The sequence below is a fragment of the Dipodomys merriami genome, unplaced genomic scaffold, assembly GCF_024711535.1.
Source record: "Dipodomys merriami isolate MVZ:Mamm:240054 unplaced genomic scaffold, mDipMer1.0.p SCAF_263, whole genome shotgun sequence".
Lineage (NCBI taxonomy): Eukaryota > Metazoa > Chordata > Mammalia > Rodentia > Heteromyidae > Dipodomys > Dipodomys merriami.
In genome coordinates, this window is record NW_027204082.1 from 1,085,612 (window position 1) to 1,373,969 (window position 288,358).

General features: G+C 39.9%; 3 protein-coding genes and 1 non-coding gene across 8 annotated transcripts; 3 read left to right on the forward strand and 1 right to left on the reverse strand.

Annotated features, from left to right (window-relative positions):
- Window positions 1–10,583: 10,583 nt before the first annotated feature.
- LOC138837145 (golgin subfamily A member 2-like) lies at window positions 10,584–11,233 on the forward strand. Its single transcript, XM_070035943.1, has 2 exons — window positions 10,584–10,724; window positions 10,880–11,233. The coding sequence occupies exons 1-2, from the start codon at window positions 10,584–10,586 to the stop codon at window positions 11,231–11,233; spliced, it is 495 nt and encodes a 164-aa protein (XP_069892044.1).
- Window positions 11,234–33,535: 22,302 nt separating this feature from the next.
- Window positions 33,536–78,499, forward strand: LOC138837139 (poly(A) RNA polymerase GLD2). 5 transcript variants are annotated; one of them, XM_070035932.1, is made up of 15 exons: window positions 33,536–33,588; window positions 41,216–41,386; window positions 41,575–41,664; window positions 45,019–45,256; window positions 54,528–54,642; window positions 54,732–54,823; window positions 56,790–56,856; window positions 58,564–58,633; window positions 59,978–60,054; window positions 60,860–60,988; window positions 66,982–67,025; window positions 72,621–72,757; window positions 74,407–74,498; window positions 75,561–75,640; window positions 77,253–78,498. In XM_070035932.1, the coding sequence occupies exons 2-15, from the start codon at window positions 41,253–41,255 to the stop codon at window positions 77,325–77,327; spliced, it is 1,440 nt and encodes a 479-aa protein (XP_069892033.1). In that variant the 5' UTR covers window positions 33,536–33,588; window positions 41,216–41,252; the 3' UTR covers window positions 77,328–78,498. The 5 variants fall into 5 exon arrangements, with proteins under 5 accessions (XP_069892033.1, XP_069892035.1, XP_069892031.1 ...); XM_070035930.1 differs by lacking the exon at window positions 33,536–33,588 and adding an exon at window positions 33,596–33,888; XM_070035931.1 differs by lacking the exon at window positions 33,536–33,588 and adding an exon at window positions 34,102–34,205.
- A 2,257-nt stretch (window positions 78,500–80,756) lies between these two features.
- Window positions 80,757–174,157, forward strand: LOC138837140 (cardiomyopathy-associated protein 5-like). The gene is made up of 13 exons (XM_070035935.1): window positions 80,757–81,031; window positions 118,770–128,403; window positions 131,925–132,020; window positions 133,439–133,672; window positions 135,331–135,353; window positions 138,989–139,107; window positions 145,857–146,006; window positions 148,586–148,732; window positions 150,427–150,574; window positions 165,191–165,324; window positions 166,757–166,856; window positions 169,410–169,583; window positions 172,973–174,157. Exons 1-13 carry the CDS (start codon window positions 80,880–80,882, stop codon window positions 173,217–173,219), a joined length of 11,358 nt encoding a protein of 3,785 aa, XP_069892036.1. The 5' UTR covers window positions 80,757–80,879; the 3' UTR covers window positions 173,220–174,157.
- A 47,306-nt stretch (window positions 174,158–221,463) lies between these two features.
- On the reverse strand, window positions 221,464–221,597 carry LOC138837148 (small nucleolar RNA SNORA70). Its single transcript, XR_011375203.1, has one exon. It is a non-coding gene; the product is annotated as a small nucleolar RNA SNORA70 (small nucleolar RNA).
- Window positions 221,598–288,358: the final 66,761 nt, after the last annotated feature.

A 288,358-nucleotide genomic window follows, 5' to 3' on the forward strand; every position in this document is an offset into this window, starting at 1 on the left:
CCTTGCACTAAAAAACGGCATCAACTTGGTAGTTTTTTCCCTTTGCTTTCTCTGAGATACTACTATATATGTATTATCTTTGTGCATATACTAGCTCTGTGTCTGTGATTGTCTGCCTGTGATGAATGTATAGCTCTGGGTTTACCATGATGGTAAAGATTGGAAACCAAAAGGATTCCATGCTAAATTGTTTCCCTAAGAACTCATGCAGAATGAGGAGGTTTCTGTAAGAAAGCATACTCTATCTTGGATACAGTTTGTTTTTATTTATTCTAGTTTGAACTATCTCATAGAGCTTAGTCAGTGCCTTTCTCACAGTCCAGTTTATCTTCAGTGTGCTCAAAGAAGAACAAACAACTGAGCCTTCTGTGAATAAGGTGGAATGTCTCCTGTCTTTGAGCTGGAACATCAGGGGTTTGGGGGTTTATTTTTTCTGTTATGAAGTTTCTTTAGCTTGCTGACTATAAATCTTAGGACTTTCTGGCCTCCATAACTGTATATGTGAATTACTTTCTAATTCTAATTCTTCTTCTAATCCTGCCTCCTCATCCCTCCTAGTCCTCTTCCTCCCCCTCTTCCCCCTTCTTCCTTCTCCTCTTCCTCCTTCTTCTCACCTCCTCCTCCTCCTCCTCCTCCTCCTCCTCCTCCTCCTCCTCCTCCTCCTCCTCCTCCTCCTCTTTCTTCCTCTCTTCTCTCTCTCCTCTCTCCCTCCCTCTCCCTCCTTCTTCACCCATTTCTTCACATACACACAGAATTGGCCCTTCATGTCTGCAGATTCTAAAAGTTGGTTGTTTTTTTTTTTTTGAGTCCGGTCGTGGGGGCTGAACTCTGGGCCTGGGCGCTGTTCCTCAGCTCTTCACCTCAAGGCTAGCACTCTACCACTTCAGCCACAGCGCCACTTCTGGCTTTTTTCTTTTTGCTTATGTGGTGCTGAGGAATTGAACCCAGGGCCTCATGCATGCAAGGCAAGCGCTCTACCACTGAGCCACCTTCCCAGCCCTCTAAAAGTATTTTTAAAAATCTTCATCTGTGCTAAACATAACCAAATTGCCTTTTATTGCCATTATTCCCTAAATAATACAGCATAACAACAATGTATATAGCATCTTCCTTTCATTAACTATGTAATTTGAAGCATACAGAAGGATGTGCATAGGTTATATGCAAATATTACACTATTTTGTATGGATTGGTATCAAGAGGTCTTGGAACCAAGAGACAACTGTATGTATGGGGTGTTGGTCTGGTTTCGTTAGCTTTCAACTGGCTAACACAGTTTTATTTTTTAAATCTATAGGTAACATAAACATGCATATGCATTTTTGTCATCTTAGCAGGGACTTGGTCATTCCCCACTTCCGCCCCAGAGCTGAGTATCAAACCCAGAGCCTTACACCAGGGCCTTAGACAAACACTGTACCATTGAGCTACATTCTCAACCCAAAATCTTCTACCTCTTTTTTCTTTTTTTTTGTTAGTCAGGTAGTTTGAACTCAGGGCCTGGAAACTGTCTTTGAGCTTTTGTGCTCAAGGCTAGTGCTCTACCACTTGGAAACACAGCTCTATTTCCTGCTTTCAGGTAGTTTATTGGAAATAAGAGTCTCACAGACTTTCCTGCCTGAGCTGGCTTTTCCAAAATAGTCTTTCTTAAGGCAGTGGTAGACCATCTAAAGTTGAAATGAAACAGTGGTGTGAAAAGTGATCAGAGACAGCAGTGGTCAGTGTGAGAACATTTTTCTACTAAAGGAAACTAGAGGTAAGAAGTCATTAGAAATGGAAAGTCCAAACATCTATGACACCAGCTGCAGAACACTGCACTTCATCTCTGATCTGCCTCCTCCACTGATTAGAACATAGAAGAGCTCTAAATAGCTACTAAAACTATAGAAGGTGGTGGAGCTGGGAAGAAAGAACAGCCTCTTTTAGGCCCCAATTACAAACACACACACACACACACACACACACACACACTCACACACACACACACACACACACACACACACACACACACACACCCCTCCCTGGCGTTTACCATATTTAGGCTTGCAATCTTGATTCAGTTCCCAGGATGAAAGGAAGAAGAGAGACTTGGAGAGAAGCTTTGAATCAAATGAGAATGTAACTTTTTGATATCTAACCAAGACCAGAAAAGCTGCTATTCTGCCTGAAAAATTTTAGTTACAAGTGGAGGAAAATGCTTTGCACTGAAAGACAGAAAAGAATAAAGTTGCTTTCTTTTGTCCCTGATGGAGTCCATCTCATTCAATGAGCCAGTTACATGCAGTTAGCCCAAAAAGCTCTAGTGGAGCTTCCTTTTTGGAGCACCAATTTGCAAAACTTCCTTAGAACTACCATGACTATATTTTATTCCTAAAATTATGGTGAAGAGCTCTTCTTTATCTTTTGAGATTTAATCCCCAGAGGAGTCTCTCTCTCTCTCTCTCTCTCTCTCTCTCTCTCTCTCTCTCTCTCTCTCTCTCTCTCTCTCTCTTTCTCTCTCTCTTTCTCTCCAATGACAGCAATAGGCCAATGATTCATTTCCTGAGTTGATTGAATTATTCAAAATTTCTCATCTTCTAAATACAGCCTTAAAATTCATTAAGCAGAGATTAGACATTATAGCTTTGTATGTTTCATTTGAATAATATATGTGTTGAAAATGACAGCAAGACTTAATGAACCAACAAGGTATGTGATGAATTCAGGGTATTGGGAGTCTGTTAAAGAGGAAGATGATGCCTGGGCAGTAATATAAATGTTTTTGTTCAAGTGACAGAAACTTCCTACTGAAATAGAATCTTTTGTCCCTAAGAAAAGTGAAAGGGCTAATAGCTTTCAAATATGGTTCTTAGCCCCAGAAACAATAATACATTTGTCCTTATTTATTCATAATGGGTCTCTCTGCATTTAGCAACTCATTGCTTTTTGCCAGTCAGCAAAGTTCTCTGATAAAATCTTGTCAGATCATCAACCCACAAGCTATAAACCACCTACCCAAAAGCTCTGTTCTTCAACACTAATTTTCTCTTAATGCCTGTTTGTTTGAAGGGGAGGGAAAACAGGGAGTAATTTAGATGATTTATAGCATCTGCTTGGTCTCCAAGATTTGGTTTGTTTAAATGTCTAGTATTCAGAAAGCACTTGAGAAGTCTTGAAAATAGGAGACTATTCTTTTCTTCAACTAGAACCCAAGCAATTATTTATCTCTGGATTTCTTTTTATGTGCCTGAAATCAGAGAAATTAGTAAACATCAAATTGGGGGCACCTATTATGATGGTTTTAATTGACCACTGGTTTCATCTTCTCAAATTTTTCTTAAGATTCTGCTTTTAAATTTTGTTAAAATAAATCCTTGTCATTTAAAGGGGTTCTTACTCATGTTCTAACCCTCAGGGAAAATTCTCTATGTAATTTCTCACTAGCAGATAAAACACTAAGCCGTTTGATTACAAGTTATTTATTCAAAGTGCAAACATAAGATCCTTAGTGTTATCTTAATGATCTAGAAGCTCACAAAGACCTTGATGAGCAGCTTTCCTTTGTATTTAAGAAGCTGAAAGCCTGTGTAATGTATGTGGCTTTATCTCTGGGTCACATATCTGCAACACCATTTATAACCTAGCCCAGGATTGTAAAAAGAAGCCTTTCTTTCTGTTTGCTTTCACTTCAACTTGGACAAGGGGTCAGTAACCTTTACAGCCTGAAAGCCAAGAGTGAATGTTGATGTGTTTAAGAGATAGTAGGCAAGGAGAAAAATGAAGAGGCAAAAAGTAATCAGTTCAGTGAAAGGGGGAAACTGCAAAGAGGAGAACAACAGTGAGAAAGAAGAGAGAAATGGAGATGCAAATTCATGTGGAACACTGGCGCATTCCAAGTGGTACATATGCCAGAAACGACCCACAGCCTAATTTTACCTAATAAAAATGCATATATCGTACAAGCCTTTTTGTGCTTTCTCCTAATACGGAAATCATGACAACATTCATTTGCCCTGTGCATAGGATGCTTTGGCCTTAGTAATTTTAGTTTTGGAAGGGGATATGATACTGGTTTTAGGAAAAAAATTAAGATGGGATAAATAAAGCATTTAGCTCAATACCGGGCATATAATAAGTGTACACTAAAATACTAGATTCCCTTCCTTTTGAAAAAATAGGTACACGCTTTTTCACAAAAGACAAAAACAGGAAAAATGATTACAGTAACAAATGAATGAAATCTGTAAATGAATATGTATCCTTTGTTATCTATAGATCCTAAACTCTTTCATCATTTTTTTTGGGTGGTGGGGAGGAGTAGGTAGAGGGGATGGAATGCAGGACCTAGTATATGTTCTATTACTGAGCCAGGGCTGTTAGTAAGATTATTAACTCCAACTTTTTCCTCTTCAGCTTCCTCTACTAGAAAGAGATAGTGTCAGGGATTAAAAAAAGAAAAAAAAAAAGAAACTGCTATTTGTAAGCAGCTGAAATACCTTCTAACTAGGGTAGATACTTTTTCAGGATGGGTTGAGGCCTATCCCATAACATCAGAGACTGCTGACACTGACATTGTTGCCTATTCAAAGGTTTGGCCAACCCAGGTCACTTCATTCCGAGTCATGGCACCATGTATGTTAGGTAAATTAAATTGGCAGCGGAGGAAAGAGAGAGCAGCACATGGCATTCAGACAAGGGAAAGGTCTATTTTCGAGCTGCAGGCTACCTCTGGTCAAGTTGGAAAACCACGCAGCAGAGATAAAAAAGGTCCAACCATAGCCAGGCCATGACTTATCAAGGCCAGGGGCGGGAGAAGGTATGGCCCACTCCAGATGCTGATGTGACCTCAGGGAGGGGGAGCGGAGTGACTGCCTCCAAGTGTGCCAGTTACCTAGGTGACGCAGGTACTGGGCAGAGACTTAACCAAGAGGAGGAAGGAGTCCGCTCCACCTTCCAGGATGGACCTTCCAATATATTTTATTTTAGTGCCAGTACTGGGGCTTAAACTCAGAGCCCTGCTCTCTTGCTTAGCTTTTTCTGTTATAAGTAGCTAGCACTCTATCACTTAAGCCACACCTCTAGTTCCTGCTTTTTGCTAGTTAATTAGAGGTAAATATCTCAGATTTGCCTGCCTAGGCTGGCTTTGAACTGCAATCCTCAGATCTCAGTCTCCTGAGTAGCTAAGGTTACAGACATAGTATTACAGGCATAAACCACAAGCATCAAACAAACAAAGGAAATAACATATTGTGTTCTGAGTCAAATGTTAGTGATAGCCTGAGAACAGATTCAAGATAATCCTGAAGTTACACCATTTTTTATAGTCATAAAATAAACAAAAGTCATAAATCAAGACATTTACCCATCACACTGGTGGGAGCATCAGGGAGACAATCTGTAGCAAAGTGAAGAAAATTCTTCCATAAAATCTGGGTTAAGATGTTATAGAATTCATAGCTTTAGGGTTGGTAGACACTAGAGGTCTGCTAAGTTGCTAAGTTTAGTGATATATTCTGAGAAAATTATTAGTCATGGAACATTAGGTCAGATACAAAACTCAAGGTAATTGGCTATTAAAGGTCCAAAGGCTATTAAGCGCTTCAAGGCAGTTTTGATTGGTGACCTACAACATTCCATCTCTTCACAATCAGTTTTCCAGTTAGGCAAAGTCAGGCAATCTGCAGGATCTTTAATATAGAAGCAGCTTCCTCAGAAAACTGTAGTTATTGGTATTGGTGGAGAGGAGGCCTGAGTTTGTTTGTTTTTTATGCTGAACTGCAGGCTGAGGAGCCCCCAGTGCTTTTCAAGTGGGGAAGGGTACAGGCTTTTTTGGTAGAACCATCATCTGGTATAAGACTATAAATAAAAGAGTGAGGCTCTTGGTTAGAAATCACTTGTTGGCTCAGTAGACATGTATTTAGTTCTGTCGAAGGCACTGGTGGAGACAAGGTCTCTGGGCCATTGAAGCTGACTAAATCGAAGGAAAGGCAGGCCTGCAAACAGTTATATACATTTTCACTAAAATCAATGCTGTGAAGGAAAAGGATGGGTGATCTGGGTAATGGAAAATGCTTTTCAAAGCCAGGAACTATTGGCTCACATCTGTGATCAGTTATTCAGGAGGCTTAGATTTGAGGATTGTGGTTCAAAGCAGCTCACACGTGAGACTTATCTCAATCATGTAAAAGCCCGAAGTAAAGCTGTGGCTCAAGTGGTAGAGAATCAGCCCTGAGTAGAAAAGGCAAAGGGACAGTGCCAGGTGCTGAGCTGAAGCCCTGGTGCTTCATAAAAACAAACCAAAACAAAAATGCCTTTTGAGAAAGTGATGTTTGGGCTTGAGAGTGAGTAAATTTAAGTCAGAGAGGACCAAGGATCCAAAGGAAGAACTTATGCAGGAAGCAAAGACTGAATATGTTCATGTGAAGCAAAGGATGAGGTAGAGAGGAGAGAGGGACAGTTAATGATAGAGGCAAAAAAAAAAAAAAAAAAAAAAAAGATGGATCATTTAAGGAGCATGAGCCCTCAGTGGGTAGGAGGGGATGTACTTCAGTTCTGGGGTAGGAGAATCACTCTTTGTAAAAAAAAAAAAAAAAAAAAAAGATGATTAAAAAAGAATAAAAAAGGGTATCCGAGTCCATTATAATATATATATTATTTATTTATTTATTATTTATTTATTTTTTGTCGATCGTGGGGCTTGAACTCTGGGCTTGGGTGCTGTCCCTGTGCTCTTCATCTCAAGGCGAGTGCTCTACCGCTTGAGCCACAGCGCCACTTCCGGTCTTCTAGTGGTTTATTGGAGATAAGAATATCACGGACTTTCCTGCCCGGGCTGGCTTTGAACAGCAATCCTCAGATCTCAGCCTCCTGAGTAGCTAGGATTACAGGAGTGAGCCACCGGCGCCCGGCCAAAAATAAAATTTTTTTTTTAGCTCATTGTTTTGAAGGCCCAAGGTTGAGAAATTTGATCTGATTAGAGCTTTACTACTAGTAAGAACTCTATGCAGATTCCTTTGGCATCCCAGAGTTTCCCTTGATCAGGGAGAGCAAACATCTATCTATCTTTTTACCAAACCACTCATGCAATCAAGGAGGTACCATATTATGGACTCATCTATTCCTAATCATTTCCCAAAGGCTGCACCTCCAAATATCACTAATGTATGTCTTTGGGAGTAGGTTTCCAATGTGTGAATTCCAAAGAACACACCCAAACCATAGGGGAAGGAGAGAATGGAGCAGATATAGCGAAGTTTACAGATAAGGGTGGATGTAGCAGAATTTTTATGTACTCTTAATGTTATCTGTGGTAAGAAAATAAATGGTGGCTGAACATCAGGGAGTTGTGAGAAGAGAAGGCTTGACAAACGTCATAAAAGGATTAACGTACTCCTTGAAGAGACTGTGAGAGTCTGGCAGATAAGTCTGGCTCTGTTCTGGAGGCTTCTGTGACTTGTTTGGGCGAAGCCCTTGTAATAGCTTCTTTCTCTAATTTATTGTATTTTCCAATAATGGAATTCAGTCATGGTATAACATCCATGAAGACACATAGGAAAGAATTTTCCAATTGTACTTTTGCTGCCTACATAAAAGAAATAATACATTTATTAACTTCTTCTTTCATTCAAACCTTGAGACCTAATGACAATGGCAAGAAAGGAAGAATCTGAAACCATGAGTATGAAAATTTATAGGGGTAAAAGGAACTCTTGTATCTTGCTGGGTATGGGGAGAAGGTAAATTGGTATAACTAGTTTGAAGAGCAATTTTTCAATTTTTGGTAAAGTTTAAACTGCCATAATCTGTATATACCACAATGGCTAGGTATAGACCCGAGAAGACTGTTTTACAAAGAATGGATGCAGACTCCAATGTTGGCAACTCCAATAGTAAAAAACCAATTGAGTGGATCCCAACCAGCAATTTGAAATCACATAAATTAAATGAAATCAGTCATACATAGAAGGTCAGGTATCATGTTTCTTACATGTGGAAGCTAGAATAATAACTTTTTTAAAAAGCAACCTAAAAGTAGTAGAGGGATTACTAGGAAAGAGTAAAGGGATCAGGAGAGAGGTTCGCAGCTAAAACATGGTCAATGGTTGCCAGGGCCATGGCATAATAAATGCTTGTTGTTTAAGGCCACTAAATTCAGGGGGTGATTGGTTTGTTATGCAATATTAGCTAACTAAGTTCGGTGTATTAAATTTTTTCTCAAGAAAGGAAAGAGGCTCTGTAAATAAATTTATAATTAATAAAACCTTACAACAAAGCTTTAAACATGAGAAAATCAACAGGAAGTAAAGCAAAGCCTGCCTCATAGTTTGGTAATGAAGATTAAATGAGTCAATTAATACAGGACAGAGTCATGTGTGCCACACAAGGGATCACAGAAAGGTGGTGAGTGTAGCTAGTAAATAGTGATGCAGCAAAAATAACTCCTGGGACTAGGTGTTGGCGGCTCATGCCTGTAATCCTAGCTACTCAGGAGGCTGAGATCCGAAGTTCACGGTTCAAAGCCAGCCTAGCCAGGAAAGTCCATGAGACTCTTATCTCCAATTAACCACCAGAAAACTGGAAGTGGTGTTATGGCTCAAGTGGTAGAGTGCTCGTTTTGAGCTAAAGAGCTGAGAGACAGCACCCAGGCCCAGAGTTTAAGCCCCATGACTAACAAACAAAAACAAAAACAAAATAACTCCTGGGTCTTACTGTCACATCCCCAGTCTGAGACTCATCAATCACTTCAATCAACCAATCACTCCAGTGCTGAAGTAGATGTCTAAGGGCTGTGGAGTAGTAGAGTGCTGTCCCAGAACCTGGATTCTAGATATACTGGACATCATTTGGATGTAGTTGTTGGTTGACTGCTCAGCTAACAGATTCTATTCCTCCCATGGTTTTATTTCTGAATCCTCTGAGATCACCAGCCAAAATGTGTGGAACATGTACTGTGGTAAGATTTCCTTGAAATGTATAAAGAAGTCAGATTTCTACTGCCTCAAATTCCCTTTAATGTAGGAAATACTTGCTGTGCATGGCCTAGGGTGTGCTGTGGGCAGCATGGCCAATATTCATAGACATGAACCCTGAACCCATGATGCCCCTGGACCCAAGATACTCTTGAACCCTCCAGTCTGAGAACAACTGGAAGAGCAGGTTATATCAAGGCCATTATGAACCTTAGTAGTTCCTGGATCAGAATATAAGTGTCAGCAATGTGGTCAGATTAATAGAGCTGATTCTGCCTCAAGTGAAGACTTAAAGATATTGGATGTAGGAAGATAGCTGTGTTCTTGGTGCCACTTCCTGAAGACCAGTTGGAGCCCTAGTGGAAACTCTGGTGGCTACAGTTGTGTGATGGAAGCTAGGAAAGGTGACTTATAAAACTGTCCAGCCATCCAGCAAGAGCAGGTCCCACCCTTCCCCCAACCAAACTGGACCAGGTTATACTAGGGGAGGGACTGCAGGAGCAGCTCTCATCGTAATTCCACCCATTCTGCCTAGCACAAATTTCTGGCCACGCCCCCCCATGTTTCATATTTCTCTCAGACCAATGGAATATAAGAATTGGGGCCACACCCACATTCCATGCTACCTGGTAGCAATGGTATTTCCTGTTTTGGCTTATATACCACTACCAGCAGTTGAAGAAGGTAGAGGTACTGAGTGATAAGAGAAATGAGGTGGCTTTGAAGAGATACAGTAGGAAGTAGACATAGTTGTTGGTGATTGCAAGAGTAGAGGTGATTTTAGAGAGCCTGGGAATGTGGCCCCCACACCTTTGCAGTCCCAGCGCTGGGATGTCTGAGCAAACAAGACAAAAAAAAATTAGCGTCAGGAAAGAACCTACTGAAAGAATACCAGCAGAGGAATGGTCCTGATGAACCTGGAGTATCCAAGAAAAAGAAGAAAACAAAAAAGGGAGGTAATGCAAAGACACACACTTCTGGGGACTGTAATTCAAATGAAGGTATGACCAAAGATCATGAAGACCCTGAATCTCCCCTGCCTTTGAGCACAGCCAGAGCTGCCAGTTTCAAGAGTGTCACACGTCCCCAAAACACTGAAGATCTAGAAAGGTGCTTCTAACACCTGGTGCTTGCCCTAGACTCCAGCAGAACATGAAGCCAGCAGCTCTGCAGTGAGATTAAACAACTGAATCAGGAAAAAAAAAGAAAGACCTGCAGGATCAACAGAGGAAAGCTAATGAGAAGGTGGCCTGTGTGCAAAAAGCACTAGAAAGAGAGCTGGAGCTCCAGAAAAAGACGACCAGTGAAAGAGAGTATGGAGATCTTGCCAGCTGCCTGCAGGCTTCATGGCAACGCAGCACAGAGCCAAAGATAACATTGTATGTAGTCTCTACAGTCTCATGAAGAATGAGACTGAAAAGAGCAACCTAGAGCTCATTAAAGATGAATAATGTGAAGCTGCAGTACCAGAAAAAGGTCAGGAGCCATGAGGACCTGGAGGAAGAGAAACTGGAGGAAGAGCTGCAGGAGAGGCTAGAAGTGCTCCTGATACAGAAGGCTGACATGAAGACCAAAATTCATGAGTTACAACAAGCATAAGAGGAGTGGGCAGGGTTGAAAAGACAACTAGGCAACATGAAAGAGTTGGTGACAGAATTAAAGTTGGAGAAAGACAATTTTGCAGAGGACCTGAGGTTGGAGAGTTCCATGTGGAAGAAGAAGGTCCAGCAGCTCTTGGAGCAGATGAGCCAATTGAGAGAGAAGAGAAAGCAAAGGGTGAGGCCAACTTGGTGGAACTGAGAAAGCAGCTGGCAGAGCTGCCTCTCCAGCAGCTCCCTGCAGGGCCATCACAGGCAGAGCAACAGCTGCAGGCCTAGACCTTCCAGTTGTAGAAGGAGCTCAAGAACCTGAAAGAACAACTTCACATCCAGATAGAGGAAAACCAGAGCCTCAGTCTCCAGAACCTGGAGCAGCAGGAGCAGCTGTGGATGCTGGAGAAGGCCGAGGAATGGGATCAACATGCTGAGGATCGACACAATATCCTTGAGATAATGGAAAGGGAACATGAGACCATGAGATGCACACTTGTGCACAACCAAGAGCTGACAGATCAGCTGGCCCTGCTGCAGGATGCCTTCCACAGGCTGAGTAGTGAGAAGGAGGAGCTTGCCAGTATCCTGCACTCAGAGCAGCAGGTAAAGAAATATCTGTGGAAGCTGGACCAGCAAGAGGAGAAGTTAGAAGAATGGAAAGAAGTGGTTGAGTTAAACCACCAAGGGGCTTAGAATCTGCAGAAGCTGCATGACCAGTACCTGTACCAGCTGCAGGAGCTGAGAGCCACCTGTGAACAGCACACGGCCTCCAATCAGCAGCTGACCTCAGAGATACAGCAGCATCTGCTGTAGCAGACCCAGTTGCTGAGCAGCTGAAGCAGTACAGACCAAGTTGGAGAACCAAATGGTACCTCAAAAGTTACAGTACACACTGAAATGCCTGAAAGAAACAAGACATCGGGATAAACAGCTGGTGGCCCAGCTGAGCTTCCTGGCTTTCCCTAGAGAAGGTGAAGTGAGCAAAGAAGAGGAGATGGGTAAGGAGGCAACTCCCCTGATGTGACTATCCCAGAGGATGTAGACAACTCACAAACCATGTGGGAATTTTACCTTGAAGTTGCTATCATTTGCTGAATCAAAGAAGATGAAGTTCAGCCAGAGCTTCAGGAGCAGCAGGCCCACTGCCGATGCCTGGGGAACCTGACAGTCCAGTGCCAAAGCTGGAGCTCCAGGCCCTCTTCCCCAAGAGCAGGCATTTCTGGGAATAGGAAACAGGACACACAGATGTCCAAGAAGAAGCTGAAAATCTGCTTCATCCATGATCTGCCCAACAAGGTGGACTGCTCTAGTTAAGAGGATCACTTCCAACATGGAAGCAACCAGCTCTCAGAACACAGTACTGCCATTGAAGAGTCTATCATTTTCTATAAAGAACAGATGGAAATCCTGGACAAGCTCGATCAGGACAAAGATGAGTGTATTAACTGGCTATTCCAGGAGAAGAGGGAAAAGAAGAAGGAGCTGCAGGAGCTGCTGTTGTGCCTTACAGATAAGGGCACAGATTTCTAAGACAAGATGCTGCCAGCCACCCAGACCTTTACTACGGAGGACACCTTGGACATGTCAGGTGCCACAAAGATGGAAGTTATGGAAGAGCAGCAAGGTTTTGAAGAGGTGAGAATTGAAGACAATATGGAGCATGCCCAAAGAGAGGCTGGGGTGCCTTGCTCCCTGGACAAGCCCACCACAGAGCAGGTTTCCAGGGAAGGGGCCCTCCTGATGAAAATTCTTTACAAAGGAAAATGGGGAGTGATGACATAGTTCTCTATTAACATATTATTTTAGTGATGTTATTTTATGTTACTTCCATATTAGCATACTCATTATATTATTTTCTGATATATTGTCATGTTGATTTATGGAGTAGTATTCATAATTCTTTAGGTTTTTTTAAAGGAAACATTTATGCTTTTCCTCAAATGAGGTATTTCATTATTTAGCATATGTGGTGCATATATGCATTAAAAATTGTACTCTGTACCAGCAACACTAATTTTCTTGTTTGTATTTTAATATAGTATGATGGCAGTACACTGAGGTGAAAAAAAAAAGGACAAACTGAGAGAGAAGAAAAAGTTATTAAATTTGATGGTTTGGAAAAAAGAAATAATAGAACAAATGGAGGTGTCCTGTAGTGGAAAAACATATAGCAAAGAAATGCAGAAATGTAATGGAGAATAATATACAAAATTATAGAACATCTATAGTGAGAATATCAAGCATCTCTATTGTTAGGTTTTTAAAAAGAGGTAGCTAAGAACCACACCATGAATGTGGTGTTCAGGTAAGGGGTAGGTTTATTCAGTAGACCTGCTGGGACCAGGCAAGGTTGGCACTCCACGTGGCTGGGAAAGGCCTGGGAAAGAGAGAGAGCTGGGAAAGTGAGAGGAAAGAGAGAGAAAAGAGCCGGAAAAGAGCTAGAAAAGAGTAGAGAGAGAGTCTGGGCCTGGGCTAGGCCTTATCTAGAGTATGGGCAGAGAAAGGTGTAGCCACATCAAATTCAGATGTGACCTCAGCAGATGCAGATGTGACCTCTTCCAGGTGTTCCAATTGCCTAGGTAATGCAGGTACTGGGTGGAGACTTTGCTGCAAGGAGGGTGGAGTCTGCTAGCCATCCAGGAGCAGAGGAGAAGCTGGAGGCTAAACAAGCTCTCGCATAGAAAGCAGTTTTAGTGTTCCAGTGAACAGTCTTAAGCCAGAGAATCACCCCAAGTGTACCATCACAGGACAGAGATTTAGGCCAGAGAGGGAAAATCCAGGCAAGGAGACAGATCTGAGCACTTGCCAGCAGCTGTGGCTGTGATGGCAGCAGCCGTGGTGGCCGCCATAGCCACCATACCTGCAACACAGAGAGTCCGGGACAAAGGCACCAGACGGGATGGGCAAGTGGATTCCACTCAACATCAGCAAAAACTAACAAGGAGCAGACATCTTCATCCTGCAGTTTGCAGACCAGAGATGACCCAGGAACCAAGACTCCAGTGTGAGTAGAAGCCCAACGTCCTCACTCCTTCTCAGGGAACAGAGGAGGGAAGGCACCCATCCCCCACTCCACTACCAAAGGCTGCCCCTCCCAACAGCAGCCTTGACAATCAATTGAAATTCAGTAAACATAAACCCTGAGAATGGCTCCAGGCTGGGCTCTGTGAGTTTCTCAGAAGCAAGCCCCTCAGGGAAAAGCTACAGTTTGCTGAAAGGCCTCAACTCTACCCAGAACCTAGTCTCCTCACAGCATCTCCAAACTAGAGGAAACAGCCATCTCCCTCTTTTGTGATACTCAAAGCAGATCTCCCTCCCATTGAACTAGCTTGGGAGGAGGATCACAAAATCCTGGGTAAAGCAGAGCATTTTTCTGCCTGCTCAAACAAACAGACTTAAGAAACCATCCAAGCCACAAGGAAAATCAAACACCACAAGCAGACCAGAGACTCCAACAAGAGACTGGTTATGGACACAAGGGAGATACAGGATCTTCCCATTCCCTCCCCTCCCCCCCCCCAAAAAAATCGAAGAACTCTTTTTTTGTACCTTTTATAAAAAATTTTTTCTAAAACTTTTTAAAAAATTTTTAACTTAAGAAAAATTTGTGGGCTGGGAAGGTGGCTCAGTGGTAGAGCGCATGCCTTGCATGCCTGAGGCCCTGGGTTCGATTCCTCAGCACCACATAAGCAAAAAGAAAAAAGCTGGAAGTGGTGCTATGGCTCAAGTGGTAGAGTGCTAGCCTTGAGCTGAAGAGCTGAGGGACAGTGCCCAGGCCCAGAGTTCAGGCCCCACAACTGGACCAAAAAAAAATTTTTTTTTTGTTTTCTATTAACTTTTTTTTCTTCCTCTTATAATTTTTATTTTATGGGTATAGGTGTGTGTACTTTTTTTTCTTTTTTTCTTTAAAAAAATTTTTTTTTGTTTAGCTCTACTGACCATTTGATCCTTTTATTTTTTCTTCTCATTCTTTTCACTTTTCCTTCTCTTTCATTCTTGTTTGCGTGACTTAATTGCTATTCTGCTCATCCTCAGATATACCCATAGTCGATTATTAGACCTTAACCCCATTGTGTACACACTTAATCCAGAAATGTATTACTCAATTTAAAACCTCTTAGACTTAAATTCCCTAATAGCAGTACTACCTCTTTATACCTATATAATATATATATATATTTTGGGTCCGGTCGTGGGGCCTGAACTCTGGGCCTGTGCGCTGTCCCTCAGTTCTTCAGCTCAAGGCTAGCACTCTACCACTTGAGCCACAGCGCCACTTCCGGCTTTTTTTTCTTTTTGCTTATGTGGTGCTGAGGAATCGAACCCAGGGCCTCATGCATGCACTGAGCCACCTTCCCAGCCCCTTAAGCATTCTTATTTTTAAGTTTTTCACATCTCCTTTCCATCCCTCTCCTTCTCTTATTCTATCCACATTCTTCTCTGAATATTATGTTTTCAATTTGCATAATTTTAAAGTGTTTCACTTCTTAATTTTTAATCTTTGTTTTTCTATTTTTTTTGTCTTTTTTTCTTTCTCTTTCTTCTTTTTTTCTCTCTCTACTATCATTCTATTCAACCTATTTCCCACTTTGAGATTAGGACTTAGTTAACTCTCCCACTGCCTTTCCACATCTCTCTATGCCTATTTTTACCCACATCTCTCCCTAAACCTAATAATTTCTGTTTGCCAAATTCTTCTTTGCGGTTCGTAGCCCATTAATACATAGTTGTTTGATGCTGAATGGTTATATCTGTTGAACTAGAGTGTATCTGCAGACTTTTGACTGTGCAACTACAGACTTTGGTTGATGCTTGCCTTAAAATAGTGTGCTAGCACAAAACTGGTGTTACTTTCATCCTAAATGGGCAGAGCAACCCGGAAAAACCCAAGAAAAATGGCAAGTCTGGGTATCTCAACTCCCACTCATGATATAACCAGGGGACAGAAAAGATAATGAATAATCCAGAGGAGAGTTCCCAAAAAGCTCTACAAACACTACTGGTAAACATGGTAAAGGAAAATATTGAAAGCCTGCAAAGGACTCTATATGAGTGTGATAGGGAGAGAGAGGAGGCAAAACAAAGGTTAATACAGGAATATCATGAACGTGAGGAAGCTACTCAAAGATTGATATAGGAATTGCATGAGCAGCTTGAGAACACTCAAAGAGAAATAAGGAATGGAGTGAGCAGGCTGAGATCAGTCAAAGAGAAAGTCAGGAATGGCGTGAGCAGGCTGAGAACACTCAAAGAGAACTACAGGAACTGCGTGAACGTGAAGAAGCTAATCAAAGAGTAATATAGGAATTGAGAGAGCGGGATGAGAATACAGAAAGATCACTAAAGGCATTCATGGAATCCATAAACAGAGAGCTGAAAGAACTCAGGATCATGGAATCCATAAGCAGAGAGCTGAAAGAAGTCAGGGAATGCTGAATGGAATCCAACAGAAGGAATGGGAATCAAAGGAAACCATAACCAATCAACTAAGTGATTTGTGAATAAACATGAACACCAAATTAAGGAAGTAAAGAAGTTCATACAAGATCTAAAAAAAAGCTCCAACAAAGGATTTGAAGCCATCAAAGCCGACAACTAGAAGGAAAAGAAATAAAAAACAAAGTAGAAAGTCTTGATAGTAGGTTAGACCATGCAGAAGATTGAATTTTGGGGATTGAAGACAGCCTAGATATTATAGAGAAAGAACATACAACCATCCAAGACAAATCCAAGAAATATGATAGATCTATTCAACACTTGGAAGACACCATCAGAAGGCCTAATCTGAGGATAATGGGTGTAGAGGAGCACATAGAGACAGAAGTTAATGGTCTAGGAAATTTGTTTAACAGGATCCTAGCAGAGAACTTCCCAAACATGCAAAAAGATAGGCCTATTCAGATAAAGAAGCTTTTAGAACTCCAAATAGACCAGACTAGAATAGGACATCCCACTGTCACATTATAATCCACACAGGATCAATTCAGACCAAGGAAAAGATCCTTAAGCTGTCAAGGAGAACAGGGAAACCAATTAGAATCACCTCAGATTTCTCAGTGGAGACAAAGCAAGAAGACCCTGGAATGATGTATGCCATGCCCTAAAGACAAACAACTATCAACCAAGAATTCTGTACCCAGCTAAACTCTCCTTCATAACCGAAGGTCAAATAAAAACCTTCCATAGCAAAGAAAAATTGAAACAATATATCTCCACCAAAACAGCCCTACAAAAGATTCTTAAAGATGTCCTACACATAGAAAACCAACAAGACCACAATAAAGGCCAAGAAACCGCACCCAAACTGAGAATCCAAGAACCATAGGAAGAACCCAGTTGCCGCAGCCCCCAAGAAGGTGGATAAAATGGCAGGAACTCCCAAATACCTCTCAGTCCTATCTCTCAACATTAACGTACTTAGCTCTCCAATTAAGTGACATAGACTGTCTAGTTGGATTAAAAAGCAAGATCCTTCTATCTGCTGCCCTCAGGAGTCACATCGTGTCCATAAAAACAAAGACATTTTCAATGTGAAAGGCTCAAACAAAATCTACCAAGCAAATGGCCCCCATAAGCAGGTGGGAGTTGCAATCCTAATATCAGATAAAATAGACTTCAAATTAAAATTCGTGAGAAGATATAAAGAAGGTCGCTACATACTAATTAAGGGATCTCTCCTTCAGGAGGATATTACAATAATAAATATCTATTCGCCAAACAACAAAGCACCCAAAGTTATCCAAGAAACACTACTTTCCCTCAAATCCCACATAGATCCAAAGACATTAATTGTTGGGGACTTTAACACACCACTTTCCCCACTAGATAGAACAACTCGGCAAAAACTCAACAGAGAAACCACAGATCTAAACAACTGCATAGATCAACTAGATTTAACAGACATCTACTGAATATTTCACCCAGCAGCATCAGAATACACGTTTTTCTCAGCAGCACATGGAGCATTTTCCAAAATAGACCACATTTTAGGCCACAAAGCAAACTTGTCCAAATTCAGAAACATTGAAGTTATACCTTGCATTCTCTCAGACCACAAGGGAATAAAATTAGAACTCAACACCAAAAGCCACCAAAGAAAATCCTGTAACACATGGAGGTTGAACAACACACTGCTGAATCACGAGTGGGTCATGGAAGAGATTAGAAAGGAAATTCAATTGTTCATGATATTTAACAAAAATGAACACACAAATTACCAGCTCCTCTGGGACACAGCAAAGGCAGTTTTAGGGGCAAGTTTATAGCTCTGAGTTCCTACATCAACAAATTGGAGAGATCTGAAACCAACAATTTAATGAGACATCTGAGCCTCCTTGAAAAAGAGCAGCAAGATAAACCCCAATCCAGTAGATGGAAATAAATAATTAAAATTAAATCAGAATTAAATGAATTAGAATCCAAAAAAACCATAGAAAGAATCAACAAAACAAAGAGTTGGTTCTTTGAAAAAATAAACAAAATTGGCAGACCCTTAGCAAGTCTTATCAGAAAAAGAAGAGAACACACCCAAATAAATAAACTCAGCGATGAGAATGGAACCATCACCACAGAAACAACCAAGATTCAGAACATTATAAGGGAATAGTTCTCAAAACTTTATGCTAATAAGTTTGAGAACTTGGCAGAAATGGGCCTTTTCCTAGCAAATATTGACATGCCAAAACTAAATCAAGATGAGTTAAACCATCTTAACAGGCCCCTATCAAGCATTGAAATAGAAACAGCAATAAGAGACCTCCCATCTAAGGAAAGCCCAGTACTAGATGGTTTTACAGTGGAATTCTACAAGGCCTTCAAAGCAGAGCTCACACCAATACTCCTCCAACTCTTCAATGAAATTGAAAGAGAAAGTTCACTGTCGAACTCATTCTATGAAGCCATCATAACCCTCATCTCAAAACCAGGCAGGGACTCATCAAAGAAAGAGAACTATAGACCCATTTCTTTGAACATTGATGTAAAACTTCTGGCCAATCGACTTCAACAATACATCCAAAAAATCATACACCACGATCAAACAGGATTCATTTCAGGGATGCAAAGTTGGTTCAATATACGAAAATCAATTAATATAATTCATCACATCAACAGGAGCAAGGATAAGAACCACATGGCTATCTCAATAGATGCAGAAAAAACATTTGACAAGATCCAAGACCCCTTTATGATGAAGGTTCTGGAAAAATTAGGAATCCATGGAACATTCCTCAATACAATAAAGGTTGTATATGACAAACCTACAGCCAGCATTATACTTAATGATGAAAAACTAAAGCCATTTCCTCTTAACTCAGGAATGAGACACGGATTTCCACTCTCTCCACTTCTCTTCAATCTAGTATTAGAATGCCTAGCTACAGCAATAAGACAAGATGCAAATATAAAGGGGATCCAAATAGGGAAAGAAGAAGTAAAACTCTCCCTCTTTGCAGATGACATGATCTTGTATTTAAAGAATCCCATAGACTCCACTCCCAAATTTCTCAAGCTGATTCAAAACTTTGGCAAAGTAGCAGGTTATAAAATTAACCCTCAAAAACCAATGGCTTTTCTGTATGCCAACAATGAGAAAAGTGTGGCTGAAATTAGGAAAGCAACTCCATTAGTAATAGCCCCACAAAAAATAAAATACCTAGGAATTAACTTAACCAAAGAAGTGAAAGAGGGAGGATAGGATGGGAAGGGGAAACAAAGGAGGAGGCTACAATGCTTGATAAGAAATGTACTGATTATCTTGCCCATGTAATTGTAACCCTTCTGTACAGTATTTTCACAATAAAAATAAAAGAAAAGAAATTTTCAAGTGATAAGTGTAGCATATTATTCACTGACACTAATAAGATATTAAAAATAAAAATAAATACAGAACAATTAGAACAAAGGCTGGACCATAGAAAGCACTCTTTTTATAGCTCTTAATTTGTTGTGTGAGCGAAAGGGACATTAACAATCTAATTGAATTTCTTCTCTTTGCACGACAGTTAAGTAGAAGTTGGGAGAAATCATTCCTAGTTCAAGGACTCATGAAATGTTATTTCCATGAGGATTTTCTTTATTCTCTCTCTTTATCTCAATTACAGTTTGTAGGAGCCTCTTGGATTTCTTCATCTATAGTAACTCATATGATCCTTAAAGGTTTAATTTCACTTCTGTAAGACAACTCAGGTGCTTATCACATTTTCATAGAACTGGTTAGCAGTAAAGCTAAAACTCAACTTCGGGTCTTTTGGAGGCAGGATTAGTAATACATATGCTTTCTTAACCAATTGAAGATATATTGTAATTGATTGCTGTGATTATACATAGGCCTTTCTGCCCATTCCAGGACAGACATTTTATTTTTATTTGCTATAGTTCAGATGCTAAATGTCTCTCAGAGGTCCATGTGTTAAACTCTTGTCACTGGGATGGTGTTATGAAAAATGGTGGAACTTTTAGGCAGTAGAAGGTTCCTAGCTCATTGAGAGCATACCTTCAAGGCAGACTGTGGAGCCCTGGCCTATTCATTTTCTTTTTGCTTCCTAGCTCATGATGTAAGTGGTTTGTTCCACCACACACTTCTGCCATTATTACTTTTTAGTATTGCCTTTATTAGTTGCCCAGTCATCTGGAACCTCTAGAATTGTGAGTAAAACTAAAGTTTTCTTCTTAAAAGTTAGTTGTCTTAAGTATTTCATTATATGAAACACAAAGCTAACTAATACAACATCCTCCCACTTCTGGCTCACAAGTGCTGGGATTACAGGCATATACTATCATGTTTGGCCTCATATATATATATTACATATATATATAAGTATATATATGTAATATATATTATATATATAGATATATATATATAATTTATTTTTGCCAGTCCTGGGGTTTAAATTCAGGGCCTGGGCACTGTCTCTGAACTTCTTTTGCTCAAGGCTAGTGTAAGGTCTGTCCCAAGCCATGCAGGCCCTGTGCAGACACCTCCCTACCTCTTGGCTACGTTTCTGCCCAGTATCTGTGTTACCTAGGTAACTGGCACACCTAGAAGCAGTCACCTCCCCTTCCTCCTAGGTTACATCCTGGGCTGCCTCTGTTCATGCCTCCCAGCTGACCATAGTTGGAGGATCCCAGGACTGGAGGAAGTCTCATCCAGATCCAATATGGCCACACCTTTCCCGCCTGGCCACACCTCTTCCTATCCCTGGCCTAGATAAGTCCTGGCCTGGGGGTGGGTCTCCCCTTTTTCTGCCAGGCTTCTCCACCACGCACCCAGGCATGGCAGGGGCTGCAGTTCAGTAAATAAACTTCTTTTCCTGCCTGAATAGCGCATGGTGTTCTCTTCATCAGCTACCTAATGAAAACTACCGACCTAATATACCTTACAGCTAGCACTCTACCACTTGAGCCATAGTGCCACTTCCAGCGTTATGTGCTACTGATGAATTGAACCCAGGGCTTCATGCATACTAGACAAGGACTCTACCACTAAACCACATTCCTAGCCTCAAATATATTTTTATTGTAGGTTATTCTGGGTCACTTTCATGTTTTTCTCAAGGATAATCAAATATAAGTTCCTGTTTTATTTTGCTGAAGAAGGCCTATTTTTTCCACAGGGACAGGGAACTGTAGCCCTTGGGCCATATAAGGTCCTCTAAATCATTTGTTACAGGATTGGACAGGTTTGTTTGCTTCTCATCTGTGTCTTGTCAACAAATGTATGTAAAACAAGAGCCTGTGCACTAAAAAGGCTGGGAAAACTGTTACCAAAAATCTTTGAGCACAATTATTGAAAGAAGAGAAAAAGACATGTGGATACCAACTTATATTGGTTGTATTTTTTATAATCTTATACATTCCCTTTATTTGAATGATATTTTTTAAGTTGAATTACTAACAATTTTGAGGAAGTTACAATGCTTGTCTAGAATTTGTTGAAAAACTGTTGTATGTGTGCTCAGCACTCTGCCAGGGGTTAAAGAGTCCACAGGGAAGTTCTCTTGAGGAAGTTAGCATCTGGCTGGAGAGAAAAACAGAACTTAGAGAATGACACAAAACAACAGATGGGGTAAATGACCAATCAGTGTACCAATTAGATGCCTTTAGAAAGATGTTACATTCTCAGGGATTTCATAAGGAGCTCATTTCAAGTCCCCAATTTCTGTATACCCTCTGTAGAGCACTGGGCAAAAATAGTAACATTGAATATCTCTTGAAATGGTAAATTATGAGTTAGGCCAATTAAACTGGAGCAATTGGTCCTCCCTTTTTCATCTACTACTTATAATTATGAAAGATAGAATTTGGTTGGCTTATCTGATATTATTTCACGACAATAGGAATACAAGTACAAGACAAATCAAATGAAGCTACTTCTCGAGTACCTGTTATCTTATGTTTAATCCATACCAAATCATTTCTGGCTTTTATACCCATTGGTATCCAATCCAAGCCAAACTATTGTGCCTGGGATATCTGGGTTACTTTTGTTAATGAAGCAGGGTTTTTGAGGTACTGAGTTAAAAAAAAAAAAACTAGTTAATGCCAGTTTTCTGGCAGATATTATAGACTTCTGCCACAGTACAATAGATAAAGATGAGAACAGAAGGCCTAAACATGAGCCTGAGTATAACCAAGTTCAAAGACAGTTAAAGAGAAATTAGCATATATTATACAGCTTTTTTAAGTGGGGCTGACCTGTGTAGTCTACCAGGTTGTGCCAATATAATGTACATACAACTGTATAATTGTATAAGTGTATAAGTATGTCCACTGAGGAAGTGGAAAAGTGTATCTACTGAGAAAGAGGGGAAGGGTGGAATTCAGACTGAGCAATGTTCATCAAATAATATGTAGTACTGGCTATATGTAGCTCTGGAATGTGACAAGGTACTCTGGGGAGAATTACGCCTTTTTCCAACGGTAATAAAGGCAACCATGTAGACCAACAATTGATCTATTTTTAAAATACGTGCTATACCCTTGACTTGTAAATTAGCAAAGCATATCGTCGGAACAGAGGGCCAGAAAGGAAAGTAAAACAAGGAGGCTCTGTTGTAGAGATGGAGAATATCTACAATTAACTAGTAAAGTCCTTGAGACACTATCTACAATTAACTAGCACAAAACCTAGGCTGGAGGAGTGGCTCAAGTGGTAGAATGCCAGCTGTGAGCAAGAGCATAAGGTCCAGTACTGGCAAAAAAAAAAAAGGGAAAGAAAAATGGACAAAGAAGCTGGATAGACATTTCCCCAAAATATACAGTTATTTTCATACATTAGAATGAAAGTACTTTGATTATATTCGTCCCCATTACTCTTTCCTTTAGCCCACCTGCTCCTAAGGGGTACTGTTCCCCCTGCCAAACAGTACCATTGTATATGCCTGTCAGTCATTTTAGTTCTAGAGTATACATATCAGACCTAAAATTGCCATATTTGTCTTTTTTTTTGGTCTGGCTTATTTTTCTTAACAGAATGATCTCCAGTTCCACTCATTTCCCTACAAATGCAATAATTTCCTTCTTCATTATGGCTAAGTGATAATCTATGATGGTGCATGTAACCACATTTTCTTTATCTAGTCATCATCTGAACAATACCTAGGCTTATTTCATAGTTCTGCTATTGTGAATAGCCCCTTATTAAACATTGGTGTGTCTCTACTGCATGCTTACTTACCTTCCTTTAAATATAAGGCTAGTAATTGTATAGCATGGTCATATGGTAGTTCTATTTTGAGTTTTTTGAGGAACCTCCATTGCTCTAAATTACATTCCAACCAACAGTATGTGAGGGTTACCTTTTCCCCACATTCTCAACAACATCTGCTTTCTTGATAATTGCCATTCTGATGTACATTTCTTTTAATGTTAAGGATATTGAACAATTCTTCATGTATTTATTGGCCATTTGGTTTATCCCTCTTGTGTTTAGTTTTTGGAGCTCTTTATTATCGTCTGAATATTAATTTCATTAATCCCTTGTCTGTTGAGTAGCTAGCAAAGATATTTCTCATACCAGAACCATTACTTGTCTCTTGATCCTATGTTCAATTGTGTACTTTGTTGTGTAGAGTTACTTAGTTTGATACACTTGTCAGTGTGTGTGTGTGTGTGTGTGTGTGTGTGTGTGTGTGTGTGTGTGTGTGTGTGTGTGTAATTAGGGCTTGTATTCAGGGCTTTATGCTTGCTAGGCAGGCACTGAATTCAAATCCAAATACTGCTAAAAAGAGAGAAAGAATGTATCATTTAGATAATTAAAAACATTTACTAGTGATATGGCTCAGAGGTAGATTGCTGGTCTAGCAAACAGAAGATCTCCTAGTACTTCAAAAAGCAAAATGAAACAAGCTTTTGAGTGCAAAAAAACTGAGATCACTGTGGGACAACTTCTCAATGTTTCTCAACCAAACTTTTTTCTAATTGATTTAACTAGCTTGCCACTGGATTCCCTCTCTCCACATTCCTACTATGATCTACTCTTGACAAGTATAAAAAGCTACCTCCTTAATATGACCCAGAATGCTCGACTTTATCTCATTTTCAGATTGAGCTTGAAAACCACGGTATAGCTCCTGCTATACTGGCCTTATTTTAAGTCCCACAAATGTTCTGTCTTCTTAGCTTTTGAGCCTTCAACATACCATTTCCATTTGTAGAAGTCCTTCTTTTTGCTTTCTTCTCCAACTTGACTCCTCCTCGCTGCCCCCAATACTTTTTTTCCTTTTTGTAATTGTCTTCTTAGCACTCATACCTTCCAGCCCTGTTCTTTTTCCTTATTCTACATGGCAAGAAGGCATTTTAGCAGAATAACAGCCAATGTACACTAACAAGGGAGAGCATTTTTTTCATTTTGATTAGCATCATTTAATATGATCATATATACATAGCTATTAAGCTATTGTGATCCTTTGTTAGGACTATTGCTAAGGATTTCTTCAGAGTATGTACTTAAGGTAGAGTTGCTGGATTACATATTCAAAAAATTTTAATGTATTGTAGTATGTTCCAAAGTGGCTTGAAACAATTTCCATGACCCTCAGGTGTATAAAAGGGTTCTTAAGGATGTTCTGCATGCTTATTAATATATTGGATTAATATATTAATGTTTTTTCAGGGATGTAATTTTACAGATAGTTAAGCAGATCTTTTTTTAATCTTTCCTGATTTCACATTTTGGTTCAACTTTAACCTCAATTGACAATTATCTTTTTTTTTTTTTTAATCACTTTCTTTCTTTCTTTCCTTTTTTTTTTTGGTCCAGTCGTGGGGCCTGAACTCTGGGCCTGGACGCTGTCCCTCAGCTCTTCACCACTTCCGGTTTTTTTTTCTTTTTTGCTTATGTGGTGCTGAGGAATCAAACCCAGGGCCACATGCATGCAAGGCAAGTGCTCTACCACTGAGCCACCTTCCCAGCCCTTTATCACTTTCTTGTATCACTCATCTCTCCCAATTTTTAAAAAATTTTTTGTTGGTCATGAGGCTTGAACTCTGGGCCTGGGCATTGTCCCTCAGCTCCTCAGCTCAAGGCTAGCGCTTTACCACTTGAGCCACAGTGCCACTTCCGGTTTCCTAGTGGTTTATTGGAGATAAGAGTCTCATGGTCTTTCCTGCTGGGGCCAGCTTTGAACCATGATCCTCAGATCTCAGCCTCCTTTGGGTAGCTAGAATTACAGGCATGAGCCACTGGTACTTGGCTCTAATTTTTTTTTAATCTATAATTTTTTTTCTTTTTTTTATTGTAAAGATACTATACAGAGGGTTACAGTTACATGAGTGAGGTAATGAGTACGCTTCCTCTTGAACATTGTTACCCCCTCCATTGTAATCTATAATTTTTAAGTAAATTTACTTCTCACAGGCTAAGTAAAGTCCTGATAATGTTTAGATTGATTAATGAATACACTGCTATTCATTGGCACTGTATCAACTTGATCAGGGTATGGAAAAACTCAAAAGTATCCAGAATTGTTTTTCTTCCTCTAGTTGTAAATTCTGCCTTCTCCAAAACTTGTTTCCTGAGGATCAAATCTCTCTGACTTTAGCACCTGAAACAAAATGCCCTCTGACAGTCATAAGTACAATTTAAATATCTATGTGTTTAAGAATTTATGTGTTCAGAATTTGAAATCACCTGCTGAATTCTGCAACTGCTGAAAATAAAAGAACAATTCAATTCAGCAAACATTTCTACTCTATTAGCTTTAATACTGAAATACAACTTAAGGTCCTCTTTTTATGATAGCAATTCAGTTGTCTAGGTACATACTCCAGGATGAATCAGAGAATGCTTTTTATCCATTGGTCCTATGCATCTGTATAACTACATCTGGGAAAAAAATAGTTTGGTAATTTTTGTGGTGGTGGTGGTGGTAGTAAGAGGGAAGGAGTCCTGATAGTAGTAAAGTCTAAGCATAGTAAAAATTAAATTAATATCTGAAATGAAATCCCACCATTCTTACTATTATTCTTTTAAAATTATTATTACTATAAAGATGATATACTGGGTGGTTACAGTTACATAAGTCAAATTAAGAGTACATTTCTTTTTGGACAATGTCACCCCTTTCCTCACTTTCTCCCCATTTTCCCCCCATCCCCACCCACAAATTGTATAGTTTATTTTCAACATAGTGTTTAGTTAGTAGCATTGCTGCACTTGTTCTCTTTTGTTTCTCCATTTCTGTGCCCCCTTGAACCCCTCCAAAGACAGATAAAAGAAGAAACAAGAAAAGAAGGAAACAAAAACAGCAATGAAGGAAAACCCTCATTTCCATTTCCTGGAGTTCATTTCAATAAATATTATTTTATATAATCAGACACACATAGGCATTGTACCTTTGTGTTCCTTTCCTAAGAGTATCTTCCTTTGGTGTTACTATGTGTGAATATCTAGTGTATTTTAGATCTAGCTTTTGCATAAGAGCGAAAACATGCACCCTTTGTATCCTGAGCTTGGCTTACCTCATTTAACATGATGTGTTCTATGTCCATCCATTTCCCTGCAAATGACATAATATTTTTTCTAATGGTTGTGTAAAATTCCATTGTGTTGGTACCACATTTTTAGACCCATTCATCTATTGTAGGGCATCTGGGCTGTTTCTATAACTTGGCTATTGTGAATAGTGCCGCAATGAACATGGATGTGTAAGTTTTTATTATATTCTTAATTTGAATACTGGTTTTAATAACCTCAATTTTACTATTAATAAATATCAATAAGTCACTAATCAGCATAAAGATGATCCTCATGTGTATAGGGAAATTGAGATGCAGAGATGGTAGAAGTAACTTGCCCAAGGACTCAGGCAATGACTGGAATGATATAGCTAATACAGAGATAAAATACATAGGCAATTAGACTTTATGTTTTTGGTGAATGCTAAGACTGTGAGGCTTTTTTTCCTTTCTTATTTTATTTTAATCACATTTCTATTTTCTGTAAATCAGAAGCCCCACTCCAAAACCCTATTCTTAGATCTCTGACAGCTTGGACATCTACCCAGATGACTGGTATTTCAATCTTTTTCTCTTCAAAGTACTTACTTGTAGGTGGCAGTGTTAGTTTCAAACCCTACTTTGCATTTTCTGGAGAGGATTAGAAGATGCCATCTGGTTAGCATCACCCTGAAAAATGCTCTGAGTGGAACTTCCTTAAGAAGAAATTATAAGAGAAGGGAGTATAGCTAGGCAGAATGCAAATAGAAACATTTAAAAATAGGCATTAAATTCTGATCGATACCTAGGGGGTAAATTTTTCCAAAGTACACTGCCTCCATGTATTGAAATATGAAAAAATATGAAAAACCTATCAACGTACACTTAGAAGTTAATTCAAAAACAAAAGAAAAAGAATTAAAAATCCTGATACCTATGATAATTATATTCCTGTCCAATAAATCCACTCTCTTCCAGTCTGCCCCCAGCCCCGCCTCACTTTTTCTTTTGTGCAGAGATTCTTTTGAATGAAATCCTTGTTCTTGATAACATTTTCCCAGCCTTGTTGAGGTTTAACTTTATTCACATAAAGATTGGTCTTGAAATCTTTTTTTCCATATAATTGTCTCTCCAGTTCAGGCTTTCATTACTGCCTTGCCTATCTCTCAAATGGTGCCATTCTTGTAACTATTTGCCTAAAACAGAATGTGGCAAACAATGGGTGCTCAAAATTATGTATTGTTCAACAAGTTGAATTAATGAACTGATGACTGAGTGAATTAAATATTTTATCAAGAAGAAAAAAAAACGGTGAAATACTGATAAATATGAAGAAGTGTTAATTTTTAAACATATTACTAGTGTTTATTAACTTCTATAGAAAACACGAAAAGTCCAGGTATGTATATAAATTCAGTTCTCATCTTCAAAAAGTCAAATGCTAATCTAAAAAATTACTATTCATTCAATGAAAAAAACATGTTTTTCTAATCAGTTCATTTGACTGCAGCTCTTTTATCTAGTTATTTGGCATCTATCATGAAGAAACATATTTTAGATCCTCATTGCCTTGTAAATTGTTCTTCCATTTTCAGAATTTATCTTTTACTTTGAATTTCTTACACTATTTTACATTGTTTTTTATAAAAAGTTTTTTTAAGTAATAAAAGAACTAGGATATTAGTTTGTGTGTGTGTGTGTGTGTGTGTGTGTGTGTGTGTGTGTGTGTGTGTGTGTGTGTATGTGGTATGTGAGTTGTGAGGCTTGAACTCAGTCTGGGCGCTGTCCCTGAGCTCTTCAGTTCAAGGCTAGTGCTCTACCACTTGAGCCAGAGTGCCACTTCTGTCTTTTTCTGCATATGTGGTGCTAAAGAATTGTACCTATACATGATGGAATTTTATATAGTTTGCAAGGCAAGCACTCTACCACTGAGCCACCTTCCCAGCCCAGGGATATTAGTTTTGTCTATATTTGCAAACATTCCTTGATGACAAAAAAGAAAAATTGTTATGATGATTTGTTCTATTTCAATTCTTAATTTTGTCTCGATAAAAATGAACTATTAGCCCAGGTGCTGGTGGCTCAAGCCTGTAATCCTCGTTACCCAGGAGACTGAGATCTGAGGATCATGGTTAAAAGCCACCCCAGGCAGGAAAGTCCATGAGACTCTTATCTCCAATAAACCACCAGAAAACTGGAAGTGGCTCTGTGGCTCAAGCCGTAGAGCACTAGCCCTGAGCTGAAGAGCTCAGGGACAGCGCCCAGGCCCAGAATTCAAGTCCCATGACTGACAAAAAAACAACAACAACAAAATGAACCATTAAATAGCAACTTTCAGATATGCTACAAAATTTTAAAAAGTGAGGGATGGTGAAAGTGTTTAAAGGCATAGCACATGGTAACTCTTTTGTACAACTCCTTTTCTTTCTTTCTTTCTTTTTTTTTTTTTTGGTCATAGGGCCTGAACTCTGGACCTGAGGGCTGTCCCTCAGCTCTGCAGCTCAAGGCTAGCACTGTTCCAGTTGAGCCACAGCACCACTTCCTTTTTGTTTTTTGTTTTTTTTTGCTTATGAGGCGCTGAGGAATGGAACACAGGGCCTCATGCAAGCATGTCAAGCGCTCTGCCACTGACCCACCTTGCCAGCCCAACTACTTAATTTTAAAAGCACAACTTTTGGGCCCGTAATATTTAGTAATACTCTATTCTGTGAATTTCAAGTTTTTATTTTAAATTTTGTGGGGCTTTTTTTTGCGGGGGGGGGGGGGGTAGGAGGAGGGTTAACCAGAGTTTTAAACTCTGTTTTTAAAGATCTTATACTTGGTAGGTAAAAGCTCTATCACTTGAACTATGCCCTCAATTGTTTCTGCTTTTGATTGTTTTTTAGATAGAGTCTCATGGTTTTTGTTTGGACAGCCTTGGACTCCATCCTCCTAACTATGATTTCTGCATAATTGGGATTACAAGTATGATTCAACATGCCTAATTCTTTTTTGTTGTGTTAAGATTGTATTTTCTTAATCATTATTGTCTAAGTTGGCTTTTACTTTGTAATACTTCTGTCTCAGTTTCCTGAGCATTGGATTTCCAGACATGTACTGCATGCCTAGGTCATGAATTTTTACTTCTTATATCTTCTTTTGGAAAATTGATATTTCCCAAATTTTCTCTTTTAAGCTATTATTCCTTTTATTACTTCAGAAATCAATATACTGTCAAAACACTATTCAACTCAATAACCAACAAATGTTCTCAAACTGCACACGGAAGAATGCACTTTAAGTGTAGAGGAGAGGTGTTGGAGGCATGGCTCTGTTGGTAGAGTACTAGCCAATGAGCAGCAGGTACAGAATCCCTGTCTTGGACCTTTAAAAAAAAGTGTATAGGAACCAGGCAAAGTGGCTCACAAATGTAAAACACTTGTTACTTGGGTGAGTTAGATCAGCAGGATCACACAGTGACAAAAATGTTCACAAGACCCATTTAAATCAATAGCTGGACATGGTGGGGCATGCCTGTCATTCCAGCTACCTGGAAACCATAAATAAAATGTTCTTGATCCAGGCTGGGCATAGAAAAAACAAGACCCTATTTGAAAAATAATGAAAGCAAAAGGGGATGTGGAGACATTGTTCAAGTGGTAGAGTGTCTGCCTAGCAAACACACGTCCTTGAATTCCAGTTTGAAGGGGGAAGAAAGTGTATCAGAGGTGTAGTAGCAGAGGCTTGTAATCCTATGTACTTGGGAGGCTGAAGGAAAGGACTCAAATGTTAGGTCAGCCTGAGCCACATAATAAGTTTCCATCTCAAAAAAAAAAAGTATCATTGACATGTAGAATGTCACCGCACATAGAGAAAAGTCAAAGAATTTGAAGAGCTATAATACTATAATAATCGGCTTCATTCACATAAAATTGTCACCTTGGAAATATTTCTGTAGTTTCAGTTACTATTTCCTGATGAGAAAGCAACCTATCTGTCTCCATGTGGCCTTACTTAAGAAAAAGCATTTCCTAAGATTTCTTTCAACCTTCTGTTCTAACTATAAAGAACACAGCTTACATTATAGGTCTCATGAATTAAATCCTATCCAGTTATTTATTTCATATCACACACACACACACACACACACACACACACACGCAAACACAATCAGAGTAATTTAGGATGTCTCTTACCTTGTTTTTAGAAGAAGTAGTGGTGTTTGGATTGATTTTAGATAAAAAAAAACACAGTAGATTCTTTTCTGTTTAAAATCCATTTTAAGTTGCTCTGAAGGGAGCCATTACTTAGGAGTTAAGCACTTAAATTGAAGGAACCCAGTATAACTCAGTAGTCAAGCAGTTTATAATAGTAAGCTCACACACTATTCATGATAGCCAAAATATGGAAGCAGTCCAGTTGCCCTACAGCAGATAAGTGGATCAAGAAAATATGGCACATATATACAATGGAATTCTACTCCCCATCAGAAAGAATAACATTATGCCATTTGCAAGGAAATGGATGAACCTAGAAAAAAAGTCATGCTAAGTAAGTCACCTCAGATGCAGTTCCCACTTGTAAAGTAGATATAAAGATAGTGGTTATACAACTCTGTTGTGCCGATTGTAAAACATAGTTTATATAAAGGGATTTGCAAGTGGCTTGTCATATAGTAAGCTCCCAATAAACCTGTTAATTCTTGTCAAGGTTTTTTGCACTATGCTACTTTAACCAAATTTAAAATGTGATCCTCAGATATCTTCAGGGGTCATGAGGTCAAACTGTTTTCATAATGTTAGAATACTTTGATGGTTCAAAAGCAAGCAACTGCAGATCAACATGTGGTACAGTTTCACACCTACTAATGTGGCCCTTATAAAAAGCAGCAAGTATAACTAGTATATGTCTGAATCAAGCAGAAAAGGTCAGATAAGGTGATGTTAGGGGAATGAACCCCAAGGTAAGTATTCAAATTTTTTTTTGTTTTTTTTCTTCTTTCATGCAATTGTTTCTAACATATTTATAAGATGATTTCTATGTTGCTTTGTATGTCTCTCCCCCACGGTATAACCCATGCTTTCACTGTATTTGATGTTGGTATAATTTGTGGAGGGGAAGGGAAAAAAACAAATCGTTTTACTAAGGATACAGGCGGACCCATTGCAACAATGAGATGTACAAGCCGTTATGTCCAAAAACGAACTTTACAACTTTGGTGGTGGTGGTGGTGGGGAGGATCCGGTGGGGGGAGGGAGGGAGTATGAGAAGGGATGGGAAGGGGAAACAAAGAGGAGGCAACAATGCTTGATAAGAAATGTACTTGTTATCTTGCCCATGTAATTGTAACTCCTCTGTATGTTATTCTCACAATAAAAAAATAAATAATAAAAAAGAAAAAAAAGCAGCAAGAATGAGAAAAAATGTGAACAAGTATATACTTATATACTTATGAGAATGTACAACCACTTTAGAGAATAGTTTGTAGTTCCTCAAAGTAGTAAACATAGAATTACCATATGACCCAGCACTTTCACTTTTAGGTTCATTCTCTATATCACTGGAAAACAGCTTTAAGGTAAGTAAGGTCTGCCCCTGGGCCAAGTAAACCTGTGCGTACATCTCCCTATCTCTTGGCTAAGTTTCCGCCCAGTATCCGTTACCTAGGTAACTGGCACACCTGGGAGCAGTCACCTTCCCCTCCTGCTAGGTCACTTCCTGGGCCATCCCTGGTGATGCCTCCCATCTGACCATAGGAGGGTCCCAGGCCCTGAGGTCACATCCAGATCCAGTGTGGCCACATCTTTCCTCCACCTGGCCACACCTCTTCCTATCCTTGGCCTAGGTAAGTCCTGGCCTGGGGGTGGGTCACCCCTTTTTGGCTATGCCTCTCCATTATGCTTGTAGGGGGCAGCAGTTGGGTAAATAAACTTTTTTCTTCCTGAATATTGCATAAAAATGTTATCTTCATCAGCTACCTAAAGAAATCTATTTAATATACCTTACAGTCTACAAATGGTCACATCAGCATTTTCGTAAAAGCCAGATAATGGAAAAAGCCTACTGACCCAATGAATGATTAAAGTGTGAACAAAACGAAAAATGATCCAAATTAACTATGCTAAATCTAGAAGGATGTTAAGAAACTTGCTTGATAATTTCAGACTATATAACATTTACAAAGAACCCTGGGCCAAAGGAAAAGAAATCAAAAGGGAAATTAGAAAATGATGGGAAATAAAAAAAATGCAATATATCAAAGTATGTGGAATGCAGCTAAAAGCATTACAGGGTGACATCAAATGCCTATAGCAGAAAAGAGATCTCACAGCAATGACTTCAATTGAAAAACAAAAAGTTAAAACAGTTAAGAGCAGAGAAAGGAACTAAAACAAATCAGTGAATTAGAAACCAGACAATGGAGCAAATATAGCAGGCTTTGAGATCTGAGAATTTAAGATCTAAGAAGCTGATAAGCTGCTTGTCACGTTAGGGAAAAAAGGACATTTCTCATTTAGGAATGAGAGAGGTTCACATTTTTAATAGCAATTTTAAAAGGACAATATGGGACTATTAACACATTTACATCAATAAATTAGACAATCATCAGACATGTTCATAAACTAACTCAAGAAGCAGTGTGAACTAGAGAGTGCCAGCTGTTTCTAAGGGCAAGGTGAAGAGTCAGGGCTTCAGCTACTTCACAGTTTTTTGAATCCAAGTAGGTCAGTCGATTGGAGGGAAAAACCAAGTAAAATTTAATGATCCACCGAATTGTCAGGGAAGGAAATTGGTTAAGAAGTTTATTGGGGAGGACCCCCTCCTCAACCACGGGAACCACAGCAACTGCTCGCGCGCTCTCGCAAACGCGCACACGCACCCCACCGCCGAGGGCACGCCCCCCGACTGTTTCCGGCCTGCAGGACAGGCACAGAACCAGTCCAACTCTCGGCCTTCCTCTACCTCCCTCGTCGCCGCCCTCCTCCCTCGCGCCCAGAGCTTTGCGCCTGCGCATTCTAACAAAACGGTGGAGGCGGCGGTGGCCGGAAGTGTGACCTTTCTCCCGCTGTCTTTCCCTTCCGGGGTCACGCGGATCTGGGTCTCTCTAGGAGGACTCTAACGCCGTCTCTCGGGTGACTTTTTGGTCTTCCGCTTTTTTTTTTCTTTTTTCCTCCGCCGCCCCCAACCTTGCGCGCCCTCGCCGACCCTCCCTTTCTCGTGTCGCTCCTCCCCTGCCAGCCGCGCTCGGGCTGGACTGCGCCTGCCGCCGCTGGAGCTGGGCCTGGCCGTCCCGCGGTGCGGCCACCTCTTCCGCTTTGGGCTCCCAACGCCTGGCCGGGACCGAGCCCTGGGCCGCGGGGGTCCTCGGGCCTGGGGGCTCCCCGGTGGGCCGCGCCGACGGGGTCCGCTCGGTCCTTCTCCGCGGACAACTTGTGAGTTGGGGGTTTAGGAGAGGGAAGCCTCGGGGTAGGCCCCGGCCGGGGGCGGGGCGGCGGCGAAACTTTCCCGAAACTAGGGTTTGGTTGGGCCGGGGAGGATCGGGCCGGCTGCCGCCGGACCCCCCGGCCGCTCGCCGCTCCCGCGCCGCCGAGCTGTTGGGAGAAACTTAGCACCCCTTTCTAGTCTCGCTCCCTCTTCCTGCGGCCCGGGTTCCGCGCCGCCGCCGCCCCCCGGCGCTTCCTCCCTTCCCGAACGGGAAGATCGTCCGGGCGCTCCCGCAGGCTGTTCGCTAAGGCGTCGTCGATCTGAGGTAAATTCGCGGGAGGAGTCTTGGTTGGCTCTGCTGACTCTCACCCAGGCTTTTATTTAAATCTCTTAAGGTTCTTTAAAAAGAAACAGTCCGGGTCTTCCACTCGACCGGGAAAAGCACCCGGGGGGACGGACCGTCGGCTGAGTTGAACGCCCCTCTTTTCCCGTTCAGCTTTGGTAGACGGGATTCTCATGTCTGTCTCTTTGTATGTAAGAATTTAAAGGACTTTAGGTATCTCGTAACTTTTGTGCGTTTCAAAGCGCCCTGTCTGTTTCTTAAGTCTCCGATGAAAATAATAGTTGTTTAAATTTTCAGCTACCTTACCGGATAAGCGGAAAAGAAACCGAAACTGTAGAAGTCAAGCTGGGTTGGCAACTTGTTGTATATCGTGTTTGCTGTGTTGGTTTTTGTGAGGAAAGAAATTACGGTATTTATTTACAAAAGTAGTATGCTACCTGTCGTACAAACAGACTTAGTGACAAGTTATGTAACTACCACAATATATGTACTGCAGGGTTAAAAAAAATTACATGGATTAACGTGAGGTTCTTAATTTTTCCTGATTGTTAGCCAGTAATAGTGACATTACTTTCTTGGCGTAAATAGCCCCAGTTATGTGTGGCCTAGAAATGTACTGTAACACATAGGTTCCATGTGAAACAGGTTATTTATTATATCAATAATATGGAGCATTCAGTGGGACCCGTGCAGCTAGATTCTTCGTAACACTTGAGTAGGATTTGTTTATTTATTTACTTATTTCTTTGTTTGCACGGGTACTAGAACTCAGGACAGCGTGCCTTTTTTGCTCTGGGCTGGTACTATGCTGCTGGAGTTACACTTCTGCTTCTGGCTTTTTGCTAGTTAAATGGAGATAAGAGTCCCAGGGGTTTGTCTGTATGGGCTGGCTTTGAAAGGCAGATCCTCAGATCTCAGCCTCCTGAATAGGTAGGATTTTTGGCCTGAGCCCCTGGAGCCCAGCTTGGAATTTTATTCTTAATAAATAAAATGGAACATCCTGTTTGAAACCTGAAGGTAGTTATGACAGAAAGTGAGCAGGATTTTAAAAAAATGAAGAAGATTTAGGGGACCTAAGGCATTGGGATGGAGTAGACAGATGACTTGATTTAGCCAATACAGTTCAGGTTTTTGTGTTAGTGTAGATTCTATTTTCCAAGTAATAGTGACGAAAAGTTATGTAATTTTGAGTGTTCTATAATTTTTGTAGGACAGGTCAAGTTGAGGACAAAAATTTCAGCTTGTAAATTATAGGGTCAAATATTGTGTCACTAGGGGTACTTTATAAATACTTTGCAAATACTCCATATTGTTCACGCATTGATTACAAATAAGCCTGTATAATTTCCTTTTGGGTTAAACTTACTCAAGAAGCAAACTTTAAGATTCTCTACTAAAAGCAGGAAGTAATATAATGGTCTGAAACACAGTTCAAATTTTACTTAGATTGTTTTTTTTTTTTAAGTGGGTACAAATTAAACAGTCTTGATATTTGAACTCAGGGCTTGGGCATTATCCCTGAGCTGCTTTTGCTCAAGGCTAGTACTCTACCACCTGAGCCACAGCAGCACTTTTGGCTTTTTCTGTGTATGTGGTACTGAGGAATTGAACCCAGGGCTTCATGCATGCTAGGCAAGCACTCTACCACTAAGCCACATACCCAGCCCCAAAGTCACGGTTTTTTTAAACCATTTTTTTATTAGGACATATTAATTATAGGGAGAATAAATTAATTGTGATATTTCTGTGCATGTATGGAACATACTCTAATCAAATTTATCTCCTGTATTACTTTCTCTAATTCTCCCCTTAAAACAATTTCATCAGGTTCTGTTGTTCTACTTGCATACACATCTATGAAGTACTTGGACATTCTCACCTTTCACTACCTTCCCTTATCCTAACTGGTAACCACTTCTAAGGGAAACCTGTTTTACATTCCAGTCATTATATAAAGAATGACTGGAATGTAAAACAGGTTTTACATCTAGTGAAGAGGCTTTTCACAAAGAATATTAAGAAAATAGACATTTTGTCCAGTTTTGGTATATTAATATTTTTATTTGACCTTATTTTGTCAGACTATAATAGATGATCATTTTGGTGTCATTTTTGTCAAATGTATTAGGAAAAGGAATTGAAATTCAAGTGCTTTTGGTTTACTTTTGTTATCTGTAGGTGGTCATATAGGATCCCTATATTGGGGAACACTCAATGTCATTGGTTAAATTCCCTAGAGATAATTCTGTATTTTGAAAGCTGACCTAGTTAAGATGATTACTTAAGGGCCAGTCATCTGAGGAAAGCCTGACAGATTTTATTTCCCCAAACTGTCAGTGCTTCTTTGGGAATTTTGGATAGGTTAAACTGGATTATAACCATTCTGTACTTTTAAGCCTGGGCTAATTTGGCTATAGTTCTGGGCCACCAGGCACCTTATTACTTATACTTAATTTGGATGTGATAGTGCAATAGGATAGAAATAAGGTGAGGTTTGGGCCATTAGATCATTCTCAATCTTCAGGTCTGAATGCAGATAACACAGGACCTTTTTGGGTCCAGAGGAGAAGGAGCATATTATTTACAGGTCTAAATTAAAACACTTAGATTTTAAACTATGAACTGATTTAAATAGACATAAAATGGAACCTTTTTTTTTTCCCCTGAAAGTCACCCTCTACCTAGATTGGCCTTGAACTCAAGATCCTTCTACCTCAGCCTTACAAATGTCTCTGACTTAGCCTCACAAGTGCTAAGATTACAGACAAGTACCACGACACTCAGCTTTGAAACATTTTTTTTTCTAAATATATTGCTTTGTTTTCTAAATATAAATTGGTACTGTTGCTTTGGTCTCTAATATCTGTATTCTAACAATGAGATAAGCAAAATTTGTTATAGCATATCAGTAACATTTTCTCATGAATTCTATCAAGTAGGAATTATGCTTTAAGGTCAGGGAAACAATAAAGAGTACTTAAGCTTTGTCTGAACCTTGGGCAAAGGGTAGAACAGCTAGTTAATTGCTAGCCTTGAATCTGGCAATCCATACTTATTGAGTGTACTTTCAATAAGGGATTTCTTAGATTACTGTTCAGTTCAAGATATATTTCCATTTCCTTTGAGCAGTGTATGTCAAGGATTAATGGGTTGGCTGATAGTGATTTTCTTCTTTAAAAAAAAATCTCTTATAACATGAAGAAAGGCCTCCTATAGAAAGTTGACACTTAACTTCCTAGATGTGTAGTGTTTTGTATCTGGCCCATTGAAATCTGGAATGAGATCTGATGATGGTCCCAGGATTCCAGTCCACAGTCTCTCTGTACCTTGGACTGAAGAATCTCACTGTCTTTGACCAACCTAAGGAATTTTAATCATACAGAAATAAAAATATAAGGAACAAAGTTTGTATGAGGGACTTGCTAAGTTCTCCATAGGTCTTTCTTATATATGTTAACTCTTGAGAGTTTTTCCAACATTCCTTGTCTCAGTCCCTAGAGACATAAATACATTAGTTCTTTTAACTGGCTAGGTGTTGAAACAATCATCTGTTAAAAGAGGGAAAAAGCTTCAGTGCTCATTTATTTGATTTAAATTTACTGTAAATGAAAGTTTAACACTTTGTATCCCATTTTATTCTCCATGTAAATATGTTACATAGTTAACATACAAAATGAAATATAATGATTTATAATGATATCAACTTTTTTGTTTACATCAGTGTGTTTTTTTTTTTAAAGCTTTTTAATTGCATACATAACTTTTATTTTCACACCACTATAATTTCCACCACTGATGTATAAGTTCACTTAGGTGTTTGAATCCAAGATGTAATATCTTTATTTCGTCTTCTTTAATATTGCTAGAGGTATCAGAAATTCTGTTCTATGTATGATACATGTTTAAGTATTTAGATAGTTCAGCTAACATGTGGTACTGAGGAGTCGAACCCAGGGCTTCATGGCATGCTATACAAGCACTCTACCACTGAGCCACATTCCCAGCCCTACATCAGTGTGTTTAATGAGCATATTATTATTATTATTATTATTATTATTATTTTGTCTTTGTCATTGGGCCTGAACCTGGCCTGGGCACTGTCCCTCAGCTCTTCAGCTCAAGGCAAACGCTCTACCACGTGGGTCACAGCGCCACTTCCGGCTTTTTCTGCTTATTTGGTGCTGAGGAATGGAACTCAGGGCCTCATGCATGCAAGACAAGCACTTTACCACTGAGCCACCTTCCCAGCCCACTGAGTATATTATTGTAAGAATCAAGTATATAAATTTTTGTTAATATTACCTTGTGAGTAATGTAAATTGAGTAATTCATTAGTTTAGTTTTGATTAACTGCTTTTCTGTATTTCTGTAATTTTTCTCTTGTTAGCAGAACTTTCTTTCAAATGCACCAGATATTGGAGGAGGCATGGTTTAAGTGGTAGAGATCCTGTGGTTAAGTCCTAGTACCCTAAATGTAAATAAATAGATCTGAAAATATATCAGAAGTCCCAAATGTTGTTTTTTTTCTAACAAATTTTTGTGTCGCTTAGGCTGGCCTCATATTGAAGGCTAGGTAGTATGCACCATCAAACTCAGCCCAGTTATTATTTTTATTTGGCTATCCTCCTTCTCCTGTGAGCTGTTAATTTCTTTTTGTCTTGATTCTTGGAATTTACTTTGTTTTTGCCCTACATAGGATCTCCCTTTTCTTACACCTCAGGTTTGCCCATTCCTTTTTCACTGTCCTCTTCTCTCCCCTCCCCTTTTTCTTTTCCCCTTTCCTTTTTCTTTTTTCCTCCTCTTTTCCTTTTCCCCTCCCTTTCCATTCTCTTCCATTCTCTCTTTTTCCTTTATTATTCTTTCCTCTCTCCCCTCCTTCTAGTGTTTAGTAATATAGCCCAGGCTAGCTTCAAACTCATTATCTTCCTTCTTCAGTTTCTCCTCAGTGCTGGAATTACAGAAGTATACTATCATGCCCGGCCTTCTTTTTCTTTCTTTCTTTCTTTTTCTTTTTTTTTTTTTTTGTCATGGGGCTTGAACTTTAGGTGTGGGCCCTTGTCCCTCAGCTCTTCAGCTCAAGGCAAGCGCTCTACCACTTGAGCCACAGCACCACTTTTGGTTTTCTAGTGGATTATTGGAGATTAGAGTCTCTCAGACTTTCCTGCCTGGCTGGCTTTGAACCTCGATCCTCAGATCTCAGCCTCCTGAGTAGTAGGATTACAGGCTTGAGCCACCGGCGCCCGGTGTGGCCTTCTTTTTCTATTTACTCTTCATATCTAAAAAAAAATGTTCTTGCATTGATAACATAGCTAAGAATAGCATTTTGATTTGAGAACATTTTTCTCAGAGCTTTGAAAGAATTCATATTTTGTGGCTTTTACTGTTGCCTTTAGGAAGTTTAAATGCTTTTATTGATTGCTAAACCTTGTTTTTTTTAACATTTTCCTCCTCTGGAATATATTTTTTTTGGCAAGGGAGTGTGTAGATGGTACTGGGAATTGAACTTAGGGTCTGTGCTTCCTATTCAGGTGCTCTGCCATTTGAGCTCTTCTGGAAGATTTTTTTTTTTTTTGTCGGTCGTGGGGCTTGAACTCTGGGCCTGGGCATTGTCCCTCAGCTCTTCAGCTCAAGGCGAGCGCACTACCACTTGAGCTACAGCGCCACTTCCCGTTTTTTGGTGGTTATTGGAGATAGGAGTCTCACGGTCGTCTCTCCTGCCCGGGCTGGCTTTGAACCGCGATCCTCAGATCTCAGCCTCCTGAGTAGCTAGGATTACAGGCGTGAGCCACCAGCGCCCGGCTGGAAGATTTTTATAAACTTTTTTTCTCCTTATATTCTGAATGATAATGTCTCTTGGTATGTCTGTATATGTCTGTCTCTGTCTGTCTACTTTCTTTTCTCCTTCCTTGTGTGCTTTATATTTCTTTGGCCCTTCTAGGAAGTGGTATCTTTCAGTTCTAGATAGTTCCTTGTTATATCTGTTTTGGTAATTTCCTTCAATGGGTTGGTGTTGACGTTCTTTATTGCTTCATGAATGTTCCCTCTTCCTCAGGAATAGAATCTTTTTGGAAGTCTTTTAAAAAACTTACGTAGAAGCTGGGTGATGGTGGCTCCTACTTCTAATCCTATCTACTCAGGTGGCTGAGATCTTAAGAATTGTGGTTCAAAGCCAGCCTGGGCAGGAAAGTCTGTGAGACTAACCTCCAATAAACCACCAGAAAACTGGAAGTGGCGCTGTGGCTCGAAGTGGTACAGCAGTACTAACATTGAGAAAGCTCAGGGACAGTGCCCATATGCCCTGGGTTCAAGCCCAACCAAACAAAACAAAAACTTAAGTAGACTTGCAGAGAAAGTTCTGGTTTTATAGATTGCCGAGTATATACATCCCTTTTTTCTTTGTCAGATCTGTAAGATTCAAATCCTAGAGTCAGATTGTTACATGGTGGCTTATTGTCTTCATGTGAATTAGACTGAGAATACATGTGTGAATCCGGGATTTGTTAAATATACCTATTGCATGATGTTTATTGTTAGGATAAGCAGTAATAACGGCTTTTAAAAATTGTTGATATAAGGTAAATTTAGGGTAAATTTATTAGAAAACTAGAAACATTTAATAATAGTATTAATTTGGATTTAGAATTCATTAACAGGTTTTCTTTTTTATTTTGCTTGGGGGGGTACCTCCAATAGAATTAAAAAGACATATTTAAACTTTCTTTCTTTCTTTCTTTCTTTCTTTCTTTCTTTCTTTCTTTCTTTCTTTTTTTTTTTTTTTTAACAGTACTAGGGATTGAACCTCAGGGCTTTTGAGTTTGCTAGGCAAGCACTTTACCACTTAAGCCATGCCTCTAATTCTAAACTTTGAAAAATAACCTTGCAGATGAAACCAGTTAACTTAATAACCAGTTGTTTTAAGTAATAGGTAACAGTTATCAAAAAGTTCAGTGTCTAGGTTATAATAACTTAGTATTTTTTAAAAATTATTACAGGTAGAAGAATACATGTTCACTTTCAGTAGACAAGAGCATGTTCCCAAACTCAATTTTGGGTCGTCCACCCTTCACTCCAAACCATCAACAGCATAACTTCTTTGCCCTGTCACCAACTCTTTATTCACCTCAGCAGCTTATAGATGCACAATTCAACTTTCAAAATGCAGAGTAAGTATGCTGCTATATTGGCCCGTGTAATTTAATTATGTTTTTATATGACACAAGCCCTTTTTGTATGAAATATTTGAAGGTAGAGAAAAATGTTATTTTCTTTTCTCCAGTATTTAGTTTTCTGAAATTATTTTTTGTTCTTAACAAGAATACATGTATTATTACTCTTGTTTGTGTTTTGGTAGTTTGTCTAGAGCTGTGTCCTTACAGCAGCTGACATATGGAAGTATCAGTCCAATACAGACCTCAGCGTCTCCATTATTTCGAGGAAGGAAGTAAGTATCTCAATTATTTGGAAAGAAATTTGTTTAATTTTCATTTTTTATTGTTACTTTGTAAAGGTGATGTACAGAAGGGTAGCAGTTACATATCAGACAATGAGTACATTTCTTTTTGAACTCTCCTAGTTTTTCTTTCCCATTCCCACCAAGTTCATTTTTGATGTATTATCTAGTAAATACCCCTGCATTTGTTCACCCTTTGCTTCTCCATTTCTGTGTTCCTCCCCTTAAGAGTTTTTCAGTTTCAAGAACTATATAATTGCATAAAATTTTATAAATATTTTCCTTAGATTTTTTTCCCCTAGGGTCTGTGCAATCAGATTAGTAATAGAATTTAAGAATTTTTGTGTGTTTAAAAATATTTAGGGATTCTTTCATTTTTGTTTTTGTTTTTTAAGTTTTAGAATGAAACTATTTCTTCAAAGAAATTATTATTGCTATTTTTTATCTGGGTTTAAACTCAGGACCTCTTTTACTTGGTTTTCTTGTTTATGGCTGGAGCTCTACCATTTGAGTCATAATTCCAGTCCAGCACTTTGTTGGATAATTGAGGTAGAATTTCTGTGGACTTTTCTACCTGGGTTGGCTTAAAATCATGATTCTTTAGACCACCAACTCCTTGTTATCCTAGGATTACAGATGTGAGACACTGCTGCTGGCAGAAAATTACTTTTGAGATTTTTTTTTTAGTCAAGTCAGATGATTCTGTCTTAACTAGGGTTGCCATAAAACAAAGTACTCAAAGTGGTCAACAGAGCCTTATTTTTCTCAGTTCTGCAGGTTGGAAGTGCCAATCATTTTATTTGCAAGGTTGATGGTTTTTGAGGCCTCACTCCTTATAAATGACTACTATCTTGCTGTGACCTCATATGTTCATCCTTTTGTGTTTTTCATGTCCTAATCTCTTCTAAGGACATCCGTCACATTAGATTACAGCACAACCTAATTTACTATAACTTAATTGTCTTTTTAAAGGCCCTATCACAGTACAGTCACATTCTGAGATGCCAAGGCTTTAGGATTTTAATACCTCAGTTTCAGAAGAGGATTTAGTTTTGCTCATATGGTTCTCTTAAGAGTAAACTTCACATGTTCTTTTGATTTACCTAAACTTTATATAGGGTTAGGGTTCTTTAAAAACAAGTACTATTTCAGTGAAAATTTTAGCATGATCTAAAGTTTTTTCTAGTTAAGTTAGAAGCCAAATAATTTTAACTGTTCTAATTAAAAGAATTCATGTAGCTCGGCACTCATGCCTGTAATCCTAGCTACTCAGGAGGCTGAAAGCTGAGGATCACGGTTCAAAGCCAGCCCTGGCAGGAAAGTCTGTGAGACTCTTTATCTCCAGTAAACCGAGGATCACGGTTCAAAGCCAGCCCTGGCAGGAAAGTCTGTGAGACTCTTTATCTCCAGTAAACCACTAGAAAACCCGAAGTGGCACTGTGGCTCAACTGGTAGAGTGCTAGCCTTGCGCTGAAGAAGATAGTGCCCAAGCCCAGAGTTCAAGCCACAGGACCAGAAAAAAAAAAAAAGAATTCATGTATCACAAGAAAATATAATAGAGGTGCTGGGAAGGTGGCTCAGTGGTAGAGTGCTTGCCTTGCATGCATGAGGCCCTGGGTTCGATTCCTCAGCACCACATAAGCAAAAAGAAAAAAGCCAGAAGTGGTGCTGTGGCTCAGTGGTAGAGCGCTAGCCTTGAGCAAGAGCTGAGGGACAGTGCCCAGGCCCAGAGTTCAGGCCCCACGACCGGACCCAAAAAACAAACAAACAAAAATACAGTAGAACTTGATAGATGTACAAATATTTGACAAATAAGAGAACACTGTCTAAAACTGTCTAAACATTCTATGTTTTAAAATTAATAAGAATCAGTCACAATGTAGTAGGCATTAATTTAAAGACTATAAGTAATGATTAAGTTTTATAGTACTTCATGAAAAGGTAGATAATGTTATCTCTTTGCTATTTAGGAGAAAGCTGAAACAGAAGTTAAGTAGTTACTCGGTTTAAGTGGCATAGCTATGCAAGTTCTTCAGAGTTGTCATGGGGGGAACATTATGTAATGGTTCTAAATGTACTAACTTCATATTTTTATTTTTTGGAAATTGCTTTGATACCCAATTTGTGAATCATGAGTGAAAATGTTTTATTCATGTTATATATATTTTAAAAACTAAAATTGGTATTATTAGAAGATATTCAGTTTAGATCGCTCTGAACTAAATTTTAGGTTTAGAAATATTAGTATACTTGGTTAACACTGTAAATTTTAACATACGAGTAGGAGTTTCAGTTACTCTGTGGATATGTAAAAAAGAGAGGAGCTGGCAAGATGCCAAAGGAGCACTATCATTAAAAAACTTCTGAGGGTTTAGGATTCACAGAATTCTAGATCTTCAAAGGAATTTTAACCCTTTACTATGACATAATTTGCTGCCTAAATGAACAATTTAGAATAATAAAAATTTACATATCAAGTATTTGCTTTTCCTTTGCCTATTTCTGCTTTTTTTTCTTCCTTCTCTACTTCTTTGTGTTAATAGTTAATTAGAGAGAAGTCTTACGGCTGCCCAGGCCAGTTTTGAAACCAGGATCTTCAGATTTCAGCCTCTTGAGTACCTGAGATTACAGATGTGAGCCATTGATGTCCTGCAATAAGCCTTTTTTATATATAGCACTCACATTAAAATTTGGATCCTTGGTTCTTGGTGATTCTAGAAGTTTTTCTGCAAAGTTTTCATTGCTGAAATCAAATATTGGGGTAGGAAACGACTGACTCCAGTACATTCATCAAGATTTTTTTCTATATAGATTTTTACAATATCTTTCTCTCTCTCTCTGTCTCTCCCCCCCACTCTCTCTTTTCTTTTCCTTTTCCTTCCCTCCCTCCCTCCCTCCCTCCCTCCCTCCCTCCCTCTTTTTCTCTCTTTCCTTCTTTCTTGCCCTGGGGCTTGAACTCAGGGCCTGAGCACTGTCCTTGAGCTTCTTTTGCTCAAGGCCAGCACTCTAACCCTTGAGCCACTGTACTACTTCAAGCTTTTTCTGTTTATGTGGTACTGAGGAATCAAACCCAGGGCTTCATGGATGCTAGGCAAGCATTCTACCACTAAGACACATTCCCACATTCTATTTATTTTTTAAGGTATTGAGAGCACTTTTATTTGTGATAAAAATGGATATTTATAGTTCATTATAGAATTAATTGGAACTAACTCTAACCTTACTGGAAGAGGCATAATATTGTCATGTGATGTGTTATTTATGTAATGTGGTATTCATGTATTTTTAATTGTATTTTGTTGAAAAGTTTTTCTTTAATCACTAAGGTACATTCTTTGTTTTCAGGAGATTAAGCGATGAAAAAGGCCTTCCTCTTGATGGTAAACGGCAACGTTTCCATTCACCTCACCAAGAACCAGCCATAGTTAACCATATAGTGCCTTTGTCAGCTGAACGAAGATTCTCAATGCCGCCATTGTTTCATACACACTATGTTCCAGATATAGTCAGATGTGTTCCACCTTTTCGAGAAATACCACTTTTAGAACCTAGAGAAATCCCTCTGCCTGAGGCTAAAGATAAGGTAATAATGCAGATTTAGTTTTACCTTTTAGAAGTTTGATATAAAGAATGTATTAAATAATCAGGAGTATCCAATGTCTTTATCGAGTACAGTGTGCCTTTTTTGCACTGTTTTTAATACTATATAATCCAATATTCTGTCAAAATACTATTTTGATTTTTGGTAGTGAATAATCAGATTTAGCAAAAATATTAGTGCCAGGTATGATGGCTTATACCTGTAATACTAGCTGGTCAGGTCTTGCTTCAAGGTCATCCAGGGCAAAACATTTGAGATCCCATCTCAACTAATAAACTGGACATGGTAGTAGGCACATGTCCTCCTACCTATGAGGGAAGCATAAAAGAGAGGCTTATGGCCCAATCTGGCCAGGCAAGAAACAAGGCATTGCTCCTTGGATTTAAACCCTAGGGTGACAACATAAAACAACGATAGAAATTCAGTAATAAGAATATTTAGTATTTCAGATAAATGAAATGCAATGATTTAAATAATCATTTTTGGAAAATTATGTTAACATTGAGAACAGTGAGTTATATCCAATAGTAGAAGCATATTAGTACTCTTGTAGATAAAAGTTAAACATGTAGGTGATTGGGAAGGATTTATAATATAAATATGTACATTCTGTGGTATTGTTTATAGTTTAATTTGCTGCTATTCATAGTTACCCTACTCACACTTGAGAAGTAGGACATTTGTAAACCAAGGAGGAGCTGGAAGAGAATATAATGATTATATTTTGGTCATGTTTAAGTTCTTAGCACCCAGAAGAATATAGCAAATGTGAAGAAAGTAGTGGGTCAGAAAAGCAATACTTGCTTCATTCTTTCTTTTATTGCTTTTTTTTTCCTCTGTTATACTTTTGTTATTAATTGAGTTATAGTTGTACCATAAAATGTACTCTTTCTGTCACCTGCTTTTTTTTTTAAAAAATTGGGTTATTTGTCTTTTTGTTGTGGAGTTTTAAGAGATATATATTCTAAATATTAGTTTCTTAAGTATACTGAGGGACTGGGAAGATGGCTCAGTGGTAGAGTGCTTGCATGCATGAGGCCCTGCGTTCGATTCCTCAGCACCACATAAGCAGAAAAAAGCTGGAAATGGCTCTGTGGCTCAAGTGATAAGGCGCTAGCCTTGAGCTGAAGAGCTGAGGGATAGTACCCAGGCCCAGAGTTCAACCCCCATGACCAACCCCCCCCCAAAAAAAAAATAGAACAAAAAGAAGTGTATTGATTTGCAAAATTTCTGTGATTTGTTTCTTTACATTCTTTCTTGTCCATGTCGTATACTGATTTGCAAAATTTCTGTGATTTGTTTCTCTTCTTTCTTTGACCATGCCCTTTGAGGCATAAACTCTGTTCAGTTTGATAGAGTCCAGTGCTTGTACTATTAGTGGTGAATCCTCTAAATGTCTGATTGAGTTCAGAGTCATGATGATCAATGCTTATGTGCTGTAAGATTTTTATAATTTTAGTTTGTACATTTAGGATGCTGGTACATTTTCAGTTAAATTTTTTTTTTTTGGGGGGTCCGGTCATGGGGCCTGAACTCTGGGCCCAGGTGCTGTCCCTCAGCTCTTCAGCTCAAGGCTAGCGCTCTACCACTTGAGTCACAGTGCCACTTCCAGCTTTTTTCTTTTTCGCTTATGTGGTGCTAGGAATCGAACCTAGGGCCTTAAGCATGCAAGGCAAGCGCTCTACCACTGAGCCACCTTCCCAGCCCATCAGTTAAATTTTGTATATGATAGAAAGTAGGGGTCCACTTTTATTCTCTTGATGTCAGTCCAGTGTCCAACATAATTTGTTGAAAAGACTATTTTCCATCTCAGCATTTCTTTCACTATGAAATAGGGATAGCTAGGCAAAAGCAGTGGAACAGGGTTTGGAAAAAGGAAAATAAAATGATTATCTCTATTTGGGACCTTTTGGAATTCTACCTCCTTCCCCTTTCTTTCTTCATTGTTCGTTTTCTAGTAAAAATATATTTTTGTGATAATATAATAAAAAAGCATGTGGTATAAATTCCCTGAATATGTAAACATTTACTGTATATGAGTTTTTAATATTTATGCCAATAAGGTCTATTTTGTAGTGGTATTATGATTAGACAATTGAAGCTTTATTTTATATATATTTATATGTTTGAAGCTAACTCTTGTATAACTGAATAGATAGATGATCCATAGTTAAGTGCTTTGTAAGAGAAACACAGTTAATTCCCCCTACCCCCCCTCCAATCATGGGGCTTGAACTCAGGGTCTGGGCACTGTCCTTGAGCTTTTTTGCTCATAGTACTCTACCACTTTGAGCCACAGCACCACTTCCAACTTTATAAACAGAAAACTATTAATTAGTTCTGCATAAGCATTAGGCAGATGTTGGAGTTCAATAAATTTAATAACATATAATTCATGTTACTCAGTATAAAGCATCTGGTAAAATATGATGTCCTATCAATAAGTTTTTTTGTGTGTTGTATAGGAAAGAGTTGTCCTAAATCTAATATTTTTGGAATTAGGCATTTTTCTCAGAGGGATAATCAGATTTTGCAGTTGAACCAATTTCTTTGAGTACTACTTTCGTCTTGTCTAATTGTGGGCGAAAGAAGGCAGGAAGTTTTGTGTGCTCTGGATTTGTTCTTTGAGTGAATATTTTTTGTTTTCATTTTTTTTTTTTTTGAGACAGGGTCTTGCATGTATCCCAGCTTGGCCTCAACTGTGATCTTTCTGCTTCCACTTTTTAGTGCTGGGATTACAGGTGTGTACCATGATGGCTGGGTTAAGTGAATACTTTTTCAACAAAACTAATGTTTATTGGTATTTCTACTCTTTATTATTCTCCTTGTTATATTTAATCAATAACCACATGATGTGGATATTATCCTAATTTTATTGAAGCTCAAAAAAATTGCATAACTTGATCAAGATCACAGCTAGTAAGTGTCAAAACCAAAATTTGCCCTCTGTCTTTAAAAGTACATAGAAAAGGAATTAAACCTGCTTTTAATCAAGGATAGGGAGACCATATTCTTCATATTAACTGTAATGCCAGGTCATCTGTAGAACACTAATAACTAATATTTTATTGAAAGTGTATCTTTACCAGCAACATGCTCATCAGTTTGTATCAGTTACCTCTGTTTTCCCCTGTAGAGTGTAAAATGAATAGTTTATGTTAGATAAAAGGAAGGTAGTGGTTTGGGGTCTTGGATGCTCAATAGAAAGCCTCTGAAGGTTTTGAGTACAGAAGATAACACAGGTATATTTTTAGGGGGATAGTTCTTGTAGCACAGTAGAATGTGGTTTTGAATGAGATGACCTAGAAAATGGATAATTTTTTAATGCTATTAATGTAACTGGATGGGAGGTGTTGAACAGTTGTCAGATGGTAGTGGAAATGATAGAAGAGAGTACCTAGGGAAAATGGATGGACTAAGGGAAAATACAGAGAAGCATGAGTAAATCCAGTGATTTTATTCTTGCCTACCAATAGAGCTCCGGACCCATGATTTGGGGTGTGTAAGTTGATTGAGGAAATAATTAGGAGGTAATTTGGAACAATGGAAAAATTTGCTATAATATTTGTGGTGTAAGAAACTTTACGTTCTACAAATATAAGCATATAGGACTTATGAGGAATAGTGTTACAGTAGACTACTCAAAAATAATTTTGAGTTGCAAAAATAATTGTGTAGTCAGAACACTCTCAAGAATAATTGAGCTGGGTGCTGGTGACTTACACTTGTATTTCTAGCTACTTAGGAGGCTGAGATCTGAGGATTGAGGTTTGAAGCCAGGTGGAGCAGAAAAGTATGAAGCTTTAATCTCCAGTTAACAAGCAGAAAGTTAGAAGTAGAGTTGTGATTCAAGTGGTAGATTGACAGCCTTGAATTTCAAGCCATGAGAGCAAGAAGCTCTTGAGTTCAAGCCCCATGCCACACACATGCCCACAACCAACAAAAAGTAACAATTGATATCTTGGAAAATTGCTTAGATAACCCCAATCAAACAAAACAATAATAATAGATACCTTAGAAAATTGCTTAGGCAGTCCAGGCAGACAGCTTAGTAGCATGGATAACATGCTCTCAATATTCAAGATAGGGTTGAGATAGGCACTGAGATAAGTGAATTAGAAAGTGGACCTTTTGAGTAGAAGCTGCTGTTAAGTCAGAGGAAAAGGTAATACACTAACACAGCTATGTAAGGCAGAGGAATGTTTTTTTCTTGAGCAGTAATCTTGGATGCAAATGCTTATGTTTAGTTGTCTTAGATATATAAGGACTCTTGCCTTACAAAATTCCCAGAGCTATTTTATTTATTGTGAAGATTATAGTTTTTACAGATTCTGTTCTATGTACAAATTACATATAAAACCTCTTCAGTGTTAAATTAATACCCTATACCGATTTTCCAATTCCTTATATTAGCTTACCAATACTGTAGAAAAAATGTTCTGTAACTGAACTGATTGATATGTTTGGAGTTCAGAAATAAAGTAATAGTGACAAGTAAAACTCTGAAATAGATTTGATTTTTTTTTTTCAGCTTAAGACCTTGTACTTGCTAGGCAGGTATTCTATCACTTTTTTATGCTTAGGTAGGTAATCTATCACTTGAACCATATCTTCAGCCTTTTTATGCTTTAGTTATGTTTTAGGTAGAGTTTTTTGTCCAGATTGTTCTTTGTTTTTTTGTTTTTTGGGTCCGGTCATGGGCCTGAACTCTGGACCTGAGTGCTGCCCCTCAGCTCTTCAGCTCAAGGCTAGCGCTCTACCACTTGAGCCACAGCGCCACTTCCGGCGTTTTTCTTTTTGCTTATGTGGTGCTGAGGAATCGAATCCAGGGCCTCTGGCATGCAAGGCATGCGCTCTACCACTGAGCCACCTTTCCAGCCCTGTCCAGATCGTTCTTGAACTGTAAACCTCTTACTTAGGTGTTCCTATTAGGTGAATGACAGGCTTTACTACCACATCTGGTTTGTTGGTTAAAATTGAATCTGTTAACTTTTTGCCTTGGCCAGCCCTAAACTATGATCCTCTCATCTCTGTCTCTGAGTAGTTGGGATTATAAATGTGTGTACCATTCCTAGCCTTAGATTTGATTTTCTTTATTTTAGTGTCAATAGGTATTTTTATTTATTAGTACTAGGCACGGAAAATATAATGTTGTGCTAAATATACATGGTCCTTTTATCACCTGTGTACAAGTTATCCATTAAAACTAATCATGCAAGCTGGGAGTCAGTGTCTTATACCTGTAATCCTAGCTATTCAGGAGGCTGAGATATGAGGATCGTGGTTTGAAGCCAGCCTGAGCATGAAAGTTTGTGACAATTTTATTTCCAGTTAACCAGCAAAACGCCAGAATTAGAGCTATGGTTCCAAGTGGTAGATTAACCTTGAGCTTTTGTTCAGGGACAATGCCCACCCAGGTCCTGAGTTCAACCCCAGGACCAACTCTCCCACCCCCAAATCATTGCAAATCATAATTTTACTTAGAGTTTTGTAAGTACTATAATGGAAAATTACTGAGTGTTGGGAAAATATATTTTGAGATCTCAGAGAAAGCCTTCTGGAAGAGCAGTGTTTGAGCTGAGATCTGAAGGAGTTAGGAGTTAGTTAAAGAGTGATAGGGTTGAGAAGAAAATGGAAATAGCTTATTTGAAGGTCCTAACCAGAAAGGATTATGAAATATGAGAACAGAAAACAGACCCAGATGAGACATAGTTTTGGTATATTAGTTGGAAAATAAGTGAAGATGGGTCAGGAGAAGTTGGGGAAAGGGAGAACCAAATCATACAAGGCTCCTTTGTCTTCAGTCTAAAGTAGTAAACTGTTCATTTTTTTCTAAGTTATTCAGAAAGAGAAGAGTTATGATTAATTTCACTGCAGTATAGAAAGCAGATAAAGTTGAGCAGGCCTGGCTTTGGGGAAATTAAATTCCAGGTGAATGTTAATAGTGCTATCACAGATTTGAGTCACTGGATCTGGGCTCTATAGACATGGCCAGTCCTGGGAACTTGAGCTAATCTGTTATGAACTTATGAAATCAATCTGGGTTTATGTCATCAGTTCTTCCTACAAGTCAGATGGATGATTGAACTAGCACTGTCTGATCAGTCTGATACTTGTATGATCAGACTAGCACTGTCATTTTCTGAGGGTTTTAGGGATTACAGGTAAGTAGGACTTAGGCTATATGTTACAAGTTGTTCTGTTAATGTCAGAAGTACAGCATTTGATTCCTTATCAGTATCTAAGCCTAATTGAGTGCTTAACAACTATATCTGTGCCTTGAATTAAGAAGTACTGTTTTAAGAGAAAGGGATAGGTTTAAGCTGTATTTGGAGAATGAATGATAGGATCAGATTGCAGTGTGTGAGCCTTTGCAATATTGATGTTTTAGACCTGTTCTCCTTGGTATTAAGGGGTAATCCTATGCATTCTAGGATATTGAGAAAGTTCTTGGCCTCTGCTTACTAATTAGTTGCCACTAGTCCTTAGTTGTAATACTATGACAACCAAAAATATTTGTAGTCATTTTCAGTTGTCATGCTGAAGGCAAAATTGCCTTCAGTTGAGAATTTATGGATTAAAGATAGAGGAGAAGCTACTGATAATTAGTCATAGTGTCTGGCATCAATGCCTTATGGTATACTTCATTGAGAAATGAAACCAATATATGGATAATGATTGTCCAAGAAGAGAGTTTGTGTCCAAGACTGAAATAGGTTGAAGAAAGTAAACTAGGAAAATAGAACCTTAAGAGTATGCATAACTGTTTTGGAAAATTTGACTTTTGAAGAGAAGGAGGTAAAAGTGGAATGTTAGGGCAAGGCTTTTTTGAAATTTTAAAGTGGGAGAAACTTCAGCCACTTACAACTATTAATGGGAAAGATTCAATACAGAGGGAGGAATTTGGAAAGAAAAGAATCATGAATGAAATTTCCTGGAAGGTGGACAGGGAGAAGGTCTTGTCTGTAGGCAGAGTGATTGGCCTTTGGAGAAAAGCCTTTTGGAGGATAGGAAAGAGGATATGGGCTTTATAGAGAGGTTTATAGATATGAAGAAGTTAAGGGGATGTTCGCGGCTTCTTCCTTTGTTCTCTGAATTACTATGCAAGGTCATGTGTTATGAATGGAAAGGATGAAGTAGAATATCAGAAGTTTGAAAATATTAGAGAAGGTGGAAATTGCATATGCTGAATTCAAGAACTCAAGACTGGCTAGAGAAAAGAGTAGTGGATGTTTGAAACAGCTCACTTAAGACTGGTAATAATAAATTTATTATTAACTGAATCTAGAAGTTCCAAAAATATTTAAACTACTTCTAGGATTCATATTTTGTAAAACTAGAGAATTGAATTTGTGCTTCATTATCTATAAGATTGTTACTCTAGTCATTCTCATTTTCTTATAAAAACTTCGAATGGGAATTGATTAGAGTCTTCAGGCATTATTTCCCCTTTTTTTCTTATATCTTCCCATTCTTGTTCCTCTTTCTATGATTTCATTTTTCTTTCTGTTATTTATGTTTAATGAAATTTTCATGTATTACTTTTAGATGGTACAGGTTAGGCTGGCTAGCTCTTGCTCTAGGTCTCTTGAGTTCTACATATTATCTCTCTGTAGTATTTTTTCTTCCCTGCTTTTATCTAGATCAACAGTATTCACTTCCATATTGGGCATTTTTGGGTGAAACAGTCTTCTGTGAGGGTAGGTTATCCTATTAATTATGGGATACTATTATTCATAGACAGATTAACTTTGAGCGTGAAAAGATACAGTAATTCATCTGGTGGAATTATCTTTCAGAACTATTAATTTTGCAATCTTTGTTAGGAAGATACAGCTCCTCAATTTTCTTAATAAACTTTCACGTGAATTTAATATACCAGATAAAATGAGGTAAGTATAAGGGGCTTGAAGAAAAGATTAATGATTTTGGAATGGTATTGTGAAAAGGGTGAACAGGATCTTGGCAGCCACATGAAAGTGGTGGTAAGGAAAGCTAAGAGCACCTAACCTTATGATGACACTTAGGCTATAAATTTGAATGACTTCCAAGTTTTAAAAAATGTTATCTCGAGCTGGGAAGGTGGCTCAGTGGTAGAGCACTTGCCTTGCATGCCTGAGGTCCTGGGTTCAATTCCTCAGCACCACATAAGCAAAAAGAAAAAAAGCCAGAAGTGGCGCTGTAGCTCAAGTGGTAGAGCGCTAGCCTTGAGCTGAAGAGCTGAGGAACAGCGCCCAGGCCCAGAGTTCAGGCCCCACGACTGGACCAAAAAAAAAAAAAAAAAATGTTATCTCTTAGAGACTTAGATGTAAGAGCAAAGAAAGTGATTTTTCTATTAACCTAAGGTTAGAATTTGCAGAATATGACAAGGAGACTATGTTGCTAAGACGTAAGAGAATGTTTCAAGGGTGCATTTTAGAAGGAAATTAACTGCTTTGGGAAGGAAACCATACCATTGAGGTGCTGACAATGGGAGGGAAAGGTTGAGTGAAGGGAATCTTGATCTCTTTTGTGGATCAAGAGCCATGCATGAGGATAGTGTGAAAGTGAGAGGCAGGGTATTGAAACTAATAAGGTGGTATTGGATTAAAATCTCAGAGCTAGAGCAGTTTCAGTTTATTGTAAAGACCACATTATAGCTATTGATTGTATACTGATGAAAAATATTAGAGGATAAGATGTCCAGGAATGTGTAGAATATGCTGTAATTAGTAAGTATATCTTACCACAGATTAAGAAAAAAAAACCACCTGTGGTGATGACAGAGAGTAGGAAAGGATCGAGAAGTGTTAAATCACGTAAGTAGCTAAACAAAGGAGGTCAGTAGATAGCATCTTCATTTGAAGATGTTGGGCTTTAGAGTGGTATTATTGGAATGGAGGGGAGGGTGTTTTTTTATGAGCATAGGAGCTATGAATTTACTACAGTCTGTTTCACCAATGTGACTATAATGAATGGGGCAAATTTCTTTAAAAAGTAAAGTAGTGAACATCTAGGATATGCTACTCATGTGGTTTCTGTTGATTATTCTTGTTTTTATGACCCTTTAAAATTAGCAAAAAAACCCATTTTTCACTTAGAACAAATAGTGATGAAGAGTTATAGTTGTTGATCCATAACTTTTTATTATGAATTGTCTGTAACTACTTTTTTGTGACTTGTCAGTGATATTATACTTTGTAAGATTTGTCTGGTAATTATTCCACATTTTTGAACAAAACTTACTTTTGTGTGTGTGTGTGTTGAATTCAAGTTGAGTCAGCAGATATTGGAGTTATTTGAAACATGTCAGCAGCAAGTAAGTGACTTAAAGAAGAAAGAACTCTGTCGAGCGCAGCTGCAGAGAGAAATTCAACTCTTATTTCCACGTATGTTGCTCTGTTTCACATGTCCTTTATACCTGAGTATTTCTGTTTTAAATTTTAAATAATATTTAAAAAATCTTCTATTTGTGTAGAAAGCAGACTCTTTTTGGTGGGGTCGTCTTTAAATGGATTTGGTGCCCGGAGCAGTGATGGTGATTTATGCCTAGTGGTTAAAGAAGAACCTGTAAGTAATGAAACATTTATTCTTAATGTGTTTTCATGTCACATTGGCTAAGGAATTTTATAGCTAAGGCATTTAGAAAACGTTTTATTTTAATTACTTTTTTTGTTCTTTGATGTCTATCATAATTTCAGAAAAATCAGGGATTATATCTTTTTCATTTAAGACGTGCATGTTGCACATAATATAAAATTTAGCATTAATTCTAATTGTTAAAAGTGAGCTAGCTTTAATATGTGTTATTAATGTGCTCTGTCTTTATTTAGAAGTGTCATTGCTTTGGATGCATCAAGAAGAGCCTGTGTCAGTATTACCTTAATATATTACCTTAATATATTTGAATTCACAGTGATACTTTTTTATTCTTATTTTTGTGCTGGTATGGAAGCTTGAACTCATGGCCAGAATGCTCTCCCTTAGACTTTTTGCTCAAGGTGTAGTACTCTTATCACTTGAGCCACAATTGTATTTCCATCTTTTCTGGTGATTAATTGGAGTCTCATGAATTTTCCTGCCTGGGCCGGCTTTGAATTATGATTGTCAGAGCTTGGAATTAGAGGCATGAGCCATTAGTGCTCAGCTTTTGCAAGAGTTTTTAAGTAAAATTTTCTTAGGCAATTATATTATTAGCGTGTACTCAGAAGCATAGTCCTCCAGTCTTAATCACATGTGTGAGTCGTGTTGTTATAGTTAATACCAAATAGAGGCATCATAGATAAGAATCTATCCTCTGTCAGTGTTCAGAATTTAGAGGAGGAAATTAAACATGTTAAGAAAGTTAAAACTGCTAAGTAAGTTTTGTTGGAGATATAAAAAAATTTAAGTTTTTATTGTTACTATAAAGGTAATGTACAAAGGGTTACAGTTACATAAGTCAGGCAAATAGTGCATTTCTTTTTGGACAGTTTCACCCCTTGCTTTGCTCTCTCTCAATTTTTTCCTTCCATTTCTATCCACAAGTTGTGTAGCTCATTTTCAACATAGTATCTAGTGAGTACCACTGCTGGATTTGTTTACCTTTTTTTTTTTTTTTTTTGGGACCGGTTGTGGGGCCTGAACTCTGGGCCTGGGCGCTGTCCCTCAGCTCAAGGCTAGCACTCTACCACTTGAGCCACAGCGCCACTTCTGGCTTTTTTTCTTGTTTTGCTTATGTGGTGCTGAGGAATTGAACCCAGGGCCTCATGCATGCAAAGCAAGCGCTCTACCACTGAGCCACCTTCCCAGCCCCTTGTTTACCTTCTAAGATGAATTTTTGTACATTTATTTTGAAGGAGAAAATGGCATGGCTGTTTCAGAATTTCTTTCCTTTTTTCCCCCCTCATTTTCCAGAAGTTATCTTTATAACTTACAACTTTAATGTGTGTTAAATAATAACATTTACCCACAAGATAAAACTATCAGGTTTTTTATCCATGTAAAATGTAGAGACATTTATCAACTATAAAATTCTAAAATCAAACATCTTCATAAGGAAAAAAAGATCACCTTAATGTTTTTTAGAATTGGAGTTATGACTCAAAGAATTTGTCAGAATTCATCAGAATTTGTTTAAAAATTGTGCTATAAGTTTAAAATTAGGAATGAATTTAGAAGGGTAGATGTGAAAGAGTACTACAGTTGGCTTTTTCTATAGTGAATGTATTTTGAAAAACAACTCAAGAAAAGTTTGCCTTGTATGTTTTATTTTTGGTTGAGTTACATTTGGAAGATCAAACAGTTCAGCAAAAGAGATGAAATATCTTGCTAACAAAATCTATGAGATCTTGTTTTATCACGCTTTTAGCTATTCAGACACCATGTATTAGAGCTATTTATTCATGCTTTAATTTTCCCACTGATCTTATAGCTTTTTGAGAAAAAGAACCAGTTTACATATCTTTAAATCCTTTAATGCAGAAAGTGGAATATTTTGCAAGAAAAATAATGAAATGCATTATTTTTAAATTTCCCAGTGTTTTTTTTTTTCCAGGTAAATCAGAAGACTGAAGCACGACATATACTTACCTTAGTCCATAAGCACTTCTGTACTAGACTTTGTAAGTCAAGTTCATTTTTTATCTGATACAAGTATTTACTTAAAATGTATTTTACTTTGTTTTCTGGTAACTCTTCTTTATCTTCTGCTTGAGTTAGATAAAATGTAGACCTTTTTCTTCCAGTTAAATTCCTTTCATTTAATTAGCTAATTAATTATTTCTAAAGAGTATATGGCTATGGCACTATCTCGTACTGGCCTAGAAGTAGTTGTATATCCCGGGCTGGCCTTGAGAATCCTCTTGCCTCAGCCTCCTCAGACTCCTGGGATTACTGCCATGCACTGCTGCACTTTTGTTTATTTGTTTGCTTTTGGTTCCATACTGAAGCTTGAACACAGGGTCTCAAGCTTTTGCTTAAATTTTTCCTCTCAAGGCTAGCACTGTACCACTTTAGCCATACTTACTCATGACCAGCTTTTTACTGGTTAATTGAATGAGTCTTTCCATTTGTCTACCTCAGCTGGCTGCAAGCTTCCATACCCAGATCTCAGCTTCCTGAGTAGGATTATAGATGTGAGATACTACCACCTGCTTCCTATGACTTTTGATTAAAAGGTGGAAACTTTATTCAAGAAATTTTTGTTGAGTCTACTTGCAAAATATTCAACTTTATGCATTAAAGGATTTAAAGATATGGAAACTGGTTCTGTTTCTCAAAAAGTGATATGATCAGTGGGAAAATTAAAGCATGAATAAATAGATCTAATACATGATGTCTGAATAGCTGAGTGATAAAACAAGATCTTATAGATTTTCTTGTCAGCAAGAGATTTCATTTCTTTTGCAGTAACATCCATCTTTACTGATTTAAAAAGTTATGAATACAAAGCCTGAAGGTAGTACTCCAATAGAGAGTAAACTTGGACCACTTTATTGTAATACAAAATCATTAAAAAATTTTATTTAGGTCTTTGATGGTATTAAGATTTGACCTAGGACTTTGTATTTACTAGGCATGCACTCTACTACTTGATCCAGGTCCCCCAACCCTTTTTGTTTTTAGTAATATTTTTGGATAGGATCTCTTCCACAGTTCTCTTACTTACATCTCTCGTTGTAGCTGGCATGACAGGCACATACTGCCATACCCAGTTTATTATTTGAATTGGGATTTTGGTAACTTTTTGCCCAGGATGGCCTTGAACTTAGATCTCCCCCCTTCCTATCTTGACCTTTTGAGTAGCTGGGATTAAAGAATACACTACCACTCTTATCTGTATATATTATCTCATCATTATTTTAAGCTTCCACAAAATGTTTTATGGAAAAAATAAGTACATATATTTTCTCTCTCTTAGAGATCATGCTTAATTGAATATGTTGTTACCTTAACATACTGCAAGCATTTCCACATTTAAAATTTTTTGTAACTGTCATTTTTTTTGGCTATAATTTGTTAATGTTTGCTATACTTGAATTTATCTTGTGCTGTTAGCTGTTTTTCACTCTTGTAGTATCCTAATAAACTTCTTTATAGGTACTATTTGATATTAGACCATATTGCTAAAAATAACCTTCATATAAAGCTTTCTAAGTGACTTAGTTTTCACTCTTAAACAGATTTGATAAAGTCTTTATTTCTTTACTGTCTTTCTCATAGACAACGTTGATTTTTTTGCTTTGTAAAATAATATTTGAAATGTTGATTAGAACATTGTGAATTTGAGGAACATTGGTAGATGTTCACAGTATCTTTTTATCATTCAGGTGGCTATATTGAGAGACCTCAACTAATAAGAGCAAAAGTGCCAATTGTGAAGTTCAGGGATAAAGTCAGGTAAATTACTTTAGATAATTTTTAGTTTTTCATCTAATATGGGTGAGAAATGTGTATAGTACCACAAAAACTTATCTTCGTCAGGCTTTAGAAAGGAATTGAAGTACCTTTTTTTTTTTTTGGTACTGGTCTTGGGGCTTGAACTCAGGGCCTGAGTGCTGTCCTTGAGCTTTTTTGCTCAAAGCTAGCATTCTATCACTTGAGCCACAGCTCCACTTCTGGCTTTTTTTGGTGGCTAATAATTGACTTTCATGGCTGGAGAGAAGATCCTCAGATTTCAGTCTCCTGACTAGCTTGGATTACAGGTGTGAACCACCAGTTCCCTGACTAATTATTTTTGAGACAGGGTGTTGCTTTGTATGTAGTAGCCTATGCTGTTCTTCAGTTTACAATCCTCCTGCTTTAAATTCCAAGTGCTAACATTACAGATGTTTACCACCACATGTAACCTGGAATTTTGTTTTTATTTTAGGCAGTCTTTTCATGGAAAAGACTAATTCTGGAGAAAGTTGATCTTAAAATATTGGGTATGAATGGAACTGACTTACAAAGTAATCTTTCTTTGTAGATTCCATCATTATTACCCTGTTTTATAACTTGTGAGTTGCCTGCTATCTGTTTTTAAAGATGTTTTACCTTTGGTTTTGTGTTTGAGTTAGAACTCTTCCTAGATATCAGTAGCTACTTGTGACATTTATCAACTTTTTTTTTTTTGTCATGGGCTTGAACTCTGGGCCTGAGTGCTGTCCCTCAGCTCAAGGCTAGTGCTCTAGCATTTGAGCCACAGCGCCACTTCCCATTTTCTGGTTGTTTATTGGAGATAAGAGTTTCATGACTTTCCTGCCCAGCTTTTCCTGCCCCGGCTGGCTTTGGGCTGGCTTTGAGCTGGCTTTGAACGGTGATCCTCAGATCTCAGCCTCCTGAATAGCTAGGATTACTGGCTGAGCCATCAGCTCCAGGCTTTATCAGCTTCTTTATTTATAAATACAATGTGCAGAGCCTTCATTCCTTTATTTTTTTCACTACATTTTATGTGGATTTTTATTCTTATTTTAGAAATATTAATTATAAGCCAGGCTCCAGAGGCTCAAGCCTGTAATACTGGCTACTCAGGAGGAGTAGATTATGGCTCTCTTCATAATAATCCTAGTTTGCATTTTTAATACACATTAAATCACATTAAATATCATACTGATATGATTTGTATCTGATAAAGATTTGTATCTTTAGGCCACATGCTGTTTTACACCATTGATTGAATTGACTTCAGTTTATTTACTGAATGGGGAAGGTTATTTGGGCATGAACTAACGTTTATATTTTTTGTTTTTTGTTTTTGAATAGTTGTATGGAATTTGACTTGAATGTAAACAACATTGTTGGAATAAGAAACACATTCCTTCTCCGGGCTTATGCATACCGTAAGTTTATGGCTCATTTCTAAATAACCAGCAGCTTCCGTTTTTTTCTTTTTCTAAAAAAGAAATTTTTTTATTGTTATTGTAAAAGTGATATACAAAGAAGTTATAGTTACATAGTCAGGTAAAGAGTACGGTTTATGCTTCCCCCTCATCACAGGATATGATAGGCTGAACTGTAGCTTGCTTTTAAAATGTTTAAGGGCTAGGAATGTTGTTCCATGATAAAGTACTTGCCTAAGGCCCTGTGTTGGATCTCTTTATAGTAAATAGCAATGCCTCCTTAGTTGAGTTGATGTATAATATATCTTATTTTTTGCAAAATACGTTGTTGCAATAAAATTGAGTACTTTCAGAATTAAAGGTAAATCAGATGCTATTTTTTGTATCTGTATGTGCCAGCATTTGGGCTTGAACTCTTAGCCTGGGTGTTATTCCTTACCTTTAAGTAAGGCTGGGGCTACTACCTGAATTCAGCTTCATTTTGGGTTTTTTAGTGGATAGTTGGAGAAGGGAGTCTCAAAAGCTTTCCTGTCTGGGATGGCTTTGAACTGCAATTTTCAGATCTCAGCCTTATGAGTAGCAAAGATTATGAATTACCCATGAACCATCCATACCTGGCAATCAATACAGTTGAATAATTGGTATTTTAAAAAGATAACTAAGGCAGACTAGAGGTACACCACATTTAGAAGTTTATTGATGGTGAATACTGTGTTACTACAAATATTTCTTTTAGGATATTAGGAAATTTTGTGAATTTTCAAAGAAAACTCTATGTCTACTGACTTATTAATTTTACTTGTAGTTGAAAATCGAGTTCGTCCGTTAGTGCTGGTAATTAAGAAATGGGCAAGTCACCATGATATTAATGATGCCAGTCGTGGTACTTTAAACAGCTATAGTCTCGTGTTGATGGTTTTACATTATTTACAAAGTAAGTATTATTTTAGTTTTTCTAGTTTTTAAAACTCAAATTCAGCTAAACTTCATTATAGTGTCTTTCCTTCTTATTTAAAGTCCTTTTTAAGGTCTTAAAAATTATGTTTCCGAGGGCTGGGGTGGTGGCTCAGTAGTAGAGTGCTTGCCTCGCTCGCATGCATGAGGCCCTGGGTTTGATTCCTCAGTACCACATAAGCAGAAAAATCCCGAAGTGGTGCTGTAGCTCAAGTGGTAGAGCACTAGCCTTGAGTTGAAAAGCTGAGGGACAGTGCCCAGGCCCAGAGTTCAGGCCCCATGACCGAAAAAAAAATAATTATGTTTCCCATTTTATTGTCTTGAACTAATATTTAAGAAATGTTATTGCCTGGAAAGCATTATAAGGAAGTTTCAGTATGTATTTATTTTTCAAAGTTGTTCTGTGTTTGTATTCAAAAGAGCTTTCACTATCATGTGTGTATCAATTACTTTGAAACATGCATCTTTTGAAGAACTATAAAAATAACTTCAAGCACTATTCATTCTTGTTTTTATTTGGGGCCGAAATTAAATGATTTTGTTGGCTGAGGAAGTTTATAATCCCCATTAGCCACACTTCCCAACTAGATGTTATCTTTATAGAACTGTTTTTGTCAAATTGTCCTCCAGGGTGTGGGGCAAACTGGTTGAAATACCTTTCATACCCACTGACTCCCTGGGCCAGCTGATCTTGCTGGGTAGGTGGGGGTTCCCTTCCTCTAGTATTGTTTCATGTGTATTCCTCCTAAAGCTGCCTACTTGGTCAGAGTAGACATTCCTTCCCCAATAGAGAACTACTCTTTTTTTTTTTTTTTTTTGTCAGTCATGGGGCTTGAACTCTGGGCTTGGGCTATGTCCCTCAGCTCTTCAGCTCAAGGCTAGCGCTCTACCACTTGAGCCACAGTGCCAACTTCCGTTTTTTTTTTTTTTTTTTTTTTTTGGTGGTTTATTGGAGATAAAGAGTCTCATGGTCTTTTCACCCAGACTGGCTTTGAATGACGATTCGCAGATCTCAGCCTCCTGAGTAGCTAGGATTACAGGTGTGAGCCACCAGCGCCTGTCTGAGAACTATTCTTTACTCAGGGGTATTCAAGTAACTGTGCTCCCCTGATAGAACATTCGAACTTTCAAAGTCTGAATTGGCCTCCAGAGTTTAGTTCAATCTAGTTAGCCATCTAGTGAAAGCCATATTTTTGTTCTATGATTATGCAAACAGCAGTAAATAAACACTTAGTATTTGTGCCATTTCGTAAGATATAATATGTGAGGTTTTTTTTTTTCTTTTTTCTTTTTCTTTTTTTTTTTTTAGCAACATTGATGTTTGAACTGTGAGGTCAGTAATCTTTACTTGGGCCACACCTCCAGTCTTCCTTTCTGCTGGTGATTTTGGAGATGAAATCTAGTGAACCTTTGTTTCAGGCTGGCCTTAAAATTTTATCCTCCAGATGTCAGCTTCCTAAGTAGCTATGCTTACAAATATGAATTTTTATAGTTTTTAAAAATTCCTACAAATACAGAAGACAGATCTCATTGGAACCTTTACTTTCATAAATAGTAATATTTTATGTATGTAATACAAGAAGTAAGATATCATACATATTCTACTCAGCGGGGTGCTGAGAGATGGTAAAGAGAAAACTGAGGGTTTATAGTAATTAAACCAGGGCTCTGAGATGTTTGATGACTAACATTTTGAATGTTTGAAGGTTTAGTTTAGAATCTTAGTTTTTGAAGGTTATTATGCAAATGGAGAGTATGCGTAATACTCATATGTTCCTTCTAAGAATATTTACCACTAAATAAATACCTGGTATTACTCCATGACCTGGGAGTTCAGCAGTGAACAAAATCGAAAGCTTATATACTTTATGTGTAAAAAGTAACATTTTAATAACCATTGCCAAAACATAAGAATCCTTAGGTGTGACAGCACTATTCCACACTTTTTCCAGCACTATTTACACTATTTTGTGGCCACACAAGGCCTACATACTGAGATCCTGTCTCAAAACAAAAGAAAACGAAATTCCAGCTACTTGGGAATCAGTGACAGGAGGATCATAATTTGAGGTTAACTGAAAAGTTAGTAAGACCCTGTTTTTAAAGCAAATTGGGAATGGTGGTGAATACATACAAACCCATCTACTGGGGAGTTTAGGTAAGAGGATTGCGATCTGAGTCTAGGCAGAAAGGAGGACACCTTGTCGGAAAAATAAACTAAAATAATCAAAATGATTAGAGTATGCTTCAAATAGTAGAAGAGCTTACTTAGCCAGCACATAGTCCTGAGTTGGGTTCATCTCAAAACAAACTAAACTGTTAAAACAGAATTGTTAAGAACTGTTAGAACTGATTACCAGTAAGCATGTATTCCTTCTTTATTTTTTTGGTTGGTTGTGGGGCTTGAACTCTGGGCCTGTGCGTTATCCCTGAGCTCTTCAGCTAAAGTAGAGCACTCTACCACTAGAGCCACAGCACCACTTCTAGTTTTCTTGTGGTTTATTGGAGATAAGAGTCTCATGGACTTTTCTACCTGGCAGCCCATACCTGGCTTTGAACCATCCTCAGATCTCAGCCTCCTGAGTAGCTAAGATTACATCATGAGCCACCTGCGTCCAGCCAACATGTGTTCTTTAGACACTGTTGTATGAATTGAGTCTGCTTACTAAATATCCCTACCAGTTTATCATCTAACTCTGAGAAAATAATTATTATGGTGCAGTAATTTTTTTAAAAGCCTCCTTTTATTACACTTGGTGCTTTTTAATGTTAATATACTGAAAGATAACAGCTTGAGCAATTTTTTTAAAGACAGTAGGAAAGTAAGGGTTTGTATATTAAAAGGATTTGGTGCCTTTACAGTAGTGTTTCTGTGCTGTTATTGGAAAAAAGAAAAGGCACATTTTTCTTGGTATGTGGCTAAGAATCGGTTGGAAGCTGTGGGAAACTATAGTTCTTTGGATAGTGAATGGGAGGATGATGCCATTTTGGGATTACTTTGGTGAGTCACTTTTTTGAATAGTAGGATAGAATAGTTGAGAACAGAAGAAAAGCTTCCCAAAGGGTAAAGATGATTGTCACAGATTTTCTGTTTTCAAAGCCCTTGCCTAGCATAAGCAATTAAGTATTTAAACAATTATTTCTTAGTTACTCACTCAATCTCAGCGTTTTTAAAAAGTGGAAACATTAGTAAGGGTTCTTATGTGTTTAGTTTTGTATTTTTGAACAAATACGTTTGAACTTAATTTGGTGATATTTATTTAAAATTAATAAAGTTAATAATTTAGAAATATTTTAATTCACATTTAAATAAATTATTTGTACACATCATAGAAATTTTGAAAATACTCAAGTATAAAGAAAAAAATTGATAATCACCCATATTTTCACAACATTGTTGGTGTGAATTTTGTTTTCTTTGCAAGGGTTTCAAAATGTATCTTCTAGCCAAACATTTAAGTGGCAAGTTCAGTTTTATTAATTTCACATGTTTGGACAGTGGGTACTATAATTATTTTTTGGGTATGCATGTACAGTGAGTACTGTAATTATTGTGTGTGCATGTATGCATGTGTGTGCATGCCTGTGTGTGCCTGTCCTGGCACTTGAACTCTGGGCTTGGATGCCATTTTTGAGCTTTTTTGCTCAAGGCTAGCACTCTTCTATTTGAACCACAGCTTCACTTTTAGCTTTTTGGCAGTTAATGAGAAATGAGAGTCTCATTGACCTTCCTACCCTCAGATCTTAACCTTCTGAGTAGCTAGGATTATAGGTGTGAGCCACCAGGTTTATTTTTAATATATTAGCAAAACTTAAAATAATGGAAAAACTTTGAAGATAGACTTATGAATGTACTAAGATAAATCTTGCTTTTCTTTGGCTTTTTTGTTCAGAGGAACTTCCATAATTTCAGTCCAGCTCTTTTATAAGTTTCGTGGATTTTTCTGCTCACACTTTCCTTGCTTCACACTGATCCTCAAATCTGAGTCTCCTTGATTAGCTAGGATTGCAGACATGAGTCAATGTCGCCTGGCTAGTTTTGATTTTTTTTTTTTACAGTGACTTCTTGTATATTTCAGTTGACTTTCATTAAAAATTGAATTTTTTTTCTTTTTCTTTTTTTTGGGGGGGTCCAGTTGTGGGGCCTGAATTCTGGGCCTGGGAACTGTCCCTCAGCTCTTCAGCTCAAAGCTAGTGCTCTACCACCTGAGTCATAGCGCCACTTCCGGCTTTTTTCCTTTTTGCTTATGTGGTGCTGAGGAATTGAAACCAGGGCCTCATGCATGCAAGGCAAGCGCTCTACCACTGAGCCACCTTCCCAGCCCCCAAATTGAATTTCTTATATATATAAACTAAGTAATAGCATATAATAATAGCAATATCATCACTGGCCACTGTCTATTAATTTTAGTAATGATGTCAAAATTAGATTTACTAAATTTGGTTTGATTAAAGCATTTAACATGAACATCTACATACATGTCTTTGCTGGTTACATTAAAACTTTTGATTGACATCTGTAAAATATATTTTAATAATAGTTACTTAAGGTGATTTAAAGAATGAACTGTTTTGCCAGTGTAATATATTTTAAAATTTGGTTTTGATTTTGTTAAACATTTTATTTGCTGAAGTGGTTGAGATTAATGATACTATCAACCATTTCTATCTACTCTAAAGAGTACCAGCTATCAGCCAGGAGTGGCTCACACTTGTAAACAAATTTAGCTCTCAGGAGGCTGAGATCTTAGGATCATGATTTGAAATCAACTCAGGCAGGAAAGTCAATGAGACTCTTAGCTTTAGTTAACTACCAAAAAAACAGAAGTTGAGCTGTAGCTCAAGTGGTAGTGTACTAGCTTTTAGCAAAAGGCCTGAGCATCTATGTCTTGAGTTTTGGCCCTATTACTGACTCCTCCAAAAGTCTGTAAGTGGGGTTGGGTCCAGGCTGTCTCTGGCAGCCATTTAAGGAACTTTGGAACTAGACCCTGTAAATGGTAGAAATGTATACTTTTAGAGCTGTAATTCTTATGAGCTGGTCATAATGGTTGATTATATGTTAACAAGTGTATTCTAGAGGTTGTTTTTTAGACGTTTTTGCTAAGTAAAAACTTGTTACTAAGTTTAGTTGCTTGTAGTATATTCTTAATTCTTAAATATCAAGTTTATTTTGATAGTGTATTTGATTTCTAGTATTTAAGATACTTTGAAAGTATATTACTTAAATTTTACCATACTCCTGACATTGCATTTTATAGTTATTTCTTATGTTATAAATATCAGATACTACCTTTTGTATTACGTTATAGTGATGCAAAATTACTGTTAGTGAATTTAGTGAGATTGGATTTGTTTAAACTACTGGATGGTGAAGAATGACAAAATAGAAATACAGCCCTGAGATAATGATTACTTTGTATGTGATTTCACTTACATTCTAGTAGAGCTGTACAAATTTCCTGTTAGAAATTTCTAATTTCTGCTGAGACTTTAGAAACAGTGTATAAAGGAGAATAATTGAGATACATTTATGTATGTGACAATAAAATTTCCTTTGTACAACTGATGTATGCTGGTGGTTGAAGATTTTTTTATTTTAGTTTTTTATTTTTTCAGTAAGTCAGATTTTTGGAATTATCAATTTTAGTATTGTTAGTACAAATTAAATAATGAAAGGACAGTTATGATAGATATTCTTACATGATGTTGTATCATTGAACTCTTAAAGTTACATTTTTGGTAACTACAGCCATCTTAGGACCTTCCAATATCTGTAGAGCAGTCCTTTATTTTGTGTGTATGTCTAATTTGGGCCAGTATTTTAATTTAAAATTTTAGGGGTCATATTATATGGCAACTCTTGAATTGTAGCATAAACCCAGTATTCTCATTCCTAGGATATAGGTGACAAATTATTGCATTATTAATTGAATCATGTGAATCACAGAAGCTTTAAACTTTTTCTTTTTATAGCCCTACCTGAACCCATCCTTCCATCCCTACAAAAAATTTACCCAGTAAGTGTTTCTTATAAATTATAATACATATTATGTCAAGTGTGAATTATTATATGTTATATAAATGTATGTAAGGCTAGTACATGATAACCTTTTCTGTACAGACAGGCATTTGCCACCAGAACATTTAAATGTTTTATGCAATTTTTTTTTTTTAATGGGTACTTTAGTTAATGGCAGAGAAGCTAGTCATTTACGTTAATGTGGAATTTTTTTTTGCATGACATGCATGATCATTACTAATAGGGGTTAAATATACTTATGAGGGCAAGACCTATTTATTCTAGCCTTTCCATACTATTTTAAAATAAGCAATTGTTTAGTAACTCAGATTTTTTTGGTCTAGTTTATCCTTTGAAAAATAGGGAATGAAACTAAAAATTTGAATAATTGGATAACCTGTCTTATCTTGCTAAATAATATACTAAAGAGATAATATTAGTATGTTATTCTTATCTGCATAATATTATTCCTGCTGAAACTGGAAATACTAAAAACTGAAGTATGGCTACTGGGAAAATTTAGTATATAACTCAAAATTTGAATTTAGAGAAACATATAATATACTTATTCATAATGTATTCTTTTATTTCTTCCTTAGTTTTCTTGCATACTTTCTTCAGAATTCTGTTTCTTTGTTTTATATTGCTGGTATTTCGGTTTTCCTCTTTGTTCCTGATTTTCTTTGAAAATAATATTTAAGCTGCTTGTTTGGAATGACTGAAATCATGTACATTTTAGTTTTATACACACATATGTGTCTATGTATTTTATCTATATAAGAGGAGCTGTTTTGTAAGCACAGCAAATGGCACAAAGGAGAATGTGCTTTATAGCATATATGATCAGTTTTCAGAGAACTTACTATGTCACACAAAATATATTTGATTTGTAACATGAATTAGATAGGGTAGGGTTTAGTCACTGATATTTGAGAAGAGCTGTTCTTTATTTTTGAACATTAGTTATAATGCACACATGGAACATATATAATAAAGGTTCATTTGTAATAGAGGCAGTAGTTTTATGATAGTAATGGAGGTTCCTCAGTTTTTGGTGGATTATCAGCTGGGATAAACTATGACAAGAACTTTTTAAAATCCAGTCTTCTTTTTAGAATTAAACTATTAAAACAAGTTTATAATATAGTTAGCGACCAGACTTCATGCTTTTATACATTGTGAAAAATGAAAATGTTAGCAACTATAGAAATAAAAACTTAATTTTTTGGCTTTATTCTTAAATAATTTCTGCTTTCTATATTCTTTAGCTCATACTGATCTAAGATAATGATTATGTTTATAGTATTTCATTTCATTCCAACTTTATAATATCCAGATTTTAATGTAAAAAGAACAACAATATGTGGTTCAGATTACAAAGGCCCTAATAGTGAAAAGACACTTTTATCTGGGTGCCAGTGGCTCTTGCCTGTAATTCTAAATTCTCAGAAGGCTGAGATATGAGGATTGTGCTTCAGAGTCAGCCTAAGCAGAAAAGTCTTTGAGTTAAGACACTCTTAGATAAATGTTGATCCCAGCAGTTGGGAGACTGGAGAGAGAAGTGTTGGGAGTTTGAGGGCAGAATGCTTCTATTGAAATCTTACTTGAAACCCTGTGCTGTGAGGAATTAATGCAAGACAGAAGGGAAATACAAGTTCAGTACTGTGCTTGGGAAGAGAGGTATGATTTTGATGAGAAACTCACCATTAGTTGTTTTGTTTTGTTTTTTGTTTTGGTTGTGGGGCTTGAACTCTGGGTCTGGGTGCTATCCCTCAGCTCTTCAGCTCAAGGCTAGCACTATACCAATTGAGCTACAGTACCACTTCCGGGTTTCTGGTGGTTTATTGGAGATAGGAGTCTCACAGTCTTTCCTGCCCGGGCTGGCTTTGAACCTCGATCCTCAGATCTCAGTCTCCTGAGTAGCTAGGATTACAGGTGTGAGCCACCAGTGGTGCCCAGCTACCATTAGTTCTTACTAATACCTGTAGTAAAGAATAGCCCTACTTTTGCTTGAAAAAAATCAAGCCAGATATACCTTTATTCCAGTTCTTGGGAAGGTAGTGGCAGGAAAATACTGAGTTTGAGGCCAACCTGGGCTTTATAATGGAGAACCTAACTAAAAAATTTACAAAGACAACAGTTACAAACATCAGTATATATTGTTAGTGCAAAAAGTGAAATGTATTTTCAAGGAAAAGATGTTATCATTTGAATTGGTTTTTCATTGACTTAGTTTATAGTTTTAAGGCTGTTGGTTTTTGTTTTTGTATTGCTCTTTAATGTGTCTTTGAATGTATTAGCTTAAGTTGTATTTGCTTATTTTATTTATAGTAGCATATATTTTAAACATAGTTGCCATAGTTGAGAAGCTTGTTTCTTGTTTTTGTTTTTTTATATGCTGGTCCTGGACCATGAACCCCATGATCTAGGTGCTATTACTGAGCGCACGCTCGCGCTCGCACGCGCTCTCTCTCTCTCTCTCTCTCTCTCTCACTGTTTTTTTTTCCTTTTTGCTCAAGGTTAGGCTCTTCCACTTGGGTCATAACTCTCTTGCTTTTTTGGTGGTTGATGAGAGTCATGGACTTCCTTGCTTTGAACTGCAATCTTCAGATCTCAGCCTCTTGAATAGCTAAGATTACAGGCCTGCACAAGTTGTTTTGTTTCGTTTATTTTGGTTGGTCATAGGGCTTGAATTCTGAGCCTGGGTGTTGTCCTTGAGCTCTTTTGCTCAAAGCTAGTGCTCTACCACTTTGAGCTACAGTGCCACTTTTGGTTTTCTGGTGGTTAATTGGAAGTAAGTCTCACAGACTTTCCTGCCTTGGCTGGCTTTGAACCTTGATTCTTAGATGTCATCCTGCTGAATAGCTAGGATTACAGGTGTGAGCCACCAGTGCTTGGCAAAATTGTTTCCTTTTTAAGTGTGGATATTTCCTTCACTTTTCCATTAGTATGACAGTATAAAATCATGAAAAATGATCAGTAGAGCCAAAGGAACACTGGCATTGTTGGCTCAAAGTCACCAATTTAATAGAGTAGATTCAAACTGAATGTTTTTTGATCTTAAGTTATTAAAATAATTTTAGAATTCAAACAATTTTAGGTTTCATGTAAGAACATCAGTTTTTAAGTTGAATGTTTAGTTTTTGTTGTTAGAAATCAAAATAATAAAAAGCAAGATCATTAAACGGAACCTACTTTAAAAGTTTTTAATTGACCCATATTACTTGTGTATACTGCCTTTCTTCTTGTTTGACCTGCATACTTATTTTCTTTGCAAGAAAATAGTATTCTAGTTTGACTCTGTGTGTGCGTGTGTGTGTGTGCGCGTGTGCGAGCGTGTGTGTAGTGTGTGCGTGTGCATGCCCGTGCGCGCATGCTTGCCTATATTGGGGCTTAAATTCAGGGCCTCGAACTCATTTGACTTTATGCTCACAGCTGGCACTATAATATACCTGCAAGTCATGCCTTCAGACCTACTTTTTGTTGGTTAATTAGAGATAGAGCTTCCAGTTTTCTGCTTGGGTTGGCTTTGAACTGCAATACAGGCATGAGTCACTAATGCCTAGCTGGTTTAGCAAATTTAAGTAGTAGTGTCAGAAGTACAATTTAATACCTAGGGATAATCTGGCCATCCTTTTGCCTTTACTGTTTTTGTTGTTGTTGTTACTGTTGTTGTCCTGGTATTGGGAACTCCGCCTAGCCACTGTTTCTGAACTTTTTTGCATTAAAGCTAGCACTTTACTATGTTAGCCACAGCTCCATTTTCAATTCTTCAGAGGTTAATTGGAAGTAAGAGTCTTACTACCCAGGTACAGACTGGCTTGGAACCACAATCCTTATATTTCAGGCTCCCAAGTAGGTAGGATTACAGTGCATGATCCACTTGGGCCTGGCTCTTGCCTTATTCTTACTGGTACATTGACGCTCCTTCCTCAGGCTAATTAAAATTTCAGTTTGAGTCTGATGTAATAACTACAGATAGTAGAAATGTAAAACAAAGTCCTAAGCTGAAGATTGCTAGTTTTCTCAGTTATAATTGGAATATAATTCTTTTTCTAAGAGAAAGGTAATCATGTTTCTTGATAAACATTGATTAATTACTGGTGAGAATACAAGGGATGTTTTATTTGCTCCTTTGTTTTGACTAGCATTTAGTGCTATATTATACTATTTCTATGTGTTACCACTTAGTTGTTTAGGTAATATATTAATGAATTGTATTATCAGTTATTAATTTTATTATTTTTTCTTTTGAAGTTATTTATAATGAAGAACTATGAACTCCAGGTTAAATTTTTGTTGTTGTTGTTATTGGTCGTGGATATTGAACTCTGGGCCTGGGTGCTGTCTCTGAGCTCTAAGGCTAGTGCTCCACCACTTGAGCCACAGCGCCACTTCCAGTTTTCTGGTGGTTTATTGGAAATAAGATTTTCCTGCCTGGGCTAGCTTTGAACCATGATCCTCAGATCTCAGCCTCCTGAGTAGTTAGGATTACAGGCATGAGCCACCCACGCTTGGCTTCCAGGTTAATTTTTTAAAGAATAGAATTAGGAACCTTAGCTATAGTTCACATTTCTGCTGCTTTAACTAGTTTTTAAAAATCTATTTCTACTTGGATGGCAGTGGGTTAACATAGTTATTTTTTATGGTACCTTGGAAATTGCATTTAGACTATGTTCCAGTTTTGGACATTTATTACTTGAAGGTATCTATATTCATTTAGGTTCTTTTTTTTATTTAGTGTGTTTTTCATCTAGAACTTAGTGCTAAGAAAAAAAGTCAGCTATGAAAACAAATGGCATAACAGACCAAACAGCTCCCTCCCTAGGCCTCCACCAAAAAAATAAATTAAAAAAAAAAAGAGAGAAAAAAAACCCATTCATTTTCCTAACAAATAATATGGTAAAAATTTCCTGGATGTTGCTTGTTAGTATGTGTACTATCTATTTTTTCCCTCTGCCTTTTTCTTTTCAAGTTCAATTCATGTTGATTATCTGTTTTCATTAAAATACAAAGTACAAAGGCAGAATAAAGCAAACATTTAAAAATGAATACTATTCATATGCTGAAGCTACTCTGGCCTTTGAGGAGTGCTAAGTAGCAGTTAGAAAAAGCTGTTTATTGCTTTATGCCTTTCTTTTCTTTTTTGGTCGGTCGTGGGGCTTGAACTCTGGGCTTGAGCACTGTCCCTGAGCTCTTCAGCTCAAGGTGAGAGTGCTCTACCGCTTGAGCCACAGTGCCACTTCCTTTCTGTCTTTTTCTTTTCTACATCTGGTCCTTGTGGAAATAATGAAGATAATATATTTACGAGTGTATGTTTTGCTAGGTTGAATTATGATACGTGTACTGTTACTGTATGAGTTAGAAATCTTTAGTTATCATAAAGATAATTAAATGATATTCCCAAGTGAAGGATTAAAATATCTTAGTTTTCCAGGTACCTTCTGTCTTATTTTAAATATTGGTGCAATTTCTAGTGGAAGACAATCAAATTTGTAAATTTCCAGCTCAAGAAAGTTAAATTTCTTCTTAAAATTTTTTTTAGTTTTTAGTATGTGCTATAAATGGCTTAGCTTGTTTCTCTTTTTAACAGGAATCTTTTAGTCCTGCTATTCAGCTGCACCTTGTACATCAAGCTCCATGTAATGTTCCTCCTTACCTCTCAAAGAATGAATCAAGTCTTGGGGACCTCTTACTGGGCTTTCTTAAATATTATGCTATAGAGTTTGAGTAAGTAAAGCTTTAAATTATGTTTATTTGTTTATATATAAGTTAATTTGATAACTTTGGTCAAAGGCTGTATTGTTGTGCTATAAACATGTCCAGATTGTCTAGTTTATAAGATAATAAACTAACAGTTACTAGATTTTATAGTCCCAGCAAATAAAAATGACTGTAGTATACCAGGCCAGGTTTTGTTGACTGATTGCATTTGTTTTCCCATTTTATGTTATGCCTTATTTTCCAGAAGGGCCTTTCTGAACCCTATATTTAGTTCCATAAGGATGTTTCATAGTTTGGAGCATCTGTATTTTAGGAACTTAAAATTTATAGACACTAGTACAGAGCAATTGGGCTAGAGGTGTTCAAGCAGTGTTGTGCCCGCCTATTCAGTATCACACAAATTCTCACAGTTACTGCATTCCAAAATCACACAGGAAAATATTTGTCCTTGTGAATTAGATCATAGGAAGGCATCTTAAAAGCATGGTTTTCTACTTTTTTTTTTTTTTTGATCAAGAGCAGTGTGGAGTCAGGCACATACCTGTCACCTAGAATAAATAAATTCCCACTCCTATATATAGTTCTTGAAGCCTGGCTTTTAAGATTTTTAGCAGTGACATGTCAATGAAGTAACTTAATATTTAGTTTAAGAGATGAGATTTGGGCTGTATTACATAGGCTAGTCCTGAATTCTTAGCCTCAGTCGGTCCTTCCTCAGTCTCTACTGTAGATGCAATTACAGGTATATACCACTACACCTGCCTAAAAATCAATAAATTTTAAGTGATCATATAAAAATTCTGAGACATTTATGCCATATACTCAAGTATCTTTTTTATTTTGGTCGGTCGTGGGGCTTGAACTCTGGGCTTGGGCACTGTCTCTGCACTCTTCAGCTCAAGGCGAGCGCTCTAGCACTTGAGCCACAGCGTCACTTCTGGTTTTCTAGTGGTTTATTGGAGATAAGAGTCCCATGGACTTTCCTGCCCAGGCTGGCTTTGAACCTCGATCCTCAATTCTCAGCCTCCTGAGTAGCTAGGATTACAGGTGTGAGCCGCTGGAGCCCGGCCTGAAGTATCTTTTATCAGTCATTTAATTCTTTGTCTTTCAAGTAAAGAAAAAAGTTATTGGATACTTTTAAGTTCATTAGAAATCTTTACAAACCTTTTTCTCCCTCAGTACAGAGAACTAAACCCAGGGCTTACTCTGCTAGACAACACTCTACTACTTGAGCTATGTTTTTGGCCCTCTACATTTTTAACAGCTATCAAAATTCTTTTACTGCCAGTTTTTAAAAAATGCCCTATTTTTATGTTTTTACTTGCATTAATTTTTTTTCTGTACTACAGTTTTTCAGGAAACCTTCAATACCTGATATGTACTAAGTAACTAGTTGAATAGTGAAAGAAATAGAAAAATATCTTAACGTCTTGGAGCTTTTATTCTACTTTGGGAGGTACACAATAAATAACAATAAATAAGAAGCGTAAATAAGTAAGCAGTTGTTAGAAGCTGAAGAGAAAAAAAAGAGGGTGCTGAGGGTTGAGGCAAATGTCAATATTGTATAAGAAAATCAGGATAGGTTATTCTACTGGCTGATAAAATTAAAGGGAAATAATGAAATTGTTGAGACAATTTAATCTCCTTTATTATAGTTGGAATACTCAAATGATTTCAGTTCGTGAAGCCAAAGCCATTCCAAGGCCTGATGGTATTGAATGGAGAAATAAATACATCTGTGTGGAAGGTAGTTTGCCATGCTTACTCGGTTTACCACTTGTTAGCATTAGTACTGAGAGTATTATTTAATTTCAGTTTGTAGCATTAGTACTGAGAGAATTATTTAATTTCAATTTGGATTTGAGTTAAAAGTAATACATGTATGTTCTGAAGTGATGACAATGTTAAATCTTTAACATTTGAAATTTAGTTGTGAGAAATACTACACTTGAATTTGAACATTAAATCTCTCCTGTCTCCTTCCTTTCCACTCTCCTTCCCTCCCTTTTCCTCTTCTTTCCCTTTTGTTTTTCTTCTTTTCTTCTGTTTGTAGACTAGGATTTATTGAATGGGAATTGAGGATACTGCTATGGAGGATAGCTTTGGAAACATACATAAAGATTTCCTTTGTTTTCCACCAGTCTTCTCTGTTTACTATTTTGTTTTTCTCTGTTATCAGATTTCTTACCAAATTTATCGTTTCTGTGTCTTTTTTTCTAAAACATCTACTCAAACCTTAACTCGAAACTGGCTTCCATTTTCTCCCATATTAACCCTCTACTTACAAAGGGTATAGATCCTTTTTGCAGATGCACAAAATTAGCTTTTAAGTAAAAATGAAGTTTTAAATTATCCTACTGTACCATCTGAAAACACCTCTCGTTTCTGATAACTTTTTATTTAATTTATTTTTATTCATTTAGAGTAAGCCCTTGACCTACTATAAGTCTTCAGAAACCTTACCTACTTCCATGATTTAAACTTAAAATACCTGTAGCTGATGACTCTGATTTTTAGTCATCCCTCTCACTTGAGTTCTAACTAACTTATTAGGCACCTCATAGTTATGAGTTATGGTCATGTCTAGAAATGATGTTAGGCTAATCAATACCAAGTGCTGTATTTATAGTTCAAAATGGTTACATGTTGGCAGTTTTATATAATTGAACCTAATTTACAAATATTTGGTGGCTGGGGATGTAGCTCAGTAGTTCTGTGTTTGCCCCACATATACAAGATCTTAGGTTTGACTCTCTGCAAAAAAGATAGAAAGGTGTCTTTTTAATGATTTGTTTGTCTAACATTGCAGAACCTTTTGATGGAACAAATACAGCCAGAGCTGTGCATGAAAAGCAGAAATTTGACATGATCAAGGATCAATTTTTAAAGGTAAACATTGTGTCAATTCTAGAAACATAAATTAGCAAACTATGCTTTAAAAATGAAAAAATAGGATTAAATAATTCTGATTTCTAAGTTGTGGTGACATTAATGTAACAGAATAGGGAATTTACTTCTTGAGTTTTGATTCACTTTTCTTCCAGAGGAATCATTCATATGACTTTCACTTTTGTGGAAATATTTTTATAGTTTATTAAACTTCCAGAATAATTGAGTAAAACCTAGTGAACTCATTTCTTTCCTTAAAATATCAGGAGTTTATTACAATCTCAGAAGGAAGCTAATGTCTCAGCCATGAACTTTTTTTTCTTTTTGTTTACCCCACTGTTAAGAGGGAATTAAGAGTGTCATTTTCTCTTTATGTTTTGAAAAGTTTAAAAAGTATATGCCCACAGTACGGATTTATTAATCAGTGGTTTGCCAGATGAGCTTCTTCGATGAATTCCATAGAGTACAATATAGAGTGTACATTCTGTTCTATGAAACCTAGAAAGTAATGCTTCCTAGAAGAAGGAACTGTGATCATTTTTAAAAGCATAGCTTTTTATTATTTGGACAAAAGTGGACTGTAGGGGCTGGGAAGGTGGCTCAGTGGTAGAGCACTTGCCTTGCATGCATGAGGCCCTGGGTTCGATTCTTCAGCACCACATAAGCAAAAAGAAAAAAGCCAGAAGTGGTGCTGTGGCTCAAGTGGTAGAGTGCTAGCCTTGAGCTGAAGAGCTGAGGGACAGTGCCCAGGCCCAGAGTTCAGGCCCCACGACTGGACTCAAAAAAAAAAAAAAAAAAAAAAGTAGACTGTATTTTAATAATTACCTTTTAAATTAGGCCTCCAATTTTATTTAATTAATTTTGTGCCTGTACTGGTGCTTGAACATAGGGCCTCTCACTCTCACTTGTCTTTTTTCACTTAAATCTGGCACTCTACCTACCACTTGAGCAATATCTCCACTTAGGGTTTTTTACTGGTTAATTTTGGAGATAAGGGTCTCATGAACTTTTCTTTCCCAGGCTGCCTTTTGAGCTGTGATCCACAGATCTCAGCCTCCTGAGTAACTAGGATTACAGGTGTAAGCCACAATGCCCATAGCCATCTCAATTTTATCTACCAGAATATATTTGATCAAATTTAGTAACTAAAATAAAATTTGTTAACAAAAATAGAAAATTGTTTTTCTTAGTGATAAATGATAAGCTGTGAAGGTAATACTTTCAATCAACTGGACAACTAAGGTGAGAATAAATTATAAAGTAATGTGCCAGATTTTTAGCTTTTGACCAGAATTTCATTCTCTTTCTCTTTTTTCCGTAAGTTTCTGTTCACTGGAAGACCGAAAAACTTAAGACAAAAAGTTAATGAAATAATTGAAGTAATCCTTACTCTCAAATCTAAAGATTTTGTTTTTATTACTTTACTATTTTAGATGAAATTATTTAACAATTTATTTTAGATGAATTATTTAATAAGTATTGTCATCTGTAGATACTACCCATATGCTCAATTTTTTTCATGAATGAATTGGAAACATACAGCTATAGATTTTAATCTTTTGTTCTTTGTATAGCTTATGCTTTAAGAATGATTTTTTTCTTTCTTTCCTAGTCATGGCAGAAATTGAAAAACAAAAGAGATTTGAACAGTATACTACCTTTAAGAGCTGCTATCCTGAAAAGATAACTCACCTCTATTAAATTCGTCAAGAAATAAAGAACAATAGTTACTTCATAATGTATATTGTTTACCTCCATCATGTTTTTTTTAAATTGTTCTTGTTTCCATGTTTCATTTTTATAAGGACATACATAAAGATTGCATATTTTATTATGATGTTTCCTAATAAAATTCTTTGATTTAAAAATGTATTTTTGAAAATGTTTACATTGATAACTAGTAATATTATTACATGAATTTTCAGACAATTAGATAAAATATATTTTGGGAAATTACCTGAACAAATGAAAGGTTTTGATATTACTTCAATTATTTGTAAAAGTTGTGTGACATTTTGAAAAGGTTCTGATTTATACATACTTATTACTGTATGACCTACAATAGGTTGTTGTGTCTATGTTGTTTTAGTAAAGTGATGATTCAAGTCAGTTATTCAGTTACTTGAAGTAAAATGAAATCTTTTATTTCAGTGAAATCACTGGAGTCATGAAATACTGGACAGTTACCTTAAGTCTTCATTTGACTCCTTGGACAGACTGAGGCTTTAAGTGTGCCTGTACTAGCATTTCATCAGTATTTTTCCATGCTTTTGATGGATTCTTCCGATTGCTTTACATTTTATGTTGAAACAACAATAAGTACATTTTCCACTTTTAATGTGACCACTGACACAGCAGTTAGTAACTTGATACTGGATTATTTTAAGGACAAGACATTTGGAAAAGACGAAGTCTCCTGTGCTCTGTGATAATATAGTACAGCGTGCACTTTTTCTGTTTTCCTGCTTTTCCCCCCCTGTGACAAGAAGAAACAGAAACTGAAACATCAAAGTTAAGATCATTTCCTGTTTGTAGAATCAGATTTTTTTTCTGTGTACAGTTACAGTATTGGAATTTAGTATATCTTTTTACACAAAGTAGAGGCTGCTGAAAAAGCTACAGTGTTTATTGAAGTTGTTTTTGATTTTTGTAAATATTTGTGAATTGTTACATGTAAATTTAAATATAAAAACTAACCTTGAAAACAGTTTTAACTTTTTCAAAAGAACCGCTAACAACTTCTTTTAGACCTACTGTAGTACAATTTGTACCTCATGTATTTTTTTTTTTTGCAGACCAATTCAAAAGTTAAGCTAAAATTTTTCTTTGACTTACAAAAGGTGCATATTTTCATTTTAAGTTTCAATTTTTGTATGATGTCAAATAAAGTTTGTACATAGAAATATGAGTCTTGAAAAATGTTTATATATTGTTCACCTTTTATCAAAATATATTGAATATAATATTCTTGTGATGAATCTTGAGTAATCATGGTCATAATAGTACATTGTCATTCAGCAGTATTGTACAATTCTTAGGGATGAATTCAGTGTTATAATAAGGCCACAATTGTTGTATGTACTCTCACTGTTACTGTGTTCTCAGCTCCTAATGACTTCACTCTTACTCTTTTTCAGCCTATTTGTTGTAAGAAATAGATCAATAAGTTTGTGTTCTAAATCAAAGACTTCAGTTATTTTCAGTTTTAGATATTTGTGTATTGATCTCTCCATTTCTGCATTTTTGAATGTGTTAAGGAATTGTTAGCCAGGCTCTTATCCTGATCTGGTTCAATGCCAGCCCAGCAGACCAAGAGACTCTTAACCTCCACTTAACTGGCAAAGAGCTGGAAGTGAGATGTATTGCATTCAAGCCATTGCAACTGGTAATACTCAACCTCCATATGTTACATTCAGCAGTTAAAAACAGAATCTGCTATAAGTAAATATTTGCTGTTGTAGCCATAGAGTCATTCCCACTAGTAAAAATTATGAATTGTAAAGGCACATCTATCTGGTTGACATACTCAGCAGATATGGTCTGGTCTGGTATTCAGGAAACAATTTGGTAATGTTCTGTAGTGCTATGTACTAGGTACTTGGCCAGTTTATGAGCTTGTGAGGGCTTGGGTTGGTGGGAGGAAAAATGAGTAATGAATTTTAAAAGTACCCTGGGGACAGAGATACTAGCATACTTCCTCCCTCCCCACCTCTTGCGCTCCCGGCCTGGGATCCTGGGGCTTTTAAAACTCAGGGCCTGGGTACTGTCCTGTGCTGCTGGTTTTGCTGAAGGCTAGCATTCCACCACTTGAGCCACAGCTCTACTTCCAGCTTTTTTGATAGTTAACTGGAGATGAAAGTCTCATGGACTTAACCTGCTGGAGCTAGCTTTGAACCTTGAGCCTTAGAACTCAGCTGTACTACAGGCATGAGCCATAGAACCCTGGCGACCAACATAACTTGTAACATAGACTGTAGTGGGAACCTGGAAGAAGAGGATTGCAGAAAAGAATGATGATCTTTAATAATAATAAAAAAGACCAGATCCTTTCAAGCAGAGGAGTTGTGTGAAAGTATAGGGGAGGGACTTGATGATGTTCGGAGCTCTTCTAAAAGAGCACATAGGAAAGATGTAGGTTGCTAGGCAAGATTTGATCTTTGTGAGGGTCTTGTGCTTCAGTCTTGGAGCAGTCAGGGGTTTTAAGTACTGGTTTTACATGATACAGTAAAACTTGGGTCCTTCAGGCTGAATTTCAGGTAAAACTTAATTTTTTTTGTTGGTCATGGGGCTAGAACTCAGCCTGGGTGCTGTCTCTCAGCTCTTCAGCTCAAGGCCAGCGCTCTGCCACTTGAGTCACAGCACCGCGTCGGGTTTTCTGGTGGTTTATTGGAGATAAGAGTCTCACGGACTTTCCTGCCCAGTCTGGCTTTGAACCGCGATCCTCAGATCTCAGCCTCCTGAGTAGCTAGGATTACAGGCCTGAGCCACCGGCGCCCTGCTTAAAACTTAAGATTTTTTGGCGACTGCGAGTTTAAGGTTAGTGGAGCTACAACTATCCTGGCTAAACGATCAGAGAACACTGAGGCAGGGAATATGGTTTACCAACTTGCAATACAGAGGAAGTCTATACGGAACCATGAACCAAAAGTGAGGTCTTGAATTGTGCTAGCCTAGTACTCTCCCTTGAATCACTTCATTTGCAACGATTGGGGACCTTAAGCTACCTTAGCTCCCACTGAGCCTCCGGTTCCTCTAGAAGAGGAACTCCTATTGCCAGTGAAGTTCAGAGATGAGAGTGAGATGTTGGATCTGGTAACAGTAAGGGAGTAACTTAGGAGCCCCAGCTCCTCCCTAAGTTTGGAGTAAAGGGTCCATCAGAACGCTGAACTAAGAAGCGTTAACCCTACCGAGTTCCAGGGCTGGGTCGCTTTTACCCTCTGAGGTCAGAGCGCAGCCTGAGCCGTCTGCGGGGCCCGGTGGGGAGGACGCGCGGGAAGCTGGCAGAGGCTCGGGGAAGCAGCCCAGCCGGGCCCCGGGGGCCCCGGGAGCTCAGGCGGCGAAACTTTTTGACGCCTTCTATTTAAAGTCTCAGGGCTCACCCGCCCCCGCCCGGGAACCCGAGCCGCCCCGCCCCGGCCGGCCGGTGGCACAGGGTGGTGCCCGGCCGAGGTGCAGTCAGAGGGAGAACACCAGGCGCAGCGCGGCGTGGGCGCTCCGACTCCGGCCCGGGACAGGCGCGATGGCGAGCCGCGACAGCAACCGCACCACCGAAGGCCTGCTCGGCTCCGAAGGGGACGAGGCGGCGGCCCGGGAGCTGGACACCGAGGAGGAGGAGTCGTCGGAGGGGGAGGAGGAGGACACGGCCGAGTCGGAGGAGGAGCCCGAAGCCAGGTACCTCGGCCGAGCCCCAGGGCTGGGCCCCGGGCAGCTGGGCAGCGCAGGTGTGAGTAGGGCCGCTAGCCGCCCCAGGGGGGTGCTTGTTGCTTTCTCCTTTATGGATCTGGAGTTCATTTTCCTGGAAGGAAGCACTTTCCGTCTTGGGACTTGCTGCCTTCATTTTTCTCTTCTGAGCTGGAAGGTGAAGGAGCTCGCTGTCAGCTGGAGTGACAGGCCCGCCTGCAGCAAAGTTTACTATGGCCATCCCATCCCCCAACCCGCTGAGCCCCAGCTCCTTGTGACTTGCTGCTCTTATTTATTCTTGGAGATTTACGTAGGGTCCTCATAACTCTGGAAGGCTCACCCTAGCCCAAGGCACAGGATCAATCTGGAAAAACCTAGGCTACAGGGAGTGGAGGCTAAGAAGGCGGCTCTGATCAAATGGATGGTAGCCTCCTGGATGCACAACTCTGTGCTAAGAAGGGTACGGAGACCCCTAACATAAATTTCTTAGGGAGAAAAGAAGCCTCAAGGCCATTTGAGGTGAAGGCAAGACTGAACCCACCCTCCAAAGGTGGAGGAATGTGAGTTCTAGGATAGCTTCCAGACCTTGTCTCAAAAACAAACCAAAACAAGGTTGGGAGTGTGGCTCTAATGGTAGAGCCTTTGCCTACCAAGCACTGGCCCTTAGGTCAAACTCCACTACTACATAAACAGCACTAGCTAGCAACTCCTGCTCTTAAGTTCCTACTGGCCCCAAGCTCTAAACTACCAACATTTCTTTAAATGTAAATACATGAAATAAGAATTTTGCAATTGCATTATAAAACATTATTGTTTGATCTTCCCTCATAAAGGCACTAAAATAAAAATATTAGAAATGGTTTGTGTGTGTGTGTGTGTGTGTGTGTGTGTGTGTGTGTGTGAGTCGAGGTGCCTGAACTCTGGGCCTGGGCCCTGCCCCTCAGCTTTTAAGCTCAAGCCTAGTGTGCTACCGCTTGAGTCACAGTGCCACTTCTGTTTTTTTCTGCTTATATGGTGCTGAGGAATCAAACTCAGGGCCTCATGCATGCAAGGCAAGCACTCTACCACTGAGCTTTTTTTTTTCTTTCTGAGTTTGCATGGGTCAATGCCTTGTATGCATGAGGCCCTGGGTTCGATTCCTCAGCACCACATAAGCAACCGGAAGTGGCGCTGTGGCTCAAGTGATAGAGCTCTAGCCTTGAGCTGAAGAGCTGAGGGACAGTGCCCAGGCCCAGAGCTCAGGCCCAAGACCGGACCCCCCCCCCAAAAAAAAAAAAAGAGTTTGAAGGTGGCGAATGGATATGTACCACTTGGGCATGCATGCATACTCAGTGCCCAACTCATTCCAGCAAGCTAAAATGAAAAAGTAGACCATAGAGTGGCACTGGCCAGGGTAAATGGTCAGTAAGATAGGATCTTCAGTTATGGGTCTTGTTCTCCAAGCAACTACTAAAAAGGAAGCAGGTATAGACTCTGCCCTCAAGATATTTATGGGATATTAGGGAGAAATATGGGGAGTATGAGACTATGTGTTTAGAAACAATAGAGACGGAAGACAGATTGTGGAAAATCAGGAGAGAGGGTTAAGCTTTGGCTACCTTACAGGAGTAGGCAGGAGCCTGGCTTTATAAAATGAGCTTACCCTGGCCTAAGGCACAGGATCAATCTGGAAAAACCTAAGCTTTTTAAATTCTTTCTTTCTTTCTTTCTTTCTTTCTTTCTTTCTTTCTTTCTTTCTTTCTTTCTTTCTTTCTTTCTTTCTTTCTTTCTTTCTTTCTTTCTTTTCCTTCCTTCCTTCCTTCCTGTTTGTCTTTCTGTCTTTTTTTTTGGTCGGTCCTGGGGCCTGAACTCTGGGTCTGGCGCTGTCCCTCAGCTCTTCAGCTCAAGGAAAGCTAGTGCTCTACCACTTGAGCCACAGCACCACTTCCGACTTTTTCTGCTTATGTGGTGCTGAGGGATCGAACGCAGGGCCTCATGCATGCAAGGCAAACACTCTACCACTGAGCCACCTTCCTAGCCCCTATTCCCTTTTACCTGTATTTAATTTAAAAATTTTTTATGATTCTGTTTTCTTTATGTATAGTCTATTTGAATGTATATCTTCAGATGGTGGGGGGAAGGGTACAAAAAAGGATGAAAAAGTACAGCAGCTCACTGGACACTGATGAAAGTGAACTATCCAACTCATGAGTGGAGACGAGAGGGAGGGACTGGGGGAGAGTAAGGGAAGGAAGACAATGTACAAAAGGAAATGCACTCATTACCTGACTCATGAAATTGTATTCTCACTGTACATCACCTCTACAATAACAACAAAGTAAATTTTAAAAAAAGAAAATGGGCAGGAGATGCATAAAGGAATAAGAGAGAAGGCACCCATGAGATATGGAACAAGGAATAGGGACCTGCAATCCTCAGTACATTGAGAAGGGAAAGTGTGGCAGCCTTTATAATAGTAACACCTAGGATGTGCCTAACCCTGTAAAAGTAATATCCCCCAGGAGATCCTGAAAACTCATTTAATACTAAAATGTGAGCAGCTGACAGTTTGAAGCACCACCTTGTGGCTGCATTGCCTGTAGACAGAGGTCAGGACCTTGAAGTGATATGATTTATCTTCAGTAAACTTCAGCCCACTCTTACTATGGATGGAAAGATATCAGAACAAGCAGAGTAGGAAGAAACACAAGAGATCGATCCCTTTAAAAAAAATCACATTTTTGGTTTTTGACAAAAAAAGTAATTAGGAGTCAGTAAAACTTCTGATCAGAACTTGAAGAATAACAGATTTTGTTATAGAAAGTAGTCTGTAGACTGGTTGGGACACTAGGGTCATTATCGAGGGTGTAGTCCACGGTGGGACAATGGGGAAAGGAGCCAGTGGAAGTAGCTAGAGGTAGAAGGAGGTCATCGAGGGGCAAGTCCCAGTGGAATGGGGAGCCTCCCTGTGCTATGACAGTCAAACCACAAATTGAGTTTACAAATGTGGCCTAACATTCTGGGTTCTTCTGAGACTTGAATTGAGGACTTGGGATATTTTCTAAGAGATGGAGGGTGAGAGTGATAAACCATGTTATCCTTTCTTCAAGCTCTTCCACAATGAAGAGACCCTGAATCACTGTAGCGGGCATGGTGCTCAGTGTTCTTCTGTTGACTCTTGTTAAATCCTTGTTGGAATGCTGTTATGTGACTTGCCTGTTACAAATGGGGGAAATGAAGTTTCACATCATTTACTGAGATCAAAGCAAGCACGCTGCGAGCCTAGGTCTGTGCACTCAAGCTGGTAGACTTTCACTACCCCTTCCCTGTGAGGAGGTGCTCTTTCTACTTACTACAAGGGAAGCTGACATGGCCTCCTCTAGCTTTTACTTTCAGAGCTTATTAGAGAAAAAGGAAAAAAAGGCTCTGCCATTACTAGGACTTGAATTCAGGGTCTCTCACTCTAGCTTTTTGCTCAAGGCTGGCATTCTAGCATTTGAGCTGCTGGGTATTTGCATTCGGTGTTTACAAACCACAATCAAAATGGTATTTATAGCTGGGAAGGTGGTAGAGTGCTTGCCTTGCATGCATGAGGCCCTCTGTTCGATTCCTCAGTACCACATAAGCAGAAAAAGCCAGAACTAATATTGTGGCTCAACTGGTAGAGCTAGCCTTAAGCTGAAGAGCTGAGAACAGCACCTAGGCCTAGAGTTCAAACTCCACGACTGGCAAAAAAAAAAAAAAAAAAGCTATTTACAAAGATTCTAACAATGCAGGAAATGTTTATGTTGAATTTGAAAAAGTTTTATAGTATAAGTTATGATGATGCCAGCCATAAAATTGAACAGATGTACTGGAAAAGAGGTCTAAAGAGTTAATTAAAATTAATATTCACTTAATATAGGCTAGTTTGAAGGTTAAAAGGCTAATAGTGGTTGTCCCTGAGATAATGGTTGATTAGGATTTTTTCTGTATATTTATCTGAACTTTTCTGTTTTTCTATAATGGGTATGTAGTACATTTTATTATCAGGAAAATAAATTCAAATGGCACAACTGCAGTCATAGCTCCAGTAGTAGAACACTTTGAAGACCCTAAGTTCAAACCCCAGTACTGCCAACAAGAAGAACAAAATTCAAAAGACAAAACCAACTTATCTTTCTTTTATCCTTTCAGGTACAATATAAAGAATTACCATTAGCTGCCTTCTGAAACAAAGAACAATATCTTCTAATCACAAAAATGCTTTTATAGTACATAAAGCTCATCATTACACAGACTAATAGTTTTATTTTTGCCAGTCCTGTGGCTTGAACTCAGGGCCTAGGCACTGTCCCTGAACTTCTTTTGCTCAAGGCTAGCCCTCTACTACTTGAGCATAGTGCCACTTCTGGCCTTTTCTGTTTATGTGGTACTGAGGAATTTAACTCAGGGCTTCATGTATACTAGGCAAGCACTCCACCACTAAGCCACATTACCAGCCCTGCTTCTCCCCCGCCCCCCTTTGTGCAAAGGATTGTTCCCAAGGCCTTACTTATGTTAGTCAAGCTTTTCACCAGTCCAGTCCATATACTATGTTAGTAGGTTACCCTTCTGACATACTAGTCCTACTATCTGGTCATGTGATAAGGTGTACAGCATCAAGATGTCTGGGTGTGCATCCTGATAACCATACTTTTTTTTTCTTCTTTTTTTGGGTCTGGTCATGGGTCTGAACTCTAGGCCTGGGCGCTATCCTTAGCTCTTCAGCTCAAGGCTAGTGCTCTTCCACTTGAGCCACAGTGCCACTTCTGGCTTTTTTTTTTTTTCTGCTTATGTGGTGCTGAGGAATCGAACTCTGGGCCTCATGCATGCAAGGCAAGAGCTCTACCACTAAGCCACCTTCCCTGCCCCTGTTAACCATTCTATCACGGACAAATTCTGTCCTCTGTGAGCTCAGTTATTTCATCCATTAAAGGATGGTAATAATACCCAATTCACAAGCTTGTCCTAAGGAATAAAGAAACCATGTGAACGTGTGAAGTTATACTTGGCTTTTGAGGAAAACTCACTGGCAAAGCTCTGCCTCTCACTCACCATTCATCAGGAAGGGAAGGTGGCAGTTGTTAATCTGAATAATGATTCAGAGAACAGAGTGCCATGGGCCAGACAAGGTGCTGGACATAGGAACATTACTGTGAAGACTACTACTGCCCTCAAGGAGTTGATACTCTGGGTAGAAAAACAGAAGAACATAATTGTGTCCTTAACTGTTAGAAGAGACTAAGGGAAAAAACATTCTGTACCAACCACTTCAAAGTGGAGAAAAAATCCTGGAATTCCTACCACCTAGAGGACTTTACCATTGGATCAGGGTTTCAAATCTTAATGAAGAGCCTCAAAGGCCTTGTAGTTTGTAGATACCTAAAACATTCTTGTGTTGTAAGCTTTATTCAAGGTTATTGGTTAAAACAGATCTATAAAACCACCTGATTTTAGAGCTAGGAGAGGCTTTTAAACATCTGTTCTCATCCAATTCTTTTACAAATTCAGAAAGCATGTGTTAGGACATGTTCTCAAAATAGATATTCTCTTTAGTGATAGAACTAGGATTAGACCCCAGGTGACTGGATTCCAATAATGTGTTCATTAATTTATTAATTCAACAGATAATTATTGGGCTCCTGTGGTGTGCTAGATCCAAAAGGTACAGAACAAAGGTCTTGCCTCCTGAAGCTGACTTTCCAGTTTAGAGAGATAAAGAAAAAAATAAATAATATGCTAGGTGGTCCATAAACTATATGAAGACAAATCCAGTGGGATTAGGGTTAGGCTGGGTTATTTTTTTTGTTTTTTAATTTTTATTTTTGGTGATAGGGCTTGAATCTGGGCCTGAGTGACGTTCCTCAGCTCTTCAGCTCTACCATTTGAACCACAGTGCCACTTCTGATTTTCTGGTGGTTATTAGAGATCAGTTTCACAGACTTTCCTGGCTGGCTTTGAACCACAGTCCTCAGATCTCAGCCTCCTGAGTAATTAGGATTTACAGGTGTGAGCCACCGGCACCTGGCTAGGCTGTTTTTGATAGAATGGTGAAGAAGCCTCTCTGATATGACATTTGAGCAGAAAGTGAAGGACTGTGTGTTGTAGGTAAAGGAAAGAGCAGGTGCAAGGGCACTGAAGCAGAAGCACAAGTTCAGTTTTCTGGAGTAGAGTGAGCAGGGGAAGAGTGGAAGGTAAGTCCAAGACAGGTGGGCTACACGTCATGTAGGGCTTTGTAGGCCTTTCCCATAGCTCATTTAGACCCTTTCTATTATTTTTTGTTTGATAAACTTGTGTTGGCCCAATTTAATTTCTCTAGGTAAGCACAGTAGTGCTTAAAAATTACCTTCTACTTACAGCTCTGCCAGTGCCTATATAAAACATGTCTGTCTAAGACGATAGAATTAAAGTCATTAGTGACATTCACATTTAACTAATCATTACAGGTAACAAATGTTGTAGAGGTGAAGGAAGGTTGCAAGTGGATTTTGTTATCAGTACAGAGCACTCTGTTTTCATATATCTATTTATGGGGTGTCTTCTACTGATTGCTTACCGAGGTGTTCTGACAAGTGTGTTATTTGAGCCAGCCCTCTTCTGAGGTCAGTGGAAAGAGCTGGGGATGGGAGAGCTGCCCAACTCTTCAGGATGCCAGAGGCTGAAGGAGGAAAATATAAAACAGAGGTCTTTTTAGCTTATAAACTTATAAGTAAATAAATTGGGTGGTATGCAAGTGTATGTAAATGTATTAAATGAAATACAGTAGATTCAAGGAAAAACTCAAATAATGTAATTCTTTAGAAAGGCAAAGTTCAAGTTCAACAAAACCAAACAGGAAGCAGGTCAAGGGGAAAGGGATAGATGAATGAAGAGGAGAAAAGGGGGAGAATACAGTCAAGAATTCAATGTCTGTTCTACATCGAGTGAGAGAAGAGGTGGGTAGGGTGGAATGGGTGAGAATGTTGATAGATGACATTGATCAAGATGCATTGTGTTCATAAACTGCTTTGTTTTTTTTTTTGGAGTCGGTCGTGGGGCCTGAACTCTGGGCCTGGGCACTGTCCCTCAGCTCTTCAGCTCAAGGCTAGCGCTCTACCACTTGAGCCACAGCGCCACTTCCAGCTTTTTTCTTTTTGCTTATGTGGTGCTGAGGAATTGAACCCAGGGCCTCATGCATGCAAGGCAAGTGCTTTACCACTGAGCCACCTTCCCAGCCCAATAAACTGCTTTGTTAAATGGCAACTCCTTTGTACAACTAAAGATAATTAAATTAATTTGAAAAAGTGAACAGCAACAACAAAAAGTTCAGAGGCATTCTGAGTGAGAATTGAAGTGCTGTTCAAATGTCAGCTGCATGGATATTACATGCCCTTGGTAAGAACTTTGAGTCCACAGCAGGGAATATATTCTACAAGAGTTGGAATTACTATTTCTTCTTTAAAGCAGTGAACCTGCTAAATTGTAAAACATACTGATAGAACTAAAAAAATTGTTTTATGAATCATGGCTTTTCTGAAAACAAAGAAATATTTGGTTGGCTTTATTTAGATAGTCAGTTTCCCCTTCCTATCAAGAAACTTAATAGAACAAGATACAAGAGACTGGTTGTCATTTATACATGAAAACAATTATTCAATAGAATTATAATGTCAAGCACAGCCACATGTGTAATCTAAAATTTTAATAGCCACATTAAAAAAATTAATAGATGGCATCCATTTTAATAATGTATTTATCTAACCCAATAGATAAAAGTACTATAATTTCTCATGAAATCAATGTTAAAAACATTGAGATTATTAATTTTAAAATACTTAGTAATGTCCTTGAAATTTGATGCATATTTTATGTTCACAGCCCATGTAAAACTTGGTAATAAGGCTTTGAAATTTGATGCATATTTTATGTTTATAGCCCATGTAAATTTGCCTACCTATCCACAGCCACCAGTGGCTGGTGGCTATTGTACTGGTAGGCGCAAACCAACAATCTAAAAATCTGTTAGCTTCATTGGAATCGGTAGAGCTGTTTCATTGGCAATGAGTGCTATATGGCTAGGTTCCTGTGCTAGGTTATTGGGAGGTAAAAGTGATCGACTGATGCAGTTGTTTCTCTCAAGGAGCTCACAGTCTGTTAAAAGGAGCACTTGACTCTATAATAATGTCCTGTTTACTACACAAAGGACACTAAGCAAAGCCATTTTTCCTGAAATAAGACTTAGAAAGGTTTTATATAATACACTGTAGCTGGGAAGAAAGGTATTTTAGACACTATGTTTTTCAATATTCCTTAAGTCCCTGGTTCAAGCACTTGAGATGCCAATTCCTACCTTCTCTAAGATCTTGTTTTTTCATCCAGAATCACTCAGGATTTTCTAGGTTTTGGTTGGATAAGTGAATGATAAGAATGAAGTTGCCTAGACTTCTTCATAAAGCAAATATAGTTGGAATGTTGAACTCAGCTGAGATCAAATTTGAGTGGTTGTTGACTACTCACTTACTAGAGATTGATAATATCCAGGGACTGTGGAAATAGAGTAGCTTGGAGAGGAGCGATAAGTCTTGAAGGATTGTTCAATTATAATGTCTGCAGAGTTCATTCCCACCTTCTGTGACTTTGATCCAGATCATAGATGGAGGGATAAGAGTAGGCTTTGCTTTGTGTCCAGAGAAAAGTCCTCTATTAAGGCAAACCAGTATGAGTTCAGTTGCAAAATTCCACATCCTAATCTGGTAAAGTCCAAGATATGTGAGGGATTAATTGACATCACTGTTCAGTCTACCAGGCTCTCATGCTTAAAGCCCACTTACGGAGGTATCACTGTGTTTTCTTCACCTGGCTATGTTTTTTCTTTGGAAAAAAATGTATGCACTAAATATTCACTATGGTACACCATAAATGCATTTTTATTTGCCTATTATAAATGATGAGTACATTCACCACAAATTACTCCTTAATGACCAATTTTATTAGGACACTTAAAATTGTTGGTTTAAATGAAATTTACAAAAAGAAATGTACTCATTACCATACTTACATAACTATAACCCCTCTGTACTTCACCTTTACAATAGAAATAAAATTTAAATAAATAAATAAGATTAATTTCCTCCATTTTCAGGAAGTATATATAGTAAGCAAAGAGCCTCACTATCCAACAAATATTTACTATCGACTTAGTGTCGGGCAATCTAAATGTAGAATGTATAAAACAGGTAAAGTCCCTAATCTATCCACTTTAGACTGTGTGTAGGGAAGATGTTAACAAACAAGTTACCTAAATGATATACATATACAAATGATAATACATATTGATCCTAAGGAGCTGAGGTAGGGTACACTAGGACCTCCAGCCCTTTAAATTCTGGTCCCAGGAGCCTCTTTGTCCATTCCCTGAAGGTTCTGGGTCCTTCTGGCCAGCCCTGTGGCAAAAGTGTTTACTATGGGGTGCTGGTGACTCATGCCTGTAATCCTATAGCTACTCAAGAAGCTGAGATGTAAGGATCACTGTTCAAAGCCAGCCTTAGCAGGAAAGCTCATGGAACCCTTCAATTAACTACCCAAAAGCCAGAAGTAGAGCTGTTTCAAATGGTAGAGTGCTAGCCTTAGGCAAAAAAGCTAAAAAGCAAAAAAGCTAGGGGACAGCTCCTAGGCCCTGACTTCAAGCCACAAAATGAGTACAAAAACAAAATAAACAACTGAGTGTTTACTGTGGTGTAGTAAGCTCTGGCAAGAAAGCCTGGTTGATGCTGATACTTACCCTGGAAGAGGTTCAGTTATCATCTCCCCAACCTTCTTGTGTTTGGGAGGAATGATAGAGTCCTAGAGAAGGGAAAATAACCAACAGGAGCTCAAGGAACAACTAATCTATTATAAGCACTGTTGTTTGTAACTCTTGTTACTTTAATACCACAATCCAAGCATTGCTTTCATCCTCATTTTGTGTAAGAGAAAATGGAGGCTTATCAATATTGAGTAATATGGCTAAATTTCCATAGCTGGTAGGTATATTAACTAGATTCAGACTTGAGCTGGTAGCACAATCTGTTAGAACATCATGAGTTTAGTGCTCATCTCAGAACTCTATATACATTATATATATATATATATATATATATATATATATATATATATATATATATATATATATATATATATCACATACAGTATTAAATAGGCTCCTATTCTTTTTTCTTTTCTTTTTGAGAGAGAGTCTTTCTTTGTATCTCAGGTTGGCCTGGCTTCATGATTCTCCTACCCTAGCCTCCTGAGTATGAGAATTACAGGTGTGTAGACTTCCATGCCCATCTCACACAACTGTTCTTTCTTTGTCTTCATCTTCCACCTTGTCATCCTCCTCCTCCTTCTTTTTCTTTTGGTAGCACTGGGATTTGAACTAAGGGCCTTGCTAGACAGGCATTCTACTACTATGGTCCCAGCCCTTTTAAAATCTCACTTTTAAAATAGAGTCTTGCATTTATGCCTAGGCTTGCTTGGACTATGATCCTCCTATTTATGCTTCCCACATCTCTGGGATGATAGGTGTGTGTCGCCACTCCTAGCTTTTATTGACTGAGATGGGAGGTCTTACGAACTTTTTACCCTGACTTGCCTGCAACTTCAGTTCTCCTGATCTCCACTTCCTGATTAGCAAGGACTATAGACATGAACCACTTACTGTGTCTGGCTTCACATCTGTTATTTTTTTTTAAGTTAAACAATGTATTCCTCTTCACGTTTGGGCAAAATTTTACTATTTTAAAGTGGTTCAATTTACTTCAAACTTTCAAAAAAGCTTAACATTAAAAAAAAAAAAAACACCTGACAATCTATGTAGAAGCTAATCCTACTCAGCACTTTAGCTATATTAAGTTTCCTAGTATGTAATAGAGACAGAGGATCTTATGTTTAAAAATAGACCTTAGGCAATTCAGTGTTGCATTTCCATAAGGTCAAAGATAGCAACACCAAAGACACTTCTCTACATACACTGTAGGGATCATATGACAAATACTATTTACCACAGTATCTATGATATTCTAATATTTAATTAAAAAATTAGAATTATCTTAGGGGAGAGTGAGACAATAGTCTGGGTCTTCTTTAGAGTGTTGGGGTCTTCAAGGGCCTCAATATAGTCTCTCTTCATCCAGCACCAGTTGGGGCATAAACTCTGTTAGATTATATTTATATTTATTTATTTATTTATTTGTTTGTTTGTTTGTTTGTTTGTTTTTGTCGGTTGTGGGCCTGAACTCTGCAGCTGGGCACTGTCTCTCAGCTCTTCAGCTCAAGGCTAGTGCTCTACCATTTGAACCAAAGTGCCACTTCCTACTTTTTCTGCTTATGTGGTGCTGAGGAATGGAACCCAGGGCCTCATGAGCATGCAAGGCAAGCGCTCTACCACTGAGCCACCTTCCCAGCCCCAGACTATATTTTTAAATACCGATAGTATTGAGAGGATCTAGATTATGGCTGTGTCCCATTTTAGCTTTGTGATTTATGGCTCCACGAGTCTTTATTATGGTCTTCAGTTGCCCTCCCCAGCTTGGCCCTTGCCCACTTGTCTCAGCTCACCTGCCATTCATTATCACTGTTCACTGTACTCCAGCCATGTTGGCTTCTTTCTTAGCCTCTGTCAGGCTCATCCAGGATTTTGTGCCTTCTGCCTGAAATGCTGCAACTCCAGATCCTTTTCTGGAGTTTCAGAGCTCATGCCACTTTCTTCAAGAGGCTTTCTTCCACCTTTCTGCCTAGTAGTTGAGTTCTCCAGTTTTGTGTCTTAAAACAGCAGGCACTGGTTTAAGTTTCTTTTCATAGTTCTATCACTGTCTGAAAGATATTTTGGATTTATTTATTGTTAACAGTAGAATGTAAGCTCCCTGGGGCGGCAGCCTGGCTTCTCTTCTTGGCTGCAGTTCCTGCAAGTAGATCACAATGTCTCCTATACCCTATGTGCTTAAGAAATGATTGTTGAATGACCATAACATTTCATCCCCAGAATCTTAGCTCCTTTTGTCTGATTAATACAACTTCTACTGTCATCCTCTGACAGTTGACATAAAGGGCATGGAGGAGTACACATTGGATTTGGCAAGACCTAAGTTAATGGGGAGATATTAGTAATTTGCAGAAATACCTCTTTGAAAGAGTCAATAGTTTAAGCCTATCAGCCTCAATTTTGGATTGGATTTACTAGCTACAGAACCTGGATACTATCTTGGGTGAAAAGGCTTTTAGGAAGGGGGAAGTGGGTGCTTAGAAGAGGAGTGAATAGGCATACAAAACAGACTTGAGAGTGTACTTGTACCAGCATCTAATTTGCTCATAGCAGTGAACCTAAGATATCCCCAGAAAGCAACTCTCTCCAGCAATTCGTTTCCACTCACTGAGAGACAACTCTCAGGGACAGTGACATTCTTATTTCCCTGTCTCTAAGATAAAGCATGAGGGAGGAATAATAAATACAAAGGTAGCTATATTGGCCTATAAACAGAAATTGCTTGACAATCAAAGATTTGGTTAAACTGACTGGCTGATGGAATCAGGATCCTCATTTTATTTACATACTTGGCTTTCTGGAAGAAAGCGCTGGCAGAATTCTTGGATACCAGCCTAGATTGGCAGAGGGGTGAAGGTAATGTAGCCACATGGCTGTGACAAGGTCAGAAGAGAACACTATTGTCATTTTGAATAACTTAGGAGAATCATTGGCCTACTTTAGCTTTGAGGAAAAATGACAAGAAATGGCAGTCAGTTCTTAGAATTTTTTATTTCTTTCTGCTCTAGTTCATAGTAACTATTCAACCTGCCAGAGTTGCTACTTGTCAATCCCATAAGTTTCCCTTGACTGAGTTTGTGAACTTTAGCAGTTTAGAATCATGAATTTAGAGCTTTAGGAATAATACTGCCATTGAACAGATTTCAATTTGCCAATAAAATTAAGGCTGTACTGTTATTTTTCTCTTGTGTTCTAAAGTTTTTGTCAGTTAAGTCTTAGAGTTGTGATTGAAGCTAATTGGGATCAAACTAAACAATGAACAGTGGACAGCTGGGGTTTAATTCTGTTATTTCTCAGATGATGATACATGTGACCAGGGACTGAAAGCTCTGTGTCAGAGAACTTTTGTTTGGTTCTGATCTCATTATGTAGCCCACGTTGACCCTAAACTATTGATCCTCTTGCTTCAGCCTCCCAAATGCTAAGATTACAGGCTATGTCACCATATCTGTATGGAAACTGGTTTTTTTTTTTTCCATTGTGAGGCCTGAACTTTGGTCCTGGGCACTGTCCCTCAGAGCTTCAGCTCAAGTCTAGCGCTCTACCACTTGAGACACAGCACCACTTCCGGCTTTTTCTGCTTATGTGGTGCTGAGGAATTGGACCCAGGGCCCTCATGCATGCAAGGCAAGCAATCTGCCACTGAGCCACCTTCCCAGCCCTGAAAACTAAGTTTTAAATAGCTAGGAATGACTCCTCAAACTATAATTCAAAACTGGTCTGGTAAATTACTCTCTAACCCAATTATAACAGACAGTCCAATTTAAAAATTTCTGATGAGCGCGAGAAAACATGCTTATGATCATTAGCCATCAGGGAAATGCAAATTAAAACAAGATACTTCTTCACCCCACTTATAATAGCAGTAATTAAGAAGACAGTATTGGGGAGTGTGTGAGAAATTAAAATCTGCATCCAGTGTTGGTGGTAATATACAATGGTGCAGCCACTTTAGACAACTTTGGCAGTTCTTCAGTTAATTAAACAAAAAACTATGACAGGTGACACAACAATTCTGTTTCTAGATATATACTCAAGAGAACCAAAGGCATGCCCGCCTAAAAACTTGTACATGAATCCTTACAACACTGTGATTCATAATAGCCCAAAAGTGGAATCCACCAAGTAACTAATGAATAGAGAAAGAAAAACATAGTCTATACAATGTAGTATAATTTGATCATAAGACAGAATGAAATACTAATACATGGGACAATGTGGATGAACTTTGAAAACAGTAGGTGAAGTGAGTCCATTTATAAGAAGTTTCCAGAATAAGCAAAACCACAGAGACAGGAAATAGATTCATTGTTGCCATATGGGAAGGAGAGGGCTGGGAAGGAGATGGTAAAGGGCATAGGATTTCTTTTTAGGGTGATGAAAATGTTCTACAGTTGATTGGGGAAATGATTGCCCAACTCCGTGAATATGTTATAGGCCACTGAATTGTATACTGTAAGTGAATTATATGGCAAGTGAATCATACCTCAATTGGGCTGTCTGGAAGAGAAACCATTACCATTACTCTTGGGCATGGAATGTGACAATCTGTTGTTGTCATTCCTATTCCTGGAGCTCAACATTGTGGCAATTGTAACCTCTGCTTCTACCAAAGAGAACCAGGGTGCTACCCCTATTTCTTCAAGTCTAAGATGGTGATAGTCACCCCTGGAAAGTAGCTGTCACAATCAGTATGTCCTGCAGGACTTCCAAAGTGGGGAAGTCATGCACCTAACCTACTTAAGCACCATAGCTTAGCAGCACAGTAGGGTATCAGTTGTTCAGTCATAATGGCCTGGCTCACTGGGAGTCATCACTCACTGACACATCAGGAGAATTGGGTCACTTATCACTGGCCCAGGAAATTATCAAAATTCAAAATATGATGTATAATTTCTACTGCAGGCTCATAGTTTTCACATCATCATAAAGCTGATAAATTATAAATTGAGCCATTGACACTAGGAGACTATTTCATATTTTAAACATAGTTTCCATGCAGCAGCCTTATGAAGTAGGCATTTGTCTCCCTGTTTAATGATGACCTTCAAGATCAGGAAAGGACAGGGAAGTAATTTGTCCACACTCACACAGTGTCCTGGTCTGTGCTGCTCTGGCAAAATACTGGAGCCTGGGTAAATTATGTTGCTTATAGTCCTGAAGTCTGGAAGTCCAAGATGAGGTGCTACAGATTTGGTGACTGGCGAGATCTCGTTGAGCCTCACAGGAGGGAAGGGACAAAAAGGCATGGGCTCCTTCAATCTCTTCCTCATTTGTGAGGGCTTTGTCCTCAAGCCTTAATCACCTTAACCCTCTTGATATTCTTGCACTGGTGATCAATGTCTGATTTTTGAATTCCAGGGCGCACATTCAGATAATAGCACAGAGCTGTACAGCTGAAAAATGTCATTTCTACCACCACTCAATGCTGTTTGTATCCTGAGGACACTGCAGTGTATACTAAGATAAGGAAACATGGTTTCTTTCTCAAGAAACTGATTGTCAAGTAGACATGGTAAATACAACCATAACACGAAGTAGCTTTAATAACATTGTGGTGAAGTTGTCACAGAAGTACGCCTCAGCACAGGAGTCCAGAAAATCTCAAGTACTGAAGTTTATATAACGCCATGGGCTCACAAAGAGCCAACACAGTCACACTGATTTTCTAAAAACAGCTGAGACAGGGCTCACATGATAACTAGTGTTGACAAAGGTGTGAGTGAGAATGTAAGGCTCCAGTACACCCTGTTAATCAAAATGCAAGTTAACATAGGTATAAGGAAAATTGGAAACAATTGTATAAAACAGCCTAAAACATTATCTTGCTTTTGACCTTCAACTTCTACGTCTTAAGGAACTATTCTGAGAAAGCAAATGTGCAAAAAGAGGTATATGGCAGAATGTTGGTTCCAAGCATTTGTGATTTTGTGAAGGTTTTCTTTTGTTTGAGACAAGGTCTTGCTGTGTAGCCCAGGCTGGCTTCAGGCTTGTAGCCCAGCTTGAACTCATGGTTCTTCTATCTCATCTTCCCTAGTGCAGGACTTATGCAGGACTTACAGGTCTATGCCACAATGTCCAACCCCATTATTATTGCAAAAGCTTGAAAAATACTATTCTTAAATTATGATGTCTCTGTCTCTGTCTTTGTCTCTGTCTCTATCTGTCTGTGTGTCTGTCTGTCTCTCTCTTTCAGTAGTAACTGGGATTATGGACTCAGGTCCTCTTATTTATGAGGCAGGTGCTCTACCACCTGAGCCATGCCACTAGTTCAGCATATAGTTTGAGCAAAAGCTATTTTCACAGTAACTTACTCTCCTTTTCCACTTTGATTCTCTCATGAGTAGGTGTAGAAAGTTCATTTATTTTTTTCATATTCTACATTGCAAATAATCTGTATAAAAAAAGCTACCAGTTTTCAAGTATTGGTGTGCTATAAAATAAAATCCAGGAATGCTTGGGGGGGCATGGCCCAAGCTGTAGAGCACCTAGCATGTGGACCATTGTGCAAACCCCAGCCTTGACAGAAAAAAGAAATTATCCACAATTATTTGAAAATGATTCCTCCCTTTTCCAACTGCTTGTCTGTGAGAGGCTGTCTTTCCTTTATGTGCTTCTACTAATAGAACACATCTACATTTTGAATGCGGAAGCATATTTGAGAATTCAGCTGTCTTCTCCCAAGCCACACATTTTTAAAAATGGCAAAAATATGAATGATGCCATTTTTTCATGGAATGATTTTGTTTCTGTGTTTTGGAAAATGGAGTTTTATAAAATATGTTATTCATGTTGACATTAAATAAGTGTTTTTTGTTTTGTTTTTGGGGCTTTTTTATTTTTGTTTTTGAAACAGGATTTCCCTATGTAACCCAGGCTAGCCTTGAACTCAAGATCTTTCTGCCTCAACCTCAGAGTGCTGGGATTAAAGGCATGTGCCGTCATACCTGGTGGTACTTTTTAAATTTTAAATGAACTAATAATTTAAGAATTCCTGTTTTAAAGGAGGAGGCTGCAATGCTTGGTAAGAAATGTATGCATTATTCTGCCCATGTAATTGTAGCCCCTCTGTACAGTATGTTCTCAAATAAAATAAAATACAATTTAAAAAAAAAAAAAAAAAAAAAAAAAAAAACCCCAGTTCCAGAATATAGAGATACATAAAAAAAAAAAAAAAAAAAAAAGATATTTTTTATCATTGACCAATGGCCCCAAATCCTAGGCTAGGATCCAGGCATCAGGGAAGTGATATTCAGCCATCACTGCAAGTTTGGTTCTGGGGCAAAACATACTTTTAAAGAAACATTGGTCCCATGGTTTCCCTTATTTGTAATATCTAGTATATGTATAAGTCAAGCGGAAAAGGTCAGATAATGTGATGTCAGGAAAATGAACCCTTAGATGTATATTTTAATGTTTTTTTTCTTTCATGCATGTATTTCTAATGCATTTATAAGATTATCTCTTTGTTGCTTTGTATGTCCCTCCCCCACAGTATAACCCCTGCTTTCACTATATTTGATGTCAGTATAACTTGTGGAGGAGATGGGGAAAAACCAGTTGTTTAAGGATACAGGTGGACCTGTTGCAACAATGAGAAGTACAAGTTGTCATGTCCAAAACGAGCTTTACAACATCGGTGCGGTGGGGGGGGCAGAAGGAAAGGGGGGGAAGGAGGATTGGGATTGGGGGGAGGGGGGAGGCTGGGAAGGGATGTGAAGGGTAAACAAAGGAGGAGGCTGCAATGCTTGGTAAGAAATGTACGCATTATCCTGCCCATGTAATTGTAACTCCTCTGTACAGTATGTTCACAAATAAAATTAAATTAAATTTTAAAAAAAAAAAAAAAAAAAAAAAAAAAGAATTCCTGTTTTAATTGCAAGTACTATTAATATTGATAGGTTCATCCCACATAAGCAAAAGCATTTGAAGGCCTCAATAATTTTTTAGGGTATAAATTGGTTTTGAGAGCAAAAAAATGAGAACAGCTGTTGGAAAAATCTATTTTAGCATGGAAAATAAAGTGCCTCATCCTCAATAGTGCTGGAATTTAAACCAAAATCTTTATGTTTACTAGGCAAGTGTTTTACAACAGAGCTACATCTCTAGCTTCAGAATATTTTTTAATTAACAAAATGTACTTTATAAGATACACCATTTGTGATTTTACAAAAAGCACATCTCTTGGGATAGACCAAAAATGAAAAAATAATCAAAATATATATTAAAGTAGTCATCTTTGAATATTGCTATTCCTTATTATTTTCATTTTTGTATTTTTTTGTTTTCAATACATTTTACAGTAAAATTTGTATTTGGTAATTAAAAAAATATATATATATATACTATAAATGTAAGACCTAAGATAATTGAATTTGACCCTGAGTTGAATTGAGGAATAAAGTAAAAGTTTTTTTTTGAACAAAGATTGTCTGTTAAGTTTTAAAAATCATTTCACTAGGTCAAATGCAGATTAAAAATTATTTTAATGACTTTTTCTTTTGTAGGAGCTTAATAAGAGAATATTATGTGAAATTCATCTTAATTTTTAGAACTGCTACAGAGAGACCTAACTGTTTTACTGTCTTGTAAAAATGATTTGATAATAACCCCATTTATCCAACACAGCCCTCCCTAAAAGTGAGTGAAACTATTAGCTCTGCTAGGCTAATTTTCACTTTGGAGATTTTATAAGCTATTAGTAAGTTATTCCTGGTATGCCAACAGGATTTTTTTTTCATTTGTTTCCTTTTCCTTTGGAATTTTAGAGACTTCCTTTTATGAATTTTGTTTTACTATACATGCAAGCGATTTTTTTTAGTTTTTAGTTTTTTATTTTCTATATATTTTTTATTGTGAAAATACCATACAGAGGGGTTACAATTACATGGGCAAGGTAATGAGTACATTTCTTATCAAGCATTGTTGCCTCCTCCTTTGTTTCCCCTTCCCATCCCTTCCCATCTTCCCCCCATCTCCCCACCCCTCCTTTCCAATGGTGGGATTTGAGCCTGATGTGGGGCCATCAACTAGGTTTCCTGTGTATTTCTTATCTGGTAGCTCTGCTGATCTGACTTCAACTTCACAGGAACCAGGTACTCCTGCCACCAACCTAACATGGCAGAACTTGATCAAAGTGTAATAACCTGTCAACAGTGGTAGGAAAAGGAGTATAAAATAATCCTAGAAACTTGCTTAGAAAGTTGAAGAGGGGAGGTGCAAAGTTGAGTGGTCAATACAAAGTTTTAAAATTATTTTCATGACACATGATCCTTCCAAGTTGCAATTCTTCAAGACCACACTGGAGAGAAATGAACTACTTAAAAAAAAAACCTGGAGGGCTGGGAAGGTGGCTCAGTGGTAGAGTGCTTGCCTGAGGCCCTGGGTTTGATTCCTCAGCACCACATAAGCAAAAAGAAAAAAGCCGGAAGTGGCTCAAGTAGTAGAGCGCTAGCCTTGAGCTGAAGAGCTGAGGGATAGCACCCAGGCCCAGAGTTCAGGCCCCACAACCAGACCCAAAAAAACAAAAACAAACAAACAAAAAAACCCTGGAATAATGTTTATATATTTTTTTATTTTTTTGTTGGAGACTGGGATTCGAACTTGGTATTGCATGCTTTCACTCACTGGCTTGATGCTCAACTACCTGAGACAGGCCTCCAGACCTAGATGTAGCTTTTTACACACTCTTCATAAATCATTAATTTGAGAGTAAAGGAAAAATGAGGTGTTAAGAATATTTCTAAACATATTTTGTGTGCACAGAACATACTTTTTAATACTGCTCTTGCAAAAAAAGAAAGAAAGGAGCCACCACAGAATTAATGGTGTTAATGAATTATCATCTAGAGCTGATGTGGCAGAAAATATTCAAGGAATTGTCAGCAATTGTAACATCATGATTAATTTTCCTTGATGGTTTATTGGCAGTGTAATTTTGGAAGTTGATAAGAATCCAGTGTATACTTAAAGATAATAATTTTAAAATATCAGAAAAAAGAATTCAGTGGAGGAGAATTTGGAAGTTGAGGGTTTATGTGGTTGTTGACCAATCAGCATTTTTCTGAGCAACCCCTCCCATCCTCACTCCTCTGCACAGAGGGTTCTCAACGATGTTTCTCTGCAAGCTTCTCCCAGACCTCCATTGCAATCTGTCTGAGTGTTAATCCAAACACACTCACAAGAGCCAACCCTAAGCCACCTCAGTCTTGTTGCTCCTCCTGGCAAAAGAATTCTCCTTCCTGATGCTCCAGAGCTGGATGAACTCTACCTGCCCCTGCTTATCTTGGTAGCGTAGGCTGCAGGGAGGACCTTGTGGCTTTCTTTCTTCTTTTTACCTTAAAAAGAGAAGCAAAAAAGTCACCCTATCCTTAACTAGGTATATGGATAAACCCCGACTCCATTTTATAGCGGAGCTAGATTTGATTTCTAATGCATTGTTATAATTATTTTCAAAGTCCCAACATGGGAACTCCTTCTTTGCTGCAAACTTAGCAAGAAAAATTGTTGGAGAGCCACCAAGGAAATCTCACCAGATTTTGCCTGGTTTTTGGACCAATTGGCTCTTAAACTTCATACACTCATGGAGTTATAATTGTAGTCTTTGTTTTGTTTCTTTTAAAAAGAAGTCAGTGCAATAGCTGGGTACAAGTCTATCCTGGCTCATGGATTTATTTTGAAAAGATCCCAACTTGCCACATTCTACTCAGCTGAAGTGCTCTGTCTCTTAGTAACCACCACTCAACATTCACAGGAATTTTGACAGCAGGGGCTGGTGGGTACAGTTTCTGCTTAGCACTAATACTCAGAAGCTGTTGAAGAATTCCAGTGCTAAACAGTTAAGCTGTGTTTAAGTCCTCTGCTGGGATTCCCAGAACATGAATATTCTTAACTGGCATGGTTTTTTCACTTACACCCTCAGCCCATGTTTCTGCTTTTTGTTTTGTTTTGTTTTTTATTCTTTCTTTTCTTACTCTTGGGTCCCCTGGAGCAGTAGTGCTTAGCTAGTTCATGTGTGAAGACATTGCTGATGTCTCAATTGGAAATGGGATGCTACTGGCATCTAGTGGAAAGAGGCCAGGGGCTGACTAAATGTGATTAGCACACAGCACAGCTCCCCACCCCAACTAAGAATGATCTAGCTCCAAATGGCAAACTCTCAGCTCCCAAGATCACAAATAATTGGAGTATCCACATTGTGGTCTGGAGAGGTCACTAATCTATGAACCAACCTTATCTTCCTCTCTCTCTCTCTCTCTCTCTCTCTCTCTCTCTCTCTCTCTCTCTCTGTGTGTGTGCACGCAGGTCTTGGGGCTTGAACTCAGGGCACTGAGCTTCTTTTGCTCAAGGCTAGAGCTCTAACCACTTGAGCCACAGAACTACTTCCTGAGTAGTTTATCGGAGACATGAGTCATGAGTCTCATGGACTTTCTTGCTGAATCTGAATCTCAGTCCTCACATCTCAGCTTCCAGAGTAGCTAGGATTACAGGTGTAAGCCACCAGTGCCCGGCTTTTTTTTCTTCTTCTTCTATTTCAGTACCGGGGATTGAACCCAAGGCCTCTTTAATGCTGGGCAAATACTCTATCACTAACACATATCTACAGCCATTTTAAATTTTATTTTCAGAAAGCACTTGCTGGCCTTGAACTTGCAATCTTCCTGCTTCTGCCTTAGCTTTAACCTTTCAAGTAGCTGAGACTATAGAAACACTTTGTTATGCTTGGATTTGTATGCCCTTTATTGCCAAGAATAGTGGCATTTTTAGTTGTCTTTTCTTTTTTGGTACTGGGGATCGAACCCAGGACGTTGCACTTGTTAGGTTTGCCACTGATCTACATCCCAGCCCATTAGTGGCATTTTTTTCCTTAGATGATCCTGAGGTTTGGATGCATGGCTTTGCACAGATTAGACAAATACTCTACCATGGAGCTACAGTCTTTGCCCCTTACTTTCTGAGACAGGATCTTGCTACGTAGCCTTAAGGTACTCTTGAATTTGAGATCCTCCTGCTTTTGCCTCAAAAGGATTTTAGGGATACACCATTACACTTGGCAATGGATGAATTTCTATTCATTTATCTCCTTTTCTCTAGTAGATTCAGATATTTTCATAGGCAATTGAGTCAAGACACCTAGCTCATGGCCATTCCTTAAATATTTACAAATTGATTTCTCATGTTAGACTATGACTTTTTCTTTATTCTTGCAGAAAAGTGGTTTCAACATTTTCTGAGTTCTGGATGGGCCACTATCACTATGGTGTGGACATATTCTGCTCAACATAACTGGAGAATTTATGCATGTGGCCTACATGAGGTATTTTGGTTTGGAAGGAATGAAGCTAGTCACTATTTTGAAACTTCCTACTTTCAAATGGGTCACTTCTTCATCTGCTCCTGGTTTTGGGAACAATTAACCTTCATACTTCATGCTCTTAAGGAGTTATAATTGTAGTTTAAAAAAAAAGTCAGTACAACAGCTGGGGAGAAGTCTATCTCTGGTAACTGGTCAGAGATGGAGTTGTGCCAGTTAAAGGAGACTCACTCAGTTAGATTTCATTCCTTCTTCCCTCCTTCCAAGCTTCCTTACCTGCCTGTGTCGCTCCCTCCTTCTCTTCCTCCCTCCCTTTATTCCGCCCTCTTTCTTTTCCTCTTTCCTTTCTATGCTTTCTTCCTTCCTTCTCCCCTTTCTCTCCCTCTCGACCTTCCTTCCTCCCAAGCAGGACCTGGGACCTGTGCTATCAATGAAAACAACCTCAGCCATAGATGCATTTAAAAAAAATAAGGTCAAGCATGTGTAACCCAACCATCTGTGAACAACAAGGATAGACACGGTCCATCACTGACTGTCTCACACCTTGGGAAAATAGGGTAATAGATATTTTGGAGGTTGGAGTAGCATTTGGAGGCATCTGCATAATGGTAAAATTTTTTCAACTAGCTCCTATGACTTTCAAGGTGATTCCAGACTTTTGTGAAGGTGCCCCCAAACACACCCATACATATAGGATGGTTTCCTCTCTTCTTCCATTTGCACCTGCATCCTGGTTCTCCTGAGAAATTCATTTTTACCTTGCAAAATATCACATCAGCTTTTACATACAGTGGTTGTATTCCAGACCCATTCTTTCACAGCCTGCTACACTCAGCTTGAAAGTTAAAAAAATTACAATCTCTGTAACACACTTGATGCCTTTTGCATATTCTTTCTGTGGAAACGTGTCATGTCTCCCACACTAACCTCTGAGTTCCATAAAAATGGGAATCATGTTATTCTTCTTATTCTTACTACGTTACTCATTAGGGGTACTTATTTGAAAACAGGATTTCTATTATTTCTCTTTCCAGTCTCAGTTTTTATTTTTAGTTTATAAAATGTTATTGATTGAGTTATCTTTGGTTGCATTACAGAGATAGTGGTAATGGTAAATGGATGAAGATAGCCCGGTGGTGTTAAATTATGCTTTTTTTTTAACCATATGAATGTCTTCCTTTACAAATATAATTAAAATAATATGTGCACATATACACATATGTAATCTCAAAAGTATGTCTTTAAGGCCAACAAGTACAGATGTTTACTGTGAGAGCAAAGCAGTTAGTGATGACTGTGGGTATGCATTAGTGAGGACTTATATTAGCTATTATAAGAAACCCACCAAAGTCTCAGGGCTTAGTGTCAAAAGCTTCAGAATTTCTCTTTAGCTCACTTAGAAAGTACAATACACTTATTCCTCGTTGTGTAACTTTTATCCAAATAATGTCTCAAGGACTTTACCCAGGATGACTTTGGCATCTTTAGCATATGTTTTTTAAGGTTGTCATGCTTAAAACCTGTGGATCAGCAAAAGACATGGAGGGTCGAATGGGTGAAATTTTCATGATCCAGGCCTAGAAAACTGCACTCTTTCTGTGGCCACATGGTCATTACCTGGTGACATTTAATGCGAGGCTGGGAAACGGGTTGTCTATAAGCTCAGAAAGAAAAAGACTGTGGTAGTAATCTAGCCATCTCTGGTAGCAGGCAAAGAAAGAACTCTAAATACACCAAAGAGAAAATGGAAAGTGAAGCTCACAAATAATGAGAGACTGGTAAACTAGGAAGGAACCATGCGAGTGCTAGACAGGGAAAGTGCTGGAAAGAAAGACTGATCATCTGCCTTGGGTGCCAGAGATTTCCCTCCTTCGAGTCATTTTGCTTTAAGATTCCATCCCTGCTTGGGGCAGGACATGGAAAGCACCTGGAGGACCAAGCAGGCTTAGCCTGAAAAGCCCTCCAGACCAACTAGGAGATAGCAGGACTGAGGGGCCCAACCAGCTCACCATCTCATTAAAATCCAAATCCTACTCCAGGCTTAGGTGAACTGGCTCCCAGCTACCATTTTGACTTCATCTCCTCTTACTTTCTCTCCTGTTCTCTGTTCCTTTCCTGCACTCTCCATTCTTCACGGAGCATTGCCCATGACAAGCACAGCCTCATCTCAGCACCAGGATGATTGTTGTTCCAGTTACTCCTTTTCCTCCATGACTCTGCTCAAATGTCTCTTAAATAATACAGCATTCAAACTCATAGGCCTCATTTTCCTTTTCCAAATATCTCATTTGATTTTCTTTATAGCATGTTATCTTCTTAAATCCTACCAGCACTTACATAACACAAGAAGTGGGCATTTGTTTTGTTTGATGCTGCTGTATCCTTACTGCACAGAACAGTGTCTGGTATGTGGTAGGGGTTAAAATTTGTTCAATGAATCAATGAGCAAATTATGGGTAAAAGGAAATAAAATGCTTAAAAGTATTTTGGAAGTCATTAAATGGTGTATAATTCTATCATATTATTATTATTCCTGAAAATCAGATATCTGGTGAATGCCAGAGGACTCTAATCCAGATTTTCTTAGTCCCATGAACAGATACAGAGGCAGCTATAGAGCTATATGGCTGAGCATAAAGTGATGTAAGGCATTCTGTAACACCAAATTTCATCTTTTTTGAGCAAACTTTTTTTCCAAACATGTGATTCCTTTGTACTATATGAAATACTACTTATCATGGGCTGTTAATAATGCCCCCTTACAATTTGTGTGTGTCACTTAAAAAACATCATGGCAGCTATCAATGTTTTTCAGTTCCTAAGGATGTGTCTCTCCTTTGAGGGAGTCTTGTATGTGATCAGGGCAGTCCTGAATTCTGACTGATGGATTACTCTCCATCTGTTTGGCCCAAACATTATTTTGTGGATACTCACTAACATGTAGATTATTTATCCTAACTGTTCTTGTTGTCAAGGCCTATCCTGTAGGTCAGACCAGCTGCCGTACATGTGGCCACTTATTCGTTTTGTGGTTGGACAAGCAGCCTTATGACACAACACACTTTCTTCCTTGTCTAAGTTCTAAAACAGTTGATGGGTGAATCAAAGAAATAATGGATAGAGCTAAAAGCATTAGCTTTATTACTGATAAAGCTGATATCAGGGAATGTAGCTTAGATATGTGGGACAATACTGTGTTTTCTAATTCCAAACTTTCAAAATAGACAGATGTAGATACTTGGTCTTAGCTAGAATCACATATAATTCATGGGGCAAGAACAGAATTAACTGGGGAAGAGATGTAAAGGGAAACTAGACCTGGAAGGTTAAGCTAACAGATGGCCTTCTACATGAAAGTAAACATCTGAAATGAGAAATTAGTGCCCCAAATACTTTAAGTAAATTGCTATCATGTGTTTAAAGAGATTTTACAGATAAAATACTCCTTTAAAAAGGCTAAGGGTGACCTAATGCAACAATGATACTCACAAAGGAATGAACTTGGGCTTGGTAGAGTGCTTGCCTGGCATGCATGAAGCCCTGGGTTCTATTTCTCTGTACCACATAAACAGAAAAAGCTAGAAATGGCACTGTGGCTCAAGTGGTAGAGTGCTAGCCTTGAGCTAAAGAAGCTTGGGGACAGTGCCCAGGCCCTGAGTTTAAGCCCCAGGACTGCAAAAAAAAAAAAAAAAAAGGAAATGAACTTTACAACTTTGCAGAGGTAGGGGTGTGGGGGCAGGAGCGAGGAGTAAATAGTGAGAGAAAAACAAATGGAGGGGTAAAAATGTTCAACAAGAAATAACAAGAAATGTACTTATTAGCTTGCTTAGGTCACTATAACCTCTCTGTACAGCACCTTTACAACAAAATAAAATATAATTTAAAAAATGCTAAAATGCTAATTTCTATATTCTTGAATAGATTCAAGCAGGAAACAGGTCCTAGACAACATCTGAGTGTTCTCAAGTACAGAATATTATTATGTCTAGCGATATTCTTGTACAGATGAGGGTCTAGGCAAGCACCCAGTTTGTTTTCCAGTGGAGCTGCCTCCAGCAGCTAAATACATTCCATCTAAATACATTCTAGACTTCAGAAGAAGGAAATAAGACAAAATTGATTTATATTTCTACCACAAATAGGTCGCTTAGATCAAGTTAGTTAGTTGGAAGTAAAAGTTTGAAAACTTTTTAGAAAAAAATTGTGCCTACCAGTAATTCTTGCTATTAAAAAACAGGCTGAATATTCTGCTTGAATATAGCTTGAGCTATTGAGTGAGTGAATTTTACTCACTGCTTAAACTTGAAATCAATTGAAAGTCATTGGTGATTGAGGAAGTGTTGTAGTTTCACCTGAAGCTTTATGGGAGTAAACTCTAACAGAAACAGGTAGTGTAAAGAAAGTATAATACAAAGCATTTAAATCACATTAAAAATATATACCCTGTGGAACTCAGGGTAGTCTCAGAGTTGCCATTTTTCTACTTTAGACTGCTCATTGCTGGGATTACAAATATGTGTCACTATCTCCAGTTGTCAATTAAAAAAACAGACAAACAAAACTAAACCCAGTTTCCTCCACTAACCAAAACGCTCTTTTCCACGAAGCAGACTAATGTCCAAAGCAAGTTAACCAGTCCAGTGAACAGGTTACTTTCTAATAATTCCTCTTTTATTTTTTATTTTTTTTTAATTGTATTTTATTTTATTTGAGAACATACTGTACAGAGGGGCTACAATTACATGGGCAGGATAATGCATACATTTCTTACCAAGCATTGCAGCCTCCTCCTTTGTTTACCCTTCACTTCCCTTCCCCGCCTCCCCCCTCCCCCCACCCAATTTTACCCCCCTCCCCCCACCCAATTATACCCCCCCCCCACCGACATTGTAAAGCTGGTTTTGACATGACATTTTGTACTTCTCATTGTTGCAACAGGTCCACCTGAATCCTTAAACGACTTGTTTGTCCCCATCTCCTCCACATGTTATACTGACATCAAATATAGTGAAAGCGGGGGTTACACTGTGGGGGAGGGACATACAAAGCAACAAAGAAATAATCTTATAAATGCGTTAGAAACACATGCATGAAAGAAACGAAAACATTAAAATACATATTTAAGGGTTCATTTGACTAACATCACATTATCTGACCTTTTCCGCTTGACTCATACCTATACTAGATATTGCAAATAAGGGAAACCATGGGACCTATGCTTCTTTGGGCCTGGCTTACTTCACTTAATATAATTTTTTCCAAACCTTTCCATTTCCTAACAAATGGGGAAATGTCATTCTTTCTGATGGAGGCATAGAATTCCATTGTGTATATATACCACATTTTCTTGATCCATTCATCTACTGAGGGGCATCTGGGTTGGTTCCATGTCTTAGCTATGGTAAATAATGCTGCAATAAACATAGTTGTGCTGGTAGCTTTAGTGTGGTCTTGTTTGTAAACATTTGGGTAAATGCCCAAAAGTGGGATTGCTGGATCATAGGGGAGATCTATGTGAAGTCTTTTGTAATTCCTCTTTTATTTTGTGATGTATTTTTATAAAAGGGTAGTTGTGATGTCCTTGAACTGTTTTATACTGGTTGTACTTGTGATTGTTATAACATGATTTAATTAAATATTACTTGAGCTGATGTAAACACAAGGGTGAAAGAGTTGTTACTCTGAAAATGCAATTATATATTTGTTTTTTTTTTTTTTTTTTTTTTGGGTCCGGTCGTGGGGCCTGAATTCTGGGCCTGGGCGCTGTCCCTCAGCTCTTCAGCTCAAGGCTAGCGCTCTACCACTTGAGCCACAGTGTCACTTCCGGCTTTTTTCTTTTTGCTTATGTGGTGCTGAGGAATCGAACCCAGGGCCTCAGGCATGTAAGGCAAGTGCTCTACCACTGAGCCTCCTTCCCAACCCCTGAAATTATATATTTGAAAGAGTAATAGGAGTCTCCAAAAATCCAACCCCACCAACTAACCAACCAATCAACCAAATTACACTACTTTGAGGGAATGGGTGGAGTTGGGAGAGATGGGAGGAGTGACATTGACCAAGGTGAATTGTATTCATAAACTGGCATGTTGAATTGAAAACTCTATGTACTCTACTTTGTACCACTACTTAAAGATAATAATTTAAGAAAGCCCCAAATGGTATAATAACACCTCACAGAAGTTCATAGCCTTGTAGAGGAGTGAAGCTGCCTGTGAAAAGAGCTGGAATGCAGGATCGTGAATGCCATAGAAGTTTACAGAAAGCTCCAGAAATTCAGATGAAAGGGATTACCTTGGCTTGCAGAAGTGACACCTACCTGGAAAAGTTGATGTACAAGCTGGTCTCTAAAAGCAGAAATGGTAAGATGTGCAGAGATGATTCCTTTTAAGTGGAGAGTAAGATGTAAGCACAAGTTTGCAGTGTAGGGCTTGTGTTTGGCTGAGTCATAGAATTTCTAAGGGGAACATCCCTGAGTGTCAAGTGGCATAGGCCTTGATTACTAACATTCTGGCCACTGTGAAAATAAGATACGTATTCTTTTCATCCACAGTGAGCCTGAAATAGTTTTCAGTGTACTTATAAGAGTTGTCTATTATGGCATAATAAAACTGTATAATAATTTCAGTAATATTTTCATAGATTTTTCTTACCTCCTTAATAGCTTATAAATTTGTTTTTGTAAGTTTAGCTAGTAAAATATATAATTGCAGAATTACTGATTCTATTAAGAAAATTTGATTTTTACAATTTAAGACCTATTAACAATTTATATCATAAGTTTATAAGCTTGCTTATGCTTTAAAGTGTAATTTTCAAGACTTACAAGCAGGGTCATATGTGACTTCCCCATTGTTATGTTACAAAAATAGATATTTAGATCATTTAAGAAGATTTAGTTGAGAAAAAAATTGTCCACTGCCTTCTTTTGTTTGAACTGTGGTTTCTTGTGAGAATTAGGCACTATGCAAATCTAATGCACTGTTATTATATTGTCCATAATTATATGTAAAGAACTTTAATGTCATTTTAACTGTTAATCAGAGAAACTGCCAGTTCCTAGGTTATAAATCTTGATCCCAAAGACAAAATATAAAAGTTACACTTTTTTTGTTACAGACTTAACTTTTCAGAGAAAAATATTTTGAGGATCTATTCTACTTCTACAAAAGTACAAGGTTTTGTTCCTTAAAGAAATCAGTATGAGGGGCTGGGAAGGTGGCTCAGTGGTAGAGCACTTGCCTTGCATGCATGAGGCCCTGGGTTCGATTCCTCAGCACCACATAAGCAAAAAGAAAAAAGCCAGAAGTGGCGCTGTGGCTCAAGTGGTAGAGTGCTAGCCTTGAGCTGAAGAGCTTAGGGACAGCGCCTAGGCCCAGAGTTCAGGCCCCACAACCAGACCCCCCCCCAAAAAAAGAAATCAGTATGAGTACCAACCCCCCCAAAACATGTTTACTGTAAAATGAAGGCAATTGTTACTTTGATAGCTCCACTTTGCTAGTCACTTCCCTCTTTTGAAAATTTATATCTGGCAGGCTGGCAAGTGTGAAGCACCGAGTTCAAGCCCTAGTAAAGGGGGAGGGAGAGAGAGAGGGAGGGAGAGAGAGAGACAGACAGACAGAGACACACAGAGACAGAGAGATAGACACACTGAGAGAGACACAGAGAGTGGGAGAAACTATGAAGCTAGGCACGAATGGTCACACCTGTAATCCCAGCTACTCTGGATGCTGAGACCTGAAGGATCACAGTATGAAGCCAGCCTGGGTAGAAAAGTCTGTGAGAACCCATATCTTATTAACTAGCAAAAAGGTTGACCAAAGGCTTGGCTTAGCTGGTAGAGTGGAGCTATGAGCAAGCCAGCAAAGAGTACAATACAAGACTCTAAGTTCAAGCCTTAATGTTTTCATGTGCCTGCATATACATGCAGGCACCTGTGCACACCTGTGCACACACATGCTCAATGACTAATGCTTACTTGGAACATAGCTAGACTATTATGGAGTGGCAAAGGCTTCTGTAGAAGAATGCTGTTAATGTAATGCTGAACTTACATGAGTGCAGGCATATAGGGCAGAACTTGTCAGATACCCAGAAAAAAAACAGAATAAAAATTCTACAGCTGAAAAAATATAACGAAAATGACACATTTTATGATTTAGTAAGCACCATTAGACATAATTAGATACAGAATTAGTATACTTGATGACATACTGGAAAAATCACAAAAATACAAAAGAAAAGAAAAGAATATTGGAAGAAACAACCAAATAAAGCACAGATAGGATATAATAAGATTTATAACTTACAAAAATCTTAGAAAACTTGGAAACTCAGAAGGTAAAAGAGACCAGGAGACAGAAACAATATTTATACCACAAGAATGGCTGAGAATAAAAATGATGAGCAGGTGTGGTATGGTGGCTCATACCAATAGTTCTAGATATTAGGGGGCATAGATCCAGAGGCTCATAGTTCAAGGAAAATTCAGACAAAAAGTCAGCAAAACTCCATCTCAACCAAGAGTTGAGTGATGCGTGCCTGTGATCCCAGCAATGTGAGAAGTATAAGTAGGTGGATAATATTGTAAGCTAGTCTGGGCACAAATGTAAGACCTTATTTTTAACAATAACTAAAGCAAAAAAGATCTGGACACTTGGTTCAAGTGTCAGAGTACCTGTTTATCAAGACTTGAGTTAAAAAAATGATGAAAGACATTAATCTACAAACTCAAAAAAAGTCAGTCTCCAAGCAATCTATGGTTCCTAAGAACATGAGAGCAACTTCTGAAAACTAAAAACAACAACCCAGTCTTCCAAAAGGTTGGGGATTGGTAGGATTCACATAAAAAAATAGCAGTTATACTGGCAGCTAGTTTATCAGCAGAAATAATGGAAGACAGAAGACAATGGGAAGTGTCTTTTGTTGTGAAGTAGTGAGAATCTAAAATTCTATATGGTAAAAAAAATATTTGAGAAGGAAGGTACTAAAATTTTCCATAGCAAAGGTAGTGAGAATTTGCCACCAAAAAAATTTTACCAGAAGAAATACTAAAGGAGTCCTTCAGAGAAAGGGAAATCCAGATAGTCAGAGGAACAGGAAGAAATGAATGAAGCAAGATTCAAGTTTCAGTGTCTAGGTGGAATCTAAATAAATATTGACAGTTTAAGACAATAAAAATAGTCCTATGAAACTGAAAAACACTTGCAGATTTAAAATAGCTAATTACAATAACATATAAGCTGAAATTAAATTGATTCAGGAAGTGATTAAAAATACTAGTTTATGTGAGACATTAATGTCAGGGATGGATACTCACTAAAATAGAATGTGATTGAGAAGCTAATAGAGAAGAAGGGGCCTGGCAATCTAATGATTTTTTAAAATTTAGGTGATCTAAAGAAGTTATTTTCGGCTGGGAAGGTGGCTCAGTGGTAGAGCGCTTGCCTTGCATGCATGAGGCCTTGGGTTCCATTCCCCAGTACCACATAAGCAAAAAGAAAAAAAAGCCGGAAGTGGTGCTGTGGCTCAAGTGGTAGAGCGCTAGCCTTGAGCTGAAGAGCTGAGGGACAGCGCCCAGGCCCAGAGTTCAAGCCCCACGACCCGACCCAAAAAAAAAAAAAAAAAAGAAGTTATTTTCATTCTAAAAAATACAACACCGTTCACAAAAATCCAGTCATTTAACTATTAAATAAGTTACTAAACTTATTACTATGAAGAAGACTCCAGGTCCAAAGAACTTTAAGAAATTCTACCATATTGGTAAAGGAGAAAAAATTGAAAATGCAACAAACATTTCCACAGTATAATAAAGAAAGGGATAATTCTCAACTTTTTTTTGGGGGGGGTCAGGGTTTTATTATATAGCCCAAGTTGATTTCAAACTAACAATTTTCCTACCTCTGCTTCCTGAGAGCTAGGATTGCAGGCACTCAACTTGTTTTATGAAGCAGCTAATCTTAAAAAAAATTATAATGTAATACACATATAAAAATTTGACAAGCACTTTGTAAACAAGGAAGTTACAGTCCAATATTATTCATGATCATGAGAACAGAATTCCCAAGTGTATATGAGAACCACATTCAGCTTTATATATAAAAAGTATAATACCATCACAGTCATGTTGAGTTCAATGCAGGTGTTTAAACTTAGTTTGGCATCTGCATATCAATCACTATAATTCACCACATTAATGAGATAAAGGAGGAGCTATGATAATCTCCATAGTTATAGTTAATAAATTTTAACCTTAATTCAAGGAGCTTTGGATGTTATCTGTGGTATCAGCCTACTTAGTATCAGTCTTTCCTTTCTTTGATCTTAGACCTGTTGAACCTTCTTGCCCAATTCTGCCACTGGGGCGGGGGGGTCCCACAGAACTGTCTCACTTTACTTCCTTACATAAATTTTCATGGAAAGCTAAGTCATAATAAGAAAGTTGCTTTGATATACTTCAATAAGAAAGGAATGAACCCTTTTGGCAAACTCTTATTTCTTCTAGAAACTGACTCAAGAATCTTTCCCCTCTGAGGTCTTCTCTTTCCACTGGGTCTTGGCTGTCTTCTGTAATAGTATTGAAATGCTTAGTTTTTCCTCACCGTTATACTTAAACCTTCTTGAAAGAAGGTTCTGCATCTACATTTGAATTCTTACAATCTAAACTCAACAAAAGTTTATTAAATGCAGAAACAAGTAATGATTGAATAAGCAGGTGATTGATCAAGTGGATCACCTCAGCAGGGCTCCACCTTTGTTGATTGCCATTTGGATGCTCTGCTTAGCACTCCCGAACTCATTCTAGCTAGTAATGAAAATGTCTCTGGTTGGGTACACTGAATTTACAATCAATAATGAACTCTAAATTGAATTTGTAATTGCTTTTATAATGCTACTATAGTCACAGGCATTCCAAATGCTGGCTTCCCAGATCATAACATAACCTTCATTTTTAATTTCATCCTATTTCTGTGAAGTGACAAGAAATGAATGAGTAGTATGAGTTAAAAATTCTGAGAAATAACTTTAATTAGCTATGTAAAAGAGTCCAAAAAAACAGTTCAAAATAAGATGTAGTCCAGTACCAAGATTAATTTCTAGTTAAGCTCAGAGTTTAATACCACAACAAATAAGGGAGCCCAGAGTTGCCAGGAAAAATGAGAAACAAATTATTCCTGTTTCCCATCCTTTACACTAAGAACATGTATATAAGAAGCTGTAAGTACCCAGGTGCCAGTGGCTCATGCCTGTAAGCCTAGTTATTCAGGAGGCTGAGATCTGAGGATTGTGGTTCGAAGCCAGCCTGTCAGAAAAGTCTGTAAGACTATTATTTCCAATTAATCACAGAATGGAAGTAGCACTGTGGCACAAGTGGTAAGAGTGCTAGCCTTGAGCAAAAAGGAACCCAGGGACAGTGCCTAGGCCCAGAGTTCAGGACTGGGAAGAAGAAAAAGAAGAAAGGAGGAGAAGGAAGAGGAGGAGGAGGAGAAGGAGGAGGAGGAGGAGGAGGAGGAGGAAGAAGAAAAAGTGCTATAAGTTATAGCCCAGTTGGGATGAGGGGTGAGGCTGCTGCTAATGTAGCTAGTGACCTGGGCTCTGGATGCAACAGGCTCCACCTGGCTGTGCTGGGAATTGGGGAGATCAAGATCTCAGCACCTCCTTCTCCCTCGATGGTAGAGTGCTGGGGGAATGCTGAAGTTTAGCAAATGGGATTTGAACATACCTATAATTTAAGGTCCTGGTTCTCAGCCAAACCCAACAGACCAGGGAAGAGTCATAGTGAGCAAGAGAGGTATACTCTAGATTTTGGAACTAGGATTGTTTAGGCCAGTGATTTTTTCAACTGAATGCCCATTGAGTCACTTGGAAACTTAAAAGGTAAAAATACAGCAATGCCCAAATTATACCCTAGCATGTTAAAGTCAAAGTCACTGAGTAGAGGGGCATGGATGGGCCACTATCAATATTTTAATCAAGTTCTCCACTGGTGTTTTAAAAATGTTCCTGAATTGGGGCTGGGAAGGTGGCTCAGTGGTAGAGTGCTTGCCTTGCATGTTTGAGGCCCTGGGTTCAATTCCTCAGTACCACATAAGCAAAAAGAAAAAAGCCAGAAGTGGCGCTGTGGCTCAAGTGGTAGAGCACTAGCCTTGAGCTGAAGAGCTGAGGGACAGCGCCCAGGCCCAGAGTTCAGACCCCACGACCGGACCCCCCCCCAAAAAAAAATGTTCCTGAATTAACCACTGATAAAAGCAATGCCTGATGATTTATTTTTGAAAGGAGAGAGATTAATAAGGGAGGCAAATTCTGTGTGCATTTTTTTATTATTGTATTAGGCAGGCAGACTACCACTTGAACCATGCCTCCAGTACTCTTTTGTACTGGTTATTTTTTTTTTCATTTCATTTATTTATTTATTTATTTTCAAAAAATTTTTATTGTGATTAAGTGGTTACATAATTTCCCAGTATTGTGGGATAGTGATACTTAGTTAAAGTCACAAACACATTCTGACTTTCCTGGAGCAAATTGTCTATCACGGTCTATAACATTTATGAGTTCTATGTGCTTTGTGATACAGCTATTTCTTCCACATTGGGTGATATGTACATTTCTTTTGTTTTGCATAGCATCAGCTGTTCCCTCTTTCCCACTTGTTCTCTCCCTCCCATCGCTGCCATTAAGTTGCTTAGTTCATTTTGGTCAATATCCTGTACTGGTTATTTTTGAGACAGGGTCTCAATTCTTGCCCCAGGATGTGCTAAGACTGTGAACTGTCCATTGTAGGTTTCTCATGGTAGGTGAGATGATAGGCAGATGCTACTACGTCCAGCCTCTTCCATGGAGATGAAGCCTCACAGACGTTTCTTTTGCAAAGCTGGCCTAGCAACCTCTCAGGAAGGTAGAATGGAGCTAAGAGTACAGGCATAAGTCACCCGTGCCAGAGTCTGTGTGTGTGTTTTGTTTTGTTTTAACCACTTTAATGTTTATGTTAGTGGTTTTAATGTAGAGAGGTCCCTGCTTCTATTATTGTAGAAAAATACATGCAAGGGCTAGAATGTGGTTTAGTGGTAAAGTGCTTGCCTAGAATGCATGAAGCCCTGGGTTTGATTCCTCAGTACCACATAAACAGAAATAGCTGGAAGTGGTACTGTGGTTCAAGTGGTGGAGCACTCTCCTTGAGCTGAACAGCTGAGGGACAGCGCCCAGGCCCAGAGTTCAAACCCCATGACCGACAAACCAACAAACAAAAAAACAAAAAACATTTAGCCGGGCGCTGGTGGCTCACGCCTGTAATACTAGCTACTCAGGAGGCTGAGAACTGAGGATCATGGTTCAAAGTCAGCCGGGGCAGGAAAGTCTGTGAGACTCTTATCTCCAATAAACCACTCGAAAACTGGAAGTAGCGCTGTGGCTCAAGCAGTAGAGCACTCACCTTGAGCTTAAGAGCTGAGGGACAGCGCCCAGGCCCAGAGTTCAAGCCCCACGACTAACCAAAAAAAAAAAAAAAAAAGCCCTTGGAGTCTCAGTCTCCAAATTACCATGAATCAATGGTCATCATGGCTGCCTAATTGGCCAGGAAATTCCAATGGAAGTTTAAAAATACTCTTGAAGGGTTGATAGAACTTAGCTGTGCTAGAAAGGTGGAGACTGGTGGGGGTGGTAAACACTCTAAATGAAGAAATAGAAAGAGAAGGGGGAAATCCAGAGAAGCTGCTTCAGAATCTTGAGAAATGGACCCAAGGGCAGGTGAAGGGTCAGCCAAAGCCTTCATCCTATAGGAGATATGGGAAAAGCCCAACAAGACAGCTTTTTCAAGCACCTCTAGCGGTCGAAAATGATAATGCCAAGGCTTATTTGATCTCTAGTTCGAGGACTGTATGGGAGCCCTGAATGTAGGTAGCATTTATGGAGTACCAGCTATATGCCAAGCACTTTTTGTTAGCACTTTAGATGTACTACAGGATCACCCCTCATAATCACCCCATAAAGTACATTCCATTATTCTCCCTGTTTTGCCAATGATGAAAATGAAGCATAGCCAACTGGCATTTTCTGTCATCTGCCTTTTATTCAGTGGTATGACTCAGAGTTCCTATGATATACTGGATAGTTAATTATACACACTTAACAATAGGGGATATATTCTGAGAAATGTATCATTTGGTGATTTCATTGTTGTATGAATATCAGTACTATACAAACCTGGATGGTAGGATCAATCAATGTATGTGGTGATTGTCTCTCTCCCTCTCTCTCTCTCTTTCTCTCTCTCTTTGAGTATTTTGTTAAGGATTAAATCCAGGATCTGAATAACTTGCTAGCAAGTACTCTATCACTTGAGCTATGTCCCTGCACAATTGTCTATTGATGAAATTAAGAAATGCAAAGAATTAAAAAAAAAAAAAGAAATGCAAAGAACACAAGATCTGTGAGGTTGCTATAGTATAACATGGCATTATGATTCCAGCCCCCTACAGTAAACTTTTTAAAGTATAGTTTATAAAAAGCACTGATAACAAATAATAGACCTACATATGCACATGGTTTATTCTCATAATCTATTATTACATACTGTACATACCTTAAACTATAAGTGTTTTTTTTTTGTTGTTGTTGTTGGTTGTGGGGCTTGAACCCTGAGCCTGGGGCCTGTCCTTTAGCTCTTCAGCTCAAGGCAAATGCTCTACCACTTGAGCCACAGCACCACTTGCCCATAACTATATATGCTATATTCTTTTATGATTTGTTGTATAGTAAATTTGTTTCTAAAGCATCACTGAAAATATGAGTGATACATTGAGTGATATCATCATGGCTGCTTTGCCACTAGGTAGTGGATATTTTCAGTTCCATTATAATGTCTTGGGACCATGGTGGTTTATGAAGTCCATTGTTGACCAATATGTTGTTATGTGATTGTAGTTAAAACCAAAATTATGGAAGGGGAAGGGGAAGTAAGTGCTCCAAAATAAAGCTGGTTATGGGTCAGAGTGATAAGAAATTTGAATTCCTCCTCCCTGTGCTATGAAACTGAACTCAGAATCTGTACGAGCTAGGTAAGTGCTCTACCAGTGGTCTAAATCCATACCCCTTTTAATTTTTTTCTTATTCTATAGGTATGAAAAGTTCCCAGATATTTTTGTGTGAGGAGTTCCATGATGAAAATGTTGGGTAGGCTGGACAGACAGACAGGAGAGGATGAGGGTGAAGAAGAAAAGAGGCAGATGTGATTCCAGCTGACCCGGTAGGAGATGTATGGCAGTAATCTAGGAGGGAAGTTAGGTTTGGAGGTGACACAGTTGCAAGAGACATGATAAGCGTCCTGGTGACTGAGCAACAGTGATCAGTGAGTCGCAAGGGGGTGGGGAGACAGTCTAGGGAGGGGCAATGCTGGATTAAACTTCGGCTTCCTTTGAGTGTGAGGGATATTGATTCATTCTGTTGTGGGAGATATTTGATATCCTGAGTTCAATTTTTTTATATAATCTCTTCTTTATGTAGATAGATGGCAACATTATCTTCATATCTTAATTTCACATGAATCCTTTGTTAAAGTATATTGACTTATTTTAATAATTAATATGAATATTGTCTTGTTATTCTAGTAATATAATTGTTGATGGTGTTATTCATTATAGGTTATCAGACCAGGATGAAGAGGGCAAGACCAAGCAGGAGTGTATCATCTCTGACCCCTCCTTTTCCATGGTGGCAGTTCAGCGGGAAGACAGTGGTATCACCTGGGAGACCAACTCAAGTAGATCTTCTACTCCTTGGGCCTCGGAAGAAAGTCAGACTTCCGGTGTGTGTAGTCTGGAAGGGTCAACTTTGAATTCTCCTCCAGGAAATGTTTCCTTCATTGTGGATGAAGTTAAGAAGGCTCGGAAGAGAAATCATAAGTCAAAGCATGGCTCACCGTCATTGCGTCGGAAAGGCAATAAAAAACGAAATTCTTTGGAATCCCAAGATCTTCCAGCACACAAAAATGACAATCCTTTAATTTCAGAGAGCCAAGCACTAACCACAGAGAAAGAGAAGTCATCTGCTGGCATTTATGATAAAACAAGAAAAAAGAAGACCACCTCAAATACTCCTCCTATTACTGGAGCAATATACAAAGAACACAAGCCATTAGTGTTAAGGCCTGTCTACATCGGAACAGTGCAATATAAAATCAAGATGTTTAATTCAGTAAAAGAAGAACTAATTCCTCTACAATTTTATGGAACATTGCCAAAGGGTTATGTAATTAAAGAGATACATTATAGGAAGGGAAAAGATGCATCCATTAGTCTAGAGCCAGATTTGGACAATCGTGATTCTAATGTAGTTTCGAAAAGAGGCAAATCAGTAGCCCAAAGCATAGAAGATGACAAAGGGAAAGAGCTTGCTCCACCCTGGAGAGGTGCCCTCTCCAAGGGATCCAAGTCCTTTACCTCATTATTCAGCCATGAGGAGCAGAAGAAATCTTACGTTGATTCACCACTAAACGCCACACCACATACCAAGTATACAGATTCCTCTTATGCAAGGAATAACACTGCAGAGCAAGGACAGCTCAGACCTCAACAGTCAGTGCCACAACAGTCAGAGGATGAGGTGGAAACTCACGAAACAGAGCCCACCTCTCTTCCATCCGCCACTGCGTTCCTGGAAACAGCAAAGGAAGAATTGAAACCAGATTCACAAGATTTTGAATCTTCAGAGATTGACTCTTCGAGCTCTCTAGCTTTCACTGATGAAGGAAAGAAGAGAGATACGCTTTCCGCTGACCATTCTGTGGCACTGGGTGCAGAGGAGGATTCTCTGGGGACACCAGGCCTGGTAACATCTACCGAGGAAGTGTTTGCACCAGGGGAGGAGGAACTGGAACTGATCTCATCAGATAGAGAAGAACCATCCTCTGAACGCTTGACTCCTCCTCACCCCAGTGCCCAGGGAGAGAAGAAGGAATACATGCCTGAGCCATTCATCTCTCTAACATTGCAAGAACCGGGGAAAGATGAAGTAGGAGAGTCTCTACCAACAGCTGCTACTACTGAACTTGAAGACCCTGACTTAGCAGAAGAAATCATAGAACTTGATTACCCAGAAAGTCCATTAGTTTCAGAGAAGCCCTTCCCATCACGTGTGTCTCCTGAAGTGGAGCACAAAGAAGAGAAGCCACCTCTACCTTTAGAGACAACACCCGTGCCTGACCATGTCACTTGGTCTGAGGAAGAAAGAGAGGAAAACGAGTCTGTTTCCACCGATTCTGCTTTTGCCTCAGAGTATTCAGTCCCACAAGATTTGAACCATGAACAAGAGAAGCAAGACGTTGAGGTGGTTCCTCCATCCACTGCAGAAGAAGTTTTGCTGGAGGAAGATCGTGAGGAGTTGGAGCCTTATTCTCCATCTTTGGCCTCTGTATCTGAGCGCTCTCTGTCACCATCAACAACTGAGAAAATCCCTGAGTGCCAGTCCCCATTGTTTTCAGCAGTTACATCGGAGATCCTATCAGGAGATGAGGCCTTAGAAAGTGGGCCTTACACACCAGACTCCACATCTGCTTCTGAGTATTTACCTCCATCCCATGCAACACCAGACTCACTGAAGAAAACAATTGGTTCCAAGTCCCTGTTAAAACCACAGGGTTCTTCCGAGCCCATCGTTCTATCAGGAGAAGAGAAGGAAGACACTTCTCCATATTCTCCCACTGTGACCTCTATTTCTGAACCTTGTCTCTCACCACCCACAATGGAGACAACTTCTGCAAATCAGTCACCACTGCCTGCTGCTCCTATGTCAGATCACACAGCCCTGTCAGATGAACATTTCATACCAGATTCAAAACTGACTTCCAAACCTACAGTTCCACCAAAAGCAACACAGGAATCCCAAAGGAAGATAATGGATGATGTGCCCCAACTCAAACAAAAAGGCATTTCTAAGCACAGAGCTTTGTCTGAAGAACCATATTCCCCAGATATAGCTTCAGCCCCTGAATGCACTTTCTTACCACACTCCCCTGAGATGGCTTCTGAATGCCAGACCTCACCACCCTCAACCAGTCCCTCTGAAGATGTAGCCTTGTCAGAAGAGACAATAGAGGCAGAGCGGTTTTCACCTTCTTCCACATCCACTTCTGATTTCTCAGCACCACCATATGCAACACCAGAGCCCCAGGAGGAAGAAATTACCCAGAGATCCCCTCTACATCTAAAAAGTGCCTCCTCGCCTACAAATCTATCAGAACAGCGACAAGAAGACATTGGCCCTTTTTCTCCTGATTCTGCATTTGCATCAGAATTCTCATTTTCACCTTATGCAACACAGGAAACAGGGAAAAGGGAACTTGAGTGTGATTCACCAGTGTGTTTAACATCACCATCTGAACAAACTATTTTGTCAGATGAAGACACTGAAGAAATGGAACTGTTTTCTCCAGACTCAGCATCCCAAGTTTCAATTCCACCCTATAGAATTCCAGACATGGAGAAAAATGAAACTGAGCCAGATCCCCTACTAACTGCAAGATCAGCTTCAGGATATTCCTACTTTTCAGAAGCAGAGGAGGGAGAGATGGGATCAACAGCTGCAACCCCAGTGCCTGAGCAAATATCTGAGCCTTTCTCTGTCATGTCTGAGCCTGAAGACTCAAGCCTGCTGCCTGCAGTAAATAAAGCTGACCAAGAAATCAAGTCAGATGCTCAAACAATCTCCACATCTGTATCTGAATATCTCATTTTGTCACATCAGCAGAAAACTCAGTCATCTGAACCTGAAGACAGGGGTTTACCATCTTTGACCAGTAGATTGGAGAAGGGAGAAATTAAGGTCAGTTCATCAGCAGCCACGGCACCTGCCCTATCACCCGAACAGTCATCCATGGTAAAGGGAGAAACTAAACTTGTTTCTCCTGCATCTCAGTTTTCAGTTTCACCCGATTCAGTTCATGCAAAGAAAGAACAGGAGCCCAAAGCCTCACTTAGTGGAAAAGTTGAAGAGGAGCAGATGACTTTGCCAAAAGTCAGAGAAGAAGAAACTGCTTCCAATTCTCAAGCAGCTATAGCACGTGGATCGCAGGATCAAAAACTGGAGCCTCAGTCTTCAAATATTCCAGGGTCTGGGATGCAATATTCTTCACTTTTGCCTGACTTGGTAGATGAGCCAAAGAAGGATGTCAAACCCAGTTCCGCTCCAACTATGACTTCTGAACTAGAAGAGAGAAGGTTGTCAAAGAATGAGCCTGAAGTAGCAAAACCATCTTCATCTCCAAAGGAAACATCTATTTCTGGACCTGAGATTTTCTCTGAAGTGAAAACAGAAGTGAAACATGATTCCAACATATCGAGAGAGCTTCACTCAGCCTCGGCAGGAACAGGAAAGGAACTTGAACACAGTCCACCTGCACCAACTTCAGCTTTGCCAGAAGAAAGAAAGAAAAGAGCTGAACCCAGCCTCTCAACAACCACAGTACCTGCAACGAAGCTTGATGTAAGCTTCACCAAGACAGCAAGAGAAGACATCCTGACAGATTCATCTCTTGCTACTCCTGTAGAACATGCAGGTTTATTAGCAAGACTAGGAGAAGATGAAGTAAGCAGAGGCTTGCCACCAACCGCAGTGATAGATGAGCATTCTGTTCGAAAAGAAGAAAAAGTAACTAAAAGTGCTTCTCTCACTGAAACTTCTTTACCCAAAGATTCAGCTTGGTCAGAATCAGAGAAAGAAATTAAATTAGATTCCTCTCCAAGTAGATCTTCTATAACAGAGCATTCTGTTTTGTCAAAAGTAGAAATGGAAGAAATTAAGCCAGTGATGCCGGTATCTAAAGTGTCATCCTCTCAGCATTCTGATGAATCTGAGGAATCAAGAGTAGGAGAAAAACAAGGTCTTTCATTTTCTGCAAGCCTCAGCTCTGAACGTTCCGTTTCATCACAGAAGAACTTGGTGTCTGCCTCAGAGGCATCAAGGCCAGAACCTTCTCTTTCACTCCACCTCAGTGAAGAAACCAAATTTCCTTCAGCACAAAACGTGTCACCTGTACCTAAACCTGTAATTCCAAAAAGCAAAAATGAGGAGACAACCATTTCTTCTCCTAAGTTTGAAAATTTAGTGTCAGAAGATTTAGAGCCAGCATCGCTGACTCTCGGGGATGGTGAGAACAAACAAGCAGGAGAGGAATCTTCTCCAGTGCAAGATTTCCTCTCAGGAAAACAGGGACTTGCTGTGGCAGAGCTTCCTAGAGAGCATGAGAAGAAAGACAAGCTACTCCACCTATCCGAACCGCCAAGTGCTAGGTCCGAATTGCCTGGTGGTTTAAGTGGGCCAAGTGGGTCCATAGATATAAAAGCAATACAGTCTCTTGTAACTGAAACTGGGGGTTCTGTTTTAGAAAAGAGTCGAGCTGAGCTTAGTTACAGAGGAGAAGGAAATGAAGAAAACAGGGAACGTCTTGTGTCTGCTACAAAACCATCAACGATTGTTTCCCCTGACATCCTTGTGGAACAAAAGAAGCCCGAAAGAGCACTTCATTCAGCTCAAGCTGCTACATTGCCCGATGTGAGCAGCTCTCATGCAGATCAGCCAGAGTTGGGTGCCAAACAATTTTTATTTATGAAAGAAAATTTGCCTGTGGAACAATCAAAATCATTTATTTCACTTGAGCCTGCAGATGTGAAAGGCGCCACAATGAAAGAGTCTTTTCCTTTTCCAAAAGATGATAACAGGATGCTGCAAAAGCCAGATGATTTGGCTGGTCAACATGAAGGAGGAAGAAGAGAGTCTGAGCAGCTGGCTTTCTCTGGCAGCGATGCTCTGATGACAGAGCAGCTCCAGGCTGCTGCATCCGATGAGGATCAGACAGGAGAAATCAAAATGCAGGCTCTGCCATATTCTGCTGAATTACAAGAACCAGTGTCTGCTCTCAATACCTCTATCAATGATGGTTTTGTTTTATCAACTAAAACTTACTTTTCTGAAGAAGTGAAGTTGGCTCAAGGACCAAGTAGAGAAAGAAACGTAGCAGAGGAGAGACAGATCCATTCTATGATGGGGAAGGAAAGCTTGATATTGGAGAAAGTAAACGGTGAATTTTCCAAGCCTTCCAAAGCAGAGAACCAGAAAGAAATCACACTACTTCCTGAAAAAACACCCCAGAAAGTGGTGCTTGGCCCATCAGTGGAAGGGGTAGAGCCAGGCACTGTGAAAGCAGAAGTTGTGGAACCCACAATGGGCCAAGAAAATGAAGCCCACAGGTGCACAGCTCCTCTACCTGGAGAGAAGACATTTGCAGAATCAAAAATGGTTCAGTCAAAGGTTGTACATAATAGTAATGAGGTAAGGAAACCTGCTCCTGAAATACCCACACGAAGGAAGCCCAGCCCCTCAATCCAAGCACCTGAAGAACTTCAAGCCCCCGAGATACCTGAGGTGACACAAAAACTTCCCGAAAAGCCTAAGGTGGTGGAGCAAAGTCTTCCTGAGGAAAAGGGAAAGAAAGGAATTTCATCTTTCAAATCATGGATGTCCAGTTTATTTTTTGGATCAAGCACTTCAGAAGACAAAGTTGCTGAAAAAGAGTTAGAAACTCAGCCAAGTCCCTCTGTAGAAAAAGCAGTGACCATGGTAGAGCCCGAAGGTACAATTCCTCCTGATGCTGGTGTAAGTCGGAAAACAGCTGATCTTTCAGTACCAGAGGTAAAACTTAAAATGGCTGAAGAATGCAGAGTTAAATCTACAGAAGGTCAAGACCTTAAAGAAAACTCCACATCTTTATCAAACACAGAAGCTTTAGAACAGCCCAAATCTAACTTTGAGGTCTATAGTGAAGATTATGAGAAGAAAGAAATCTCAGACTATTCAGAGAAAATGGGCATAAAGTTAGCTACAACTGAGGAGAATCTTGGAATTCAACCTTATGCCCCTATGGGTGAGAAATCAGTAATGGAAGAAGCCAAAAATGTGATTCCTTTCCCTGTTCCTGAGAGTAAAAGCCACCAGAAGCCAGCAAGCGTTCCTTCATCTCCATGGAATGTTGCTGTTCTTAAGGAAGAGCCAAGCCTTGATCAAAAAGAAAAATCACATATTTCCTTTGATGTAGTAGATAAGATGCCACAACAGCCCAAAGAAGTTTCATCTGACATCACAAGTAAATATACAAAGAAGCAATCAGAGAAGCCTGCAGAGCAAATAATTTTGTCAGTACAAGAATCAAAAGACAGCTTAGCTAATCTTAGCGAGGACAGGTTCAAGAAGGAAATGTCCAAATCTACTTTGAAACATTCTGAAGAGAAGAAAGATAGCCTGGAAACGACACCATTTGCCTTGACAGAAAAGAAGGAGATGGTAGAAAACCCCGAAGTGATGGTTTCTTTCAAGCATAGAGAAAATCAAGGAATAGGGGAGTCACAAATGATACCTGACTTTAGACCTACTAAACTAGGAGAATCAAGAGTTGCTGTGAGCCTGGAGCACATCTATTCAAAAGAACACAAGGAAAGGCCTGACATTATTGTAGCTTCTGAGGAGGAAAGAGAAGGAAAAGACAGGCAGGCACAGATATTTTCAGAAGAAAGGAAGCAGGAAAGCCAACCGTACTCTTTGACTATAGCCCGGTCTGTGCCTGAAAACCCCCCTGTCTCTTTAGGTCATTCTTTGGATGAAACTCAACCTCTTTCATCCATTAAAACACCACCAATTACTGAAAAACCAGAAAGCATGCTCTCAGAGGCTCACCCAGAAATCAGAGAAAGAATGACAGTTGAAACTCAACCATATCCATTAGAAGAAAGTAAAGTTTTGGTGGAGAAAACCAAGGTATTCCGCCCGGTGGTTCCGCATCATGATGAAATAGATAACCATTCGTTACCTCAGGAAGGAAATCTAGAATTAGAAAAGTCAAGCAAAGGAAAAGTCATGTCAAGTCTCAAAGAGGAAAAGTTTATTGTATCAGAACTATCCAATGATGGCTCAGTAGCTATCACAAATGAAAGCATTAAGCGAGGACCTCCGTCTCCAGACTCTGAAATGACATTAGATCTTCCTTCTAATGAAGCAAAGAAATTAGAAACACCTCCATATTTGCTGTCACTGGGGAAGCCACAACCTCTTGTTTCAGGAACTTCTCCAGAAATTAGTACAATGAAGAAACAGGAAGTTCCATGGTCAGAATTAACTCCAGATAGGCCTACTGTCCATACCATGCAAACATTTAAAGACCACCCATCTGAGATACCTAAACAATCCATTCTTGTTTCAAGGCGCCATTTTGAGACAAGAGGAGATGCCCACATAAATGAACCACATTCTTCAGCAACAAGCAATTATGCTCAATTTATAATTAATACATCAGCAATCATTGCTGATGAAATGACTTCTACCAAGGAAATGTCCAAGGAGCCTGAAGGCACAAATGCAAAAGAGGAAGAATTTATAGCAACTAGTAAGCCAGTGGGACTTTCAGAAGATCAGAAGAGTGCCTTCAGTATCATTTCTGAAGGCTGTGAGATATTGAATATTCATGCTCCTGCCTTTATTCCTTCAGTGGATCAGGAAGAAAGTGAACAAATGCAAGCTGAGTTAGAATGTTTGCAAGAGAAAGCCCCATTTAAAACAACATTCCTCCATGAGGAGAGTGAGGAAGTTGTTTCCCATGGAACCCTAAAGAGCAACTTAAATGATTCTGATAGAAAAGGAAGGAAGGAAAGTGAACAAAAGGCAACTCATAAAACAAAAGAGGAGAGAGCCACCAATCCAGAGACAGGTGATTTAATTTTCACTCAGCAGATAATTCCCAGTGAAGAAGATTATTTTGAAAAATACACTTTGATCGATTATAACATCTCCCCAGATCCAGAAAAGCAGAAAGCTCCGTGGAAATTAACGATTGAAGAGGAACTCTCAAAGAGAGCCAGAAAAGAAACTTCCCCAGAAAGTTCACAGCAGAGTGCCCCGGAACACAAATATGACTTGGTGAAATTAGATGAAAGCTTTCATGGATTAGAAAAGGACCACAAAAAATTACCTCACCCAGAGCCACAAAAATCTTTGGTTATTGGAGAATCAGCAGATGTAACCTCTTCAAAGGGCACAAACAGAGATGTGGACTCTAGGTCACCTGGAATGCCTTTATTTGATGCAGAAGAAGGAGTTTTGTCAAGAGCTCAGATATTTCCTACCACTGTCAAAGCTGTGAATCCTGAGCTTCTGGGAGAGCCACCTGCACTTGCATTTTTATATGAAGAGGCAATTGGGCAGAAGAAGGGAGAAGGCAAGACAGCTAATGAAGGTGACAGTGTGAATTCGGAGACATCACTTCAGAGCAGACATTCTGACATTGACGATGGCAGAGGAATGTATTTTGAGAAGTATACACTCAGGGATGACATTCTTCTTGACATGTCTGTAACTCAAAAAGACCAAGGCCAAGGTCTAGAAGAAAAACCAGTTGTTAAGGATGATTCATACCAACTGATAGCTGCAGAAGAAGACATTTGGGGGAAGCCTGGAGTTATTTGGAAGAAGAGTCTGGAAGAAGAACCAAAGGCTATTTATACAGAAAAAGAACCAGTTGGCCACATGGAGATGCGTGGTGAAGTGGCAACACAGAGGAAAGTAGCCATAGCTGAGGAAGTCAGAGTGGTTACTCAAAAAATGAGCTATGCAGTTCCATTTGAAGACACCTGTCAAGTTTCAGAGGGTGCAGAAGAACCAAGCACTCAGGGCAATGAGGTAGGAAATGCCAGTCCAGAGGTCAATTTGAATGTCCCAGTACAAGTGTCTTTCCCAGAGGAAGAAGAATTTGCATCTGGTGCTACCTATATTCAAGAAACACCACCAGCAGGATCTAGAAGACTGGTCCCAGCTGAGCCAAGTGAAGAGAGACACCGCAATAGCCCTGTACAGGATGAATATGAATTTGTTGAGTCCATGAATTATGAAGTGGTCAGTCAAAACATTTTATCAGGAGAACTACATTCAGAATCCACATCTAAAAATGTGTTATCTCAAGAAAAGGAATCCTTTGAACACCTCAAGAAACATGAATTTGCAAGAGAGGCAGAACAAAGTATGTCTGCTGAACAGAAAGAGTTGGGTAGAGAGAGGACAGAAGAAGATCAATTGGTGTCAGCGTTAGTGACTGAGAAGGCACAAAAAGAACCAAAAAGGTCCCAGGTTGAGGCATATTGCTATACCTGTAAAAGCCTCATTTCTGCAATGGACAAGGCATTTGACACCCACAAAGACCACGAGGTTTCAACGCTTGACACAGCAATAAGTGCTGTTAAGGTAAATCCATTTTAAAACAAACAATATAATGTAGTCACTTTTATATTATATGACTGATATTTAGTATATTCATCCTTAAGCAGAATAATCTGAAGGACAACTAAGAATGCCTCTCTAAGGATTTAGTTAAGATTGGTTTGACAAGCTGGGCACCATTGGCTCACACATGTAATCTAGTTACTAGTTACTTGGAAGACTGAGATCTAAGGATTGTGGCCTGAAGTCAGCCTAGGAAGGAAAGTCTGGAAGAGCCTTATGTCCAATAATCACCAAAAAGCTGGAAGTAGAGTTGTGTCTTGAGTCGTAGAGTCCTCCATGAATGGAAAAGCTCAAAGGCAGCGTCTAGGCTCTGAGTTCAAGCCCCTGCACACACATGCACGCGCGCAAGTGCGCGCGCGCGCACACACACACACACAGATTAGTTTGAGAAATACTTGTTGGACATATGCTATAGGCAAGGCATTTTTCTAAGTCCTAGGGATTTAGGAGCATTGCCTATGAGGGGCTTGTCATCTTATAGGAATGATCTTTACATTTTCAAAAATGCCAAAATGGCTCACATCTGTAATCCTAGCTACTTAGGATAGTGGTTTGAAGTCAGCCTGGGCAGGAAACTCTGAAAAACTGGAAGTAGAGCTATGACTCAAGTAGTAGAGCACTAATCTTGAGGAAAAAAAAAAAGCTCAGGGACACCACCCAGTCCCTGAGGTAAAGCTCTAGGACTACCCTCCCCCCCCCCAATAGCCAAATGACTTTACACTTAAAAAATATACTTCTGAATAGAAAATATAGTTTAGTAATATAATATGCAATATTGTCCTTGACATATACCTATATTACGTTGAGCAGTTTAAAAATGTTTTCCCTCTGGTGTTACTAGAGTTTGAACTCAGGACCTAACACTTGCAAGGTGGGTGCTTTATGACTGAACCATACCTCTATCCCTATTGTAAATTTTATAAAAATACTGAAACAGATTTAAAATTTTGATTTTCTACTTTGGCTTATAAAATATGCTCAAAGGGCAATTTTTACATTCTTTTTGCCTATTTTTATAGCATCCTATAAACATAATGTCTAATGTCACAACACATACCCTATATATATGATTACAAAGATCCCATTTCTTTGGAGATGGCCATTGGAAACTAGCATTGAATCTTTGATTCTCTCATCTACTTTCAATCACTTCTAATAGTTTTCCTCTGCCTCTTTGTTTCTCAGACAGCAGCCAGAGTGATCTTAAAATTGGCAAATAACATGAGTGGAGCACTTACTCTGTGCCAAGCCTGTGCTATGTTATTTATATACAGGATGCTTTTGACACATTATAGCTCCCCTGTCTCCACCATCAATTTGTACATAATGAAATGTGCTCAGTTTGTTTAAATGATTTGCCAAGGTGATCAGATGCAGAGCTGGGATTGGTAACTAGGGCAGGATGATGCCAGAGTTCACACTATTGACTGTATAGCCATATTTGTTGGCTCAGAAGCTTGTTAATAACAGTGATTTAAAAAATGACCATCCAATTAGGTTGCTGTTAAATAACTGTCAGGCTCATGTTGATTAAATAAAATTATATATGAGAATCCTGGTTTTTATCTACCTACCAAATTAATCCTTCTCAACTGATTCTATTTTTCCAGGGAAAAATTCTGTTAAAACTTTACCTATTAAAGTTTAGAGGAAGTGGGTGGAGCAACTTCTTTTGTGTTAGCTCCGTGAAGGGTAGCCCATTTCACAGTGATACTTGTTAAGGAACAGCTACCAGATACCATCAGAAGAAAGAAGCAGATTTTTCAGATTTCTTAACTATGTTTTGTTCATCTGTAAGTTTTGAAAATGAAAACTGTTAATTGAAAAATTTCAAAAGTAGAGCTGTAACCTGCTTAAAAATATTTTAGGGTTTTTTTTCTCCTTGATCTTCTCTAAAGAGTATGAGGACAAAGTATGACCTAGTTGACTAAAGCCGGGGAAGTTTGCTTCATTATGCTATGTCAACCATGAGATTAATAGTTGGTTGACAACTTTTTAGAAATAAAAATCAATTAAAAATTGTAAGTTGAGAATTCTTTAGCCTTTTATAGGTGGGCTTTTGTACTTGTGTAGGCATTGATTGTTGCATGTACAAATTACTCCTCCACTCTTTCATAGTGGCCTAACTTTTGTCCATCATTCTCTTCCTTTCATTCATTTTCTTCTTTCTTAATGTTTATGGACCTTTTTATGTCCAGAATGTTTTTCATCATTAGACTTGAGAGGAAAAACTTAAAAAAAAAAAGAGGGTCTTGTAGGACTACCCAAATCAGTACAGGGTTGTGGTATGGGATATAATGTGCTTTGGGGAGGGAAATAGTGGAGTCGAAAGGGGAGCCCTGGGGAAGATGTCTCTGAAAACATGGCTGAGCCTTAAGAGAGCCAGTGAGCGCTGTGGTAGAAGTCAAAGGCCAGGAGAACATTCTAGAGATAGAGAACACCCTTGGAAAGAGTCCAAGGAAAGATTGCAGCCTGTTGATGGGAGCTGGGAGGCACTGGGGGCATGGGTTGTGGAGGGAAGGACAGGGCAGATCCTGTAGAGACCTCAGCAATGTAGTGTCATCACCGTTCTGTGGATAGTCAGATGGTTGAACCTCTGTTAATCTGTTTTATTTATTTAGTTTAGTCAGGTGGACTTTTGCAAGTTTTGTAGTAACAGCTAAAGTATATACCCCTCCCTCCCTTCATCCCGTACATTGCTTGTTGTTGTTGTTGTTAATTGTGGGGCTTGAACTCGGCCTGGGCACTGTCCTTGAGCTCTTTCACTCAAGACTGGTGCTCCACCACTTTCAGCCACAACGCCCCTTCCAGTTTTTGAGTGGTTGATTGGGGATAAGAGTCTTGGGGACTTTTCTGACTTTTCCAAGCTGGCTTTGAACCATGATCCTCAGATCTCAGCCTCCTGAGTAGCTTGGATTACAAGCGTGAGTCACCAGCGCTCTGTATCCCATACATTTTTTTAATCTGGTTATCACCTCTTGAGAAGTTTAACCCTTTGAAGGTTGCCATAACTTTTGGGTCCTTTTAGTAGTCATTTGTTACTATAGACTTCTTCAGGTGGCACTCTGCTCACCCCATGTCCTTCATGCATACCACTTGTGCCTATGTGAGGACACTGCTCAGGTATATTGAAGCATTTTAGCAAAAAGGCTGCTGTCTGAGACTATATAAAACTCAAGACCTAAGGCGAAAGCTTTTACACCCATAGTTCATTAAAGTAAGTATGCTTTGAGCTCACCATCTTACCTTTCTTGCATGAGAAATTTAAAGTAACTTTCAATAGTTGTGCACCTCCAGTTTATCATATAAAATTTCCTGCAGTTTAGATGAAGCAGCAAAAATAACTCAAGGATTGGTTTGTTAGTGAGTATGGTATAGTGTCTACCAAATACATTAAATTTATAGAGAACAAGTAGAACCTATTCCTTGAAGTTCTTTTTCCAAGTATTATACACTAAGGATCTTTTAATTCTTTTTTTCAGGTACAATTAGCAGAATTTCTTGAAAATTTACAAGAAAAGTCCTTAAGGATTGAAGCCTTTGTTAGTGAGATAGAATCCTTTTTTAATACCATTGAGGTAAGTTAATAAAATCCCTTTTAGTCTATCCTAGTTTGTTTAGTATTACCATTAAGTGATTCTGAGCTAAAAAGATCTGAACTAATGTGTGTGTGTGTGTGTGTGTGTGTGTGTGTGTGTGTATGTGTTTTCTCCCACTGTTGTCTTTGTTTATTCAAAGGAAAGCTCTTAGAGTCTTCCCTTTGTGTGTAATCAGTGAGAGTATTATCTGCCTAAGGATCAAGGATTTGTCCTTAAACATATACATTTATTGGGAACTTACCAAAATGCTTTACCTACTTTACCCAAATGAACCCTCATTAGTAGTATATGAGTTAGGTGTTACTTTTGTTGTTGTTGTTGTTGGCGGTTGTGGGGCTTGAACTCTGGGCCTGGACACTGTCCCTCAGCTTTTCAGCTCAAGGGGTGTGCTCTGCCATTAGAGTCACAGCACCACTTCTGGTTTCCTGGTGGTTTATTGGCGATAAGAGTCTCACAGACTTTCCTGCCTGGGCTGGCTTTGAACCATGATCCTCAGATCTCAGCCTCCTGAGTAGCTAGGATTACAGGCACCAGGCTAGGTGTTACTCTTGAATTCATTTCATATGTAAGAATCTGAGACTTAGAATTAAGTACATTACTTTCTTGCCCCTCATTGGGGGTGACTCTGAAGAACTGCTCCAAGTTACTGCCCATTGTTTGGTGCCAGGCTCTGTGAGTGCCTCTCATAGTACCACTGTACTGGATGAGATCATGTCTCCTGGCAGATGGCTTCTGCACCTCCACAGTGAAGGGATTTGGTAGAAATGCTCTACCTTGTCCAGAGATGGCCTAGACACCCTCATCGGTCACCAGGAGTGGTGGAGATCTCCAGGCCACAGCTGAAGGCTGCTGCACAATTCCTGCGTTCCTGTCATAATTTTTATTGCCCCCTCCTCCAAGTGTCTCTTTTAGAGCAGGGTAGCCAGTCCACTGGGTGTGTCTGGATGGGTGATAAAGTTTCTCTTACTGTGGCAGAAGCTGCCCTACCCCATCCCTAGAGAACATTTTACATTTTATTTGATTGATGATGGCCAGGGACCCTTCCTCTCTGCAATTTTTATATCTATATCTATATCTATATTTTAGTGTGTGTGTGTGTGTGTGTGTGTGTTTGTGTATGGTGCTGAAGATGATACCCAGGGTCTCATGAATGCTAGACAAAACATTCTACCACTAAGCTACATATTAGCCCCCCAAACTCTCTTGATGGTCCTCTTACAGTGCGTTATATTACAAAATTAATTATGGCAAAGGAGGTTGGTAGGTGAGAAATTTAGACCATGCATGTAACAGTTGATTCTCTCATCAGGATATCTTTAAAAGGAAAAAAGTTGGGAGGAAGAGATACACATGGACGTCTTGTGTCATTCTGAAGTGTCTTTGTTCCCATCCTCTAGGAAAACTGTAGCAAAAAGGAAAAAAGACTGGAAGAACAGAATGAGGAAATGATGAAGAAAGTTTTGGCACAGTATGACGAGAAAGCCCAGAGCTTTGAGGAAGTGAAGAAGAAGAAGATGGAGTTCCTGCATGATCAGATGGTCCACTTTCTGCAGAGCATGGACACCGCCAAGGACACACTGGAGACGATTGTGAGAGAGGCGGAAGAGCTTGACGAGACTGTCTTCCTGACTGTAAGCACCAAGGAAAATGCGTCTCCACGCCTGGAGCACACCTGGAGCCCACTCTGACACCAGTCTGTTTTTAAAACTTCATCTTTCAATGTTCCTTAAGGTCACTCACAGGTCAGGGGTAGTGGTTCACACCTGTAATCCCAGCCTCTGGGGCTGGAAGGATTGTGAGTTTGAGGTTAGGATAAGTAGGAAGTTCTAAGTAGTAAATTCTGAGTTATGCTAGGAAATCCTGTGACAAACACACATAAACACACAATACATTCACACAATTATTTATATCTTAACATGGGGCTTATACAATTCTGTCTTTTTAAAAGTATCTTAGTAGTCTACTTTCTGTAGAAAAGGCCCCCCAAAACCCCAAAGCTAGAATTTCTAGATCCAGCTGAAAGGCCATAGATTCAGGCTACCACATCTTCCTTCTGTCACGTTGGATTGGTCACCTTGTAAGAGGGGGGGGAAAGCAGTCTTGAAACATTATTCCTGCTGTGTCTTCCTTCTCAGGGTGAGCCTTGTCTGCTGGTGTTTGGCATCTTCTTGATGGCTCTGAGACCTGTAATCCTTGCCAAGTGATGGAGAGTAGCATTTTAGTACACTTTTAGGGAAAGGAAGATACAAATTTCAGCATCTCAGGAATTCAGTAATGTTTTTATAAGGAGTTCCCTGAAGACTGGAGTCTTTAATTCAAATGACAACATGTGGAAAGGAGATTGTCAGCCTGCACCCAGAGGCTCCCCTTGCTTCTGCAACATTAGTACGATGCTGCTCTTCTATGGGGCCAGGATTTACCAGGAGTAGTGAAGGCCCATTGCCAGATGGGAAAGGGCCACCATGGATAATGTGTAGGGAAACTCTCTTTCATAGGTCCTCATCCCCATAGCCATCTAGGAAGTCTGGAAATAGAAAAAAGCAAAATGGACATTGTCTCTGAGCAGGACATTTGTACCAGGGAAAATTTGGGTCAAGTGGACCTGACCATCCTTAAAGGATAATTAGACTCCTTGGGTTGCTTTCTACTTAGTCAAGGCAAAGCTTTAATATTTTTAAATTGAGCATCTCTTATGAAGCATAGCATTATTAAGTTACTTTATGTGTTCCCTGGAAACCTTTACTTTGAGAAAAAATGTTTTCTTCTTTCTAGAAGAACAAGTTGGGAGAAAAAGTTTTTTTTCCCCCTGCTTATAAGAAAGATCTATATCTATTCTAAAACATTATAAATTACAGGAAAATATAGAAAAGGTATCACTCATAATTACTGATTATACTTTTTTGATATATATTCCACATTGAGAAAATTTAAGACATTTTTCTTGCTTCAGAGAATTCTCTTCTGGAAGCTAAGTCATTAGTTAATAAATGGAAAGAAGCAGAATATGAACAACCCATTGGCTGCCTTGCTGATAAAAAGAGAACAGAGGTAAAATTCAGACTAAAACCCCTTCCTCTCCACCTCTCAATTCATGTCCACACTGGGACTTCCAACCCCCTGAATACATTCATTCCTTTGTTATCCAGACTAAAGCCTCAAAGAGAAACAGCCTTAGGGAAGCTGAGGGGTCATATGTAATCTTAATGCTTACTTTACTTGTTTTGTTTTTTTTTTTGTTGATAATTAGATTTTTCTCTCTCTTCTTTCTTTTTCTGTCTTCCTTCACAAGTCATTTGAGGAAATCAATGAAAGGTATATAAACCATGGTGACTGGGAATAGCATGACTGGATGCTTTATTTTTAATATTTTGATGCTTTATAGAAAAGGAGCTGCCAATTAAAAATACATTTAGTGAGCTGCTGAATTTTCACTTTGAGATGCAGTGCTTTTAAAAGCTAAATGATAGCGTTGAAAGAAAATTGCATGTGCTTTAGTTAAATAACAATTATCACAATGTAGTTTCTTAACTGCTTCCTTGAGATGTAATCTGTATTTTCAACCCAATGTGGACCATCTTTTCTGTCAGTGTATACAAAAAAATTTATAGATGGTTAGACTTATTGGTTAAATATGAGAATTTGAAAGAATCCTTCATGTCTGCCTTGAGCAATTTTATGTGTTATGCAATCTTAATGACATGTTTCCTCATTTTCTCCTCAAGAGATAGTTATGCATTTATCTTCTCTCTCTGTCCACTAACCTAAATGAATCTTACTCTTTTCATTTTGTTTTGTTTTGTTGATACTTTAAACAATCAGTCTAAGAGATTCTTTTTTTGTTTTGGTCTGGTCGTGGGCCTGAACTCTGGGCCTGGGCGCTGTCCCTCAGCTCTTCAGCCCAAGGCTAGCCCTCTAACACTTGAGCCACAGCACCACTTCTGGCTTTTTCTGCTTATGTGGTGCTGAGGAATCGAACCCAGGGCCTCATGCATGCAAGGCAAACACTCTAACACTGAGCCACCTTCCCAGCCCCAAAGAGATTCTTAATTCTTTAGAAAAGCAAAACATTCCAAAATTAGAAAATGTTGTCTATAAAAATACATGCTATCAGATTTATGTTCACCTTTTGGAGCATAGTAAGGAGATCTGACCCTTTTACCCTTTGCCCCATGGCAAGTCCTGAGGTCTTTCCTACAGGGTAAACTTAATTATTTTTAAAAATAATTTTAACATTTTTAAATCATTTTTTACATTTTTAATTTTTTAGCTTTTTATTATCTTTAAATAGTTGTACAGGGCTGGGAAGGTGGCTCAGTGGTAGAGCGCTTGCCTTGCATGCATGAGGCCCTGGGTTCGATTCCTCAGCACCTCATAAGCAAAAAGAAAAAAGCCGGAAGTAGTGCTGTGGCTCAAGTAGTAGAGCTCTAGCCTTGAGCTGAAGAGCTGAGGGACAGCGCCCAGGCCCAGAGTTCAGGCCCCACGACTGGACCCCCCCCCCAAAAAAAAAAATAGTTGTACAAGGGAGTTTTAATTAAACATGTCAAGCCATGAGTACAATACCTTTTGATCAGTGTTACCCTTCAATTTCTGCCCCCTACCCTTCGCCACTATCTGATGAGATCAGGTGAGTTCAGGGTGGTATGGCCGTAGACTCACCACTATCTGTACAAGTTTAAATTTTTGTTAATTTTTTGTGTGTATGTGTCAGTACTGGGGCTTAAACTCCTGAGTTGCTTTGAGGGAAAAAGGCACTACCTGAGCTGGTACCTTTTTCCATAGCTGGCACCATCTTTGAGCCATGCCTCCAGTTCTGGCTTTTGCCTGGTTAGTTGGATGTAAGAATCTCTTAGATTTATTTGCCTGGGCTGGCTTCAAACTACTATCCTGCAATAGATAAAGTAAAACCAGAAATTTGTATCTGTGATATATTAGGGCATAGAAAAATGGATATGAGCCGGGCACCCGTGGCTCATGCCTGTAATCCTACTCATGTGGCTCATGCCTGTAATCCTACTCAGGAGGCTGAGATCTGAGAATCATGGTTTAAAGCCAGCCCAGGCAGAGAAGTCCCTGTGAGACTCTTATCTCTGATAAACTACTTAAAAAAGCCAGAAGTGGTGTTCTGGCTCAAGTGGTAGAGCACTAGCCTTAAGCATAAAAAGGCTCAGCGACAGTGTCTAGGCCCTGAGTTTAAGCACGGGACCAGCCAAAAAGAAAAAAGAAAAATTGACATGGATAGGAAATCTGATCTTTTTTTTTACATTATTGAAGCTGTACAGATGAATCCTATTCCATTCACAAGATTAGTTTTACAAAAGTTTTACAATAAGTTTTACAAAAATAATTTACATATTACTATCTGTATTAATCAGTAATAGCTTTAGAGTGGTGACTCATGAATAGAATTACTGGGGGGACCTTAAAAAAAATCTTATGTCCTGAGATTCCAGTTTAGTCCATCCAAAGTGTGGCCTGGGTATTTATAAAGCTTCCTGGGTGATTCTAGTGTGCAGACAGTGTTAAGAAACTCTTGTTTATTAGTCTGTTCTTGGGAGCAGGGGCTCCTCAAACTGACTGTATTTGAATCACCTGTATAATTTGTGCAATCAAAATTTCTGGAGTCCTGCACCAAATCCACTATGTGAGAATTCCTAGGGTGGGACTATGTACCTGTACATTAGCACTTTGTATAAATGAGTTCTGAGCTACATTAGTCAGGCCTGGAAACTCATACCCTCTCCTACTCTGTTCACTTTATTAAACAAAACAAAAAAAACCAGTTGTGTTGGGATGTAAAGTGCTTGCCTAACAAATATAATGCCCTGGGTTCCGTCCTTAGTACCTGTATCTGTATGTGTGATATCTGTCTGTCTGTCTGTCTGTCTGTCTGTCTGTCTGTCTCTCTCTCTATATATATACATACACATATACACACATACTTCTTCTTAATGATTATTAATCATTTTATAAAAAATATGAATTTATAGTGCCATTACATATACAGTGGATAGTATATATGCATATTTGATTATTCATATTTTATTTATTTTTGGAAGATAATGATCAGTAAGAAAATTTGGTAGATGAGACTCTGAGTGCTTTTATTTAAAAATACAATAGAATATTTTTACTTTTCTAAAACGTTAGAATATTACAAATGCAAACTGAAAACTATTTGATACTAAACCCTGTATCTTTGGTTTTTGGGGTTTACACTTGCTCATTTTGTGTCATTTAATTAATTTTTACTTCATTGTTGTCTAACTGGCAATGAATTAATCTTTACTAAAAGCTGCATGTTACCTAGAGAATGAATTTCAGATAACCCTTATTTTTCTGAAGTAGAAAAGACAAGAAAATTCTTGGATTTGGTAGAGAAATAGAAACAAGTAAAAGTCTGTTAATATGGTTCATAAGCATGTGTACAATAACACACATACACACATACAAAACTAACTTTCATGTCCTCAGATAGCTTCTGTCTCCAGATATAGTATTCCTTGTAGAAGAAATGATAAGTATCTAGTTTATTTCACCATGTTGCTTTGTCTTCATTTTATATTGTATCAGGAAGGACAGCACTTGCATATTATTTTTCTCAACATTAAGCATGCTTGAATTAAGAAATGCTGTCAAATGTATTAGGCTCAATATTTGCATGTCTCATTTTGTTTTGGAAATGCTAGTCTGTTAAGGAGATGCAGTTATTCCTTTGTTTTTGCTCTTTTCTATAATAGTGAAAAAGAGAATCACCACCATTGTAGGACCTATTTTCTAAAAGATGTCTGCTTACCCTCCCACCTGCAAATGTTAAAACTGAACATAGTGGAATAGGCCATAGTGAAATACAGTAGGGCTTTGCTTCATAAAACCACCACTACCAGTCCCACTTTCCAATGAAAAATTGTTTTTGCTTTTGTCCTGTACATTGTTTGTCCTCCTGGCAGGTTGCTTTCTGCGATGGACAGAACGGCTTCTTTGGAGAACATGCCTGCTGCCTTTTCCCTTTTTGAACATTATGATGACAGCTCAGCGAGAAGTGACCAGATGTTGAAACAAGTGGCTGGTAATCATTTTGATATATTAATTAATTTGATAGCATTTGGAAGCTCTTACTTGTTTGTTTTGAAACATTTATATATCTGGAAAAAGAAAAGTGTTGATTGTATTATCTTAAAGCAATACTTTGAAATAAAGCAGGTGACCAATTCCATTTCAACGATAAAGTACATTTCTATTTGAAGCATTATGACTGTGTTGAGGTAAAAAGAGGTAGAAGGAAGGAGCCAAGGAGCCCATGAACTCCTTTGTATTTTGCCTTCTTTAAAAAATAGGACATTGTCTGGGCACTACTGGCTCATGCCTGTAATTCTAGCTGCTCAAGAGGTTGAGATATGAGATTTTGGTTTGAAACCAGTCTAGGCAGGAAACTTATGAGTCTCTTAATTCCAATTAACCACCGAAAAGCTAGAAGTAGAACTGTGGCTCAAGTGGTAGAGTGCTAGCCTTAAGCAAAACGGTTCAGAGATAGCACCCAGGCCCTGAGTTCAAGCTCCCAAGATTGGCACAAAAAGAAAAAGATATTTATCTCTATTCATGTATTTATGTATATTTCTCCTCCCTCCCTCCCTTCCTTCCTTCCTTCCTTCCTTCCTTCCTTCCTTCCTTCTTCCCTCCCTCTCTCTCTTTCTCTTTCTCTTTCTGTTTGTCTCTTTCTCTTTCTTTCTTTCTTTCTTTCTTTCTATCTTTCTTTCTTTCTCTCCTTCCTTCCTTCCTTCCTTCCTTCCTTCCTTCCTTCCTTCCTTCCTTCCTTCCTTCCTTCCTTCCTTCCTTCTGATAATTATTTACTTCATACCACCTGCCAAATATGGAAGTAAAAAGAAATCAAATACACATGTTGTAACAATTTTCCTTGGAGTGGTTCCCCCTCTTTGGTTTAGTTTTTTTCCCCTTCTTCTTCTTCTTCTTCTTCTTCAAAAAAAAAACCTATTAGAGAACTAACAGCTCAGCATCATGGTCTGTAGCCAGGAGCCTCCTACTCGGCTGTCAGAAGCATGTTACTGTCTCCAAAATATTTTTTATTGTTCTATTTTAACAAACAAGACAATGGAACTTATTTAGTTCTGTATTTCGTGTTATCAAGTTTCACTTACTGTACAATGTGCTTAAATGTCCTCTTCAAGAGATGTTGTTTCCTAGCTACTCAAGAGACTGAGATCTGAGGATCATAATTCAAAGACAGCCTGGGCAGGGAAGTCTATGGGAGTCTGATCTCCAATTCACTAGAAAACCAAAAATGCTGCTATGGCTCAAATTGGTGGAGCACTAGCCTTGAGCAAAAGAGCTCACAGATAGTGCCTATGCTGTGAGTTCAAGCCCCATGACCAATGAAAAACAGAAAAAAAAAGATATATTCTTCCAAAATTATCTTTAAGATGGCAGCTGTATTTAAAACTCATTATTACGGGAAGCGTTTTAGTTTAGTGACTATTGTGTCCTAAAAACAGCCTCATTCCTCAAAATAAACCCTCAAAATTCGAAACTAACTTTTTCTTTTCTCTTTTTTCTTTTTGAGATTCTGGAATTTGAATCCAGATGTTTGCTAAGCAAACATATTACCACTTGTACCACATCCATAGCCCCCAATATTTTTACACAATAACAAATTCAGTCATTTATCCTAATGGGTAATGTTTAGAAATAGCTCAATACAGAAGAATGTTGTCTCATAATGTCTTTAGGAGGCGTTAAACTAGGGCAGTAAATGTAGACTAAGAAATCTTGATTAATAGAGCAGATCTTTTTCTTTTTCTTTTCTTTTCTTTTTTTTTGGGGGGGGGGTCTGGTCGTGAGCCTGAACTCTGGGCCTGGGCACTGTCCCTCAGCTCTTCAGCTCAAGGCTAGCGCTCTACCACTTGAGCCACAGAACCACTTCCGGCTTTTTTTTCTGCTTATGTGGTGCTGAGAAATTGAAACCAGGGCCTCATGCATGCAAGGCAAGCACTCTACCACTGAGCCACCTTCCCAGCCCCAATCTTTTTCTTTTAAGAGAGTCATTATATACTATTGTTCATTTGAATATTTGGTGGGCAATGGGAGGATATTTTACCTATTCGTAAGAGGTCACAGAGTTAAATAGTTGTGAAATGTTAAGGATTAAGCTTGGAAAGTACACATGTAGTCCTAAAGGCTCCAACTGTCTATGGGGGGAGGGGGAATCATGGGAGAGACAAATGCTATTGTGTGAGGCTGTTGCACAGAATTGCTAATTGTTCATTGTTCCTTAATCATTTTGTGACCAATGACACCTCTCAGATATAATGCCCTCACTTGGTACCTGAAAAGTGAGTCTGATATCTCTATGCTAGAACTAAGAAGATACACACACAGAAAGCATGTGAGTTTTCTCAAGAGAAACAGCAGCGTCTGCCACTTATTTTATATTTATTCAAGGCCTGGCTCTGCGGAGATGGTTATGCAGATCCAATCATTTAAATTCACGTTAGGCCTGGGAGGTATGTTTTGTTGTTAAGAAAAGAGGGGATAACATCTTGTACATCTCATTGTTGCAATGGGTCCACCTGTATCCCTATTTAAACAATTTGTTTTTTCTCTTCCTATTTCACAATAAAAAAAAATTTCCTCAAATCAGCACTTTGGAATTTACAAATTAGCCCACAAGAAAAAAAAAAGAAAAGAAAAGGGGAGGGGAGGAGATGGAAGGGCAGGGATAGGAAGTGGAAACAAAGGAGGAGGCAACAATGCTTGATAAGAAATGTACTCATTACCTTGCTCATGTAATTGTAACCCCTCTGTACGGTATTTTCACAGTAAAAAAAAAAACTTATAAAAAAGAGGAGAACAGGAAAATGAATTGCTCAGGACTAAACACTGGTTGGGGGAGGAGTGTGTGGAAGGATAGGTTGGCTTCAAAGTCTTTGTGTGTTATACATTGTCCTTTGGCAAGGACATTGTTGGGGAAAGTGAGATAAACAGGGACTAGTCTTTGATTCACGTAAACTCAGCCAATTGTGGGTCAGGAGCACCTGCATCTAGATCCTTGGCCACATTAGCAAGTAAACACAAATAGTACTTGAAACACCCATGCACACATACATATGCGCACACACAAGAGCACAGAAATGGTGGGAAAATGGTGAACTAATGCAGCAGTGGTACTCACTAGATACTACATTGAAAATGATCTATACAACTTGTCAGGGAGGGTGATTGGAAGGGACAAAACTGGGAGAAATTGAGGGAAGAGGTGACACTGTTCAAAAAGAAATTTACTTATTAACTGACATGTAACTATGAACCCTTCTGTACATCATCTATACAGTAGAAAAAATCTACATGAAATACAGGCAATCTCTCCCCCACCCCCAGGCTCTAGTGATAGCCCTGCTTCCTTGACTCTGGCTCCTAAGCATTAAAACAATTAATAAAAATATACAGAGTTACCTTATTACCTTTGTGTGTGTGCGTGTGTGTGTGATAGAGAAAGAGAGACAGAGAGAGAGAGAGAGAGAGAGAGAGAGAGAGAGAGAGAGAGAGAGAGAGAGAGAGAGAGAGAGGAGGGAGGGAGAGGAGGGAGGGAGGGAGGGAGAGGGAAAGGGAAAGGGAGAGGGAAAAGGAGAATATATGTGTATGTGTATGTGTATGTATGTGTGTTGATCCTGAGCTTGCACTCAGGGCCTGGGCACTGTTCCTGAACTTCTTTGCTCAAGGCTAATGCTCTACCATGTGAGCCACATCTCCATTTCTAGCATTTTTTGGTGGTTAATTGGTGATAAGAGTCTCACAGACTTTCTTGCTGGGCATGAGCCACTGGCACCCAGCTCTTATTTCCCATGTAACTTCAGTAGCATTAAGTAGATTCATATCACCATACAAGTATTAACCATATCCATTTCTAGAACCTTTCATCTTACAAAGCCAGAATTCTATACTTATTCAACACTATCTACTAGCTTCTATCTATGGAGTAATCTTGCTCCCTTTTCACTTAAAAATGTTTGTAGAGTAAAAGTTTTGAAAAAATGATGTTTTAACTTTAAGTTTTTGATGAGAAGGAGCACAAAATTACTTCTAGACTCCATGCTTTGCTTCATTCTTCCTTAAAATTTGGGGGTTGGACAACTCTCATTTTGTAAGTTTGTTATTTGAAAGAGAGAGAAAAATGTGAAGAGATGTTACTATGAAAATGCCAGCATTGGGGCTGGGAAGGTGGCTCAGTGGTAGAGTGTTTGCCTTGCATGTACGAGGTCCTGGGTTTAATTCCTCAGCACCACATAAGCAGAAAAAGCTGGAAGTGGCGCTGTGGCTCAAGTGGTAGAGTGCTAACCTTAAGCTGAAGAGCTGAAGGACAGTGCCCAGGCCCAGAGTTCAGGCCTCGCTACCGACCAACCAAAAAAAAAAAAAGCCAACATAGCTTAATATGCTTAAAATGCCAACATTGCTTTGAAGGCCATTGACAGTAATTGAAATGTTTTGTTTGGCTCTTCAATAAACCTGGGTAACATGAAAATTTCCCTGATCATGTCTATTGGGATGGATACCTTGAGAATGTGACACTGATTCCTTGCTCCTGCCAAGGTCATCTTGCCTTGTGAATGTTCCTATTCATTATATGTCAGACACATTTAGTAAGCACTTGAATTATCGTATCTTAAACAGTAATCTGAACAACATAGAAATACATATATAATAACCATATATTATCTCACCATTACCCTAGGAATGGTATTATTACTGTTTTCTTATTTTGAAGACTAGGAAACAGGTTAAAATAATGCAGCTAGTTAATTGGGGATCTGGAATTTCACTTTGGGACAGCTTCTCTGTTATGGAGTCCATGAATGGAGTCCATTGTATACTACTTATTTTTCAAAATTCTGCATTCTTCAACTCTTTATCTCTATTGACTCTTTTTACTTGGTCTCATTGTATTCTATTGGTTAGATCTGTTTTTCCTCATTTTTATTTTCTTATTGAGCTAACCTTTGCTTTTCTTTATATTTCTTTTCTAACAAAACTATCTTAGAAAATTTGGCCAATACTAATTCAGTAAGCTTGTCTCTAAGGAAATTGTTGACTGGGCAAAAAAGCACATAAAATTTAAAGACATGGGATCTTTTTAACTATGGGAATAACCTTTTCTTCTAACTTGTAAAATGTGTTCAATGATTTTATGTCATAAATTTTGACAGAAAATTACATAGCTTGATTTGATTTATAATGTTGTATATACTATTATGTTCAACATGCATAATTATAAACTTTAAAACTCTCTCATGAAATACTTAAGAATATTATTTGCCTTTAAACTTCAGAACAATTGACAACAGAGTTACACTAGATGTCTATAACATGTAATTTAATTATTGGGAAACTTTGCCTCCTATGTAGTTTTTTAATTTTAATTTTTAAATAAGTCTGCCAATATGGGTACCATTGTTTCCCTTATTTAAAATAATTAGTATATGTCTAGGATAATCTTAACAGATGAGCAGAAAAGCTCAAAAGCTATGTACATATGACCATATACACTGATGGTGAGTGAAATGAACCCCAAAATATGGATATAAGAGGTTTTCCTTTGTTGTTGTTGTTTTTAATGTACTATGTGGTTTTTCTTTGTTTCTTTTCTATGTTCTTCCACCTGTGGTATATCCCTGTTGTCACTGTATTTGATTTTGGTACCTTGTACCTTGTATATGCATTTATCTAATTTGGGGAAGAGAAGGGGAATAACAAAATGCTGAAACAAGGACACAGGATGACCCATTGCAACAATGATACTCACACGACACTAGGTTGGAAATGAACCTTACAACCTTTGGGTGGGAGGAGTGGAGGAGGTAGGGGAGGGAAGGGAGAACAGGAGAAAAACAAAGGAGGGGGTAACAATACCCAACAATAAATGTACTCATTAACTTACAGATATAACCCTGACCTCTCTGTCCAGCACCATTACAAGAAAAAAAATTTTTTTTAAAAAGAAGTCTGCCCGGCATAGGTAGCTCACACTTGTAATCCTGGCTACTCAGGAGTCTGAAATCAAAGGATCGTGGTTTAAAGTCAGCCTGGGCAGACAAATTCAAGAGACTCTTAACCTCTAATTAACCAACAAAAAGCCAGAAATGGAGATGTGGCTCAAGTGTTAGTGCACCAGCCTTGAGCAGAAAAGTCAAGTGAGAGTATAAGGCTCTGAGTTCAAGCTCCAGTACTAGCACAAAAATAAAAACCTGTAGGTGTACAAGTGTGAAAGAGAAAATGGGACAGTAGTTTCAAAAAGTATACTTAGTTATTTATTTTATGTCATTCTTTTTTAGCCTTGAAGATGTTGTAAAGGATTTTATTGGTCTCTTGTTAATATAGACTTTATTTTAATATAGAATAATACAGTGTTAGCTAGAAAAGCATATTAAAATTATACTTTTTGTTTTGAAAAAACCAAGTTACTAGACACATCCTTTAGCCTATATAAGTTTATATCTATATCTATATCTGTCTGTCTGTATATATGTATGTATATGACTACAGAAGAATATTATATAGTGATTCTGGTTTGGGATATATTTTTGCACATATGAAAATGTCTAGAAGACATTCTGTCACATTTAACTATAACCATGATTGTTTCCAAGGACTATAACTGGGGTTGGGTATGGGAAACAAGGAGGTCTCCTACTTTCATTCTAAGTATTTCTGTATTGTTTGAATTGTTTTTCACCAAATATAAGTAGCTTTTGCAAAACAATACTTCAGTGAAAACAATATTAGCTATAGTAATTTGTGCATGTATTTCAGTTCCCCAGCCTCCCAGACTAGAACCTCAGGAATTGAATTCTGCCACCAGCACCACAATTGCAGTTTATTGGAGCATGAACAAAGAAGATGTTGTTGACTCATTCCAGGTTTACTGCATGGAGGAGCTACAAGATGACCAAGAATTCAATGGTAGGATTGCTAGCACAAATACTAATACAGGTGTACCTTTCTGCATCTTCAGGTGATGTATTTAAATATTTAAATAGATACATATGTATGTACACATATCAAAATACCCACAAAGCATCTATAGCCACTTACAAACAACAATAGCAAAAGACTGTCAACAGACATAATGATAAGGATCAAAGGAAAGAAAAACATACACCTGTCTTAAAAGCCAACCTAAATATCATAATTGAGATTCAGACTTGACTTTGAGTTCTCAGAATAACAGCAGCAACTAAGTGATTCTCATTTCCATAAGGAGGAAACATAGCAGAGTTTCAATCAATAGGAAGCATGAAAGACAATGTTATGTGTCCCACTTTGTAGAGGAGAAAGAAACTATGTATAGAACAATGTCAACACAATGACTTTAATACACATACAGCACTGGATGCCCTGGTTGGCCTGTTCTCAGGTCTGCTAGCTTAATAAAGGCTACAGACCAACCAGATAGGTTTATTTGGTGTTCATAATCCTCAACACATGGGCCTAGGAATGGTGAAGTTATCCAGTGTCTCAAATTAATGTGTGTATAGAACAGAGCATATTCTCAGCAGGACTTCTGACCAGAACCAGGAGTCAGGCAGCTTGAGATTGTACTTCCTGATGAATCAGAGCTGGGGCGGCTGACATTCTGTGCGGCTTGTTGAAGACAGACCCACACACTTTGGAAATCAGATGTGCAGGACTAACATCCTATTACAAAACTCAGGAGCTCTATTTGTAATCAAGAAGGAATTATAACATATTCTACTGTTTAAAAGACTTAAGTCTTTTGAAATTGTGATAGTTTAGGAAAAAAGGTGTTTTTTTTAAGCTTATTGTAAAGGTAATGTACAGAGGGGTTAGAGTTACGTAAGTCAGGTAATGAGTACATTTCTTTTTGAACAGTATAGGAAAAAAAGTTTTAAAAAAGCTACTGTATGTGTAAAGTCCGTCTATAAAGACTATGTCTTTTTGAGAAACTATTACCTTATGTCTGGGACTACACATCAAAATAAGTGTTATACTTCATTTGCAAAGAGAAAATTGAAGTGAGGATAAGTAATTTGTCCCATGCCACATAACTTGTACATGGCAGGGGCAAGACTTAAACATTAATCTTTCAGATTTATGAACAAAAGTTGATGTTTTTGCTTATCTCTGTGTTTATTTTGTTTTACCATATTTTGCTTACCGTCATCCCTAACCCAAACATTTCCCTGTTGGGTGTCTCATGGTTTCATGCCTTTAACTGTGCTGATAACAGCCAGCTGTCAGATGATCTACCCTCGGATACCATGCTGGTGTGATAAGGTCTTCAGTAACATGTGCCATGTGGATTTTTAACAGAAGTGCCTAAAGGAATGACTCCAGTGCAAACTGTAACCACAGTGTCTGGGCAATGGGGAAAATGTTTTACAGAGTCTTAGTGATGTTGGTCAAATGGATCTTTATGTTCTCTAAAAGGAGGTGATTGAAGAATTTGGCTAGGTTGGGGCCCTAATTTTCTTTTAAGGAAACAGTTGGGTTCTTCACTGAAGAAATTTTAAGAGGTGACTTTCAGAACCAATAAAAGTAAATAACTGAAGTCACTATAGACTATTTAAAAAATTGTTCTTTTTTAAAAGGGAGAAAAATTTAGTAGTAATAATCAAGTTGGCTCAAAAGAGCAGGTATACAAAATAGTATTGAGTTACATTTACTGTAAAAATATAAAAAGTAAGATAATTGAACAAATTTGAAAGGAAAGTATCTTTATTGAACAAAGTTACTTAGAATAGCATATAACCTATCAATCTAAGCATTTCTATAAACTATGAAAATCCTTAGTTGAAAGAATTCAGGAATTCATAAGAACCAGGATTTGAAACCTAGAAAGTCATAAGAATGCAAATATTGTTTACTAATCATCAACAATGCTTTGTAACCTGCAGTTAAAAAACACATAGTTGTTCTTTTTTATGATATACTCTGATGAAATGCTGGTACTAGCTCTTAAGAATTTTCTTGAAGATGTATTACTGAAATCTAAACTAGCATTAACTATGAAATTTTAATATTTGCTATTGAGATAAGTTACTTAATTATGGTATTTGAAGCTCAGCATCTTACAAATATATTATTATTAATTATTATTTTGTGATAAGTGTTCACAAGTAATACCGTGGCTTTTTTGTTTGGAAGTCTTGGGGCTTGAACTCTGTTCCCGAACTTTTTTGCTCAGGGCTAATACTCTACCACTTGAGCTAAAGCTTCACTGCTAGTTTTTGGGCTTTTTTGGTGGTTATTTGGAACAAAGAGTCTTACAAACTTTCCTGCCAGGGCTGGAAAGTTAGGATATGACATGAGCCACATGCACCTGGAAGTATTAAATCATTGTGAATATCTTTTCAGACTTCTATTGCATTCTTATGTATTTATTCTAAAGAGCTAGTTATTAAATAATTTAATTTGTAAGGTCTTTTTTCCACTGGTAAAATCATATTACATTAAAAAAATTGTAACATCTAGTTAACTTTGAAGGGCACCTTAGAGTTTATGGCTGTGTTTTATTCTAGAATTGGTAGAAGAATACAGATTGACAGTGAAAGAAAGCTACTGCATTTTTGAAGATTTGGAACCTGACCGATGCTATCAAGTCTGGGTAATGGCTGTGAACTTCACTGGATGTAGCCTGCCTAGTGAAAGGGCAATTTTTAGAACAGGTAAGGAGATGCTATGGGAGAGGGGTTTATGAGACAATACTCTTGAGATCAGCCAGTAAGTATCGATGAGGCACCTGTTGTATGTTGAATGTGGAGCAAAATGCTGGGTATAAAATAATGAGAAAGACTGAGTTCCTGTTTACAAAAGCTCAAAGGCTGCTAGAAAAAAATCACAGAAAATATTGATAATAATCCAGATACAAGTTATTATGAGAGCAATCTAAAGGGGGACACAGATGGTCACCAGAGGGGCAGCATCAGGAATGGCTTCCTACAGCTGATTCCTGTAGAAATTGCTTTAGAGGATCAGTAAGAAGTAATACATTATTGGAGCATATTTCATTTGGAGAAAGTGTTTGAGTAGAGACACTGAGGTAGGAAACAGTTAAAAACATATAGGGCAGCCGGGCACCAGTGGCTCACGCCTGTAATCCTAGCTACTCAGGAGGCTGAGATCTGAAGATCACAGTTCAAAGCCAGCCCAGGCACGAAAGTCTGTGAGATTCTTTTTTTTTTTTTTTTTGGGTCCGGTCGTGGGGCCTGAACTCTGGGCCTGGGCGCTGTCCCTCAGCTCTTCAGCCCAGGGCTAGCGCTCTACCGCTTGAGCCACAGCGCCACTTCCGGCTTTTTTTCTTTTTGCTTATGTGGTGCTGAGGAATTGAACCCAGGGCCTCAGGCATGCAAGGCAAGCGCTCTACCACTGAGCCACCTTCCCAGCCCCAGAAAGTCTGTGAGATTCTTATCTGCAATAAACTACTCAGAAAACCGGAAGTGGCTCTGTGGCTCAAGTGGTAAAGAGCTTGCCTTGAGCTGAAGAGCTAAGGGACAGCACCCAGGCCCAGAGTTCAAGCCCCATGACCAACCAAAAAACAAACAAACAAAAAACAAACAAACAAAACAACCATATAGGGCACTATAAGAAGTGTGCTATTACTTTTTAGACTTAGAAATAAGGAGAGATCAATAGAAAAAACTACCATATGGAGGCTGTATTTACAAAACAAGAAGGCTGGGTTTCATTGTATAGGTGCTAAGAGATAAGCAATGATATTCAACTAATGAATGTTGATATCTTTTCATAAGGGGCTGAAGCAGGTTTTAAGATAGTTGTAGTTGTCTCAGGGAAGAATTAGCTTGCTCCTGCCCTTTACAACTTTATCCTTTCGTCTTGTTTTTGAAATAATTCTGTATAGAGCACCTACTGAAGACAAGATCATAACTATCTTTTGTGCAAAGATAGATGGGCAAGGATTTTTTTGTTTATTTATTTACATGTACAGTAAATGTATAAAGTGGAGCAGGGTTTACTGTAAGCCTATATTAGAGGCTATATGGGGATGAATTAAAAACTCTTCCACTTAGAAAGCAGAGGAGAGAGGGAGACTATTAGCTATATACACTTTTTATCTCCTTTGGGTTTTTAACACAGAATGAATTTTCAGATAAAAATTATTTATTCTCAGTAAATTAATAATAAGTGTTTAAAATAGCTGGGATGCAGGTCAGTGGCAAAGTGCTTACCTAGTAAGTGCAATGTATGTCCTGGGTTTGATCCTCAGTACCAAAAAAAAAAAAAAAAGGACAAAAAATACATTTTAAAGTGTTAAAAATAAAATCATACTTAAGCCTTCTTCCCCAGCAGCAGGGAAAGCAAGCCGACATTGCTCGCGATTGATTTGCTTCTCTCTCTGCAGCGCCTTCCACCCCTGTAATTCACGCTGAGGACTGCACTGTGTGTTGGAACACAGCCACCATCCGATGGCGGCCTGCCAACCCAGATGCCACAGAGACTTACACTCTAGAGTACTGTAGACAGCACTCTCCAGAGGGTGAGGGTCTCAGGTAAGAGTCCTTTTCCAGAAAGAGACATCCCAGAACTCTAGGAACCAAATTCTAGACTCATAGCTAACCTCTGAGCTTGTGCTCACCATGCAAGAAAAGCATCTCCAAATCCTGCAGAGGTAATTAAGCTGTTGACTTGATTTACAGCTCCATCACTATTCATCAATGAACTGCATGTTTGTAATAAAACCCACTCTACAATGCAGAATAATAACTCCCTTGTAAGAAAATGTATATGAACTTTAGTAAGATAGAACATTCTTTGAGGTATATTTAACTTGAGTCATTAGACAGGATTTATGCATATTTTATGTACTTTTTACTAGCACTATCATAATAGGTACATGTAACTCAGGAAACTAATAGTGAGCTTGTGTATAATGCAAATCAGAATGTCTCCATGATATATTGGTAACATAAATGAGCTAATTACGCTTTTATTATTACAGAGACATACCTGTCTCTACAAGAACATGAAGAATCTAGAGATTCTTCTAGTAAAAAAGAAATGGGAAGTTCTCTCACTAAAATGGTGAAGCTAAATTTTATCAATAAAGGTCCATGTAATCACTAGACACTTATAAGTGTTAGCTCACCTATGAGATGGTTTTCCAAAGTCCCAATGATAGAATAACTTCACACACCATTATGAATACTCCTGTTTTGAGATACTTAATTTTTCTTTCTAATCAAATTTACTGAGATAAACTATTTTGGCAGGATATGTAAATTAGAAATAATGGTATGGAATGAGACAACATTTTAATGAAGCATATTGTCTGACCTCTTGATTATCTTCATGATCAATCTATAGCTATTTATTTAGCTATGATATGAGGTTTCATATGACTGAGCAATAATTATAGTTTCTTTCAAGCTGAAGACAGACTTCACAAAGAAATTATCAAATTGGGTTGGGTGGGTGTGTATGGGTGGGATGGAGGCATTTTAGCCGAAGTGAGAATGTGGTAAATGTACAAGAAAATACCCTGGACCTTGTGCAGAGCCCCTAGATACTATGAGAATATGATTTTATGAGTGTGTGAGTTGTATAGAAATCTCCCCCAGTATCAGCAGAGAAAGCCTAGCTCTCTCTGAGGCCAGCTCAGACTGTTCATGAATGTTCTGAAGTGAATCATCTTTTATGGCAGCAATTCCCAGCTGGCATTTGCATAAATCATATCAGCACAGTTGGATACTTAAATCAGCAGGAATCTGGAAACCTTGAGACTTTGTAGCCAACTCACTGAGGGAGCCGAGATATCATCTCATTATTATAATTACAAGGAGAAGGGAAAGGGAAAACAAAAGGGAAAAGGTGTCCACTGAAGGCCTTCACATGCCAGGAATTATTTTTACTCTGTTAATCCTCTCAACAATAAAAGAAGGTAGGTGGTGATCTCTGTTAAGCTAGACTTCAGTGAGTTGGCCAAGGTAGTAGATGATGGAGAGAGAATGTAAGGTAAGGATTCACATCTAGGTCTATCTTATTCTTATAATGTTGTCATGACAGTGAGTTAGCATAGTCAACAGCCTGACAACTGGGAATTACCAGGTTGTCTTTGATTTCTTTGTTACATGAAAAACAGATAATAGAGAATGCAACACATTCAAACCCCCTTGATTTTTCCTTTGCCCAATCATCCTGGGGCCTCAAAACTATAAAAGGTGGGGGCATTTGATATCAGTAATCCATTCCAAATAAATCCTTCTACCAAAGCCAAAGAGATCAATCATAGCTCCATTTGTAGGAAAATCAAATGGCCATTCACCAGTTTCATCAAAGCTAATGTAGGATTTATTGAAACAAAAAAAACTTGTCATTAGTGTATTCTATTTGAGACTTTTCTATCAAGTTCAATTTTATTACATTGCAAAAGAGTGTATGAGGAGCTGAAGTTTATACCAGTGGTAGAACAATTCAAGGTCCATTGTCATATACTGCATGTAGTTCAATAAGTTTAAAAGTAAGGGAAGACCCACATGTGGGGCATTCTTTAGAGTTTGGATCTGTGTTGAAGATGGGGCTATTTTCCAATTAGATGCTCAAAGACTCCTCGGTACCAGGAAATGCAATGGCATGGCCCATCCATAGCTCAGTGCTGACTCTTTAGCTCCTTGCTGAGTCTGACTTTAGATAATTTTTTGAAACAAGCAAATTTTTTTTGGCCACAAATTGTTACCTTGATTATCTGCCAGATCTACTGTTGATGCACTGTATCAGAGTCAGCCTTCATCAGCACAAGCCTCTCAAGTCTTGTATTCCAGGCTGGTCTCAATAGACGGTGAAATAATTAATCTGTAATTCCAATACACCAGAACTGCAAAAATCATTCATGTCTTTTGGTTCTCTGGTCAAAGGGTTTCAGAGGGAAGGGAATTCTGCTCTCTTGAAAGGGCCATGGGTTTTACATGTTTTAACCATCTGGTTAAAGCTGGTTCTCACAACCAGCTTTAGAAGATCTCATTATGTATGGCATTTTGAAACTCTCTAAAATATGATTCCCCTACAATCTCTATAGCTCAGTTATAATCCTATTTATCTACTGGTTTTATAACTCTTATGAAAGTTTTTTCCTTGGAAAATCCTATTCTAAACTAGATACCAAAACTGATTCGCTCCCAAAATTGATTAGGAGGGGAGCAAGGAAGATAAAAAATGATCTAGACTAAGAAGCAGGTAAGGATGAGGAACTTATCTGTGTAGGTCCTCCACAATAGTCTGTTACATGTACCAGTGAATGAATGGAATTGGCCAACCTCCTTTTGACATAACTCACTTTGTGAACCTAATTGGCTAAGAGCTGTCTCTAAGCTAAAGAGAGAGGACGTAAGAATTAAATGATTCCCCCTCTTTTCTCCACCAATAATCCCTGATAAAAATGGGCGGTCTTAAAAACTATGATCTGCTAGGCACTGGTGGCTCATGTCAGTAATCCTAGCTACTCAGCTGAGACCTAGAGGAAAAAATTCTGTGAGATTCCATTTCCAATCAACCAGCAAGATGTAGGACCTGAAGTCTGGCTTAAGAGGGAGCAAGCCAGCAGGAAGCAGTGGGACGCTGGGGCTCTGTGTTCAAGTCCCAGTACCAGGAAAAACAAAACAAAACAAACAAACAGAAACCTGGTCTGCTGTAGAAAGGGCAGTTAAAAGGAAATGAAAAAGGAGAAAAGGATGATTGATACACACACACACACACACACACACACACACACACACACACACACACACACACACACACACACACACACACACACACACACACACACACACACACACACACACACACACCGAGCTATGACATTGATTGTCCTTTAGAGTGGGGAATCTAATTTTGGTTGCCAGAGCAAAATCAGATCATCTTCAGACCTGAATTCATTCTTCTGGAATGATGGCCTCTAGATGTTCCACTTTAAGAATAAAGGTCCTGGTTGAACTCTTCCGGTGGGTGTTTGAACGAGGCAAGCCTACTCTGCCCTCAAGTTCCATGACACAGTGTCTGAAATAGCTGAGCAATTGTCTCTTTCATAATCCATACAGAAATTTGCATATTTTGGCGTGTGGGCATCGAGGCTCCATCCCAGCAGTTGGTCCCTGTGGGGACTGGGGGTGGGCGGGAGTGACAATCCTCAGTTTGTGTGTGGGGGCCCAAGGGAGCTCCTACTCACCCTCTTCCTGTTTTTCTTTGAATGCTCTCCTCAGGTTGGGTGGGCTCAACACACTTTCAAAATTTTTCCACCGCTCGGCTCTTTCCTCAGCTGTTCTGTCTCTCCTGTGTGAGAGAAGTCAGCAGAAGTGTGGGTGGAGGAGGGAAAACTGAGAGAAATATAGTACAAGGATTAGCTGTGTGGGCTGTGCGGAGAAAATCTGTGTGGTGAATGACAAATCTGTGAGACTCAATACTCCACAAGGCAGGCAGGAGTGAGCCTCTTGTTCCCTGCTCCCTGGCCCCTGAAGAGGCTGTGGGGTTGGGAGACCCTCCCTGTTCTGTCTTCCAGGGTGAGCCTTCCCAAGAGAGGTCAGCTTCTAGGCGCTGGGCTTGTCCACCTTGTCCTCTGTGCCTAGCTTATGGGTCCGCTGATTGAGGAGAAAAAGAATTGCATGGTAAAGCAAGTAATATGTATATGCTCTATGTGGGGGTACCTGCTGTTCCCTGTACAGTAAGGACAAGTAAAGATGTGTTTCCTAATGAACTTTCTGCCTAAATCAAGTGTGGAGAATCTCTGCACTTCTCGCTCTTCCAAAAAAAAAAACAAAACCCCAAACTCACAAAAACTTCCTTATTAAGCCTTCAGGTGGATGCATAGGTGATGACTGACCAGCAGTGGCTGCAATGTGTGGGTAAAGAAGACTTGCTCCCAAGGATGACAGGAGAGTCCAAATGCATTGAGTACTGAAGAGCTAATTGCCATCTATGTGGTAGTGTCTGCCCTCGCCAGGTTAGGAGCTCCTTTTGCAGGGAGCTATGTGCAGGTGACATCCCTCTGCATTCTTGGCATCCAGCATTTTCTAAATGAAATCTTCCTAAATGAATCCAACTTGACTTTGGGCTTTAGAAGTCACATCCATCTCCTGGTTGTACAGGAAAATCCTCAGTCAATGGAAACACAACCTGTTCCTTCAGTTGGAACTTAGACTCTGTCACTTTCTTATAGCATCCAACTTGTTCACAATAAAAGAGCTAGACATAACAGAACTGCTCAAACAGCCCTGTAAGAATAAGAGACGGATAGTGCAGAGGTGAGGAGACTTGTATCAGGAGCTCAGGGTGAGAATAGTACCTCAAGGGAACATAAAATTCAAAATCTGAATGTCTTGGCAGCTGAAGTGAACACTGGAGAGGGGGAAGAGAGCAAGAGAGAGGAAGAAAGATTACATAACTCATCTCTTTAAAAAGGAAGCACAACATTTCACTAAGAGAGACAATTATATTTCTTGACATTCAGCTCTAAGATGAATTTTTCATGGAGATCTTTATATAAGGGCTATTAAACAAGATAATAGTGATTGTCTTTTAAGAGCAGTTTTACCAAAGATGTGAAAACATTTCCTATGCAACCATTAAAAAAAAATCAGATCTGAAGGAACGCATAGTGTTAAAATCCATACAGGCAGGTCTACAGGGACTTTGTAATTGTCGACATATGTGGTGGGGAGTGATAAGGAAGTGCTCAGAGAATCTGGGAGCATGCATGTTAGGAGGCTCCAGGGTTTCTCTGCCTGCAATGTAAATGATATCATTCAGGTTTGGGGAGGATTGCAAGAGAGAAAAACAGATGTCCGGGATCCTTCCTCTAGAACTCTCAGCTGTGTTGATGTTATGAGACATTCTAACCACAGGGAATCCTAGCCCCAGGTTATCAGCACTTAGCCCTTGTACTGTTTTTCAGCACAGTCATGAAGTGAGGTTTAATTAAAATTGAGTATCCTAGTATACGTATTCATTCAAAGAAAAATAGTTCCATTAAATTTTTTATCGAGTTTTATAAATGGAATATAAAGTGTATAATATAAGAAATATAAGGTATATCAACAATTTTCTTCTTAATCCTGGTCTAACCTGTTTTTTTACTTTAAACAATTGCTATTTTTACAGTTGGGTAAGGTTTTATAAATAGCTTCAGCCATGGCTATTTGATTAGTTGTTCTTGTATTTAATATTGCTCATGTTCTCAAGTATTTTCCTTTTCCTTTCTCTCCTTTCTACCTTTTCTCATCCCCATACTATGTCTTGATTGTGTTTCCCAAACCTCAGCGATCATAAAAATGAACCGGGATGCTTGTTGAACATTGAATTGTACAGGCTCCTCTCATGATATTCTAGTTTGGAAACGGGGTGTGGGTGTGCTTGTCTGTAAGCCCAGCACTTGGAAGGCTGATGCAAGAGGATCTCAAGGTTGAGGCCAGCCTGGCTACCTAGTGGGTTTGATATCAGCCAGGACTACATATTTTGTGTCAAAACAGAGAAAGAGGTGGAGGGGAGGGGAGGAGGAGCCAGTTCAGAAGGCTTATGATGCTCAGACAGGTTGGGAAACACTGCTTCCCTTACAGGTCCCACAGAGCCCAGCATGTGCTTCGCTCATAGTTCACAGTAAATGGTGTTGACTGACTGGCTGGATGTTGGTGCTGCCAATGTGCATGCCAGTAAGAGCCAACTGTGTTTTTAAACAACAATTCATACTTAGCCATCTGCTGTGCACCGCAGAGATGGCACCATCGTAGGCTGCTTCCAGGAGTCATGGCACTGGATTCCTGCATATTGTCTCTACACAGGCTGCTCCCGAAAGCAGCTTAGATCCGGTGTACAACGGGGCAGTGCAGAGAGCATCTATTCCCTATTGCCAGTACCTCAAGGTTCCAAGCATGTGCACATGCTTAAGGTAACCCCTTACCTCCATCCTGAGTTATTGAATTAACAAATTCCTAGAGAGGCTTATTGAAACCAAGCACATCCAACTAACTCCTTAATCCTTCCTGACCTGCCAGTATAGCTATTAAACGTGAATGAGTGGGAAAGAGGGAACAACTGACACTATGCAAAAAGAAGGAATGTGCACATCACCTGATGTGGAAGAAATAACTGTATTGTCAAAGCTCATAGAACTCATAAACGTTATAGACCACAAAAGACAATTTGCCCCATGAAAGTGAGAGTGTGTTTGTGAATTTAACTAAGCATCACTATCCCACAATACTGTAAAATTTGTGAATTTATGTAATCACTTAATCACAATAAAGAATTTGCAAACAAAAGTAAATTACTTAATTTTGGATAGGTAAAGATATTTACAAATTCAACACATAACCAAAAAAAGGGAATACACTGAAAATTAATTTCCTTTCTACCTAAACTTAGCTCTTAATTTTCATCCCCAGATGAAAATGTTAATTGATTCGTATTTATCCTTTTGGATAGTCTGTGCACATAAAAGCATCTATAGTTTTTTTCAATAAATGGTAACATACTGTGTATGTATTTCTACCATCTTGCTTTTCTTGCTTATCAAAATGTTGTATTGAGCATCCCATACCAATACATATGGAACTACCTCAATTAAAAATCAAAACAATACCATTTCTTTCTCTCTTAAGGATGGAATTTATTTGCTCAATTGAGAGGCATATAAGCTGCTATGCTCTTTTTACCACCACCAACAATGCTGTAGTAAATTATATATATATATATATATATATATATATATATATATATATGTAATTTCACAGATGTACAAATGAATCTGTAGTATAAATTCTCTCTTTTTATATTTATATTCCTTTAAAACAATTCCATAAAGTAGGTATGTATTGAGTGGTGATAGGCATTATGTAATTGTTTTCATGGAGGTAGTAGCTTTTCTCCCTAGCTGGTGTCTAAAGGTGCTTGGTTCTGTGTCTTAGTATATGGTATGGTAGAACCTTTGATTGTTAGCAATTGGGTGAGTAAAAGCTGGAATCATATGGTTTAACTTTGCATTTCTTTCACTAAGCCAAATGTCTATAGGTTTCAGAGCTACTATTTCCCTTTTTGTGAGCTGTTCATTTCCTTTATCTGTTGCCTTACATTATGACATTTTATTTTTTATTTTTTAATGGAAGCTCTCTTTTTTTCCCTTTCATGTGTGAAATGCATGAGTTGCAAATCTTTTAAAAAATATACTTCAAATGTTAATTTAGTTGAACTTATCGATCTCTTTTGAAAATTGTTTTTAGTTTATGTGATATTTTAGCTATCTGTCATCTATATTCTTGCTCCTATTTTCTTTTTCTTTTTGTCCAAGACTGGGAACTCAAACTTGATATCTGATGCTTTTCCTCATACCTTGGTGCTCTACCTGAGCCATGCTTCTAACTCCTATTTTCTTTCTTTTCTTTTCTTTTCTTTTTTTTTTTTTTTTTTTTTTTTTTTTTTTTTTTTTTTTTGCCAGTCATGGGGCCTGAACTCTGGGTCTGGGTGCTGCCCCTCAGCTCTTCAGCTCAAGGCTAGCACTCTACCACTGGAGCCACAGTGCCACTTCTGGCTTTTTCTGTTTATGTGGTGCTGAGGAATCGAACCCAGGGCCTCATGCTTGCAAGGCATGCACTCTACCGCTGAGCTACCTTCCCAGCCCCCTAACTCCTATTTTCTTAATTTCACTTGTAAGAAGAGGTGTGCTGTAAGGAATCCAACTTTATTTTTCTTTTTTAGTATGGCTTTACAAGTGTTTCAATAAAACCCATCATTTCTTCTTTTGATCTGAAATGCGTCATTATATATAATTATATAGCATACATATAATGTTTTCATTTTAAATAAAAAGTAGGAGTCTCTGTTTTTGGTTTCATTCCTGACTTTATAACTTTATAGTCTATTACTTTGAGCCATTTATTTATATCCAAATAACATATATTTTTTATTAGTATAGCTTTACAACTTAGAATCCCTGGTAAGTTAGATTGTCCTTTCATATTTTTTTTCTATTTGCAACTCTATATTATGTTTTAGTCAAGTTGGGCCCAGACAACTTGTCATTTTTAGAGATCATGTTAAACTGATAGATCACTTAGGGGGAATAGAAGGTTTTATATGTTGTGGTTTTTCTATAAGAAGAACTGAAGTGTCTTCATTTATTCACCTTTTTTGTTTTTTTTTGGTGTGTGTCTCCCTTCCTCCCCCCAGTATCTTAACAATGTTCCTCATATAAATCTTACACATTGTTACATTTGTCACAGAGTAGTGAGAGAACAGTAGAGAGTATTGAAAGATCTTTTGTTTCATCTTCTATTTGTTAATTGTATATGTAGGCTTTTTTTAAAATTTAATTTAATTTTATTTGTGAACATACTGTACAGAGGAGTTACAATTACATGGGCAGGATAATGCGTACATTTCTTACCAAGCATTGCAGCCTCCTCCTTTGTTTACCCTTCACATCCCTTCCCAGCCTCCCCCCTCCCCCCCAATCCCAATCCTTCTCCTTCCCCCCCTTTCCCCCCCCGCCCCCCTCCCCCCGCACCGACGTTGTAAAGCTCGTTTTGGACATGACAACTTGTACTTCTCATTGTTGCAACAGGTCCACCTGTATCCTTAAACAACTGGTTTTTCCCCATCTCCTCCACAAGTTATACTGACATCAAATATAGTGAAAGCAAGGGTTATACTGTGGGGGAGGGACATACAAAGCAACAAAGAGATAATCTTATAAATGCGTTAGAAACACATGCATGAAAGAAAAAAACATTAAAATACATATCTAAGGGTTCATTTTCCTGACATCACATTATCTGACCTTTTCCACTTGACTCATACATATACTAGATATTACAAATAAGGGAAACCATGGGACCTATGTTTCTTTGGGCCTGGCTTACTTCACTTAATATAATTTTTTCCAAGTTTTTCCATTTCCTAACAAATGGGGCAATGTCATTCTTTCTGATGGAGGCATAGAATTCCATTGTGTATATATATACCACATTTTCTTGATCCATTCATCTACTGAGGGGCATCTGGGTTGGTTCCATATCTTAGCTATGGTAAATAATGCTGCAATAAACATAGTTGTGCTGGTAGCTTTAGTGTGGTCTTGTTTGTAAACATTTGGGTAAATGCCCAAAAGTGGGATTGCTGGGTCATAGGGGAGTTCTATGTGAAGTCTTTTGAGGAACCTCCAGACTGCTTTCCAAAGTGGTTGAACAAGTTTACATTCCCACAAACAATGAAGTAAGGTTCCTTTCTGTCCACATCCCCTCCAGCATCTGTTGTTGTTAGAGTTCTTGATTTTTGCCGTTCTAACTGGAGTAAGGTGATATCTCAATGTTGTTTTGATTTGCATTTCTTTTATGGCTAGGGATGTTGAACATTTCTTCATGTGTCTATTGGCCATCCTTCTTTCTTCTTCAGAGAAATTTCTCTTTAAGTCTTTCACCCACTTATTTATTGGGCAGTTGTTTCTTTGAGGATTTGTTGTTGGGGGGTTTAATTTTTTGAGTTCCAAGTATATTTTAGATATGAGACCCTTGTCTGTTGTATGGCTAGTAAAGATCTTCTCCCAATCCGTGGGCTTTCTATTGATCTTGCTAGCTATGTCATTTGCCCTACAGAAGCTCTGCAACTTTATGCAATCCCATTTGTTCAACCTTTCTTTGATTTGTTGTGTTTCCGGGTCTCTATTCAGAAAATTTCGGCCTGAGCCAAGGAGACCTAGGGTTTCTCCTATTCCATCCTGTAATGTTTTCAGAGTGTCTGCTTTGAGTTCAAGGTCTTTGATCCATTTGGAGTTGATTCTGGTGCAGGGTGATATATAAGGATCTAGCTTAAGTTTTCTACATGTAGTTAACCAATTTTGCCAGCACCATTTACTGAAGAGGTTGTCTTTCTTCCATTCTATTGTTTTAGCTCCCTTATCGAAGATTAGATGGCTATACGTCTGTAGGTTCATTTCTGGGTTTTCAATTCTATTCCATTGGTCCTGAGGTCTGTTCTTATGCCAATACCAAGCTGTTTTGATTACTATGGCTTTATAGTAGAGTTTGAAGTTTGGTATTGATATTCCTCCAGCAGTGTAGGCTTTTTATTTCTTTTGGTCGGGGTAGAGGGATTCTGGGACTGGAACCCAAGACTTCTAGTATACTAGGCAAGGACTCTACTACTGACTTAACTACTGAACTATGTTCTAAGCCCCTGATTTTTTTTATTAGTTTCATATAAAGCCATCTTAATAAATACTTTATTATTTATATTATCATAGCTAATTGTCTTGGATTTTCTAAATAAACAGTCACACCATCTACAAATAATAATTTTACCTACTTTCCCCCAGTTTCTTTTTTAACCTCATACCTCTCTCTGACTTGAATGTTCTTAGTAATTCTCCCATAAACATAGTATCCCTAATTATTTCTTACTGCATAAAATTTCTTTTCAATTTTTACATAAAATTATCCTTGCTACATTAACCATGGCCAACTTCCTAGTCATTCCCAAAGGCCTTCCATACAGATACTCCCCAGCCTCTTGGAATCTTCCACTTCTGGCCTCTGAGACCAATGTCTCATTGACATGGTAGCCTGTGGCCTTCTAAGGTGATTGTAGGGTTTCTCTAGGTCACTTTCTGCTTTTCAACATGGATGTAATAAATGTTCTTTGTCTTACTGATGGAGAGATGAGCAGGTTGAAAGTCCTTTAGCACTAGCTGAGCATAGAGCTCAGGAAGTGCCAGCCTTACGGGGCGAATAATGCTCCACCAGCAGTCAGTAATCTACTGACATGTTGGTATTCCAACATGTTGGTATTCCAAGGTCTTCTTTGTCCTCACTTCCCTGGAACCTTCACTCCCTCCATTGCACTGTGCCACTTGTAGGGCAAATCTCATGATTAGATTCCAAGTAAGCCTACTGGAGACATTTCTTGTTGTCTATTGAACTTCCTTAGTGTCTGTAGACTTTTAGTCATAGTCATCCACTTGGGTCACATTGTTTACAGACTAAAACCCTTTCATAATGAAGCCTGGTCTATTTCTTATCTGCCCTCTGATCACTGACCCAATTTGGATACCCTATGAACTTGAACTATGCTGAACTAGGCCAAATTCTTTTTTTTTTTTTTTGGTCCGTTCGTGGGGCCTGAACTCTGGGCCTGGGCGCTGTCTCTCAGCTCTTCAGCTCAAGGCTAGCGCTCTACCGCTTGAGCCACAACACCACTTCCGGCTTTTTTCTTTTTGCTTATGTGGTACTGAGGAATCGAACCCAGGGCCTCAGACATGCAAGGCAAGCACTCTACCACTGAGCCACCTTCCCAGCCCCTAGGCCAAATTCTTGACAAGTCATGTGGCTTCATTTGCAACTTCATTTTGGAATTAAGAAAGTCAAAATCTGTTGGAGGATGCTGCTCTACAGATCACAAATCTCAATTTTTTTAAAGGTTTTGTTTGGTTAAAAAGAGTTGATATGAAAACTCTGATGACATCTAAGTAGAATCAGACACGACAAATAGCTATGACAATGCATCATTTGTACTTACCTTTCTTTACTTTGTTCTTAGTGTTTGAGCATGACATGGCAACTTGTGGACAATAAAATGTGTTCACATTTCATACTGCTTTGGTGCTTTTATTTTAGTCTCTGTGTGGGCATGGTGCATTCTTGTTGAACCTGCAAAGCCTTTTTATATACAGTGAAAGTGGGTTCTCTTCTTGTGTTTTGATTTAGTGCCATGTGAACCTTTATTCTGTATAAGTGGGGGAGGAATGGCCTACAGTTAATGATACCTATGGAACTTTCTCCTTGACAGACGGCCTTAAAAGCAAACACCTAAGAAAACAACATCCTTGGTTTATAACAACTACATTGCTACAAATGAAGCCAGTATGTCAGGTGTGGTCTCTAGAGTTAAAAATCCATCTATCCTTGCCATATATATAGCTTTTAGGCTTCAGGATGACATGCAGGTGACAGGGCCTGAACACATTGTAAGTGATCAATAAGTGACCAGTCATTCACTTATTCAATAAATGAATGAATGAAGTGTAACCACTTTCTCATACATGCTGAGACAATAATTTTATTCCTAATTATAATCAATCTTTATTTAAAACATTTCTTTCAATTTAAATCAAATAAGCAATACATCTGCCTGAGAATATTGTAGATATTAGTCAAGTTTTACACTTTCAATTGTAGGACATAGATTTCACTAAGTCACTGCAGCAGAGTTAGATGTTTATGGTCATGTGGTTCAATTTCATGCATCCATTCTCAGTGCATCTAAATATAGTGTGCCCCAGAGAGCCTGGTCAGGTGATAGGTTCAGAAATAACAACCAACATCATTTGATGAGCTTGTACTGACCTTTTCCAAGCCCAAGCACTACATAGCACAGTTCCAGCCTGTCCCCTTCTCCTGTCCTGTGAATTACACTGTGAGTGTTGTGCTTTTAGACATAAGATGGGATGGTTTTGTTGTTCTATATAGACTTATTTGCTTTAAAGCAGTTCTAAGCACTGGGCACAATGTGGGCATATGTGTGAGACCAAAGGCCTTAGGAGGCTGAAACGGGAGAACTTCACATTTGAGGCCAGCCCAGGCTACATAGCAAAGCCCTGTCTCAAAACATCAAGGACACAGTGTATCTGCAAGGTCCTAGGTTCAGTCCCCAGCACTGGAAAAAAATATCTGCAGTTTCTGAGTCAATTTTTCTTTTTCTCTAATTCTTCATGTTCTTCTTTAGGGCAGATATTAAGAAGTGAAAAAAGTCAATAAAAGTAGAAATACCCTGAAAAAAATCCAATACTGTGATTCTAATGCTTTGTAGTACATTCGTTAATGACAAAGAGAAAAAGAGAAAGAAGGAAAAAAAGAAAAAGCAATGAGAGAAGGAAAGTAAGAAAAAGGGAAGGAAAGGAGGATGGAATGAAGGAAGAAATGAAGGAAGAACAAAAAGAAGGCAGGAAGGGAAGGGAAGAAAGATAGAAGTAAGAGAAGAAGGAAGACTAGAAAGCAGGAAGGAAGAAAGGGAGAGAAGGAAGGAGGAAAGATGGGAAAAAAATGAAAGGAAACAGTACCATGGAAGAAAGATCAGAAAGTCAAATATGCCTTTTATGGATCCATAGCACGTGTCTCCAGGAAACAAGATTCCTCCCTTCATTAGCATCTTTGCCCAATTTGTAACTCTCTCCAGGCTTGTCCAAATGGAGACTGTAGGAAAAAGGCCTGGTGTGGCTATTCCTGTTTTCCATCATATCAAGCAGAGGGAAGAGAATGAGTAAGAAGCACAAAGCTATTCCAGCTGATTGGCAAGACCAGAGAGCTCCATCTTCAGATCCAGCAAGTCCCCTGGGCACATGCCCAACTACTGCTTTCAGCTCCCACTACCCACACTTTCCTTTCCATTTGAACAAATGCCTTAGCAATAGCATCTTGGAGGTTTTGTGTTTTTTGATCCCCCTTGTCTTTCCCGACAATTAAAATTCTTTTTCTTGACAGGTTTAACTTTGCTTTATAAGATAGTCTTCTTTGAAGACTGGCAGTTATTACTTAAAAGTTAATAGATAACTTGTGTATTTGGCATGATAGCTATGAACACAATTATTACTCACCCCAAGTTTTCCACAGTTCAGACCAGTTAATGAGATAATTAGGACTTTCAGATTATAAATTCTCTTAGTATCTTACTCTGAAAGTATCCCCTCAGTCAAAAATTTAAAAATATAAATTCTTGGAAATTCATTGACCATGAAATTCCCAGTCTTTCTTTTTAAAAAATTATATCTAGTATGTATGTATGTATGTATGTATGTATGTATGTATGTATGTATGTATGTATGTATGTATGTATCTATCTATCTATCTATCTATCTATCTATCTATCTATCTATCTATCTATCTATAGCTGTTCCAAAGAGCATTGTGGAAAGCACATGCTGGGAGATAAAAACTGGCAAAAATAGAAATGATTTCATAAAACATAATCTTAATAGACAAGAGGAAAATTTCAGAATCTACCTGGCTAACTCTAGTGTCAATACAAAGGGAAGATGATAGTTATTTGTTGTTAATAAAAGATATTCATTCGCTACAGAATTGAAGTAAATTATTTAGCACATGGTATTATATTTGATATTATTTTCTCACTGTCTTTAGATCTTTCTCTGGAATTAAAGGACTCCAGCTGAAAGTTAACCTCCAACCTAATGACAATTACTTCTTCTATGTGAGAGCCATCAATGCATTCGGGACAAGTGAACAGAGCGAAGCTGCCCTTATCTCCACTAGAGGTATGTTCTGTGTGCTCAGCAAGCTGTGTGCAGGCATCTTGGTTCTTCCCCTTCTACCTTCCAGAGAAGGCATCTTAGAAGGCAACTTCATAAAGCTGTTATGGCTAGGTGGTCCTTATGAGGTGCCAAGATTGGTCCAAAGGCAAGATGTTTCTTTGGCTTTTCTTGTTCAGAGGTTCTCAAGCTTGACTGCCATTAGTAATCAGCTAACATACTTAGATAAACTGATACCCTTGCTCCACTCTTTGAGAAATGGACTTAACTGATTTGGAGATGGTCTTGAACATTTGTGGTTTTAGAAATCTTTCCATAATCATCTGGTGAGTAAGATGTGTGTGTGTGTGTATGTGTTGTGTGTGTGTGGTAACGATTTTATTCTGTTACTCTGAACTTTGTGAGGAAGTTTCCATTCTTGTTCTTCTGCATATTCTAGTTTATGCTAATTAATTGTGTGTGTGTGTGTGTGTGTGTGTGTGTGTGTGTGTGTGTGTGTGTGTGTGTGTGTATGCTGATACTGAGGCTTGAATTTAGGACTTTGTGCTCTTGCTTAGCTTTTTTGCTCAAGGCTGGCACCTTACCACTTGAGCATAACTCTAGTTCTGGCTTTTTTACTGGTTAACTGGAGTCTCTTGGATGGTCACAGCTGGCTTCAAACTATGATCCTTAGATTTCTGCCTCCTGAATAATGAGGATGACAGATGACCCAGTCGTGCCTGGTAATGAATGTTTGTTGAGTGAATGAATAAATGAATACAAGGAATGAAAAGAAGTGATAAAACTATGCACTGGCATTTTGAGGTAATACCCAGACAATGCCAATAATTATTGTGAAGTAGTTGATGAATAGAAAGGTGGTCATCTTATTACCTTATCCTAGATCCACAGATGGAACAAGATTGATGGGACATGTTAAGTCCTTTGCTTAACAAGCAACAACTTGTTCTGTGCCTTGTTTATCATGGAGGTTAGGCTGGCCTGAGGTGTAGGAAGAGAAGATACAAAGGTTGCCTGCCTGAGGAATGTTTTATCCCCTGCACCTGTACCATCCATCACTGGAGTCCCTTCTATAGGCTATACTGGTTGTGCCCCTCATTTTAATGTGTACCCAAATTTTCTGAGGGCATTGTTAAAGAACAGATTCTGACTTAGTAGGTCTAGGGTGGAGCTGAGATGTTACATTTGTACCTGGTTTTCAGGTGATGTGGGGCTCCTGGTCCAAGGATATATTTGCCTAAAAGAGTATGCTCTGGCACCAGGAAGAAATGACCAGCCAGAACTCATGAATGATGTTTTCAGCTATGGATCTGAAAAAACTGAGGGGAAGTGGGGACTTGGGTATCAGGGGAAAGGAAGAGTAGGGTTTTAAATGTGGGCTTTAGTATTTGACACTACTGCAACATTATCATCTTATTTTCTTAACTACTATACATAGGAACCAGATTTCTTTTGTTGAGAGAAACAGCTCATCCTGCTCTACAGATTTCTTCTAATGGGACAGTGATCAGCTTCACTGAGAGGAGACGGCTGACAGAGTAAGTAGAGTGTAGCCTGAGCTGGCTGAGGTTCAGCAGTGGAGCATTAGGGTGGTTGCTTCAGTGTGGCCTCACCCAAGCATGCTCTTGGTTTGATGAATGTGTGTGGATGTGGCAGAAACATAGATGTGTGCATACTTCTATAGCAGTCATGTCCAAGGTGAAGAGACAATTGGCAGGGATAGCTCCTAACTTGGAACAAGTGTTATAGTAAGTATACAAGCACAGGTGGTTTTGTTTAAAACAGTGACTGTTTTAAGGTATTAAAAGGGTCTGGTAATAATCCCATTATTTTCCAAAGCAAGCTAGGTATCAAGTGCATAGCGAAGAGGATGGCTTTTTCTTTTTACCATACAATCCAGCTTTTTTATTCTAATGTATACATTGGAGCAGTATTCCCATTAACAGAATATAATCCAGGGGTCAGTGGAGTGGCTGAAGACCATGTTTTTAAAGTGAGGGGGGCCTACCATATTTGAAATTAAACAAATTTAAATTGTTATGATAATGGTGATGTAGAGAGGAGTTAGAGTTACATAAGTCAATGTTACCCTTTCCCTTGCTCCTTCCCATCCCCACCCACAAATTGTATAGTTCATTTTCAACATAATGTCCAGTGAGTACTGTTGCTGCATTTGTTCACCCCTTGTCCCTCCATTTCTGAGTCTTTCCTTATACTCTCAAAGACATATAAATGAACACACAGAACAAAAAAAGAAAAGAAAAACAGCTAAAAAGAAATGACCTTTTGTTTTCATTTCCTGGAGTTCATCTCGATAGATATGAGTTGGCATGGTCAGATGCACACGGGCATTAAGCCTTTCTGTCCCTGAGGAAAGGATGGGTTGAGGATGTTTGAGTTCTTGATTCTGGCCCCAGAATCTTGCCCTACCATGGCTGTCACTAAAGAGAACATTAAAAAGAAAAAGAAAAAGAAAAACTAGAAGCTGAGGACAGTTGAGGATGGTCCTGAAATTTTCCTGCACCCTCGTGGATTTATTCTGAGGGTGGAAATGGCCAAATGGAGGAAAGTATGTGAAAATCTTTTGAGACACATTAGTCAGGGGATGCTAATATGCACAGCGTTGACCACCCGTTGGCAGCCAGTCCCTGGCGGCAGGCACCGTTTCCCCGACCCATGTTCCCCACCTGTTTGTGATCTAGCAGGTGCTACCTGCTTCTGAATATGGCCAGGTCTGTTTGGGGCCTGGAGCCCCCTGAACTGAATCTGTACAAAAGGACCAATAGAACTCATGGAGTCACTTCACAGCACTCACTCATGAAGATCTGCTGGGCATCAGCTCTGTCTCATGTAGCTTTGAATCCCCAGAATTTACATGGGGCCTGGAATATTAGAGGTGCTAAAAATATACTTGTGAATGAATTCTGAGGGGGGAAAATGAAAATTGGACTTCTATCTTTTTTGGATTTCTCAAAAACAATCTATAAGCAAAGTAGACTGGAGGTTGGCAAGAGCTCATAGATAATAAGTGATGAAAAGTGTAGTGTGTTTTTATAGAATTTTGTTTATTTATTATTAACCTGAAAATTAGCTCATAAATATCAGGCAGCCAGGCTTTGCTCCTGGGAGTGAGGGCTTGTCACCAGGTGCCTCTCTCAAATGAGGTAAAGACATGAGAAAGTGAACTACACTGCCTAGCATTAATCATTTTCTCATCTGCTAAAGGAGGTGGGGAGGGAGAGGGACAGGGTGCTGATTGAATATCAATGCTGCTGAATTTTTTTTTTGAAGTGCCTTCTTGCTGTCTCAGCCATTTCCAAGCAAAATTGAACAATTTAGGCAAACAAGGTCACCCTCAGCAGTTGAAAGTGCTTTGGTTCATTTCATGGTGCTCTTGTAAAAACAGCTATGGTGAGATGATAAGCAGTCTTTAGCCAACCAAGTAGGTGACACCTACTTCAATCCACAGAGGCCGGAGGCATGGAGATCCTCTCCCACAGCCTCCACAAAGCTCCCTGATCAGACCGGGTCGACTGCACAGGGACCTGCTCTGGCCTCATGAGCTGTCTTGCTGGTTCAGAACTGTACCTCATTAGGACTCTTGACCAGGAAGGTCAGTAGACACTGGCATACAGCTAAAGGAGATTTCAGAGGTCAGGCAGGGCAGAATATACCTGTGATCCTAGCATTTGGGAGTCAGAGGCAGGAAGATTCTGAGTTTGAGGTCAGCCTCAGAAAGGTCTTGGGAGAAAACTTTGTAAGCCATATTCCCTCCTTTTACTTCTTCCCTCTGTGAAGAAGCAGAAATTGTGCCATTTTCTTCCTTTTGCCATTCTTCTATTTATTTCCTGGTTTCCTTAAGACACATAATGTGCCATATGTGCATACTGTGTATGAGACAATGGACATATGTCAGATGCATGTAGGGGTTTAGGAGAATTCTGGGGTAATCTGGCTAGGGTTAGGAGAATAAAGAACACATTCTTTAGTCAAAGATAGAATCTTTCCCCAGGGTGTGTGAGTGATGGTGTTTGTGAGATTAAGTTTGGCTATTCCTATGCTGTGCTTCATCTGACTAACTTTGCCTGCAGAATCCCCTCAGTGCTGGGTGAGGAGCTGCCAGCATGTGGCCAGCATTACTGGGAAACTACAGTCACAGACTGCCCAGCTTATCGACTTGGCATCTGCTCCAGCTCAGCCATGCAGGCTGGGGCCCTGGGACAAGGGGAGACCTCGTGGTACATGCACTGCTCTGAACCACAGAGGTAAGCTGAGACCTCTCTGTTCTCACTCAAAATGTCATGTATAGATGTCTTAGCAGGGAGCTTTGGGTAATAAGGAACATCTCTTCTTCCTTGTCCTCAGTTGTGAAGCAACTAAGAAAAATCAGAGTCAAGTGTATGGAGAGTAAACTATGGCCACTGAGGAAGCTAGTTTTAGAGATGTGGTTTGTTCCTGAAGACAAGAGGGCTTCTCATACTGATCTCTATTAACTAAGCAAGACTTACCCATCCAGAGCTCTGACTCAACCAGCCTCACTGTCTTTCATCCCTATGGAGAGACAGATGTGTCTCTTCAGTTAACTCATGACCATGAAGAAGAGGCTCTTGGGAGATGCCTAACAGAAGTGTTTGCATCTAAGCTCACCTCAAAATGGACAGAGACCACAAGGTGATGCTCTGGGGAAAAAAATCAATAGAAGTAAGGAAGAAGTAGATCCCCACCTCCTTCTCTAGTACTTTGTATCACAGGCTGGAAACCTATAACCCATAGGCTAAAAAGGACCCCTTGGCCTGCTTGTATGAATAAAGTTTTATTAGAATAGTCATGCTAAGTTGTGTATGTGTTGTCTATAGCTACCTTTGAGTGATGATGACAGACAGAGCTGATAAGGACTCAAATCCTAAGATGTTTACTATTTGTCCCTTTCTAGAAAAGTTCGCACCAGGTGTGGTAGTGCATACCTAGAATTCCACATACTTAGGAGGCAAAAGCAGAAGGCCAACCAGGGCACCTAAAAAATTGAAAATGAAAGGACTAGGGGTAAAATGACAAGCTCATTGGTAGAGTGCTTGTCTGGCATATGTATGGCCCTAAGTTTCATCCTCAATACCACAGAGTTTAAAAATAAGAAGTTTTCCAGGGTTATTGTGGCTCATGGTTTGGGTCCATGTCACTCGGCCATCTCTCAATTCTTTTTTTCGATCTCTCATTCTTTCCTTCCTCTCCTGCTTTCAGGGCTTCACTCTTGGTATCTAAGACTGGTAGGAAGAAAACCTCTGAACTTGGGTTAGTTTTTTCAATGGGTCAATTAAGTTTTTTCTGGTCAGCAGTATCTCCTTCCTTCTCTGGCTTTGAACCTTCCCCTTCAGAACCAAAGTGTGCAGAGAAATTGTGGCAGTGAGCCACAAGTGAACTGTCTGTGCCCTTATGAGGTTCTCAGAGCTTTGCACCTCTGTCAGCATAGGTTGTTGTAGTAGTAGGAACATATGGCAGAGGCAAACTGTTCCCCTTAATGAGGCTGGGGATCAGGGTGTGGGGGGCAGGTATCTCTTCAAAGGTATGTTCTCAATTGACCTCATTTCCTTCCACACAGCCTCACCTTCTAAAGAAGATTCCTCTGTCCCAGTGTCCTCACAGTCTGGCAACGAAGCCCTTAATATGTGGGCCTTTGAGAGATCAAGCCCTTCAATCATTGCATGCATTTTCATTTAAGATCTAACCCATAATAAGATGGAGGACCTCTTGTGCTCAGCAGAAAGCAGAGGCAGGCATAGGGTTGGGCAGATTACAGGTCCTGTGGAACTGGTAGAGTGAAAGCTTTAAGGGACATCTTTTCCTCTTTGGCCTCTGTACTAGGGGGATCAAATGGGACTGACCAGCCCTGGGCCCTCTGGGATAGGGATCTTCCAAGCTCTTTTGCATATTTAGAACTTTTTAGACCTGTGTTATGCAATAGTCTTTTCTGCAATACTAGAAAAATGATGCCATAAGTGGCTGTGAAGCACTTGAACTGTGATTAGTTAGGGTTGAAAATCTGAATTTTATGCATTTTTAATTGATTTTAATTTACATGGACATTTGTGACTAGTGGCTACTATTTTTCAACAGAGCAGGTCTGGAGCCTTACCCTTGATTTGCTTATCCATAGAATACCCTAAAAGCCACTCCCATGTCTGTTCCAACAAGTCAGGCAGATAGTGATGTTTTTTCCTATGACAAGCAGGTTTTCTGCCACTTTACCCTTGGTCCTACTACCCTCTCAGCTTGAATCTCTTCCTCCCTCTTCATGCCTAGCCCAGTTGTGCCTATTCTTACTGGCTGAGCATGAGCTCCCCTGCTCCCTAAGAGTGGCCTCAGCCCATACTGATGTCAATGTCACCAGAAACACTTCTGCCCTCTAGGTTCTAGAACTTCCTAATGTTCCATCATCTCTCATAGTAAGGTACCCAAAAGGCCTTTGATCAGTGCATTCATCTTACCTATCTCCCTGACTCTTGACCCTTGACCTCCCTTCTGTTTCTTTCTTTCAGCAGTGAAGCTGCCAATGTACTATTCCATAAATACTTGCCCTTGAGCTTCTGGATCTCAGGCCAACATCATAGGTCAAAAGTCCATCTCTAGGTCCCAAGTTGCCTACATGCCTACCCCAGCACACAGATCTACCACTTGAGGTTAGAAGCCCATCTCTCAATTCTTTTTTTCTATCTCTCATTCCTTCCTTCCTCTCCTGCTTTCAGAGCTTCACTCTTGGTATCTAAGACTGGTAGGAAGAAAACTCTGAACTTGGGTTAGTTTTTTCAATGGGTCAATTAAGCTTTTTCTGATTAGCAATATCTCCTTCCTTCTCTGGTTTTGAACCTTCCCCTTCAGAACCAAAATGTGCAGAGAAATTGTGGCGAGTGAGCCACAAGTGAACTGTCTGTGCCTTTATGAGGGTTCTCAGTCCTAGGCCTGTTTCAGTCAGTAACAGTTTTTTCCTGATGACTTCATAGAGTCTCCTAGAATACCCAGAAAAGCACTGAATACATAGGTAGGCCTACAGAACACTTGTTGAGTTGAATTTATTTGAGTTAAGGCAAATCAAAGGCTGCAAAGCCTTTGGTTTGGGGCAGGAGGAAGATATGCAAAGCATAAAGTAGGTAAAACCAGTAACAACATTCTTAAACTTCATAAAGGTCCTTATGTAAGTTACCTACAAATCTTTAAAAGTGTAAAATTAATATATTGTATAGAAGGCAAGCCTGCAGTACTTTTAACAAAATAATACATGGCAGCCACAAAGGAGTTTTATTCAAAAGAATGACACACCATGAATGCAGTAGTTAAAACATGTGGGCAGCCGGAAAAGAATTAGAATGTTGAGAGAGAAAAAAAATCACAAGGGAGGCATATGTTGGTTATTCTGGGATTGCCTCCTGATGCAGAAAGAGCAAAAATTATTAAAAATGCTCCTCTGTTGGGATGAGCTGTGCATTTTAGCATCTAGGAAGAATCTGATGAAAGTAGTTGGGACAAAATCATTCCAACTCATGATATTTTGAATTGAAATTCAAAACTGAAAACTTGGTGATTTCGAAGTGATTTTCAAATTCTTCAAGATTTCCAAAATTTTCTTTTTTTAAAAAAAAAATTCCATCCTGTTTCCTTTCAGATATACATTTTTCTACAGTGGCATTTTGAGTGACGTCCAAGTGACTGAGCATGCAGCCAGAGTGGGCATTCTCCTGGACTACAACAACCAAAGACTTGTATTTATAAATGCGGAGAGTGGGCAGATGCTCTTCATCGTGAGGCACAGGTTTAATGAGGGGGTTCACCCTGCCTTTGCTCTGGAGAAACCTGGAAAATGCACTTTGCACTTGGGGAGAGAGCCCCCCGATTCTGTACGGCATAAGTGATCTTTGGCTTTCAGAGTTTGCAAGAACAAGGATTTGAATTTGTGTGTGTGTGTGTGTGTGAGAGAGAGAGATCTGCTGTCCTTTCTCTTATGTGCTACATGTTATCAAAAAGTTTCTCACACATTCACACTAATAAAAGGTAATAGCACAGCGATCAGCACATAAGCAACATCCACAAGGACAGCTGTGTAATCTACACTGACTGTATAGACAGCGGGTAGGTAAAAGGATGAAAATCAACCTCTACCCTTTGGTTCACATGCATTTGAATTCTTTCTTAAGTTAAAAGGACTTACGCCAAAATAGAGAAATGGGCTTTCCCCTGTCTCACTGACTGGCAAAAGAAATTCACTGATGGGCATGTCAAAGTGAAGAGAATATTGTGCTAGTGATAATGTCTCCTCTGACAGAAAGACAGGGACATTTTCCACATGAAAATGTCACCTCACTTCACTAAAGGATAATGAATCCTAATCATTAGAGAAAGTATTTTAGCTGATCTAAATTTATAATGAACTCTTTTGTAATATTGTATACTGTAGAATGCGAGTCTCATTTTCTTGTAATTTTAAATGTAGAAAATGTAGAAAAGTATGAGATATTAGAACTTGCTATCTTGTTAAATAAATGGTTAGAATCTTATAAAACAAAACATCTTGTGTGAACTTATTTTGGGTAATTTACCAGTGTAGCATTTCTGGGCCAGGACACCCTGCAGAGAAAATATCTTATCACACATGTGAGTGGGTTGTGCTCCAGTTGATTCTTATGTGAAAATTTTGTACTCATATATTATAAAACTAAGATACTGTCAGTCCACAGAGCTCATACAGTTGTCTAAAGTCAACTGCCAGATGCTGAGGACATCATTTTACAAAAAAAAATGGCTTATTGTATTTAAATGTTCTGTCAAAATTTGTCAAACTCTTCCAAAATTGTGTGCAAAGTTGATAAATCTGGAATATGTATTGATGATTGTTCTTGCTCTGTATAAATGCTTTATTCGTGTTTACATTATATTATGAATTCAGTTTTAATATCATGAATTCAGTTATTTGGTTAAATTGAGAAATAACACCCAAGTTTTGGGATATATTCTAACATTTGTTTAATAACTAAGATCATGTATTAACTGAGCTCCTTGAAGGTCTTTTCTACATTGTCTTGAAATTTGAGCAGTTACTGGCAAGATGAATTCTTTGCAAAACTGAAAGAGTCATTTACTGCTTTGTGGAAGATATTATCTTCACTTTCTCAAGGCTTGAAATTGCTATCCTCAGGATCTCACTGATAAGTCACTTCCTTCCTTCCTTCCTTCCTTCCTTCCTTCCTTCCTTCCTTCCTTCCTTCCTTCCTTCCTTCCTTCTTTCCTTTTTTCTTTTTTTCTATGTGCCAGTCCTGGATCTTGAACTCAGGACTTGGGTGCTATTGCTGAGCTTTTGTGCTCAAGGCTAGCGCTCTACCACTTGAGCCACACTCCACTTCTGGCTTTTTGGGTGGTTAACTGGAGATAAGAGTTTCATGAGCTTCCCTGCCAGTGGAGGCTTCAAACTGAGATCCTCAGATCGTAGCTTCCTGAGTAGCTAGGATCACAGGTGTGAACCACGACTACCTGGCTTCTATCTCTCTCCTTCCTTCCTTCCTTCCTTCCTTCCTTCCTTCCTTCCTTCCTTCCTTCCTTCCTTCCTTCCTTCCTTCTTTTTTTTGGAAGGGGATATAATATAATTTAGCAGTAGAAGGAACCACATGAACTTCAGAATTTGTTTCAGTTTGTGTTTATCCAGAAGCAGACCTAGTCCTGAGTGCTGTCTTTTTGTGTTGATGATGTCTGAAGAAACACTTGGGCAAGTGAACAACGTGAGACAACAGGAAGAGGGGAGGAGATCAAATAAAGCTTGTTTTATGAATGGATTATTACTATAATGGACAACCTGAGCCCAGAGCCCCTCTAAAAACCACATGGAACTAGCCAGAGGCTGGCATTTAACCTCTCCGTGGATGGAGCATTGCCTGGAGGGGCATAAAATTTCATCCTCCATCTTCCAAGACTGCATTCCCTGCCAACTCTCCTGGTTCCGAGAAGACCTGCAGAGAGAGTTAATGAAAAGCATAACTACTCAATAGAGCACATGTAGCAGCCCAGTGTAGCTGCTGTTACTGCAATTCAGTCAGCTGAGGCAAATGGGCGGGGTACCAGGCATATTGGCTGTCATGTTGAAAGCAGTCTGGGTAGTAAGAAAAAGAGAAAATTACCATAGTGAAAAAAACTAGGTTTGGATTTCTTTGGAGCCCTTACTGGATGCCATTTTTGGACAGCTTGGATTCAGAAGTTCTTCTTTCAAGCACATAGAATATAGTTACAAAACACTGTGACAAAGGGCTGCTGAGGTCCTTTAAATCCTACTGTCCACACATTCCTAGTGAGCACATAGCCCTCCTCTCTCCAACTCTGCAGCAATTGGATGGTGGGAGTTAGGACCCAGAGTCCTGAGAGCCCTGCTAGCTGCTTCTGTATGGGAGTGACTGATTATCTCCCGCTTGGTGTTTTGGAAGTTATTGTGGTATGGACAGACAGCTAAGTAATGCAGTTCCTTGCATGGTGAAGTAGTTCTCTCCTCTGGGTCTCTCTCTTCTCTGATTAACATTGTCCTTTCTGTTTCTTCCTCTTCATACAACACATTGTCAAAATTGGTCAAAATTACTCCTCTGAAAATCTGTCAGTGGTGTTTAATAGTTTAATAACAGGTCCAGTATATTGTATCCTCTCCTTCAATTTTCACCTTGCACAGTGAAAATAGTTTATCATTTTGTAGATGAGGAAACTAGTTTCAGAGCAGTTAAATAATTTGTTCACACCCACAGCCAGCAGGAGGCAGAGTGTGGGTCAATTACAACTCATATCCTGAACCAAGAATAAAATGATGTTTTGTCTCATTTTTTAAACAAAATTATAGATCATCTTCCTAATATATGTGATACATGCGAATTCCATGTGTGTATGTACACACATTTGCATGCATGCATGTATGTATACCTGCATATCCTCAACTCTTCTTCCCTCTCCTTCCCTCACATCCTTTTCCCTCTCCTCCCTTCCTTTTTTCTCTCTCCCCTCCTCTTACGTCCCTTCTCCTTCCCTCTTTTTCCTTCCCTTTACAGGGCCACTCACATAGCTGAGCCTTTGGTAATCACATCGGCACTTTCTAGGTAAGTGACTATCTCCAACCTTTGAAACACATCCCTCTATCCCCAACAAGTTCCATCCAACCAAGTGCAAATTATAAATCTAGAACATCTGATGATACTTTGAAATAGTTGGTCATTCCAATGTTACACACTTTCTTTTATTTTTTTAGATACCAGGGTCCATGCCATTGTCCAGGGGCAACAGTTCTATAAAACTATGCATGTGGTCGATTAAATTGAGCTGAAATTCACCCACATTAGACTTTATGGTTCTGTAGCTCTGCATCCAGCTGTGGAGGGGCGTTTTAAGGATAGTATTAGTAAGAACTGAGTGCCTCTGCACTGATTGCCCTTCCATTCATGTTCCTGATTTGGTATCTGCTGGAGTCAGGGAGTGATAAAGCACATCCCTTAGCTGAATGGAGTTGAGTTGATGTCCAGCTGTTTGGTGGAGCTCAAGAGAGATGACATATTGTAGGCTATTTTTAGAGCAGATCAACACCTCATTTTCTTTTGCTGACATTTAAGTGTTTGTGATTGTACCCTCTTTTCTATGTGCCCCGCTTTATTTAAATGAATAACTTTCAGTACTGAGCTTGTTTTTCTAATTGGTGCTCGCTAGCAATTTCAATTTTTCCAGGAATATATGAATGTACAAATAGTTTGGAAATAGTTGGAGGATAGAGAATATTTCACTTGGACAAAACATAACTTGGGGAAGAATAGAAGCAATCTTCCAAGATTTGGAAAGCTGTTATATGGAAGTAGGCTTACTTTTATTTTTCCACTAGGTTTTTTGGTTAAGAGTCCCATCAGTGAGTAACAGTGAAGGAATTTGGTCTAAGCAAAGGAAGAATACCCCATCAGGAAGGGACCTACCATTTACTAGGTTCTGAGTGCTCAGATTGATACAGAATGAGCAATTGTCTGGAATATTAAAGAATATAATTTTTTCTGTTGTTCCGAGTCTTGTTCCCCCCCCCCCCCCCCCCCCCGCACCGCAATTGTGTTTCCAGGGTCCTGGCATTCTACAGAGACACCTAGAGGAGCCAACATGGGATCTAGTGGGAATTTGCCAGGTGGGAAAATTCAAACCTCATCCCATTTCATCACGGCAGCTTGGTTTCAGTTTTGTACGTTGGGATCCGTATAAAATTCATTTGTTGATGGAAAGGTCTCTAGAGTTAAAGAGAATCCAAAACCTAGATGACCTCCACTTAGCACTGTGACTGAGAGTGCTTCTAAGTCTTCTACTCTTTTGCCGTTCCTTTACTATCCAAATACAATACAATACTGATTATAAGAAGTTCCGTTTTTTTATCTCAGATTTCTAGAATTCCTCTAGATGATTACATATTCCTTGGCTTCCTCCTTCCAAAACTTCTACTTCATCTCTAGCTATCATACTACCATTCCTTAGTGCTTTCCTAAGCCCATTTGGTCTGTACCATCCCAAGATGTGGACCTAGTGCTCTTTGGATTTCTCCCGGCAGTACTAAAAGAAGCCCACACTGCTAGTGGTTAACATGGTTTTGGTTGAAGACTTGGAGCTAGCAAGAGGCATTTTTCAAAGAACATAAAAACATAAAGTTGAATGTGAAGCATCTGCTCTGTGAGGCGTTCCTTCTGATCTTGTCTTCAGTTCTGTCCTACTGTTATACTGAACACACTAACTTCTCCGTTTTACTTTATTCTTTACATTTTTTGCTTCTGCACAGACTTTGGTGTTTCTGATCATACAGTAGAACTAGAACACATCAAAACAGAAAAACCTCCCTGACTAGCATAAGGATCTTCTTTTTTTTTTTTTATAATAGTCTAAGAACAAAGTTTTGCTCTCCTTATTTCTGTGTCTTTTATTCTCCACAAGCTCCACAAGCTCTAGGCCTCTCTTTGCAGAACTAAAAAAGTACATTCAAGGGATTCCTCAAACCAAAGAACAGCCTTTCCCTCAAAATGACTTTGGCCATTACTTCTTAGCATCCCCTTAACACACCCCCTTTAGTATGTTTCTGAACATCTAGCTAATGGTTGAAATCCTTTTAGTATGTTTCTGAAGATCTAGCTAATGGTTGAAACCCAAGCCATCCTAATAGTTTGTGCTGAGCTGCCCGGTGCCATGGCTGACTTTACTGCTTGAAGGATGTCTAGGGGAAGTGCTGCCCTCTGGGAGCCAATGTGCTGCTGGAATATTTTTATAACTTAGGAGGAAGTAGGAGAAATAATGGAGAAAAAGGGAAATGGGGAAAGAGAATTATAAGTTGTTAGTTCAGCACATATTTATTGGTCCTTACTATGGGCTGAGCATTAGTGGGTCATGGGGGAAATGGAAGTCAGTAAATCAGACAAAAATCCCAATTGTCAAGGAATCTTTTCTCCAGTGGAGGAAAGCAGGGGAGCAGAAACTACAGACAAATGAGGTTAAATGAGTAGAGAGTGTTAGGAGGTAGAGGATGATATATGCATTATGATGCAGGGGCTTCAAGATACAAAGGGAGATAAAAAAGCAGAATCACAGACTATACAGGTTTTTGAATTTGGGTTCTTGGAAGCATAATTGCTCCAGTAGCAAAAGAGGCAACAAAGAAAACATAACTGGAGTGTAGGTTGAAAGATGTGTTCCTCTGGGGGTATATTGGGATTGTCTCAATGGAGTTGTCCATCAAATCCTAAACTCATGTGGCCACAGGAACATATTTGAGAGTTGTCTGTATTAAGTGACTCCCTTTCCAGTTATGTGAGCTTGAAGGGAAATAACTTCACCTCTGTATACTTCAGTTTTCTCATCTGTAAAATTGAGATAGTCATAGGCCTACTCATTTTGCTTGTGGAGCTGCTGGGAGGAAAGTTATTTGACATGCACATTGTGCTTAGAACATTGTCTGGCTTGTAATGGTTCAAGAAACGTTGGCTGTGTCATCACTGTGCCAAACGGAAGAATTCGAAGACACTGTAATGAAAGTAGTCTCGTCTCCATGTGTCCTCTTTAAGTTTATTCACTGAGTAGCTCTAAATAAAAGCATAGGCAGGGGAGCTGGGGAGGACTTAGATGGTCTTGCTAAAAAGAAATGCTGGTACTGAGGCTTAATGGTCAAAGAGAAGCTGGCCAGACAGATGGGAGTAGCAAGGAGAGGGTGTTCTAGCACATAGCACAGAGAGTGAGGAACAACTGGGGGCTTAGAGAGATCACAGGTAGGGCAGTGTGGCTGTGGAGGGCATCTGTGGAGGAGGTTCTGGTAGAAGATGATTCTAGAGGAGGTTGGAGGTGGTTGGGGAGGGTAAATATTTGCAGTGGAGTTTCTTGTGGTGAGAATATTTTATTTTATTGAATATGCCAAGCTTTAGCACAGAGCCTTATACAAACAAAGAAATATGGTTGGAAATAAATGCAGAAAATTTTATAGGCTTTTGTATAATTTTGTACAATTTCTCTTCTCACAAGTTAAACCTACCACATACAAATTTCCTATTTATCTTCATTGGAAAACTTTAAGGCTCTCTTCAAATGGCTATTGGATTATAAAACTAGAAAGAAGAACTATCCCCTTGGTCTTATGAGGAGATGTTCCCATGAAATTTGTTTGCTTGTAACCAAGTTTTCTCAGTAAGTAATGTCTGAAAAAGGGGAAAAGCTTGAAAATTTGGGGTGAAGGAAAAAAATACTTCTGTTCAAAACATGGCTATTGAAGGTCACTTTCTTAAGAAAAAAATGTTGATCAATGCTATCTTTCAGGAAATCAATTCTTCCTTGAAATATAATTTATACTGCTTGTTACTTTGTCTTAGTGAATTAGATGATAACCAAAGTTATTTCTTGAAGCATTTCTTCTTAATTATTCTGAGCTCAGCTCTTCTCTGCAGAACTCCAGAAAATGCATAAAATATGCATTTGAGCATTGAGCAGCAGCAGCAGACACCTACACACCAAACCTTGGCTGTGTGGGATGCTGCCATTTTCCCTAAGTCATTTCAGGTCAGAAACACCTCTGCTCCATAGGAATGCCAATCCAGGCCCCCCCACTGAAGGTCTCTGTATGTGTCTTATTAGAACCAAGCAGCAGTACATTGTTCCGTATTCTCTCAAGAATAGGATCAGGCCTATTTTTCTGCCCCTCAGGTCATAGAAAGGATTTTCCAATTATTCAACCCAATAGGAAACCCTATGAATTACTTCCAAAGAACATAAAGTTCAAAATTTGCGAATGATTTTGCCTCATTGCCATCCAATTAACCAAAGCTTTCTTTTTTAAACAGCATTAACACATATAATCGTACAGCATTTGGAAACTCTGAAGAATTACGATGACTAAAATAAAAAGTGTTCTCCATGTCACAGACTTAGATTCATTGGCATGTTCTTTGGCTTTTGGCCTCTGACCTGTCCCTTCCCAGAATGCTGTAGCCACAAGGCCTGGAAGTGTCACATGTATCTTACAACCTGGAAGATGAGATTCACAAGGTGAGTATAAAGGAACCCTGTTGGTAGAAGGCTGAGTTCTAAATGATATGGTTGAAATAGTAGTCTGGTTCTTTACTGCTTACCTCTAAACTTCTGTTGCTTGAGTTTGTCTCTAGATCTTTATAAGAAACCAAAGCACAAATTAAGAAGATTATTTGAACTGATCAGAATGGCAATGCAGGAGGCATAAATTTCAGGCAAGCTGAAATATACTCTGGGCCTAGCAGGTTTCAAGTAGGTTTTAAAGGGAGAAAACACAAGTAAATGTTGAATTTGGTCAACTAGCTCCAGTGGTAGGTATAACACTACTCTTAATAGAAAAAGCCAAATGAGAGTATAAGACCCAGGGTTCATGCCCCAGTACCCATCAAGAAAGAAACTAAGAATTTAGAGCAGCTAATAAGCTATCTTCTAAGAAAAAGGTTTGGGGAACTTAAAGCTGTTTTTGGAGAGGGAATGGGGATAGGATAAGAACAAGGAAACTCTAAGAAAAGGAGGGTAGTTAGGAATAAGCAGACTCTATAGAACTTCAGTGTTCTGCTCTGGGAACTATACTTCTTATCATATAAACTACAGAATGTAGCACATTGCAGTGTCAAAAGTTCATTTGGAAGTAGACATGACAGAAGACTGGTCTCCCATATCTTTTGGGATCTTATTATCAGGCTGGGAAGGTGGCTCAGTTGTAGAGTGCTTACCTTGCATGCATGAGACCCTGGGTTCAATTTCTCAGCACCACAAAAGCAGAAAGGCCAGAAGTGGTGCCGTGGCTCAAGTAGTAGAGTGCTAGCCTTGAGCTGAAGAACTGAGGGACAGAGCCCAGGCCCAGAGTTCAGGCCCCATGCCTGACAAAAAAAAATACACATACACACGCACACACATATTATCTGTTTGGTTTTTTTTATTTTTCCACAAATTAAACAAATCTTTATAAATTTAAGTCTTTAGAATAACTTTGCACTGAAATATTCATACAGAAAAATACATCACAAATGTATAACATGCTGAGGTTTTTTCATAGCTTAAGTATATGTGGACAGTTTTAAAATGATTACAAACACGCCATACTAAAGCTACCAGCACAACTATGTTTATTGCTGCATTATTCACCATAGCTAGGATAAGGTACCAACCCAGATGACCCTTCGTAGATGAATGGATCAAAAAATATTACACACACACACACACACACACACACACACACACACACACACTGGAATTCTATGCTTCCCTCAAAGAATGACACCGCCACATTTATAAGAAAATGGAAAGACTTGGAAAAAATCATAAGTGAAGTAAGCCAGACCCAAAGAAACATAGGTCCCAGGGTTTCCCTCATTTGCACTAATTGGTATATGTCTAGGATAATCTTAGCAGATGAGCAGAATAGCTCAATAGCTATGCACATATGACTATATAAGATGATGCTAAGTGAGATGGACTCCAAGACATGGACACAAGAGTTTTTTCTTTGTTGTTGTTGTTTTTAATATACTATGTGATTTTTTTTGTTTCTTTTGTATATCCCCTGTTGTCAATGTACTTGATTTTGGTACCCTGGTGTTGCATATACATTTATTTGAATTAGGGAAGGGAAGGGGAACAGCAGAATGGTGAGACAAAGGACAAGGGGGAACAAATGCAACAATGACATACACAATAAAATATGTTGCAAATGATCTGTACAACTTGGAGGTTGGGGGAGGCAAAGTAGGAGAAAAAGGAGGGAAGGGATAACAAGTTGGACAAGAAATTTACTTATTACCTTACCTATGTAACTGTAACCCCTCTGTATATCACCTTGACAATAAAAAAGAGTATTATCATTACTGAAAAGTGAGTTGAAGTCACTCCACCTCTGAACATAATCAGTATCTGAAACTAACTATAGATTAGATTTGCTTGTTCTTGAATCTTATATATATGGAGTCGTACCTTTTTTATATTTTTATTGTTACAATTTTTATTATTACAATTCCATAAATCAAGTAATATATACAACGCTTTTTGGAAAAATATCACTCCTTCTTTTATTTTCCTTCATTTTATCCCTGCTGTCCCTATTCACAAGTTGCATTGTTCATTTTTTCATAGTGTATAGCAAATACAGTGACTGCATTTGCTCACCCTTACCCATTCTTGTGATTTTTTTTGTTTTACGACTACTTTCTTCTTTCTCAGTATTATATTTGTAAGATATATCCATGCTGTCATATATGGCATTATTTAATCTTTCTCTTTGCTATTCAGGAGTATAATTTGTGAATATACCACAATTGATTTATTTATTCTGTTATTGATAGTCATTGGAATTGTTTCCAGCTTTGGGATATTTACAACTACTGCTGCTATGAGCATGCTTGCATACAATTTTTAAACTATCTGTTGGGTCAATAACTAGGAATAGAATCACTGGGGGAATATAATCACTCATCTTGGTGTGTATATGCTCAGCTTCAGGAGATACTGCCCAAGAATTTCCAAAGATGCTTCAACTTCCCCTTCAACCAGAGGTTGCTTTAAATCCTTGTTGTCACCTGGTATTACAGTGGTATTATACAATAGTTTAGATTTGCATCTTCTTCATGATTAAATAATTAAATATTTATATTCATTTGGATTTAAAAATATTTCTCCAAATATTTTGCTCATTTTTCTAAAACATTATCTGTCCTTTTGGCAGGACTTATTAAAATATATTCTAAATATGAGTCTTTTTGATGGATATGTGTTTTGCAAATATCTCTTTGAAGCTTAGTTTTTCTACTAAGTAGTTCTGGGTAAACAGAACCTCTTATTTTGGTAAGATTTACTTTATCTTTTTGTTTTTATGGCTAGAAGTTTTTGTATTCAATTTAAGAAAGATTTCCCTGTCCTAAAGGAATTTTATTTAAAATTCTTTCATTTGATTTTAGTTTTCACATTTAGATTATATATACATATACATATTTTATACATATCTATATAAATTATAGGTTTTTGTGTGGTGCCAAAGGTCAAAATTTTTAACCACAGAGAAATATGGGTCTAATTCCATATATGAAAGATGTCTACATAAGGCATGTACTTGAATTGTTTTTTCCAAAACTTATTAATCATTTTGCAGTGCTGGGGATTGAATTCAAGGCCTTTTTCACACTAGGCAAGCTGCTCTATCAGTGAGCTACCCATTCAATTGTTGTTACTAGAAACCAGAGAATCACAGTCGTTTTAATTATATGTGTGTGCATGTTCAAATATGTTTTATAAATCTTTAACCATTCTCTTTGTGTGTGTGTATGTGTGTGTAGTAGTAGTAGTAGTAGTAGAGTTTGCACTTGTTAACCTGGAACTCTACCACTTGAGCCATGCTTCTGATTTTTTTTTCTTTTACTAGTTATTGGAGCCTAGCAAAGTTTTCTGCCCAGGCTGGCCTTGAATCAGGTCCCCACCACCCACCCATATACCACATTTATGTCATCTTTAGATAGATCATTTGCCACCTCTGCTGTCTTAGCCAAATTATTAATAGACCCTTCAAAAGTGTTCTGGATGGGCTGGGAAGGTGACTCAGTGGTAGAGTGCTTGCCTTGCATGCATGAGGCCCTGGGTTCAATTCCTCTGCACCACATAAGCAAAGAGAAAAAAGCCGGAAGTGGCGCTGTGGCTCAAGTGGTAGAGCACTAGCCTTGAGCTGAAGAGCTGAGGGACAGCGCCCAGGCCCAGAGTTCAGGCCCCACTATCGGACCCCCCCCCAAAAAACAACAAAAGTGTTCTGGCTTAAAATCTAAAATGCATCAAGTTCTACCTCCCTATGTAGGATGCTTCCTTCTCAAGAAGTCAGAGTGCTCTCAGAAGCCCCCACCCTAATCCATTTTTATATGTGATGAGAGAGCATCTCAGAATTGGTGGTTCTTCAAATCGGTGATTGGATTTGCATGCCTCCTTCCAGGACTTCTGTGCTTGTGCAAGTCTCTGTTTGAAATGAGACTCAAGAGTTGACTGGAAAATGCTGACTCCACAAAAAGGAGTGATTACATTAACATCATTGATTCTCATGTCTAGAATAAGATTTAGGGAGAAAGTCTTTGGAGAGTATACAGTCGGTTGCTGGAAGGTTGGCAGCACTTCAACATGACAAGTGAGGCATATATCTTGATTTGTAATATCCCTGGGTTATAATTCACTGAATGATATGTCTTTGGTCTGAAATCCATATGTAAGAGATTTCACCTGCCTTGAGCTAAAAAATAATCCACAAAACCACAATAAATGTTTTTGTGTGTAAGCATCTCTTCCAGTATGCAGTCTCCATTTGTAGTCATTGAAGAGGGATAACTTTGTCCTCCATGGGCCCAGAAGGGATGAGGGGTGAGAGGACAAATGGCTCAGGCCCCTTAATAGAAAAGGGAGTAATGTCATCCCTGGAGCATTTGTTTTAGCCTGGATGTAAGAATAGGTCTCATGGTTTCCCTTATCTGCAATAACTAGTATATGTCTAGGACAAGCAGAAGAGGTCAAAAGCTATGTACATATGACCATATAACCTGATGCTAAGTGAAATGAACCTCAAGATAGGGACACAAGAGATTTTATCTTTCTTGTTGTTCTTTTTAATGTACTTAAAATGTACTGTGTGATTTTTTTGTTTCTTTTGTACGTTTTTCCCCCATGGTACAACCATTGTTGTCACTGTATTTGATTCTGGTGTCCTGCATCTACATTTTTATAATTTGGGGAGGAGAAAGGAAATAATAAAACGCTGGAATAAGGATACATGATGACCCATTATAACAATAAGATGTACAAGACAGTATGTTGAAAACGAGCTTCACAACTTGCTGGGGGGGAGGAAGGAGTTGGGAGGTGGGAAGGAAGGGATAGTAGGGAAAAACCAAAGGAGGGGGTAACAATGCTCGATAGGAAATTGACTCATTACCTTGCTCATGTAACTATTATCCCTTTGTACAATATCTTTACAATAAAAATAGATATTTAAAAATTATCTTTGACTATCCATTACCTAAGATGAGACAATTCTTCCATTTGTTCAGAAATATCATGCAGAAGATTCAAAGTGTTCTCACTTTCTTTTTGCAGTTTATAATGATGTGAGCCATAATTGACATGTAATAAACTGTGCTTACTCCACATATACAGCTTGATGCCTTTGACATACATATCCATAAAGTGATCATTATATTAAGGCAATATGCTGGTCCATCACCGTAAAGGCCTCTTCGAGCCTCTTTGCAATCAATTCAAATCTCCTGCAAACCAACCTTACCTCTACTTTCTATCACCACAGGTTAGTTTACACTCCCTAGAGTTCATATAGATGAAATTATATAATATATCCTCTTTTTTATTTTTGGCCTATCTTCTTTCACTCAACCTAAATACTTCGGAGATTTTGCTGGGTTTATCAAGTCCGCTCCTGTTTGCCACTGAGTAGTGTTTTATTGTGTTGATGTACCACAATGTTTATTCACCTGTTCCTGGCTTTTGATGATTACCAATAAAGCAATTATGAACAATCATGTAGAAACCTGTGTATAGACAAATGCTTTCATTTCTCTTGGATAAATACCTAGGACTAGAATGTCTTGACATTCTAGTAAAGTTTTAAGAGAACTGCCAAATTTTCTAAAGTGCATGGATGATTTAAGACTCCCTCAGCAGTGTGCAAATTCACTTTTCCACTTTTTTTTTTTAACCAACATTTCACTCAGTCATTCTTTTTCATGACATTCCAGAACATGTATATAGGCACTTCACTGTCTCTGTTTTGTTTTGTTTCTTGGTGGCCCTGCAGTTTGAATTCAAGGCTTCATATTTGCTAGGCAGATGTTCTATGGCTTGAACCATGTCCTTAGCCCTGTTTTTCTGTGCTTGTTTTACTCAGCTTGACTTCGGACCACAACCCTCCCCCCATGCCTCTCTAGTACCTGAGATTGAAGGTTTATCCCACCTTGCCTATTTGTTGAGTGGGGAATCTCACTGATTTTATGCCAGAACCAGCCTTGAACTGTGATCCTTTCAATCTGTACTCTAAAGTAGCTGCGATTCCAGGGGCAAGCTACTGTGCCTGGGTCATTGTAGTTTTAATTTGAAGTTCTATGGCAATTAGAGAAGATGATAAGTTTTTCTAGGTATTTTTTGCAATATATTAAATAGAATGTTATATATATAATTAACATAAATTACAACAGCATATAAATATACAATACAATAACTATATAGTATATAATGTAATATATTTTCTTTCTTAAAACTATTTCAAAATGTTTTATTATTTTATTTTTTAATACATGTTCATTTATATGAACATGTATGGAGGATGATTCCATTCATCCCTCCTACTCCCTCTTGTTTCCCCTCTTCCCTTCCATTAGTATCCACCCCCAAACAGAACCTGTTTAATATTGTTCTTGTGATTCTTTTTTTCTTCTTCTTCTCTGAGTGCTGATTCTGGAGCTTGAACTCAGCACCTAAGAGCTGTCCCTGAGTAAAGGCATAAACCACTGGCACCTGATTCTTCTGATTCATTTTTAAGGGATAGATTTTGTATATGGGAGAGACCATATGATGTTTGTTTTTCCAGTCTGGCTTATTTTACTCAACATGATGATCTCTAGTTTTATCTATGCAAATAACATAATTTCATTCTTTTTATGACTGAATAATACTTCATTGGGTATATATGGCACATGTATTTTATCCATTTATCAGTTGGTGGGCACCTAGGCTAGGCTGAATTCATATTTTGGCTATTGTGAATAGTATTGCTATAAATATGAAAGTCTAGGTATATCTATTGTATGCTGATTTACATTTCTTCTCATATATGCCCTGGAGTGGTATAGCATGATCATATGTAGTTCTATCTTTAGTTTTTAAAGGCACATCCATAGTGGGCACACTAATTTACATTTCTCTCAATAGCATATGCAGGTCCCCTTTTCCCTAGATCCTGACCAGCATTTGTTGTGTCCTTAATGATTGCCATTGAGGCAGAATCTCAATGATGCCTTGATTTGCATTTCCTTTATGTTAAGGATGTTGAATTTTTCTTATGTATTCTTCAGCTATTTATTCTTCTTTTGAAAGTTGTATGTTTAAATCACTTTCCCATTATTTATCTGGATTATTTGTTCTTTTGATTTTTAACTTTTAGAGCTCTTTATATATTCTGGACATTAATCATTTATCAGATGAATAGCTGACAAAGTTTGTATAGGTTTTCTTTTGATACTGATAATTGTTTTCTGTGTTGTGTTGAGGCCTACCACTTAAATAGATCTGTCACAAGAAATGAGATTGAAACAGTAATAAAAAGTCTCTTAATAAAGAAAAACCCAAGACATAACTGATTCACTACTGAATTGGACTAGACCTTTAAAGAACTAACACAAATGCTCTTCAAATTAGTGCATAAAGTAGAAAGGGAAGGGACATCACAAAACTCATCTTTGGAAGCCCCTATTGCATTCATTCCAAAATCAGGTAAGGATATGACAAAAGAGAAAAGTATAAAACAATTTTCCTGATGAATATGGACACAAAAATTCTCAAAAAATTTTGCATACAAAATGAATTAAATAATACATTAGAAAGACCATACACCATGACAGAATTTGTTTCATTCTAGGGATGCAAGGATGGTTTGAGATACTCAAATCAATTAATTTAATATAGTACACAATCAGAAAAAAGGCAACAATCATACAACCATCCCAATATATGCAGGAAAAGCCCTTGATAAAAATTTAGTAACCCTTCAAGATAAAAGCCTTGAAGAAACTAGGAATAGAAGGAACATACCTCAACATAGTAAAACCTATATATCATGTACCTGCAGCCAACATTGTTGAATGTTGAATGGGGAAAAACTAAAACAATTTCCTTTAAAGCCAGAAATGAGATAGTCTTATTTAATATAGTACTAAAATTCTCAGAGCAATTAGATAAGAAAAAGAGATAAAGGGGCACAAATAAAAGAGGAAGAAGCCAAATTATACTTATTGGAAAATAAGATTCTATACTTAAAGGCCTAAAGAGTCCACCAAAACTTCTTAGTCCTTATTGGACATTTGGCAAATCAGCAGGATACAAAATCAACATTAAAAATGAGTAACTTTTCTATATTCTAATCATGAACAGGCTGAGACAGTAAGACAATTCTTTTTTTTTTTTTTTTGGTCGGTTGTGGGGCTTGAATTCTGGGCCTAAGAACTGTCCCTCATCTCTTCAGCTAAAGGCTAGCGCTCTACCACTTGAACCACAGCACCACTTCTGGTTTTGTGAGTGGTTTATTGGAGATAAGAGTATCACGGTCTCTCCTGCCTGGGCTGACTTTGAACCGAGATCCTCAGATCTCTACCTCCAAAGTAGCTAGGATTACAGGTGTGAGCCACCAGTGCCCGGCTGGACAATTCTTTTTTAAATTATACCTGTCGGGAGCCAAAAGGGAGTCTCTCAACATGATAGGCTTGACTATCTCACTGGAACATCTTGCGGCTGAGTTTACAGAACCACTCTCAGGAATCTGACCCTTTCACCCTGCCCTAGGCAAACATCCTGCAGCTGCTAAAGACCATCCTTTCACCCTGCCCTATGCAAACATCCTGCAGCTGCTTCAGCCAATGAAAAAGCTTCCTTAATGGCCAATGAAAAAGCTTCCTTATTCCAAGCATATAAATACCCCTGCGTGAAAAATAAAAATTTGCAGCTTGATCAGGATCCCTGTCTTGCTGTCATTCTTCATGTTTCTTGTCCCTTCATTCCTTCTAGCTTAGGTTCATCGCCCTCGTTGACGTCCTGTGGGTCCGGACACATAACCTCATAAAGAACTTAACTAAGGAGGTAAAAGACCTCTACCACAACAACTATAAACCACTGAAGAAAGAAACTGAGGAAGACACTAGAATATGGAAAGGCCTCTCATGCCCAGGAACTGGGAGGATCACTATTGTGAAAATGGCTATATGCCAAAAACAATCTACAGAGTCAATTCAATACCCATACGAATTCCAATGTCATTCTTTACAGTAGCAGAAAAATCAATCCTAAAATTCATTTGGAAGGCATAAATACCTTAAATAGCCAATGCCCTTCTTAGCAAAAAGAGCAACGTTGGAAGTAAAACAATAGCTCACTTCAAAGCATATTACAGAGTTGTAGTAATAAAAACAATACACTACTGTTTCAAAAACAGAAATGTAAATCAATGCAATAGAAGCTCTAGAAAGAAGCCCATAAAGCCACAGCCATCTAATTTTTGACAAATGTGTGAAAACCTACATTGGAGAAAGGATAGTCTCTTCAACAAATGGTGTTAGGAAAAGTGAATATCTTTGAAAAGAAAACCAAAAAAAAAAAAAGATCCTTATTCATCCTGTACAAAAATCAATTATAAATTGATCAAAGATCTTAATGTAAGACCAGAAAATGTGAACTTGCCTGAAGATAAAAGGATAGGTAATGCTTTTCTAAATAGGACTTCAATTGCTCAGAAAATAGCAAAAAGAGTTTACTGATTTTTTTTTACTTTCCTTTCCTGTTTTTCATTTAATAATCCAAAATTATAAGATCTTCTTCTAGGGGCTGGGAAGGTGGCTCAGTGGTAGAGTGCTTGCCTTGCATGCATGAGGCCCTGGGTTCAATTCCTCAGCACCACATAAGAAAAAAAAAAAAAAAAGCTGGAAGTGGCGCTGTGGCTCAAGTGGTAGAGTGCTAGCCTTGAGCTGAAGAGCTGAGGGACAGCGCCCAGGCCCCACGACCGGACCCCCCCCCAAAAAAAAAAAAAGATCTTCTTCTAGAAATTGTGTAGTTTTAGTTATTACATTTAAGTCTATAATCCACAGATTGAATTTTTTGTAGGTAATGTGAGGTTACCGTTTCCTTCCTTTCTTCTTCCTCTTCTTTCTTTTCATTTTATAAGTAACTGCTGTTGTTCCAGCATTATTTATTATTGAAAAAGTTATCCTTTCAACATTTAGATGTCTTGACATCTTTGTTGGAAGCCACTGGATGTGTGGATTCTCCATCCTGTTCTATTGGTCAATATGTCGGTCTTTATGTTACCCTACCACAAATACTTTTATATTTGGTATATTTTATATAATGCCTTGTAGTTATTTTTTGATATGATGCTTACCTAATTCTGTCCTTCCAGAATATACAAAAAATTCACTCTAGTTACAGACCTCGCTGTGAGGATCTTCAATAAATTTCCAATGACCCCAGGTTCTGTATTAGCTGTTCTATCCAATACATTGAAGTACATCATTGTGCTTTTTAATTTGCATTTCCTTGTTGATTAATGATGTTATACACTTTTTGAGACATAATAGAAAACTGTGATGTTATTGCTTTCTGGGTATAATTTAAATTCTTCTCCATAAATTTATTACTAAATACATTTTCATGCTGATCTTTTCAAAACTCTTGCCAATTTACCTGTGAGAAACCATTCTGTGGTTTGTCCTGATCAAATCATCAGTAACTTGTTTAAAACACCTCTGAAAACTGGTCATCCCCTTGAGTTCTTTCTCCTCTGGGTTTCATTTTTTAAATCTTTAAATGAGAATTGTCCCACCATGGTCCCAGAGAGCCCCATCCTAGTCCCAGGAGCCCCACTGTGATTTCTTCTCCACTGACAGATAAATTTATTTTTCCTGCTCCTTTATTTTCTGTCCTACAATGTTCTATTCATGACAAAAATTTCCATCCTTTGACCACAATCCCTTAAAAATGTGTGTGTGAGTAACAGAAAGAGGGAGAGAGACAGAGAGACAGAAAGAGAAATTAAGAGAAAAAGCTTCTGTCAAAGGTTTGGGAAAGTGCACAGAATAAACTTAGCACCATTGAGTTTATATCCCTGCCTCCCTGCTTGATGAAGGCAATCTAATTTCTGTTTAAATTTCCACAGAATTCCAGTTTTGTTATGACTTGAAGTGGGGGAAACTCCTTTCAGCTCTCTTACAGCATCTTAGAAGAAAAAGGAGGCTGACAGGCAAAGATGTTAAATGTTAAATCAAAAGCTGAAAAGTCACTGAATGCAAAATAATTCAAACTCCAAGTGAGAGAGTTCAGGAGGGACTTCTCCGAAGGAAGGGGGGAAATGTCACACCATCAGTAATTGAGGGAAAACTCAAATGGAGGGTGGATCTCTCCCTTCTCAGAAGCCACGGGGCTACTCTGTCTTTAGTGCTTTCCCCCACTCTCCCTTTTAGAAATTAGGCTGACGAGGGTGACAAGCCCTAGAGAAGATAGATGGAGGGAGAGCAAGAAAAAGTGCTGGCTGAGCAAGAACTGCAGACCCAGAGGGTGAGAGGCCCCATTCTGGGCTGAAAAGGATCTGAGAACTGGGCAAAATGCTGCCAACAGCCGGAATATGAATTAAGGAGGGTGACCTTACAGAAATAGAAAAAATGACCTCTCTGTAAAATCTAAGAGAGAAAAGATGAGGATATTAACTAGCTAGGAAAAAAAGTCATTGCAGGCTTGGATATCACAGACCTTTGAGATGATCAAGTCCAACCCCAGCATTTTATGGATGAGCCAAGAGATGAGAAGAACAAAACATCCATCCAAATTGGATCACCATAGAGTTTTCCATTTGAACAAAAAGAAAATATTTCCCCTCATGTTTAAAGAGACTGTATACCCTTAGAGGATCCATTCTTAGGTTGTGATTTTATATAATTCTTAGCACTATCACACTTGTGTTTGAGAAACACCAGCTTCGTTCACTGGCAGAGAGCCACAGTGTGTTTCATGAGATCATTTAAAATAGTGTGTGTGGGGGTAACAAGTTGGACAAGAAATGTACTCACTACTTTCCTATGTAACAGTAATCCCTCTGTATGTCACCTTGACAATAAAATTAAAATTAAACAAATTAAAAAATAAAATTGTGTGTGTGCACATGCGTGTGCATGCACACGTGCCAGCAATGGTGCTTGAACTTAGGGCCTGATAGTCTTTGCTTTTGCCTGTCGTGGCTGATGATCTACCATTTGATGAATGCTTCTACTTCTGTCTTTCTGCAAATTAATTGGAGATGAGAGTCTCAGAGATTTATCTGCCTAAGCTGGCTTTTGAACTAGATTCTCAGATCTCAGCCTCCTGAGTAGCTAGGATTATAGGCAGAAGCCACAGGAGTCCAGCTTTAAATATTATTTTTAATTAAGTCCTTTTAGATAAATACCATCATCATGTTGGGTGCTTCCTAAAAAATTCCGTATGTTTTAATTTTCAAAAATAAATGCCATTTGAAAAGTATCATGGCATACAAATTCAGTGCTGTGTACGGAAGGCAGAGGGGACCTTGCCACTACATTCTTATCCAGCCTGGGCTGTGCTGCCAGCAGAACCTTTGGATGGTCTTTTTGCTTCTCTTTCATGTATCTTCTGCATTACCTTTGGAGTGACCCATCTTTATTGCATATCATATCTGATCAAACATAGATTCTAAATTCCTCAGCTTCCCTGTTCTTTCCTTCTTCATGCTCTCTGCCTGGGCTTCGCAGATCTCTAGTTAATCTCCTACCAGGCCAGTTTCCTCTCTGTATCTTTTCTGGCAGTTCTGTCTCCAAGGTCTTTCTTTGCTTCCTCCTCAAAGGCTCAAAGTAACACTTTTCTATGCTCCCCATTAAAATTACTCACTCCTCCTCAAGGGTGTCTCCTTCCTTCCTGTATATGTATGTTAACATCTGTAATGTTTTGTAATTTTTTGTACATATAGCTGGATTAGAGAAAACAGTGTTTTTTAAACACGGTGCTCAAAAAACTTATCTGAGAAATACCTTTAAAATGTAGAATAACTTGGTCTAACCCCCAGTAGTGCTGGCACCTAGGGAGAGCTTACCTTAAAGCAGATGTCTTCACCTGTTCAAGGCACCAATTGGTCAAGGGCAGAGGGCAAGCTGATCTATTCCACCCACTTGTCCCCAATCATTGGCTCCCTAGAGTATCAGCTGGAGAGGTTCCTAAACTCTCTGCTTCCCCTCCTACTCTCTTGAAGGTAAATTATGCAAAACTCATTTATATTCCTGCAAGTAGGTGAGAATAACATTCTAGGCCATCACCATTCAATAATGGGAGCTTTGTGCGAAGTAGTGACAGGTGAGAGGAATGATTTCATTTTTCACTTTGACAATTGGGTGAAGCAGATTCCTGGCAGTTCTGCAAAGGTTTTATGCCCACATAGTTACCCAAGGGATCTGCTTAGCAACCAAGAGTTGCTGCAAGGAGAAGCAAAAGCAGATGCTTCTCTCCATGGCATCTTGGAACGGAGATGCTAGAGAACAGGATGGGAGAGGGGGCAGCTCTGTCTAAGGTTTTGTGTTTGTTCTCAGCTCTCCAGAGAATCCAGTCCCTAAGCCTGGGTCCCTTTCCCATCCTCAGAGCCCATGCATATCTTACTGCCAGAAGCATCCTTTGCAAAGGGAGTGACTGTGTCTTACTACATTTCTTCTTTGTGCAATTATTTTCTTTCTGACTATAAAATCCAGCCAATTTGTTGGAGGTTTTGAAGGAGTCTAATAAGTAGCACTCCCCCTTCCCCTCCACGTTCCCCACCCCCCACACCTCCATGGATGGAATTAGTATGAGAAATAAGAGCAACCTTCTTCTCTTCTTTTAAGGCTGGCCACTCTAATCATACTATGAGCTAGGATATACCAAACGACTTCTGGCTACTTGATGGAGTCCAAAGAAGCAGTGGCAGGTGCTGGTAGTTCTGGTGTCTCTTCTAAACCTACTAATTAGTATCTTTTTCAGCCTCCCTGGGTGAAAGTGATTTGAGGGGCAAAGGGAAGCATTAGTGAGCTTTGTCTTACGTGTCAGGATTTAGACATTCCCTGAATCTAATCAGGTTTATTGTTAAAGATTTGGAAAATATAACAACAACAAAACCAAAAGGGTAAGATAAACATCACCAAAAATAGACCCTATTTCACTTATTCTAAGGCCTAGGTTCCCTTTCTTCTTTTCCTTTCTCTTCCTTTTATAGTAAACGTATTCATAATGTTATATTGTTATTTCTTACTACTATTTTTGGTAAGCCTCTGGTGCCTCTTTATGTTATTAGCATTTTAAAAATAGAGAGAAACAGTAACTTTAAATTGAGTTGTAAAGATAGCTTTTGTGTGAGATCATCTTCCTATGTCCATAAGTTGATAATAACCACAAAGTATTTCACCATCTGATAATACAAACTTTGACGTTTATTTTTTGGTTGTTTCTATTGTTATTACTCTGTTTTAACATGACTTACAATGCTATGATAAACTTTCTGATACCTAATTTGATCCAAATATTTTTTTCATTTATTAATCAGTCCTTGAATTCAGGATCTTAACTTTTCCCCACAGCAACATAAATTTATACTAAGCAGCTCATCATCATAATAATGTAAATTTGTAAATAATGTAAATGTTCCTTATGGGCTAGATAGCACTTATACATGTCTATATTAGGACAGACATGCATTTCCCATCAGCTGCCCATCACCTATCAGGATATGAACATTCTTTTAAAGTTCTTGGGTTCCTATGATTATTTTGTACTTCAGAATAGTTATCCAGTGTACCCTTCCACGGACGTCATCTGGAAGTGCTTACCTTGACACAACAGCACTGAACAGCCAACATTCAACATGTGTCAGTGTCTGCCATGAAAGTGTATTAATTGTTGTAGAAAAGACAAGATTTCATTTCTATTTTTTTGGGGGGGTGGGGTGTCATGGAGCTTGAACTTGGGGCCTGGGTGCTGTCCCTGGGCTAATTTGCTCAAGGGCTAATTTGCTCAGAGTTAGTACTCTACCACTTTTGAGCCTCAGTACCACTCAAGATTTCATTTCTTTTGTTCTTATTGTTCTTATAAAGGTGATGTACAGAGTGGTTACAGTTACATAAATCAGGTAGTGAGTACATTTCTGTTTGGACAATGTCACCCCTTCCCTCACTCTCTCCCACTTTTCCCCTCCTGTTTCCACCCACAAATTTTGTATAGTTCATTTTCAACATAGTGTCTAATGAGTAACCCTGTTGCATTTGTTCACCCAATATTTCATTTCTTTGAGAGCTTTTTAATGGCACCAGTTCCAAGGATCCCATCCCTATTTCACCTCCCTCTACCCTCAGAGGGTCCCTCAGGTACAGACAGGAGACTTTCTGGGAAAGGAGTTCCTCAGAACCATGGGCAGAAACAGGGTGAATTGTGTAAGTACACATCTGTTATGCTTACTTAAAAAAATCATCTTCAGCTCTTGGCTCACCAGAGAATAATGTCCTGCACATTCCTCACAGAGGAGGAACTCAAGAAGAGAGGTCCAGAAGCTAACTTTGCCCACATTATATTGTAATTCTTTACTGGCTTCTCCACTGGGTACACATTCTATTGAGACTCACACATTTGAGGGCTTTAGGTCAAGCTTCTTAAAATGGATTTGGTGGGGATTTTCCCAAGATGACAGATCTTGAAGGATAAGCTCCTTCAAGATATAACAGCTCAATGTTTCTAAAATTAAGGGGGTTCATAGGACTTCTGAGTTTGGTAATCTGTGTCCGGAAGGGGCTCACTGGTTACAGAGTGGAAGAAGAATTCTCAAAGGGTCACTACCAGGGCTGTGGATTTGGCATGAGACCAAGGAAATCTGAATGGACAGTCTCTTGGTCAGGAAAGGCTTAGGGGAAGATACCTTTCCTCAAAATAGTGTGGGAGTGCAGAGTGTTTGATTAGGTAAAGGCAAGTCAGGTCTTCTTGGAGAGACGTGGACTTTTTGGGGCTTCCTCCTTGGAATTCCAAGGATATCTGGAAGTAAACTATCTAGTGTTGGCATCTTATCTATCCAGTAGGGCTCTGAGGGTTGATGTATGGCATCCTTTGAATGGTATCCTGTTCTCTCCAGGCAGAACAGAGCATATGAGTGAACTACCTACTCAGACAGAGTCCTAGGCTCCAAAGAGCATCAGAGCATAGGAAAGGCAGGAAGAAGATCCATGAGTTATTTTTCTCAAGGCTACTGTGTATGATGAGACTTGCTGCTTGGGCCAGGTAGAGATTAATCCCAGGTTCTCTCTGGCTGGGTGAGGAGCAGGTTTTGCCAGGCAACCCTTAATGGGATGGTCTGTTTGCTAAGAGAGTAGGAAAGGTAGCTGGAGGGATGGTGACCTTTAACCTGTGGGAGAAAGGGAGGGAAGAAGCATTCCCATATTAACACTTCCCAGGCTACATCTTCTGCTACCATGTGGATGAAAAATCATGGGAGGAAAAACGTAAGACATAAAAGGTAATAGGGAGATTTAAAACCAATAATAAAAGATTAACGTGACTATAAAACCAAAAGATTTAAAACCAATATTTTAAGCAAAAAAATGTTTAAAATTGAACTTTGTTTTGAAATTTCAGTATAAAGGGGAAGGTGCTGAAACAAAGTATTTTTTAATGAGACAAATGAAAAAACAACAAAATTTAAGAAATGTCATATCTAGGAAGTTAGAAAAAATTACAATTCCAATAAATGAATGGTAAGAGTATGTTTTTAAGATAAGATACAACTAGATGAGATTTAAAATAAGATAAATGGCTGAACTCCAGTAGAAATTGAAAACTAAAAATGATACTATGCGTGATTAAAATAAAAACCAAGATCCATAAGGTGGAAATTAACAGCATGCTAGTAAGTAAGGCTAACAATAGCATGAGATCTATACACACTAATGCATTAGTCAGCTTTCTGTCTGTGTAACACCTGAGATAATCCACTTATAATGAGGAACAGTTTACTTTTGCTGAAAGTTTGGAGTTTTCCATCCATCATCAATTGGCCTTGTTGCTTTGGGCTAGTCAGCACCTCATGACAGGAAGGCTGATAGAGAAAAATCACTTTGCTTATGGCTGTAAAGCGATAGAGAAGAAGGGGTTGAAGTTCTCTTATCCACTGTCATCTAAAGATCTCTCACTAGGGCCCATCACCTAAAGTTTCTGCCACTTTCCAATAGTAGCAAGCTAGGAGCCAAGCCTTTAGTATGAAGGCCTTGGGGAGAACATTTAAAATCCTAATTATAACAGAGATAAGGAACACACACACACACACACACACACACACACACACACAAGTAAGGGTGAAACTTTTTCTTATGTTTAGAGAAATGAGTGAAAATGAGACTGAGACTGAAGAGGAAACAGACAGCAGTGAATTCTAGTGTTCCTGTTCCTGTTCCTGTCTTTTGTTGGCAGTGGCTCATAAGATGCCAGTTTTGGGTGGGGGGGAGGGAAATGAAGTAGACTCCTTTTTTCTCTTTGTTCTAGACACGGACCCCAGGGGCTCATGATTTGGTCTGACTCTAACAGACATTTTCTTTGTTCATCTACTGAGGTCTTGAAGGAAAGGAATTTTCAGAGTCACTGCAGCTATGGGTCAAAGACCTAGATCTTTCTGTTTCCCATCCTTGAGGGGAAAAGGAAAAAGACATGGAAATAGGTAAAGAGAAAATCAAATAAGAGGTTGGACATGGTGGTTCATGCTTATATTCCTAGCTGCTTTGGAGGTGGAGATGAAGGGGATAATTGTTTGAGACCAGCTTGGGCAAAAAGTGAAGATAACTTCCCATCTCAAAGTACAAGCTGGGTTTTGTGGTCTCTCTGTAACCCTAACTGTGTGGGAAGATTGATAGGAGAATCATGGTTGAAGGCTGATCCCTAGCAAAAACATAAGACCTCATGTGGCAAATAACTAAAGTAAAAACAAAAGTGTGTGACTAGAGTGTGACTCAAGTAGTAGAGCACCTACTTAGCAAGTATGAGGACCTGAGTTCAAATCCTATTACCACCAAGGGAAGAAAAGAAAAGATAATGTAAGGATTGAGGGTAAAATGTCTAGAACTGTGAACTGTTAACTAATACCTCCTTCTCATGTCTTCTACATCAGACCATTAATACCAGTGGCAGGAAGTTCATCTCCTGTAAAGCTGCTAAAACTACCTCCTAGGCAATTATACATTCATACTGTATTGGCTCCAAATTGTGCAGAATAAAAGTGTAACCTAAAGAGAAACTAGAAATAGTTACTTGGTTTCCTTTGCCAAATTTCCTTGGAAAATGTTAATGTGTGAGAATTTTAAATTAGACAATCAGCTGACAAGCATTTGCTGAGTATCCTGTGTTGGGGGGGAGGGGAAGGAAGCTGGCAAGCCTCCTCAGAAACAATGCAGATAGACTTCCTGACCTCTGCTGGAACGGGAGGGCTAGAGGCTGGGTCAGGGCGAGTCCTTGACTAGGTCCTGCTTTTCATCATTCCGTTTTTCCCAGATATATGTATTTGGAGGTTGCTTGTTCCTCCTGCATTTCTCCTTGGTCCCCTATTAAGATACCTGGGTTGACTGCTTTTGATTTCGGTGTCTCTTTTTTAGGAGATGTCTGCAGGCAAGTGGGCATGTTACAAAAGTCGTATGGTTTATTTCGACTTCCTTAGCTCTCTCACTTTGCCTCAGGCCATGCTACAGGTCTGACTACATAGCCTCCACCGAAGGCCATTCGGAGAATAATTTCAAACCTTTATTTTTCTGCTTATTACCATGTTCTGACTGCTCTCACAAAATACCTTAGGCCAGGTAATTTGTAAAGAACAGAAATATTATGCTCTCAGTTCTGGAGGTGGGGAAGACCAAGATCAAGGCACCAGCAGATTCCATGTCTACTGAGAGCTTACTTTTTGGTTCATAGAGAACCGTCAGCAAGCATTCTACCTCAGGTCTCTTTTATGAGAGCATTAATCATCTGCGGGTGGAATCTTCAAGACCTAATCACAACTTCTCACCCCAGCTCTTGTAATACAACCATATGAATTTTGGTGAGTGACAAGCATTCAGACTATAGCACTGGGTAACTCAGTGTCTTCAAGTCTCACCCGTTTTAACAGAGAAGTCAAATGAACAAAAAACAATGTGTCACTTGCATTTCCAAGTCTCATCCCATTATTTGGGGGGGGGAGGGGATGGCCTCTCACAGTGTGTTACTGAAGTCGTTGTGATCCTTCCTGTCCTCCCCTTTCAGCTCCCCTGCTTGTGAATTCCCTGCAGGCCATCTCTGCTGAGTCTCCTTCGGCAGTGAGTAGGAACTCCTCCTGCCAAGTCTCCAACACACTGACAGAGGAGGAGGCATCAAAGGAGGGGCCCCTTCTATGAGCTCCCTCTTGATGGCAGCCCCTAACTGCTTCTCCCCTCAAATGCACAGCTGCTGTCCCCAAGTGGTAAAGCCTGGAGTTGCAGAACTGTGCTTTGTCTTTAACTGGTTGAGGACCCTCGTATTTCACACAGATCTAGAGAGAGCACCAAGTTGTACATGCTGCCCTTAGAAACAGTGTTGAATCATTCCTGAGGTCCCCATCCACGCCACTCCTCCCCCACCCTGCCCCTGGGGAGTCCTTTCTCCAGCTTCAGTGCTACCACGTGATGGAGACACCATGCTCTCCGTCCAGAAGGTTGTGAGCATCTCCCCATTCTTTTCAGCAAAAATGATCTTCCTGCAGGCCAGGCCTTCTCACCACGAGTCACGCGGGATCCAAACAGGATCCTAGCTTAGCTTCGATCTCGGAATTTTGCTCTAAGTAGGAAAGGTCATGAATGGTCACCAGCAAGGCAATCGTCCATCCTGAGCCTCCATTTCCTCTGCTGTAAAACATGGTTCCCTTTTTGTATCACTTTATAAGAATCAAATGAAATGGTTGATGCCCAATCTATCTTTAAAAAGCGTAAAGACCTATACAATACTGAGTTTCTTTGCTTTCTTTCAGTCCAGAGTGGCAAACTGGTGGGAAGACTATTTTTCTTGTTTCTGATTAAAGTTTGGCTGAGTTTAGCCTGTGTGTATCCAAAGATGAGCCCTTATAAAAAATATTTATATATTTTAGTTGCTGTGTCTTGCAAAGAAACTTTAGACTATCACAGACAAAAAAGAAAGAAAACAAGAACCTGAGTATTGTAAAATATAGGCTGTGCCTAGGTACCTATTTAGAAGGGGCTGGATAGTGAAGTTAATGGGTTCCTTAGTTCATGAAGCAAAGCTACAGCAGGATAGACTGCAGGATGGGCTAATATAAGAACCAGTGCTGTCTTTCTACCTGGGCCTGTAGCCTCAGCAGACATTACTAATGGATTGTGGCACATTTGCTGACTGATCTGAAACTGGACTTATGCTTCTTCACAAAATGCTTAATGGTTTGAATTAGAGTCAGCATCCTAGATGAAACTTTTTTTTTAAATTCTCGAAGACTCTAAAAGTGTTGTTAGATTAGGAGAGTCCATGTAGTAACAGTAGCTTGAAGCTACACTCATTTAAAAAAGTTACATGGCCATATGCTGAAGGAACTTGCTTCATGAGATATTTAGGCAGTTGGTGGTGGTTTGTGGAAGGACTATACACAAGAAAAGAAGTAGAGGACCCCAGCCTGAACTCAGCTCTGTTTCTTTATCCTGAAGCTCCCCCTTCCCCAGTAAACTGTGTCACTTACTTAAATATCTGATTTATATTTAGGTTAGGATTTAAGATAATTAAAATAAACACACTTAAAAATATAATTCTTCCAAGTGCATAGTAGCCATAGCTGATTGGTAACTCCTGAACTGGCCAGCATTTCCCTCCCCGAGAAAGCTGTCTTGCTGACTTAAAGCAAACTCCACAACATAGCTTCTAATTCTGCTCAGTAGCTGGGCACCATGGGACTTACCTTCCTGCTGGGAATTAGCCACACAGAGCCATTCACAGGATCTGGTCTCTTGCCTCCCCTCCCTCACCTATACAGAGAAAAGAGTTAGGCCAGAAATAAGAGAGAAAATGCACAATTTGAAAACATAATTTTTTTCTTCAACTCAAAAGTTCCAGAAAGACCAGATGGCACTCCTTAAAAAATGAAAATCTGGGATCAAAGAGAAGGAAAGAGCCAAGAATGAGTCTCATGGTTGCTGTTGAATTTTCCTGACCAATGAGCCAACTCCACATGATCATTGTTGTTTCCGTTAAATACACAAATGTTCTTAGTGGGAAGAGTTGGATTGCAGAGAGAAATCTTACTTTTACCTCCAGTTGAAAAGAAGGCCTTTGGTTTTACCCAAACTTCCCAGGATCCTCTGAGTCCCGTCCTGCCCTCCTGTCAGCTATTTTGTGTATGAGGCAGAACAGATAGCTTTGACCTTGGAGCTTCTCCATGGGATTTTCTGCAGATGGTTCTCAATAATAAGGTATTTGCTCATTTGTTTCTAGGTTCTTTTTATTTCAAAATAAGAAGTGCAGCCAAATTGACCCATGGGGAGAAAACAGATTAGGCAGAAAATGGCATCTCTTTAGATTTCTTACTCTAATGCACAGATTCCATCTCCCCGTGAAATTGTCCCACCAGGATGCTGGCAATAATAGAATAGGGAAGGCTAAGGGGGAAGAAGAGGGTTGAACAGAAAAGTCAGTTCTGGGCAGCATATGCTGAGGGCTAAGAGAGTTGAGGCCAAGAAGACAGAACTGGAGTCCAGGAGGTCAGTGAGAGGCTGAGCTGTTACAGTGGGCTGGGCTAGTGCCACAGAAATAGGTGAAAACAACTTGGTCCAGGTGGCCTCTTCCCCTCAGGAGTCATCTAGAAGTGGGTCCTAACCCTAACTAAGGTAGACAAAGAGATGCAGTTTGGGTGTATTAGAACTAAAAGGACAGTAGCAAATGTGTATTAAACTGTGCTCTACTAGGTACTATATGTGGATTAAAATTCCTTGATCTTCACAATAATTTATGAAATAGTAGTATTCTAATCCCTGTTTCATGGATGAGGAAAGTATGGTTCAGTGGATAAATAGTTCCCCAACAGTCACACAACTAATAAGCTGGGCTGGATTGTATCACCTTGAAGAATGCCACTTGTATCAGGTGCTTTATAAGATTTAGTCTACAAAATGAGATCCGCTACTAATAAAAACCTGACAACACATACTTAGTATGATGTTGATCTTGTATATAGAAAGACTTAAAAGTCTAAAGAGACGAAATAACTTGTGATCACAAGGTCACAAAACCAGGTTGATAACTTCCTACAGAGAAACTGACAGAACAGTGTACTGTCCTGAGCTCAAGCAGAAATGGTTTGTGACCTTCCCACCTACATATGAAGGACTCACCCCATTTCCTAAGGCTGGCAGATGCTATCTGCTGAGAAAGGGTTATAGCACCTGCTAAGGGCTGGACCAGTTACCAGGAACATTCAGCCAAAAGAGAAATCGGAGGTCACAATTTAGTGTGAATAATTTATCTTGTTACAAGTGACCCTGATTCCCCTATTACCCTGCTTTGTATCCTCAGTACTGTGACTGCAATCTGATGTCTTTCCAATCCATTCTTATATTTCCAGGTGGCTTGAGGCTTCCTGGAAGAGTGATTTTTTTTAAGGTGGTTGTATTTCAGATCTTGGTGACATTCCTTTCTTCCCTGAGACAGGTTCATCAATCACTGGGAAATGTTTTGCAACCTTAGGGCAAATGTATTTCTCAGAGGAGCAGCCTCCACCCCAATGCTGCAAGGCAAGGCCAGGTCAAGAAAGGGATTGGGAAGCAGCCAGCCCTTGTCTTCCAAAATCTGCCATCTGGGAAGTGAATGTGGTCACCTTCTGTTCCCATTGGGAGCTGTACACACTGAAAGTGTCCTGTGAGTCTGGATCCTGAGCCTGTGGGTTTCTGCCAGCCTACTGTTCTTTGGAGAAGAAGGGAAGTTTTATAAACTACATATTCTTTACTTGTGGAATCCAGAGAAGCCTCCAAGTTGATTGAATGTCTAAGATCTAGAGTTCCCCCCTCCTCTCCCATCCGGGGCTACTGTCAAACTATTATTTCATGCTGACGATTCGATTTCTTCACTTGCCTGAAATGGATTGACATAGCTTATGTTTGAGAGAGGCCTTCTGGTTGTAGGATAATTCTTGAACAATGTGCCTCTTGACCTTGTTATGTCTTGGAAGGACAGAGTAGATTGTCATGACCGCCTCGACCAGCAAGGAAGACGCGACACCGAACTCTTCTCTCTGCAGTTTATTCAGGACCTTTGAGTAATCTTCTGACCCCAACCCCGGGGAGAATTCCCCACAGCCTTAAGTACCCGCTGGGTAGCCAACCCTGATACGCCACGCCACGTGGGAACCACCAATAGGTTCAGGTGCGCGGAAGCAAGCCAGATTCTTTGCCTTAGCCATATAAGGAGTTGTTTACCACAGAGAGCACTAGCCATCGGGAAGGCGGAGGGCGGAAGCCGGCGCCATCTTCCAGGTGCGGCCTCTCGCAGCTCTCTACAGTTCCCCCTTTTTTGTTTAAAGAACACAGATGAGAACAGAGGTCTGATCCCTGTTGTGCAATGCAAGGACTGCATACAAGCCTTCTCCCAGAGGGCGCCTTCTCTAGGGATGACTCAGCCTGTCCATTGATTCGTTTTTCACAAGGACGGGAAAAGGCGAATCGAACCCGTGTGCAATCAAACATGCTCTCCTCGAGGGCAAAACTCATGCCTCTCGACTGCAGTACTTTGGCTTTGCAATCTGTGTTCATTGTTTTAGGGTGGCAAGCCACGCTTGGGGGGACTGACCTGCTCCAATGGCTGTAAAGGCTTGGATAATCATGGCTGCACTGCGACGCTGAGAACCTCTAATTTGGCAAATGCACCACAGACATACCAAGGAGGCTAACACCAGGAGGCCTGTCAGGGCTCCCAAACCCGCCCACTCCTTAAGATGATTCATAGCAGCAGAGATCCATGAAGATAACCCCTCTGCCAATCCGGCATCCACTCGGGTCGAGTTCACCATGACGATGGCAACCCTGAGCTGTTCCATCAGGCTGTTGAACTCCCCAGTTCAATTACCTAAAAGATAACTAGACAACTGTTTAGACAAATTTGCAGCGTTTTTTGAATAGGTTTTTTCCTGGGCTTGAACTCTGGGCCTGGGTGCTGTCCCTCAGCTCTTCAGCTCAAGGCCAGCGCTCTACCACTTGAGTCACAGCGTCACTTCCGGCTTTTTTCATTTGCTTATATGGTGCTGAGGAATCGAACCCAGGGCCTCATGCATGCAAGGCAAGCGCTCTACCACTGAGCCGCCTTCCCAGCCCCTCTCCTTAAGATGATTGGGTCATAGCATTAGGAGCATCCACAGGCACAGGCACCCAACGAGGCATGTGGGTAACTAAAGCATATTTAAACTTTGAGGCATTCCAGCATTGGGTATAAAAGCAGGTTTCATTACTGCACGAGGTAAGTTCTTCCATACTCACAATGAACAAAAATGGGGGATACACGCACACAGGGGTAGGCCTGTGAGTAACAGAAGATTTAGGTTTAACACTTTGGTCGATGCACCCCGTAGCAGTTGCCACAACACCAGTCACGGTACCAGAACCCGAAGAGGCTGTAATCAAGGAAACAGTTATGCATCATGTCGTACGGGCATCGGTCTCGGGAACACGGACAGGGTCCCCCATCTCGGTACTGGTCTTCCCGGTTGTACCATCGCAAGGATGAGCAGGAGGACCATCACCCCCCGCATCTCGTGCCTCTTCACACTGGGCTTTTCTAGTGAGGCGTTCAGGCACCCACACCGGATCTTGTTGGTCCTGAGGAAAAACACAAACAGAGCCTCGTGCCCATGTCAGCACAGGATCGGGCCCACGCCAGAGCCCTGTCAAGACATCCTTCCATTTTACCATCCCTTTTGCTGGGCCATAAGGTTCATTATGTCTATCTGCTGCAGATTGACCCTGAGCATCCAAATTTAAAAAATTAATAGTAAACAAAGCAAGAGAAAGTCTTTCCTTTGGGGTACGGCCATGGCCAATTCCTCCCTTTTGTTTTTGTAGGCACTCTTTTATCGTGCGGTGAGCACGTTCCACAATGCCTTGGTCTTGGGGATTGTAGGGCAAACCATGTATAAGTTGCACCTCCATTTAATGACAAAAGGAGGCAAACTGTTGTCCTGTGTACGCAGGTCCATTGTCAGTCTTAAGTTGATAAGGTTTTCCCCAGGCTGCCCAGGCCTCCAAACAATGGGCAATAACATTGCGTGCCTTTTCTCCAGCCAAGGGCGTGGCATGTATAACACCTGAGCAGGTGTCCACAGACACATGTACATATTTTTGGTGTCCAAACTCAGAGATGTGAGTCACATCCATCTGCCAAACTTTTAGCGGGAGCAAACCCCAGGGATTAACCCCAACACTAGGTGGATGCTGATAAATTACACATCGAGGGCAGTCTAATATCACCTGTCTCGCATCGGCTCGAGAAATTTGAAATTTTTGTTGTAGTGCTTTTGCATTAACATGAAATGTTTTATGAAAGGTTTTGGCTCTAAGACAGAGCTAATAAATACCCATTCTTGTCGGGTCCATTGATCCACTACATCATTTCCTTTGCCCAGGGGTCCTGGCAGGCCCGTATGAGCCCGAATATGCAAGGGATAAAAGCAGGATTTTCTCTGCCAAATCAACTGTTGTAATTGTTGAAATAATGGACCAACCGGACTGGAACTTTTAATAGGTCCGGCAACCTCTAAAACCTTGAGAGCATTAATAACATAAGCAGAATCAGATATTAAATTAAAAGGAAATGGGCATGCTTCAAAAACTTTTATAACAATTTTTAACTCTACCATCTGAGGAGCACTGGGCTGAAACTGGTGTTGTACCGATCGTTGTGCCTCAACCATGTATACACCACATCCCGTTTTTGAGCCATCAGTAAATACATTAGGGGCACTTACAATAGGTTGAGAAGTCGTTACCTTAGGAAAGATAATTGGGTGTTCCTTAAAAAACCCCAAAAGGGGATGTTTTGGAAAGTGGTTGTCTATTTGTCCAGTAAAGCTACATTGTAAAATAGCCCAATCATCTATAGTAGCACACAAGGTTTGAACTTGATGGCTGGTGTAAGGAACTATAATGGTAGACGGGGCAATTCCAAAATACTGTAAGCATTGTTGAATTCCAGATAGTGCAACACCAGCCACAGCAGTAGGGTAATATTCAATGGACTTGGCCGGTGATATTTTCGGGTGAATCCAAAACAATGGGCCTTCTTGCCACAACAACCCAGTAGGTTGAGAAAAGGTAGGGAGTATACACAGGGTAATACTCTTGTCTTCCTGTATTCTCTGTAAGCAGGCATTTTGTAATCTCTCTTCTACCTTATGTAAAGTCTCTCTTGCCTCTTTGGTTAACCTGTCTAGGAGAATCCAAAGCGGAGTCTCCTTGTAACATAGCATAAAGGGGTCTCAACTCATAATTTGGTAGCTTTAAATAGCTTCTAACCCAATTAATATCTCCTAACAATTTTTGAAAATCATTTAAGGTTTTTAGCTTATCTTTTCTCAACTCTACCTTTTGTGGAGTAACGCAATTTTTACATATTTTTGCTCCTAAGTAATCAATAACCTGGTCCTGCTGTACCTTTTCAGGGGCTATAAACAGTCCTCTGTGCTTTAGCATCTCAAATCCACATACGCCTTTTCCAGCATATGTTTACTCTTTGCTGTTAGTAAAATATCATCCATATAATGAATGCATCTCAATTTGGGATATTTTTGTCTAATAGGGGCAAGAGGTTCGTCCACATAAAGTTGGCACATAGTAGGACTATTGGCCATCCCCTGAGGCAAAACTACCCACTCATATCTTTTATCTGGCTCCTCATGATTGCAGGAGGGAATAGTAAAAGCAAACCTCACGCTGTCTTGATCATGCAGGGGAATGAAAAAAAACAATCCTTTATATCAATCACAATAATGGGCCAAAAGGCCGGCAGGGAAGAAAGCAAAGGTAGGCCTCGTTGTATGGGGCCCATAATTTGCATCTGGTTATTGATGGCTCGTAAATCGTGTAACAAACGCCATTTTCCAGACTTCTTTTTAATAACAAAAATAGGTGTATTCCACAGGGATACTGATAGTTTAATGTGTCCTTGGGTTAGCTGTTCCTGTACTAATGTCCTGGCAGCAGTTAATTTTTCAGAGGAAAGTGGCCACTGAGGCACCCACACCGGCTCCTCCATTTTCCAGGATATGGGGATCCCTCCCCCAGTGGCCCCTAGGAAAAACCCAAGCCCTGCCTGTGGTTTCTCTGGTACACTTTAATAGGCTTCTTGTTCCCTCATAGAAATTTACCTAGTCCAAAACTGGGGTGATAACCCATACACACCATCATGTCATGTGATTCAGGGGAATAGTCATTACTTAATTTAAATCCCATTTCTTTCATAAGGTCTCTGCCCCATAAGGAAACCAGGAGCTCTAACACATAAGGCTGTATTATACTGGAATGTCCTTCTTCATCACTCCAGTGCAGCTGTCTCGCACTCATGTCAGGGGCCTTAGCATATCCCAGACCTTGTAAGGTTTGGGAAGACGCTTGTACAGGCCATCCTGATGGTCAATCTTTTCTGGCAATAATGCTCCTGTCTGCCCCAGTATCCAAAAGGCCCAAAATTTTCGTATTATCAACACTGAGTTCAAGAACTGGTCTTTGGTCCAAATCAAGAGACAGGAATGTTAAGTCTGTTCCTGTGGATCCAAAACCCCCCTTTCCTCTTAGCTTGGGCTGAGCCGCAAAATGGTCATGTAAACTGGGTAAAATCAAAAGCTGAGCAATTCTATCTCCTGGGGAGATGGCTAAAATTCCTTTAGGAGATTCAACCATAATCTTTACAATTCCAGTATAGTCTGGGTCAGTCACACCAGGATGCACCTTAAGGCCCCGCAGAATTTTGGATGACCTCCCTATCAACAATCCCACCGTGCCAGGCTCAAGGGGTCCTTGGAAGTCTGTGTCAACTAACTGGACCCCCATTCGGGGAGTTAATACGAGTCTGGTGGTGGCACGGAGGTCCAGTCCTGCTGAGCCCGCAGTGGCTCTCCGCGGTCCTTGGGGTGCCGGAGGGTTAGCCACTGTTCTGGGTAGTAGCTCCTGTCCTGGTTCTCGACTGCCCCATATATTTGCGGGCCCTGAGGGCGGGGGCCCTGCTGCCCGTTTTTTGAATGGGTTCTTTCCTCCTGGGCCTGCTTTAAGGTTCGACTGTTGATGTCTTTCACAGATCGGCATTCACCTGTCCAGTGCTTCCCCTTTTTACATCTAGGGCATAGCCCAGGCTGCTTAGGCTGTTGTCCCTTTCCTGTTTCTATCACACTTCCTCTTTCAGGGCAATTACGCTTTATGTGTCCCATCTTGCCACATCTAAAGCACACACCTGAGCCTCCCCCTTTCTTCTGGGTTAATTGCACCACAGCAGCAGCTAATCCAGCATTAGTTAGTGGTCCGCCCAGCTCTCTGCAAACTTTCATCCATGCTTCTAGTCCCCTATTCTTATATGGGGTTATGGCGGCTCTGCATTCCTTAGTGCACTGCTCGTAAACAAGCTGTTTAATTAATGGCATGGCTGCGTCTGGGTCACCAAAAATTCTGCCAGCGGCCTCGACCATACGGGCAACAAAGTCTGAAAACGGCTCCGTAGAGCCCTGCAGGATTTTGGTGAGATTGCCACTCACCTCACCTTTATTTGGTAAGGCCTTCCATGCCTTTATGCCAATTTTATTGATTTGTTCATAAACTTGAACCGGGTAGCCTATCTGCTGATTAGCGAATCTCCCCTGTCCAAGCAGCATATCTCTGTCCCAAGCTGGGTTTCCCGCGGCCTGATTGGCCGCAGCCTCTTCACTAGCAAATTCAATCAAAAAGGCCTTCCAATCTAAATACTGACCTGGGCTCAAACAAGCTCGTGTGAGCCCACTCCAATCACCGGGTGTCATGCAGTGTCTGTTTAGGGCCTCCACCTGGGCTACAGTAAAGGAGGCTGTGATTCTGTATGTCCGCACAGACTCAGCTAAAGATTTTATAACCTTAAAATCTAAGGGTTCATGATACCGCTGTCCCTGTGGATCCTGAAATATTGGACAAGCTAGATGTAACTCGGTTCTGACCACTTTCCACACGTCTGGGCTGAAAGAACAGCTGGGGCTGCCACTTCCGGGGTCCTCTGTATAGAGTGGAGGGGCCGAAGGTGTGGCGCGGTGCACGGAGGGCGTGCATTTGTCTTTATCTGGGTCCTCTCTCTCCTCTTTCCTCCTCTTTCTTATCTTTGTTTTTTCTATTTGTTCTATGAGTGATTGTAGTTCCTCTAAGTCTGTAGACTCAGAGGTCTCTAGTTCGGCAAGATCGGGGTATAACCCCCCCCCTCTCCTTTTCACTGCCTGCCCTTTCCGATCTTTCTTTCTGCAGCACTTCTAGGGCGGCCTGACCATTCTCTACCGCCTCACTGCAACGCTGGTCCTCGAGACAGCCTCTTATCAGTTTCCATATTGGTCTCACTCTGCTCTTAAGCGTTCCTTGTTCAGAGGCAAAATCTAGGTCCCTCCTTGGTTTCTCCCAAGAGGCCACCGTGAGGCTTCCAGAGACAGCGAACCACGGGGCAACGATGTCACATTCATCCAAAAATCTCTCTAAAGTACTCTTTTTTATTTTTAACTTTTTTGAGTGCAGTAGCTCATTGAGAGCCAAAAAAATTGGGTGCGAAGAAGAAGCGCCCATGTTTTAAACATTTAAAGCTGGTAAACAAACTTTTACTTTTGGCTACTCTATTGACTAGCCCCGGGTTCTCGCTCTCTCTTTATCTACAGAGAAGAGCAAAAATCCCCCCCCCCCCCCCCGTCTTGTCGCGGACGCGGATTCCCCTTTTACCTGGGAACTTACTGGTGCACCACCCTGACGGCAGAGAGTTCTGAGTCCTCGTTGGGGTTATGTGCCACCATGTGTCGCGACCGCCTCGACCAGCAAGGAAGATGCGACACCGAACTCTTCTCTCTGCAGTTTGACCCCAACCCCGGGGGGAATTCCCCACAGCCTTAAGTACCCGCTGGGTAGCCAACCCTGATACGCCACGTGGGAACCACCAATAGGTTCAGGGCGCGGAAGCAAGCCAGATTCTTTGCCTTAGCCATATAAGGAGTTGTTTACCACAGAGAGCACTCGTCATTGGGAAGGCGGAGGGCGGAAGCCGGCGCCATCTTCCAGGTGCGGCTGCACGCAGCTCTCTACAGTAGATGAAGGAGTCTTGGCTCCATTTGTAAATCCTGGCCCTCTCAGTTTTCCAAGGAAGGTAGGTTTCTACCAGGTAGTCTCCAAGGAACTGCTTCATTCATCCATCTGCTATGGCTTGCAGAGAATTTCTGTCTGTAATTTTCATAGTAGAGACATCCCTGATATATGTTAGCAGCAACTCTCCCACTAAGCAAATCTGACCAAGGAAATCTGACATTTACATCAGGGTTGATATTGTCATACCAATGTGTGTGTGTGTGTGTGTGTAGGGTGAGAGTAGGGAGAGACAGATGAGTGGAGAGAAGGTGGAGGAACTGGGTATACTTGGAAGGCAGCAGGGCAGTGTGGAGGGGCACCATGGGGTAGAGGGGTAAAAGCATTGGATTTTCAGATCACTTGGGTTTGAATCTTGGCTCTGCCACTTTCCAGTAAAGTCTCTCAGAGTGAGTTTTGGTGGCTTGATCTGAAAAGAAAAACTACTTCATAGGGTTATTAGAGTTAAAAGCGTTAAGCCAGGAGCCAGTGGCTCATGCCTATAAATCTAGTTACTTAGAAGGCTGATCTGAGGATTACTGTTTGAAGCCAGCCAGAGCAGGAAAGTACATAAAATCCTTATCTTCAATAAACTACCAAAAAAAAGTCAGAAGTGGAGCTGTGGCCCAACTGATAGAGTACTTATCTTGAGGAAAAGAAACTCAGGGTTCAAGCCCCAAGACTGGCCAAAGAAGAACGAGGAGGAGGAAGAAGAGGTGGAAGAGCAGGATGAAGAGGAAAAAGGAGGAGGAAAAAGGAGGAGGAAAAAAGAGAAGGAGGAGGAGCTCAAAGACAGCACACGGGCCCTGAGTTCAAGCCCCAGGACCAGCGCTGCGCGCTCACACACAACACACACACACACACACACACACACACACACAGAATTAGTTAATGAATACTAGCATTAAACATTGTGTCTGGCATATGCTATGTATGTCAAAAACATTAGCTGTTATCAGCTGTTTCTTAATAAGGGGAAAAATCAATGTTGAGATGGTGGCTTCACCTCTGCATGTGCTTTCTCAGCCAGTCAGCCTTCCATATTTTCAGGGATGTTGGCCAGTGGGGTGGACCATGGGATGTGGGGGGAGGGATGTGAGATGTAGGCTTCAGCTTCCCGAAAGCAGGAACACTGGAAGGCAGGAGACCTCAGTCTTCAGACCCCTGTCCCCCTCATTCCACACTTTCAGAAGAGATTTTCCAGTTGATTAAAGAGAAGATAGGTCAGCATGTTTCATCTCTGACTTATGGAGAGATCTGAAGTGTCCTTACCAGTCTCATTTCAGTCCCTTTCTTTTCTCCTCCCCCACCCTAGGGCAAAACATGATGTCTCTTAATCTCAGGTGGAGGAGGGGCTCCTCTCAGATAACTGAGTCTGACAGTGTTGGAGAAAAAGCCCTGGCCCATGACTGCCCTGCTCCCCACAAGCTTCTCATTTCAGACCTGTGCAAAATCCTCAGGCAGAAAGAAGTAACAGACATCCTTGATCAAGTTGCAGTGAACCATGCTAATGAACCGCAGGGTGATTTCCCCGCTGCAGCCTTAAGGGCTGTCCTAGAGGTCGGTACAGCTGTCTAATAAAAGAGCATCTTCATAATCAGTGTTCAGTGAAAACCATTTCGTTTATAGAAACAGTGAAGCCACCTGCTATTTAAAGGGCCCCTCCTCCTCTTCTTCCTCACCCCAGGCGGAATCTTCTAACTCACCCCCTCAGCCAGCTGTGTCCTGTCAAAGCTCCAAGCTCCTCTCTGGGAAACATGAGTCCCTGCTTTTTATACTCTGCCTGGAGTCTAGGATTATGGCCTCACCCACAAAAAAAAAATTCAAGGAGAGTGGTCAGCGGAGGGACAATGAGATGTACTCGATCAAGTGGAGAGTAAACTCTGCAGATTCTCTCAGTCCCAATCTACTCTGCGCCTCTGGTTCCTCAGTTCCCACACAGCTCGAGCTGAATCAGGCACTGACAACTGAGGGGGTGGAGAAGAAAGGCTGGGAGGGGAAGGGAAGGGAAAGGAAGGCAGAAGAGAGGAGAAGAGAGGGGAAAGGAGGGGAGAGGAGGAGAGAGGAGGGGAGAAGTGGGAAGGCAATGGGAGAGAAAAAGAGAAGGGAGAAGGGAAAGTGGAAGGAGGGGAGGGGAAGGGAGAGAGAAGAAAGGAGGCAAGGAGACCAGAGGGGAGAGGGAAAGAAGAGGATGTAGTTACAAGGGCCGGAGCCCAGAGTGAAAAGAGGGCTTCTTAGCAAATCAAAAACAAAACAAGACCCAGTGCAGCCAAACCTCCCCCTGCCAACCTGTTTGGAGTATAGGACACTTGGTTTAAAGGAAGTCTCTAGTTAACTGAAGTTAAATTCTTTTTTGTCTTAACCACGAATTTAGAAAAGTTCCAAACATTGGGAATGTGCTTCCTTTCCTCTGTTATAAATACGGTCCGTGGGGCTGCCCCTTTCCCCCCCAATGGATATTGAACCCAGGACCTTATACGTCTGAGTTCCATCTCCAGTATTTTTATTGTTGTTGGTGGTGGTGGTAGTGGTTTTTTTTGTTTGTTTGTTTTGAAGGTAGGGTCTTGCTATCTTTTTGCTCAGGTTGGACTAGAACATGATCCTACTTCCTGCCTCTGCCTCCAAAGTGGCTGGGATTACAACCATGAGCTACCATGCCTGGCTCTGAACATGAGATCTTACAGTGTCTTCAAGGGCAGCATTGAACATGAATACTAAGAGTGCAGTAGAAGGAAGTATCCCTGCCTGGCTAGAATATATACCAAGGGGGAAAGGCAAAATCCTTACTGTAAATTTGCTTTTTAAAAGATATGTTTGACATATCTTAATCATGGATTGCAGAGGATTTTTAAAGATTAAAGTTCAGCTATTTGGTACACTCCTATTCATTCTGCAATGCCTAATGTCCCCTCCTCTAGGAGCCTTCTTTGATTATTCTTTTCATCCTCTTTGCAGGTCCTCCCCTGGATTTTTCTATCCACCCACACTTAGGAAACTTGTTCACATGCATTCTAGTGGGCAGATGGCTGAGGAAAGTTTTCATCTATGAGAAATGCAATGCTTCTTTGCTATTCCATCATTGTACAGCAGAGTGTAGGAGCGTAATGGGAGTTTAGGAAGAAAAGCAGCTAATAGTTATTAAAAGTCAAATAGTGTCAGGTCTATGGAAGTGGGTCCTAAGGATAGATTCAATATCAACCAAAAGATAGATGGTCTATTGTACTCAGTGTTTGAAGAGTCTCTGTTTGACCATAATAATAAATCACCAACTAGTTCTTATTGGGACATGTCCTGTTTCTAGGAATGTAAAACCATGAAACAAGCGTGAAACAAGGGAGTTCTGGTCTTGTATCTAATTTCATATCCAGGGTTGTGCTATACCTCTGAGCTAGAGACAGCTGGCTGGCCACTGGCCTCTTGGGCCCCAGACACGGAGGCAGGGCTGTTATCTGGGGATTAGCTCCATCTGTCCTGAACTCAGTGCAAACCTCCTGTCCTTCCTCTTCTCTGAGCCTCCTGCTGGTGTCTGGTCCCCAGCAAACTCTGGCAGCCTTATGTCTGGTTGGCTATGATGTCAAGTGTAATTTAAGCCAAGGGCTTGGTAACCCTCTCCAGTGACCCTCTGGGAAGGCCTGAAATGCTGCTTAAAACCAAACAAAGCCACAGCCCTCTTGCTCTATGGGTTTTCCAGATGCTAGGATGTGTGATGAAGCCTGTGGTGGGGGCTGCAGGCACTTTAACCTTCAGGATTCTCAAGGGAGGGTTTTCATCCAAGCAGATAGACTCCTCCTATAGGCACCAGCCATGTGTGCAGATCTTCACCATAGGCATGCAATAGGGAGCCTGTGGGACATTTCTTTAACATGTCTCAACAGACAAGGTCTGTCCTTATTTCTAATGTATTCTCGTCTTTTAGTGTAGAGCCTGACAAAGGGTTAAGTTTTCAACAGATGCTTCACAAATGAATAGAATTCTATTTTCAGGATTCAATTATGACTGGATAAAGTCTAGTCCTATGTCCCTTTGCTTTTTTTTAGGGATGAGCTCATCAAATCTCCCCAAGGCCCCCCAAAAGTCAACCTGTTACTCAGCTGCCACCTCCTTATGCCAGCACATGGGGTTCTGCCCCAGGCATCACTTAATTCATTCCACTCCCTCCCCCTTTTTCTTGTCTGTCTCTTTCTTCTCTTTCCAAGGTGATCAAGTGTCTCGGTTTGCCCGAATCTGAGAGGTATACCAGGACTCACTGTCCAAACCATGGAAGTCCTAAAGCTGCTCATTCTAGACCCTCCTTCCTTTCTAGAACCATTTAATGAACCATGGTCAGAGTCTTGCTTCTGAGCTAAGGCTCTGAGGATACATCAGAAACAAGATCCAGCTTCGGCCCTCAGCAATCTCATAGTCTGGTGATGAACACAAGTGGGCAAGATGCTATACAATTCCAAGGAAAGACACCCTCCCCCATATAAACTGAGAGATGACAGAGAGGAAGAAGTGACATTGGAAAAGTCATCCTTCAGTAAATGATAGCACAGACCACCAGAACACAAAGGTTCATTCAGATCAGTCATAACAACTCAGTCCTGCCCAGGAAGGAAGACTGAGACAAATGGGACCATTCTATATCCACTTGCATGGAGTGCTATGGTATTCCTAAGGAATCAGAGGGAATTCTCAGTGGCTGATGACTTGTACATAATCCTGCACTACTATTCTGGGGCCAGCACAGACACAGACTATTGGAGGGTTGGTTTTATCTGGGGGAGGAAGAGCTAAACTGCAGGGCAAAGCTCCCTTTGCTCAGGAGTGAGGAAATACCCATTGCATTTCTACTACCCTACATGTAAAACATGAATATAAGTAAGGGTCTTGTTTGTCTAGGCCACAAGACAGGAGACCATGGACATGATCTTGATTTCTTTTATGACACAGAGCTTGCTAAACCCGAGGTTGGGAATTGCTAAGTGCCTTTTGGCCTAGATTTTAAGATTCTGAGTTCCACAGATTCTGAGTTCCCAAGACTCAGGCAGGGAGCAAACTCAGGGCTTTAGGTTCTCCTTTCCATACTAGGTGAGGTTCTGCTCACAACCTGCTTCTCATACTACTGCTGAAATTGGATATCATCTGGCTTCTGTAAATTTTTTCTAGCTCCAGTGTTTGTTGAGATGGAGGATATTGGCTACATCTGAATTCGACTCTTGTGATGCTCTTTCGGATTTGTGTTTGGCCAAGCCCACCATGTGCACACACTGATAACACATGTGCAGGGGTCCTCAGGATTCAACTCCATGTTAATATGGCTCACCAGAGGGATGGAGTGCTCCCTTGCTGAGTTTATCCATTTCTAGGGGGGCACTTACGCATCAAGGCCTTGGGGCTCCTAAACTTAACTGGGGCCACTGTTTATTAGTAGCACTGCACTCAAGGACAATTAGGAGTGCTTGCTTATGGGCCAGGTGTGGTGGCTTGTGCCTATAATCCTAACTGCTTGGGAGACAGAGATCAAAAGGATCTTGGTTCAAGACCATCCCGGATAGCAAGTTAGCAAGTCTCCATCTCAACAACAACAACAACAACAACAAGTAGGTGTGATGGTATATGTAAGTCATCTCAGCTAAATAGGAGGTGTAAGAAGAGGATTACAGTCTAAATTTGTTCTGGCAAAACAATGCTAGATCTTACCTGAAAAATAACTAAAGCACAAAAGGCTGAACGTATGGCTTAGTGGATATAATGTTTTCCTAGCATGTATGAGGGCCTGAGTTCAAAGAAAATATGCCAAAAGAAAACAAAGAAAAGTGATAATTTATAATTTTAGAATTTTTATTCTGTTCTTTCTACTCTAGCTCTCACCTAATTCTGCACCTTGTACCTATAGCTTTATAACATACTCTCTTCTAACTTGCATGCACAACACAAGAGAAACCTTGCTAGGAACACAGGGTGGGATGTTTTCATCTGGTTTGATGATGGATACTATGCATCTTCTTCAAGGCAGATTCTCTGGAAACATTTGTGGCACTCCAGCCATCAAAATGCCTGAACGATCTAGAAACTGCTAAACTATCTTTGACGACCCTAGCACTCCAAGAAGTAGGGCGACGTCTCCCTGTTTCCTTAAGAGCCAGACTGCCTTGCCAGAGTCCTGCTCATCTGCACACTTAGCTGCTGACTCTGGAGCAGCCTGGCTTCCCGGGACTGAGGCCACCAAATGGAGAGGAAGCCACCATAGACCCGGATAAGTGCTCCTTTCCAAACTACTGCAACAAGAAGCTCTTGAGCAATCAAACGGTAATGGATTGTTTCCACTGTTGAAAATGTTTCACCTTCAGCAAGGACAGTGGTTCTTGGTGCAAGAATCTTTGACATGAGCCTGGTCTGAATTCCATCACAATTTATCATTGCATGTCTTCCTTCCCCTAGAGTCCACCTCAGTGGTAATAGTCTGATCTTATGCATTCTATAATTTATTAAGAGCCAGAATGGGCCTTATGGTATCACACTTCTATCAGGGCAGAGGCCCTTATATCAAAGAGACAGTACAGGTAACTTCTCTCTCTCTCTTTTTTGAAATATGTTCTGTCATGATTGGAATTTGCAGAACAATGAAGGAAAATTCTGCTGAACACATTAGGAAACAGAATTAACCACTGAAACTGAAGCCTCAAAGCATGGAATCAGAGGCCAGGCAATCCTGGTAGAGATCCACATCAAAACTTAAGTGCCTTTTAATGAAAATAGCTCAAATGTGTGTTCTGGTGGTATGTTCAAGGATAACATAGGCGAAGATGAGAAGGAGGAATATGCCAGCAGTAATGATGTGGTTTGGGTGCTGGGTCAAATGTCATACATGCACCCAGTAGGTTACTGAAACCTTTATACTGGCATGTCTGGCAGTTTCATGGCCATTGGTACCTTGTGTTGATTGATAGCAGCTATTTAAACTGGGTCAGAATTCTGCAAACTATGTAATAATCAATTAGTGGCATAAGATGCAGCCCAGTAAGAAGAGGGAAGCAGACATCTCATGTACTTATATTTTATGAGCTTAAACTACGCTTGTTTCTGTCTTCATTCCACGAGGAGTTGAGTCATCTGGGTGGTATTTGCATAGGGTTATTTATGACAGCACTTTAACTGGCCTGCCCTTTGTTGCTACTCTACCTTAAGCTGGACACTCTGCCCTCATTCTTTCATCCATTCTCTCTCATACTTAAGGAGACCCTCTCTCAGACTAAGTTTGGGTCCCAGTGCCTGCCCTTCTCCTTGTTTGCTCTGGGTACATAGGCAGTTTTCAGTGATAGGGCTGATGTCATGATGCTTCCAAGTGATTTGGCCCAAAGACAACACCTACTCCCTGAATAATATCCATGAAAACTTAACACAGTAACTTGGGTGAGTCACATTTTCCCTGTGGATGTGATTTGCAGATGTCGAGATGGCATCTCACCAGGGCTTGCTCCTGAAAATGGAACTTTCAGAAAACAGCACACTGACTATAGAATGTCCTTCCCAGAAAAAGAAAAGCCTCCTATAGACCAATAGGGACTCTGTACACATGAATGCAAATAAAGTTTCCAAAGTAGCCAAAAGTTAGAGAATGAGAACAGAAAAATTGTTCTAAGCAAAGCTGTAGATTCACAGTATACTTGACTAAAAGGTATTATAGCTAACCATTTTCCCCCGCTCAAACTACATTAGCACATACTTGCTTATTTGGTTCTCATAAGAACCTGTGATTCTGTGTCCAGTAAAAACATCGCCTTCCACGTTGTCACTGAGATCTGGAAGGGAGGGTGTTTGGAGAAACTTCATTAGCCAGGCGCTGGTGACTCCTGCCTGTAATCCTAGCTATACAAGAAGCTGAGGTCTGAGGATCATGGTTCAAAGCCAGCCTGGGCAGCAAAGTTCATGAAACTCTTATCCCCAACAGACTACTTAGAAAAAGCTGGAAGTAGAGCTGTTGGCTCAACTGGTAGCACAGAGACAGGCTCAGGGATAGTGCCCAGGCCCTGAGTTCAACCCCCAGGAGCAGCAAAAACAAAAGGCAAAAAACCCAAATCCTCATTAGATAATGATTGAGAGGGACTCAGGTCTCCTCATCACTGAGTTCTGTGTTGTCTACCTTTGTTGTCCAGAGGAAGGCCACTTAAGTAGCAATGCATTTATTTTTCTTCCAGAGAGAAATGTATCTTCAAAAGAATGTGAATGATTGTCAAAACTTGCAACAAATAAATGCGAAAACAGCAAATGTTTTAGTTCTAGTTCTATAATTCATTTGAAGATTTTTTTTAAGTCTAAAAAAAACTGGAGGGCAGAGGAGAGGACAGACAAAGCACTGAGAAAAGACCCGTGAAGCATGCCATTTATGCCCAAGACTTACATGAAGTAAGACCCCATGGTAAGGCCTGTGGGGAGATAACATTGTGATCATATTTCACAGTGATAAGCAGGAATATAAACCTGGTGACACAGAAGATAAAACTTGAGGTCAGGACCCACGTTGCTGAGCATTGGCCTAACACCGAGTACATACATTGTTTTGATGCTGGTATATTTATCTGCCAGGACATAGCTACTGGTCTGGCCTTGGTTCTTTCTTTAGGACACAATGACCAGAGAGTGCATAGAGTGAAGAGATGGGAAGGCCATGAGAGGAAACCCAAGGCACGGCAGCACCTGGTTGGCAGTGGTGGCACAGGCCTATAATCCTCGCATTCAAGTAGCTGAAGCAGCAGGATTAAAAGTTGATGTCCAGCCTGCCTATAGCAAGAGCAGGTACCTGGGAATAACCATCCAAACCTCCTCTGGAGAGAGGGTGAGAATGAGAGATGGAGAAGACTCTAGAGGCCAGAAGGCAGGACCTGCGGTGGGCAGAGATAGGCTCTGATCACATCTCTGTGGGTAACAGTAAAAGGGCCTTAGATGGAAAGGTTGGTGTAAGAACATCCTCTGACATTTTGCTTACCTAATGTCTGTTCCCCATGACCCCCTTGGAGGGCTGGAGGAAGGAAGGTGCTACTTGTTCCTTGATTTGGGTTTTGGCCTCACACTTCCTTTCACAGCAGCACTATTGGAGGACTTGACACCTGAAGACACATGTGACTGTATGGAAATCCTACATATCCCCTCCCCATTCCATCTCCACACTGCCCCCCCCCTGCTTTTTCTGCTTCTGCTTCTTTTTCCTGAGACCATGTGGAACAAAAATGAAAGATAAATCACTTTTCCATTTTTTTTTCTGAATGAGGATGAGGAAGTCCTTCTGTAATAAAGCAGTGGGTTTCAGAGCACATTTGTATTGTTAGCATTGTCTGTTCTTTTCTTTTCTTTTTTTTTTTTGGTCATAGGGCTTGAACTGTGGGCCTGGGCACTGTTCCTCAGCTCTTCAGCTCACGGTGAGCGCTCTACCACTTGAGCCACACTGCCACTTCTGGTTTTCTGGTGGTTTATTGGAGATAAGAGTCTCACTGACTTTCCTGCCCAGGCTGGCTTTGAATCACACTCCTTAGATCTCAGCCTTCTAAGTAGGTATGAGCACCAGCGCCCGGTGCATTGTCTGTTCTTGATCCCCACGCCCAGGATCCACTGGTACCATGTCCCACTCCCAGTCTGTTAGTGCAGAAGCTAGGCCTACTTAGCCTTGCCACCCTGAAAGCTATTTGTTGATTGCTGTAATAAGAACTGAGCTCTAATATCCCCATGGGACAATATCACTGTGAAAACCACTGCTTTGTATAATTAATATGGGCTTAAAAAGGGAATGAAGATGCAATGGCATTATCTCATCAAAGAGAGAATAGCAATAATGATAGATGAATGATATGGTTTGCACTAAAGTAGCCTGTAGCAGAAACTAAGTGACTTGGTGGAATAAGCAAGTAGAACACTAGAACACTTGGTGGTGACTTAATGCATCCAATCTCTCCACTTCCCCCCAGAAGTGTCTCACATATCCTGGTGCTCTGGCTTAAATGGGGGCACTGTCTATAAGTAGGTTCCACAGGACTTCCCTGCTCCCCTCCCAAGCCTGTTTAAAGAAGGGTAAAAATCAGCTTGAAGAGTTCTCTGTTTTTGACCAGAAGTAGGATTTATTAGTGGACAGGAGTAAAAAGAGGACCAGACTGGAAGCCCTCATGAGTGCAGGGTCCACCATCGGTCAAGGCCTGTCATTGGGAATGACAATGACCTTCATTGAGATGAGCCATCCTCAGCCAATGTTTTAACATTGATTCAACATGGCAAAAAACCCACTTTTTGTAGACATGGATCTTCTTGTGTCCAGGAGACTTGAAGTTAGCCCTGAGGAGACCCAATTCACATGTCCTTCTTCTGTAGCTTGGTCCTGAGGGATATGATGACTTGGTCAGTAAGGTTTCTTGCCACTATGCTCTATAACTCTCCAAAGGGATCCATATGCCTGTCTGGAGCCTTGGTTGAGAGGAAGATGAGGCTGGAGACATGGATGACCATTGGAAAGACCTTTCTCAATGATCTCCCAGAGCAATCCAGAGCCAGGACAGCTATGCACATTCCTGAGGATGAGGATATTTGCAGTCATTGCACATTGAGTCCCCACAAAGAAAGGAAAATGATGGGCTTAATTGGCAACAGAATACAAAATACAGAAGAGGTGGGTTTTGTTGTTGTTGTTTGTTTTTTGTGGTACTGATCTTTGAACTCAAGGCTTTTTACGTGTCATACAAGTCCTTCAATGCTGAAACTGCAGCTGTACCCCTTTCTGCTTTTAGGTTACTTTTTCAGATAGGATCTCATATTTTTCTCCCAGGCCAGGCTCAGACCAAGATCCTCCTCTCATATAGTTGAGATGCCAGGCATGCATCACCACACTTAGCTTATTTGTTGAGGTGGGGTGGGGACTCTTGCTAATGTCTTGCCTGGGCGGGTGTTGAACTTCCCAATGTGTTTCTTGAGTAGCTGGGATTGCAGACATGCACTGAGTGACATTTAAAAATGCTAACCTTTGAAGATGCAGGGCAGGAGAACTGAGAACAGAAAGTCATCACATGGCCTGAGGTCACCCCATAGCCCAGGGCCAGTACAGTCAGCAGGCAATGGAGAGAGTCTAGCACCAGCCATCATTGCCTCTCAGAAATGTAGCATGAGATCCAGGAGGAAGATTTTTGTGATGCCGAAGTGTTTTCTGAAGGTCTGCATCACTCTAAAATTGGGTTTCCAAGTGAGTCTGAGGACCAGACTTCTGCTGATGAGAAAATTCTTTGTTTTGTGAAGTAGTAGATTCTTTGTAAGCTTTTGGAGCCCCTCTGGCCCTTTGGAAAGCCAGTGGCTTCTAAACAAAGCATCCTGCACATACCACAAGGAACAATGACTTAAAAGCTTACATTTCCTTTTTCTCAGGGTTGGGTTTTTTTCTTCCCCAGCATATAAAAAAAGTTTCCAGTCTGAATCTCTGATCCTTTTGATTAATCCCATTCAGAGGGAGAGGTTGGAGATGAGCCTGGCCTGGCCTGGCCTGAGCTGTCAGAGAGAAGAGGCAGATATATTGGTCAGGACAATTAGAGAGAGATGGATCAGGGCATTAGAGGCTTTGTCCACAAGTGCTAGTGATTAGGTTAGAGTCCTCTGGACAAGTGGATTATTGTTGGCTGACTGGGTTCACTCAGACAAAGAGAAATGAAAGACAGCTTTAATCAAGTCTAAGCCTCATTCCCCAGCCAGGCAGTAGTGTCAGTGCCTAAGAATGTCTATTCTGGGACATGGTGGTCCAGCTCGCCTCATGAGTTGGGACTCTGCACCTGCACTGGATGGGAATATGGTCACAAGATGGAGCACTTGGAGGAGAAAAATCTAGGCTTCCTAGATTTGGCTGTGGCTTCCCTGAGATTGCAGTTATTTGTTGCTTTTGTTTTTAGGGTGCTAGGAATTGAGCCCACAGAGTCTTGCACAGGCCAGGCAAATACTCAACCAGTGAGCCACACTGTGGGCCACTAGATATCAGTTTTGTGAAGTAACACCTATTTCTCATTTGGGTCCACATAACAACTGAACTCCAAGTTTATGAACAGAGGAATTTTCAAGTACGTCAAATGGCTGTTAAGAGGCATGTGATTAGTTAGGTGGGTGAACTGCATTTGGATTGACTGGTGTTTTAAGTTCTTGCCCATCTCTGAGGTCTGATAATTGGTCCTTGTTATTAGCTGATATGGAGTAAAGAGTTCTTTCAGGCCCAGAGCGGTGGTGTGCTGACTCTTCTACCACATTTTCCTTATGTCTATGCGCTCTGAAAGATGATATGAAATTTCTTCTGAGTTCCCTATGGTTTCCTGTGTGTTCCTTTGGTGGAAGTAATCAGATCTTCAGACCAATCAATACTGTTCATTCCCAATCGTTCCTCACTCTGTCCATCTCCTCAACTTGTTCCATTTTCACATGGTACATTGACGGTTAAGACTGCATTCACCCATCCTTCCTCTCTGCCTCCACTTCCTGTGACTTCCTCCCCTACTAACAACACATATGTCAGCTTTCTGGTATTCGTTTTGTTAATCTGTAAGTTAGTGGTTCCAGAGAGTTAGGCCATTACACTCCTTCCATTCATGTTCCATACTTTCGTCAATTGGTTTGTGCGTACATGCACATGACCCTGTATGTATTTTCATATATATTTCTAAATTAGATCTAACTTCCACATGCGAGAGAAAACATACATCCATTGTCTCTCTGAATTAAGTAAAAGTTTCTTCAATCTTGATATCATCTTGGACCCTATGGGAGGAGCCATTAAGAACATTAATGCTTGGGTTCATACGTGGGTTATATAGCCAGGTATTTCTCCTTTAATTGTGTGAGCTGCTGCTCAGGACCCAATATCATTCTAATATGTTAACTGAGTGCCCCTCTGATTTCCTATCCCCCACTGAAAGGAGGCCCTTGTGCATATGAACCATCTCTGTTTAGATCACAAACTCCTTCACATCTTACATACTACCAATGCACAGTTTCATCCAGTGTTGTACATAAGTGGGTTCCTGGCCATATTTACATATGAATGCTTGATGAATGGCTACTGTTGCAAATATGCTGCAATGTGATGCCCTTTTAGGAGATTCTGGGCCCACCGGATCTGCCATGAGGATGCTCAGCACCATTCTAACTGCTTTAGAAACGTCTACACAGAAGAACCTTCCAGGTAGTAAAGAGTTTAGCGTGACTAGGATGTTCCCTGGATGTTCCACTGTTGTGGGTTTTTTGTCAAGTCTCTGAGAGGAAAACAGAAGCCTTCCTATCTCTGGCAGATTATTTGCATCTTTAATCTTGTTGGGGAGGATTCTCTTGGTGTTTGGTTTTCCCTGGGAAAACGGACTAGAGTGTCCCTTGTCTGAATGCTTCAGTCAGGCTCCGCTGCAATTACCCTGCTACACCATTGTTATTCAAGTACCTGCAGTTGGAGCACTTAATCCTGACAAAGAAGGCTTATTAAGGAAGCAAATAAAACAACCCGAAAATACAGAGGTAAGGGAGAAGAATAAACCAGAGGGCAAAGAACTGGTGTTTAGTATGAAAACTTCCAATGCAAGATAGCATTTCCAAACAGCACCACTGTCTACAGATTTTAACCGTTTTTCATTTTCTTCAAAAAAGCAAACCAACAACATAGAGAAGCATTTTGGACTTTACAATGTAGCCACCTAAGGAGGGATTATAATCAAGAATTTTATTAAGAGATTGGATGGAGCTTCACAAATAAATCCTTAAACCACCATGAAAAATAGATGTTGGGAAGGATTGCACATGCTATTCAACTGCTCTATCACTGAGTTCCACAGCCAGTCCTTTTTGTAGTAGCCAGTCCTCAGTGTAGTCCAGGCTGGCCTTGAACTCATTCTTCTCTTGCTTCAGCCTCCAAAGTGCTAGGGTGTGTATCATCATACCCAGTGAAATAGATTTCTTGATTTCCTTCTTTCCCTTTTTTCTTTCTTTCTCTTTTCCTCCGTCCCTTTCTTGCCAGAAACACTCATTGAGCTGAGAATGAAACCTTCAAACCCACATTACTTAATATAACAGGGTCAGTGGGCAGCAGGGTAGCATGCCAGATGTACTTCAAGCAAAGGAGCCTGGGAAGGCAAGGCCATGGGAAGCGGCATATTCATACGCTAACTGAGAACAGGCTCACAGAGTCTGAAAGAACATCTGAAAAGACCTCCATAGTCCCTTATGGGCGCCTTAACTAATCAGGGGGTCCTTAATTACCTGTAGTCATTTCCATGGCCAGACAGTTCTGGCATTGTTAAGACCAACAGCAGACAAAATTCGTTTCAGCCAGTAGTGATTAGCCCTGTTTAGCTTATAGAAGACAGAAACTTGACAACCTGGTTGAAGCCAAAGTGGTCACTGAATAGCTCATGTAACTGTAATGCCTGGGAGAGAGGCAAGGCTGAGGTAGAGGCTGGAATGATTCCATACACATAGTCTTGACTTATTCTCAGGCAAACTTTCCCCTTGTGGGAGCAGGACAAGTACTAGCAGCTAAACACTCCTATCCACTCAGCAAATTGGCTAGAAGATCCTTTCTCCTTCTTCCCAATCTTCAGCAACTCTTCCTTAGCCCAGCTTGAGTTAGCATTGACCACCCCCACTCATACCCCCAACACCAATAACCACGCTGGACATGGATGGCATGCACTGATGGCTAGACCTGGCTAACAGAGACCCCCAAACCACCGAGAACAGCAAGAGGTGTTCCTCAAAACAAAAATCTGGAGACGAAGACTAGAAAGAGTAACCGGTACTGAGTAGTTTAGCACACCTCAAGTCCATGTTCATACACACTGTATAAAAACTTCTGCATATATATATATATATATATATATATATATATATAAAATCTATGCCTCCATCAGAAAGAATGACACTGCCCCATTTGTTGGAAATGGGAAGACTTGGAAAAAATTATATTAAGTGAAGTAAGCCAGACCCAAAGAAACATAGGTCCCCTGGTTTCCCTTATTTTCAGTAACTAGTATACATCTACAATAATTCTACTAGACAAACAGAAAAAGTCAAAAGCTATGTACATATAACCATATAAGATGATGCTAAGCGAAATGAACACCAAGATAAGAGATATTTTCTTTGTTGTTGTTGTTTTTAATGTACTATGTGATTTTTTGTTTCTTTTGTATGTTCTTCCCTCTATGGTATAACCCCTGTTGTCACTGTATTTGATTTGGGTGTCCTGCATCTTGTATACACATTTTTGTAATTTGGGAAGGGCAAGGGAAATAACAAAATGCTGAAACAAGGATACAAGTCGATCCTCCGTTGTAACAATGAGACACTACGTTGAAAACAAACTTTACAACTTTGGGGGTGGAGGAAGGGAGGAGTTGGAGAGATGTGGAGGGAAGGGATAGTAAGGGAAAAACAAAGGAAAGGGTAACAATGCTTGATAGGAAATGTACTCAATACCGTACTCGTGTAACAGTAACCCCTCTGCACAGTATCTTTACAATAAAAAAATTAAAAATAAATAAAAATAAAATGAAAATACTTCTATGAATCAGAAATAAGAAAACTTCATAGCAAAAACTAAAGGAGGAAAAAAAAGAAACTTTCCCCCATAATTCCACTGCACAGATGAACAGATTTGCAGTCATGATTTTTTTCTTATTCCTATGCAAAATCGACCTGAAATGTAGAAAGTTTTTTTGGGGGGAGGGTCTGGTCGTGGGGCCTGAACTCTGGGCCTGGGCGCTGTCCCTCAGCTCTTCAGCTCAAAGCTAGCGCTCTACCACTTGAGCCACAGTGCCACTTCCGGCTTTTTTTCGTTTTGCTTATGTGGTGCTGGGGAATCGAACCCAGGACCTCAGGCATGCAAGGCAAGCACTCTACCACTGAGCCACCTTCCCAGCCCCTGGTTTTTTTTTTTTGTTGTTTGGTTTTTGTTTTTAATCCTGCGACCCTGATTCTGCCATTCTTAGCTACCCAGTAGAGATGAACTCTCTTCAAAAAGGCCAGCACAGTCATTTAAGTGTTTGAAAATGGCTCCCACACCTCTGCCAAGGCATCCTTTTCAGCCAAATGTTAACCTGTGCCTCAGTTGTTCTGGTTTCATCATCCCCCACTTTCCTAGGTCCTGAGGCCTACACCCTCTTTGGGGCCTACTGCAGTCATTTGCTCTGAACATGGGTTACAGACCAGACCTCAGATCCGGACCATGGAGGATGGGCATGGGGGAATTCTACACACAACAGACTAAGCCGACCATGACTTCCACTTTCTCAGCCACTTGAGTCTTCTGCTGGCTCATATGGAGCCTGAAGTCCATGCGATAGCTGTCTACTCCATAACAGTTTGCCTCTCCTCATTCTACACTGCCAAATAGCTCACACTTGGAATCTCAATGCATGCTATTTTATGAATCTTTGCTAAGTGCTTTGGTTTTTTTGTTCTGTTTGGGTTTTTCTTGCATTCTATCCTGGAAAGTCGTTGAGAACTCCCTTCTTTCATTTACCAGCTGTGGATCAGAGTTATGTTGTGTGCTCTTCAGGTAGAGCAGGGGTGTCTGAGCCACGCCATGGGCTGTAGCACACATATAGAGTTTACCTTGCGCTCCTGGGACATGATGGCACAGGCAGGCCAAGGCACTGGAACTGTGTGCCAGTAATTCCATAGTTCCTTATCTCTGCCACTAGAGGCAAGAAGATGACCTTTGGGCTGGGTTGCAAGTGAGTGGGTTCTCGGTGGACATGGGCAGGGGGAGAGTCTGCAGGTGTGAATGCTGCATATGTAGAGCATGAGTGAAGGAAAGGCAGACAGATTGAATGGGAGCCCACAGAGCAGAGGCAACAAATGGAGAAGCACAAGATCACTGGGCCTCTGAGGCCCTTTGGGGGAGTCAGCGAGGAGTTCATCATGCAGGTAGCAGAGGCTGACAGATTCAGAACTGCCTTGCAGGGACATGCCTGGCTGGAGCCACCAGAACAGACTAGAATCTAGATTAGGGACGTTAGAGCCCTAGGTCAGGATATAATGGTGGCGAGGAAGAATACACAGAGAAGGTACTCTGGAGCTAGAAGACAAAAAGACTTGGCAATTGTTTATGTTGGCGGTGAATTGAAAGGAAGAGGTGAAGGTGTAGGGTAGCAAGATGAAAGGGGTAATTAAGGATAATTTCAGGGCTTCAAAGTGGGGCAGAGTAGGAAATGTTAATATCTTGATCAAAATTAGAATAATCAGAGAAAGCACTGGATTTGGAGCATGAGGTCTTGAGAAAGACAAATTAGATTTTAGGTAATCCAGGACTCTAATGAAGAGTGGCAAGTCATTAAAAAGCTGAGGATGGGGGTTTTGTGGTGAAGCTGGGGTTAGAAGTGAGTGTTTAGATCATGCTTTAGAACTGAGAATCGAAGTTCCATCACTGACCAAGTTCAATAAAGAAAGAAGACTATGAAGAAGTTGGCAAGGGCTCTGGACTCTGGGACAGGTGGGTTATGAGATGTAAAGCATTCTGCAAGAGGAAATTCTATTACTAGCATCAGAATTACATATTGGACAGGAGGATGACAAAAAAAACAGTGAAGGAGTAGAACATAGGAGGAAACCTGAGACCCTGTGGATAATAATGACTATAATTAATCAGGATTCCTTATTTTTTCTTTCACAAGTGATAGGAAACTCAATTCAAATTGGCTCAATACAATGGGATATATTGGCTCCAGGTAATCTGGGCTCAGATGCTGGGACTAGCTATTTTCACACTTTTTATTTTATTCTGCTTTCCTATGTTGGCCTAGGAATCTTCTTATAGCCATCAGAGTTCTATCCTATCTTCTCCAACAGGGAGAATCATTTCCTTCCAGATAATTCTAGTGGAGGTCTCTGCATTTGGCAGCCCTTCCCTGTCCACCTTTAGCCCAAGCTCTGTGGCCAAGAGGTCATTAAGCCCTAATATGCAGAACAATGTCGAGAAGAAAGAGAAATAGCTAAAACATATGGACTGAGGACAGAGGGGTTGGTTCCTTAGAGGATAATGGGTGGGGGGTGCGGTGGGTACTGTTCCAAGAAGGAGGAACTGAAGCACAGAAATGATGAGTATCTGTCACAGAAACCAAAGGAAGAGGTTCAAGGCAGAAGCTGGAAATAGCAGAGCAAATGATCCGAAGAGGTTGGAGATGAAAAGTGACCAGCCACGGACTTTGAACATGGTAACTGAGTCATTCGTTTCTTTAAAAGGTCAGCAACACAGAAGGAAAGCAAATCAAAATGGGTGAAAGGGTGAGTGGCAGAACAAAACACCGTGAAGTCAGGGATGTGATTTTTGAAAGTCCAACCGTGAATAGAAGCAGTCTGGCCCTACCTCAATTCCATTGCCAAATCACCGAGTAGGAACAGTTCTAGGCATTTGAAGGACTGAGATGGACCATTCCTGCCCTCTGCCCCTCAGCTTAGAATGGGAGAGAGCACTATAAATGAAGGGGGAGGCAGAGACTCCAAGGTTTCAAAGTGGGAGAATGGAGCCATGAGGAGGTGACAGGAAGTCTTCACAGAAGAGAGGAGGGACTTCCTCAATTCCTCAATTCAGAGGTGTCAGGAACGTCTTATTAGGGGATATTGGTGGTTGAACTGGGCTTTGTTAGGTAAGTAGGAGTTTGTTTCAGAGAGCAAAATGGAAAAAAGAAGCAAGAACTAAGCATTTTCTTAGGAGCTCAAGCGTGCCCATTGCTGGAGTAGAAAGTTCCGGGGCAACAAAGGGCAGGTGGAGAAGGGGTTGTGTGATGTGAGAGGGGATGGGGGTGGTACAACTTTGTCTTGTGGATATTTGGGAAAGAGTGGCACCGTCCAGCACACACTCAGGGACAGGGAAGAGGGACATGGTTGAAGCAGGAGCTGGAACAAGGAGAATGCTTGGTGATGGGGGTGGGGAGAGACAGAGACAGGCAGAGAGGAGAGATGGAGGCTAGGAGTCTGATGGGGAAGTTGACACTTTGACGAGGGGACAAGAGTCCCCGGAGAAGCATGCGAAGTCCGGCAGGCGGGGCTGGGGGGAGGGCAGCCCCTAGGGAGGCAAGGAAGGCGCGCTGGGAGCAAGGATAGAAGGGATGGACGAGGATCCTTCGCGACACGGAGAAGCTGGAAGCGGAGAGTGTTCTCCGTTCAAAAAACATAGGATCTTCTGCTGGGAGTGTGTGGGCTTCCGCTTTCTCCGTGGGGAAAGAAGATGGAAAGTGAACCAATCAATCCGTGAGTCACGTCGAGTCCACCCCCATTTCCCTCCTCTCTAGTCCTCTGCCATTGCCTCGCTGAGTTCTTTCTTTACCTCCATCGTTGGCTCGGCTCCAGTGTGCGTGTGTGTGCGTGTGCGCGCGCGCGTGTGGGTGTGTGTATGTGCGCACGCGCGTGTGTGTGCGTGTGGGTGCGCCTGTGTGTATGTGTGTGCGTGTGTGCGTGCGCGTGCATGTGTGTATGTGTGTGTGCGTGTGTGTGTGTGCGTGTGTGTATGTGTGTGTGCGTGCCTGTGTGCCTGTGTGTGTGCCTGTGTGTATGTGTGCATGCATGTGTGTGTGTGCGTGTGTGAGTGTGCGTGTGGGTGCGCCTGTGTGTATGTGTGTGCGTGCACGTGTGTGAGTGTGTGTGCGTGTGAGCGCGCGTTTATGTGTGTTGTGTGTGCACACACGTGTGTATGTGTGTGTGTGCGTGCATGTGTGCCTGTGCCTGTGTGTATGTGTGCATGCATGTGTGTGTGCGCGCGTGTATGTGTGTGTGCGTGTGTGTGTGTCGGAGGCTCACTGCTTCCAGGAACTTCTTGAAATTGGCGTCTGGCTCAGGGGTGGGGGAGGCCCGGGCACCAGGAGAAAGAGGTTCTGAACGATGTCACAGCGCAGTTAAGAACCACTGGGTGCAGCAGGCCTGCGTCCCCGCGTTGAGGATGGTGTAGAAGACGGGGTGGAAATGCGCAGAAAGTGAGTGGGAGGAAAGTGACTCAGGAACGGCGGACAGGGAGGAGGTGGCGGCGCCCGCAGACACGGCAAGGAGTGGGGGACTTCTGCTCTCCCCTTGGGCGGACCTGCCTCTCCGGTGCGTGGAAGGATCGAAGGTCGATGGAGCTCTGGGCTCCTCCTCCTCCTCCCAGGCTCTCTTTTCTGCAGCTTCTCAGGTGTGGGGTTCCCCTTAGCCTGCAGAGGCCAGCGTCCACATTCAGGACAGTGAAATTCCGGACATTCGGAACTGTAAAAGCTGGGCACCGTGGAAATAACCAGGCCGTTCTTCCAGAGGCAGCCAAGGCAGATCCAAAAGCGCCAACTCCGGACCAGGCAAAGGCCCCGAGCAGTTCGTGTGCAGCGCTCCCTCTGCTGGCCACAGTCAGACCTGCAGCTGGATAGCCGCGGTATCTTTGACTCCTGGGCAGGAGGAGGAGGAGTTGACTTTCTGATTCCTTGCCGAATCAGCTTGTCACTAAATCCACAGGTAGAACGCAAACCTCAGGTGCAAAGGTAGAAATTTTGGATACTTTCCACTTATAAACTAAGTTGATCCTTGCGATAAAGATAGGCTAGGAAAACTATGCGTATGGTTCCAATGAGATCATTGTTGAGGAAAAATGGTGAATGCTCAGGATGTGTAGTTGCAGATGCTCCATCCACTTCCATAATGCCAGCCAACTTCCTCTAAAAACAAATCTATTCATTTATCATTTAAGCATATTACAGGCCTGGGAGAAGGGTGGGTGCACTTGGAAGGATTACTACAACTTTTACCTTGTTTTGTGGGCACTAGTGAGTCTGGAGTATATTGGCAGTCATCCTACTGTGCAATAGCACACCAGAAGTTCTTGCACTTGATTCTCCTCTGATCAACTTGATGAACTTCTGGTTCACTTCCTGATTAACCTCTGAGCATTGATCAAGTTGATCAGTAATCAACCACTGGTCAAATCAATCTCTCCCTTTCCACTAATCAATTTCTCCCATTCCTTTTCCCCCAGAGCAGGCTCTGGGGAACCCACACACCACACAATTAGACAGCATTTATAGAAATAAAGGTGAGAAAGAAACAAGACACTTAATTGGCTATAGTCTACTCAACCAACCAGTTGATTACAACCAATCAGTGGGCTACAGCTTCATGTGTTTGTTCTGTTGGTCCCAGTATAAACGTCCAGTTTAAACCTATGATTTCCTATAAAATACTACCTAACAGTTTTTAAATTATTTTGTGTGTACGCCACTGAGCATTGCCTCTATTCTGGCATTTTGCTGGTTCCCCTCCCCTTTTTATTATCGTTAAGTAGTTGTACAAAGGAATTGCCTTTTAACAAAGCAGTTTATGAAAATGAGGGAGGAGGTAACACTGTTCGAAAAAGATCTACTCATTACCTGACTTATGTAACTGTAGCCCCTCTGTACATCACCTTTACAATAAAATTTAGATTAAAGAAAAAGAAGTTTATGAATACATTCTCACCCATCCCTCTCAAACCACTCCTCCCTTACTTTTCTTAATTTTTGTGGAATATACATCGTATTCTTGACTGAATTCTCTCTCCCCCTCCCTTCTTCATTCAGTTGCCCCTATTCCCTGTACAGCCACCCCTTTCCAGTACCCATTTTCTGGTGATAATTTTGTTGAACTTTGTCTTTCTCTTTCTAAAGAAGCACACTATTTGAGTTCTCCCTTGAATGTATCCTAGTTCAGTTAATATATTTGTATTCACTTGCATACCAGCCAACATATTTATTTAATGTTTATAAGCTAATTCTATCCTTCACATATGAGGGGAAATATGCAATCTTTATCTCTTTGGGCCTGATTATTTTATTGTGAATATACCGTACAGAAGGGTTACAATTACATGAGCAAGGTCATGAGTACATTTCTTATATCAAGCATTGTTGCCTCCTCCTTTGTTTCCCCTTCCTATTCCTTCCTATCTCTGCCCCCCCCCCCTCCGCCCGTCCCCTCTCCCCCGCTTCCCCCACGCCAAAGTTGTGAAGTTCATTTCTCGCCATAACATCTTGTAAATCTCATTGTTGCAGTGGGTTCACCTGTATCCCTATTAAAACAATTTGTTTTTTTCCCTTCCCCTCCCCAAATTATACCAACATCAAGTACAGTGAAAACAGGGGTTATACTGTGGGGGAGGGACATACAAAGCAACAAAGAAATATCTTATAAATATGTTAGAAACAATAGAAAGAAAGAAAAACCATTTGAGTCCTTATCTTGGGGTTCATTTTGTAACATCAACTTATCTGACCATTTCTGCTTGTCTCAGACATATAGTAGTTATTGCAAATAAGGGAAACCATGGGACCTATGTTTCTTTGGGCCTGGCTTACTTCACTTAATATAATTTTTTCCAAGTCTTTCCATTTCCTAATGAATGGGGCAATGCCATTCTTTCTGATGGAGGCATAGAATTCCATTGTGTATATATACCACATTTTCTTGATCCATTCATCCACTGAGGGGCATCTGGATTGATTCCATATCTTAGCTACGGTAAATAATGCTGCAATAAACATGGGCCTGATTTTTTTAAAATTCAGCTTAACAAGTATCCTTTTTCTTTTCTTTTTTCCTTTTTTTATTTTTAATTTTTTTTAGTGCAATCTGCTGCTAAGGCTTCTCCCAACTTTGGGGACCAAGTGGTTATTGCCTTTGTATAGGAAAAACGTTCATCTTTGTGTGAATCTTTTCCTAACCACCTCATTGTGTTCCTTATAGTTTCTGATTCATGTGCTTGTATTTTTTTCAGGTTTACATCATAATATCAGAAAACAGTGCTTGATTGGGCTCAGAGGCTCTTTTGTCAAAATATCCTCATGTTGTATGTCTTTTTTTTTTGTCTAGTTTTGAACATTTTAACTATTTAAATATGCTCATTTAAAAACCTTTACATATGGTCTCATTATTTGTAGTTTATGCAGTATAAAATTTTCCCAACCATTTCATCCGTTGACTGAACTTCAGGAGAATTTCTTTTGTTGACTAATTAGACATATTTTGCCATGAGCTCATCTTCAGTAGGAATAGTTTCCTGTTGAATCCCATGAGCCTTTCTCGTTCAGGCATCTGTATGATTTACTTTGCATTTCCCTTTGCTGGGGCCATTCTTAGATAATTTTTCTGTTTATTTTTTTACTTCCTTTAGTTATGGTTTGGAGAAGTTTGGACTGACACCCACACATGACATAATTTTGGAAGTTTGATTTCTGGAGGTCTACTCTTTTACCACCCACCACATGGGCACATGCTCAACTTCCTGACACATACTTAGGCCAGGGCAGCAATTTTCTAGTTTTTGTTTCATGGAGGGAACAGCTTTTTCTGGCTTTTAGCTTTATTCAAGGAGGTCAATTTTCGTCCTTATCATCCACAGGCCTGAGGCCTGCACCTGTTTATGAAATCCCACTGAATCGGTTTTTTTTTTTTTTTTTTAGCACCTGCTCCATTTTATGGGTTTGGTTTTCTATTTCTTGTTGGGGCCTGAAATGTACCTTGCTTATTGAGTTTAGTTATGAAGTGATGATGATGATAACAGCAGCAGCAATCACTTTCTGTTATTATATTTTATCCAGAATTTATATGGATAAAACTGATGAACATTATATATCAGGTTATTTGTACTGCCGACCAGAATTTCCTTATGGTCCTTTCAGTAACTGTGATGTGTCCTATACTGCCACAAACAGGAATGCTTAGATTCAGGATATCTTGGGGCTCCAGCAAATGAAAGATTCTAATTAATTCTATTCATCCATCCACTCTGCAGCTTTCCTCCTTTCTATTGTTACATGTATAATCATCTACTGAGGATCTACTTTGTGCCAGGACCTGAGATTGTTATCTGGTATATAAATCTGAATAAAGTGAGGTTACTTCCTTTTTTTCCCTAAGACATCATCCTCTGTGGTGCAGGATCAGAGGATCATCTTAACTCACAGTGTGATAAGTACTCAGAATACTCAGAATACAGATAGGGATATTACATTTGCAGGGAGATGTTGTTTAAAGGTTTGGTGTATACACGTGCACAAAATGATTAGGCATCTGTTTTTTTCCCTTTTATATATCCTGGGAATAACAGGAAGAGGAGGAAAGTAAGCAAAAAAAAAGGGGGGGGATTATGGACCCTTTGTAAGAGGAGATCTGGATTCTCATTGATAATCAGTCCCAGGGCTCTTATCTTCTACTGCTGCTCAGACTCACCCGCACGAGGTCCCAATCAAGCTGTCCAGACCCAGTATTTGCCTATTTAGAAGCATCGCTGGGTGATATGTGAGATGTTGGAAACAGCATCACACTGCTGCTCAACAGAGGCATATCATTTTTTTTTGTTTTCTATTTTTGTTTGTTTTGTTGAAAAAAGTAAGTTTTCCCAACCTCTGTAGACTCAAGCGCCTCGACTCAAACACGTGCCTTCTTAGGTGTTGGCATGTCAATCCTCAGCACTACGCGGTGATCTAGTGGAAAAAGCTGGAGGAATCTGAAGCTGATGAGAAACAAGTGGGGCCTTTCTGTTCATTTTCTGGGACTTCTGCAACCCAGTCCCACTGACTGGGTGACTTAGAGCCGAAAAATGTCTGACCTCATTACATGACTTCGGGTGAATCACGTTAAGCCTGCCCCCTCCTGAGCCTCAGCAGCCGCATCTATAGGCAAAGCAGGTACTTTCCAGATTTGGAATTCAATTGCAACACATAATAGTTGTCCACGAAAGGGCTATGATTTTTTTTTTTTTTTTTTTTGCCGGTCGTCAGGCCTTAACTCTGGGCCTGGGCACTGTCCTTCAGCTCTTCAGCTCAAGGATAGTGCTCTACCACTTGAGCCACAGCGCCACTTCCAGCTTTTTCTGCTTATGTGGTGCTGAGGAATTGAACCCAGGGCCTCATGCATGCAAGGCAAGCACTCTACCACTGAGCCACCTTCCCAGCTATGATTTTTGGTCACAGTTGTCATTGTTTTTTTGATACCATTATATCATCTCACTGATTTTTAGAAACTTAGTGTTTTCCTGACAGAACAGTGTTGGTGAACTCAAATGACAAGCAGGCTAGTTTTTCTATCATCTTCCCAAATTAAGTTATGCTAATTGATGTAACAGATATGCCAATCACATGACACTTTCCATGTTGAAGTATAAAGCAATGAGACTGAGTTTTATAATCTATGGAATCTACCTTATTGATTTTCAGTCATTCCTAGGGGTTTGAGGGGGCGCCATTAGGCATGAGAGAGTGAATAGTAATTGATAGCAAACCCAGTTGGAGGATGACAGGAAGGAATTCAGAGGCCAGGGTCCCAAATGTTTCTCATTAATTATCTTCAAAACAAACTCTCAGCCTAAAAACCCCAATTAGGGAGCAGCACATGGTTTAGACAGCCGTGGTGGTAAATTTCCTGATGCACCGGTTTTCATTTGGGGAATTGGAATAGTACAACGGAAAAAAACGTGGACTCTGGAGCCAGCCAGACTGGGTTCAAAATCTGGCTCTTCTATGTACCAGTGTTAGGACAATAGGCAAGTTACACGGACATTTTGTGCCTTGGTTTCCTTTTCTAAAATATGGAAATAATGAGGATAATAGCACCTCCCTCAAAAGTTATTACACTGAATAAATAGGTGGATAAAGGAAAAGTATTTGGGACAATGCTTGGATTATGTGAATATTCAAAAGGTCTTAGATAGAATTATTTGCACCAAGACAAAGACTTAATCCATAGAAACAAATGTCAAAGAAAGTAGAGGCAAATGTCAGACTTGTGACAATATTTAGGGAGTGTATTGGACATTACCAAGGCAACTGCCTCTTAACTGCCTTGTCTTTCTGTGTGGAAAGCGTGGTACACAGCGTCCCTCTGGGTAGCCAGATCTACAAGGACTGAATGGAGAGCCCTAAAAATGGTCTCCAAGGCCTGACCAAAGGACATTGGATCAGGCAATTGGATCAGCCCCACACTGCTTTCTCTTTTGTTCCTCTCTCACTCCTTTTATTCTCCTTTCTCCCATTCTTCCTTCTGTCCAGCTCAATTTCCACCCATGAGCATTACTCAGCCCAGAGATCATCCTCAGACACAAATCCCTGACCAGGGCCTTGCCTGTCTAAAGTGAAGCTCTTGTAACCCGTTCCACTTCCAGCAGACCCTGAAGGCTTGCCTGGGAATGAGCCTTCTGCTTCCCATCCCAAAAAAGAGGCAGCCTGGCTCAGAAGGGCTGGCTGGTTGCTTGGATTTGCTATTCCTCTAACAAAGTCTTCTTTTTTTTTTTTACACATACTTTTGACTCAGGGAAGTGCTCAGAACACAGACATGCCAAGCTAGCTTCGCCCCTTGTTAACTTGTACTGAGGAGTCAAGTCTTACTTGATTTTAATTAAAAGAACACAAAGCTTGAGGTAAACTGTGGAAGTAAGAAACAGAAGCGAAGAGATGAAAGCTATGCTTTGTTCTCATTGGAAAGCTTGATATTTTCAGAATATTGAGTTGTTGCTAAGTCCTATTCTGAGGAATTGGAGAACAAAACCAATCCATGGGGATCAAACTGACTAATGGATTTCTTTTTAATAGATTCTTCTTAGCAACTGGCTTTAGTTATTCTTGGTTTCCACTAAGATAATTTTTACAGATTTTTGTTCACATAGATCCCTACTTTGCTGTACACCTTTACTCACGTAGAGCCATGCACTGTACTCATGTCAAAAGCTGGAGAAATGGAAGCCAATGAAGAATTTGAGGGCAATTGTATTAATTTCCTTGGATTTCTATCCTGAAGTGCCAATCACTGGGCAAGTCAAAACAGTAAAGATGTACTGCCTCACAGTTCTGGAAAATGGAAGTTCCAGACAGAGGTGTTGTCAAGGCACACTCCTTCTGAAGGCATGAGGGAAGGATCTGTTCCAACCATTCTCATAGTTCTGGTAGTTACTTGGCTTGTGGCAGCATACTTCCAATATTCATGTGGCAGTGTCTTCATGTGTGTGTCTATGTCCAAACTTTTATAAGGACATCAATCATATTGGACTCTGCTCTAGTATGACCTCACCCAACTAATTGTAATTAAAAAAAAAATCTTCTCTTTCCAAATAAGGTCACATCCTCAGACACCAGAATTTTCAACATATGAATGCAGGGGAGGGGAGTGACACAGTTCAATCTATGATAGCCACAGTTATATCCTACAGTCTTGATTCTACAGAACTGTGGGGATCTGCTTTGCACAGCCCACCCCACAGCTCTCTGTGAAAGTACTCTATGACTATCCATCTGCTAGAGTTGCAAGGATGTTAGCTCTCCACCTGCTAGAAAAGGGAACAGACGTGTGGGGCAGGTTCCTATGCAGGACTATATAAAGATTTGCCTTAACAGCCAATTGGGGAGCCAATGAATGGTTACAAGGGTGCTCAAGATTCTAGAAAGATCTTTCTAACATAGTGGGTTTTTTTTTGGGGGGGGAGGTCCAGTTGTGGGGCTTGAACTCTGGGCCTGGGTGCTGTCCCTCAGCTCTTCAGCTCAAGGCTAGCGCTCTACCACTTGAGCCACAGCGCCACTTCTGGCTTTTTTCTTTTTGCTTATGTGGTGCTGAGGAATTGAACCCAGGGCCTCAGGCATGCAAGGCAAGTGCTCAACCACTGAGCCACCTTCCCAGCCCCTAACATAGTGTTGACACGAGAAATGGAGGCAGGGTAAGGGTGTTGTGATTATTCAAGCAAGTGGGAGACCTATGCTGTACCTTCATAGTGATATAACTAGAATGTAGAGAAGAACGACTTGGAGAAGTAGCTCTGGTTTATGTATGGATGCCTAGAAAAGAAGACTTAAAGTATATGTTATTTTAGCAAGAGAACTGTCAGTTGGTGATTGTTGGCAAGGAGAACTGTCATTTGGGGTTTCTGGAGATGGGCACTTTAATTTGGGAATAGAGTGTCTTGTTTTCAAGCAAGTCATGAGGACAAACAATGTAGTTAGACATAAAAATAAAGCAAATTATTCTTGGACTAAATGATGAAGACATTACAAAACTGCATGTGCAAGCTTCAAAGTGAGATGCAAAAAGATGAAGAATTAGAAAAAAGGATTCTTAAAGTAAGGACGTAGATGGAATGATTTGTGTCACCATGTACTGGTTACCTACCTGCTGCAACCAACTATAGCAGATTTAGTGGCTTAAAACAACATGAGTTTACTATCTGAGAGTGCTGTAGGCCAGAAGTCTGATATGGCTCCCACAAGGTCACAGTCCGGTGTGTGCAGAGCTGTGTTCCTTTCTGGAACTTCTAAGGCCACTCACATGCCTTGGCTGTGGCATCTCTCTGTGTCCTCAAAGCCAGGAACTATATAGCATCTTTGTCTCATATGCCTTTTTCTAACATTGAGCTCTCCCATCCACCTTTGAAGAACTCTTTTGATGGTCCAGAGTGTTCTACCTATTGTTGGAGACAGAGCATCACTATGTAGTCCAGACTGATGTAGAACCTGTGATCATCCTGCCTCAGCCTCCTGAGTGCTGTAATTATAGAAGTATACCACTGTACCAGGCTCCATCTGAAACCTTACTTCCCACTCGCCTTGCCATGTCTCCTAAGGTATTCACAAGTTCTAGGGATTAGGATATATGTGTCTTTAGACATTATTATTTTGCTTTCACAACCCACACAGCGTTGAAATTATACCCCCAAATGCAAAGGTCTTCTCTGAGCCCTAAGACATCAGAGAGGTTTTCTCTGGAAAGAAATGCCAGAGTCAGTTGTGCGGGGACAGCCTTAGGCCAAGAAAAGGGGATGGTGCTTCCTTCCTTTTAGGATGGGTGGGTTATGGCAGCGGGAGATCTAACCTCAGTGTTGACTGACCTATTACAAAGGTTCTTGCTGAGGTAGGGGCAGATATACTCAAGGTTGGATGGAGTTTTAGGGTCTACAAGCCCCAGCAGGAACCACAAACGTTCAGCAAGTACCACCAGCAATCAACCACACACACACACACACACACACACACACACACACACACACACACACACACACACACACAGAATCTACATGTGGGCAAAAACATCTAGAGAAATGAGTTACTAGCAAGCCTTAAGTGAACCAGAAGGTTGAGGGGAAAAGTACAAGTGGCAGGTGAGAGTGACATGCACCCGTTTGAAATGATCGGTCAGCGACTCCCCCCAAAAATGGCGACGGAGACTCTGGGTGGTTCACTCACTGTTCTACTAATCCCATGCATGTGGGAGTCTGAAAAAATGACAAGAAGAGCTTTTTATTCACGGCTAGTGAAGCAGACACTGGGCTTTGGTTGGAAGGTAGTGCTTCAGAGCAGTGAGGCTATACGAGATCATGGTGGAGTCCAGCTGCTTTGCAGGCTTCCCTCTGAAGAAATCTCTGAGAGATGGGTTACCATGACTCCTGAGGTAGAAAGGACCCAGTCATTTGTTTCTTGTGTGTGGGGAACCAGCAGGCCTAGGTCTTCAGGGATGGAACAGCTAAATAGCATCAGCAGAGGGGAAGCTGTTCATACGTAACACAACTCTCCATGGAAAAGCCTTTAGGTGCTTAGGAAATGATCTCTCTCCCCATCTCTTCTTCTGCTCCTTTCTTCCCCTCCCTCTCTCCATTCTCCCCTTTCCCCTGGCTCCTTTTTATGCCTTCCCCGCTTGCTCTTTGCCTCCCTCTGTTGAGGAGGGCCCTCATCCACAGGGGCAAGTGCTCTTCTTATTTTGGGGCTCCATCTTCAAAGAGGAGAGGTTTCCTGCAGAGCCAGGAGAGGTGTCTTTTTTGATGAGTGACTTCTGCCTTTGGAGACTTCTTATTTTCTGTCTGTACCATCTTCTCCCTTGGTTCAAAAGCCTGAAAAGGTCTTCTCACTGCAACAGAATAGGGTCAGATATTAGGCACAATGAAAAGGAGCTTTCACAGTATGCTGCTGGTTCTGGGAGTCACAGAGCTAATGTAGTGCTCAATTCTGATTCCAAAGGGCATTTTGCTTGAGCTGTGCCCCTATCCGAGGACTTGACTGGTTGTGCTTATCACTAATTCTCCCATTTAGCTCTTCTGCCCATGAGATCCTGACTAGGGACAAATCTTACTCTCAGGACACAGAACTATTTGCTATCATCAAAACAGGCACTTTTGCATGACCCCAACCTCAGCGAGGCTGACTGGAAATTCTGTTTGGATTTACAGACAGCAAAAAGGTCTGTGAAAGGCTTGAGAAGTTAGGAAAAGAAAGCTGAATTTTTAATATTAGTTTTTCATGTATTTTATTATTTATAATTTTTATGTTGTTCTTATGTTTTTAGAGACAGGATCTATGCCATGTGGTCCAAACTGGCCTCACATTCGTGGGCTAAACTAACTGGGATCCTTCCTGGGACTACCAAAATAGCTGGAACTTTTTTTTTTTTTTTTTTTTTTTTTTTTTTTTTTTTTTGTCGGTCGTGGGGCTTGAACTCTGGGCCTGGGCGCTGTCCCTCAGCTCTTCAGCTCAAGGCGAGCGCTCTACCACTTGAGCTACAGCGCCACTTCCGGTTTTCTGGTGGTTTATTGGAGATAGGAGTCTCATGGTCTTTCTTGCCCGGGCTGGCTTTGAACCACGATCCTCAGATCTCAGCCTCCTGAGTAGCTAGGATTACAGGCGTGAGCCACCAGCGCCCGGCTATAGCTGGAACTTTTTGAAATCAGTCTTCAAAGAATTGGCTCAGTGGAGAGAAGTGTCTAGGGCACTATGGTACAGGAAGAACAATAAGGAATATGATAAGTATATGTGGGACATAGTGTGTATATGTGTGTATGCATAACAGTTATACATATACATGATGCAAAAATCAAGAGGTTAAAATGATGCATGGTTATAGTCTCCCTGTTTCCTTTTTCCTTTTCACCCAGTCCTTTCCCTAGAGGCAGAGTTAATATCAAACAAAATTTAACAAGTGTTGAGAACCCATCTTCTCCCCAACCATGGCTAGATAATTGAACCATCTTTTACAAACCATTCTTTTCTCTGGAGTGCATTATGTGGCAACTCTTTCCAACCACCAAATCCTCACAAAAGACTTCACTCACCATTTGGAGGACAAAGTTCCTACCCTAAAATGTTGAAAATGTTAGACCAGTGGTAATTATGTAATGTTTGCGATCCTTCCCACCTTCCCAAGCACCCACAAAAAACAATCTCCAGGGAACTTTGGGCTCCCACAGGGCATAGTTGTGGGTTTGAGCCAAGAGGACCAAGATCTAACTGGTAAGCCCCAGCTGAGCTGTGGAAATGAGATTGGCGCTGTGTAGAACAGGCAGCCTGAGAGAGCGTCAGGGCTACCTCTGCTTCAAGCTTATGGACAAAGGAAGTACCTAAGAGACCCACATAAGCAGTCCTCATGGCATTGATAGGAGCAGGGAAGAAAGCTGAAAATACATACAGGTGAACTCCAGTTATTCCTAGATGCTTTTCCTGATCAGAAGAGGAGTACCACATTGAAAAGTTCTAAGGAAAAGATTCCCATTTTTCTTACCCTGCTGTGAAATCAGTTAAAAAGAAGACAGATATAAAATGGCTTTATGACCCCTGCCCCCCTCCTACTGGCTTCCTTTCTTTTGGGGAATGGACCAAGCCAGAGTAGAGAAAGACAAGAGTCTCATGGTCTGAAAATTCTGTGGCAGCTTAACTGATAGTGACCTTTGCTCTAACTCTCCTCAGGGGAGCTGAGCTGGAGAAGGAAATGTCTCCTTGGAAAGTGGTCCGATGCAGGAGGAGCCCACAGTGGAGGTTGTGAAGGGAAGAACTACTATCCAGCTTCCCTCTCTGCTGCTCACAGGTTCGTTTAGAACTTGTCCCACCTAGGGGATGAAAGCAACTAGTTTAGAAGAGAATTTGTTTCCCACAGAACAATCCAAAGAGCATATTATGCTCGCACATAATTGTTTCACATGAACCAACATCAACAAAGTTTCTTTTTTTGCTTTGATCTATGAAAAATGATAATAGATAACTTGTTTTGAGTATTACTTTGATCCAGGGACTTTTCCTAAATTAACTCTGATTCATTTAATGTCATTGAAGATTAAGTAGTATCTTCTCCAATTTAAATAGAAGAAAATGAAGCTCAGAGAGAGCAAGTAACCTGTCCAAGATCAAACCCTAGTTAAGTACCAAACTACTCTGATTTCCCCTCACCAATAATAATAATAATAATAATAATAATAATAATAATAATAAAGGTCACATTTATTGAGCTATTAGTATGTACCAGATTTTGGAATATGTTATCTGAAATCTTTGAAACAAAGCTGTGAGACAAGCTCCTCTTTGTAAATTTTTATAAGTCAGAGTTAAGGAAATAGCTCTAGGTCACAGAGCTGACTTAGCTAGCTCTGGCCTCAAACCCACGTCTTTGGCTCTTTGGATTCCTTATTTATTCCAAACATGCCTTCAAGTGACTTCAAGGAACCACAAAGGTATTCCTGTTCCCAGGTGTTTGTATTGGTTGCTCTGGGACCAGACAAGGACCCTAGATTGTTGTCCCCAGTGCTTTGAGGCTGAACTGACTGTGCATAGAGCTCAGGAGCAGTCTTTGCCAATACACATTGTTCTCAGCAGCATGTAATGTTTCCTAGGGCCTTGGCCAAGTTGGCTAAGGCACATTAGACATCTTGAGGGACATGGCTCTGAGCATATTAAATGGATCGGCAGACTTCTTTGTCAGGACATACTGCTTCATACCACAGAGCTGCCCACATTTTCCCCAATGAACAATATTAGCTGGAACTAGCTGATCATTTCAGACCATTTCAGAGTCTGGCAACCTAGGCTTCTGTTTGTGGGCCTGGTGCAGTCATGGGAGTGAGCTCCCACCATGTATGCATCTTCTACTCTCACCATACACTTCTGATTTGCTTTCTTCTCTGGACCCCTATCTGTTCCAGGGCATAGATTTCCCCAAGTTTGACATCCACAAATACTGCCTGGTCCCCTTGGTCCCCTTCTCTGAAGCCATAAGCAACAGCAATAGCATGACAGTCCACATTTGGATTGACATTGAGAAACAATCCAAACATTTCAACATCCATATGTCTTTTAGGACTCTTATTAACCCAAACAGGAGAATGGACAAAGATTTTTAAAGAAGAAATGCAAGTCCCTGTTTGTGTCTGAAGCAAGACTTCCAACATGGATCTCCTTGTCCAGAACTTTCTTAGTCTGTACTCTGTGTCAAGACATTAGAAAATTGCCACTGATGTGGGAACATTACCTTAACTTGTAATGTTTCCTTCAAAGAATCCTTCTTCTTCTGAAACAGCCTGAAAATTGTAATACCCATAAGAATGAAGCTTGTGTCTGGAACAATCTATTTCATTAGCTCATTTCCTGGAACTGAGATGGTCACAGCCTGCGCTATCTCACCAGCACCAGTGAGTAGTCTCTTATTCATTCAACAGATGCTTATTGAGTGTTTTCCAGGGACCAGGTGCTGCCAAGTACTGTGCATTCTGTGGGAGAACAATGTGGACACATTCTTTACCGTCCTGGAGGTCAGCATGAATTACAGGAGTCAGATAAGAGTACAGGAACTTACAGTAAAGTTCATGCATGGGGAATGAAAACATGGAAGGCTGGCCCACATAAGGTTTGGAATGGCTTCCATGAGGAAATCATGTTTGAATGGGTAGGAAAAAGGGCAAGGAGGTTTCCAGGTGTGGTAGCCTTCAGCATGAACCTTGGACACCTCCAATATTGAGCCTCTTAATGGACAGGAAGCCCCAGCTGCTGAACTCTGAAGTCCATCACCACATTTGTACAGAGAATGATCTCAGCATGGCTCTCATCAAGCAGCTCCTATCCATGAATGAGAGTGGCCAAGGTGCTAAGGAGGATTACCTATTCCTTGGAGATCATCACTTCTTTGATGGTTATTTTGGCTCAAAGATGCCCCAACTTCCTTTGATGGATGGATGTCTAGGATGGTTCCTCACAGTTTTCCTCCCCTCTCTCCTTTACTTGAAGACTGATTTCTCTGTGTTCTTTACCCAGCCTGGGGTAGGGGTGAGGAATTGAGTAGAGCCAGGAATGGAAGCCAAATAGAGGAAAAAGGACTCAAGGAAGAGTCCTGCAAGGAGGGAAGAGGAGGGAAGAGTCAGACCTAAGAAACTAACAGTTTATTCCAGTAAGTATTCAAAACTGGAATTCCTATAAAAATGCCAGAACAACTTTGACTGGAAGCACCCTGTTTCAAGACAGTCCCAAGGGATTCTGAGGCATAGGTCATCTTTTTTTTTTTTTTTTTTTTGCAAAATCATCTTTTTTATTCTACCTACAAAAGCCTTTTCTTTTACTTAACATTTTTGTCTTTCCTTGGGGTGTTGGAAGAAAGTGGCTTCCTGGAGTCTCCGGGCCAACCTGGGCCCTAGCTGGGAAGATCAGACTGGACTGGTCTAGGTGCCAGGTAGGTCTGTGTAGTGATGGATACTGCAGGCTGTCCGCATCAGATGCGGTTCCACTTCTAGATCTTTCTAATCTGCAGCCTAGACTTGGGTTCTTCCTGGCTGCCTGGGGAGAATGTTCTGCTCTGACTGCCACCAGTCACTTAGCAGAACTAGTCCTCATTGCACAATAACAAATTGATTTTCTGATTTGAAAACAAATAAAAGAATAACATTAACATCAAGGGAGGTCATGAAAGAGGGAAAAGTGTTACAAAAAAGCAACGTGCAGCCTGTGGGGTGTTGGTGGAAGGTACGAGAGGGTGGATTTGGGCTTTTAGGTGGGTTTGGTTGCCCCCATCAGAGTTTCAATGGTGCCTTTCAAATCTATTCTTTATCTGTGTGATGCCTGGAGGTTAGGTAGGAGTACCAAAACACTGCAATTACCAAAAGAGGAACAAAAGACCTTGCTGGTGATCATTTAAAGAAGTATTTTTGGACAAATAGAAGGAAGTACATCTTTACATAGCCTGGAACCTATAAACGGGACCCATTACCCCCATGAAGTGTTCTAGATGAAAACTAAAATGGGTACCCAAAGAGGCCACATGCAGTCCTAAGTGTGAGGTATAATTTCCACTAGGGTCAGGCCATGAAGATCAAGTCACCATATTCCACACAGAGGTACCATATTCCAGGTACCTCTCAAGCGGAGAGGCGATCCAACCACAGGAGGGTATTTAGAACACCCCGTCTTCTCTGTCTCAGGTAATGCTTTGGACATGAAGCTGTCTCTAGTTTCCCTTGCCATTCTCTACCAAGACTTGATAACGTCTGTCACTAACTTTTCAAGATCTTGTTCAAATGAACTTCCTCTCTGAGGCCCTCCCTGACTCCCCCAGGGCAAGGTTGGTCACTTTTTCCTCTGTGCCTCAGGACGTGCTACACAATAAAGGTACACCAACTCCACCAAGTACTGTAGTTATTGATCTGTGTGCAAGAGCTCCAAGGCAAAGATAGTACATTAGTCATATGCTATTTATCATTGATTCATTGCAGTCATTTATCTCATGATCTGTTTAGGTCCATGGTCCCTGTGCAGGAAATATATGTTGAATGAATGAATAAATGTGGAGCTTTATCCACCAGTGTCTCACTGTTTGTAGAGTAGATCATGTTCTCGTGACATTCTCAGAAGCTTTGCTGCGGATATCATTTAGTTGGTCAACACTTTTCTTTGTCTGTTTATCTCAGCTAATAGATATGCTCATCTGCAAAGTGGCCATCTGTGTAGCTGAAATAAGGTAGCCAAGAGGCTTGTTGGGATTTTAGTGTCTTTAACTGTGTCTCTTAGATGAGTGAGCCAGTTCCCCAGAAATCTGGTCTAGAAATATTGCCAATGCACATTCCACTGTCTTTGAGATGTTAGAAAAACAGACGTATCACCTTTCAAGCTGAAATCACTGGGAACGGCATTTGAAACTTGGGGTTCCTTCCAATCCTTAGGTTGTGAATGACACACAGTCTGTGGAAACTTTATGAGATCACCAAACAAGTCAAAGTCCGAAATTTTCAAGAAGTGTTTAACCACATATCAACTAAATACCACATTTGCATGTTTTATAAAACAGCAAGAAAAATAAGACAGCAAGCAAAAGCCTTTGGATCAAAATGTTCCAGAGCCAAACCAACACCAGGAGCCTGCTCAGGCTCAAATGAAGAAAAGCTAACGATGTCAAAGTGCAGGAGGAAAGAGGAGCAGGAACTGTGGAAAATAAGGGCAAATCTAGGAAGAAAGGAGGTCCTGCTGATCAATGAAGCAACCTATTGTACAGAAAAACTCCTGAAAGTTGAGAGTTTTAGGATCCAATCCCAACTTTAATTCTTTAGAAAATTATTTGACCTTAACTTTCTAGAAAATGTCAATGGTCAACTTAAAAACAAACATCTATATATTCTAATAATTTAAAGGCTAATACAAAGGGCTTTATAGGGTTCACACACAGATACTCACTTGTTCTTGACATGCTGTTACTCAACCCGCATGCTCAAGGTACTCAGGTGTTCTAGCATGTTCTGGTGTTCTGCCAGAGCAAGATTGGATATTGTCTCCTTTTTGGGGGCTGGTAGCCTGGCAAGGAGGAGAGGCCCTAGAAAAGCAGTTTCAGCAATGGCTGATGGGGTTTTGGCTAGAAGGTTCTGCTAATGCACCACAAGACAACTTGATCTGTTGCAGACAGCAGGGGATGTCTCCCCAAGGGCATGGTTCAAAACCTAATGCTGGTATTGAGGTAGTAGGGTTCAGCAAGCTCCCAGAGGAGGGGAGCTGAATGTTCTTCAGTTGTTGGAACACAGAGTGAGAAGAGGAATAATGAGAGGAGGCTCGAGAAATAGGTAAGAATGAAATAAAAGTATCCAACAGATGAGACATCAATATCATCTCATACATACTCTAAACTCCCAATTTTAAAATGTGCTCCTTTTTACTTTTAAGTGTGTTGAATTATAGGTAATGTTCAATCTTAAATCTTCCTAAAAGATTTAAGTAATTGTATGAGTTGCTCATAGACATTTTTTGTTTGATGTATGTGCCACTAGAAAATTATGTCCTTGAGTCACTAAAAAAAAAACAAACCTTTTCCAATGATTTTCCTATTAAATAGTTAGGCATTAAGTAATGCATAGACTCAGGAACAGAAAAAATGCATTTAATGTCAATACTGTTTTTGAAGAATCTTCATTTTCTCTCAGAAATAACAGCAATAACAGCAATAATTGCTGAAATAATAGCAATTGTGCTAATAAAATTGCTTGGCCCTTGTCTTAGATTTTTAATCTATTCAATAATTATAGATTCATTAAATCATAAAGATTGTATATTGGAATGGCATACTTTGGTTCATGGCATACTTTGATGAGAGTTTCCAATTGGCAGTTAAGAAATGAGCTGGGGACTTAGAGTTTTGACTCAGCAACCCAGGTTGTATTCATGCATGAATGTATGAATGTATATATATATATATATATATATATATATATATATATATATATATTATGTACATACCTATTTTTATGCCAGTACTGGAGCTTGAACTCTGTGCTTGGGTGCTGTCCCTTAGCTTTTCTGCTCAAGGCTACCGCTCTACCATTTGAGCCACAGCTCTACTTCTAGCTTTTTGGTGGTTAATTAGAGATACATGTCTCATGGACTTTCTTGCTCAGGCTGGCTTTGAACTATGATGCTCAGATCTTAGCCTCCTAAATAGCTAGGAGTACAAGCATGAGCCACCAGAGCCTGGTGCCACTCAAGTTTTAGGTAACTTATATGCATCTCAGTCTTCTCATGTAAAAAATACAGATTATTATATCCACAGTCTTCAACTTAATATACATTCTGAATAAATAAGAGCTCAGTAGTACACTTATAGAAATAAAATTAACACTGTTTTTGTGCAAGACAATTAAACATCAGGTGGAGTTTAGCCAAGCCATTCTACTTTTAAGAATTCAGTGGTGACAGATTTCACAAACAGCTCCATAGCATCCCTAAGGGTGCCCTGGAAGCCTATTATTTATGAAGAAACTCTCTGGCATCTGACCAGAACCTGTAAAAAACCATATGTATGTCCACCCATCTGCTCTCTCATTTCTAATCCCTGCTCTGGGAGCCCCAATTTTATAGAGGCTGAAATTCCCACATATGGGCACATGAGGATGAGTCATGGAGCACTGACCTCTGGTAGTTGATCTCAGCCTTTGAGGGCCCTGGTACCATCTTTTCCAACAAGCATACCATCACCCCCTTACCAGAATGTTTTAGAGCACTCTAGTTAGGGGACTTCCCTGCAACAAGGTCCAGAGTTTAGAAGGTATAGTGTGCTGGCATTCTGAAGAACACCCAGAATGATTCTAAGCAATACTCCACTGGGATTGGGAAGGGAGCACCAAGACGCAAATGTGAGCCAACTCTCTCATCGTGGAGTATATAGCTTTGCCCGGTAGTCCTTACTTTTAGGGAAACTGTTTGATCCAGACAACCAATCAGAACAATTCAACGTTATCTCTTTAGTTGATGGATAATTAGGAGATAGGGAAGTATGGGATAGTTCAATATTTAAACATATAATACAATAAACAGCAACAGGGAGATACAAATTGAATGTTAGCTTTAAAGTTCTTTCCATATTACAGCATGTGTCAGAATTTATGGGGTACATAAATACTTGTAATTGTATTTTCTTGCTTTTCTTAAACCTTTTACTGTCATGTTCTGCTCTCTCTCTCTAGTAACCATTTTTTAATTTAATGTTTATTTATCAGAATTTTCTTGCATTCTTTTGGTTACTATTTGCATGGGATATCTTTTTCCATATGTTCATTCTTAACCTATTTTTTTGTTTGTTTTTTTATTTTCTGGTCAGTGGTGGGGCCTGAACTCTGGGTCTAGGCACTGTCCCTCAGCTTTTCAGCACAGGGCTAGTGCTTTACCACTTGAGCCACAGGACCACTTCTGGCTTTTTTCTGTGTATATAGTACTGAGGAATCGAACCTAGGGCCTCATGCATGCAAGATAAGCACTCTAACACTAAGCTACCTTCCCAGCCCCACTTTTAACTTATTTGTGTCTTTTAGTCTAAAGTGAGTCTCTTGTAGACAACATTTACTTGTATCATGTGTTTTATCCCTTTTGTCATTCTGCTTTTTCACTGCCTGGTTTAATCTATGTATTTTTAGAGTAATTACTAATGAAGGATTCACTTCATTTCTGCCATTTTTGGGTGCATTACTGTCTTCTTTTGTGTTTCTTTTGCATATATTCCATAGTTACTTTTTTTGTGGAGTTACCATGGCGATTACATTTAGTACTAAAGGTATTACAATACTATAGCTTGAATTGTGCCAGGATAATAATAAAGGCATTAAAAACTCAACTCCTGTATTTTATTGTCCCATAAGTATCTTTCTACATCATAGTCCAAAAACATGGACTATTTTTTAAATAAATTAGTCTTTTAAAATCATGCAGAAAACATAAAGTGGAATTACAAATCCAAACTCACATTTTTTGAGGGGGGGGTGGAGGTTAGTGCAGTGCTGGGGCTTGAACCCAGGGCCTGGGAGTTGTACCTTAGACTTTTAATTCAATGTTGGCACTCTACCACTTAAGCTACAACTCCATTTCTGACATTTGAGTGGTTAATTAGAACTTTCCTGCCAGGGCTGGCTTCACACTATGATCCTCAAGTCTCAGCCACCTTAGTAGTTAGGATTACAGGCATGATCTACCAGTGCCTGGCCCAAACTCACTTTTATGTGTGTGCCAGTCCTGGAGTTTGAACTCAGGGCCTGGGCACTGTCCCTGACCCTCTTTGTGCTCAAGGCTAGTGCTCTACCACTTGAGCCACAGCACCACTTCTGGCCTTTTCTGGGTAGTTTATTAGAGAAGAGAGTCTCATGGAATTAACTGGGTGGGGGCTGGTGGGAGACTGGCTTCAAATTGCAATCCTCAGATCTCAACCTCCTGAGCAGCTAGGATTACAAGGCAAGAGCCACCGACGCCAGCTCAAAACTCACTTTTTAAATTGTCTATATATTTGCTTCTACCAGTGATCTTTAGTTCTTCAAAAGCTTCATGTTTCTGTCCGTTGCCTTTTCATTTCAACTTGAAGGACTTCGGTTAGCATTTCTTTCTGAGGAGCGTTAGTGTCATTTTTGGCACAAAAAATTTTTATTGACAAAAATTTATTTTATTCAGGAATGTCTTCAGCTCTCCCTTATTTTTGACAGGCATTTTTACCAAATATGAGATTCTTGGTTAACAGGTGCTTCTACCCCCACCCTGCCTAGAGCCCTTGGAATAAATCAACTCAGTGCCTTTTGGCCTATAAGGCTTTTAATGAGAAAGTTGCTGGTAATATTCTTGAGGTCTCTTGCAAATGCCAAGTCACTTCTTATTTTTGCCTTTTTTCAAGATTGTTTCTATATCCTTGGCTGTTAATATTTTATCATAATGTACCTTGGTGTGGGACTCTGAATTTTTCCTGTTTGGAGGTTTTAGCCATTATTTTTTTCAGATGAGCTTTCTCTTTTTTTCCCCCATGTTTCCATTTCCTGCACCTCCTTTACTATATAATAAGATGCTCCGTCTGATGCCTTACAAGTCATTCAAGCTCTGTCTACTGTTCTTCAGCCCTTATTATTTTGATTTATCAGAATTCAGTTGTCTTGCCTTTAAGTTCATTGTTTTTTCTCCTTCCTGCTAAAATCTACTTAACACCACTGTCCATAATGAGCTTTTAATTTCATTTTTGTACTTTCTAGCTTTAGATTTTAAGTTGCTTTTGATGTTTTTCATAGTTATTGATACTTGGATTTTATTCATATATTATTGTTTTGTTTTTCAAATATTTTATTATCTTTAAGTAGTTGTACAAAGAAGTTGCCATTCAACAAGCAGCTTATGAATACAGCACATCATCATAAAAGAAATGCAAATCAAAACAACATTGAGATTCTACCTCACCCAAGTTAGAATGGCCATGATCAAGAAATCTAATAATAACAGATGTTGGCAGGGATGTGGCCAAAAGGGAACACTACTATTCTGTTGGTGGGAGTATAAACTTGTTCAGCCACTCTGGAAAGCAGTATGGAGGTTCCTCAAAAGACTAAACGTAAAGCTCCCCCATGACCCACTCCTGGGCATTTACCCAAATGAGTATAAACAATGCCATCCTAAAGTTACCAGCACAATCATGTTTATTGCAACATTATTTACCATAGCTAAGATGCCCCTCAAGAAAATATGGTACATATACACATGGAGGTCTATGCTTCCATCAGAAAGAATGATGTTGCCCCATTTGTAAGAAAATGGAAAGACCTGGAAAAAATTATATTAAGCAAAGCAAGCCAGGTCCAAAGAAATGTAGGCTGCATGGTTTCACTCATTTGTAATAACTAGAATATGTCTCTGTGGCAGGGATCAACCTGGGCTATAAACCAGGTCTAGTCTGATTCCTGAGCTTTTCTCTGGCATGCAAAATTCCCTTATAAATGTGGTTGATTTTGGATGTCCCAGTCCTTAAGTGACTAATGTTCAGAAGGAAGAAAATAGAAATATAGAGGGCAGGAAATTTCTTGTAAGTTGCTTTAGTCTGAGGCAGGGCTTAATACAGACACAGGACTTGTGTCTGTATCTCTCCAATCAGAAGCAACAATCAGCAATCAGAGTACAGCTGCTCAGTATTTGGAGAATAGAGTTTTTATTATCTGCCTGGGCTCCCACAAAATGCATGCAAGCTGCTCAGGAAACATGTGCATGTTGTCTATCATACAGCTGTAGGGTGGGAATAGGCGTCTATACTAACAGCTGAAATTAACTAAAATTAACCACACAAATCAGCTCCTAAATTTGCAAGCCTTCAAATAGACACCAGAGTTCCAAAAATAGTTACATCAGATAGATTTTGGTAGATAGACTCTGGTGTTTTTGCTCTGCTGTCTTTCCAGAATCATCTTCCCTAATTGGTTAGTAACTTTTTTAAGCAACAAAAGATGTTTGGAGATGTGAACTATATCTCAGTAAACCTTGTATTTAAAGATACTTTGGACACAAATGTTGGGAGAAATTTTCATATGGATTATATATGGAATCATATTAGGGTCTCATTATTTGTCAAGGACATTAACCATAACATAGCAATATCCTGGCTCCTTTTGTTTTTATTTTTATTTATTTTTCAAATTGAGATTTGAGCCTTCTAGGCAAGTATGCTGCCAATTGAGCCATACCGCTAGCCCCTTTGGTTTTTAGATTATTTTTCAGTCAGAGTCTCATGTATTTTATCCTAAACAGCCTTGAATCATGACCCTCCTTTCTACGCCTCCTTTACAGTTGAATACCCTCATTCTTTAGAAATAAATATGAGGTAGATATGGGGTTTTGCTGTCTTATTCTTTAATTTTTATGTATGTTTAAATTTTTATAATAAAAAATGATTCCTCCTAAGAGTAAAGAATACAAGGGAAGTAATTTCTTATTTGGGTGTTAGTTTAGTGACCAGATTGATAGCAGAAGGTGCCTGTCTTAAGAATGCCAGAGATAGTTATATTGTGTAACTCCATTTATGCAGAGATCCTGAGCTTCAAGGCCTACTAGGCTCCTCTATATTGTTTGTATTATGATTTAAAAAGAAACTCATAATACTTTTCAAGAGAAGGTGGAAAAAGCATACTCATACATTGTTGAAACACCATTCAGGTAGGGAAATGTTGGGAAGGTAGCAAGGTTGGATAGGGTGTACCTGTTAGGGGCAGATGGTCAGTTTTCTGGGAAAGTTATGACAGGGCCTAAATTAGGGATGTTCCAATGGAAATAGTAAGAAAGAAAAGAAAAAACTAGAGAATTTTAGAAATATATAATGAAATAAGTCTTAAATAAATCTCAAGCTTCAAGTAAAATTGAATATGATTCACCATGAGATTTTATAAAAATCCATACAAAGCCTTTGCCTAACACTGTAATCCTAGCTACTCATGACATTGAGATCTGAGGATTGTGGTGCAAAGCCAGCCTGGGCAGTGAAGTGGGTGAGATTCTTTATCTCCAATTAACCACCAAAAATCTGGAAGGGGAGCTGTGGCTCAAGTGGTAGAGCACTAGCCTTGAGCAGAAAAGCTCAGGGACAGCACCCGGGCCCTGAGTTCAAGCCTCAGGACCAATATTGAAAGAAAAAAAAAGCTAAGGGATAGCACCCAGGCCCTGATTTCAAACTCCAGTTCCAGTACACACACACACACACACACACACACACACACACACACACACACACCACATTCCATACAAAGAGAAGAAATTGTACTGTTGACGTAAGTACCTTAAGAAATTAAATGCCATATTATTTATTGCTTTTCTCAGTGAAATCATGAAGAAAAATTTGTAGAAATTTTGCATTCTAAAATCTTCTGGATTATGATGAAAAATAATTTGAGTGGAACAAAGGTGTCAAGTAAGATGAAAATGTACATGGATTATGATTCTACATCCTCTCTGCTGTTAAGGCCTTCAGTGAGAAAGAACAAGAAGTCTGCCAAAAATATACAACTGTCTATAAATATAAAATATTTACTATATATTATTATGAACCATAAAGGTTTGCAATAATTCCAAGGGATAGAAATACATTCTTTTAAGAAACTGTTGGGGGCTGGGAAGGTGGCTCAGTGATAGAGCGCTTGCCTTGCATGTCTGAGGCCCTGGGTTTGATTCCTTAGTACCACATAAGCAAAAAGAAAAAAAGCCGGAAGTGGCGCTGTGGCTCAAGTGGTAGAGCGCTAGTCTTGAGCTGAAGAGTTGAGGGACAGCGCCCAGGCCCAGAGTTCAGGTCCCATGACTGGACCCAAAAAAAAAAAACAAACAAAAAACTGTTGGCCTTAGGGACAGGAGGAGAAACTGGGAGAGAGTGAGGGAAGGGGTGACATTGTCCTAAAAGAAATGTACTCATGACTTGACTTATGTAACTTTAACTCCTCAGTACATCATATTTATACTAACAATAAAAACATTTACCACAAAAGGAAACTGTTGACTTCAGTCATAACTTTGTCTCTTAGGAGAAAAAAATTTACTCATGTAAACTGTAGGTGTACTCAATAATTTCACTAATTAAATCCTTATCCAAAGTACTATGTTAAACAGAAAGCATATGACTGTTTAGGCTAGTTTTCTCTTCATAAAGATGCTAGAAATTAAAAGCATCCAAAGAAGATAGTGAGTTGAGTAGAACTGATTGACAGGCAGGTGGAGAGATACACATGGAATTCTAAAGAGAGACTGAACATTTGAATTTGAAACCAACCACAGATAGCTCAGAATTGGGCCCCGGGCCCAATTTTTCTAATACTTAATGATTCCTCATTAAGAATGGAAGAATGTTGACTTTGAAAGGAAATCAATATTCACTTTGGTAACTATGGCCCTTCGGTCACTTAAGCAGAAACTAGCCATAGCATTGATGCCCAGTGACTGAGAGGGCACCCTCCAACTTGCCCCCCACAAGGCTCTAGAGAATAATAATAGATACTCAGTAATTACTTGCTGAATGAATAGATGCTTAAATATCTCACTTTCTCACAGCCTGCCAGTCCAAACTATATCTGCATCACCAGGTGAAACTAACAATACACAAAATGTAGACAATCTCACTTAAGAGGTGGCTAGAGGTTCTGGGATAGATAATATAGCAATCGCCACCAATGACATAATTCCTAGTGGCATGATTTCTGCAAAATAGGAAAAGAAATCATCAAGGAGAAAGTGACAGTGAACAAGGCCACAGATATAAAGCTTCTTCCCTGTCTTTTTCTGTGATTGGTCTGGCTTGAGCCCACAACTCTCACAGATGCAAAAATTCATCCTTGCCCTCCCTTCCAGTACTTCCTTTGGGAAACCCCTTGAAAATAACAGCAGAGTCTAAGACCTATCTATCACCACCTCTTGCTTTTTGTTACCTCACAGCATTGATCTTTGTGACTAAGCAGCAATCTGAAAAGCCAAGGAACAACATGCTTCTTTCTCTCAGCAGCAAGTTTGAAATCTCTTTAGGGAATTAACAAGATCCTGGGGTTTGCAAGTAGTAACTGTTCTTTGCCAGATGGGGAGGGACAATCTACAGAGATCTTCACAAAGGTTCTGAGTTAGTTAGAATAAAAGGAGTTCTATCTTGGGTGGGAAGATAACTCTTACTCTCTACTCTGGCTTGGCTGCACTTATTATTGTGTTTCAGCTTTTACTCTCCTTAAATCACTATTGGCTTTTGTCTTGATGAACCCCAGCTCAGAAAGCAGAAACCTGTCCCTGGGAACAACACCATCCAGAGATTGAATACAAACATTATAGACTAACCTTTCCCTCATATTTACACATAGCTACAGGGTCAGCAGTTCTATAGTAAGACAAACCCCCTTGTCTCTGGGGGCTTCTAAAAGACTTCCCTATCATATAAGCAAAGGATTAACACACACAAAAAAATGGAAAGGCCTCTTCTTCACCAACTCTTCTCCTCAGATGGCAAGTCTTGGTAAAATTTCTGGGCGATTGAGTCAGGTTGGCATGGTGAGTACGAAATGCCAGGCAATCAATCTCTTAGATCTACTTTGTTCCTTGAGCTCTATGGTTCTGTTTTTTTGTGTTGTTTTGTTTTTTAACCACAGCTAGATAAAACCTGTACCATATAGACAGTTCCTATACTCCCAAATCCTGATGAATTTACAATCTGAGTTTAAATCATCATCTTGCAAAGGAAACCCCAGAGATTTGAGCCATTTGAACTACAGCTATTCATGGTGGTCAAAGCAACCTGACTTAATTTAAATTGATGAGCGTTGGTGGTTAAGAACAGTTACTCTAAGAATGATCCAATAAAGTGGCTCTGAGATTCCCTGAATCAAGCTCCTCCTCCTTCAGAAGATGGAGATGGTGGGGGGACTCTCAGGCACACCCCATCTAAGTAACACCTGCCGTTTTGGGAGCTGAGGGTTCATTTGCTGAAGTTGATCTAAAGAGTCTGATTTGATTTTCCTGTTTCCAATCTGGGCTCTGGTGCTTGATTTTGCTTTGTGAAGCTCTCAGGAGACAGGTACATCCCATCTGCTGACTTCTTGTTGGCTCTGAAGTGACACAGTCTCATTAAGATGGCTCCTATTTACATTTTGTGTTTTCTGCCATTTCAGTTCCTGCATCTTTCTATTTTTCCCCTCCACTGATCCCAGTGGACTCACATGAACTACTTGACATTCTCCTGTGTTCAGTCTTCCACCTGTATTCTATCCATATGGAACCTGTTAATTACTTGGTTCATCCTTTAATTCAGTGGACTGTAAAACAGGAGCCAGGGAAAGCCAACAACTCCATGTTCCATTGGAAAATGCTCAGGGACTGAAGTGATTACAGGAAAAGAAATTAACAGCTTGATGAGATTTCAGAGTGAGGACTAGGGAGGATCAACCAACAGGAAGGAATCCTCTTTACTTATGCTAAGGCTGTGAGTAGGATTCTGTCCCAAAGCAGGATTTGAGGTGCAGGTCCATACTTGTGCCTCTTATTGTCCTAAGAGAATCATATCGTAGGCATTCTCTCAAAAGATGGGTATTTAGAAGCGCTAGACCCATTTTATTCCTGAAGTGGGAGGAGTGAGGGATACTAGAAATTACATCACTGTCATCATTGTCATTGTTATATGTAGTAGGAACCATGATTGAATTTCCCTTTAGTTCCCGTGTGGTAATTTCGTGTCATTTTCGGAGGGTCATTTTATTATAGGTGGGCTCATACCTGCATATATGCTCATGATAGGACTCGGATGGGGGCTGGCTAAGCTAGGAAGACTAATCGTGTGATTAGAGGGTTAGGGCTTTGGGCTGTGTGCCGTGAGCCCAAATTCCCTTCTTCAGAAAGAAGAGCATGGAGGCTGGAGCTGGTTGTACAGCCAACCAATCATGTCTATATAATAAAATCCAATTAAAATTGGAGCTGAAAGATAAGTTGAGCTTCCTTGTTGGTGATGCCTTGATATTCATTAGGATTTGGCATTCTGAGAACACAGAATCTCTACCCTAGAGGAACCTTTCTGTCCTTTGCATCTTTTCTTTACATTGATCCTGATTTGTATCCTTTACAACAAGACTACAATTGTAAGTGTAACACTGGAAAGTTCTATGAGTCACTCCAGTGAATTTTTAAACCAAAGGCTTTAGTAAGGACGTATGAATTGTAGTTAGTGTTCTGAGAGCCCTGGAACATAACAACTGATGCCTGTAGAGAACAAAGCCTTGTGAGGTCTGTGACCTGAGACCTGCAGAGTTTGTCAACTCCAAGTCATGTCAGAATTGCATGGCTGCAGTCACCACCATCATCAGCATCATTATCATCACCTCACCTTATTAAGTTCTTACCAAATGGAACTTTGTTCATGTAATGGGACTCCAAAAATGTACGAACCATATTCAAATATGCAAAGAAAACACTGTTCTCTCAAAGAGTTCTATTTGCCTACCAATCTCAATTCTTTCAGAATGAATTGTAGGAATTTAAGCTTGATGCTTAAATCTCATGACTCCATCTCCTTAGAGTACAAGCTCAATCTTTCCAGTTCCCCCTCTGGACACCCAGTTCTCTTTAAAATAATATTTGGATTTTGGGGTAGGAATCTGGCCTTAGAAGGCCTCCAATGACATGCCAGAAAGGGAACTCAGATCCATGGGGCTGTGCTGTGCTTAGATGTGACTAAGAGAGAACCATGGACTTTATCTAGTCTTAGCCTACACTGAGGAGACAAGAGGTCCAGGAAGCCCAAGGATTTCCTCGCTGGAGTCTAAATAGACATTTCTGCACCACCCATGGAGTAACTGGGATCTCTTCTCTCCAAACTTCTCCAGTTTGCTTCCAGGGCCTGTTTAAACTTCTTCCCAGATTCCTTCTCCTTGTATACTGTTAGGCCCAGGACATCATCAAGGGAAGCTATAATGGGGGAATAGGAAGGCGAAGACTGGCCTGGGACCTGCTGTCTGGAGTCTATATTCTTAGGCACACCTTCCAAACACAGCTGTGACATGGGTAATGATTGAGCCTGAAACTGTGTCTGAATCTTCCCTTCAACCTCTCCCTCTGGCCCCAGCTTCATCATTACTGGCATCAGTGCATGGTGACTGGTCTGATCCAGCCCTTGGGTTGGGGACCACTGAGGTGTCGGGCCTTTTCTGATGATGCTTTGAGATCTCTCATTAGGTTTGATTATCCTTGACACTGGTCCTTGGGCATGACATCCATATACACAAAGTATGCTTTGTCTTGACTCTGGGACTCAATTGGCCAAACTCTCATCTCCTCCTGTCCCTTCACCGAAACACAGGGAAACCTCTAGAACCACTGTATACCACATACTAAGAGTATTGTTACTGCTCTGTTCTGGATATGGCCCATATGTGAAACAGCCCTTACAGTTACATCATTCAATGTTTTATATATATAATGCAAGAGTTCTAGAAATTTCCCTGTGTCTTTAAAAGAGTTTATTCTATATTGAGATGTGCTGCATAAAATATACATCAGATTTCAAAGATAGGGCCCCAAAAGGTAAATATCTAGTTAATATTTTATGTTGGTTGTATGTTGATGCAATAATATTTTAGGTACACTAAATAAGATATATTATTAAAATTATTATCATTTCTTTTCTTTTTTGTAGGTATTAGGTTTTGAACTCAGGGCTTCATGCTTGCAAAGTAAATGCCTTATCACTGAGCCATAGCTCCAGATCTTTCTTTGGTTATTTTGTTATTTTATTTCATTATTTTTGCCCCTGTCTTAGCCTGGACTGTGATCCACCTATTTTATGCTTTCTGCTATAGCTAGGATGACAAGCACACACCAACCACTACATCCAGACTTTTCATTTATTTGGAGGTTCTTTTCTACCTAGAATTGCCTGCAACCCTGCTTCTTTCTATCTCATCCTCCCCCATTGCTGGGATGATAGTCATGAGCCACTATGCCAGCTATTGGTTAAGAAGAGGGGCTCATGTGTGTGCCCAGGTGGCCTTCAGCTATGATCTTCCTGGTATTAGCAGGCATGAGCCAGTGGTGCCTAGCTACTTCTTTCCTTTTTGTAGGCTTTTCCTAATTTGTGGGCACTCTATGTGAACAAAATAGGAAGTTTTGGGGCTATAGTCTTAAGCATATGAAGATAGAGAGACAGATAACTTTATAAATAATAAAACACAAGTGCAAGTCAAAAAATTGGCAGAATTGACATGGCTCAGCTGATAGCCGAGAGCTCACACGGGCCCTTGTTTCCTTGCTTTCCCGGAAAGCTTCATAAACCTACCTCACCCACACAGTCCCCTTGCGGGTGATGGAGAGCCGCAACATTGATCCAGCACTAACGGCATATGGGAGTCATTGATGGACAGAGCCTGAGGTGGCCTTCAGCCAATAGATGTTCTGCTACAAGGTGGTGAAGGCTGTCCGATTAGTTTAGGGTACAGGGACATTTCCAGCATGGTGCATTCCCAGAACTGAGATCTTCAGGGGTTCAATTCAGAAGAGTCACCAGTAGATATTCTTGTGACAATGTCACCAGAGCTACCACTAGAATAACAGGACTACAGATGCATCCTAGACCCTATTCTAGTTACCACAAAGGCTGGCCCTGTGGCCTGAGACAACTTCCTGTTTCCTTTATGTCCCTATGGAGCCTTGTAATTAACCCTCCTTAGTGGAAGCAACCTAAGATGTGTCTGTATCCTGAGATCACTAATCTAATGTACATCTGAATGCCACAACAGGAAGAAACCAAAGGATCTCGTCATGGTTTGTTCCCTTAGTAAAGGACTGGTGGTTCATGTCAGCACCACAGAGTGGTTCTCTCTGGACATTCCTGAGGGGGAAGCTCACTCCTCACCCTCTCTTGCTTTGCTAACCTCGATTTTAGAAATTGGAAAAGCGAATTACTTCCTTCTCAGCCTTTCTTGTGGCCAAATATCACCTGTTTCTTTTTACTTTAAAAATGTATCTACTAGAAAATTTAAGAACTACATCTATAGTTCACATTAAATTGCTGTGGGACAGCTCTGTCCTTGAGACTTGGCAGCCCCAACCAAACTATGCCAGAGGCAACATGGGTTCCTAATAACTCACTCTCCCCTCCTCAGCAGTTTCTTACATACTGTCTCTTTGCTCTCTTCCTGTTTATCATTTCTTTGTAATTCCATCAGAGTGGCAGGGCTATATTTGTACTTTATTTTCATGTCTCTTATGAGTCTCACCTAAATTTATTCTCTTTCCTCCAAAAGGATCTAAGGGTCTCACGGTGCAGCCATAATGGTGGAAATGGTGTCCTATCTACCCAGGGAAGAAACTCTATGATTCTGTCTAAGGTTATTATTGATAGATGTTAAGTCTAAAGGCTCTTAACCTTCTGTGACACCTGATCCCCTTATGTCCTACACATAACCTTCCACTTCTACTTTGATCTCCTTTTGTAATAATTCTAACTCTCCATAAGGCAAAAAGGTTATCTCTAGCTAAATGGAGTGAATGTAAAAGAGAAAACACAATTTTATATGTTAACTGTATATCTGTTATGTAAGTATTATTATTAATATAATCTTTATAACATATACCTAGACATATGTATAATTGATTTCCGTACATAAATGAATGAGATCAAGAGTTATTTGAATTGGAGCCAGGCTCAAATATCAGGTCTGGTCATTCACTCTAATATTCCATAAAGAGACATGGTGAAGAGCAGAGAAAGAAAGATTTATTACATGGCAGCCATGGGAAGACAACACTTCAGTCTCTCTTCAGCTGTGTTCATGGGTACAGACATTGGTTTCAGGTTCAATAGTAGAAAATGTAGGCAGGAGATGAGAAAAGTATTCATTTCATAAACAAAACTTAAACTTCATTCGATAAATTCATTTATTTAATTCAATAAACATTAACTGACTACCAACTTTAAGCTCAGCACTCTTCTAGATGCCTGGGCTGTATCTAAGGATGGAATAATCTCTCTACCTTCACAGAGCTTATTTCCTAGCAGATGATCAACAACGGCATTGGCGGGACAGATGTCTATATCAGCATCTACAGAGCCAGTGACTATGTTAAATTCGATAGAAGGACAATATCCAGTTAGGAAAACAGAATCTACTCTAAAATCTCAAGCAATGACAGATTTAATTCTTGGCACTGGCAAAGGCTGTTGGGAAGGCTAGAAGACTAAAGAAAAGGTATGTGACCTGGTGTGGTACACAAAGCATTCCAGGCTCCAACATCATGGCATCAAAGTGGAGTCTATGTCCCCATCTTCTGTGACTTGTGAGGTGGAAGTGAGGAAAAGCCTATTTGGAGGTGAGGCTGGTGAGGCCCTGGACCGTTCTACTTGGTCTGCCTCACACCATGAGAACATCTGGCTCAGGCTACCATGCAAGAGGACAAGAGGCCATGTCTCAGAGTCAAGTCACCCCAGCTAAGGCCCTCCTAGATAAGGATAACCAGCCGACCAGCTGACCAATAGCAGACCCCAGAAAGACAAGTAAGACATTCTTATATTTTATATGCTACTAAAATTTTATGGTTGATTGAAGGGTCACAAAAAGGACAAAGATCTTCTGCAGGAAAAGACTGGTAAATAAGGGGTAGAACATATGTGTAAGGAAGTTTCACCAAACTACTTTGCCAATGCATAACTTACGCATGTAGAAATCAGGAAATTATCAGTACTCCTGGAGTTGGAGGGTGAGAGATTAACACAGAAATCTGGAGAATACTAGCTCCCTTGAGTGGGTGCCCACAAGTCTACTACTTACCACCACGGTGAGGAAGATACTGTCACTGCTACTAATGCTGTTGACAGATATTATCTGATATAATAAATGAAATATATGATATATAATAAGATGGTAATTGCTATAGGAATAAAATAAGAAAAAAGAACCAAGGCAAATTTTAAGTAACTGAACTTGCCTTTGATTACTCTCTAACTCCCAGCTACAATATCCAGAGTATTTAGTTTTTCTAAGCCATTTCCAATCTTAAGAGATAGAAGGACAAAGATTTTCTGAAAGAGAGGACTAAGGGAGTAGGAGCATCACAAAGGTTGTTGGCATTTATATACTATAATGAACCATTTGTTTGAACCATGTAATGAACCATTTGTTTCTACTTAGCTAGTACATGAACAAATTAAAAACTATGAGGAATGCAGTATAGCCTAGATACCAGCTTTCGTGTCTCCCAAGTCTTCTCATTTGCAGGGGTCAATTTATCTTTCAAGACTTAATTAAATTGCTTTATATAATTTATGTGCTTTATAGATTTATATACTACAAAAACTCAGCCTCCTTCAAATATCTCTCAAGTTTTCTTAGGAGTATTTGATAGTCTGAGCCTGAATGATTTCTTGTATATTCTGAGTTTTACATCATATATAATTGGTTTACTACATCAGGACAAGGCGTTTATCACAGCAATGGTTCCTTCAGAGCCCAAAGGACCACTGATGCAAGCCCTGTAGCAGACTTAATGGATGGCTCCAGGCAACTGTGGGAGAGGGGAATTGAATATAGAGTCCGTATTCTTGAGATCTTTTCAGTCATATCCCTGCCTTATCTTATCGTCCTCACGTTCCATTTTCCTCAGGCTCCTTTCTCTGTCTCATACCCTTCCTCAATCAGCAGCAATTCAGCCTCTTCTCTCCCCCCAAATTCCTATTTGTTTGTTCTCTGAGCTAGGATGTAACCCAGACCTCACACATGCAAGGCACATACTCTATCACGCAGTTGCATCTCCAGCATCCCCAGCTCCTGTTTGTTAAATGGAACAATGCAGACAGATGGTAAAGACCATTTTCTGGGCTAGGTGCCTACTTTACCATTTAGATATACTGAACAAACACACGTTTTTTCCTTAGGCAAAATCTTTTATTCTGTTTTAAAATGATTTTCCTCCCTCTCAGCAAAGGAAAAAAAAAAGGAAGCCAGAGTTTCTACTTTGTGAATACTTCCTAGTAGATACAAAGCAAAGCAAAACAAAAAACAAACCAACATGGCTACAGAAAGTGTCCTAGAGAGTGTTCCTGAAGGTTGATTTCCACATCCTGTTCTGAGTGGCTAGCTTATGGCACATACATTTCTAGCCAAGCGTATAATATGATTAAGATGCTTTGAAATATGCATCCTCATTTCATGTGGCAAGTGAAAATTAAGTATTCCCTTATAAAGATAAACAACTAGGGGATTTTTGTCTCTATGATGAGGACTATATAATTTGAACCAAACTTTCCTTTTAAAAAAAATTATATTAGGTAGTTGTACAAAGGGGTTTAAATTCAACATATCCATTTATGGGCATAACGCATCTTGATCAATATTACTCCTTTCATTATTCTCCCCTTTCTCTTCCAACCACACTCATCCCCTCAAGTGACCTGGCTCCATTTTCATATGTAGTTCCATATTTCTTGTGACTATAATACATTCACATAGATTGACTGATGAAGATGCTACACACAAAAGTACTGAGGGCTTGAAATAGAAATTGATCTATGGAATATAGATACTTTACTTTCTGTAAAAAGTGGATATTAGCCGGGGACTAGTGGCTCACACCTGTAATCCTAGCTACTCAGGAGACTGAGAGCTAGGATCACAGTTTAAAGCCAGTCCGGGCAGGAAAGTCTGTGAGACTTTTATCTCCGATTAACTATCAGAATACTGGAAGTGGAGCTGTGGCTCAAAGTGGTAGAGCACTAGATTTGAGTAAAGTGCTCAGGAACAGTGCCTAGGACATGAGTTCAAGCACTATGACTAAAAAAAAATGGATATTTACTGTTGCATATTCTACTCAATAATACAGCAAGGATATTATTATAGGCCCACAAATAATTGTCTACAATTGCATTTTTCATTATTCCATAGTATACTACTGTGTAAGCTAGTTTACTGGTTTGGGAAAACTCTACACATTTCTCCTTCCAAATGGAAAAGTTACATTCAGTCTCAATTATTTTAATTATTTGACCTTCATTTAAAACAAAACAACTACTTGTTGAAAATAACAGGATGAATCTCAAGCAATAATTGTAGTCAAGGTTCTAGTGACCAGTATTGGCAAAAACCTAGCTAACTTCTCTACAAAACTCCTAGTGAGGTTGAGCTATGTAATCTTAGCTGGCCACATACCCACACTGGAGTGACACTGATTCAGCCCCTTGCAAGGAGAGCAGCTGGAACAGACAACTATTATTTGAGAGAACCTCCCAGATCAATGCCCTAAGTAACACACAACCTAGCAGTCTGCCCACCTCTGGCTTTGCATTCATGCAACCAGTGACTGGGATGGTGCTGGCTGGTGCTGGGCTTCTCTGGTTTGTACCATACTGGAATAAGTGGGCTTGCTGGAAAGTACAGGGTTGATACTGGGTGCAGTGGGGTCCTGAGGTTGATGGAGAGACTCCTCCTGTGATCTGCACAGAGACACCAAAGAATAAAAAGCTGATCTCCTGATGATATCAGAAATGTTCCCAGCAATCCCTGCAGCCAGGCGAGGTCTCAGACTAGATCAATTACCCATCAATCAACCTGAAATGCTAGTTTAAATCATTCCTTATTCCCTTGGGGGGGGGGGGCTTACATTGATCACAAATCAAAGCTCCTCCAACTGTGATCTGTGTTGGGATTTTATTATTAGTTTGTTGTCATACTTGTTTGTGGCTTGCTTGTTTTTATGTTTGGAGCTTTCAACAGAAGCACAGTGGGTTTTGACTCCATGGCAGCATTTTGATCAATGTGATTTGATCAAAACACATGTCGACTTGTTCTCACCATTTTGTACATTTTATTCTAAAAAACAAAATCAAAGACACATCTTTTCAACAAGGTCACAAGAAACTTAAAAGGCTTATTCCAGTGACAGAAACAAAATACAAATCCTTAGTTTTTCCTTATAAAAGAAATGTCATTTTCCCCAAGTGTTCAGGGAGGGGTGGGGAGAATTTTTTAATATTATTTCCATACTTAAAAGGCAAAAATGTGGTGTTTGCACCCCTATTGTATTGTTTAATCATGCGATGTTGTATTTGAAGCATCTTATCTTCATTAATTGGAAGAAACTAGAATCATCTGCTGACTTTCTTCAGAATTCATTTAATTTCCTGTTTTCTTGGTGACTTCTGCAGAGGACTATTTAGAAAGTTTCTCTCTTTCACAATGGCCCAAGGGGCAAGGAAACTTCTCTTTTAATACTTCGTGGGTCAATGGAAGAAATGCATTCTGCAAAGTGAGCGTTCATTCCAAATGGTGGCTGAACAAAGTGAGAGGGTGGCATGGAGGGTGTGGGCAGTGGAAGTTTAGGGTTCATCTACTTCAGAAAACCCAGTAGTAATGTGTTTTCCATGTGTTAAAGGCTGGAAAGAGTGATGTACAGCCCAGTTGTCTTAAGTGGGTCAGAAAAATAGTATCACCTTCAGAAGCTAAATACCATTAGGTAACCTGTGACTTCTACACAGCAGAAATTTTTTTTTAAATGAGCATGTCATTAAAGATTCCTGAAAATAAGATAGCTCTTCCCCTGCTTGCAAGAGAAAACTCCTCCTGGCCAAAGGAACAGACTTCAACCCTCTGGCTCTTCCCTTCACTCTCCACACAGACCCCATAGGCTGGATTGGTTGGCGTTTGTACAAAGGCAGTTGAAATGAAGAAAACAGTTTTGTCCTGGATTCCTGGATACCTGTGCAGGGCATTCTCAGAAGACTGTGGGCTGTCCGGGTTGTAGGATTTCTCCTTGCTACCTTTCCCATATGTTCTCACATGAAAATGGAGAAATGCAGGGAGAGGAACTGTGGGTTGCTAGGAACATTGTATCTCTTCCATTCACAAAGCAGAAACCTTTTTAATGTGAACTTCAGCCATCTTACTGTTAGATGTATTAGACCGTGCAAGGGATGATGATCTTACCTGAAGTCAAAAAAACCTGATTCCAAGAGGCCTGATAGCTTGGCTAAGAATGGAGCAAAGCCAAGTAAAGTGGCTCATGCCTATAATTCTAGCTGTTCAGGAAGCTGAATTATAGGCGAAAAAAGTCTGAGTGACTCCATATCCAAGTAACTAGCAACCTGCCAGACTGGAGGCATGGCTCAAGTGGGAGAGCACCAGCTGTGATTAAGCAAGCGGAGTGAGCACAAAGCCCTGAGTTTAAACCCCAGTCCTACCTCTACCCCCCAACAATAACAACAAAAGCACAAGGTTGTATATCACTTCCCCTATACTCTTCTCCCCTTACAACTCTCATTTAACTAAAGGGCGCATGTCATAAAATCTGATTCAGAGAACACATGGTGAAACTTTATCCATACAAAGAGAAAATGCTCTGCTTTTCCCATTCCAAATGTCTCGAATCCTGCCAAGCCTTTTCTTACCCTGAATATGTAAGAATTTCTTGTATAATACGGTGCACATAGGGTCGCACACTGTGTTATAATTTAATTTAGCATATACTTAAGGAGAATAGTAATACTAAGAACACCTTCCTGAAGCTCCTTCCCCTGCCACCAATAAAATAGCTCTTCATATTGCACTAAAAAAGGCCAAGATTTCCATTCAAACTTAGCCATAGGCACACTGGAGACGAAGTGGAAATTGTGCTGTTTTTTCTCATGATGAGACATTCTCATAGCTCAGTCCAGGAAATCTACAGTAAAGCCATGTGATTTCCTAAGACATTCAGGGCAGGAACCACCAGGCAGTCAGAAAGCAGGTAGTCAAGGAAAGCTAAAGCTTGTGATGAGCTCTCTAGGACCTGAAATCTCAAGATGTGCATTATCAGTGTGCCCTTTCCTGGTATAAACATAGATGCTTGGAGAATGGGGTGCCAAAGAGCAAAAACTTCTTGTGAGGAGGAATGTGTTCAGGAGAGCAGTGTACACTATGCCGACAATGGAGCACATACTTGCAATTGCTAAATGAGGAGTACAGGTTTTCAATCTTCCCCCATTCCCTTCTGTGTGCCACCTCACAGAAGAGATATGCATCATCAGTCAAACATTCCAAAATGCATTCATACTTTAAAGCATCACCTTGCATACCATAAACCTGTATGTAATTTGTTAATTTATTGGAAGCCTATATATAATTTTTATTTGTCAATTGAAAAAAAAACCCTCACCTTTTTATGTATTGGCTCAGTAAAGTTTGAGAGCCTGAATAGATGAGGTTGTTTGAATCAAAGCAAAACTCTGATCTTCTTTAAACTTGGAGTTTTTTTATTGTACTGTTCTTCCTTTTCTTATATTTAATGACTTCAATTTTAGTGTTACTTTAATCATTTGACCAGAGACCCCTCTTTGAGGCTCTTAATGTCTTAGATGTAAGTTTATATCCGGTATATCCTCTTTGGAAATGCCATGTCTTGTACTCGGGGATGGGGGGGGGGTGCCTGTGTGCAAATTCCCTGAGCTACCTCCACACCAGCTCATATGCATGGATTAGCTTTTATTTCTCTATTTCCAATGTCCAAGGAAGGAATTATTCTCCTTCCCCTCCCCCCACAAAAAGCTTTATTTTAGTGTTTTATTGCACTTTCTCTGGTGCTTCTATGCTTGTGTCTTGGGAGGGGTCATTACATAAACTCTCACTTGCCTTTCTGCAGCAAGTTCCTTCCTTAGCATCAAGATTCTGTTGAGTTCAGAGACTTTGTTGAAGACAGTACAATCTTCTTTCTTTCTTCCTTCCCTCCTTCCCTTCTTCCCTCCTTCCCTCCTTCCCTTCTTCCCTCCCTCCCTTCTTCCCTCCCTCCCTTCCTTCCCCTCCTTCCCTCCCTCCCTCCCCTCTCCTCCTTCCTTCCTTCCTTCCTTCCTTCTTTCCTTCCTTCCTTCCTTCCTTCCTTCCTTCCTTCCTTCCTTCCTTCCTTCCTTCCTTCCTTCCTTCCTTCCGAGTCTGGACTTTGAACTCAGTACCTGCAGCTTTCGCTCACTGGCTAGCACTCTACCAACTGAGCCATGCCTCCAACACTGAAAGGGTGATCATTAGAGGATGAATTGCAGCAAAATTAATATAGGTTAGCATATAACAGACTCTATTTATATCCATTGTGTAAACTGTCTTCATTTTATAGCCCCCAAAGCTACTGCTCTTTTCCATCATTGCCATAGCACCTTGACTTACATAAAGGCAGCTAGCTATGATAATCTTTAGATTGGGGCTGGGAAGGTGACTCAGTGGTAGAGTGCTTGCCTTGCATGCATGAGGCCCTGGGTTCGATTCCTCAGCACCACATAAGCCGAAAAAAAAAGCCGGAAGTGATGCTGTGGCTCAAGTGGTAGAGCACTAGCCTTGAGCTGAAGAGCTGAGGGACAGTACCTAGGCCCAGAGTTCAGGCCCCACGACCGGACCCCCCCACCACCAAAAAAAAAGAGAATCTTTAGATTGTTAGGACTCTGAGGGAAAACCCTATGCTTTCAGGCCAGGCAGGGGGCACAGATGAGTGAATCTGGCCAGGCAAAAGACAACAGAAAGTAGAACAAACAGTAGCAAAGTAGAGACCTCAGTCCCATCTACACCCACTGAGGTGTTTTTTATAGCATTAGAACTCAGGATTGTAGTTTACTAGACAAGGTGCTCTATCATGTGAGTTATGCCTTCAGCCCCTTTGGCTTTATTATTTTTCAGGTAAGGTCTCACATTTTTGTTTAGCTACCCTCAGACTGCAATCCTCCTACCTATGTCTCCCTCATAGTGGAGATCATATATGTGTACTGCCACACACAGCTTGTTGGTTGAAATGGGATCTCACAAACATTTTGTTTTGCATAGCCTCCAACTATGACCCTCTTGATTTCTGTCTCTTAAGTCACTGAAATTTGCAGGCATGTGTCACCACTCCTGGCTCTCAGATTCTATCTTTGAAAATCACTGAAGATTAAAAGAAACCCTGTGCAGGCTGAATTCAACCTGGAACCTATCAGCTTGCCAGCATCCATCTAATGTTCCCTATGGCATAGCAGGAAATATAATCTAGACAAAAATAAATTATTTTTTTTCAAGGTTCTATCCTTGAGTATTGGTATTTGAATACTTCTTAGTAAAAAGCCAGGACTAGTCTGGCTTTGGATATCTAATTAGATTAGATTAGATTAGATCTCTTTCAACCTCCCTACTGTCTCCAGCTCTTAACAAAAGAAAAACTTTGTACATAAAGGACTTCCATACATGCTGCTCTTGTTCAGTTAGATGTGGTCAAACTCCTTTGTTGTAGATTTCCTCTAGCAATAGATTCTGAATAGCCTCAGAATCTGAGCAAGTGGGTGGGAAGCCTGTGTGGAAAGTCAGGTCCTGGGCCCGTTTTAATGAATTGACTGAGTGACTGTTATGTAAGTCTGCAGGTCAGGTTTCCCCACCTCAGCAAGAAACACATACAGCCGCTCAATAAATCACTGATTGATGCTGAAATTCACACCTGTCTTACTGGGAGCAGCCTCCAGAGCTTTGACACTGTGGCTTTCCAGTCATGTATGGTGGGCTGGGCCAGCTCTTTGGTCTATAAAGCACCTTGAGAAATGATTTGGCTCAGTTATTGAAGACTTCTCAGAATCACTTCTTATACCCAGATCCTGGCCAGCTGTATCATGTGACCCTGTGCATGGCTGGCCAATAATTGCTTTGATCCCTTCAGTGTCTTGAAGGAGTCAAATATATAGGAAAGGGATAGTGTCCGTTCATGACAAGAACATACTGTGGGAGCAAGATACATCTCGCTCTGAATACCTCCTCTATGAATTGATTGATGCAGTGAACAAACATTACCCCAAGTGTCTCCTGTGTGCCCAGCCTTGTGCCAGACCCTGAGGAGACAAAGGTGAATGAAACAGAAAAATCCCTGCTTTCACCAAGTTTATGTGCTAGTGTGGAGAGACTAGCAGTAAATAAAATAACCAGCTCAGTTATGCATGTGCTCAAAGGGCTGGGTGTTAGGGATGGTATTAAGTAGAAATGGGGAGAGAGGATAGTTTATAGGGAAGGGATAATGGGCAGGACTGGAGGAAGTGAGAGAGTGAATGATGCCATGGAGAGAGTTCCATGAAAGACCCGGGGTGCAGAACATACATGAAGTACTCAAGGAACAGCAGGAAGCCTTCCTTACTTACCTGGGAGGGGGGGGCCTTGCAGTGTAAGAGTTGTGTTGATTGAAGCAACCAAGAGTAATTGGGCCATCTGCAACTGCCTTGAGAGATATAGGAAGCTGCTCTAGAACGTATTTTGAAGAATTTCCTGATTACTTCCACCAGGGTGGTCAGAGAAAGGGAAAAGCCAACGTGTTTGGCTTGAGCTGGGAGACTAGAGATACTATTCAGTGACACGGGGAAGCTGTGGGAGGGAACAGGCAGAGGCACAGAACCAGAAGTTTATTTTTAGAAATATTAAGCAAACACTTCTCTGGACAACTTGCTCGTTTGTAATGAGATAGTAATTATATCTATCTGGAAGATTTGCAATATGTAAAGTACCTAAAACATTGCCTGGTTAAGGCAAAGGAGGTTTGGTTTAGGGGTGCATGCCTGTAAACCCAGTTAGTGGAGAGGTACAGGTAGGAGGATCACCATCTGAGACCAATCCAGTACAAGCATGAGATCCTATCAGAAAAACAAATCAAAGTAAAATGGGCTGGAGGTAAGATCAAGAGTTAAGGGTGCTAGCCTAGCAAACTCAAGATTTTGAGTTTCAACCTAGCATTGAAAAATACTAGTATACTCATTACCTTACTCATGTAACTGTAACTGCTCTGTACAGTATTTTTACAATTAAAAACTTATTTTAAAAAGAAAAATGATAGTAGGCACTGGAAACTGATAGCTTTTGGCAGAATCATTTTTATGCATGATTCCACCTTTAAAAACCAGAAGATAACTAGAGAAGGGGCCGTGTGGTACCCAGGAAGGCAGGCTGGCCTTTCCTGAATACCTTGGATCATTATTTAGATGCTACTTTGATGTGCTCTGACACTACCCTCTCCTTCTCCTATCATAACTGTGTATTACCTGCTCTATTCTCTAGTAGAAGATTTCATTTTCTCTCACCCTGTCTTTATTGCAAGCTCCATGTCTCTCTTGTTCATGATTGTATCCCTAGGGACTCGCACATTTATAAACATTCCATAAATACTGAATTAATTGAATGAGTTGGTATTTGCCTGAGACCATGAATTAGGAACTGGCTTGGTTTGGCTTAGCTCTGGGAATTATAGACCTAGGTAGCTTTTATGAGGTATTTGGTCTGGCCTTAAGACACCCCAAGAAGACTACCAATCTGCCAATCATCCATCTATCCATCAACTCAAGAATTATTTCTAGATTACTACTTTGTGCTAGGCACTAAAAGAGCTATCATGAACTAGCTTGTAGAGTGAAGGGATGGCAAAAACAATGAGCAATATAGTAATGAAATAACTATGTAACCTGCTATGGAGAGAAAGTTAGAGAGAAAAGAGCAGAGGTTGTTGCATGAAATCATGACATAACAAATGAAGAAAACTAGAACTCTTCCACATATATTTTGAACACAGACACAAAGGACTTTTTAAGGTGAGAGGTGGAGGACAAGAAAGGATCAAGAATGGCTCCTAGATTTAGGATTGAGACCTTCCCTGGATGTGAACTTAGCCCAAACTGTTGTGATTTTTCTGAGTTCCAGGGCCATGGGAGAGCCTGGGAAGGAAAGGCCATGGGTACTGGAGATGATAAAGAACCAAGAGAACAAAGCATAAAGCAGTGCTTGTCTCCAGCAGAGACCAACACTCAATGTTCTTGGAAACTGCAGTACAGGAGCTGGAGTGTCTGCAGCTAATGACCAGAAGGAGAGGTGTTACCCAATCACCAAGACAGCTCGAGGCCAGCTCCTGGCACATTTCCCTCCATTCCATGAAGGGTCCCTCGTTCCACACGCCACTGGAATGGAAACCAGATTTAAAAGTGAGCACAGACCTGCCAGCTGGGTACCGTTCAGACATCTGTGGACAATCAGCGTCCCCCTCGTGCATTTGGTCTTGCACACAGCTGGCCGCGTGCTAAAAAAAGTGAACTGTTTTGCTGGCCACTGTTCTATAAAATCCACCAAGTATGCTGTGGGGCTTGCTGGGCTTCTGGGTGAAGAAAGTGGCTTGGTGCATTGTCCCCTCCCTGAAACTTTGTGGGATGGAGAGCATTGAGCCCACTAGCCACTTTTTTTTTTCAGGCAAGCTCCAGGATCACCTCAAACCTAGTGCCTTTAATCATGAGCACCACAGAAATCCTGCCCTTGTTCAGCCTGGGTCATAGAGTTTCTATTCCACAGCCTTTGGGGCCCCTATTTTGCCACTGTGTTTTGGCCAGTTGTTAGTATAGTGCATTCTCTATACCCAGCAGGGATGAATAGCTCCATTTACTTACACTGCTGTGTGCCAATGAGATTGTTTTAAAACAATGCCTCATTCTTACTGCATCCCCTCAGTGATAGGGATGTTCCCATTAGCCATGAAACATTTAATATGCAAACAGACATGGCTAGACCATACATAAAACTAGAACTCTGACCCATGAGCTAAAGCAACCTTCCCAGGAAACTGCCCCTTATCTATAACAAGGAGTCCAGGAAGGCAAACCTTGCAAGGAATGAGACTACCAAGTCTAGTGACATTCCAGGAAGCTAAATCTCTGATATGATTAATAACTGAGAGCCTTCCTAGTTTTTGTCCCTGTGTGCAATATAGGACTACAGAGAAAGCTGAATATGTACCTCTAACCAACTTGTAGCATGTCCCCCACACCACCAGCCTCAAGTCTCCTTTGTCCCGACCTTTAAGTCTCTGCCCAAAATAAATAATGAAGGCTGACTCCCTTTTTAAAGTCAGATCTGAATAAATACCCTTTTCCCTTCTCACGTTGTTGAGAATTATTTCCATAACCATTTGACATTTTCTTTATGAATTTCCAAAAATAACTTTGGGCAACCATATTGAACTATGGGGCAATTAGTGTGTCCATTAAGCTAGTGTAAAAAAGAAAAGAAAAAAGACCTCAAAGTATTATAGCCCAAGTAGGACAAAAGTTCAGTTCCCTTCCATACATGTGACTACGGGGAAAAGGGTGGTCAAATAGCCAGAGTTCTCCTTCCCTGTTGTCTACTCTTCTGTGGGACATTGCATTCACCTTCATGATATCTAGCTCAGTGCCACTGTATCTGTGCTCCAGCCACAGGAAGGAAGAAAAGAGGTGAACAGCTTCTCTTCAGGATGTAACTGGAGGTTGCATGCACCATTTTCTCTTAGAACTGACCAGAACTTACCTATCTGTCCTTACCAAGCCATCAAGACAGCTGGGCAATATAGTCTATCCATATGCTCAGCTAAAACTTGATCTCATTACTAAGATAAAGAACAAGGGACAATGGTCTCAGAGGGCAAAATAGATGGGCTCTCCCATACCCACATAATTTTAGGTATTGAGAAATTTAAAAATACAGGGCTGGGAAAGTCGCTCAATGGTAGAGTGCTTACCTTGCATGCTTGAGGCCCTGGGTTTGATTCGTCAGCAACACATAAACAGAAAAAGCTGGAAGGGGTGCTGTGGCTCAAGTGGTAGAGCGCTAGCCTTGAGCTGAAGAGCTGAGGGACAGTGCCCAGGCCCAGAGTTCAGGCCCCATGACTGACAAAAAAAATCACTTTTGCCCTCAGAGTTTAATAATCCATAAATGATTCATATGTATGGGGGAGACTAGATCTTTTAGCCAGACATTTAAGACTCCCCAGGCTCCAGCTTTTACCTCTTTTCACAACAGCTAGACCCCTCTCCTCCTCTGGGTTTCTACCCTGCAGAACCATGCTGAATCCACCATCTTGCTCTCCGTGTTCAAAACAATTCCTTTCAATATCTCAGCACCTCTCTGGTCCAGGCACACACAGCTAGAATTAGGTGAGCTGACTGGATCACAGTTCTGACTTTTTTGGAGTAATCTTCTAGAGAAGAAAACCCTCTCCATGAAGCATGAACTCCCCTCCCTGACCTAAGCAGCCCCTGCTGATGCCCAGACATACCTTGGAGAACATGGAGAGTCTGGAGGTCTTGGCATCATAAGCTATGTGTATTAACTCCAATACCATAATCTCAAAGATTATGGGTGCTCACCCAAGGGTATGAGCAAAGGGAATGTGAGCTTTCCCCCTATAAAAAGGGGGAAGCTCTCAAGGTGCCCAGATCTACCCACTGACATGTGACATTGATGTGCTAATGTATGTACTGTAGGATCATTTTGAAGACTAATCCATTCCCCATAGATTCCAACTTGGAATCTATGGCCTTTCAGAGGATTCAATGGGCTCTTCATGATTTCATGGGGGTAAAAGATGTGTTCACATCTATTTAGAGAAAAGGTTGCCTGTGCAGTTCTCTGGAGGTATCCTGACCAATGACATTCTGCCCAATGACATTCTGCCCTTTTTCTGTTGATGTGAGCAATTCAGCTCTGGCTTTTGCTCAAACACAACCCCACCTATATTTTACTTGAAAAAGTCCCATAATACTCTCAGCACTTCCCCTTTACCCTTTAGCAGCTTTCCAGAGGATTCCTTCCAAATCTCTTCCTGAAAATAGTTCTGGTAAGTACTATTTCTCCATCCCATTTGTCTTACAACAATGGTTTAGCAGTATAGATGGCAGCCGTGGTAGGTCTCATTCCAGATCTCATCTCAGACAGCTCAGTGCCCACCTGTGTTTACTCTACCTGGCATTGCAGCCACCAGTGTCCACCCAAGACAGTGACCTCTGTCTTCTTATACACACAAAGCCTGGACATGTGACATTCTTAAGTCATTCTCCATTTGGAATACTGATGGGAAAACCGAATGTGACTTATATTTTAAGTCTGTGAAGAGTCACCAGTGTTTCAAGCCTCCTGGCCCCCAGAGAAGCAAATTAAGGGCTTAAAATAAGATAAATTGGGCCTGAGTAGGAGTGAGAAGATTGCCAGTTACAATCTCCTAATTCAAGGTTGCTTGAGAAGGAAAGAAAGAAAGAAGGAAAGAAAGAAAGAAAGAAAGAAAGAAAGAGAGAGAGAGAAAGAAAAAAGGAAGGAAGGAAGGAAGGAAAAAGAAAAAAAAAGAAGATTGGAACCTTTTCCATTTCAATGCCACTTGAATGGTCTGATGTTAAATCTGAGAAAGCAAATGAAAAAAAAAAGAATTATTTCAATTCCAAGAGTTATGTTGTAAGCCCTTAGTAGTGCTGGAGTGGAGGGAGCTTTTTATTCTTTTTTTAAAAATTGTATTTTATTAACTTTAAGTAGTTGTACAAAGGGGTTACCATTCGACAGTTTGAGTGCAATGCATCTTGATCCACATCATCCCTTTCATCTTTGTCCCCCATTCCTCTTAACCCTACTCATCCCCTCAGTTTTCATAGTTTCATAGGCTATGCATTGAATAGTATGACTGTATTCTCCCCTCCCTTCCTCTCTTTGTCTACCCTTCTTTCCCCTTGAAAGTGAGCAGCTTTTTCTGATTGACATTGGCCTCCCACTGCTGTTGGCTTCATAGTCAGGTGCCCTGCATTGCTTTCCACAGGCAGAGAAAATCTACAGACCTCCTATGGTTCTGTCTTGGAGGTTCTTTCCCAGCTTTATCCATTTAGTCTCAGTAATTTGAAGAGGAAGTAACTAGCAGTTTCTTTACATTTAAATGATTACATTGTTCACGTCTCAACACCTGCAAATCCCTGAGAGAGTCCCACTCTATTCTAATTAGCCCACCATTAGCATTTCCAGCTTTCCCCATTTGCTAATAAGAATGAACCATGGGTTGCAGTAATCCCCTCAGAAGTTCAATTATTTTGCATGTGCAGTAACCATCCCAGGATGTCTGCTGTCACAGCAGAGAGCATAAAGATGATGAATAGAAGTTGCATGCCTTACCGCTGCAAGAAGCAATTCTGGCTTACCCTTTCTCTCTAAACAGGTAATACCCAGTTTAAAATCTGAATTTTGAAACAAGGACCAAGATGGTACAGGATATGTTAATGACATGATTTTGGTATCAACACTGTTCCATGAGTCATTATGATTGAAGGAACAGGAAGAACAGGAAGAAGGATAAGAGAAAATTGGAGTGGAGGTGGGGGAAAAGGGAATGTGGGGGCTGATTGAGACTGTTTCAGCCAAGCACTGGGGATGAGGCACGTCTCAGATCCATGCTGATACTCCATGGTACTGAGGAGTTGGAGTCTTGCCTGCCACATCCATCACCCCCTAGAGAGGACAGCCTGCCTTTGTTGATTGATCAGTGGACAAATTGTCAGCTATAGATGGTATATGAATGGTAGTGTGTTATTTTTTTATTCATTTAGGGAAAAATATTGTTCCTTATGCTGAAATCACATTTTTAATCACCTATTTGGGGGGAAATGATAAAGCTATGACAAAAGATATGGAGATTTGGTTTTATTCTTTTAAAAGTTAATTTGTCATTTTATTTTTGTTTGATGGACATTACTGGAGTTTGAATTCAGGGCCTCATGCTTATTTAGGCACTCTATCCCTCAAATAACAGCTCAAGCCTTAATTTGTCATTTTATAATAGGAATTTAGAGTAGTTATTGCTGAAAAATATTGACACCTCACCTGGGCCTCAAGGATAAAAGCCTGGTATCTCTGCTTTCATTTTATGTATTTTCTTTTACTTTGAGTCAGACTCTTGGTCTACATATAGGCATACTTAATCAGGGAGTACCTATCTAAAATATGAAAGACCTGTTTTGAAGATCATCCTCCTTAAAGGCTGAAGGTACAGAGTAACTGGTAACCTTTATAACATCCTGTCCAGACTCCTGATAAAGCACCTGAAAGTCTTTCATCATTGCCCTATACTTGCAGTCACTGTGGATTCCAGGAACAGGAGAGACTTACACATCATCTCATGATGCAACCACCTCAAGCAGAGGCAGTCATATGATGGAACCAGATTGTGGCCTCAAATAAGGATCTCTAGGAGTATCTTGAAGAACCAGAATTGTGATCAGGATCAACCAGATCATTTTGGCCCAGTTTGAACAGGACTGTTTAATTATGTATACTCTCACCCTGTCCTAACTCTCCCTCTATTTAAACATAAACTCAACTCAGTACCATGAAGACCGGCTGAAATGCTTCATCTCTTTCTGAAATGGCTAACTTGATTAAGTTTCCTACTTTTCCATCATCTCTCTTGTGTGCTTTCTTTAGTGTGAGTGACCTATCTTGACATGTTGAGATTTCCCAGAGTCAGGTCTCTGGCCTAGGATTCTGGCTATAATTTGTCAAGATTTAAAAAACTGACTATCCTATGTAGTTTTTTCTCTCATTCTCTTATTTTCTCTCTCTCTCTTTCTCTCTCTCCCCCTTCCTTTCTCTCTTTCGCGCTCACTTCTTTTAATTTCACTGACTTAAATCTTAGAAAATACTCACACTTCTGTTTTCCGAACTTACTGATTTGAACCTGAGAAACTCCTTGCCTAGAGCTCAATTTCTCAGAAGGCTGGATGGACTGGAATTTTTCAGTGGGCACCAACCTCCATAAGTCCTCTCAGCCTGCTTGGAGGATTTGCCTCAGTGTGTAGCAATTCTTTTCTTTGGTGAGTATAGCCATTTGACAATTTTTGAAAATGAATTTTACAAAAATCGTGAGCTCTAAAGACGTGAATAGATTGCCCAAAGCTCCAGGTGTTGGTTTCTGCTTTAGGTAAAAGTAAGGATTTACATTTCCCTTTCTTGCTCAATGATGGTGTGACCTGGTTTACAGGTGGCTTACATTTATATCTGATTTCCTTACTAGGTCTTGATCTACACAAAGAAATTAATATTTCAGTGAGTGAGCAGATCGATCCTATGTCATACAAATCAGCTACCTACTGCCATAACAACAATGTATATACTATATTCATTTGTTATGTTCATGAGTCAGGTTGAATTAGCTTGGGCTCAGATGGGCAGTTCTTCAGCCTCTGCTGAGTTTGCTCCTAAGGCTTTGAAGAAGGCTTGGCTTGTCCTCCTGAAGGCTCTCACAGTGATGCACAGGAGCAAGAGGATGAGAAGCCTCTGCTACCCTCATGTCTGCTAAGGTTCCATTAACTAAAGTCACATAACTGATCCACAATTGGAGAAAGAAGGGTTATAATTACATGGCACAGGATGTGGGTACAAGGAGAGATGAAGAATTGGACTACAGAAATCTTCTTTAGGGCTGGGAAGGTGGCTCAGTGGTAGAGCGCTTGCCTTGCATGCATGAGGCCCTAGGTTCGATTCCTCAGCACCACATAAGCAGAAAAAAAAAAGCCAGAAGTGGCGCTGTGATTCAAGTGGTAGAGCGCTAGCCTTGAGCTGAAGATCTGAGGGACAGCACTCAGGTCCCAGAGTTCAGGCCCACGACCGGACCCAACCCCCACCCACCAAAAAAAGAAATCTTCTTTATCCATGGAGATACATTTCAAGACTGTCCCCCACCACACACACACAGAGTGGAATCCTAGAAACTATAGATAGTTCTAAACCCTACATATACTATCTTTTCTCCTATACACATATGCATATGATAAAATACATAAGTTTATTTTTATAATTTAAATGAGCTTAAATGTATACATTAGGCCTAGTAAGAGATTACCAAGAAAAACAAATGGTAAAATAGAGCAATTGTAACAACATATCATAATAAAAGAAATTCTCAGAATGGCTCACCATTTAAACCATATGAAGAGTTTATTTCAGAATGGTTCACCATTTAAACCATATGAAGAGTTTATTTCTGGAATTTTCTATTGAATACAGTCATCTTTCACTATATTGTGGTTCACTTATTTTGGCTTCTTTGTTGTTGTTGTTGTTTATTTTTTAATATGTAGTGATTCCTCACCTACGGAATTCCTTACCTAGTGGAAGTTACTCTCTAGAGACTCCTGAGATAGGGGAAAATCCACGAAGTAGCAATAAGTGAGCCACGATATAGTGAGAGACAACTGTCTAACTCTGCTATTCATGAGTTTTCACCTGGGTGGGGGGTCTCTGGAACTTAACTCCCTCGGTAGGTGAAGGATCATTGAAATGCCAGACCATTTTTGTCTACAGATAGTCTACAGATAACTGAAACGTTATAGCTGTCAGTCTACTGCAGAATACTTTCTAGGTTTCTCTGAAAGTAAATCTGAATTTGGGATGGGAGTTGGATCTTACAAACACTTTTCCTTTCCTTTCCCATCCTCACACCTGTGCTCCTTTAGCAGGCAGCCCTGTGGAATTCATATGAGGTGGCGGGTGTGTATGGATAATTATTAATAAATAACAAACACCTCACTGGAATCCTTCAATTAGGGAGAGGTGATACAGCCTAGTGTTGCTGCTTGTTTGCAACCAAGGTGTCCTCCGCATCCCCACACATTTGTGAAGTGTTTATAGACAGATAAGTGCGATTTAAGCAGCACATCTGCCGCCAGAGTTGTCACACAGCTGTGTTATTGTAGCAGCCTGTTCTCGCCATTTCCACCCCCCCCCCCCCCCCGTGGAAGCGTAGAGTGTCTGGGAGCTTAATGAAGTATTGGTGAATAGAGACCTTCTCCAGTAGTAGAGGAGACAGCTCAAGGAGGCCGGGCTCCATGGATAGCAGTCCCTCAGGCTGGGCAATTGGGGTGTGATCTCGGATTTGATCTTGGCTTTTTGTCATTTCTTGGCTTAGGGTGTTAGGATTCTGATTTTTAGTAAAGGCAGTGAACCTCAAGCAAAGCTAAGATATGAAGGTTTCTGGAGGGACTCAAAAGTGGGACCACAGTTGGGCCTTAGGAAGGAAATTTGTCTGGAACCACAGGAAAGAGGGTGGTTCTCAAGGTTTTCTGTGGGCCTGCGTCACCAGCTTCTGATCATGGGGCAGGCAGGAGATGGTGGCTTCCCACTTTTTGGGTGGGTCCCGGCCACAACTGGATCATGACTCAGTCTCCAATTTCATTTCCTGGGGTGGGGGAGGGAATCGAATTGGTTTTTAACTTTGCCCCAGGATGCACTAAAAAGAGAGAGAAAGACAGAGAGACAGAGAAGGAAGGGAGGAAGGAAGGGAGGAAGGGAGGGAGGGAAGGAGGGAAAGAGAAAGAAAAAGAGGCTGGAATGGGTTCAAACTAGTTTGTAAAGGTGAATTCCTTGTTGGTTGGACAAGCACTTTAAGTATATTGTGATATGCAGCAAGGGATTTAGCCCCTACAAGCCTATTTCTTTACCCACATCTCTCAATTATTGAGAAAGTGGAATAAACTCAATATGTTAAGAAGAGAAATAAATAAAAATATTGTGAAAATAACTCTGTAAAGTAGTAATCTGTTTACATAATAAATTTGTTTGCTGAGTTTACCTAATGGTTTATAAAGTATTAATCCTCCAATTCATACCCTGTGAAATTACTTAAACAGTAAGGATGGTAGGTCTGAGATCAGGCAGGAGTCCCTGAAGGTCCTATTTCTTTATTTTATTTTATTTTATTTTATTTGAGAACATACTGTACAGAGGGGTTACAATTACATGGGCAGGATAATGCATACATTTCTTACCAAGCATTGCAGTCTCCTCCTTTGTTTACCCTTCACCTCCCTTCCCAGCCTCCCCCCTCCCCTCTCATTGTTGCAACAGGTCCACCTGAATCCTTAAACGACTTGTTTGTCCCCATCTCCTCCACATGTTATACTGACATCAAATACAGTGAAAGCGGGGGTTACACTGTGGGGGAGGGACATACAAAGCAACAAAGAAATAATCTTATAAATGCGTTAGAAACTCATGCATGAAAGAAACGAAAACATTAAAATGCATATTTAAGGGTTCGTTTTCCTAACATCACATAATCTGACCTTTTCCGCTTGACTCATACCTATACTAGATATTGCAAATAAGGGAAACCATGGGACCTATGTTTCTTTGGGCCTGGCTTACTTCACTTAATATAATTTTTTCCAAGCCTTTCCATTTCCTAACAAATGGGGCAATGTCATTCTTTCTGATGGAGGCATAGAATTCCATTGTGTATATATACCACATTTTCTTGATCCATTCATCTACTGAGGGGCATCTGGGTTGGTTCCATATCTTAGCTATGGTAAATAATGCTGCAGTAAACATAGTTGTGCTGGTAGCTTTAGTGTGGTCTTGTTTGTTAACATTTGGGTAAATGCCCAAAAGTGGGATTGCTGGGTCATAGGGGAGTTCTATGTGAAGTCTTTTGAGGAACCTCCATACTGCTTTCCAAAGTGGTTGAACAAGTTTACATTCCCACCAACAATGAAGTAAGGTTCCTTTCTGTCCACATCCCCTCCAGCATCTGTTGTTGTTAGAGTTCTTGATTTTTGCTGTTCTAACTGGAGTGAGGTGATATCTCAATGTTGTTTTGATTTGCATTTCTTTTATGGCTAGGGATGTTGAACATTTCTTCATGTGTCTATTGACCATCCTTCTTTCTTCTTCAGAGAAGCTTCTCTTTAAGTCTTTTGCCCACTTATTTATTGGGCAGTTGTTTCTTTGAGGATTTGTTGTTGGGTGGTTTAATTTTTTGAGTTCCAAGTATATTTTAGATATGAGACCCTTGTCCATTGTATGGCTAGTAAAGATCTTCTCCCAATCCGTGGGCTTTCTATTGATCTTGCTAGCTATGTCATTTACCCTGCAGAAGCTCTGCAACCTTATGCAATCCCATTTGTTCAACCTTTCTTTGATTTGTTGTGTTTCCGGGTCTCTATTCAGAAAATTTCGGCCTGAGCCAAGGAGACCTAGGGTTTCTCCTATTCCATCCTGTAATGTTTTCAGAGTGTCTGCTTTGAGTTCAAGGTCTTTGATACATTTGGAGTTGATTCTGGTGCAGGGTGATATATAAGGATCTAGCTTTAGTTTTCTACATGTAGTTAACCAATTTTGCCAGCACCATTTACTGAAGAGGCTGTCTTTCTTCCATTCTATTGTTTTAGCTCCCTTATCGAAGATTAGATGGCTATAGGTCTGTAGGTTCATTTCTGGGTTTTCAATTCTATTCCATTGGTCCTGAGGTCTGTTCTTATGCCAATACCAAGCTGTTTTGATTACTATGGCTTTATAGTAGAGTTTGAAATTTGGCATTGATATTCCTCCAGCAGTGTTCTTTCCGTTGAGGAGCGTTTTTGCTATTCAGGGTCTTTTATCGTTCCATATGAATTTTTGGATTGCCTCTTCTATTTCCTTGAAGAATGAGGGTGGAATTTTGATAGGTATTGCGTTGAATTTGTAGACAGCCTTGGGAAGTATTGCCATTTTCACGATGTTAATCTTTCCAATCCAGGAGCATGGGAGGTTTTGCCATTTTTTAAGTTCTGTGTTGATTTCTTTTTTCAAGATTTTAAAGTTTTCATCATAGAGGTCCTTCACTTCTTTAGTTAATTCCTAGGTATTTTATTTTTTGTGGGGCTATTACAAATGGAGTTGCTTTCCTAATTTCAGCCACACTTTTCTCATTGTTGGCATACAGAAAAGCCATTGATTTTCGGGGGTTAATTTTATAACCTGCTACTTTGCCAAAATTTTGAATCAGCTTGAGTAATTTGGAAGTGGAGTCTATGGGATTCTTTAAATACAAGATCATGTCATCTGCAAAGAGGGAGAGTTTTATTTCTTCTTTCCCTATTTGGATCCCCTTTATGTCTGCATCTTGTCTTATTGCTGTAGCTAGGCATTCTAATACTAGATTGAAGAGAAGTGGGGAGAGTGGGCATCCTTCTCTTGTTCCTGAGTTAAGAGGAAATGGCTTTAGTTTTTCACCATTGAGTATAATGCTGGCTGTAGGTTTGTCATATACAGCCTTTATTGTATTGAGGAATGTTCTATGGATTCCTAATTTTTCCAAAACCTTCATCATAAAGGGGTGTTGGATCTTGTCGAATGCTTTTTCTGCATCTATTGAGATAACCATGTGGTTCTTGTTCTTGCTCCTGTTGATGTGATGAATAATATTAATTGATTTGTGTATATTGAACCAGCTTTGCATCCCTGAAATGAATCCTGTTTGATCGTGGTGTATGATTTTTTGGATGAATTGTTGAAGTCGGTTGGCCAAAATTTTGTTGAGAAGTTTTGCATCAATGTTCATCAAAGAAATGGGTCTATAGTTCTCTTTCTTTGATGAGTCCCTGCCTGGTTTTGGGATGAGGGTTATGATGGCTTCATAGAATGTGTTCAGTAGTGAGCTTTCTCTTTCAATTTCATTGAAGAGTTGGAGGAGAATTGGTGTGAGCTCTGCTTTGAAGGTCTTGTAAAATTCCGCTGTAAAACCATCTGGTCCTGGACTTTTCTTAGCTGGGAGGTCTCTTATTGCTGTTTCTATTTCAATGCTTGATATGGGCCTGTTAAGATAGTTTAACTCATCTTGGTTTAGTTTTGGCATGTCAATATTTGCTAGGAAAAGGTCCATTTCTGTCAAGTTCTCAAACTTATTAGCATAAAGTTTTGAGAAGTATTCCCTTATAATGTTCTGGATCTTGGTTGTTTCTGTGGTGATGTTTCCATTCTCATCTCTGAGTTTATTAATTTGGGTGTGTTCTCTTCTTTTTCTGATAAGATTTGCTAAGGGTCTGTCAATTTTGTTAAGTTTTTCGAAGAACCAACTCTTTGTTTTGTTGATTCTTTCTATAGTTTTTTTGGATTCTAATTCATTTAATTCTGATTTAATTCTGATTATTTCTTTCCATCTACTGGATTGGGGTTTATCTTGCTGCTCTTTTTCAAGGAGGTTTAGATGTGTCATTAAATTGTTAGTTTCAGATCTCTCCAATTTGTTGATGTAGGAGCTCAGAGCTATAAACTTGCCTCTGAGTACTGCCTTTGCTGTGTCCCAGAGGAGCTGGTAATTTGTGTGTTCATTTTTGTTGAATAGCATGAACATTTGAATTTCCTTTCTAATCTCTTCCATGACTCACTCATGATTCAGCAGTGTGTTGTTCAGCCTCCATGTGATACCGGACTTTCTTTGGTGGCTTTTGGTGTTGAGTTCTAATTTTATTCCCTTGTGGTCAGAGAGAATGCAAGGTATAACTTCAATGTTTCTGAATTTAGACAAGTTTGCTTTGTGGCCTAAAATGTGGTCTATTTTAAAAAATGTTCCATGTGCTGCTGAGAAAAACGTGTATTCTGATGCTGCTGGGTGAAATGTTTGGTAGATGTCTGTTAAGTCTAGTTGATCTATGCAGCTGTTTAGATCTGCGGTTTCTCTGTTGAGTTTTTGCTGAGTTGATCTATCTAGTAGGGAGAGTGGTGTGTTAAAATCCCCAACAATTAATGTCTTGGGATCTATATAGGATTTGAGGGAAAGTAGTGTTTCTTTGATAAATTTGGGTGCGCCATTGTTTGGCGAATAGATATTTAGAATTGTAATATCCTCCTGAAGGAGAGATCCTTTAATTAGTATGTAGCGACCTTCTTTATCTCTTCTCATGAATTTTAATTTGAAGTCTATTTTATCTGATATTAGGATTGCAACTCCCACCTGTTTATGGGGGCCGTTTGCTTGGTAGATTTTGTTCCAGCCTTTAACATTGAAAATGTGTTTGTTTTTACGGGCAAGATGTGACTCCTGCAGGCAGCAGATAGAAGGGTCTTGTTTTTTAATCCAACTAGACAGTCTATGTCGCTTAATTGGAGAGTTCAGTCCGTTAACGTTAAGAGATAGGACTGAGAGGTATTTGGGAGTTCCTGCCATGTTATCTACCTTCTTGGGGGCTGTGAAAACTGGGTTCTTCCTATGGTTCTTGGATTCTCAGTTTGGGTGCAGTTTCTTGGCCTTTTTTGCAGTCTTGTTGGTTTTCTATGTGTAGGACATCTTTAAGAATCTTTTGTAGGGCTGGTTTGGTGGAGATGTATTGTTTCAATTTTTCTTTGCTGTGGAAGTTTTTTATTTGGCCTTCAGTTATGAAGGAGAGTTTAGCTGGGTACAGTATTCTTGGTTGATAGTTGTTTGTTTTTAGGGCATGGCATACATCATTCCAGGCTCTTCTTGCTTTGATTGTCTCTGCTGAGAAATCTGAGGTGATTCTAATTGGTTTCCCTTTATAGGTGATTAACCTTTTCTCCTTGACAGCTTTAAGGATCTTTTCCTTGTTCTGAGTTGATCCTGTGTGGATTATAATGTGACGGTGGGATGTCCTATTCTGGTCTGGTCTATTTGGGGTTCTAAAAGCTTCTTGTATCTGAATAGGCCTATCTTTTTGTATGTTTGGGAAGTTCTCTGCTAGGATCCTGTTAAACAAATTTCCTAGACCATTAACTTCTGTTTCTAGGTGCTCCTCTACACCCATTATCCTTAGATTAGGCCTTCTGATGGTGTCTTCCAGGTGTTGGATAGATCTATCATATTTCTTGGACTTGTCTTGGATGGTTGTATGTTCGTTCTCTATAATATCTAGGCTGTCTTCAATCCTTGAGATTCAATCTTCTGCATGGTCTAACCTGCTGTCAAGACTCTCTACTTTGTTTTTTATCTCTTTTCCTTCTAATTGGTCAGCTTTGATGGCTTCAAGTTCTTTGTTGAAGCCTGTTTTAGGTCTTGTATGAATCTCTTTACTTCCTTAATTTGGTGTTCAGTGTTTGTCCTCAAATCACTTAGTTGATTGGTTATGGTTTCTTTGGACTCCCATTCCTTCTGTTGGGTTCCATTCAGCATTCCCTTTGTGGTCTCCTTGACTTCCTTCAGCTCTTTGTTAATGGATTCCATGAATGCCTTTAGTGATCTTTGTGTGTTCTCTACCTGGTCTCTCAATTCCTGTATTACTCTTTGATTAGCTTCCTCGCATTCGTGGGATTCCTGCAGTTCTCTTTGAGTGTTCTCAGCCTGCTCATGCCATTCCTCCCTTTCTCTTTGAGTATTCTCAAGTTGTTCACGCAAATCCTGTATCAGTTTTTGAGTAGCTTCCTCACGCTTATGATATTCCTGTATAAACTTCTGGGATGCCTCCTCTCTCTCCTTATCACGCTCATACAGAGTCCTTTGTACATTGTCAAACTGCTCATTTATCATGTTTGCCAGTAGTGTTTGTAGAGCTATTTGGGAACTCTCCTCTGGATTATTCATTATCTGTTCTAATCCCTGATTATCAAGATTGGGAATTGAGATACCCAAATTTGCTATTTTTCTTGTGTTTTTCCGGCTTACTCTGCCCATTTGAGATGAAGATAGCACCAGTTTTGTGCTAGAACACTATCTTAAGGCAACCATCAACCAAAGTTTGCATTTGTACAGTCAATAGTCTACAGATACAATCTAGTTCAACAGATACATCTATTCAACAACTATATGTTAAAGGACTTCGAACCGCAGAGAAGAATTTGGAAAACCAGAAATTATTAGGGTTAGGGAGAGATGTGGGTAAAAAATAGGAATAGATTGGTGTGGGGAGGCACAGGGAGAGTTAACTATGTCCTAATCACAATGCAGGAAATGGGTTGGGTAGAATGCAAGCAGAGAGAGAGAGAAAAAGAAGAAAGGAAAAGGGGAATGAAAAGAGACCAGAAAAAAATAGAAACGTAAAAATTAATGTTATTATAGAGATTAAAAGACCATCTATTTAGAGAGGAATGTGAATATGTTGAGAGAAAGGGAGGGACATAGAGGAGATGTGAAAAACTTTTAAAAAATGCTTAAAATATTATATAGGTATAAAGAGGTAGTACTGCTATTAATGAATTTAAGTCTCAGAGGTTTTGAATTGAGTAATAAATTTGTGGATTAAGTGTGTACACAATGGAGGATAGGGTCTACTAGTTACGGGTTTATCTGAGGATGTGCAGGACAAAGAGTTAAGTCACATAAAGAAGAACAAAAGAGAGGAAAAGGTGAAAAGGATAGGAAAGGGAGAAGAAAAGATCAGAAGTTCAGTAGAGCTAGACAAAAAACAAAAAGATAATTAAGAAAGAAAGAGAAAGAAGACAAGAAAAGAAAGGAAAACACTCATTCATGTATTCCTAAAATAAAAATTATAAGAGGAGAAAAAAAAAGTTACTGGAAAACAATTATTTTTTCAGAAGAGGCAAAAATTAAAGATTAATAAAAGTTTTAGAAGAGGAAAAATTTATATATATATATATATATATATATATAAGGTAACAAAAAAACAAAAAACAAACAAAAAAAGAAAAGAAGAAGAAGAAAAAAAAGAAAAAAGAAAAAAAAGTTCTTTGATTTTTTTGGGGGGGGGAGGGGTGGAAAGAATCCTGTATCTCTCTTTTGTCTGTAACCAGTCTCTTGTTGCAGTCTCTGGTCAGCTTAAGGTCCTGTGGCTTGATTGGTTTCTTGTCAGTTTGTTGGAACAGGCAGAAAAATGCTCTGCTTTACCCAAGATTTTGAGATCCCCTTCCCAGGTTAGTTTACTGGGAGGGTGATCTGCTT

Excerpts from the sequence above, each read along its gene's own strand:
- LOC138837139 (XM_070035932.1), top strand. The coding sequence starts at position 41,253 with ATGTTCCCAAACTCAATTTTGGGTCGTCCACCCTTCACTCCAAACCAT. Across the intron at positions 45,257-54,527 it reads TGCCTGAGGCTAAAGATAAG|TTGAGTCAGCAGATATTGGA; the intron begins GTAATAATGCAG and ends GTTGAATTCAAG. Across the intron at positions 60,055-60,859 it reads TCTCCGGGCTTATGCATACC|TTGAAAATCGAGTTCGTCCG; the intron begins GTAAGTTTATGG and ends TTTTACTTGTAG.
- LOC138837145 (XM_070035943.1), top strand. The coding sequence starts at position 10,584 with ATGAAAGAGTTGGTGACAGAATTAAAGTTGGAGAAAGACAATTTTGCA. Across the intron at positions 10,725-10,879 it reads GAGAGAAGAGAAAGCAAAGG|ATAGAGGAAAACCAGAGCCT; the intron begins GTGAGGCCAACT and ends CTTCACATCCAG.
- LOC138837140 (XM_070035935.1), top strand. The coding sequence starts at position 80,880 with ATGGCGAGCCGCGACAGCAACCGCACCACCGAAGGCCTGCTCGGCTCC. Across the intron at positions 132,021-133,438 it reads CCTTTTTTAATACCATTGAG|GAAAACTGTAGCAAAAAGGA; the intron begins GTAAGTTAATAA and ends CCCATCCTCTAG. Across the intron at positions 139,108-145,856 it reads GATGTTGAAACAAGTGGCTG|TTCCCCAGCCTCCCAGACTA; the intron begins GTAATCATTTTG and ends CATGTATTTCAG.